Source organism: Lepidochelys kempii, chromosome 10 (assembly GCF_965140285.1).
Source record: "Lepidochelys kempii isolate rLepKem1 chromosome 10, rLepKem1.hap1, whole genome shotgun sequence".
Classification (NCBI taxonomy): Eukaryota; Metazoa; Chordata; order Testudines; family Cheloniidae; genus Lepidochelys; species Lepidochelys kempii.
The window spans coordinates 63,076,071-63,364,428 of record NC_136389.1 but is presented as its reverse complement, the minus strand read 5'-3'; the positions used below and the strand labels follow the sequence as shown (position 1 = coordinate 63,364,428).

General features: G+C 41.1%; 5 protein-coding genes and 1 long non-coding RNA gene across 12 annotated transcripts in view; 4 read left to right on the top strand and 2 right to left on the bottom strand.

Annotated features, from left to right (window-relative positions):
* Nucleotides 1–18,147, top strand: part of CYP19A1 (cytochrome P450 family 19 subfamily A member 1) — a 24,108-nt gene extending 5,961 nt beyond the window's left edge. Inside the window, exons 3-9 of the mRNA XM_073361475.2 lie at nucleotides 1,079–1,233; nucleotides 5,166–5,342; nucleotides 6,318–6,432; nucleotides 10,163–10,277; nucleotides 10,998–11,160; nucleotides 14,883–15,124; nucleotides 17,306–18,147. Coding sequence (XP_073217576.1) covers nucleotides 1,079–1,233; nucleotides 5,166–5,342; nucleotides 6,318–6,432; nucleotides 10,163–10,277; nucleotides 10,998–11,160; nucleotides 14,883–15,124; nucleotides 17,306–17,557 — 1,219 coding nt within the window. The 3' untranslated portion in view covers nucleotides 17,558–18,147. The remainder of the gene's footprint in view (nucleotides 1–1,078; nucleotides 1,234–5,165; nucleotides 5,343–6,317; nucleotides 6,433–10,162; nucleotides 10,278–10,997; nucleotides 11,161–14,882; nucleotides 15,125–17,305) is intronic.
* Nucleotides 18,148–89,147: 71,000 nt separating this feature from the next.
* Nucleotides 89,148–147,102, top strand: TNFAIP8L3 (TNF alpha induced protein 8 like 3). The gene is made up of 2 exons (XM_073303875.2): nucleotides 89,148–89,294; nucleotides 144,566–147,102. Exons 1-2 carry the CDS (start codon nucleotides 89,243–89,245, stop codon nucleotides 145,126–145,128), a joined length of 615 nt encoding a protein of 204 aa, XP_073159976.2. The 5' UTR covers nucleotides 89,148–89,242; the 3' UTR covers nucleotides 145,129–147,102.
* A 12,457-nt stretch (nucleotides 147,103–159,559) lies between these two features.
* Nucleotides 159,560–192,995, bottom strand: AP4E1 (adaptor related protein complex 4 subunit epsilon 1). Of its 3 annotated transcripts, XM_073303871.1 has the most exons (21): nucleotides 192,782–192,995; nucleotides 189,758–189,829; nucleotides 188,438–188,561; nucleotides 181,336–181,409; nucleotides 180,806–180,927; nucleotides 179,778–179,937; nucleotides 179,036–179,202; nucleotides 178,255–178,328; nucleotides 175,372–175,494; nucleotides 175,168–175,277; nucleotides 174,612–174,751; nucleotides 173,685–173,797; nucleotides 173,418–173,536; nucleotides 172,101–172,403; nucleotides 171,227–171,341; nucleotides 169,550–169,685; nucleotides 167,138–167,396; nucleotides 165,700–166,275; nucleotides 163,670–163,854; nucleotides 161,803–161,960; nucleotides 159,560–161,244 (listed from the first exon to the last, which is right to left on the bottom strand). In XM_073303871.1, exons 1-21 carry the CDS (start codon nucleotides 192,935–192,937, stop codon nucleotides 161,084–161,086), a joined length of 3,447 nt encoding a protein of 1,148 aa, XP_073159972.1. In that variant the 5' UTR covers nucleotides 192,938–192,995; the 3' UTR covers nucleotides 159,560–161,083. The 3 variants fall into 3 exon arrangements, with proteins under 3 accessions (XP_073159972.1, XP_073159975.1, XP_073159974.1); XM_073303874.1 differs by lacking the exon at nucleotides 175,372–175,494; XM_073303873.1 differs by lacking the exon at nucleotides 189,758–189,829.
* A 54-nt stretch (nucleotides 192,996–193,049) lies between these two features.
* LOC140894938 (uncharacterized) lies at nucleotides 193,050–194,429 on the top strand. The gene is made up of 2 exons (XR_012153999.2): nucleotides 193,050–193,926; nucleotides 194,228–194,429. It is a non-coding gene; the product is annotated as an uncharacterized LOC140894938 (long non-coding RNA).
* A 9,623-nt stretch (nucleotides 194,430–204,052) lies between these two features.
* Nucleotides 204,053–243,152, top strand: SCG3 (secretogranin III). Of its 3 annotated transcripts, none has more exons than XM_073303868.2 (12): nucleotides 204,053–204,950; nucleotides 205,619–205,671; nucleotides 206,283–206,328; nucleotides 206,421–206,630; nucleotides 207,896–208,038; nucleotides 209,106–209,267; nucleotides 209,605–209,791; nucleotides 215,647–215,760; nucleotides 231,339–231,422; nucleotides 232,153–232,281; nucleotides 236,338–236,418; nucleotides 242,544–243,152. In XM_073303868.2, the coding sequence occupies exons 1-12, from the start codon at nucleotides 204,863–204,865 to the stop codon at nucleotides 242,660–242,662; spliced, it is 1,416 nt and encodes a 471-aa protein (XP_073159969.1). In that variant the 5' UTR covers nucleotides 204,053–204,862; the 3' UTR covers nucleotides 242,663–243,152. The 3 variants fall into 3 exon arrangements, with proteins under 3 accessions (XP_073159969.1, XP_073159970.1, XP_073159971.1); XM_073303869.1 differs by having other exon boundaries at nucleotides 204,333–204,950; nucleotides 209,614–209,791; XM_073303870.1 differs by lacking the exon at nucleotides 232,153–232,281 and having other exon boundaries at nucleotides 204,333–204,950.
* A 13,804-nt stretch (nucleotides 243,153–256,956) lies between these two features.
* LYSMD2 (LysM domain containing 2) lies at nucleotides 256,957–287,503 on the bottom strand. 3 transcript variants are annotated; one of them, XR_012153997.1, is made up of 5 exons: nucleotides 287,116–287,503; nucleotides 280,871–281,208; nucleotides 276,963–277,230; nucleotides 275,368–275,508; nucleotides 256,957–257,786 (listed from the first exon to the last, which is right to left on the bottom strand). XR_012153997.1 is itself a non-coding variant. In XM_073303867.1 (3 exons), the coding sequence occupies exons 1-3, from the start codon at nucleotides 287,344–287,346 to the stop codon at nucleotides 257,738–257,740; spliced, it is 618 nt and encodes a 205-aa protein (XP_073159968.1). In that variant the 5' UTR covers nucleotides 287,347–287,503; the 3' UTR covers nucleotides 256,957–257,737. The 3 variants fall into 3 exon arrangements, 1 of the variants encoding a protein (XP_073159968.1); XR_012153998.1 differs by having other exon boundaries at nucleotides 276,963–277,227; XM_073303867.1 differs by lacking the exons at nucleotides 275,368–275,508; nucleotides 276,963–277,230.
* Between the last annotated feature and the right edge of the window lie 855 nt (nucleotides 287,504–288,358).

Here is a 288,358-nt window from a genome sequence, read left to right as displayed (position 1 = left end):
CTAATGGTGCTGGTAGTTTTTAAGATGTGAAAGCCTGTGCACTCGGGAACACCAGCTCATTTCATTTAGGTCACTGAGAAGCTGTTAGATTATAACAATTTCCAGTTATTTGGACTGGATTTCAACTGGTAACCTAGAAAATCTCACTCTGTTAATGTGTCTGGGGCTAGTGAACAGTTGTAGGGGGTTGTATTTTCAGTACCAGACTCAACCTTCCTAAACACAATACTCTCCACGAATAAAACACACCACCACATTCCAAGGGTAATGAGTATATATAAGGTTTCCAAGTCTGTACTCCCATGCAATCCCTTGTGGAACTCCCTGCCATAAGAGATTATTGAGGAACAAATCTTAACAGAAATCACTAAAGGATGAGACACAGGAATAATAAGAACATCATTCTCTATTACATTAGAATTATGTAACAAAATTAAAAATGTACAAAGGTTATCAATCCTCATGATTCAAAATGAAATGCAACCAAAAACTGTTGAGGGTGAAGAAGCAACTTCCCTTATAGACATGTTATTGCATAACTGCCATCAAATGTTTTACATCTGCTTTTGAAGCAGCTGATACTGGCCATTGTCAGAGACAGTATGGCAAAGTCTATGTTCCGATAGATTTCTATGCATCTCCACTCTTTACTCCGGTTGAATTTCCGTAGCAGTCAATTGCCATTTTACTGAGAAAACAGTGCATGCCTAGGCCCAAGTATAAAAAAACTGTACTTATAAAAATAATGCCATGCATCATACTGTCAATCAATTCATGGCTTTTAAAGAATCGTATGTATAAGAAATGTTTCAGAGTAGCAGCCGTGTTAGTCTGTATTCGCAAAAAGAAAAGGAGGACTTGTGGCACCTTAGAGACTAACAAATTAATTTGAGCATAAGCTTTCATGAGCTACAGCTCACTTCATCAGATGCATTCTCAATGTTGCATGCATAGTATGTTTGAGTTGAAAGTGCTTTGTGTCTCACAAGTGATCAACACCTCAGACAATTGGGCCTGAAGTAGAATAAGTCAAATTAAAGGTATATATTTACAAAAGGATCTTTTTTTCCTTTCCCAGATCCTCCAGTATCTTCCATGTAATGAAACATGGGCAATATATCTCTAGATTTGGAAGCAAGCTTGGGTTACAGTGCATTGGCATGCATGAAAATGGTATTATATTTAATAATAACCCAGCACTCTGGAAAGAAATTCGACCTTTTTTCACCAAAGGTAAATTATTATGTATTTCTATATTTATCACATATCTACTGTACCATATATTTTGTGCTTCTGAAATGCTGGGATTGGCATTTTGTGTAAGTAAGTATAAGGAGCCATTTTTCCTTCTCTGACCAGCCCCTCAAAATATTTCAGTCTTCTTTCCTCACTCATCCTGATTCTCATGACACTAGAGAAGGATTTTCAATAACTTTGCAAATTCCTAATTTCCTCTAAGCAAATCCTAATTATGTCCCACAAGCCACAGATTTGAATATTTTTACATTTGTGGCCCAGTGTTCATCTTAATTCAATGGCAATTTTGTAAGAATATTTATTTAACTAGAAGGTTCTGTATCCCAACTTCAACTGATTTCAAAGAAACTTCACTCCTACCCTAATTTAAAATGTGTTTATCATTTCAGAATGAACTTAAGAGCTCTGTGCAGCAGGAATCATTAATTGTTTTAGAACATTGAAAATCAGGGAAGTAACAGGGTCAGCTGAGAATATCAACTTAGCTGCTATGTAACAAGGCCCAGACTCAAAAAGGAAATGTGAGGTGTTATGACAATACTAAACAATGGGTCCCAGATCTGCAGCAGTATTTAGATCCATTAACATCCATTACTTTCAATGGGAATTAAGTGCCTAAATTCCTTTGAGAATCTGGGCCTGAAACTTTATTTTAGGGCTGCACAACGTTTGTAATTTTGGGCTCATATGGTGTCAACAAACCTAAACTGTCAAATTTCAATTGTAGACTTTTTATAACATTTGGGGATCATTTGAACCTAACAACTTTAATGATTCCAACAAAACTTGCAGGTTTCTTAACAAACCCACGGAGTTTCAATAGTTCCCTTATTACTTTGTCCTTCTGCAACCTAATAATTCAAGAAAGGCTGTGGGCTCACTGCAACAGCTCCCTGTGGTGATTTTGGGGCCTGAATTAAGAAGCTGAAAAGACATGAAATATTAGAAAAGTATTAATTTGCCATCATTCTAAGTTTTCTATGCTATTATTCTTCTGCCACCCCCTATTTTGGGGTTTTGTCCCACATCTTCACCCTACCGGACATTGTTGCTGAAAAATATCAGCTGGTTCCAATTGGCATCTAGATTTTGGTTCGATTGGTCTACTCAGTCCTGGGCAGGTATACTTCTAATTACACAAATGTTCACCAACTCAGTTACAGTGTTGACCTCCTCCCCTCCCACTCACCACTGTTTCGATCACCTGTCCCCATATATGATAGCTTAACATCCTTGAGGCAACTACAGAAATTTCTTACATTGAAGAGTAGAGTAAGCATTGAGTGCATGATTTTCAAATACACTCAAAATTGGCCTAAGTCTACTCCCATTAAATGAACTTTAAAATTCTCATTGACTTCTTGGGAGCAGAGTTGACTAATGCTTTTAAAAATCCCACCCATAACATTTTTAGGTTGGAATAAATGGTCATTTTTCACAATGAAGAGAGATAAATAGCGGGGTTCCCCCAAGGATCTGTACTGGGACCACTGCTTTTCAACATATTCATTAATAATTAGGGCCTTGCCAAATTCACAATCCAGTTTGGTCAATTTCATGGTCACAGGATTTTAAAAATCGTAAATGTCATGATTTCAGCTATTTAAATCTGAAATTTCACAGTGTTGTAACCGTAGAGGTCCTGATCCACAAAGGAGTTGGGGTGGGGGGGTTCCGTAAGTTAGTGTAGGGAGGTTTGTGGTCCTGCTGCCCAATGCTTCTGCGCTGCTGCTGGCTGGAGCGCTGCCTTCAGAGCTGAGCAGCTGGAGAGCGGTGGCGGCTAGCCAGGCGCCCAGCTCTGAAGGCAGAGCCCCCGCCAGCAGCAGCGCAGAAGTAAGGATGCCTTGGTAGGGTATTGCCACCCTTACTTCTGCGCTGCTGCCTGCAGAGCTGGGCCCTCAGTCTGCAGCCACCACTCTCCGGCCACCCAGGTCTGAAGGCAGCAGCGCAGAAGTAAGGGTGGCAATACCGTGACCCCCTCTAAAATAACCTCCCTACAATTCCCTTTTTGGGTCAGGACCCCTAATTTGATAAAACTGGTCTCCCCCGTGAAATCTGTATAGTATAGGGTAAAAGCACACAAAAGACCAGATTTCACAGCAGAAGACCAGATTTCATGGTCCGTGACACGTTTTTCGTGGCCGTGAATTTGGTAGGGCCCTATTAATGATCTAGAAAAGGAAGTAAAAAGTGAGGTGGCAAAGTTTGCAGCCGATACAAAATTACTCAAGATAGTCAAGACTAAAGCTGGCAGTGAGGAGTTACAAAGGGATGTCACAAAATCTGGTGACTGGGCAACAAAATGGCACATGAAATTCAATGTTGATAAGTGTAAAGTAATGCATATTGGAAAACATAATTCCAACTAAACATACAAAGTGATGGGGTCTAAATTAGCTGTTACCACTCAATAAAAAGATCTTGGAGCTAGTATAGATAGTTCTCTGAAAACATTTGCTCAACAGGCAGTGGCAGTCAAAATGTTAGGAACCATTAGGAAAAGGATAGATAAGACAGAAAATATCAGAATGCTACTACATAAATCCATGGTACACTCATACCTAGAATACTGAATGCAGTTCTGGTCACCCTGAATCAAAGATACATTAGAACTGGAAAAAGCACAGAGGATTGCAACAAAAATTATTAGGGGAATGGAACAACTTCCAGATGAGGAGAGATTGAAAAGACAGTCTGTTCAGCTTAGAAAAAAAAGAGACAACTAAGGGGGGATATGATAGAGGTCTATAAAATCATGAATGGTGTGGAGAAAGAGTGTTATCTACCGCTTCACACAACACAGGAGCCAGGGGTCACCCAATGAAATTAATAGGCAGCAGGTTTAAAACAATCATAAGAAAGTACTTCACATAACAGAGTCAACCTGTGGAACTCACTGGCAGTGGATGTTGTGAAGGCCAAAAGTATAACTGAGGTCAAAGGAGAATTAGCTAAGTTCATGGAGGATAGGTCAGGGATGCAACCCCACACTCTGGGTGTCCCTAACCTCTGGCTGCCAGAAACTGCAACTAGATGGATCACTCAATAATTGCCATGTTCTGTTCATTCCCTCTGAAGCATCTGGTACTTGCCACTGTCAGAAGACAGGGTACTGGGCTAGATGGACCATTGGTGTGAGCCAGAATGGCCATTCTTATATTCTTTTAATGCAATCTGGTAGTAAGATAGACAAGCCACCATGTGGCTGGCTAGTTCTCTACAGACCACCAGCAAGTGCTCTGTAGACAACCTATAGTCCATGTGAGAACAACCACCCTGGCAAAAATCAGAAGATACCATTAGAAACCAATATAGACTAGACGGAAAGTCTACTGGAGTCTACTGGAATTTTATAGAAAGTGGGCAGATGATGAGGTATATGTTATTACTAGAGCTTTGTTAAAATTAGAAAATGGAGAAGAATTAAATAGAATTTGGTTTATGTAGCATCTTTCATGCTCAGGATATTTCAAGTTGTTTTACTAAATCATGACAGGTGCTGACCACCACAGCTACTGAAGTCAATGTAAGTTGTTGCCCAGCTCCTTTCTAAATCTGGCCATTTACTTAGGTGCATAAATATGGATCCAGGTACCTAACAAAGGCACCGAGAATTGAAAATTCCAGATTAATTAAGCCTCACACTGTGTTAAGTATTATAATAGTAATGGCTGGGGAATGGGAGCGTATATTTGCTTTGATTTAACATTTTGCTATTTTAATCAATATGTCCAAAGAGGGCTTTTTGTTTAAATCAGAGGATAGGTTAAAAAGCTAAAAACTGTAAAAATATTGTATTCCAATTACGTTGGTTACATCATCATCTGTTACAACTTTATTGCCACTGGGTGGATAATACAGATAACATGAAAGTTGAACAATCTGACTATTTTATATGTACATTTCAGCTTTGTCTGGTCCAGGTCTCGTGCGCATGATAGCAATTTGTGTTGAATCAACGAAAGACCATCTGGACAGATTGGAGGATGTGACTGCTGGACTGGGAAACATCAATGTGCTGAATTTTATGAGACAGATCACACTGGACGCTTCTAACACACTCTTTCTAGGGATCCCTTTGGATGGTACAGATAACATTCTTATATCTCATAATGGATCCACTTTTAAGGTGCATATTCACACAAAATTTCCCATTGCCATGAATGGGGAGTTTTGCCTGAGTAAGTACATCATGGTCTGGCTCTAATGCTCAGTTTTTAATAACACTGTCAGATTTGATTGCAATTAATTCTAATCATGAGCAAGAGCTTAAAAAGGTCTTTAAAAACCTGTATTCAGTTTTTAAGCCTGACAAGACCCAAGTATCGAGAAGTAGCATCTGCATCTTGACAGTTAGGCTAGTTTTCCAATGTTCCTAACAATCACGATATAGTCAACAAATGGCAGGTTTCAGAGTAACAGCCGTGTTAGTCTGTATTCGCAAAAAGAAAAGGAGTACTTACGGCACCTTAGAGACTAACCAATTTATTTGAGCATGAGCTTTCGTGAGCTACAGCTCACAAAGTAATCCACACTTCCTCTATTGTGGGCATGCTGCAAACATAAAGTACCAAATTGCCAGCTGCAGAATGTTTGTTGGCAGACAAAAGTTTGTGAAATCTGCAAAACAAGATTTCCACGTACCTGCAGGCACCTATCCCACGATTATGTGCTTTTAAAGTTTTCCACTCATTTGTAATCCCCCACCCACCATCACTCCACTTGTGTGGGAGGTGGCTTGGCATTGGTTATCACATTGCAGCCTCCTTTCAGCTGAAGTGCCTTGGTTTTTACAAACTGCACAATCTGCACAGGAGTCTAAAAATATTTCACGCTGCTATTTATCACATTAAAACAAAATATTTGAATGTCAGTAATGACAATGCCATGGCAGTAAAAGAGAAATATGATAATATTGAAACCCTACTTTTAAGGCCTGATCAGGCTCCCATTGACTTCAGCAGGAGCAGGCCTTATTGTGCAGTTTAGGGTGACATTTGTGTGAACTAGCTATTGAAGTTTACATTTTACATTGCTGTTTGTTTATTTTTAATTTTCAGAAAATGCCATTGTGCTTAAAATTCAGAACTACTTCGATGCTTGGCAAACACTTTTGCTGAAACCTGACATCTTCTTTAAGATTTCTTGGCTGTACAAGAAATATGAAAAGTCAGCGTAAGTATCATAGAATCATAGAATCATAGAATATCAGGGTTGGAAGGGACCCCAGAAGGTCATCTAGTCCAACCCCCTGCTCAAAGCAGGACCAATTCCCAGTTAAATCATCCCAGCCAGGGCTTTGTCAAGCCTGACCTTAAAAACCTCTAAGGAAGGAGATTCTACCACCTCCCTAGGTAACGCATTCCCGTGTTTCACCACCCTCTTAGTGAAAAAGTTTTTCCTAATATCCAATCTAAACCTCCCCCACTGCAACTTGAGACCATTACTCCTCGTTCTGTCATCTGCTACCATTGAGAACAGTCTAGAGCCATCCTCTTTGGAACCCCCTTTCAGGTAGTTGAAAGCAGCTATCAAATCCCCCCTCATTCTTCTCTTCTGCAGGCTAAACAATCCCAGCTCCCTCAGCCTCTCCTCATAACTCACGTGTTCCAGTCCCCTAATCATTTTTGTTGCCCTTCGCTGGACTCTCTCCAATTTATCCACATCCTTCTTGAAGTGTGGGGCCCAAAACTGGACACAGTACTCCAGATGAGGCCTCACCAATGTTGAATAGAGGGGAACGATCACGTCCCTCGATCTGCTCGCTATGCCCCTACTTATACATCCCCAAATGCCATTGGCCTTCTTGGCAACAAGGGCACACTGCTGACTCATATCCAGCTTCTCGTCCACTGTCACCCCTAGGTCTTTTTCTGCAGAACTGCTGCCTAGCCATTCGGTCCCTAGTCTGTAGCTGTGCATTGGGTTCTTCCGTCCTAAGTGCAGGACCCTGCACTTATCCTTATTGAACCTCATCAGATTCCTTTTGGCCCAATCTTCCAATTGGTCTAGGTCCTTCTGTATCCTATCCCTCCCCTCCAGCGTATCTACCACTCCTCCCAGTTTAGTATCATCCGCAAATTTGCTGAGAGTGCAATCCACACCATCCTCCAGATCATTTATGAAGATATTGAATAAAACCGGCCCCAGGACCGACCCTTGGGGCACTCCACTTGATACCGGCTGCCAACTAGACATGGAGCCATTGATCACTGCCCGTTGAGCCCGACAATTTAGCCAGCTTTCTACCCACCTTATAGTGCATTCATCCAGCCCATACTTCCTTAACTTGCTGACAAGAATACTATGGGAGACCGTGTCAAAAGCTTTGCTAAAGTCAAGAAACAATACATCCACTGCTTTCCCTTCATCCACAGAACCAGTAATCTCATCATAAAAGGCGATTAGATTAGTCAGGCATGACCTTCCCTTGGTGAATCCATGCTGGCTGTTCCTGATCACTTTCCTCTCATGCAAGTGCTTCAGGATTGATTCTTTGAGGACCTGCTCCATGATTTTTCCAGGGACTGAGGTGAGGCTGACTGGCCTGTAGTTCCCAGGATCCTCCTTCTTCCCTTTTTTAAAGATTGGCACTACATTAGCCTTTTTCCAGTCATCCGGGACTTCCCCGGTTCGCCACGAGTTTTCAAAGATAATGGCCAGTGGCTCTGCAATCACAGCCGCCAATTCCTTCAGCACTCTCGGATGCAACTCGTCCGGCCCCATGGACTTGTGCACGTCCAGCTTTTCTAAATAGTCCCTAACCACCTCTATCTCCACAGAGGGCTGGCCATCTCTTCCCCATTTTGTGATGCCCAGCGCAGCAGTCTGGGAGCTGACCTTGTTAGTGAAAACAGAGGCAAAAAAAGCATTGAGTACATTAGCTTTTTCCACATCCTCTGTCACTAGGTTGCCTCCCTCATTCAGTAAGGGGCCCACACATTCCTTGGCTTTCTTCTTGTTGCCAACATACCTGAAGAAACCCTTCTTGTTACTCTTGACATCTCTGGCTAGCTGCAGCTCCAGGTGCGATTTGGCCCTCCTGATAACATTCCTACATGCCCGAGCAATATTTTTATACTCTTCCCTGGTCATATGTCCAACCTTCCACTTCTTGTAAGCTTCTTTTTTATGTTTAAGATCAACGGATTTACAGATCACCTGAGTAACATAAATCCCTCCTTCCTAGAGTCACTCTTGCTTGTCAGTTTTCTCTCTCTGTTTTAAAAGTGAATGAGAGGGACCATTCAGTTTAATTCAATTTAGTCTTGGTTTCTCTGCTGAGACACACATTAGTGCTAACTCAGGTATAAAACTGAAAATCACCAGTTCACTTCACACAGGCAGTGAAATGCCATCTTATGGTATCCACTTTCACTTACTACCTAACCAACCAGGGCTCCAGTAGTAACCTAGAAGGCTGGCAATTCCTTGAGACAGCAAGTCCTTTTTATAGTCATGGCAATATAGTGAATGTTAAATCAGGCAATCAGTATAATCCTGCTTGTTGGTGCTTATATCTTTGCCAAAATTCTTCATTTCAGATTTAAACTTAGCATTTATCATGCTGGTTGTCATCTCTTTTCCCTCAAATAGGAACACATTAGTTTTGCCGTCTTTCTGTTTAAAGACGACAAGCACAAAAAACAACCAAAACCTTTTCTACTGAGTTTTCAGGGTCTCCTTTGTTTTCCTCTACCAAAAAATGACTGGTTATAAAACAAACGGGCAGTCACTTTGTCCTTACTTGGACAGATGTCCTTGACTAGTCTGATAAAATATTCACTATAAAAGCGTGTGTATTAAGTACTTTTCATACTATTGTGTCACAAGAACTCATGGGATTTTAAGGAAGGAAGGCTATCTACCATGGTGGAAATCCTGTCCCCAGGGAAGTCAATGGCAAAATTCACATAGAAGGTGAAATCCTGCCTCCAGTCAATCTCTAAAATGCCAACATTAGTCACTACACAATGGTATGTATGATACTAGAGCTTTACTCAGTATGTCTTAAGGAGATAACCGTGGTGCTCAGTTACTGCTAGATGACAACTACAGGCAAATGTTGAATTTTTAGTGGCCACTACTTCTTACTGTGAATGTGACAGACTCCTGAACCTAAAGTGAACTGAATTAGAGAACTGTAGCATACCAGGGTTTCCCATAGGTTTCTGATTCAACTGGAAGGGAGGACGATGCATTAATCAGGACTTCCTGCATACAGTATTTCCACACAAATTGTATCAACTACAGACATTTTAATCCCTCTACAGTTGTTATTAAAATGGCTCTATCACTATACATAAAATAAGTGTGCCTTTTTGGGGATTCCCCTGGTCACGAAGAGGGCAGTCAAATCTCTCACTGGAAAACATCAAATATAGTGCCAGTAAAACACACATTATTTTTACTGGGCATATCTGAGTTTCACTGCAAAAAGTCATTGGCAAGTGTAGACGCTCCCATGGTTTTGTGCAAAAAAGGACTTCATTCAGTATATAGTCAAGTTGTGAAATTCCTTGCCACATTTTCATCAAGTCTAATAATGGTCATGAATTTTTTCCTCTCTCATGTACAGCATTTTACAGTAGGCTACCTGTTTTCTGTGGGTTTGCCCACCTTCCTCTGGATCCACCTGTATTGGACACTGCTAGAGACATATTACCTTAGTTGATGGACCAATCTGGTCTGGCAGGGCAAATCTATGCTCTTATAGGTTCATTATAAGAACAGCGTCACTTTTCACTTCTCTAGAGGCAATCTGCCTTATTTTACTGCTTCACTACAGAATTATCCAAAGAATGTTTTTGTTTGTCTGTTTTATTGTTACATTTCCCATCCTGCATTACTAAGCACTAAAATATCACAGATGTTTATAGATATACTGGGTTCTATCTGTTTTCAGCAAGGATTTGAAAGAAGCAATTGAAATCTTAATAGAACAGAAACGACAGAGACTTTCCACTGTTGAAAAACTGGAAGACCACATGGACTTTGCATCACAACTGATTTTTGCACAGGTACTGAGAATATGAACAAAATATGAATTTGTCCAAAATGCTCCTGTCACCGAGAACAAAATGGGATTTGTAAACAGAGTTTGACTTAACCTATATAGCAGAAAGTAATGTCATTTAAAACTAATACAAATTAATTAGTGTTTGGAGCATCGCAACAAAGTTCCAGGCTTTGAATAATTGCATCCAAATGTTTGATTGCTTGTCTGAACCTTTCCAGGTTATATCCACGTGCCCAAGGCTCTCAAGCTCATGCCCATATCCCCTCCACCCTCTCCTTGGCCCATATATTTTCCATTTATATAAACACCTTTTACTCCAAAGGATCCCCAAGTGCTTCAGAAATCATAACCATGCAGAATGTCTGGCAATCAAGTACACTCTGTGATGGAGTATAGCAAGTGAATGGTGCACAGTATGCTGCAGCACAGTGAGTGGAGGAGGAATTTGGGTTAAGCACAAACCCTTACTTTTCTTAAAAGAGTTATAGGATCATATATGCCAGGCAAGACACTGGTTTTCAGTGCTTCATCTGAGAGACACATGAAGTGGTTATTACTTCTCTCTCCCAGTAGTATAAAGGACTGAGTAAAGTCTGATAGGGCTTGAACCAGTTGTTTCAAGTGAGTCTACATATTCTACATTCTCCCTTTCCTGTTGACCTAAGAACCTTTGCTGGATCTCAAGTCCAGCATTCAACATTTGCCCCCTTGAATTTTGTAGAGTCGTGGAGATCTGACTGGTGAGAATGTGAACCAGTGTGTGCTGGAGATGATGATAGCTGCACCTGACACACTGTCTGTGACTCTCTTCTTCATGCTAGTACTGATTGCAGAGCACCCTAAAGTGGAAGAGGATATGATGAAGGAAATCCAAGCTATTATAGGTAAAGGCTGTCTATAAAGACAATGATGTTGGAAACTAATTATGCTTTGAGCAGTGATCTAATCATTTTCAGGAAGAAAAATCTAAAGTTTATTTATTGTGAAGTAGGTGCAATAATTATCTTGCTGCATAATATTGTAAAAAGAAAGATCTTTCAAAACTGAGTGGAAAAAAATGATAAAAGATAAACAACTAGTAAGGAAATAATAAATTAGGATCAGAGGCAATCGGCTAGAATAATGGGACCAAACTCAGCCCTCAGTTACACCAGTATAAACCTGTAGTCACTTCACCAACCTCAGTGGAATTATTCTGGATTTACACTGGTGTAACTGAGAGCAGAAACTGATTCATGGTGCTTTTTAACCACTGGTATTGAACTGTGAAATTAGGTATGATCTCTCCAGCTTAGCTGAGCTAACAACTATTCACATCATATTATCCCTGTATACATAGTATGCACAGGTAAAAAGCTGTTTAAAAATACTACATTCTCTCTGGAAAATTTTAAATTAAGAAATCTATCATGTGAATATTTTCTGCATAATAGTCAAACCATTCAAGCAATCAAAAAAGCATATGGAAAAAAGAGAAAGTCAGAATTTGCAAGTTGATCTATTAGCTATAAACTTAATCTTTTATTTTATTTTGAATATGCAATCTCATTAAGATATATTATATGGACACACCAAAGGATGAATCACCTGCATCGTGAAAGTCCCTCGCTAAGATACTGGTGAAGCCACATTTCTAATACTGAAATGAGGCCCCCGTTCTGGGAAGCATCCCTCTTCAGAGTCCACTTTAGCAAGTGCTTAGCTTCAAGCCTATACTTAAATCCCAAAGAAGTTAATAGGATTTAGGCATGTCCCTAAATACTTCCTGAATACGTATGGATTTAAACATGTGCTTAATTGCTTCCCTGAATTTGAGCACCTCATTAGTAGAAAGTTGTAGATCAACTGGAGTAAGCTGAAACAAAAGCAACAAAAATGGTTAAATGGCTGAAGAGAATGACTTGAGGATTTTTAAAACTCTGGTCCATTTTCTGGTCTTCTCTGAGGGATGCTAATGAACAGCAGACCCACAAATTATCTTAAACTTTTAGTCTTCCCTTTCTTTGATTTCTCTTCCCAGCCTAAAAAACAATGTAAATATTCACTGCATTCACTCTCATCCACCATTATCTCCAGGCACTCTGCTCCTTTATTTTGGTTCATTATGTTGCTTATAAACCAAGTTGCATATCTGAAATAAGTAACATTTGTGCAAAACTATTTTGAGAATATTTTCAATGTTGTACCAGAGCTTAACAGCACCTGTCACCTTTCTTCCCTCCAGCTAGCAAGCTGCATCTCTCTTCTCTTTCTATCTTTCTTTCATGTGGATGTGTCTGTCTTTCTAGCTGGCCAGGAGCCTTGTAACCCAAGTGAATCCAGCAAACTCTGGACTTGTATGTTAAGTCAGCACATTGATATCTAAGTGTTGAGTCCCATGGGCCATACACGAGTAACAACAGTTCTCATTAATATGTAGCTGAAAGGCCTCTTTCACAACTATACTTGGCTTCCTAGAAGCAGTCAGCTATAATTTAATGCCAAAAGGCAGCCTCATATCTATCAACTACAAAATGCCTCAGCAAAACCCACATGTGCCACAATGTATCAGACTGCTGAGTTTTCTAAAGTAAATTGTCTCCTATAATCTCATACACATCAGTGATTTCCCCAGTCAGTGTTGTGTACCTTGGCGAGATAGTAAGTTTAATTAATTATTCTTCTTTTACTAATACAGAGTTTTCCGCCCACATTAAGATCTAACCCCTGCTGCCTTAGGCTCCAGTTTTTCAGAAAGACCTGTAATTTTGAAGGCAGACTCATTTGGGAGAGCAGAAGATAGAGTTAATACAGCAGGGAAGCTTTCAGAAATATTTGTTTCCTTTGAACAACTGACCGAAAGTTTACTTCTCCCAATGTTTAGCTTTCAAACAGTTCCAGTAATTGCCAGGATTTCAAAAAATTCCATGACTGTCCCCTGCACCATTCCATTAAAGTTCACTGAAGAGGATACAGAACTGTACTGGAACAGCGCGAAGACAGCAAATAGGTTCAACAGTTAGCTAACTTTTTAAAAAATAAATATTTTAGTATAGGATAGTTGTAAAATTTGGGTGAGATTCACTGTCCCCTGCACTGAGGGAGTACAAGTAGAGCTGGGCAGAGAAGGGTACTTCCATTTTGTGGAGGTTGAGAGATTTCCAAGTCTGGTTTTATTACAGTTCAGAATGAAACCCAAACATTTCAAAAATTTCTATTAAACGTTTTCTCCTCATCTGTACAGGGAGCTCCCACTCTGAAACAGCCTTCCAGGTGGCCTGCTCCGGTGCAGAGCACCCTGGGAGTTTGGGCTGTTAAGGAGTTGAAATACTGGGAACCAAGGATTCTGGGCTCTCAGCTCCCCATCAAGGAGCTGGAAGCCTATAAGCCCAGATTCCCAAGAAGCCAGACAGGTGAGCTGTCAGAAAACCAGGAAGGTTTCAGATGGAAACCTGCCTGGCAGGCATGTTTTGAAACCCCTGGCATGTAGGCTTCCATCAGAATCCTGCCTGGTTTTCAGTGGAGTTTTATTTTAATCAACCCATCACCATGAAAGGTTTCAATTTTGTTTTAATCACAGTTTGCCAATTCATGAATGTTTGGGGAATTTTATTCTGACCAGCCATAGTAGGGCTCCTGCAGATGTCTGAAAAGATCTCATACACTACACTTACATGGTCCTCATCATTGTAAGGTAGATAGAGAGATCAGTAGACCAATCTAAGAGTGGATGGCCGAGAAGTGGGTATTGTATCTCCTATATCACTCCTGGTTCCTGGCAGGAATTAAAGTCCTGATCCAATTTCTATTTAAATGAATGAATGTCTTTCCATTGACTCCAACAGGAGTTGAACCAGAGCTCATCTACATGATGCAGCAACGTTTCATAATTTGAAAACTCTGAAATAGTACTCCATTAAAATCCACTAGGAAACTTCTAGAATGACCTAGCAGGGTCTACACGGACCAATTAGTGCTCAACATGTTAGTATGCTTTCAAAATCACACCTCCGTAGTGCTCATTGTCATATTGTGTAGAGAAACCTTCAGGTCTTAGCCCTGTTTTCCTGCCTTCCCCCACTAGTGCGACCCCTAAGAGAGAAAGGCAGTGGAAATGCTAATTGCCTTCCTTCTGTATGTATCCCCATCTTTCAGCACAGGGCCTTACTGGTGCACTGGAGGTGTAATTTACACGCACAGCCTGTGCCACATGTCAGTGAATCTGGCCCTTCAGCTTAAGAATCTATGGCATGTTAAATCAGTTTCATACAAGGCCCTGCTCCTGCTCCACTGAACTGAAGCAGTTTTTCCATGGTCTTCAATGGCAGCAGGATTAGAGCCAGACTGTGTGGGAGAGAGGAGATTTGGCTTTGGGGCAGATCATTTTATTAGTCACATAGTGTCCATGTTGGTAAACAGTATGGCTGGCTTCCGTAGTATGTGAGGCAACACAAAGCCACAAGAACCCATAGGCTCCTTGTCACCATGTATCATGAAAGGAGACAGCATTTTTACTGAATGGAGAGATTTCCAAAACCATTCTGGCATCAACTGCAACATTTCAAATATCAATCAGGTAAAATTAGAATAGCAAAATCAACTTCTTTTGTCTGCTTTATTCCTCAAGGTGACAGAGACGTACAGAGCAATGACATGTCAAACTTAAAGGTTGTGGAGAATTTTATTAATGAGAGTATGAGATACCAGCCAGTTGTGGATTTGGTCATGCGCAAGGCTTTACAAGATGATGTAATTGATGGCTATCCTGTGAAAAGGGGGACAAACATCATTCTGAACATTGGACGTATGCATAAGCTTGAATTCTTCCCAAAGCCTAATGAGTTTTCTCTCAAAAATTTTGAGAAGAACGTAAGTTTCCTGTCTTCTTTCTGCTAGGGGATAGAGTATTATTTCTAATTAAAATGCAGAATGGGTCTTCCTTTTAATTGGATTAAGTCCTTTCCACAAGTCAGTTTCTCGTTATCCATGTAAGCACATCAGTTTTCATAGCACATTATAATGATTATGGTGGGCTCAATCATGCATGATGCTGAGCAAAATGGCACCACTCCAGCAAGCGCCTCAGGAAAGGTTTAAGTGTAAGCACACAAGTAGTACCATTGGGGATAGCCTCCTCAGCAACTTGTAGGATTGGGCCCAATGTCAACAGCAATGTATGAACAGCAAAACTTATTTGCAATCACCTTTTACTATTAATGACAGGTTTCAGAGTAACAGCCGTGTTAGTCTGTATTCGCAAAAAGAAAAGGAGTACTTGTGGCACCTTAGAGACTAACCAATTTATTTGAGCATGAGCTTTCGTGAGCTACAGCTCACTTCATCGGGGTCTTCCTTGGGCTTTTCTGCTTCTCCTATTCAGAATTTTGGCTTGTCATTAATTAAATGGCTGCTTTCCATAGCTAGAAATTAGATTATCCACTAAGAGCTGTTTCAAGTGGTAAAAATGTATCAAAATAGAGGTCGGGGGGTGTATTACTTATAACACAAATTATTTGGTTCCTCAGCTTTTGATCAAATTAACTGGAAGTAAGCGGAAGATACTGCAATGCATTCAGTGGTAAAGGACATGTATTATGAAATTTTAAGATCAATTTAGCACTTCTCAAGAGGCACTTAGGATTATCAGGCTTTAATGGTTTGAAGCAAGTATTGAGTTCCTTAACTTCAAGAGGTAGCAGGCCAAAAAGCCATGCAAACTTGGAGGGCTTGACACGATCTTCTCCTAAAACAGGTACATCCCCATATTGATTGTATAAGGCAAACCTCCTTATGCTGGTTTTGTGGGTTTTCCCACTATGCAAACTCCCTCCCGCATGCTCTAGTAACCTGCCAAATGCTAAGGGTTTGAGGGTAACATTAGTATTAATGTTTCCCAGAGGTTTAGTAGCACCTGTTGTATACTCAGTGTGTGGGTTCTGTTTTGTTACCTATTCAAACCTTTTATTAGCTCTTGGAAAATACCTCCAAAACATCCACACATAATATTCAAATAAAAAAGTGAATAGAAGAATCCTTGACACCCATTTTGTGCTAATTTTTAGTGAATGTTTTAGGAAACATGTTTACTGGTGGGGATCTTTGCAGAAACAATTAAGAAAATATGAGGGGATATTTGCCATAAATTAAAGCTGAACTCTCGAATGTGAAGATTCAAACCAGAAATGAGATCCTAGGATTTACATTCATCCAGTCAGAGAATAAATAGTATCATGTACTCTGTCCAACCAATCAAAACTAACCAACAAGGCGAATATTTTCATGCTGATAGTTAACTACCAACAATGAACTTTGCACACAATCTTCAGCCCAAGAATTCATCATTCTGGAAAATTCACAAAGAGAAAAAGTGGCTAAATTTATCAAGTTAATTATTCACTCTAGATTATTTCATCAATCTTATCCATTATTTCCATTCTAACCATTTCTCTCAGTGGATTTCTTGATTGCTTTCTAAACTCATTTTGCTGCTAAAAATATTCCCCTTTGAGCAAGTATTTAAAGCAGACATTTTCTTGGGATTCATAACTAATGTAATGTGAGCAATACAATCTGACTTAGTTCATTCTGTTTGCCACATAACACACATTATTCTAAATGAACAGCAACCCACACCAATCAATAAGTTAACTGATGAGATTATGATATCATTGGAATCCAGACACATATTTCCAGCTTCCGAGACCAGTTCCTGCCCTCATTCACACCCTGTGCAAGACCACTGTAGTCAGCAGAATTTGGCTGCCTCACTTTTGCAGTTCTTGAGGTCATAGAATGAGATTGCAATTTTAAATGTTATTTCCACAAGTTTTTTTATTTGATCTTTTTTTAAAAAAAAAAAAAAAAGGATAAAAACAAACAAAATGATATTAAGGCCAGGAAGTCTACATGTAAAAAAATACTTAAACCAAAAAGAATCTGTCTAAAGATTTCCCCATAAAATGCTTAGAGATTTCAATGATATTCTTAATAATTCAGTTCTGGAAATTGTTCTATGAGCTTTCAATACACCTTTCTGATTGTTTCACACAGGTTCCTTCTCGCTACTTTCAGCCATTTGGATTTGGCCCTCGTGGCTGTGTAGGAAAGTTTATTGCCATGGTAATGATGAAGGCGATCCTGGTGACTCTTCTGAGACGGTACAGAGTACAGACCCCGAAAGGAAGAGGCCTTAACAACATCCAGAAAAGCAATGACTTATCCATGCACCCAAATGAACGACAGCCCTTTTTGGAGATGTTTCTCATGCCAAGAAGAAACATAGACAAGTGTCAGGATGACTAACAACACATCACTAATGGTCTCAGAGGTCTAAGGTTTCTGAGGTTGTAGTCAAATTCTGAGAAATGTCCACCCTCCTAGGTGCAGTCACGCATGCTCTGAACTAAACATTTTGTTGTTCTTAATGCATTGCTGCTCTAGGTGATCACGTGTTCTGCTGCACAGCAGAACCAGGTTCTGGTCACTATTCAAAACTGATAAATAAGTTCCAAGTATATAGACAAGTGCTGTCTTCAGTTGATAAGATGTTGCATGCAGAAAATGTCATTACTTTTTAAAAAACATCCAATTCAAACAGAATTCTGTTCTGCTTCTGACACTGCAAGTCCTGAGTGTTCCATGCCTGCAGGCTTGCGTGATATGGTTGGGATTCGCTGTGAAGGGTTTTTGTTTTGTTTTGGCAGAGGTGGGCCCCCTCAAGAAGCATCATCAGCTGTTGTTATAACAGGTCTAATTATCTGTCATCAAAAACATTTTAGTGAACACTACTAATGTATGAGAAATAAAGTATAAAGTATGAAAAACACTGGGAAATGTATGAACTGTATTTATCTATAGCAATTACTAAATTCCTCTAAGGGTAATGAGGATATAGCCAGTTTACCAATATACTGTCTATAGAATGAGAAGTTTGAAACAATTTTTCCCTCTGCAATGTTTTTCCTTCTGGTATATTAAACAGATAAGATCAAAGAATGATTAGGTTAGATACATTTTGTTGATTATATTAAATTCTAAAGGTATCAAGAAATAGATAGCATTTGAGACAACTGCAGTAGGCTTCCAAGGTCTCTATGCCCAAAGTCATAGCCACAGCAGCTCCATAAGTGTCTTCACCTCACACCATTTATGCCCAATCATGACTGAAAAGTATGGAGCCCGACACCCAGGAGATAAGGGAAGAGGGAACAGGTGGAACACAGCATTCCCCAACCCTGAGGGAGAGCTTTCTCACCTCTCCCAGCTTGGCGGGAGGAGTTCTTCTTCCTCCTCAGCTGTTGCAATGAAAACATATCCTCCTATTTCAATGATTATTATTTATTACATACATTACCATGGCCCCTAGGAACCATCATCATGGATGAGGACCCCATCTACTTAAACCACAGCTGACACATGCCAGGGACTTCTGTCTTAAAGGGTAAGATTTTGGGTTGTTCCTCCTAAAGAGACCCCAGCAGGAGGGAGAATCCCTTCCAAATCCCACACAACCCTCATCGCTCCTTTTTCAAGGCAATGGGCCAAATGCTGCTCTCAAGTACACGGGTGCTCTCCTATTGACTTCAATAGGGCTACACTGGTGTAAACGAGAACAGCAGCTGACTCCAGATGTGGATGCTGGTCACTCTTGACAATGACGAATGGACTTCATTCATCCACTCCAGGGCAGGTGTGGGGTTCAGGGGTTGACTGATCAGAAGTTTGCTACGTCAATCAGGAAACATCCTGAAACAGTAAACAGACATGAATAGAGCATTGTGAAGGGTATTTTTTACAACTAGGTACACCTTTTATCAGGATTAGCTTTAAGAACAGGTCTGAAACCAGTTTTTGACCTTCCAGAAATCAGATATTTGAAAGTCAGCTAACAGGAGTTCTACATGCAGAGCAACATTTCCCGCTGAAAATGTGGCTAGGTGCAGAAACATCTTTCATTGCACATTCCTACAGAATAGCACCCCAAGGTCCTGTGTATCAAAATGTGTCTGTTACCAGTTACATGGGTCAGTAGCAACTGTCATAAAAATATACTTTGTGGTTTAATGAAAGACATTGGTTAGACAAGGAAATTCCAGGTTTTATGCATATGAAAGGGAGTCCTCAAAGTTAATGACTTGATAAAGGCCAAACAATCAGTCAGAAGCCTTCTTATTTAGCCCTGTCCTGACAGGTTAGTTAATCTGTACACAAATGGTCAAACAAAGTACATCCTTCTATGCCTAGAACAAATAAATATCTAAATCCTGTTTTATGCCACTTAGGAGAATAGCAAAGTGAGGTCCGCAATATCTCTCTCTGACTGGTGTCCTTTTGCAGCTCACTGCTCTCATATAACTCTGTCAAGAGCAAGATTTATACAGTACTGAATATTAAAATAAGAATATGACAATCACTGAAACAAATAAGAGTTTTCAGCCATGTGTAATGAAACAGCTTCAGTTGTAAATAATGATCAAGACAAGAAGCTGCATATTTTGGGGACTCACAGAATCATCAAAAAGTAGAACAGGAAGGGACCTCAAGAGGTCATCAAGTCCAGCCCCCTATGCTGAGATAGGACCAAGTTATCCTAGATCAGAGGTGGGCAAACTATGGCCCGGGAGCTGCATCGGGCCCTTCAGACATTTTAATCTGTCCCTCAAGCACCGGCCAGGGAGCAGGGTCCAGGGCTTGCCCTGCTCCAGCACTCCAGTTGAGGAGCAGGGTCGGGGGCTTGCCCCACTCCATGCATACTGTGGCTCCGTGCAGCTCCTGGAAGCAGCAGCATGTCCCCCCTCCGGCTCCTATATGTAGGGGCAGCCAAGGGGCTCCACATGCTGCCCCCAACCCAAGTGCCACCCCCACAGCACCCATTGGCCGGGAACCATGGCCAATTGGAGCTGCAGGGGCAGCGCCTGCGGACTGGGCAGCATGCAGAGCTGCCTGGCCATACCTCCACATAGGAGCTGGAGGTGGGACATGCTGCTGCTTCTGGATGCTGCTTGAGGTAAGCACTGCCTGGAGCCTGCACCCCTGACTCCCTCACACACCCCAACCCCCTGCCCCAGCCCTGATCCCCCTCCTGCCCTCCGAACCCCTTGGTCCCAGCCCGGAACACTCTCCTGCACCCCAAACCCTCATCCCCACAGCCCATGCCCCCGGCCAAAGCCCTCACCCCCCCCCACTGCACCCCAACCCTGTGCCCCAGCCCAGAGCCCCTTCCTGCACAGTGAACTCCTCATACAATTTCCATACCCAGATGTGGCCCTCAGGCCAAAAAGTTTGCCCACTCCTGTCCTAGATCATCCCTGACAGGTGTTTGTCCAACCTGCTCTTAAAAACCATTGATGGGAATTAGACAACTTCCTTTGGAAGCCTATTCCAGAGTTTAAGTACTCTGATAGGTAGAAAGTTTAACTAACCTAAATTTTCTTTAAGCCCATAACTTCTTGTCCTACCTTCAGTGGACATGGAGAACACCATCCTCTTTATTACAGCCTTAAACATATTTGAAAACTGTTACCACCCATCTTCTTTTCTCAAGACTAAACATGCCAAGTTTTTTTAAAATCTGACCCGGGGGAAAGGTTATCATTTTTTGTTGCTCCCCTTTGGGTTACTCTGTTTCTGAATTGTGGCACCAGACTTGGACACAGTACTCCAGCTGAGGTCTCACAAGTGCCAAGAAGAATGGGAAGAAAAGGAAAAAAGGAGATCTTCCAGGGAAGATGGTGCTACAAGGGAGTTCAAAGATCAAAATGGCAGCAGATTAATTTACTACTGCTAGCTAGCTAAGGCTTTTCCAAAGTGCCTTCCTTATACCCACTGGCATGTTATCTAAGTATTATATCTTAATGAAGTGCAGCCCCTAGATCATTCTGTCAACTAAGTGTATAGGCAATACTAGGTATCTGTTTGGTAATGCTGACTTTGTGTTGAATATAAGGCCCAGGAAAATGTTTTTACTGAAACCTTATAGAAACAGAATGTGATTTTCAAAAGAGCATAAGTGACTTCAGAGCATGAATCCTATTGACTTCCACTGAGATGTGTGTGCCTATGTCACTCAGGAGCTTTGGAAAAATTCATGCCCAAAGAGTTGGGTAGAAAAAAAAGAAGAGGAAGTGGTAATGAACTAGTTAAATTCCCCACCTTACACTACTAGGGCACAGCAGATATCCTGATGTAGAAACCCATGTGGAATGACTAGAAGAAAAGCAACAACAAAATTCAGGTCCCATTAATTAGTAGCTGATGTATTCACCTCAGATTTGGGTATAGATTGGTTCAGTTGTAAATTGTTTGTAAGTTATTTCAGATCCCTAGGTTAAGAGAGCTGCCTAAACAGAGCATTAATGTATTGACAGTCTTGGTAGAGAATAGATAGGTTATTATAAAGTCTCTGCAGAAAACATATTGTAACGGTTCTCACTGGAATGGCTTTATTCTCTTTGGGCTTCTGCACAGATGTGATGACCCTCACATTGCATGAACAAAAGCATTTTTAATAGGGCTGTCAAGCTATTAAAAAAATTGTCATTAATCACACTGTTAATAATAGAACACCATGTATTTAAATATATTTGGATATTTTCTACATTTTCAAATATATTGATTTCAATTACAACACAAAACAAAAAGTGTACAGTGCTCATTTTATAATTATTTTTGGTTACAAATATTTTCACTGTAAAAACCAAAATAAATGGTATTTTTCAATTCCCTCATTACAAGTACTGTAGTGCAATCTCTTTATCATGAAAGTTGAACTTACAAATGTAGAATTATGTACCAAAAAACCTGCATTCAAAAACAAAACAATGTAAAACTTTAGCGCCTACAAGTCCGCTCAGTCTTACTTCAGCCAATCGCTCAGACAAACAAACTTGTTTACATTTGCGGGAGATAATGTTGCTGACTTCTTGTTTACAATGTCACCAGAAAGTGAGAACAGGCGTTCTCGTGGCACTGTTTTAGACATTTTTGCAAGGTTTTTACTAGATGCACTAAAGATTCATATGTCCCTTCATGCTTCAACCACCATTCCAAATAGGGAATCAGCATGGATTCATGTGGTCTGGAATGGTGGTTCAGGGTCTGTAGTTTCCGCATTGGAGTGTTGCTCTTTTAAGATTTCAGAGAGCATGCTCCACACCTCATCCCTCTCAGATTTTGGAAGGCATTTCAGATTCTTAAACTTTCGGTCAAGTGCTGTAGTTATCTTTAGAAATCTCACATTGGTACCTTCTTTGTGTTTTGTCAAATCTGCTGTGAAAGTGTTCTTAAAACAAACAACATCTGCTCGATCATCATCTGAGACTGTTATAATATGAAATATATGGCAGAATGCAGGTCAAACAGAGCAGGAGACATACAATTCTCCCCCAGGGAGTTCAGTCACAAATTTAATTAATGCATTTTTTTTAAACTAGTGTCATCAGCATGGAAGCGTATCACCTGGAATGGTGGCTGAAGCATGAAGGGACATACCAGTGTTTAGCATATCTGGCAAACAAATATCTTGCAATGCCTATTATAAAAGCTTATCCTCGTGATTAGCTGAACAAAAAGTAGGACTGAGTGGACTTGCAGGTTCCAAAGTTTTACATTGTTTTGTTTTTGAGTAGAGTTTTGTAACAAAAAAAATCTCCATTTGTAAGCTGCACTTTCATGATAAAGAGATTGCACTACAGTACTTGAATGAGGTGAATTGAAAAATACTATTTCTTTTGTTTATCATTTTTACAGTGCAAGTATTTATAATAAAAATAATATAAAGTGAGCACTGTAAACTTTGTATTCTGTGTTGTAATTGAAATCAATATATTTGAAAATGTAGAAAAACATCCAAAAATATTTAATAAATTTCAATTGGTATTCTATTGTTTACCAGTGTGATTAAAACTGTGAATATACATTATTAATTTTTTAATTGCAATTAATTTTTTGAGTTAATCACGTGAGTTAACTGTGATTAGTCAACAGCCCTAGTTTTTGATACAGTACTCTGGAGAAACAGACAGCTAAAAGTGGGGAAATTAATCTTTTTTCTTCTTGCTGTAGCTACAAAATATTAAATCTAATTTTTCATGACATGTTGCAGATAGAGGCTTGTATGGAAGGTATAGAATGTAATTGTTTACCTCTGTAATCCCTATAAAATGTTTTAATATCTTTCTTTGCAGGCATTAAAAAATGTAATAGGAACATGTTGATGTCACTGTGTCAGCCAGTGGATTGGACAGGTACCTGAAGGATGAGAGTTCAAATGCTACTGGTTTGTTAGTTCCATATATGTTATATGATTAGACTATTTTTTTCTCACTATAACATAAAAGAAATAAACTTTTATTCAACTTTCTTAAAAACTGGATATCAAAAATCTGACACCCTAATTAAAGTAGAAAAGAGAATACTTCTAAAAACCACCTGGTATTAATATTATAACTGCTAACTTAAAAATTTAAACAATGTATATAAATGGGCACGTTATAGAAGACAAAGGGTGCTTAAATCCCATCTCCCTTCCAAGGACCTCTAAAATGTACTATTAGTGTTACTTAGCACTTTACAAACACTAACTAATACATTTTCACATGAGGAAAGTAAGTAAGTACTACTAGTCACATTTCACAGATGGGAAAACAGAAACACATGGTGAATTCTTGGCCCTATTGGAGTGACTGGGAGTTTTGCCATTGACTTCATTAGAACTAAAATTTCACACCCAAAATGAAATTAACTCATATGGAGTTACTTCAGTACAACTAAGATCTGAATTGTGCCTAGAGAGGTCAAGAGTCTTGCCCAAGGCCACTTAGCACTTCAGTTGCAGAGCCAGGATTAGAACTGAGAAATTCTTCTTTTCCATGCCCATGCCTGCACCCCTAGATCACAGTACCTCCTTTCTAGACTAAGATGCCTCCATTAATATAGATTTAGAAAACAAAAGGAGAACATTTTGTCCTGATTGTGTCTCCTTTAACTTGATCATTTACTGATTTGCATCTTTCTGTTAAGAACATGCCTTGATATGCCTGATACCTTAAAATGTTAAGCACAGTATTTTGCTGACCACATATTTTACACTGGTACAAAAACTTGTAAAAATCATGGTGCCTTCATTTTCTTTGAGAACGAACTACATATTAATTCTCTTTCTGTTCACTCTGCACAAAAAAAAAAAAGGAAACAGACTTTACTTTTCTAGAGGTACCTTAGTTTCTAATTTTCCATTTAATAATTATTATTATTCTTTAATAGATAAAGCTTTCCTCAGTAATGGAATTAATACATTATATTTGAATTTTGCTATCAAATTAAAAAAGGATTATATTAAACTATGTAGATAACTGGAAAATGAATGACAATCATTCCTTTAATACCTTATTTGAGAGTTTGTGGCCTGGAATTTGGAAACATGACAGAAATAATATTGTCAAATGAAGAAAGTTTTGTTTTGTTATTTGTACAGAAACTTGTAAATTTATTTTCCATAAATATTTTGAGTTAGCCTTGTCCCTATCTGCTTTGATAATAGTGGGCTTGATCCTGCAGTCATTATTCCTATTGCTATGTACCTACGAAAGGACTACTGGATTGGACCCATAAACAGTTAATCTGGGCCCCAATCTTTCAAAACATTACTCAAGCCAGCTGTAGGTATATATAGGGCTACTTGTAAGGCCCATATTCTTCTCCTGTGCTTTCCTTCATCCCCACAAGATCTGCAAATAGTGAAAACACTTTTCAAATTTGCAGTGTGGATGTAAGCAAATTTGTTGATTTAGATATGAATGTGCTATTGTACCTTGTTATTGCTCTGGATTTAAATGATGTTTCATTATCAGGTATTGTGAAAAGTTTATTGACCTTCAGAATGACATTGGGTCTACTATTGCGCAGTAACTACTTCACTAGTGTTAAATCTATTCATATAGATCAGTATTTTACAAGTTAGTGTCATTATAGATGAACAGACCTTAAATATGGAAAAGGTGTTTGACAAATAAAAGTACAAATAAAAGTATTGTGCATAAAAAAAGTTTTAAATTGTCCACTTTACTTCATGATCTCAAACTACAAAAAATAAAATAAAACGTGTATATTTACACAATCAGTACTTAAAATATTAGATACAATAGGTGAAGACCTGGCCCTATGGAGGTCCATGACAAAGCTCCCATTTTGTTCAATGGGACCTGGATTTCACACAATGGTTTTCGATTAAATCATGAGAGATTAAATCATTAAAATTCAAACATGAGTTTGTCTGTTTACTCCGGAATGCACTGTGAAATTATGGCACAAGTCTTCAACGGAAAGAAAGTGGGCGAAATTCACCTCATTCATACCTGTGACAGTACACTAAAATCAATACAGTTGCACAGGTATAACAAGGAAGAATTTGGTCTGGCACTACAAATCGAGAAGGGCACACTAGCATAGGTCTGAAGGAAAGAACTAAGATTTGATGTCTTAAAGGCTTAAATTTATATTTTATTATTTATTAACAAAATACAAATGCCAAAAGTCAGAGTGGACAAACTAACATTAGAACAATAGCACTCAGATTGTTCACTCTCTGGATTCTCCAATAGCTTTAATTTTATCCTTTCAGTTACTATTCCACTGGATTGAAACATTAAATCTTAAACTATAGCCTTTATTAAAATTACAGTTTTGTGGAAGGAAAGGAATTTAATATTGTTATGGGCAGGAAAACAATCCAGCTATCGGGCCAAATTCTGCTCTCAGTTACACCAGTAAAGATCTGAAGCAACTCCATTGTGTAGCAGAGTAGAATTTGGTATTGGAAGAATACATTTCCCAGGACTTCAGGGCTTTTAAAACTATTAAGGCTGAAAATAATATAACCCAGCTACTAGTTGCATCAGCCTTAAACTCGATACTAAAGAACTTCTAAACAAATATTGTTTACTTATGTAATGGGGCATCTGTCCAGCACTGACCCTGATAGGGTTAAAACCCAGCTTGGAGGACTGCAAGGAAGCAGCCAATTAGGGCAGTGGCTGCAGCCAATTAGAGCAGCAGCTGGCCCAGCCAATCAGGGCCCAGCTGGCCCCTATAAAAGGAAGCTGTAGTCCAGCGCAAGTCAATCTGCTGCAGGAAGCTCAAAGGAAGGGACCAGCTTCCTAGAGGGCTGAAGAGACTTGCACCATGAACAGGGATGCTAGGGCTTGCAGGCCTGAGGCCCTGGGAAGATGGTGAAGGAGCCAGAGGCAGGAGCCAAATATGCTGAGGCTGTGGGGAAGTGGCCCAGGGGATTAAGACAGACTGGTGGAGCTGTAAGGAAGAAGCAGCAGGAAGCTGCTCTTTGGGCCCTGGCCCAGGGATCCTACAGAGTAGTGGGTGGGCCTAGGCCCTCCCCCACTAGCTGCTAAAGGAGCGGCCCGGCTGTGAACTGCCAAGCCACTGTGAGGAGTGGCTGGACTCTCCTTGGAGGTGTAAGGGTTGCCAACTTCCTAATTGCACAAAACTGAACACCTTAGTCCTGCCCCTTCCCCAAGGCCCTGCCCCCCCCTTCACTACATTCCCCCTCCCTTGGTGGCTTGCTGTCCCCCACCCTCACTCATTTTCACTGGGCTGAGGCTTGGGGTGAGGGAGGGGTGAGGGCTCCGGCTGGGGGTGCAGGATCCAGGATGGGGCTGGGGATGAGGGGATTGAGCTGGAGAAGGGGGCTCCAGGTATGTGTGTGGGGGGGAGCTGAGGGATTTGGAATGTGGGAGGGGGCTTCAGGTTGAGGCAAGGGGTTAAGGTGGGGGAGGGGGTACAGACTCTGGGTTGGGGCCGGTGATGAGAGGTTTGGGGTACATGAGGGGACTCCAGGCTGTGGCATGGTGCTGAGGGATTTGGAGTGTGGGAGGGGGCTGAGCAAGGTGTTGGGGTGTGTGAGGGCTCTGAGCTGGAGGTGCTGGCTCTGGGGTGGGGCTGGGGATGAGGGGTTTGCAGGAGGGGGCTCTGGGTTGGGGGGGTGAGGCTGAGCAATTCGGAATATGGGAGGCGGCTGTGGGTTGAGGCAGCGGGTTGGGTGCAGGGGGGTGAGGGCTTTGGGCTGGGGGTGTAGGCTATGGGGTGGGGCTGGGAATGAGGTGTTTGCAGGAGGGGGCTCAGGGCTGGGCAGGGGTTTGGGGTTGGGGCATGGGTTTACCTTGGGCAGCTCGCGGTCAGCGGTGCAGTGGGGTGGGGGGACTAAGGCAGGCTGTCTGCCTGTCCTGACACCGCATTACGCGTGCCCTGGAAGCAGCCAGCAGGTCCAGCGCTAGTAGGCAGGTGGGGGGCTCCATGCATGCTGTTCTCGCCCACTGGCACTGTCCTCCCCCCCCCCCCCCCCCCCACTTCCATTGGCTGGGAACCGGCCAGTGGGAGTGCGGAGCTGGTGCTCGGGGCGAGGGCAGCGTGTGGAGCCCCTTACCCCCCCACAACCTAGGAGCTGGACCCACTGGCCACTTCCAAGGCCCAGCATGGTGCCAGGACTGCCTTAGTGCCGCAACACTGCCGACCGGACTTTTAACGGTCCAGTCAGCTGTGCTGACTGAAGCCACCAGGTCCCTTTTCAACTTGGTGTTCCAGTCAAAAACCAGACACATGGTGCCACAAAGCAGATGCTGAGAGAAAGGAGACGTAACAGGTCTGCAGGCAAAGGGGAGGATGGGAGAGCCTCCACCACCCAAGGGCACACCTGCTAAGACTGAGCTAATTCCCGAAATGCCCAGCAGGAGGCACCAGTGTGGTGAGTGACCCTGTGACAACTTATCTTTCAGTTTTAAAGTTTGTCTTTTAAAATGGAGACTTTTGATTGTGCCTTTTACTTTGTAGCAGCTCCACATTATTAAGACAAATTGACTTTTTTTTAAAGTATGTGCAGCATTGACACTTATTAGTAAGTACATACATACCACACACTACAGTCCCCTTAAAGGTGCTTTCAAAAAAACTAGAGGATGTGTTATTCGCATATTTACCATCTTCTTTTTATTTACTTAATTTGTAATTGTTTAATTACAATGGCAATTGAAAAGATTTAAGAGTGGGCACTGTGTTGTGATCACACTCCAGCAGATGGCACACACAGAAAATGTATACATCCAACAGGAGCACTTCCAGTATTAACATACTCTCTGATATATTGGAGTTCAAATCCAATGGCCAAACCCTAAAGATTTTATTCAGTTATCACTCAGTCTTTTAGTGGGCGTGTGCATGAAGTTAGTGTGAACTTGCGTAGGAAGGAGTGAAAACTAAGTAAAGGTCTTAGTATTTAGAATGGATGAACTTTCTATATGTGAGGATTCTCATTTCTCAGAGCGATGAGTACATCACAGAATATTTCAACAATCTGAAATGGAAGGTGTGCAGCAAATGTGTGCTATTTTTACTCTACAATAAGGTCCCAGGCCACATGGCTCTGCCTGCCTTCTTCACTGACGACAGCCACTGAGGCAGCAACTGTGATCAACTCCTCATCACCACAGCTCCATGCTGATTTGGATCTAGGAGGAGTGCAGCTAGCAGAAGGAGAGGAGGAACTTCACTTTCTGAACCCCTGCACTGTATCAGCCTCAGTGGCTAAGAGGAGAAATTGCAGAGAAATCCTTTGGCCCTGCTGGAGGCATAACATTCACAATGGGGCCACAGTGTGGGCTTTACATCTGCAACCACTCCACATGCTTGGGGCCAGGAATCTTCCCTCTGCATCTCCTTCGTGCCTAGTTATAATCCATTCTGCAGCAGACAGGCCTGCACATAAAAATTGAAGGCCAGAATTGTGATTTAAGGAGGACAAGACTTTTTACTCAAAGTTAAAATCCAACCTTTCTCCCAGATGGTGTATTTAAAAAACACTGTTCAAAATTGAGTTGATCAAAATATAAAGGGGAAGGTACATGAATCTGTAGAACAGGAACTGTCCCTGTCTGGATGAGTTCAAGTCTGAGTGGTGTATTCCTGATTTCAGTTAGAACTTTTTGCTACCTTTGCATTTGGGTGTAATTTTTGAGTCAGGACATTCTAGGATGGTTAAGAATGTCTGTCTGTGGACTGACCCATGACCTCAAAATACCCAGGGACCTGCTGACCGACTGGCTCTATTTTTTTTGGATCTGTGGACATTCCGAGCCTGAAGTGACTGGAAGGTTTTTCATTTCTATGAAGGGGACCTAATCAGACCCCTTTGGGTGATGTCAATGGCTTCAGAAGAATAATTCTCTATTCTGATGTACCAAAAAGCTCCTAAGAGAAGTTTCAAAGGAGAAAATACCAGCCAGATCACCATGTTCAAAAAGTGGAAGGAAGGAACATTGCTGCTGACTTGCTTGCTTGCCACGGCTGTTGCTATGGCCATTGGTGGTTGGTCTGTGGCTACTGTACCTAACAAAGAGGCCAGTGCTTCCTCCACCCTCCTGTCTGGTAAGGGGGAGTCCAACAGAATACAACATCAACATACTCTACAAGCAAGTAACATCTAGCCAGCAATTCTATCAACATTAAACACTGGAATCACCAAGACCATCAGGTAATCTCTTCAACTAGATACCTGAAGCTGAATGAAACCACAAAAGTCACAACCACCGCCTACTAATAGACATTGGAAAACCAAATCAAAAAGGTTGATGCTTTTGCAGAAGAACATTTGTACCTCAGCCTCCTTGTACTTGGTTTTTAACTCCAGCAGATGGCTAGTAGAGCCATGGCTAGAACTCTTAGAATTTAAGAAGTGACTATAGAATAGTTCCTCAGATGTGAAAACCAGCACTAAGTTAAACACCCTTGCTATCTAAAAGATCACACACATTTCATGGGTTAGGAGTTGTATGCTTAATCCTGAGAAATCATGTTGTTTTCACCTAAATTTATTACATTCAATATTCAAAAATCTGTCATCTTGAATTATACTGGAATTCATTATAACCCTGCATTGTATGGGTTGGCTATCACCTAACCACTATTAACCTGGGCAAGCTACCTCAAATTAGCTTCAACCTGGGAATGATTTGATCCTCCCTATATCAGCTATTTGGCTGGAGCCTAAATATATCAATTGGCACTGAGATTGATAATGCCCTGTTATTTTGGGTGTTAACTTGACAAGAATGCTGCCTTCTCACATTCCTTACATAGAATTTATAAGGAATGGCTGGTTTATCTTTTATGGTTTAATCAACCCAATAATTAGACTAATTTGATTTTTAATGTTAACCCACTTAAAGTTTTTATGTATTTCATTTAGATAATGAAATATATAAACATTGTAAACCTGTGTGGTTTGGATGTTCCCTCCCAAATGTCAGAGTTCTTAATTTGAGGAATCACCATCTCTAGTCGTGTTCCATAAAACTGCATCTATAATCCTCCCATCTTTATTCATACCAGCAAATACTATATTGATAGCTTCTTTCAGTGTGGAGCAATCAGACAAAATAAATATGAGGAGAGTATAAAGCAGCATTATTACACTATTAAGTATGGTGCTAACTACATTAAGCAAATCGGCATTTAGTTCCATTTTGCAAAGCACACAGTTGTATTTTGTGAAAAGATTAGATTCAGCTACTGAATTAATATTAAAACAGCTGCATATGGATCTTTTTGTGTTTGATGCTTTTCAAATAGTTTTCAAATGAAATTTCACCAACTCAGCTATGTAAATAAAACTAACCATATTCACCATATCTATAGACTTCTTCTGTCTTCTGCTAGAAGAATGCTGCGATGTATTACAAGCGTTATTTTCCCTACTTATATTCTTTCCTCTTATGATCTCAAAGCATTTTCCTCATATTAATTACACATCACAACACCGCTTAGAGGTAGGTGACTTGTTATGCCCATGCTACAGCTTGGTAGTTTGAAATACAGAAAGGTAAGCAACTTGTCCCAAACTCACAATTTACTCAGTGGTAGAAAAAGAACCGAGGAACCAGGACTCCCAGTCCTCAGCCACTAAACAGGCTCTTTCATTACAGCAGGAAAGATGTATCACTGGGCAAGTACTAGAGCTGGCTGAAGTTATCTGGATTTTGAGTTTGATTGTGGTTTTTTAAACCAACCAACTCTGAAAAGCACTGTAGGAACTGTCACAACAAGGAATCTGTGGGGGGAGGGGTTGGTTTTGTTTTTAGAACTACAAATTAAAGATTTCAAACATACATTTTAATAGATAATTATATGAAAACATATGTAACCATTAAAATGAGCTAGTAAAAGGAGGTGACACTAAATGCTAAAACTTAGGGAATATTCTGCACCCCAATCATGTGGGACAATGGCTACCCTGAATGAAGGATTTAGCCCTGGTAAGAGCAAATTTAAACCAGTCAGGGCTTCATAGTTTCCACCAACAGGGTTCCTATCTGAGAAAGAAACATCTCCTACAAGCCTGGTTCTATTCCCTCCTGAACCAGTTATCTCAAAGTTCCCCCGTGCAGCCAGAACTTACATTGCTGGAGCCCAACAACTTGACTTGGTCTGAGAGGCTCTGGATCTAGGTATCTAATAAGAAAGTTATATTTTGGATTACAAAGAGCTGTGTTGCAATACTGATGTGCAGGAGTTTATTCCCAATATTGTAACTTCTAGACGGGCCATGCTATTGCAATGCTCCTTAAAGTTGGTAAGGCTCAGGACTATTCTGATTGCTAGTGGTAACAAAATCCATAGCTAAGGGTACGATACATGAGCTTACATTTAGAAATACATTAGTGGTGTCTCTGGTTGGAACCTGGTTGCGGTGACACAAATCCAAATGGCTCAATTTCCTTATCAGCTGAATTCAGCACAAAGTTCTCTCTAAAGAATGTAGTTCTCCACAGAATAAACATGACAAGGTTAGTGGCAATACCCACTGCACAAGGTCTCAGGAGGGGAGGCCAAAACCCAAACCAACCCCAGCCAGGAGCATTCCTTGTTCTCTTGTTCCAGGAGGCAGGCTGATTTTCTTCCATTCCCTTAAGCAGGAGGTCATAAAATCATGAATATTAAGGTTGGAAGAGACCTCAGGAGGTCTTCTAGACTAATCCCCTACTCAAAGCAGGACCAACACCAACTAAATCATTGCAGCCAAGGCTTTGTCAAGCCGGGCCTTAAAAACCTACAAGGATGGAGATTCCATCATCTCCCTAGGTAACCCATTCCAGTGCTTCACCACCCCCCTAGTGAAATAGTGTTTCCGAATATCCAACCTAAACCTCCTCCACCGCAACTTGAGATAATTGCTTTTTGTTCTGTCATCACTGAGAACAGCCTACCTCCATCCTCTTTGAAACCCACCCACCCTTCAGGTAATTGAAGGCTGCTAACAAATCCCCCCTCACTCTTCTCCAGACTAAATAACCCCAGTTCCCTCAGCCTCTCCTCATAAGTCATGTTCCCCAGCCCCCTAATCATTTTTGTTTTCCTCCGCTGGACTCTCTCCAATTTGTCCACATCCATTATGTAGTGGAGGGACCAAAACTGGATGCAATACTCCAGGTTTGGCCTCACCAGTGCTGAATAGAGGGGAATAAACACTTCCCTCGATCTGCTAGCAATGCTCCTATTAATGCAGCCCAATATGCCGTTAGCCTTTTTGGCAATAAGGGCACACTTCTCAGTTATATCTAGCTTCTCATCCACGATAATCCCCAGATCCTTTTCTGCAGAACTGATGCTTAACCAGTCAGTACCCAGCCTGTAGCGGTGCATGGGATTCTTCCTTCCTAAGTCAGAACTCTGCACTTGTCCTTGTTGAACCTCATCAGATTTCTTTTGGCCCAATCCTCCAATTTGTCTAGGTCACTCTGGACCCTATCCAGAGAAGGCACAGCTTAACCAAGTTCTTTAAGGCCTAGGTCAGGCTGGGGGCCAGGAGCCTTCAACCCATAGCTGCTAGCATAGCTGTTGCCCCTTCTCTCTGTCTTGATTAGCTTCCTTTTCCTGTTTAAATGTAGCCTCAACCCCAGGGTGCTCCCTGATAGCACTCAGGCTGTTCTGTATGTAAGCTTCAGGCTACCTCTGCCCCCACACACCCGTGTGCCTCAGCCTTGTTTTGGATTAATTACTTCTTGAGGGCGAGAATTCAGTCATTGAAAATGGGTCACATTCTGTTGATTCCAATGGGTTTGATCAAGTGCAGAATTTGACCCAAAATCTTAATCAGTTCTTGGCTTCTGATGAGACTGTCAAAGAGGGATGCTACCAACACCACTTGGGAAGCAAAAATTGCCAACTAGCCTGGTGGGTTTTGTGAGGTGGCCATGCATCCAACAAAAGTTGAAGCAAGTTCACTAATCTATTGTTCAAACATGAGATGGCCTTTCAAACACTATCACCATGGGCTGGATTTGGACTAGAGGTGAAAGGAACTAGAGTCCCATTAGTTATCTCTCTAAGCAATTAAGCCCTTGGCAATCCAAAGAAATATTTTTGATCCTACGAACTGTGGATAAGTCTTTAGAATAGCATGAAGACAGCCATTTATTCATCACAATTGTGCTGTCTGATTTATGTTTTCTTTAGGGTTCATTCCAGTATTCTTTCATCTCTCATTAAAAGTCTATGAGATTTAGGCACCTAAGTGCCCAGGTCACGTCTGAAATATACGCTTACAAAATTGTACCCTCAATCCACTTAAAAATGAACACTAAAGACCTTCCCGTTTGACCAGCCAAACAGACAGTAATGCCTACATGAAACCTGTCTACAGTCTATATTAGAAATTAATCCCACAACCTGTTAAATCAGTTATCAGCATGGGATACATTGTTTACTGTCTAGCTAGCCTGTCCCCTATTACTATTTGCTTTTCAAATTAAATCAATCCTGAAATATTAAGAATGTGCACATTTGGTCCAGTAATTACTGCCAGCTCCAGTGTGTCTATCTTTGTGCACACTGAGTGCAAAGAGATTTTCTAGTTCTATTTTACACTTGCTTTTTAAGACTTTTCAGTATCCTGTCAGGTTGCAACAAGATGGAAAAAGTCAGCAATACTAAAACAGTAAGATGTACCTATCAAGGTCAAAACTCCTTAGACTGCATGCAGAGATGAACGCATTCCTACTTTCAGGAAAGTCATGTTGAGGTATATGTATAAAAGCCTCATACCTTCACATAAGAATGCACTGCGAATGGCAGAAATTAAAGAATGCATTGGGATGAATGTGCAGTCAAGAAAAAACAAAACAGATCATAAATTAACAGATAACGTGAAGATTATAGCAGACATCTTATTGTTTTAGGGATGAAGCCAACTTCCAATGGAATGTACTACCAGCTATGCATTTATTTTAATTGAGGGAAAGTACATTGTTCACTGAAGGAAAGAAGTTACTAAATCTTCTGAGTTAAGTTTAGTTAAAAATGTTTAACTGTAAGGTCAGAGCTTAACTACTCCCGCTTGGTAGTATGTCACAAATATTGCATACATTCATTTATATACAATGAACTAGAGATGAGCTGGGACAAATTCCCAAACTTTAAGTATGTTCAGAACCAGATCTAAATCCAAATTCTATTACTCTGAATTCTATTTTGGGCTGAACTACCGTCCCATATCAGAACACCCTCAAACTTCAGGAAAGTTGCACTCAGATCTTTAATGTGCAGCTTGGGCACATTTCTCACGTACAAAGTCCACTAGAATTCCCAGAGAACTCAAACACTTGTATGCTGGAATCCTATCTGTGTCCATTATTTTCTCATTGGGATTTGTAAGCCCAGGATTATTGACAGGTAAATCTCAAAAGGGTCACAAAACATTCTAAAGTATGGAGTCTAGTCAAAGCTTAACCTATTTGGTCTGTTTATTGGATTGGAAAAGTCACAAAAACAGTATCGTGTGTGAGATTCCCCAGACTTCCCAGAAATACGATTAAAGTGTTCTTGTAGTACCTGTTCTTTAGCACATCCACTTCCAGTCCAATGAAAAACCACACATGAAATGGAAAACACAAAGAGTTGGGTCCAACCTACAAAATAGGGAGTTCACAATACAAACCTAAGGGGCAGAGTGTTCAGATCTGGGGGTTGATTCAAGCCCATCTCTAGGAAAAAAAAAAAGATGACTGAATATTTCCAGATCTCAAAGATTCAGGTGCAGTTCAAAGTTTGGTCACAGGTTCAGGTTGGTTCTTATTTTATCCAAACCTGTTAGCTTGTTCATTCCTGTTCAGGACTTAAAACAGTGTGCACAGTAAAATTAAGACCTTAAAAAGAGCCACTCTGAGCAGGCATTTCTGAAACAGTTATATGAGCATTAAAGTATACTCTGCCTCTATTGCTATGCTTTTTAGCCATTGAACGGCAGCAAGTACAGAAATGGAAATGCATTAATTGTGCCAAGTACAAAGGGCATGATTCCCTGATAACTTTAAGGCATAGCACCCATCAACAGCTGTATCTAGGCAGCACGTCTATAATGAAGAATTTCAATGTAGTAATGCTACAAGTTTTCCAATAATACACAGATCCAGCTATTGATCTGGAGTTGAAGGATGGCCAAACGCATCATGAAAGCAGCTTGTGCAAGTGATTATAAACCAAACACCACTCCAAGCCACTTGATCAGATTTGGGATATTTTCCCAGGAAAATACAGTGAAAGAAAATAGTTGAGAAGGAATAAGAGAATGGAAAGAAGTCAGTCCATGTATTACTCCTCCTGAGCTCAAATATGTTTCTCTAAAATTCTGAGATAACCATGCAATGACACATATCTATTTATATTGAGATCCAGCAAGGGACTATGGCTGGGACTTTCAAAGGGGACTAATAAATTAGGGAACCAACTACTTAAATCACAGCCTATTTAAACCAGTCTATAAAGCTTATTTTGAATTAGACAATTTAGAGAACAGAGCAGTTGTTGCTAACTTGTCTCAGTTAATTTTCATATATTAATAGTTTTTTTTTTAAGCTGAGTAGGTGCAATATCTCTGTGCTTAGAACAATGACTCATTAAGATAGAATAATTATTTTTAGGCAAACTAATTCTTGTACACAAGTTATACAGCTGATAAAAAGTAGAACGAGGGTTGCCCAAGACAACTCTGTGCCATGGTTTCAGGGATAGATTTTTGTTTTCAATTTTAGTCGTTTTTAAGTCAAAAGTGTGTTTGCATATTCCTTGGGCATCCATACTACAAACCCATTGACATTAATGGAAAAATCCCAATCAGCTTCAGTGGGAGCAGGACTATGCCACTTATACTGAAAATATAAGTGACCATAAGACATTGTGATAGCATCTATAAAATACCTAATTATAGACTATAGGCCAGATTCTCAGCTGCTAAAAATTGGTGTAGCTCCATTGAGTTTACTGAACGATCTAGCCCTATATATCCTATAGGAATTTGTTCTATACAGTATATGCCAGTTCACACCAGTTGAGATCTGGCCCTGTAAGTCCTATAGGAGCTATAGGGCTAGATCTTCAGAAGGTGTAAATTAGCATATCTGTAATCTTTGAATTAAGAATTTTCTTTCTAGCAAAGCTTTCCTCAGATCACTCCATTACCTGGTAACCAATGGCTTTAGTTTTCACTTATTTGGGAGGGGGGGGGACCAGCCTCAGAACTCAGACACCCACTTGAATAATTTAAAATAGAAACTGCTGCTCCATGGTAGAGGTGGTAAAAACCTGTCTCCTCGCAGAAGATGATGGGGCGAATATTTATCTATTTATTAAAAAGAAAATGTGTTGTTCACTAATGCTGCAGAGGGGCGTAAGGCAAATTCTTACTTGTCCTTACTCCCTTGCATGGGCAGAGCCCACGTCCTATCTAGTCCAATGTAGCCCTGAACCATCAGTGGCATGATTTTCTATAGTTACTATCAGAATTATTTAAAAAAAAATCATTACTTCTTCCTCAAACCCTTTTTAATGGACTAAATCCTTCTTGCCTCAGTTTTCCCTCAGGTGAAACTCCCACAGAAGTCATTGGGCTAAATCCTGCAGTCTTTTATTGATGTTAACAGGAATTTTACCTAAATAAGGACAGAAGAAACCCATAGAAAAGCTTTTCACAAACCTGCAGAGCACAGGTCAGTGGAAATCACAGAGTTCTAATCTGGGATATTATTACAGAGATAATTGAGACAATTAGGAAAATTTGGGGTATGTCTACACTGCAGCTGGGAGGTGCGATTCCCAGTATGGGTAGACAGACTTGTGCTATGTCAGCTCAAACTAGCATGCTAAAAATAGCAGTGTGGCAGAACCGGTGGTGGGTCCAGCTAGCTGCCAGAGTCTGAGCCTGCCCATCCCCAGGGTCTGAACTTGAGCCGCTAGTCCGAGCCACCACCAGCGCCACAAGGTCCACACTGCTATTTTTAGTATACTAGCTGGAGCTGAGCTAGTGCAAATCTGTCAACCTGTGCTGGGAATCACACCGCTCAGCTGCCATGTCGACATACCCTTAGAGGAATTCTAGTTGGATACACTACTTTAAAAAAGCAGATGCATCATTGCTGTTATTTTAAGGAAAATGTCTAAAGACATGCAGCCACCACAGGAAACCCCCTCAGGTTAACCTAGACAATAATGAAACTTGGTTCTTATCACAATCACCTTACTCAGGGCCTTTGGTTCCTTTCCAGGCTAAAATAGGGGAACATGCCAGTGATCACTTTGCTTGTCTGAAAGCAATCTGAGATTCAAGAGTTAAAGTTTCTTTGGCACTTTGAAAGCGTAAAGGGCCATGTAAGAGCTAAGTATTATCAATAATCATTATTATTGTATTGGAGTATAGTATTTCAGGTATCAAGTTAGTGAGTTTGTGGATTCACTCAAGTACAAAAAAGGCATGGATATTTCATAGGAAATATCCTGGAGCAAAACAAAATAGATACATAGCTGCTGAAAAATAATCAGTCAAATGATGGCTGCCAAAAGCTACCAAGCTTAGTGGTTTGGGATTAAACTAGGTCAGATATTATTCAGACATTACTTGACTAACCTTGCTGTTCTTCATCGATTAAGTTATTCAATGACTCAGTTGTTGAGATATTTGACCAGCTCTCTGCTGAACACTTGCTCTGCTATTTTACTCCTATTCCTGGGCCTTTTCTTTCCCTCCTTGAGATGCAGCATCTCTTGTACTCTCATTTGCTAGTCTTGATCTCATTTTCTTATCATCTTGTGCCATTTTCCAGCCCATCGCTCTATTTCTTTTTCCTATTTTCTTTTTCTTTCATCTCTCCCACCCACCCACCCTTCTTCTCTTCTCTTGTCACAACTGCCACCTTCCTGTCTAACCCCCATCTCTGCCTTCATTTTCAATGTGCCTAACTCTCTCTCTTTTCTTATGCATCCTCTTTCACTGTCCTGGAACCTTCCTTTCTCCCCTCCCCCTATCCCTTACCTCATTCACTCTCTGCCTCTCTCCCCCAATCTCTTCTGCTCTCACCTTGCAATTCCTCTTGGCCATGAACTTTGCAAGGCTCTAAAGCATGAGCACAGGAGAATTCTGCTGGGCTCATGCCTGCCTTTTCAGTCTTTTGCTCTGGTCCAAAATGCAGCAGAAATTCCACAACTAGACTTTGTGGGAGGGGAACAGGCAGTGGAGAACAAGCACTGAAGAACTGCTCTAGTCCGTGGTACAGAGTACCATGGTGTTCCTCACTGAGTGTGGAAGTAGGGTTGCAATCTGGACAGGTAAGGTTTGATAGCTCTAGGGACAGATTTTACAGGGCCTGGCTTACACCTTTGTATAGTGGAGAAGTAACCTATATACATCTGCGCATACTCAGCAGTAACAGCTGCAACCCACCTGGGTAGGTGCCTCAGATCTCATTGGTTGAGGGCAGGCTTCCATCCCCTTTATTTCAGGTTGTTAAAGCCCCCCTGCTTTGGTTTTGTTTCCCAGCACAGGCTTTGGCTCCTCGTGAGGAGCCAACATGAGGAGAGAGAAGCAAAAAATAAAAAGAAATAGAGAAGTTAATTCTGTGAGACAGGCTCAGAGATTGTTGTGACCTCTATGTAATAAGCAGGTTTATCTGATTCAGCAGAAAGTGTTTGCCTTCTGCACTGTGGTTTGTGCTGAATCAAGCCCTGCATTTTTTTTTAAGTTAAATCTCTGGACCAGCTTATTTACATTTTAAATACCAAAGTGCATTATATATGGTCAGGAATAAAGTGCCAGCTCTCATCTCTTAAAAGGAATTGATCCATACACCAATAAAACTGATAAATTGTGCATAGGCCAAGTCTCACAATCTTTAATTAAGACCCAGTGCTGCTACTATAATCAATGAAAGTTCTGTCTAAGTGGCCTGCAGGATCACCCTTATGTTATTATTAACCTGTTCTCTGACACGCATTGGCCAAGTGCCAGTCCTGTTAGATGTAAAACTCTGGAAACAAGAGAAAGCTATATCAAACTGGTTTCAGAGTAACAGCCGTGTTAGTCTGTATTCACAAAAAGAAAAAGGAGTACTTGTGGCACCTTAGAGACTAACAAATTTATTTGAGCATAAGCTTTCATGAGCTACAGCTCACTTCATCGGATGCATACTGTGGAAAATACAGAAGATGCTTTTATACACACAAACCATGAAAAAATGGGTGTTTATCACTACAAAAGGTTTTCTCTTCCCTCACCCCACTCTCCTGCTGGTAATAGCTTATCTAAAGTGATCACTCTCCTTACAATGTGTATGATTATCAATTATCATAATTATTCAAATAATAATAATTCAATAATTATTCAAATAATTTCAAGTTCTCATAAAATAGATGATAGGTTTGATTTTCCCTGGTGTGTATAATCTATGTAACTGGGATCACCTAAAAATGCAAACGCGCATACAGTATTTGCCAAGCCCTGACAGCTCCTGCTAAGAACATCTGTGAAAACACCCATCTTCTAACAGCTCACAATGGACACTACTAAGATTTTCACCTTACAAAAACCTTGAGTGATGTTCAGAATTAGGTGCATCTACATACAAACAACATTTAGGTGGCAGCAATTTAGTTTAATTTGAAACTTTGCTCTATATACATTTTTTCCTTCAACTCATTCAGCTAAAGCAGTTTCTTATTCACAATTAGCTGATATTTCCTCATTAGACTTGAGGGCAGTTCCACCACAACATTTGATGGTTTTGCTCCTGAACTCTTTATAGGAGCAAGATTCTGGCTAAAGGACTAGGCTCCACACAATTTCTTATTGCCATTATAACTGAATCTCAGTGATCCCCAGCTCATTTCAGTGTTCTTACAGTTATCATTTGATATTTCTCTGACAAAACTCCCACTACCTTGAACAGTTTGCTAAGACTTTCAGAAGTATTTGCTTTATATAAGGCTCTCAAAGGCACAGCTGGTCTCTACAGAAGGTGTTGGAAATCAGCTATAATCAAAGCTGACTGGTCTGAGTGATTTATAAATATCCCCCTGATTCCCTTAGAATTCTACCACATCCCAAAATACTAATGGAATCTAAATACACCAGGGGACTAGAAACTCTAAGGGAGCCCCTGAAGTATGAAAAAAGGAGTACTTGTGGCACCTTAGAGACTAATCAATTTATTTGAGCATAAGCTTTCGTGAGCTACAGCTCACTTCATCAGATGAAGGATTACTTACCTTTCTTTGCTAGAGGGGTTTCTGGCATTGAGACACACAGAATTAAGGGTAAGGAAGGTTCGTTCCAGTGATCTATCTTATGGAGCAGCTTCTAGACTGGGAGATCAGTCTGTTGAGGGAACTGGGGAGAAAAGATACAGTGTCAGCTACAGTGCAATGAGGCCTCTTTCACTCTTCACTATGCTATTAAAGCAACTATGCTTGTATCTATTCCGTTAAGTCAGATTCCTTGAAATACTGCCTGGGTTATGGAACCTCCAGCAGCAACTAACAACATGAGAAACTCTAGACCACAGAAGAAAGGGTCTCCTTTAGTAGCTGCCTAACCCAGAAACTCCATTTGTAATGAGTTAACGGCTCCCTCTGCAGTCACCTGCAGTTTTGTTGCATAATAGCCAATTGGAGCTTAGCCAATGAGTCCAGTATGAGCTATCTTGCTTCCAACTGTCCACAGAGAATGCAGAGGACTGAATGGCCACATGTTGCCTGAATGTTAAATGCTCTGAATTTATTGTCGTTTGTATCCAGGTTTTTGTTTTGTTTTGTTTTGTTTTTTATTTCTATTTCATTCGCAGTACATACTATTTAACCCTTGATCCAAGTTCATTATCCTCCTTATTCTATCCATGAGGCATTTTCTGGAAAACCACTTGGTTGTCTGCGGAAAACTAATCTGATCATGTACAGAGACTTGCTTCTTGTTCAACTGTGCATCAGTAAATAGTATTTATTTCCTGGGGATTTCCATATGGAACTACTCCACTAGATTAGTTCAAAAGCATGGTGTGTATATAACAAGGCCTATTTTAACCCACATCCCTTTGGGAGTGAGGGTTAACTTGCTACCCCTGCAAAAATCACCTCTCATCAGATAACTAACTGATTTCTTATTATCTTGCAACAGGCTCTTTATATTATTACTGCATTTTATTAAACCCTCGGTGCTGCCTCTCCACTTCTACTTGTTCAGCCTTATGCCAGCCTGAAAAGTTACTGTTATTTACGAGCAATCCTTGAAGACATTGGAAGTTTTGCCTGATTAAGGAATGCAGGACTTCAGGACCTTAGTTTACAGTCACAAGTTTCCCACGTTTTTAATTCCACTGATGTCAGTGAGATCAGAATCATACCCAAGTCTGTAAATACATGGATAATAATTTAAGGCAGTACACAGCAGCTGTTGTCAGAAGGAGATGTGCTCTGGAAATTGCCAGCTGCATTGTCCCTTTACAATTTTGTTATTTTTATAACAACTCAGTGCCGGCATGTAAACAATGCCAGAAAATAATTTTCTTTATAAATATCTTTAATTGAAAACAGCTTTCCAAAACCAAAGCAAATTGTATGCGGAAGAGATGCTTCAGGGTCATTAACAAAGGCTTCTTTGGGCCTAAATTAGAAATATAGAAAGTGTACTTCTTTGTTCTTTTTCCTGATTTCTTCAAATTAAACTGTTAACAGAACACACGTTTTCTTTTATTAAGCCAAAGACACTGTTGCCAACTTTCACAATTTTATCATAAGTTTAATATTTGGGTTGGTTTGGTTTTTTTAAGTCCCAGCTGCTGGAATCATGTGGTTACATGACAATCTCAGCTTTAATTTTTAAAAGTTTGTAGTTCTCAGGGTGATAAAGAGAACCAGGAAAATGTGAACCCTCTGGACTCAAAAACCTGAAGGCAAATGAAAAGATCCAAAATCCTTTTCTAAAATCTCATGATTTTTTGGGTCCTGACTTGCAATTTTTGGGTGCTTGAGTAGGTGATATTGACATTAGCCTCTATAAGAGCTTTCCAACAAGCAGTAGGTAAAGTGCATTGTGGAACTTTTAGTGCACAGTAGCAGGTAGAGTGCTTTGACCTACTGCAGTTGGACAAAGCCCTTAGCATGCAACAGGCTTGTGCGCTGTACATTCACATCCTAAGTCTCCGCATGGGCAATCCCTTAGATTGCTTATGTATGTAAAACTAATGAAAGTCAAAAAGCAAAAACCCTGTTCCTACTGTAATAAATGGAAGTTTTTCCATCAACATAAATGTGATCGCTCTGTGGATATGGGGAAAGCGGTGGACGTGATATACCTTGACTTTAGCGAAGTTAAGGAAGTATGGATTGGATGAATGGACTATAAGGTGGATAGAAAGCTGGCTAGATAGTTGGGCTCAACGGGTAGTGATCAACTGCTCGATGTCTAGTTGGCAGCCAGCATCAAGCAGAGTGCCCCAGGCGTCAGTCCTGGGGACAGTTTTGTTCAACATCTTCATTAATGATCTGGATGATGGGATGGATTGCACCCTTAGTAAATTTGCGGATAACACTGAGCTGGGGGGAGAGGTAGATATGCTGGAGGATAGGGATAGGGTCCAGAGTGACCTAAACAAATTGGAGGATTGGGCCAAAAGAATCTGAGGAGTTCAACAAGGACAAGTACAGAATTCTGCACTTAGGAAGGAAGAATCCATGCACCGCTACAGGCTGCGGACCGAATGACTAAGCATCAGTTCTGCAGAAAAGGACCTGGGGATTATAGTGGACAAGAAGCTGGATATGAGTCAGCAGTGTGCCTTTGTTGCCAAGAAGGATAACGGCATATTGGGCTGCATTAATAGGAGCATTGCCAGCAGATCAAGGGAAGTGCTTATTGCCCTCTATTCGGCACTGGTGAGGCCACACCTGGAGTACTGCGTCCAGTTTTGGTCCCTCCATTACAGAAGGGATGTGGACAAATTGGAGAGAGTCCAGCAGAGGACAACTGGGGCTGGGGCACATGACTTACGAGGAGAGGATGAAGGAACTGGGGTTATTTAGTCTGCAGAAGAAAAGAGTGAGGGGGGATTTGATAGCAGCCTTCAATTACCTGAAGGGGGTGGAGGGGTTCCAAAGAGGATGGAGGTAGGCTGTTCTCAGTGATGACGGAACAAGAAGCAATGATGTCAAGTTGCAGTGGAGGAGGTCTAGGTTGGATATTCGGAAACACTATTTCACTAGGAGGGTGGTGAAGCACTGGAATGGGTTACCTAGGGAGGTGGTGGAATCTCCACCCTTATAGGTTTTTAACGCCTGCCTTAAATGATTTAGTTGGCGTTGGTCCTGCTTTGAGCAGGGCATTAGACTAGATGACCTCCTGAGGTGTCTTCCAACCCTAATCTTCTATAATTCTATGCTCCCATGGGGGAAGTACACCTACCTACTGAACCACCCTTTAGATTGGCATGGTGCCTCTTCAAGGTGCTTATGATCAGATTTGAGGCTACTGCATTGTCCCATCTTCTCTTCGGCCCTCTCTGTCCTGTGTGCACCTCCTTGGAGTACCAGCAATTGTGCCTAGCCCTTCTGCAGGGAGATTCAATAGAGGGCTGTTGCTTACCTATGCAAGGACCAAGTACATTCTAGCTTCCCATATCAAAAGTTTTTAAAAACACCAAAAATAAGAACTAGATGTCTGCAAAAAAAATTTAAAAATATAATAAAAGTAAACCACTGTTACTTAATAGAAAAGAATTGCATAGAAAAAGAAAAAAGCTTGATCCATCAAATCTTGATTGCTGAGAGTATTCCTTGCTTATGTGAATAGTCCCCTTTTGAAAGTAACAAAACTGCTCAGATTAATGTCTACCGGCAGCATTTGTAGATTGGACCTTATGTTTTTTGTCATTCTGGAATTAAAAGATTGATGCTTCTGAGGAACCAGGCAAAACATTCAGGATTAATGAATGTGCATTAAGTTATTTAACATTTTATATTGGGCATAAAGACATTTTGCATAGTAGGTAAAAAGTGAAAAATTTAAAAATTTAAGTAGCACAGACATTTCAAAGTATTTTGAATCCAACAGAATGTATGAAATCATATAAAAGACACTGCCTGTACAAGTTCATCGCTAAAGTCATTGACATAAACATGATTTATTGTGTACTGAAAGAAAAACAGCTGCTTCCTTCTTGTGTAAGATGAGGCTAGCTGCAAGCTGTATTGACCAAACCTATAACTATTTCATCACTCATTTGTACTATTGTTGACAAATAGAGTGAGAGCCCATGATGGTGTGATGTAACTTAAAGTACTTTTATCAGCATGATTTGGCACTGACCACACTATTTATAAATGGCAATATTTTCTTTAGACATTGTGGAGTTAAGTTATAGCCATAGAGCTCTTGGTCCTTCAGTTCCTAAAGAGGACTAGGATGTGTTGTGTGGGACGCTTGTGCATTAGTTTAATTAAAAGACATTATCCTAGTGGAAAAGAAAATTAGATGCTTGATTGCCAAATTAATTGAAGTTGGCCAGATGTGGAAATTTGATTTTCAGCTATCTAGAGAGATCAGATGTGACAGAGCTTGAGTTCCAAAAATAATGCACTAGTTGTATTCTTCCAGTAAGGCAAGCTACTACAGTACTAATGAATATGAGAAAATACCTACAACTAGACCTGACTGGAAAAGTTTCAACAAAACGCTTTTGCTGGAATTTGCTGGTTTATCAAAAGCAAAATGTTTCACAAGACCGTGTCAATTTCAGCAAAATTCCACCAGAAACCAGACAGGTTTTTGATGGAACCCTTCCAGGCAGGCAGGTTTTTGTTGGAAACCTGCCTGGTTTCCTGCCAGCTCACCCACCTGGTGGGCTGATTGGGAGCTGAGAGCCTGGGAGCCCCAGGAGCCCAGATTTATATAGACTGAACAGCGTGTCTGTTGGGTGGATGGTGAGCCCGGAAGTCCTGGGAGTTCCAGGCTTGCAGCACTGGTCCCTGGCTCTGGGGAAGTTCATCATGCAGACTGCCCTGAAGATGGGGCTCCCAATAGAGCTGAGGAAGAGAATGGTAATTCAGTTTCACAGAGAATTTAGAAATTTGTGGTTTTCTTTTTGAATTGGAATAAAGCCAGACTTTAAAATCTTAAAATCCTACATGAAATGGTACTATTGTTCTCCGCCGAGCTCTCCCCCCACCCAGTATTGCCACATCTTGCAGTTTTATTATGAATCTTGCAATATTTGGTGGTGGGGGTTTTTTGAGGCTTCAATTCCTGGAGTCATGTGATTACATGCGACTCTCACAAAGCAAGTTTCTCGCCTTCCTGATTTCAGAAAAAAAAACTTGAAAATGTGACCTAACAGCATAGAAACCAACGAATAAAAACAACCCAAAATGTATGGTTTGTTTTCTTTTTTAAATCTCATGATTTTTAAGCCAAACTCATGATTTTTTGGGGGGGACAGGGGCAGGGAGTCTGATTTTTGACAGCTTGGGTTTGGCAATACTGCATACATACTTAATTCAGCTCAAGTTACTGATAAATCTCCAATTTAGCACTGGCTAAAGAAAATGACAGCATGAAATTAGGAATTGTTTTCTGTTCTATTCCGTGCAATAAAACCCATCACTGACATATGCAAAACACATGCTTTTAAAACTGTTTATACGAGTCAGAATTCACACAGCTCACCCATGTATAAAGCAGGTTTTGACTCTAGGGTTGAGGGGAAATTACCTCTTTAGAGAAGAGAGAAAAAGTTAAGTCTGCCTTCTTTAGCTAGCCTACTTGCCTCAGTCACAGAACACAGAAAGAGATATGCAGGATCCTTCTATAGCCCTTACGCATGAACAGTTGGATGGATCTGCGCATTTCTTTAATATTCTGTAATGTGTAGAACTGTAGGCTACAGTGACTTTAATGATTTCATCTTATATCTTAGTTACTATTAGTTATCACAAAACAACCACACAATTTATAGCCTTTGCTAGTTCCCTCCACAGCTATATCAATCTTGATATCTCACACTCTTTGTTCTTTCATTCTTAGAACTTGCTTGAGCAACATGTCTGAATCCAGTCAGTATTTATTCTTTATTATAATAACCAGGAATATGTTTTTTAAAAAGGAAATAAAGCCTTGCCTAGCTAGGAAAGACTTCCCTTTTCTCTTTGTGCCATCTTGTTTGAATACACACAGTAAATCAAACGACTTATTTGCAGTCATCTCCTTCTGCTCAAGCTAAAGAACTGTATCACTTAGTATTAAGTATTTTGCAAGAAAGACATCTCAGTGCTCTCATGGCTTTTCTGACAGATTAATCTCCTTTTCACCTTTGCAACTGTTATTAAATGAGAATAAACAGGGAGCTAATTTTACATGTGGCATTCAGTTCCAAGGAAAGTCTAAGCCATCTGGAAGGGATGTGAGAGAATTCTTGCCACTCAGCTGCAGCAAATTCCCATATGCTCCTTAATTCTTCTCTCCTTTTGCAAAACAGGAAAAGTGACAAAACACCACGACAAGATTTTCTGCATCAAAGCTCATTTCTCCCTAGCATATTGTGTTGTGCTGTGAAGTACATGACCTACTTTGTTTACTTCACTTTATCTGGTCATGTCACAATAGGATAAATAGGCTATTGTCATAACTATAATTTATGCTGGCATGGCTTGCATGGTAAAGACAAAAGCACTTCTTCAAGGCTCCCAGGCACAGCTGCCTTCAGGAAGGAGACCTAGTAATTAAATATGGGTCGCCTGAGCAGCTCTGCAGAGCACTACTTCAGGCCACTAGGTCAGCCCTGTTTTCTTTTTAACACCTGGTTCATAAGGTGATAGAAGTAATACGTAGTGACACTGCAAATGTGTGGCATATAATGATGCTAATTGCTGTTCACGTTCTGCCCAGGGATTGATTAAATTAATGGAATGTAAGGCCCACTCTGGACCTGTGCTGAAAACTTGACCCAATTTTTTAAAGTCCATGTTTAACTTATTTTTTAAAAAATTATTTTATTTTAGCCTCTCTGCTTCCTGGTTTCAGACCACGTGGAAGAAGATATTCTGAAAAGCTTCAAGAAATTGGCTGTTATCACTCCTTCCCCAGGAATACCATGAATCTTATAAATAAGCCTGCTCTCTTTATTTGTCTAGTCTAATTTCCATAGCAAAAGAGATTCACGTAAGTATCCATTCCAAAGTGAACATAAGAACAGCCATACTGGTCAGATCAAAGGTCCATCTAGCCCAGTATCCTGTCTTCTGACAGTGGCCATTGCCAGGTGCTTCAGATAGAATGAACAGAGCAGGTAATCATCTGATGATCCATCCCCTGTTGCCCATTCCCAGCTTCTGGCAAACAGGCTAGGGACACCAACGCTACCCATCCTGGCTAATGGCCATTGATGGACCTATCTTCCATGAATTTATCTAGTTCTTTTTTGAACCAAGTTATAGTCTTGGCCTTCACAACATCTTCTGGCAAAGAGTTCCACAGGTTGACTGTGCATTGTGTGAAGAAATACTTCCTTTTGTTTGTTTTAAACCTGCTGCCTATTAATTTCATTTGGTGACCCCTAGTTCTTGTGTTACGAGAAGGAGTAATAACACTTCCTTATATACTTTCTCCACACATTTCATGATTTTATAGACATCTATATCATCCCCCCCACTTAGTGATCTCTTTTCCAAGTTGAAAAGTCTCAATTTTATTAATTTCTCCCCATATGGAAGCTATTCCATACCCCTAATTACATGATGTAATTGAATGGGACTCTTTTTCATTTGACTGTTTCTCATCAGATCTTACCCATATTTTATCATCTTCCATCCTCTCTTCCTTACTAGGACATAGAGAATCTCCATTAATAGAACCTCCCCTAAGGGATGTCTCTGTCCAAACCACATGTTCCTCCGCACCTGTTGGCTTTCCCCCAGCCCTTAGTTGAAAAAAATTCTATGACCTTTTTAATTTTAAGTGCCAGCAATCTGGTTCCATTTTGGTGTAGGTGAAGCCCATCCTTCCTGTATAGGCTCCCCCTTTCCCAAAAGTTTCCCCAGTTCCTAATAAATCTAAATCCCTCCTCCCTACACCATCATCTCATCCACACATTGAGACCCAGCAGTTCTGCCTGTCTAACTGGCCCTGCGCATGGAACTGGAAGCATTTCAGAGAATGCTCCCATAAAGGTCCTGGACTTCAATCTCTTACCTAGCAGCCTAAATCTGGCCTGCAGGACCTTTGTCCTATCCTTCCCTATATCATTGATACCTACATGTACCACGACCACCAGCTCCTCCCCAGAACTACACATGTCTATCTAGATGTCTCGAGAGATCTGCAACCTTTGCATCAGGCAGGCAAGTCACCATGTGGTTCTCCCAGTCATTGCAAACCCAGCTATCTATGTTTCTAATGATTGGAACTCCCATAACTATTATCTGTCTCTCCCTAATAACTGGAGTCCCTCCTCCGGAGAGGTATCCTCAGTGTGAGAGGATACCACAATATCATCTGGAAGGAGGGTCCCAATTATGGGATCATTTCCCTCAGCTCCAGTTGGATGTTCTCCTTTCGTTAGACTTTCATCCTCCTCAACAGCACGGAGGCTGTCAGACCAGAGGTGGGATCATTCTACTGTGTCCTGGAAAGTCTCATCTATGTATCTCTCTGTCTTCCTTAGCTCCTCCAGTTCAGCCTCTCTGGCCTCCAAAGCTTGTATATGGTCTCTGAGGGCCAGGAGCTCCTTGCACCGAACGCAAACATATGCAGCCTGCCCATAGGGCAGGTAATCATACATGCTGCATTGAGTGCAATAAACAGGATAGCCCCCACTCTGTTGCTGGACTTCTGCCTGCATTCTCTTTTTACTCCTACAGCTCATTCCTTTGTTGATATTTTGCGTTTATCAGGGTGTTTTGGGGCTTAAGTTTAAAGAAGTTTAAAGCGTATCTAGCACCCCCTCAAATTCCCCCTCTGAACTCTCTCGCAAAACTCCCCCGTTAGCTGCTCCTTATGCTGAGCCTCCACGTCACAAAAGGTTCAAAAGCCACTAGAGTTTGAGAGACACTTTCCAGACCCTGAGAGGAGGGCAGTAGTAGTATTAGCTGCAGGCAATATTTTCTAGTTCTTCACCTTTGATGCACAAAAGACACATTACTAAGATGAATGCATCCAATGAAGTGAGCTGTAGCTCACGAAAGCTTATGCTCAAACAAATTTGTTAGTCTCTAAGGTGCCACAAGTACTCCTTTTCTTTTTGCGAATACAGACTAACATGGCTGCTACTCTGAAACCTGTCACTACTAAGATGGCAACTGGAGGCTGTTTTGCAGATTGTTGTGTCTGTGCTTTTTGGAATGTTTGCCAGAAGGAAAAATCTTTTCTTCATGAATTTTACAAAAAGAAAAATAGTGAACACTTTTAAGAAATGTTTTTCACCACTTTCATATAATTCGTCTGGCAACAAATGCTTCATCTCCACACCCACGTGAGCACATGTTCCCAGCAAAGTGACAGGAGCACCAATTCTCCATTGTTGCTGATAACAAAAAAATGGCTATTTGAAAAATGTCTGCTGAATGAATGCAAAACACTTTTTAGAAAATACCTTTACAAGAATGGCCAGAGATCAGAGCTAATAAGGGTCTAATTCCAATGATCCAATGATAAAAGCCAAATTTAGTGCAGGCTATAGACTTGATTGAAGTTATAGGAAGTTTTTTTTATCAACTTCAATGGGTTTTGAATCAGACTCTAAGTGCTTTAAAAGTATACGAAACAGAGCTGATGCTTGGTAAATGAGAGGATAGATGATAATACCCTAACACTCATTAGGCATTTGGGAATAATCTAATTTTAATCCAGATAATCTAGAGCCTTGTTTTACTTTTGTTATCACTTGTAGAAAATAGAACAGAATCAGAAAATGCTCTAATTACTGTGGCCAGCCGGTAAGATTCAGTAGCTTTCATTTTTGACTCCCCAGCAGCCTTGCAAGGATATGTTCCCTTCTTTCCTTTTACAAGCTTGTGCCCACCCCTCTCTCCAATTTACAGTTCCAGAACTCTGCCCAGGATCTGTTCCTTATTAACACAAATTACTGTTAGACTGAAAAGGGAGGTTTTGATAGTTGGGACATCATGGTATATTATTTACTCCTGGGGGAATTCCATGCCACTGCACAAGCGCAGAATTAATGTCCCCACAAATTTCCTCCTCCCTTGCAAATAATTTATTCTGATGGGGAGGTGAAGGGAAGCCACGAGAGGGGTCATGCTCAACTACAACTTTCACCATCCAGGGCTGATGTGGTGCCAGAAGAGATGGCAGCTGGCTCATAGGCCAGAGCAGCCAGGGGAAGAGAGGGCCAGGTGAGGTATGGGGGACGGATAGAGCAGGCACATGGAGCTGCTGGGGGGTCCACGGAGTAGGGTTCAAAAGGACTAGTGGAAGGACAGACTGGGGTGGGGGAACAGGAACTAGTGGGGTGACAACATTGAGGCAGTGGCTGAATAGGAGTGGGGGTGCAGGGACACATGGGGTCAGGCAGATGTGCCTGGTTGAATGGGGAGTGGGGGTCCAGGGACACACAGGGGCAGATGTACCTGACTGAATGGGAGAGGCTAGGGGTCAGCCAGGGTCTGCATGGGGGAGACTCTCTAATTCCCTAATAATCCCCCCTGCCTAAAAAAAATCCTGTTCCTTACTTCTCCCACCTACACCCAACAACCCTCCAAATTCAATCCCAGGCTCCTCCCATCAATTACTTCCCTCTCCCTCAGTCCCTCTGTTACCCCTGACTCCCCCAAACCTTTGAACTGCTTCTAAAGGGTGCAGGAAATATGTTTCTGTATTGTAGTTTAAATGAATTACTCAATGGTCTTATTAATATGCCTAGTAAGGAACCTATTTATCAAAATGAACATTTCCTGAATCTTTTTTGTTGTCTGTATTGTTAGACATATTTGCTGGCAGGTATTTTGAAATAAATCACCTTAATAATGATATATTATTGGCATGATAATATTGTGTTATTTTGACAAATAAAATATGCAGAATTTTAAAATGTTGTGCACATAATTTTAATTTTTTTGGTGCAGCATTCCCCCAGGAGTAGAATATTTTGCCTAGTTAAAGTTAGCCTAACAATCTGGAGACAATGGCTAGCATTAGCTACCACCAGGGAATCTTGCAGATGGCCCTCTTTTCCTCTCACAGCTGACTCCTCTTTTTTCCCACCTCGAGATCTCAGAACACTGCATCCTGAGTGTAGGTGATTTAGTTTGTTTGTTTGTAAGTATTTATTATACAGGGCATTTTACAATCCTCAAAAAAAAATTAGGTTGCACTCAATGCTACTCTATCATCCACTTGCAAGTTGTGAAGGGTTCTTTGATCAAAATTATTAAAGTCCTTCTTTACATGTTGTGTTACTGGAACAGTGTGTCTGAGCTGACTTTACCACCTTCTCTACTGACTAGTTAGAGTCAAGCAGAATAGGTGCAGTGTATGTCTCCTGATCAGAAGTTTTGCAGTCTGAACTCCTCTGCCTGCTTCTCAGTTGGCCTGCTGTCCATCTCCCTCCACCCATCCCTGTTTTTGATTCATGTAGAATCTCACACTAGTTGTATTTTAATACTGTTTATTTCACACAGTTCACAAAATTGGGGCTCACTCAGCCCCAGCATGTAAAATCATTTGAAAAAAATCTAAGCGAAGTCAAGCAAGCTGGAAGGAAACATGGCTGTTGACACATACTACTTCTAGGGGTCCTGCTTCCCTGCCATGCATACAACTATCTCCCACTGAAGTCAATAGAAGCTACTTATATTCCACAGTAAGGGAAGATGCATCTCTTCCCACTGTCAACTACCCTTTTGCATGGTTGCTTAAGAGTCTCAGTCACTGTCCTGAATTTCTTTCTTAAATAATCCACAGTACAGCACATTTTACCAACTTCATTCAACTATCAGCACCGCCAGCAGTCAGAACACAGGCTCAAAACCGATTCTACCACAATCAAAGATGTTATTAATTATGTCTAGGATTTTCAAAAGAGCCTAAAGGAGTTAGGTGCCAAACTCATTGAATTTAAATCAGAATTGGGTGCCTAATTCTGTAAAAACTTCCCAGCTTATGTTCAGCAAAATATGGACAGCATTTTTTCCTTTCCTAATGGGTTCTAGTCATCTGAGCAGCTTGTGGTCCTCGCACCTGGCAATGCTCATCTGTGGCTGAGGTCTGCATGCAGCATTTCCTATTAGTTTTTTGTGGCTGTATTTTTAAAATTATAACGGAAAAATCAGTATCAACTGTGCATATTATCACAGTTTAAACAGTATGTTTTCCCTCCCCTTCGCTATATCAAACTCTCTGTGATGTTGATAATATAGATGTTAATATATTCTTGGGTGAGGTTTTTTGTTTTTTGTTTGTGTGTTTTTTGGAGGAGAAATGGGTTGACACAGTTGTATTAGAACTGAAAATTCCTTACGCTGAATAAATAAATCACAGAATATTGCACCTATATCCCAGGGGTTTAAGTATGTAGACGTAATACACTGAAGTGACTATACTGGTGAGGTAAGATAAACCCTTTTGAGAATGAGAAGGAGAGGGGTTTTCTCTTTCAGAAAAAGAGATTTTTTTTCTTTTTTTGCCCAATGGCATCACACTCAAATAATCTAATTGTACAAAAGTAATGAACAAGCCACAAATTAGTTTTGCTTAGTTCCCGAACAGACCACTGCAAAATTACCTAGGCTTATGTCAACTTCTTTTGACATGCTCTATGTGACTAATGCAATCATACAGTGTAGGGGGCCATTCTTTTTCATAATTAAATAAGATATGGCCAAATCCTGTACTACTTCAAGGGGGCACATTCGAGTCAAGTGTAGCTGAAGAGCTGTGGGTCTGCTGAATGTGATACAGCAAAGCAGTAAGGATGCCTTAGAGATAGAGCTGGGCAACATTTTTGGACACATTTTTACAAATGTGTATTTGGAAATGAATAATTTTCATGCATTTTTTATTTATTTCTACATTATCCAGTTTAATGAAAACTTTTGCAGTTTTCAAAAAAAAATGGTATGGGTTTCTTTTGAGTTTGTGTGTGAAATACTTACCATTTTCCAACTCGCTCTCTGGAGGTGGGCTCTGCACCCTGCTCCAAGCCACAGAGAGTCATACTGATAGGTTTCCACTGCTCACCCTGGGAGAGGTGAAATGCTGGTAGACCAGTAGGCTGAGGCTGTGTGGAGCAGATTTACTGGGACACTAATTTTCCTAGGGACTGTGCAGGGAACCTTGCCCACTACAGCTACCCAGAGGCTGTAACAAAAGCAGCTGAGAATTCCATCGTCTCTTACTGCCATTGTAGTTTCCATGAGCAAATCCTTTTTAGCCAGGCTGTCGTCTCAGGATCAGGATTGGGGCCAAAGCAAATAACTTTACAGCAGACTAGTCAATGTTAGGCCTTCAGGTGCACGTGGCCCTACATTTTTAGGCCATGCCCATTGCCTTGGTTTCTGAATACAATGATGATAGTGAGAGATGACAGAAGGAACTTTTTTAAAAATAAGGTAAAATAGGGAAAGAACTGGGGGGAGACAATTTCCTGGTGAAGACGTTTCCTTATTTTCATTTGTTTATGTTTGACGTTCTAATCTGTTTTACAGCAGCTCTCAAGGATACAATTTGTTGACTGTTGAGTTTTTTTTCTTCTTTGTCTTTTAAGAATTGAGAATAAAGGCCCCAAACACATGCTTCTCAGGGTAACAGAACTTCTAAGTCTAGTCCTGCATGTAAGCTAGCGCTGGCCCTGATGAAGAAGTATTTTAAATTTATGTTGAATTTGAAAGTGCTTTTTACTAGACTGCTCTCTTTTATATAGGTTTCGATACTGCCTCTTCATCACTGTAATATCTGAGCACCTTTTCAAAGTGCAATAGATGGCTATTTTTGTCCTTTTGTTTCCTCACTTTACTCTGTGTCAGTCACTGACCATCAAAGCAAATTACAAAAAGTTTGAACATTACATTTGTGACAGACTGAACCAAATGATTAATCACTCTTTGACTGGTCTTTATCATCAACAAAGGTTGTTTTAATAAATCACTGCAGCTCACACTCTAACTGATGCATAAATAATTGTAGGTCATACAGAGTTTGAAACTAACAGGATAACACCAAAGTTACCATTTCAAAGAAAGATTAAGCTTGTGCTTTGGCTTCCAATTGACATTATCAACAGGTATAAATTATGAAGTAGTTTAAATGTCACCAAAATCTCTATTCCTTAAATCCAATGTACTGAATTTACAACATTTAAATATTGAATCATTACATATTTCATAATCAAATAGCATTTATCTTTTGAGAAGGGAGCAGATCAATTATGTATGGATACACATGCTTGAAAATGACTGGAACTGAACACAATTTCCTTTTGCCAGTGTAAAATGTAAATGGATTTCCTTTAGAAATATTACATCAGAGAAAAAAATTATACTGTATGCAAGGAGATTTCCATTAAACTGGCATTAATCAAAAATGTGCTGTCATATAGGTACTAACATGCATCACCAGTAAATGGGTTTAAATAGAGTGTGTATGTATTTTAACTTTTGTGTCTTTCATAGAATAAAGGGTAGTGTTGATTAAACATTTAAGCATACAAAAATATAGCTTGTCAAAGCCAGAATGAAGGAAGGTTAGCTCTTTGGGTCAGGAATATGTTTGTTCTGTGTTGAGCACACCATAAACACTTAGTAAATAATCATAATGGCTGGCAGTTTCAAAGGGGTCTTAGGGAGTTAGTCATTCAAAAATCTCAGACCGTAACCTTTGTTCATTTCTGGATGTGTTAGTTTTCCAGGCTTGACATCTCTGGAAAAAATTTTCCCCACCTATTGATGCCACTGTAGTTACAATGATGTAATTTTTTTAACCCTTGAGAAAAAAGATTAGTAATTTATATAAAGTAAATACTGTATAAGAATCTGCTTTTGTAAGCAATATAGCATGATCCAGTGGATAGGCCATTGGACAAGAAGCCAGAAATCCTGGGATGACATCCTGATCCCACTAGAAGTTCAGTCCCAGTGCAAGTTTTGCCATTGACTTTGGTGGGGGCAGGATTTCATCCCTGGACTGTACTGCCAGGTCTGCCACTGATATGCAGCATGACTTTGGACACTTTTCCTTATATGCCTCAATTTCCCCTCTGCTCTTTCTCTGTCTATTTAGATTGTAAACTCTCCAGAGTAGGGATTGTCTCCCACTGAGTCCCTACAGAGCCTATTACAATGGGGCCCCAATCTCAGTTGGGAACTCTAAGCACTATTATAAAGACATAATATTAATTAATAATTCTGCAGTGCTGCATAAAACCCACTAAGGTCAAAACTTGATGCTAAGTGTTCTAGGAAAGAGAGCCTAATCTATACAGTTTTAGCATTTTAAATATCCTCTGTTGTAATACTAGCTAATAGAATCACAGGATTTATTGGAACATAGCAAGTAACCCCTCCAGCACACACAGACAGGAGCTGATTTCCTATTAAACCCCCTTCCCTGATCAGATACAACAATATAATAACATAGAAGACAACAACTTAAACACTAAGATAAAGATACAGCACCATCTATTGGTGGAGGTGCTATTTGCACTGATCATTACAATATGCATACAAACTTTGCCATATGTTAATGATATTTTCAGAGATGTTTGCTGAATTCTATTGGAAAGAGAAGGAAGTTCTGAATCAAGGAAAGAGAAAGGGGACAAGTCAGACTATCTGATTAGAAGGGGAAATGTAAGACACTATTGATAACTGAGGGAAAAATAAGGCTGTGAAGAGAAAAGGACAAGGATAAATGATGGTAACAGAAGTGATCAGGGTTGTTTTAGGAAGCAACATAATAACTGGACTTCTTAACACACATCTCTTTCATTCTTAACTGTAACCCATCTCTCTCTTTATTTTTATTCAAACTTACAGGCATCCCGATGATGATGATGATGAATTTTTCTGTGTCAGTGATAGTAATCCTAGATGGCCTAGTTTCAGATCTAATCCCTGACACAGAATCATACTCATAATGAACAGACATGGCATGAATGCACCATATTAGGATCTGGATCTGGATCTGGCTCTGAGGGAAATTCACTCCAGTCCACAGGGCTTGCGCAATGTCCTATGCACCATTTAAACCTTGTCGTAGGCCTTGGGCATGAGCCTAAATTTCACCACCAATCCCCTCATTTTCATGACCACTAACATTTATTCACATTATTTTTAATTCACTGAGGGGACAGAATCTTGTAAGTGCTCGTTACATTGTAAAGTAGAACAGGTTGAGACACACTTCTAAAGAACCAGTGTAGGTGAGACCATGAATCAACTGTGGCAATAAGATGGCGATAAAGCAGCAACTGTGAAAATAATACATTATTGTCAAAGTTGTTGCTGTGGATCATAGAATCATAGGACTGGAAGGAACCTCGAGAGGTCGTCTAGTCCAGTCCCCTACACCCATGGTAGCATTAAGTATCATAATTCTGATCATGTAGTTTGAAGTGATTTTTCACAACGATTGTGTCTCAGCTAAATCCAGTATACTGGTAGAATGATAAAATATAAAGGAAACCCCCCAAATTCCCAACTGTTTCAAATTAATTGGGTTAGATTGACATTCATGAGTTGTGATTTTACTTAACTGCTATTGTTGAACCTCAAACACTAGCTGGTGAGAGAAGCCTGGATCACCTTGATCTGAAGACATAAGCAATGCTGCTCTTTCTGAGTAGTAAATAGTGACCATTTTTCAAAGTATGGACTTTCATCCTATGCTTGTAAGACGTCAGGTAAGAAAACTATTCCAAAAAATCTTCTAAAATGGAACATGCTCTCTCACGCATAGTTCAAAGAGATGTGAAAGCGCTGTAGGCAATTGTCACTCCCAATTTTGAGATAGACAAGGCATACAACGGGGAGACAAAATGAGAAGTGAAAAGGAAATTTATTTCTGAGGGGAAAGTATCATCAAATGAAGGCATCTTCTTAATACATTAAACAAGAATATATGTGACAGAAGACTATACATCTTAAGAATTTACGTGTTAGTTCACTTTGTGTAATTTTATTTATGTATTTTACCAGGTGTAGGGGCAGAAGGTTGAGATTTGAGAATATATTAAAAAAAACCTATTGAAGATAGACAAGGTGGGTGAGAAAACATGTTTTATTGAACCAACTTCTGTTGGTGAGAGACACAAGCTTTGGAGCTATGGAGCTCTTCTTCAGGTCACCCATCTTGTCTCTTTAATATCCTGGGACTGACATGGCTACAACACTCCATACATGTTAAAGACAGGTCTTTTTATTTAGTGCCAAAGCATCAGCGATCGTGCTTAAGGGGCTGATCCGGAAATCATCCATTACTTAAGGGATTAGGGTTCAACGCCATGCTCTGGAGAGATCAAGCAAAACATTTAAGCACATACTTACTCATAAGCTTAAAGTTCAGTACTAATGATTTTACTGGGACTAGCCACATATTTAAACATGTACTTTGCAGGACTGGGGCCAAAGTGCTCAGCACCATGCGGAATCAAACACTTATTCCTTGAGTGTAATGAGACCACATGGGCAAGTAAGGGCTGCAGCACTTGGCTCAATGTGTATGTGGAGAAAACAAATCAGCTCTGCCCTCAGTCTATTTCTTGAAACCTGTATCTGCACCGTTAAAGTAAATGGGAGCTTTGGCACGGACTTCAATGAGCACAGGATCAAGCCCATAGTAAATCTTTTCAAAATTCAGGTTCCTTAAATTTATGTCTTTAAGCACCCAAGAGCTGCTAATTGCAATCAGGGACTCATTAAGCATACTCCAACCCACTTTCTTAACTGCTTACCACTTACCAGATTTCTTATTAAAACCTACTGCTTACAAGATAAGTGGGACAAATATATTGAAATCTATCTTATTTCCTGTCTACCTGGATGGAAGCATGCATTCCAGTCTTGAAAGATTTGTTCCTCAAATCAGTCTCATCTCGCTATTTGGCCAAATTCTGCTCTCATTTACATTGGTGCCACTCCACTGAAGTCAGTGGGATGCCACTAATGTAAATAAAAGCGGGGTTTGCCTCACTCTCCCTGCCTCTAACCTATAAGAACAAGCTGACAAGTTAAAATTTCGTAGCTTCATTTCAAGTGGTATAATTTATTGTTTTTGTATCTATTTCTGTGTTCTCTGTCATGTATTTCTCCTTCTTGTGCACTGCTATGGTGACACAATCATCCCGTGTTGTAATTCTTTACAAAGATCAAACCAAAGATTATATAAAAACAAAAACTTCTATTTTCTTGAGGCTTCAGATTGTGGGACAGATTGTCAACTGGTACAGATCAGCAAACAATTTATCGCTGCTCAGGATCTGGCCTGAAGACTCTCCAAAATGGAAACTATCCCCTAAAACAGTGCATATATTCAGCTTTGGGACAGTTAAATCATCATACAGCAAGTTTGGCAGACAGCTAACTGCTAGTGAAAACAGATATCAGAGGCATAGTTCAGTGATGGCCAAAAGTGCTGTTTCATTTTTTTCTTGAGAAACCAACTAACTATATATATCTATAGAGAGGTAGATGGCTCAGTTCCAAAGTACTTACTTACTGACTGAGACAAAATTCATACTGAAATTCTAACTAGGGATTGCAAGATTTGGCCTAGTGAAGTTCACATAATTAGGGGATATCTACATAAAAATAATAACCCTATATATTTCAGAGTAGCAGCCGTGTTAGTCTGTATTCGCAAAAAGAAAAGGAGTACTAGTGGCACCTTAGAGACGAACCAATTTATTTGAGCATAAGCTTAAAGCTCAAATAAATTGGTTCGTCTCTAAGGTGCCACTAGTACTCCTTTTCTTTTTGCGAACCTTATATATGCCTCTCCCCTGACATACAGTTGTGTTTAACCAATGTTGTCTATTCCAATAAGTGGTACACATCTTGGCTAACCATAAGGAATTCCACCCTCACCACTGCCCCAACTGACTAGATGTGCTTGAAATATGTCTGGATCCTCATGTCTACCTTTATCTAAGACCTAACTAAGTTTGATCTCAATGCAATGACCTTAGAATGGGACTATTCAGGTATTCTTTAGACCTATCTTTTTCTTGCACATTTCCAAAGATAAAGGCACTCAAATAGATGTTTCCAACTCATCTTTTGCTGGACAAATGAAAACTAGATAACCCAAGAGTTAACGCCCAGCAAATAAAACTTCCGAACCATTATGCTTTTTGAGGCTAAAGTTCAGAGATTTACAACTTTTATAACCTGGAAACTTGCAGCAACCACTACAACACTTATAAATATGTTAATTTAACTGTAGTGTCTCTGACTGTATATGAGGAATTATCACACTGAGAGTGAGTAGACCAGAGAACATTGAAGTCCCCAGAATGATTATAGCTTGGAGAAGGTAATCTAATTAATGCAGCAGCTTTAAAAGAGTGTTGTGTTCATTTGGTAATTTAATTTTATGAAAAATGCGGGAGCTGATGCATAGGACTTAATTGAAGAGAAAGCTCTTCCATCCCTTAACTGCTTTGTGAAAAAAATCAATAATTAATGTTTAACATTCACAAATGGAAGCCGTATATATATATATATTTTTTTTTTTGAGTCTGAGACAGATAGTTCCTATAAATTTTTCTGCAGGAACAGGTGGTGTCATCTTCCCATGCTTTGAAATGGAGCTTTAAATTGTATTCCTGAAAAACCTGCTTAAAGGTATTTCTTAACTGACTGAACAGGACGGAACACTTGCCTGGGGAGTTTTCCGGCATACTGCTGAAAAGAAATGCTGGTCTTTCTTCTTAGTATGGTATATCATTGGATAATCCATTAAGTGTGGATTAAGTTATTATTATAATTATGTTTTGTTGTTAAGTTATTAGAATTATGCTGGTTAATAATGCTTGTTCCAGTCTGTCTTTTGCAATATATCACCCTTTCCCGCTCCTGCTAGACCTGAAGAAAATAATCCTGGGACTCAGATACATCCTCATCAGTCCTGCCCAGCAGCATGACCCTTCAAGCTCTCTTTTCTGGACAGCAGAACAGCTACTCAGTCTGTAGAAAACTGGCAATGCAGAAATTCTATTCTTCTACAACTCATAACAGGATTTCTCACTCTCCACCCCATTACTGTATTTCCAAACAATCTAATATTTTGGGCAACTGATTTATCACATTATTTATTTGCTCTTTGAAACCCATCATCACATTAACTATAAGAGGTAAGGACCACCTACACAAAGGCATCCCAAGAAACCAGGACCAAAAGTTTCAAAAGAGACCAGTGATTTTAGATGCCTCAATTTGTGGGCGCTCAACTTCAGATACCTCAAAGGGGCCTGATAGAAAGTGCTCAGCACTCACCCTCTAAAAATCATCCCCTTTAAAATTATCTCCAGCTGGGCAACAAAAATAACAAGTCACTTCTGAAAATATAGGTCTCAATATCCATGGATAGATCTTGGCCTAGAGCCTCATTTCAATTACACAGTATATAGCAAAACTCCCATTGATCTTGACAGACACTGAATTCAGCCACTGAAAATCAATATAGAATTACAGCCTGATTCTGAAAAGTCCCTCAATCAGGCCTCCAGCTTTGCAGTTAGGTAACTAATTGTTAGCATTTGGACCCAAAATTAACTGTGGATGCAAAATTGTGCCTGCAAAAATAGTAGCCATTTTTCAAGATAAGGTCATTAGCCAATAAGTGGCTGATATGTTAAGGTGCTAGTCTAAATACAAATGGGTAAGTAGAAGACAGATTTCCTACATCTAAAAGGCATCCTTACCTCTGAGAGGCCATCTAGCTGAGTGTCCCTGTTGCATAACACAAATAAGGTTTAAAAAAAAAAAAGTTATGACAATTGTAAAAAATCTTACCCTACAAGGAGAGACGCCTGGGTGTTACATCTTGTGGTTTTCTAAATGTTCATAAACCTGATTCTCCTCTTATAACACTGCTGTTATTCCAATTACTTAAGCTGAGTTATTCCTGAATTGTACTTGTGTAAATGGAAGGAGAGTCAGGCCCTGGGTATGTTCTTATCTTTGAGTATTGACAGGATGGAAATGTACCATAAACTTATGGAGCTACTAGATGTAACATATGTTCCTAGATTTTTGTGGGTTGAATAAGTGGAACTTGAATCCAAGTCAACCATGATTTTCTCCCATCTCTATTTGAAACAGACTGGCCAAACCTGGAATCATTTATCCACACCCTTTATCCATCCAAATTGTGGTGTGTTCATATAATTTCATGGACATATAATGGTTTAATGAGTGAGATAATGGCTCAGTGACAGGTCACAGTTACAATTTTCTGGAATTGGCACTGGGGTCATGTTGCATGCTTTTATGCGTTGTATTTATGCACTTAACAGTTGTGCTTCAGAGATGAAAGGTGAGCTCAGTTCGTTGGCAATTATGTGAAGAACATGGATCAGCAAATGAGGCTCCACTCCAGGATAAAAATGAACAAATGGAGTCACATCAGTTTCTATTTTTATTGTGTTCTGATATTTCTCTTTGTTTAATAATAAGGGGGAGGAGGAATAAGCATCCAAGCAGGCACCCCCATTTGCAGCTCAGTGTTTCCTTTGCTGTGCATTAGAAAACAGGATGACTGTTAATTTCTTCCAATCTTATTTAAACTTTGCCAAAGGACATCTGTTCTTGTGTGCATGAAGCTATGTTATATTATTAACACTTTGTATGCAGTCGCTACAGGAACATAGACAATTATTTTGAGAGAATATTCCCAATCTAATTAAAATGCTGTTTTATGCTTTTTAAAATTTAAAATACCTTTCATTATGGTGACAGCTGAATTGCTATATCTAAAATGAGTACAGTGAGAAGAAATCAGTTTTAGTACAATATGGATTACAGTGACAAACTAGGTACTGTATGGTTTGTGTCAGAGATGGGACAAAACTGGAGTTGTTTGTTTCTGCAGTCACCTGCCCCCCAAATTTGGAGGATAAACGGGACCTGGATTCAATGTATTCCTGGGTTTAGTTTCTAAAACTAAAACCTGACTACAGAGGTTTTACTACAACCAAATCAGCCCTATATGTTGCCCATCTTTTTATGAAATAGAGATTGGCCAAAACTGGAACCCCTTATCCAGATTCCTTTTTCCACTCAAATGTTGGTGAGTTTATATAACCAAGATCAAAATCAGCTTTGGTTTGTAGTTTGCAAAACCACAAGCTATCTGACATGGTTAAGCAGAACCAAAAATACCTTCTCGTTTCATCCATCCATTGTATCTGTCACCACATTCTGTCACACACCATTAAGTCTATGTTATCCTATATATTGACTATATTATGCGATTTACAATGTGCTCTTTTCTACTGTAGTCATACTTTACACATTTTCCACTTTATACACTTTTCTAGTTTTTTCAAAATATTTAAACCCATTTTTCTGTCAATACAGTGGACTCACTTCATCAGTGATGTAACTACACTGATGTCAATGGAGTTATACTAACAATTAATTTTATTGGTCTGTTATATTTCATATATGGTAGAATCCTCTTTTTTCTATTTAAAGGGATTGTGAGCCGATAAAGCATCAGATATAAATCCTATATTATTCATACTGAGCCACATTTTCAAAAGAGCCTGATCCCCATACTCCATCTTTGTGCAGGTAAATTTGCAGTATCATTTATGCATACAGAAGATTGTTTTTCCATAGGTAAAGTCTATTTGTCCAGAATTGTAAAGCATATTTTGAATATTAGCCCTGATATATGTTTTGATTCATAATTTGAACGAATGTACTGAAAACAAGATCTCTGTTTGCAAATTATACGAAAACTAAAGGCAGAGCAAATAATTAGGAATAATACAACCAGATTCCAAAAGACTTGGATTATTTAGATGATTGGGCCATGAGATTGCAAATGCAATTTGTTGAAGACAAATGTAAAACAATTTGACTAGGAGCCAGGAACCAAGATTTGTGCTAAATGAAACAGACATCCAAAACACTGATCAGGAAAAATATATGGAATTTATTGTAGAAACATCATTGAAGCCATAAAGTCAGTGCACAGCAGCAGAAAAAAAGGCCCTAGATCTATTTTTGCTCAGATGCCATATTTCCATGTCTACAGTATTGATTTGCACATGCAAATTACTCATGAAAAGTAGGCCTGAAAAAACGTGTGTGCAAAGATATGCATGGACCTGGCACTTCACATTTATGAAAACAAGGCCCAAGATTATATCAACTGTTGGAGAAAATACAAAATGAAGACAGTACCATTAGATTAAAAAACAACTTATTAAAATCTTTCTGTAAACCGAGTGCCTAACTGGCCATCATTCCGCAGGATTAGATCTTATTCTGTGTTTTGCATAGCACCAACCATGCTGTCAATGCTCCACAAAAAATAGTAAAAGAAGATTATTGCCTTGCCTATGATAAAAATGTGGCAACAAAGAAGATAGCAAGTCTGAAGAATCTGAGTCATCAAGAAAGTTACAGAAAGTTGGCATTGTTCTTGTTGAATTAAAGGAAATTCTGAGCTCCTTTAAGCGTACTTTGTAATATTATGAAAGAGAATGGTAAAATTTGTAGAAATAATCTATCCACACACTGACGAAAGACTCAAAAGAAGGCATATACACTAAAAATAAGGAAACGGAGTAAATAGGGAAGCTAGAAAAAACTATTGATGGAATAGTGAACGGACTAAGTTAAGAGGGAAAGCATTTGATGTAACTGAAGCAAAGAGCAGAAGGATATTCCAGGGACTAGATTTTCTGGTGGGATTCGGCTCGATCAACAAAAAAAAAAGACAAAAGTGCTTTGCTAGACTATTCTGGATCTTATGTGTGTATAATGTACAAGTACATTGGTCAGGAGGGGGATCCAGGGTCAGAATGAAGAATCCCATCTCAACCCATGGCAATTGAATGAGTGGGTGAGGACACAGCTAATCTACCCAGATGTAAGTGTGTATGTGTGTTGCACTTTGTGGAAGGAGAGTCTGGTTCTCCTCCTATCTATCCAGGACTGAAATAACTTGAAGCCCACACACTGGGAGAAAGAAGAAGCTCTGTGGAGAACTGCTCAATACATATGCATGAGCGTCTCACTCTCCCATACCCCTGAGCTACTCTGGGCCTTGTATGCACTGAATGGGTACAGATCCCCTCTTATGCACCCATCCTTACCATTCTCTGGGCTGGTCAATCCAGTACGGCGAGGACATAGGCAAGGTAAGGAACTATCTCAGGTCTGTAACCTGAACCCAAGATTTGGTCCATATTCCCACAGAAGGGGCTATTTGGCTATGACTTGCAGAACATCCTACATATTTTACTAGTAATGCTTAGTTGACATAAATACCCTTCACTGTGTTTTTTAGATATTAGTCCATTTAGTCTGATTTAATGGCTGCCTTACCACTATTTAAACTCAGTTTAGATTTTCAGGGAGTGCTTTGTTAATAGTGAAGGCCCCCAGGAGTTAGGAGATGGACCTTAATTTTCTTAATGGCTGCTCCTCGCTATGGGCTCCTAGAACAGTGGTTCTCAAACTTTTTTTTCCACAGACCACTTGAAAATTGCTGAGGGTCTCGGCAGACCACTTAATGATCTTTTCAAATGTTGTTTGCACTGTTAGCTAACTATTATAACGTGCTTTGGATGAAAGCGCTATATAAAAAAAACTTAATAATAATTAACTTTTTAGTTCTACAAATAAAAGCACACAACTCTTATTTTAATATCAATAGTATTGATCTTTCTAATGTGATGGATGTGCCCTCACTCCCCCGCTGGGGCGGGGAAGGAGGAGGATCTCTCCCTCTCTCCCCCACCACAGAAGCCACAGAGCTGGGTCAGGGAAGGACAGGGGGTCTCTCCCTGGCAGCCACAGCTCTGGAGCTGGGGAAAGTCACCTCTTTCTCTGACCGCCACAGCCCTGCATGTCCCAAATTCCCCCCAAACCCTCTTCTCACCCCACTGCCCCCTCCCATCTTCCCTCTATTCCCCCTAAGGCCACCAGCTCACCTTACACATGTGATCTTCTCCAGGGCACAGACACCTAATTAGTGGAGCCATGTCTGCGCGGCTCCACTAATTAGGTGGGTGGCCCTTCATTCTCTCGTATGTGGCCACCCAGGCTCACACCTTAGAAGGAACTATCCGTGGACCAGCTGAATGGAGCTCACGGACCACTGGTGGTCTGCGGACCACAGTTTGAGAACCTCTGTCCTAGAATAAAGATTTAAAAGGCCCACTAGATCATGGAGCCCATTTGTGACAGTAATTATAAAACTTTGCAAGGTTTTAGGAAAAAAAAATTCAACAGAGCCTCTTGCACACCAAAAACTGACCAAACCTGACTACTTTGTCCTCAGATCCATCTCCCTTGCAGGACAAAGGCACAGTACAAAGGGTTAACATTTCCTCCACAACATCTACATCTTGACTAGAAACAAACCAATCAGCCATGCCTTTAATCTTGCCGGCCTGCTAGCAATCCAGCTGTGTTACCACCACAGACACAATGGACCAGGAGTGACATCTCCATCACAATAAACAGCTAAAATAGAGACAATTCATTGTAAACCAAAATGAACACTTTGTCATATGCTAATATAATACACAGCTGCTGAAAATAGGGTCCCACAAATAATGATAAATATTCATTGGGTCTTCCTTATAAAGCTATGAAAAACAGGACTCAAGTTGAGATAGTATTGCAGGCATGGCTTTATTTCAGGCTGTGATGGCTTCTTTCTAGGGGCCTACCATCAGATGTTGAGTCCTCTCTTATTCCATTAATGTTAGTAGAAACTGTAGATGCTCAGCACCTATCAGGAGATGCTCAGCTCCTCACAGGATTGGGCTCTTAAAGAGAGGCACATGTGGAGGGAGGGGCCTGGAGGCAGCTAGTTACCAGGAAGAAGCCATAGTGGGTGGCTGGCTGAAAAGAGAAAAGGTCATGGGATCTGGAACCGCCAGGAAAGTGGGGAAGAGAAAGGGAAGTTTTGGGGGAGTCAGGGTACACCTTGTTTCTGATGCTGCTGCCACTGTGGTAGAGGCGGGAGAGTTGGCAGTTCTGATCACTTGAGAGGAAGGCAGCATTTGGCCCTCTCCTTTCTGCTGCTGTCAGTGCTCCAGGTAATCAGTTTCTACAAACTTCAAGATTCTATATGGCTTTGAAAACAACAAGGAGACAGGTGGCACCTTAAAGACTAACAGATTTATTTGGGCATAAGTTTTCATGGGTTAAAAACCCCACTTCTTCAGATACAACCTTCAGATACAGCTTTGGTGGCTTTAGCTGTTCAGGGAGAGAATGAATAACAAAGGGAGGAGCTAAAATGAGGTGAGATCCCTGAATCTCTACACTAGTTGTAGATGGAGCTTCCAGACCGATCAGGACCTACAGGGAGGTGTGCTACACCAGTAAATATTCTCCCCAATTTGAACACTAGCAGAATACATTAATGAGAAATTCCTTCTATTCAGTGAGATTCTTTCTATTCAGTTATATTGAATTTCATCTTGAAATTCAAGAAAGAAAAGTACAAAGTACCTGACTTAGGAAGGAAAAATCAAATGCACAACTACAAAATGGGTAATAACTGGCTACGTGGTAGCATCACTGAAAAGGATCTGGGGGGGATAGTGGGTCACAAATTGAATATGAGTCAACAATCTGATGCCGTCGTGAAAAAGGCTAATATCATTTTGAGGTGTATTAACAGGAATGGTGTATGTATTGTCTCACTCCACTTGGCACCAGTTACCTCAGCTGGAGTAGTGTGTCCTATTCTGGGTACTGCACTTTAGGAAAGATGTGGACAAATTAGAGAGCATCCAGAGGAGACCAACAAAAGTGATAAAAGCTTTAGAAAACCTGACCTATGAGGAAAGGTTAAAAAGAACTGGGTATGTTTAGTCTTGAGAAAAGAAGACACAGTCTTCTAATATGTTAAAGGCTATTATTCTAAAGAGAACTGTGATCAATTGTTCTCCATGTTCACTGAAGGTAGAACAAGAAGTAATGGGCTTAATCTGAACAAGGAAGATGTAAGTATTAGATGTAACTAGAAGAGTAGTTAAGTTCTGGAATAGGCTTCCAAAGGAAGTTGTAGAGTCCCCATCATTGGAGGTTTTTAAGAACAGGTTGGACAAACACCTGTCAGGGATGGTCTAGGTTTACTTGGTCCTATCTTGACCTTCTTGAGGTCCTGTCCAGCCCTACATTTCTATGATTCTGTAGAATCATACCTGCAGTCAACTGCTATAAGGTTTACCCGTCAGTATGGGAGAACAGTACATTCTTTGGCACTACACTACTACATATTCTTCCAATTAATTGGTCCCACAAAAAAACATGAACTATGCTACATAGTCCTGAACAATGTTTACTGGACCTTATCTATTAACTATTTGCACATATACAGATACAGACCATTCATGTAAGAATGATGAACCCAAGGCGGGGCAGTAAATATGTAGGTTCTTACTCTGAGTTGATGTGATCTAACACCAGAGCCGGTATGTGGTGACCAGACTGACTTCTTTGGCAGTGATTTAAGGGACCGGGGCTCCCAGCCACAGCAGGAGCTCCGGGGCCTTTAAATCTTGATTTAAAGGCCCTGCCTCTTCCAGTTGAGGCCACACCCCCGCTCAGGACTCTGATATACCGGTAAGCCCTTTAACTTACTTTCACCCTGTCTAACACAACTATAAAAGCTTTCAGATGGTAGGTATTGTGTCTGCCTTAGGGTGGCCAATGACAAGCATGAACTTAAACAACTAATATAGTTCACCATCTGGTGGCTAGACTCAGTGTTTGCAGCCTGTGTGTTACTAAATCCAAGATTTAAGTGGGAACTCTCATATTCCAAACACTTCCCCATTACAAGATGAATCACACATTGCACAACCTACTGTCGGAGCCTTCTTAATTCAACAGATAAGCAAAATTACAATATTTAAAAAAACCACAGTGATACAGTTACCAGAATGGAAAAATCTAAAATAGATCGACAGACAAATGGATGGATAATCACACTAATGTTAGAAATCGGGGCCTAAGACATTGTTTGAAGGCCTTGTGCCTTCTCTCAATATTTTACAAATGGAAACTGAGTGGTTTATACTTTAAGGGGTCTTTGTTTATTGTGTAGGCTGGTTACCTCAGAAAATGGGAACTAGAGGTAGAACTGACTAGTGAGAGGTACTGTATCTGCACAGGCAGTTTACAGCAACGGGTAAAATTACCAAAAACAGAGTAGGCAATGCCTCCCCTGAAAAGCCACTAGTGTTGATTTAGGAGTATTGTCAACAAGGTACTGGGGAAATAGAACAAAAACCTCTCTAATCATCTGTGAAAGGAGGTTATTTCCACCACACATTTGAGACATATAAAATATCAGGAGCAAAGGGAAAACAGACACATTACATTTTTCACTAAAGAAGTGGAATTACACCAATCTGAGAGTACAGGAAAGGAAAGCATTTCCTCATAAATCAAAAATAAGAGCCCATTGAATAAAGGCTGATTCATCACAATCTAAAGCTGTAGTTGCCACCTACACCTCTGACACGTGTACATACACACACAAAATGAACAGAATTGTTCATGAACACTGGCACATCATAATATCAAATGAGTCATTGTGTAAGTTTTTTCAAGATTCTCTTTATCATAACACATGAGGAGGGATGTAGTTAAAGGACAGTTTCATTCTATTACATTTAGATTCAGTAAACCAACGCACATATATTTTGTCCAGTGCTTTGCTGGGTTACTTTTCCAGACATTAGCTACTTTTGAAGTCAAGAGATTCTTGCACCAGCCAACTTTTATGATTAGTCAGAAGATTGCTTGTGAAACTGAGCATCATATGCCAGTATTACTTTTGACAGTTTTTGGCACAAATATTATGCCCTCAACAACTAGGACTTTTATGCATGCTTCTGTTTTGTAAATTCCTTTTCATTTCCACCTCCCACACCACATCCATCCCTACCCTTGAACATTTAATAAAAGTTATATAATCAATTATTTTAGGTTTGCCATTCTTAGTGGGTCCAGTGGTTCACATTAGAATGGAAGCATTTATTTTATTGTAATGCTGTGCTTATTGTGAACACTTCAGTAGTTTCTATTCCTATAATGGGATGTTATGATAAGATGACAGCTATGCCACAAAGGAAATGCTTCCTTTATAGTGTCAAACACTGCTCACACAGATTTATTTTAAAAAAAAAGATCCTAATAGTTATAAAAATGGAAGCACAACTCAATCTGGGAGACTGTGCTGACTGATTAAATGTAATAATTGATATTTGGGGTTTCATAGAATTTTTTTTTACAGCTGATGTAAAATTAAAGCCAAAACACATGTGATCCGTGCCCTCTGATTTAAAATCCCCTCCTTATTGATTTGAGTATATCACTCTAGATATACAACATTCAAGCATATATCTAGCTTTTTAGATCCTGAACCAGGCCCAGTGGTGAGCAAGTACGATATACCCCAGATGTAACATGCATATCTCCAAGATGACAATCTATGGACTAGTTTACTGGTATTCTGTAACCAACAGCAAACTATTAATCTGCTGTGGCTGCATGGAGCGCCACTGAAGTCAGTGGGACTTTGCACAAGCTCAGCAGTCTGCCCACATACTTTCAGTTGTAGGATTGAGGCCTTTGTCTATCACAAGTCACTGTGTTATGTGGCTTCTTGTTAGTTTTGGGGCAAAGCTACAGCTCATTGCCTCTTAAAATGGCAGCAACCATACCTCTTTTGTTGTAGCTCATTAGCTAGAAAGCTTACTTGGGACCCACAGAGCCCATCTGCAGGATCACAGTACATGTACTGTGGGATGTCTGCTCATCATGCTTCACATTTTTATCTAACACCTTCTGGAGCCCGTGGTCACCTCATCCGTTAGGCTAGTGACATCTAAAATGAATCTCTGCAGTGACTCAGCTCATTATTCATTGTGGCTGTCAATATAAAGCTCATAAAATGTTACATAACTAGCAGGTAGATACTGCCTGCAGTCTGCTGCTCGGTTCTTGATAATAAGCTATTATGCTTCATAGTTTTAGGAAGATAAAAGGGGCTTGGTTCCTATCACATGCTGAAACAGAGAGTGCTCTGCCCTGGCATGTCTTCAGGTTGTGGTCCACGGGTTACCTATCAATACATCCCACACTAGCATCCATCATGTCAGCAGTCTGCCTCCCCTTCTAGGGTCTAGCTCCTGTGGGGTGCTAAGTGCTTCCTGCAAGATGCTGAGCTGCCTCAACTTTTGTTGGCTTTTGTGAGGTGGTGAGTATCTCTAGCTCTTGCTGAAGGCGCTCATCACCGCCAGGGATTGGGAATTTACTTGGCAGGCACCTCAGATTCCCCATAGACTGTAATTTTAATCTGACAGGATGCCTGATAGAAACGGTTGTTATAGTAATGGCTAGTTTGTCATCTTTTGGTTGGTGCTTTGTTGCTGTTCTTTTACTCAAATAATGCCTTGCAGACAGTGGGTCTGGTTCTCCCCTGCTTAACACTTAAAGGTACTATCTTATACTCTCTTTGCACAGCTAGGAAGGCAGGGGAGAAATAGCCCAGTGTCAGGAAAAGTTTTGTAACTTCTATCTTTAGTACAGTACCATACATATCACAGCCAGTTCAGACTGTTTACGAGGCATACACCCATCCAAATATAATTTTACACTGGCCTTTTGGAGGATGTGTTGTATAGTCCTTTCCACTCCTCTCTCCCTGCAGATCATTCATAGTTTAAGTAGTAAAATGTATAGTAGAAGCCCAAGATGGAATTAAGGTAATCAGTGGCCTTAGGAACACCATAACATTGGGTCCTTCATGGCTTCATCCCTGCAACTCCAACCTTGTGCTATGGTCAGGCCGCCCCCACTGCAGGGGGAGGATCTCAGAGCTCTGGCCCCAGTGCAAGCATGAATGATCTCTACACTGCAATTAAACAGCCCCTCCCAAGCCCCGCTAGCCAGAGTCAGCTGACATGGGCCAGCCAAGGGTGTTTAATTGCAGTGTAGACATACCTTTATTGACATCAATGGAGCCAGCACTTCATTCATGGAATAATACAAAGTGGACTGAAGAGGGACCAAGGATCCGGCCCTGTAAGTCAAGACAAAATTATTTTTTCTTACTCAATCCACGTTATGACACAGACTTGAAATCTGTCATTTACACAGTACTTTCTACACTTTCAGAATTCATTTATCTGGGAGGCACAGATCAATTGTGAATTTTCCCAATAGTATAAACACTCTTTAGTCAAGCTATATAATATTTATTCAGAGTCCAAAAAATAAATAAAAAACAATAAAACCAGCAAGTTTTAAAAAAATCTTGTGTGGCTAAATTAGGAACTAGTTCCATTATTTACTAAGGCGCTACCTGTTATGAGTCATGCCTTCTCCAATGACAATTCTCTTATTTTCTATGGTACACAAATAAGAGATACAGAGACAGCTGAATCAGTGCATTTGAGCCTCTCCCTTTCTGGCCAGCCCCAGCCTCCCGCTCTCTCTCTCCCACACCCACTATATACTTGCCATTTCATTTTACCTCTGTCTCACCATCAAAGTATATTTCAATTTCTTCTCATTAAACTTCTTATAAATTCTGATCTCTTTTGATACGTTTTTAAAAACTAATTGCTCCATAGTCAGGATGGGTGAGGGTGGAAATGGATCTCACTGAGCCATAAAACTAATGTCGTGTGCTGGTAGAACAATCATTTCATTACCATCGGGAAAGGGACACTATGGAATGCTCCCCTTAATTTTCTTTGACAATCCTGAGATATCTGTATTTTCTGCAATGGAAAAAACACACAGATCTCTCCCTTCGCTACCCAAATACAGACAATTCTGTCAGAGAGTGGCAGCAACAAGGTGCTTTACCAGTTTGTAGATCTCCTCTATGCTTTCGACGAAAAGCTCTGCATTCAAGCTCTTTTTTGTGAAGACAATACCAGCTGTGGTGAGTAACAAGAAAAAGACCTCAGGCATCAGTTCAACTAACTGCAGCATTTCTGTACCGTCTCAATATTTCTCTTCCACTGCCGATAAGAACAGGTACTGTACACATAAAAAAAACCAATTAGTCTGAGCTTGGGGCTGAGTGGTCAGCTGGTATTCCACAATGCCAGCTTCAGACATTCAGAGTGGAATAGACTCAGTACTCGTTATCAAGTTAATAGCTGATTTCATTTGGTTCTAAAGCAGTCATTTACCATATGCCCCAGGCCCAATTCTGCAACCCCTTATGTACAGATGCTCAAAGGTACTGCAGTACTTGCATGAGGAAGGACACCCAAAGAAGGGTTTGCAGAACTGGGCCCCAGTATTATGGTCAGTTGGGCTGGCCAGAAAACAAAATTCCAGTTAAAAAAAAATTGAGATTTTGAAAGCAGTTTTCTGTCTGATATAGAATGAAAACGAGACCTTTCAAAAGGTTTCTGAATAAATACAAGACCACCCTACTGCAGAAGAACAAATAACCCCACTTGAACCTGGGTTTCCCACATCCCAGGTGAGTGCCCTAACCACTGGGCTATAAAGTCAGTGTTTCTCTCTCTCTCTTTCTGACTCCATGAATATTTAATTATTCATACAAAATGGGGCTACTCTAACAGGAGAGACTGACTCCATACACAAGTGGTTAAGGCACTCATCTGGGATGCAGGAATCAGGCAGAGCAGGGACTTGAACCTGAGTTTCACATCCCAGGCAAGTATCCTCACCCCTAGGGTGGGTCTCTCACTATTCTTTCCTGAAGCTGAGAAATCTTCTGGACAAAATGGCATTTCCTCATTGGAAAGCTAATTGTCTGACCAGTTCTAATGATCAGCACTGTGATCATTTACCTGCAGGAGGCTGCCCTGCAGTGAAGAAAGACTGCTGAGATTCTCTTCACACAGGTTTCAGAGTAACAGCCGTGTTAGTCTGTATTCGCAAAAAGAAAAGGAGGACTTGTGGCACCTTAGAGACTAACCAATTTATTAGAGCATGAGCTTTCGTGAGCTACAGCTCACTTCCTCAGATGCATATCGTGGAAACTGCAGCAGGAGCCTGCTGCAGTTTCCACGATATGCATCTGAGGAAGTGAGCTGTAGCTCACGAAAGCTCATGCTCTAATAAATTGGTTAGTCTCTAAGGTGCCACAAGTCCTCCTTTTCTCTTCACACAGTTTTCCCACACATTATTCTGTCAGGGGGAAGGGGAAATTTCCACTTAACAAAATGAACAAAAGGTTCTCTTAGAACCTCTTCTCTTCTGAGGTTTTAGAAGGTTCTCTTCTGTCATAAAGATCACAGAAGACCGTAGGCAGTGAGACCCCTCTATGCCCTAACTCTAGGCTCCCCTGATCTCTGCTGGCTCCCAGGCAATACTCTGACAGGGTTTCCTCAGCTAGTGTCTGAAACCTGAAGGTGGCACAGCACAGTGTGGGGCCTGTGGAAAAGTTAACCCAGCTCTCCAGCTAAATTTGCTTTTTATATTTAATGTTCTATCAGGTTCACAAGGGATACATATACCTGACCTGGCCCTGCCCATTCATCAGCAGTAGACCTCTGGTTCTCAGCAGGTTTGGCAACTATGCCCTCAAAGTTGCCATACAAAAGCAAAGTGAACGTAAATTTCTAGAACCCAGCTCTGCCCTTAGATACATGGGAGCAGCTCCCACTGAAGTCAGGACATTCATATCCATGTGTCTGAAGGCAGACTAGGGCCCCCAATGTGTGTACAATAGAAATAATTCACCTGACAATTGTCTGGAAAGCAAGTTTCAATGTAATTTCATTCTCTGTACTGGGAAGGTTGTGGGACTACATGTAATCTAATTGTCTATGTTGCATGTTCCGAAGACTACACGTAAAACAGAATTTTCTGTCTGGGATGATGGCATTTCGTGATTAATAGAAGGGAGACTTGCAGAGTGCATTTGAGAATATTTGTCATAGAGTTATAGTTCAACAGCAGCAAACAATATTATTCTCTATTTGCAAATATATTCAGTCAACAGATTTTATCCATTCCTTTCTAGGGTGTCTCCCCTCCCAATTTAGCCCACTCCCTGAGAAATCCCGGGCGCCTCAGCTCCCCTGTGCATTGAGGGGTCTCAGTACCTAAACTTTGCTGTTAGGCTGGCACTGTACCTGCTATTAGCCAATATCTAGGGCTCTGCCAGATGAGGGAGGGGGGTGATGGCACAGTAGTGCCAACTAGAGCTAGATATAGTACAGATAAGTGCTATAAATGCTTCCCTACACAATTTTGCCAATGAACACAAATAAGTGACCACCCTCCTACTCCAGCCCTTGGCTTGTTTTAAGCAGAAATAGCCATCCATGCTGAGCTGTCTGAATAATTTCTGATGCTAAGTTTACTAAAAGCTCCATTGCTAAGGTTGGCATCATTAAAAACCAAACACACACACACACAAAGTTTCCCCAAAAAGAAATGGAGCCTTTGAAATTTTACATGCCCCAGGCAGAGATCAGGGTTTGGCAAAATTCAGAAAAGGAGTTTTGACATTACAGTGCTTCCAAGATTTCCTGTTCACTTTCCCAAACATCTCATAGCCCGAGTGTTGTTCATCATGTTTCCTACTTATGCCTCATTTATTTTGTTTTGATTACCTTGTTGAAGAGAGGTGCTTTTTAGAATTTTGAGAGAGGTTAGTAGCGGGAACAACAAGGGCCAGATCCACTGCTTTGACCAAGGGTTCAGCAGAAGATATGTGGAGACAGGATCAAAGGTAGCGTATCTGCACAAGCCCAGGTCCTTGTTGGCACAAATTACAGCAACCTAAGAGATGCTCTAATTTATGCCTGGAATTCATGATCCCCAAGAGATTGTTCTGGCCAGGGCATAAGGACACCCCAGCAATACCATCTGTCCTTGCTCCCATTAGGTGCTGAAAGTGAGGTGGCTTTACACAACCTGAGCATTCCCCAGTTTGAGGAGAAAACTCAAGGGACAATTTAAAGCAGCTTTAGAGCTTCTTTGTGCTGCCAGAGGGGAACAAAGCAGCCAGAGCAGGACCAAGGATCTGGCCCAGAGAATCCTTGTTAAGCACATACAGTGAAACATTTGGAAGGATAACAATGTGATTAAGTGACTAGAGTAGGACTCAGGAGATCTGGGTTCATATTCTGGCTATTCCATCGACTTCTTATGTGACCTTGAGCAAGTCACTTAATCTCTCTCTGCTTCAGTTCTTATCTATAAAATGGGGATAATACTACCTCCTTTCTTGGGCCCTTTATCTTGTCTCTTACTATACTCATATACCTACCATGGTGAGACCTTGAACTCATTTGGGACTTCTAAGCGTTACTGTAATATAAATAAAGTTGGCAATCATAAATACAATGTAATCTAAACTGAGCTGTTGCTGACTAATAGAAAAAACAGCATGAGGTCAATAGTTAAATTTGTACTCTGCAGTATGTCTGAACTTCTGACAAGTTTGTGGCAATGGGAGGATATATGGATGTTTTGCATGGAAAACAGCCTGAGACAGTTTGGTGGAATCACTGGTGGCAGCTAACAAACTATTCTGGAAAGAAAGTGAGGTACAACACTGCTACAGTTTCTTAGCAACCAAATTTCCTCTGCTTTCTGAGGGTAACAAGGTTGTGGAATCCTCCTCCTACAGGCAATCTGAAATCAAGGATGAAAACAAGGATGACCCATAATCAGACTATGTGCAGCAAAACTGTTTCAAAGCAGAATGAAATACAGCTCAGTGACAAGCAGCATCTGTTGTTGGTTCAACTGTATTTTACTTATGTCTTAGCCATGGTTAACCCCTGGAATGTCTCTAAAGTGTAACCACTGGAGAGGTAATACCAACGCTGATAATGGAGTGACAAGGCAAGTTTCAATTTGTTCAACACAAACCAAATATGTCAAACCCATAGAGTAAAAAGAAATGGATACTACCAAATAAATTTTAAAAGTAAGGTAAAGAAGAAGTAGTAATCAGTAGCTGATAAAAAACACAATCAATTATTTCCCCAGTGTTCCCAGGTGAAAATGCTGCTTCAAAACCAGATTCCAATGCCCTGTGGGTGGAACAGAACACACAACTCAGTCTTTACCCAAGGAAAACTTCCATTCACACAAGTGAATGAAATTAGACGGGGAATTGGCCTAAACCTCCATCCTGCAAGCTTCTCAGTGTGTCCAGCCCTGTGAAGCAGCATGAAGAACCAAGGCCCTGTTCAGAGTGTTCAGTAGCTTTGTTAACCACCTAACAATGGCATTCCCATTAGCTTCCTACAGTGGAATACGCCTCTGTACTAGAAAGAGATGAAGTAAGATGATGGGCTGTGTTCTTTGCTCCATGCAGGGTATGTGGCCTAAGTAAACCAAGTTAATAAAAGCGTATTTCTCTAGAGAGGCACTGACTGTGACTCTCGCAGTGATCCCTGCATTGTGGTAATCTATAAAGCGACACTGGTATCAAGTGGTTTAGCCATGACACTAATGAGAAGAAAGGAAGGTATAATAGCTTGGAAGGTACAAGAGCTGTGGTCATGTGAAAGGTGAGCCTGGGAGAACTAACTGGATTCAAAAGGAAAATAAGCAGAAATTCAAAATATACCAGTGTCCTCTCTCGTAGCATACAAATAAATTGAACATTTTTATTCCAAAACATGGTTCTTTTCACTTAAGCCAAGTTATTAGGCTCAATGCAGGGGAAACTGGGTGAAATTTCATGGCCTGTGATATACAGGAGGTCAGACTGGATGAACTAATGGTCTCTTCTGGTCTTAAACTCTTTGAAACAATGAAGAAAGAAAGAAAGAAAGAAAGAAAGAAAGAAAGAAAGAAAGAAAGAAAGAAAGAAAGAAAGAAAGAAAGAAAGAAAGAAAGAAAGAAAGAAAGAAAGAAAGAAAGAGCCTATTTGGGTGGAGACAGTGGCACTGGAGTAACATTTCCAGAAAAATGAGCATCCCCAGTGAGACTGATGGGCCAACCTGAACTCCTTGCTCAAGGCCTGATCCTGTTATGTACTGCATCTTCTGCAAGGTGCTGGGCACCTCAACTCCCATTGCCTTCAGTGGTAGCAGGATCAGACCTTGAGTTTTTCCTCAGTTGTTACTTTAAAAAATTCCCAAAAAACTTCAGTGAGAGTTGGCCGGAGACAGCGTTGATTAACCAAATACCTCAGGATCTGGCCAATCAGACTATCTGCATGAACCATTACTGCTCCCCTGAATAAGCATCTGCAGGATCCCTCCTGGGTAACAAGCCAAATCCTAACAAGCACAGAGTAATCTACAACTAACACTGATTTCCGGATAAGCTGCAGGTGCTCAGCATATTTCAGGATGCAGGCCCCTGTATCTAGATATACAACTATGTAATTATACCCTAGTGTATTGAGTCCCCGATACAACCTATTTAATGGTGCAAAGTCTGAAGCCAGCAATATTGTCATATATTGAGGCTACATTTGCATTTATCAGCCTCCACCTCTGTTGCACCACAGCATGCTGAGTAGTTCAGTGACTGACAGATTTTCTGTTACACACTGAGGTTGTTAAGGGGTTGGATCTCTTCCTAAGCCTTGGTCTACACTAGGAGTTGACGTCGAATTTAGCAGCATTAAATCAATTTAACCCTGCACCCGTCCACACGACGAAGCCCTTTTTTTCAACGTAAAGGGCTCTTAAAATCAATTTCCTTACTCCACCCCCGACAAGGGGATTAGCGCTGAAATTGGCCTTGCCAGGTTGAATTTGGGGTACTGTGGACACAATTAGACGGTATTGGCCTCCGGGAACTATCCCAGAGTGCTCCATTGTGACCGCTCTGGACAGCGCTCTCAACTCAGATGCACTAGCCAGGTAGACAGGAAAAGGCCCACGAACTTTTGAATTTCAATTTCCTGTTTGGCCAGCGTGGCAAGCTGCAGGTGCATGCAGAGTTCATCAGCAGAGGTAGCCATGCAGAGGTGACCATGATGGAGTTCCAGAATTGCAAAAGAGCTCCAGCATGGACCGAACGGGAGGTATGGGATCTGATCGCTGTATTGGGAGAGGAATCTGTGCTATCAGAACTACGTTCCAGTTTTCAAAATGCCAAAACATTTGTCAAAATCTCCCAGGGCATGAAGGACAGAGGCCATAACAGGGACCGAAGCAGTGCCACATGAAACTTAAGGTGCTGAGGCAAGTGTACCAGAAAACCAGAGAGGCAAACGGCCGCTCCAGGTCAGAGCCCAAAACATGCCGCTTCTATGATGAGCTGCATGCCATTTTAGGGGATTCAGCCACCACTACCCCAGCCATGTTGTTTGACTCCTTCAATGGAGATGGAGAAAACACGGAAGCAGGTTTTTGGGGACGAGGAAGATGATGAGGAGGAGGTTGTAGATAGCTCACAGCAAGCAAGCGGAGAAACCGGTTTTCCCGACAGCCAGGACCTATTTCTCACCCTGGACCTGGAGCCAGTACCCCCGGAACCCACCCAAGGCTGCCTCCCGGATCCACCAGGCGGAGAAGGGACCTCTGGTGAGTGTACCTTTTAAAATACTATACGTGGTTTAAAAGCAAGCATGTTTAATGATTAATTTGCCCTGGCATTTGCGGCTCCCTTGGATGTACTCCCAAAGCCTTTGCAAAAGGTTTCTGGGGAGGGCAGCCTTATTCTGTCCACCATGGTAGGACACTTTACCACTCCAGGCCCGTAGCACATACTCAGGAATCATTGTAGAACAAAGCATTGCAGTGTATGTTTGCTGGTGTTCAAACAACATCCGTTCTTTATCTCTCTGTGTTATCCTCAGGAGAGTGAGATATAATTCATGGTCACCTGGTTGAAATAGAGTGCTTTTCTTCAGGGGACACTCAGAGGAGCCCATTCCTGCTGGGCTGTTTGTCTGTGGCTAAACAGAAATGTTCCCCTCTGTTAGCCACGGGGAGGGGGAAGGGATAAGGGGCTAGCCACATGGTGGGGGGAGGCAAAATGCGACCTTGGAACGAAAGCACATGTGCTATGTATGTAATGTTAACAGCAAGGTTTACCGTGAAAGAGTGTACCCATTGTTCTATAAAATGTGTCTTTTTAAATACCGCTGTCCCTTTTTTTTCTCTACCAGCTGCATGTGTTTCAAAGATCACAGGATCTTCTCCTTCCCAGAGGCTAGCAAAGATTAGAAGGCGAAAAAACCGCACTCGCGATGAAATGTTCTCTGAGCTCATGCTGTCCTCCCACACTGACAGAGCACAGATGAATGCGTGGAGGCAGACAATGTCAGAGCACAGGAAAGCACAAAATGACTGGGAGGAGAGGTGGCGGGCTGAAGAGAGTAAGTGGCAGGCTGAAGAGAGGGCTGAAGCTGAAAGGTGGTGGCAGCTTGATGAAAGGAGGCAGGATTCAATACTGAGGCTGCTGGAGGATCAAACTAATATGCTCCAGCATATGGTTGAGCTGCAGGAAAGGCAGCTGGAGCACAGACTGCCGCTACAGCCCCTGTGTAACCAACCGCCCTCCTGCCCAAGTTCCATAGCCTCCTCACCCAGACGCCCAAGAACGCAATGTGGGGGCCTCCGGCCACCCAGTCACTCAACCCCAGAGGATTGCCCAAGCAATGGAAGGCTGGCATTTAATAAGTTTTAAACTTTTAAACTTTTAAAGTGCTGTGTGGCCTTGTCCTTCCCTCCTCCACCACCACTCCTGGTGCTTCCCTCCTCCACCACCCTTCCTGGGCTACCTTGGTAGTTATCCCCCTATTTGTGTGATGAATTAATAAAGAATGCATGAATGTGAAGCAACAATTACTTTATTGCCTCTGCAAGCGGTGATCGAAGGGAGGAGGGGAGGGTGGTTAACTTACAGGGAAGTAGAGTGAACCAAGGTGCGGGGGGGTTTCATCAAGGAGAAACAAACAGAACTTTCACACCATAGCCTGGCCAGTCATGAAACTGGTTTTCAAAGCTTCTCTGATGTGCACCACGCCCTCCTGTGCTCTTCTAACCACCCTGGTGTCTGGCTGTGCGTAACCAGCAGCCAGGCGATTTGTCTCAACCTCCCACCCCACCATAAATGTCTCCCTCTTACTCTCACAGATATTGTGGAGTGCACAGCAAGCAGTAATAACAGTGGGAATATTGGTTTTGCTGAGGTCTAACCGAGTCAGTAAACTGCGCCAGCGCACTTTTAAATGTCCAAATGCACATTCTACCACCATTCTGCACTTGCTCAGCCTGTAGTTGAACAGCCCCTGACTACTGTCCAGGCTGCCTGTGTTTGGCTTCATGAGCCATGGCATTAAAGGGTAGGCTGCGTCCCCAAGGATAACTATAGGCATTTCAACATCTCCAATGGTTATTTTCTGGTCTGGGAATAAAGTCCCTTCCTGCAGCTTTTGAAACAGACCAGAGTTCCTGAAGATGCGAGCGTCATGTACCTTTCCTGGCCATCTCACGTTGATGTTGGTGAAACATCCCTTGTGATCCACCAGTGCTTGCAGCACTATTGAAAAGTACCCCTTGCGCTTTATGTACTAGCCAGCTTGGTGCTCTGGTGCCAAAATAGGGATATGGGTTCTGTCTATGGCCCCACCACAGTTAGGGAATCCCATTGCAGCAAAGCCATCCACTATGACCTGCACATTTCCCAGGGTCAGTACCCTTGATATCAGCAGATCTTTGATTGCGTGGGCTACTTGCATCACAGCAGCCCCCACAGTAGATTTGCCCACTCCAAATTGATTCCCGACTGACCGGTAGCTGTCTGGCATTGCAAGCTTCCACAGGGCTATAGCCACTCGCTTCTCAATTGTGAGGGCTGCTCTCATCTTGGTATTCTTGCGCCTCAGGGCAGGGGAAAGCAAGTCACAAAGTTCCATGAAAGTGCCCTTACGCATGCGAAAGTTTCACAGCCACTGGGAATCATCCCAGACCTGCAACACTATGCGGTCCCACCAATCTGTGCTTGTTTCCCGAGCCCAGAATCGGCGTTCCACCACATGAACCTGCCCCATTAGCACCATGATGCCCACATTGCCAGGGCCCGTGCTTTGAGAGAATTCTGTGTCCATGTCCTCATCACTCTCGTCACTGCGCTGATGTCGCCTACTCGCCTGGTTTCATTTTGCCAGGTTCTGGTGCTGCATATACTGCTGGATAATGAGTGTGGTGTTTAATGTGCTCCTAATTGCCAAAGTGATCTGAACAGGCTCCTTGCTTGCTGTGATATGGCGTCTGCACAGAAAAAAGGTGCGGAACGATTGTCTGCCGTTGCTCTGATGGAGGGAGGGGCGACTGACGTCATGGCTTACAGGGTTGGCTTACAGGGAATTAAAATCAACAAAGGGGGTGGCTTTGCGAGAAAGAGAATGGCCCCCTCAAGGATAGAACTCAAAACCTCAAGGTTAGAACACAAAACTGGGTTTAGCAGGCTGTTGATTTCACGGAGGGAGGGAGGAGAAAATGAATACAAAACAAATCTGGTCTATTTCTTGTTTTGATCCACTTCATCGATCTTTATACATCTTGCTGGCAGCAGACTGTGCAGTACGACCACTAGCCATCGTCATCTCCTGGGTGCTTGGCAGAAGACGGTGCAGTATGACTGCTGGCCATTGTCTTCTACTGGCTGCAGATTAAAAGACAGTGCACTGCCAGTAGGACTGAATCACCATGAAAAGAAACTTAAAAGGGAAATTACTTGGCTGAGTCACTCCCATGTTTGCCCAGGCGCCCCTGACCTCATCAAGGTTGGTTAAAAGAGCACCCTGGACTACGTCGACGACGGCTACTACCAGTTATACTGCACTGTCTGCTGCCAAAAGACAATGAACTGTTGCTGTGTAGCAATGCAGTACCACGTCTGCCAGCACCCAGGAGACATATGGCGATGGTTAGCTGAGCAGGCTCCATGCTTGCCATGGTATGGCATCTGCACAGGTAACTCATGAAAAAAGGTGCAAAACGATTGTCTGCCCTTGCTTTCACGGAGGGAGGGAGGGAAGGGGGGGGGCTGACAATATGTACCCAGAACCACCCACAACTATGTTTTAGCCCCATCAGGCACTGGGATTTCTACCCAGAATTCAAATGGGTGGCGGAGACTGTGGGAACCGTGGGATAGCTACCCACAGTGCAACGCTCCGGAAGTCGACGGTTGCCTCAGTACTGTGGACGCACTCCGCCGACTACATGCACTTAGAGCATTTGTATGGGGACACACACAATCTACTGTATAAAAACGCTTTCTACAAAACCGACTTCTATAAATTCGACCTAATTTCATAGATTAAACATACCCTGAGTCTCTCATATCGATATATTTACAGCATGGGCTGTGTTTCCTGTTTTGGAAAGTGAGCCTTTTATTTTGAGTCACTATCTTTGTTGCTAAATAAATTTCATTTCCACTGTTGTTTGGAATGTCAGACTTTGCCTCTGCACAACAAAGTGCACATACCATTTCCAAGATGGACTTCTTTGTAATCACAAGACAAATCAATAACTTTTGCTCACTGGAACATAAAAGTTTAGGTTTCTTTTAAAAAAACAAAAAAAACCCAAAAAGCAACCCATCCCCACACATTTCTAGAATAGCACAAAAATTATTAAGTGCAGGGGCAATTTGAATTACTATCCGAAATGGAAAGTGTTACCTTATGAGTAAAATCCTATTCACAAACAGTGAACAGCAAGTAGCAGGGGAACGACAGAGAAGCAATGGAAGCAACATGGTAGGGACACAAAGCATCCTACTTGTATAGGTCAGGATGGTTCAAGCCAGGTGAAAGAAACACAGGATACCTTAGTGCTGTGCCAGAAAGGTCACCACTCAGGCTGTGCTGTTAACTTCCATATATGAGCAAGACTGCTGGATAGCCGGGTCGCCAGCCTAGCTGTGTCTTGTTTGATTGCACTCCTTCCTGCAGCTGCATGGGCACAGAGAGTGAAGACACTCACTGCTCCTTCTTCCTCAGCCAGTGTTGTCATCATGCAGCACAAGGCAAGCTTTGTTTCAGATTAGTTTCTTACTAATATTACATTTCTGCTATGCTGACACACCCCACCGCCTCCGCCCCCATCAACCTCTATCAAAATCTGACAAAAATATATCAATGGAGTGACCCAATGTTTATTGTTATCCTCAGGTACCTTCTGGGAGATTCATACAATTCAGGATGACTAAAAGCTTACAAGATAGGTGAGCCTGCAAATTATTTGCCTTTGGAGGCTGAAATCTCACATTTTGTGCCATATCACACCATCAAAGCCAAATTTTAACCCTAGCCCTAAACTTGATTCCCTAAAGACTTAAACTCCAAACCCTAGTGTAGGTCTAATACAGACTCTAGCCTAAAGCTACCATTGCCTCCACAGTTCTTTAAGTAAACACTGATACCCTAGATACACAGGTGGTATTCAGTTCAGTAAGTTTAATGATTACTAATACATTGCTGGCATACTAGGAATTTGGGACAGATACTGTAGGATGCTTCATGCTACCTAAGTAAATGCAGGCAGGAAACACTTCTGCACATGTATATATGCAGCATTTGTTACACATAATCTGCCTAAATCAGAAGCAAAAGAAGTATAGAGTTTTGAGGACATATTGACATATGAGTCTCATTTAAACAATTCAGGTGGCTATGAACAGAATTCTAATTAAGGAGAAGACTCCTTTCTTTTTATATCATACAGGTACATGTGCAGCAGTATAAGTAAAATGTACTAAAGAATTTATAAAGGCTGATTAACATCTGAATATCAGTAAGAAGATGGTAGTTTGACAATTAATGGTACGGCAAAGCTGTTGATAGAATAATGACTAAAGCTTAATGTCAATCACTCAGTCTACCAGTGTGAATGCTCATCCTTCCTGAAATACATCCATCTACACTATCATGCAAAATAGACTGAACAATGGCATCATGGCAAAGAGATTAAAGAAAATCCACAAGTGGTTAAAGGAAGCTACCATACTTGTGAAATATGTTTCTAGATGACACTCAGTGGTGGGTAACGATGGGATTCGGAGGTAACAAGATAAAATTTACAAAATGGAGACAAAATAATAATAAACAGCATTAGAAATAGCACACTCTGGGGAGACTACTAATTAAATAACATTTATTATTATTATTGTTATTACAAATGATTTATATAGGCCCTTACATTTACAAAGCCAGTATAAACAGAGAGTTGCATTCCTGCCCCAAAGATTTTACAATCTAAATCAGACAAGGGCAACACTACAGGAAAGGGAGGAGAGATTGCTTGGAGAGGGGGGTTTTAAGAAGGGGAGAGAAAGTTGAAGACTGTTGCAGACGTAGGGGCAGCATGACAGAATGTATAAAGCTGAGAGTAGGAAAATGGGATAAAAGGGAGGAGTCAGGTGGGAGGATTGGGAAGAGCCTAAAGAGAGAGAATGGGTAGAAGGAGAAATTATATAGGTGAGGGCCAGATTTGTAGGGGCTTGGAGAAGTGGACAATGAGCATGAACCTGACATATTAAGAGCCAGGATACCAGTGGAGAAAGATGAAGTAGTGACATACCTTAGCAAGACACCTGATATGAGCAAGATGGAAAGAGTTCAAGGTTACACAGAATATATGAGCCTGGGAGGGAGGGAGATTATTAAGGGTGTTGGAGTTGTGAGTGGAGATAAAGAAGGGAGGCAGAGGAAACTGGTTTAATTGCCTCCGTATTTTGTGGACAAGTTATCTATGCACACTGCCTCTCTACCAAATTTCTCTTTTGCCCCACTCCCATCTAGTTTTTACTCCAGCCACACCATTGAAAGTGCCCTAACCAAAGTCATCACCACAGTCATCACCAGTGACGTCCCAAGCTCTCCCATTTATATCCTTCTTGATCCATTTGTCATGTCTTTGACACGATCAGTCATTCTGTCATCTAAAGACTCATCTCCCGAGGCTTCAAAAGCTTTGGGCTACAGTGGCTCTCTTCCTACCTCTCTGCCCTTTCCTTCCCTGGAGTCCCCACCCACTCTCCATTAGTGTTGTTTTCTTTCTCCGGCCATCCTGGGAGACAACAGTGAGTTACACTGTAACAGCTTCAACTATGACTTGTCTGCTGACAACTCACAGATCTCTCAGTTCTCCAGTTTCCATCTCACCTGTCTCTGGCTGTCCATTGGCACACTCCATTTTGAACTCAGAAAGCAAGGCTGTCCCAGTGGTTAGGGTGTTAGCTTGGGGTGCAGAAGACGCAGGTTCAATTGCATGCTCTGCCACAGACTTCCTGTCTGACCTTGGGTAAGTTATTTCAGGTCCCCATCTGTAAAATAGGGATAATAGTACCCTCCTTCCTCATAGAGGTGCTGTGATTGTGAGGCACTCAAATAGAATAAGTACTTAAAATAGAAACTGCTGCACTGCAAGTGTGCTCACACGTGAGTGTAACCTGGATAGTGGCTGAACATTGATTATGTGATAATGAAGTGTGGATCTCTAGAGCTCTCCCACAAACAGATCTCCACCACTCAGGTACAATAAAGAGGCAGTAAAGGATTCCAAATGAGAGCCACATGAACAGGAGAGATTCACATGACGGTGTGGAAATCCACCTGTGGATTTGGGCCTTTAAAAGCATTGTGCCAGCATCTGGTGTAGCTACCCTAGAACCATGAATGTCTTGTAATACAGGAAATACATGTTATGGTACTAAGCTCATAACAGTGAACTATGTAGCTGAACAGAGAGCAATTTATAATAAACCAAAAGAAAATCAAACAGAAGCTGTTTTCAGAATGTGGACTATTACTTAAGTTATATATGTATGGCACATATTGTCATTAATTGGTTTTGGTTTTCTTGCGCACACTGTTGTAATGGGTGGAAACTATGAAGTTCTGAGCTCTACGCACATGGAATTTTCCATGTCACATGTTACAACAAGTGCTGGACTCTGCTGGCTAAAGAACATTTAAAGGAAAAAATGAATTCTAACCATATGTTTTGAAATGAAACAATATGCTCATTCTATTTCAGCTGAAAACTTTAGTGACTGCTGTACTGTTAGCAGCCAGCAATAAAGTAGGAAAATGACCTTGAAAGAGAATTTACTGTGGAACAGAAAATAATTACAGCACAGCAATGAGAATGCACAATGTATATTTCTCACCTTTGACGCAATAGAATATTGATTAAGTTATTTCATTTCCACTGCATTATCTATTGGTCTAGTTATCCAAGGAGAAAAAGGCTGACAACAATGAAAAAGGAGTGGGGTTCAGTTTTCATTTTCACTATCCCAAGCCAAGGCTTCTTCCTCTTTAAAGGATCATGAAAAATAATGTCTAGTGGCAACTGAACATCTGGTATCAAAGACTTCTGAATTTGAAGCATCTAACACTGGATACTAGCTGAACATGGACTATGTGATAATCAAGTGTGGATCTCCAAAGCTCTCCCACAAGCAGATGTGATTATAGTATAGGTCCTGCCCAAAAAATCCAACCTGAAAAAATTAGAGAATTTCTTTTAGTAAGGCCATTAATTATTATTAATTATTATTATTCTGGAAGAAGAGTGTGCTGCACCTAAGACGGTTGGTGGTAGGAATATGGTTGCAGTGGGCTGAATGTTAAGCTTTTGGTATGCCCTGCCTAGTGTCATTAAAAAGTCAACGTTTACCTACAGTGTGATAACATTTGTATAGCAGGGATAAAAGCTTTCAGAAGTTGATACATCTGAAGGAAGGAAAGACTGAGAAGATGGATTAAATTCAAATCCACATCTGATGGGCAACTTCCCTCCATTAGCCCCCAGAATTAGATGCTCTGTTAGTGGAGAAAGCCTTTTTATACTCTTTGGGGTTGTACTGGTTCAAAAGGTGGGGAGTTGGTACCTTGGAGCTCTCAGATTTTGTTTTGAATGTGATGTCTATCATCACCTGCAGCAATTCTCTGATTCTGTTCTGGGGACTTCTTATTGCCATGAGGCTTTCTCCATAACACACTTATGCTGTGCCTTCCCCAGCTGTGCTCTCTACTCCTTTGTGTAATATGTCTTAATGGCAGGCTTTGTTGTCATTGTCATTGAATTGACATGGCTGTCTGTGATATCTCACAAAGGTCTTCTTACTATAAGGCTGGAGGTCCAAACTTTACCCACTGAGGATGATGCTGGCAACTTCTCAAATTAAGTTGCTCCTGACATGCAAAATATAAATGGAGCAGCTTGCAGCCACCCTCATCTTTCACACAGAGGTGTGTCCTGCACAGAGGCCAGGTTCCCGTCTGCTTGGGCCAGGCTGCGACATCTTGAGATCTGTTGTCTCTGCAGGTAGGACTTTGGCCACACCTGATATGAAGGGAGAGGGAACTCTGGGACTTTCTATAGATTGGGGAGCAAATTCAGACTCCACTTTTGCTACTGTGGTTCTGCGGCACAGGGCAGGTTAGGCACCTTTGCACTCTGTGTACTTCTCAACACTGCTCTGGGTTTTCACACTCTGCAGCAGCATAGAGGAAGGCATGAGGGGGGTGAACGCCTCTGCCCCCTTATTGATCGCTTTCCCATGTCAGTTCATATGCCCAATGATGCCACTGTACTTACACATGCCAACATTAACTCTTTCATTGCTTAGTTTTTGAGTAGCTAGAATGGGTAGAGATTGTGAACTGGTAGCTCACAAAGGGTAGGACATCCAGAAGAGAGACACAAATACAGGTAAAAGGGAGGAAAGGATGCTGGAGATGGGAGAGAAACAAAAAAGGAGAGAATCAGCAGCACATTTCCCCCACTGAATGGGACAGTAAGATCCTGAACAGACAATACGCACTGATCATTGATAAGCTCTTTGGGGCAGCAACTGTCTTTCTGTTCTGTGTTTGTACAGCACCTAGCAGGACATTGTCCGGTCCCTGAGTGGGGTCCCAGGCGAAGAGTAATAACTGAATGGGCAGCTACTAGAGAGGCTCTATTTGCCCTTTGTGCAAAGCCCGCAGCTCTGCTGTGGGCGGAAGGGAGCAGCGAGGGAGCCCCAGACATACCCAGCAGCCCGGAGACCAAGCCCAGAAGAGCCATGCAGGAGAGCCCCGGGCACTGCACCGGGCCAACCAGCAAAAGCCCCAGAACCGAAAGCGAACGGCCCCAGGGCTCTGGGTTATGAGGCCGGGCCGGGGCCCAAGCTCCCTGCAGCGCCAGCCACGCTGCGGACGCTGCGGAGCCGCAGCCGGTGATTAGATCAGCCCATGTAACAAGTTTAGGGAGAGCGCTGAGCCTCCTCCTCCCGCCCCCTGTGCGCCCCCGAGGGGCCCGCCTGCCTCGCAGCCAATGGCACGGAGCGAGGCGGCTGCATGTGGCGGCGCTGACCCAGGGCCCGGGCTGGGAGGAGACAGGAGCGGAGCCGCCCGCGTCCCCTCGCTCACTCCGCTCTCCCCAGCTCCGGGCTGCACTTCTCCGCGCGGCGGCGGCGGCGGCGAGCCCAGGGCTGCACGCGGCGCCCCTCGGAGCTGCTGCGGCGCGCGGCTGCACCATGGACTCGGACTCCGCGGAGCTGAGCGAAGGGGAGCTGCTCGCGCCTGCAGGTAGGGAGGGCGGCTGCCGGCGGGACCCGCTGCGCTGCCTGGACCCGGCTCCAGCCCGGAGGGTCGAGCTAGGGGCGGGGGGACGGCTCCGGTCACTTTACACGGTTGGTTTACAGCCACTTCAAGGGCAGGACAGAGCTGCGGGGGACTCGGAGCAGGGATGGCGTTGGCAGAGGGAGGCGGGGGCCCTAGAGGTCCCTGTGTGTGCCGGGGAAGCTGGAGGGGTCCTGAACCAATCTCCTCCCTTGAGGGACTAAGCCAGCACCTGCCCCGTGCTGCCGGCGGGGGCATTCCCAGTGCAGCGCAAGAAGTTGCTCGCCACATGTGAGCCGGGGTGGAGGGTGGAATTATGGACACGTCAGGCTGGAAGGAGCCTCCAAAGGTCAAGTCCAACCCCCTGCACGGAGGCAGGATCAAGTGAATTTAGATCATCCCTGACAGGTGGTTGTCCAACCTGCTCTTAAAAACCTCCAAGGATGGGGATTCCACAATTGCCCTGGGAAGCCTAGGCCAGAGTTTAGCTACTCTTAGAGTTAGAAAGATTTTCCCCATATTTCACCTAAATCTCCTTTCCTGCAGCTTAAGCAGATTACTTCTTTTCCTACTTTCAGTGGAGAACAATTGGTCACTGTCCTCTTTATAACAACCCTTAACATGGTTGAAGACTTGTCAGACTAAACATGCCCATTATTTTTAACCTTTCCTCATAGTTTTCTACAACTTCTATCAGTTTTGTTGTTGTCCTCTCTGGACTCCCTCCAATTTGCCCATATCTTGCCTCATTGGAATTGGACACAGTACTCCAGCTGAGGCCTGAGTGCTGACTACAGCCAGACAATTGCCTCCCATGCCTTACATACAATGCTCCTGTTAATACAACCCATACTAGCATTGTTCACAACTACATCACATGGACAACTCCTATTTGATTTGTGATTCACTATCACCCCAGATCCTTTTCAGCAGTACTAATACCTAGCCATTCTCCATTTTGTAGTTGCACATTTGATTTTCCTTTCTAAGTGAAATACTTTGCACTTGTCTTTATCCATAAGTCCTCCCCTGGTGCAGCAGCAGTGGGTTAGCAGGATCCAATAGGTGATGAACTCTGCCAAAGACAGAGAAGTCACTGTAGCTGCCCCTTGCACCTTTCCATTCCACTGCAACTTCAGGGACAGAAAAAGCAGTAACTCCCCTTTTTGTTGTCTGAAGAACTAAGACACTAGAATACAAGGCATTCAGCCAAATTCTGCTCCCTGTTACATCCACTCAGTTGAAGTCAAACTGGTTCCTCTGGTGTAACAGTGTGATTTGACTTAGGGGGTTAAATTCTACCAGGGTGTGTGTGACACACTGAACATAACAGAGCTTGCCTGGTGACAGATCTGGTCCATTATCTGGTCCAACATAATATTCAGGAGCTGCATTTTTTTTCCTTTTTATCCAGAACTACAAATATTTGACCAAATATTTGGAAGGGAAGACTTTTCCCCCCTCAAGCCCAGACATGCAAAATCCTTAGGCTTTTATTTTTAGAGTGTCTTAACTTGTAACTGTCACAAAAACATAAAACAGCTGCTTTCTGGTGGCTGGAGCTTGCATAGTTTTTAGGTAAGACTGAAAACCACTGATGGAAAAACACTTTCCTCTGCCATCCCCAACCGACCCACATCCCTAAGTAGTGAGCAAAATAAATGAGTAATCGTTGACTTGTCCAGTAATTGAAGGATGCCCAGCACAGAAAGTGAATAAAGACAGTTCCCTGTAATGCTGGATTTTACATTACTTTACAGTAGTTCTAGCTGCCAGTACATTGTTTTCCAATTTCAGTCCAAAGGGAAGAGTTGTACAATAGAAAGGTCCCCCACCCCCATACATATCTTCAGGTTTTAACTTCATACAATTTCTTGTTGGTAACCCTGACATCAACAAAGCTGTCTACTGTAGTGTCTCACAATGAAAGACTTCCTTACATATGACAGCAAATACATGATTTCTTAATCTAGTCCCTGGAAGGGCCTGATTCACTTACATTGGTGTAAATCAGGAGTGGCTCCTTTGAGTCAGTGTAGTCACACCAGCAAAAATATGTAAGCGAAATCAGAATCATACCCATGTTTATTGTTGTCCAACTTATTTTGTGATTAGAGTAGACAGAGATGAAAAAGATCTATTAAGAAACATTGCAAAGCCTTCTCCTTTGAGAATGCCTTTCTACAGAAAGTGCCACTCACAATCCAAACGCCCCTTTTATTCCCAATCACCATTTCCCCTCCAAAAATAACCTAGCCCAAGCAGAGTTCCAATCTCTGTAAAGGGAAAAGTCCATTAGAGACTTTGTTATTGATTTTACAGCGATGGGTGACAGTATAGAACTCTAGGATAGATAGGTCCCCTCTGGTGAAGTCTCCTAAAAGTATAGGCTTGTTTCCTATAGATTATTTTTTACTTTTGGCCAGCCTAGTTTTACGATAAGGTAGATCTGCAAGTGATGTCCTGGTACATATTTTATCATTTGTTTAATAGCTTTATAAGGTAATAGACAAACATCAGGCTGTCCAGCTCCCCATGCCTCCTGCATTAAGGGAGTGCCCTGTCATGTGTTTTATATTCAGGCTGATATACCATTAAAATATATAATTTCTTCTCAATAATCACATCTTACTCACTGTTTTAAGTTACAAAGGAATGTCAGTATTAGAGACAAGCTGCTTTAAGACAGCTCCTACCAACAATTTGTGGAGATTAAGAGTTTTGTTTTTTTTTAAATGGTTTAGAATTTGGCCTAAACACTTTTTCTCACAGCCTGCTAATTTCCAGCAGTTAATGCTCAGCAATGTATTAAACCTCCCTTTCATCCATGCTGTCTTTCCTCCTTGTACAAAATCAAAAAAATCTGGTATCCCCAGTCATGCAGGGCAGCAGAATTAAACAGGTAGTATGTAATTCTTCAAAAGAAAAGCACTATAATGCTCTCCCCACCCTCTGCCTAAAGGACTTGTTTTACTAGGTGTTCCTTATTTGTTTGGATCCACATATGCTCTGAGAAAGCACTGTGTGGTTGGATTCTTTTTTTTTTTTTTTTTTTGTCTTTTTCGCCTACTATTCCATATGTACATGCAGTATATGTGTGTATGTGGGTGTTTGATAATCATACTGTCAGTCACTACCAAAGGCATAGAAATCTAGGGGTTCGCTTATTTCACAAGCAGAGGAAAGGGAGGGTGGGGAGAAATTAGTCACTGCGGCACCCCGTGGCAGTGGCCAGAGGTATTCTGCGTGCAGAGCGTAGCGGCAGAATGCCTCCAGGATAGCCAGGAGATGCACATTCAGGGCAAAGTCCTGGTTCTGTTGAAGCCAATGGGAGTTTTGCCATTGACTTCAGTGAGACTAGGATTTCACTCTCAGAAGCAGCACATACACTTTTTAGATGTTTAGCATGCACTCCCTTCAGCACCATTCCTAGTTGGTGTATAGGGCAGGAGGGCCCTGGCCACTCAAGGACACTTAGATTGTAATCACTTTGGGCAGGGTCTGTCTTTTTACTGTGTTTGTACAGCACAGGGAGGTCCTGGTTTACTACTAGAGCTCCTAGGTGCTTCTGCAATATAAATACAAACCACCACCACCCCTTTAAGGATTGAAATACTCCAGCAGTCCTAGTCTTCATCCCCCACCCCCACCCCTTGCATTCGGCGAGTGCAAACCCCAGCATTCTGGCAGCCCGCTGCCCAGGTACTGAAAGTATGCACTTTCGCTGGTCCAGCTGGAGTCTAATCTCTACATTCCAGAAGTCTTGTTTCCTTCAATAACCAATTACAGCTGAGTCTACAAGAGGAGCAGAAGTACTTTTTTCCATGTTTATGAACATCACGGTGGTAACTTCATGTGGATGTTGTACACAAAAAGCTCCTTGAATGCAATAATGTGGGATAAATGTTAGTTGTACTTGAAAAATCATCATCTCCATACTAGAATATCCAGCCATCCGAGACTTGGCGTCTATCACAGCCTCTTTCTCATCCATCTCTGCTTTGTACTCAAGCTAACTATTTTAAGATAAATATATTTGACTTTAGTGTCTGGACAGACTTGTCCCCACACTAGAAGTACCAGACATGTTGTCATGCTTTTCAACACACACATTGTATAACCAGTTTATTAAGGAGGGAAAAGTTACACATTTTGACTACATCCCAAATTTCACAGTAGCACATACCCTGTCCAGCTTCATGATTTTTACTACAGACTAGCCATGCTTACTCCATAAAATGTGATCATCCTATGGAACCTTTCCCCGTCCCAAGAATTGAGCAAGTAATACTTAGGATATAACATAGCCACAGAATAAGAGTGACAGACATCTAGGGATTATTCTATAAAAAGTCATTTTCAGAAGCAGAATCAAGTTTTTTAACTTCATACTGAAAAGATGCTGAAGAAGTGAGAAGTTACCAGAGAAGGCCCTGATCCTGCAAAGGCTTCGTTTCAGGCATGTGTGTAGTCCCCTTGAAGTCAGTGGGCCTAATTTAAAATCTATGAAGACTAAGCCCCTGTGATAATCTGGTCCATTTTTCTGCAGAAAACAGGCCATAGAATTTCAAGTTGCCTGCAGTAGTCATGGTATGTCATTGGTGTCACGGAGTGAGTGACAGAAAGAGAGAAGGGCAGATCCTCATCTGCTAGCTATCTCAGTTTACACCAGTCTTCTATCATATTGGCTTTAAAACGTATGACAAGCTCCTAGCTCAGAATACAGACTGCTGCTTTTTTTTTTTTTTTTAAACAGAGAAGTACTGCATTTATATTCTGATCACAGGAGGAGAAAGGGCTAAATTACACCACTCTCTCTCCTATAAGGCAATGTAAGGCCCCTTCTCCCCCCATGAAAGTTTATTCTATCACAAGCCTGATTTTGGAGCCCTTTTTAGACCAAACTCTCTCAGTGATCAATGGGAATTTGGCCCAGGCACGACAGCAGGTAGGGCCCCATGTAGAGTTCTCAACTGGTGAATGGGTTTTATAGAATATTAACACTTCACAGTTTAGGATTTTGTATGCTGCCAGTGGCCAAAGCAAGTATACACTATGGACAAAATTCCTGGCCCTGTTGAAGTAAGAGGGAGTTCTGCTATTGACTTCAATGAATTAGGATTTTCCCCTATCAATTCAGGCACAAAAAGCTTAATGCATATTAAAAATTGATAAATTATCTGAACTCTACCATGGGAAATAAATATGCAATTAGTAAACAGTATCAGATTTTAAAATGATTCATTAATATAAATAGGGCTCTAAAAACAGTTATTTATTTGGAGCTGACCAGTTATGTTATTTAATTTGGACTGCTTAGCAAGTCATTGTCTGCAAATCATTTACCATGTTATATGATCTGCATACACATTTGTGTGTGAGCAGCACAAGTCTGTTTTGTATTTTATCTGGATAAGTACAATCAAGAGCCATTCTAGACAGAGCCAAGATACTTTTGTAAACAGACTTATTTTAGATCTTAGATCTTGGGAGACAGGCCAGTCCTTGCTTACAGACAGCCCCCCAACCTGAAGCAAATACTCACCAGCAACCACACACCACACAACAAAAACACTAACCCAGGAACCTATCCTTGCAACAAAGCCCGTTGCCAGCTGTGTCCACGTATCTATAAAGGGGACACCACCATAGGGCCTAATCACATCAGCCACACTATCAGAGGCTCGTTCACCTGCACAGCTACCAATGTGATATATGCCATCATGTGCCAGCAATGCCCCTCTGCCATGGACATTGGCCAAACTGGACAGTCTCTACATAAAAGAATAAATGGACACAAATCAGACGTCAAGAATTATAACATTCAAAAACCAGTAGGAGAACACTTCAGTCTCTCTGGTCACTCGATTACAGATCTAAAAGTGGCAATTCTTCAATAAAATAACTTCAAAAACAGACTCCAACGAGAGACTGCTGAATTGGAATTAATTTGCAAACTGGACACCATTAACTTAGGCTTGAATAAAGACTGGGAGTGGATGTGTCATTACACAAAGTAAAACTATTTCCCCATGTTTATCCCCCCCACCCCCCGCCCCTAGTGTTCCTCACCACGTTCTTGTCAACTGCTGGAAATGGCCCACCTTGATTATCACTACAAAAGGTTTTTTTTCCTCTCGTGCTGGTAATAGCTCACCTTACCTGATCACTCTCGTTACATTGTTTCATGTTCTCTGTGTATATAAATCTCCCCACTGTATTTTCCACTGCATGCATCCGATGAAGTGAGCTGTAGCTCACGAAAGCTTATGCTCAGATAAATTTGTTAGTCTCTAAGGTGCCACAAATACTCCTTTTCTTTTTGCAGACTTATTTAGAAACAGAAAAGTAGTGTTATAAATAGTAATGTTAAAATATCCTGCGGCAAAGTTCTTCGAGTCGGGAATTATGGAGGTTATGCAGCATTGAAACTGTATCTGCAATGTTTGCAACTACTTTTTGGAATGGCACAGTGATCATTTGTGGAATTTATGTGGACATAAAGGCTGCACTTTATCAGGGTGAAAACCTGGGATTTGATTTTTATTTATATTTTAGCAAGTTTTTTTTGCCTTTCTGTAACAAAGGTCTGAATCAGCAAACTGGGAAGTGTAATAGGGTCTAGTCAGGAAGAATCTGGTAAGACATTTACACAACAAATAAGCAGTATTCACAAACACTGGGAAAAGCAATTGACATGTTGCATAAAAGCCCCTGTGCATTGCTTCAGGGCTGCACTCACCAACAGTGTACCCAGCTGCTTGGATAATGGCAAAGGGCTCTGTTCACCCCTCTGCTGGAAGGCACAGAGAGGTTAGCAAAGCTGGATGAAAAGTGACAGAAGTATGGGGTAAAGTGGAGTTGATGCAACACAGTCCTGCCTTTCCCTGGAAACCTGTAGAAGCCCCTCTGTGACCTAGCGTTGAGGACATAGTGTAAGCAGGGGGAAGGCCAGGGAGCAGCTGTTTCTCATGCAGCTATTGAATCCTGGGACAAAACTGCCAGGAAACTGCAAAGGCTTCATTTTAAGCATCAGAGTAACAGCCGTGTTAGTCTGCATTCGCAAAAAGAAAAGGAGTACTTGTGGCACCTTAGAGACTAACCAATTTATTTGAGCATGAGCTTTCGTGAGCTACAGCTCACTTCATCGGATGCATACCGTGGAAGCTACGGTATGCATCCGATGAAGTGAGCTGTAGCTCACGAAAGCTCATGCTCAAATAAATTGGTTAGTCTCTAAGGTGCCACAAGTACTCCTTTTCATTTTAAGCATGTGAGCAATCCCTTCAAAGTCAGTGAGCCTACTCTTCGTAGATTTAAAAGCCATGGTGATAATCTAGTTCATCCTTGTGCATAACACAAGCCATTGAATTTCATGGGGATGGCCCTTCCTGGACATGGGTTAGAATCTGCAAGATGATGCTCTATTTACCACATTAATCCTTGGAATCTACAGTGTTTGCAGGCTGCAACTCTTTCCCCCATCCAAGTGGCCACTACTCTCTATCCAGTGGGAACTCCAAGTTTAAGTCATGGAGTTTGGTTGGTTTCCATGATGGAAGAGTCAGTCAGACCTCAAACGTGCTGTTACTTGACCTTAGCAATTGCTGCATCACATAACCGTTTGTTACTGTGCTGTAGTGTTGGTTCCTCAAACTGATGGTTTGCTTCTGTTTGGAATTTAAGGCTTAATTTTATGAACACTCAATAGAAAGCAGAATAATAGAAAAATAGAATAGCAGTGTACTATTCTCGGGCACTTCTCATTGTAGCTGCTGACAAATCAGAAGTGAATTATCTTACTTCTACCTCTCTCACTGCTCTACTAACTGGCTTATCACACAATCTTGATTTTTCAGCCTCATTCTGCCTTGGTCTCCCATGCTGTGCATGGACAGTTGCTGTGCAACACAGATTATGTGCTATCAGTGATACTACCTTTCATAACTGATAATGAAGTCCTTCCTCACTGCCCAGTCAGTGCGCTGTTTTTCCTTCCTTTGCATCAAGAAGATTCGGGGAGCTGATTTCTCTCATTTCCTTCCTGCGGCTGCACTTAAAGATTCAATGATGTTTCATGTAATAACACAAAACGCCCTACAGTTCCTGGTGGACACAGTCTTCTCCACTTCTTTCATGTGTTGCATTGCAGCAAGCTGTTCAGCCACCATTGTGTTACACTTCAGAGGTGAATGTTTATTTCACACAGGGTTGTGTGAGGTTTAGTTTTTGCATGTATAACACGGAGCTCCTCTGTTGGAAATTCCAGTAGAAGTGAAATTCACAGGGCTTGTGTTTTTTAGGGTTTATTAATTTCATTTGTCAGGGTTTGCTAGTTTTAGCAATTTGAGTTTTATGTAAATGCCCAAAAACTCATAGTTTTATGGGTTTTTCTTTTTCTTTGTATATACTATTTGTTATGTATATTCATTCCTCATTTCAGCCGTATATACTGTAATGAGTAATTTCTCTCTCATGTTCCCCAGTGTGCTTTAATGTAGTGCAGTTTCTAACAGCACTACATTAAAATGCACTAGGCAACCTTTAATGCACACCAACAGGTCTACACAGACCAATTAATACACAACACTTCAGTGTGCTTTAGAAGTCATACACCTGTTGTCCAGATTGCTGTTCTGTGTAGACAAGCTGCTAGATCCAAGTAACCATTTCTGGTGTTTCCAGTGCTTATTGGATAAACACCAATTTAATTTGTTTTATATTGGGGGTATTTTATAGGTTAAACCTAAAGTAAGAAGTTCTACTTCTATACCATAATAATCTGCTAAATAAGGACACAAATAAAATCTTATGAAAGATTATTATTTATTTGATAGCTATCTTTCCTCTGTTTTGATTTGGCCAAGAAAACCTTGACATTTGTCTAAGGTTAAAGGAAATAATGCAGAGTTACATTTTTCATTTTAACCCTGAATGTTTATATTTACATTTGTAACCCCTTGGGAGTTAAGTGCTTGACGAGCCCACTAGGCACCTGTCTGCATCTAAAGGCACCTAAATATCTTTTAAAATATGGCCATTAGTTCTTGGACTAACTGCAGTTGGTTAGGTTTTTCAGACTCCACCCCATCCTCCCCCAATAACTAGACCTTATCTCTGTCAAAAAATGCTCATGAGCCAGTATATCTAACCTACATACGATTATACACTTTGTCCATTTTTTCTCCCCTTAACATATGCTTGTTTTTAAGAACATATTGATATATTAGTCATTACAGCTTAATTTCGGGTATCATCCTCATAAGAAGGAATTTGGCATTATCAGGACAGACATGGCTGAGATTTCTCTTACTAGACCACTAAAAGGAGATCAGTCTATTTATCCAAATGCAATTGCCACTAATGTTCCTTCTCAGAGCACTAATCTTATAGAGATCACACTGAGTAGATGGAAAGCCAGGAACAAAACAGATTCACAAGATAGATGAATACTGGTACCCACCAAAATTCCAGGCTTCTGCCATTAATTTTTGGAGTAAGTGAGGTGTCTGAAGGTTGAAAGCAGCTCCAGCAGTCAGTTGTTGATCTGCTGGTATTCAGTTATCCTCCAGACCAGTGTACTTTCTGCTGTTCTCCAAGGAGGTTGGGGGAAGAGATTAAGTTTCTTTTTAAACTATATAAAATCGTTAATTTCAGCAAGCTGTAAAAGAAAATTGCACTGATTTTGGTTTGTGCAAGTGGTTTAAAGTTCTGTTATAAGAAGGGTGACTTCTCAGAAAGTAAAAGACCAGATTATGGCCATAGGAACCAGTGTCATTTTAGGGTCATAGCATGGCAGAATCTGGAGACATTCTGCCTGCAGTGAATACGGGCAGGTAGAATTCTACGAGACGGAAACATGAGGGGTGTCAACACCCATTAAAAAAAGAATAGCATGTGCTCCTCCCACCTTTGAGGATGCCAAAAGGGAGGGCAGGACCAGGGCCATGACTCTGCCCCTTCTCTTGGGTGTCTAAGGCCACTGATGCTGCTGAGTCCCTTGCATCTTGATCTCAGGATTGTTGTAGCCAAAATTTTGGCTACAACCTCTCACCTTGACTCCGCTGTGTAGGAGCAACTTTAGTCCATTACTCAGCTGAGTAGGAGCTCCTTTGCTGTATTTCCACCTTTCATATCTCCAAAGTCCACCTTTCTCCATTACTAATACCAGGATCATCTCTCATCTTAATTATTTTAATTTTTCCCCTCTCTGGCCTCACTGCCTCTCACTCAAGGCTCATATCTTGCTACTCAAGCCATCTTCTCCTGGTGCTCTGTCCGTGTCACACCCTTCCTTCTGCAAATTCCCCCATTGACAAGCTCCTCATCTTTGTTTCTCAGGCCCTGCATAATTTCCCCTTTTCCCCCCACCCTCCCATCTGTGTCATCTCCACACATACTTAATTCTCCCTGCATTCTTTCTACTCCTCTCTCCTTTGTTTCTCTCCTCCCATTTTTGGCTTCATCCTTCTGCTATTGAGACAGACAGTGGGTCTGTCAATAGTTTATATGTCATGACAGTAGAAAATTGTTAAGAGGAAAAAATCATATTCCCTTTGTAGTCAGCAGAGGTAGAAATTGGGTGTTCTCAGCAGGTTGACGTTATCTCACCCCTATAATAAAGGGCAATGGACTTGGTTAGCAAGGTTGTTTAAAGAAAAGAGATCAAGAGGGATTTTGAAATTCTGAATGGGCAGACATGTAGGAACCTGCCAGAGAATGAGACAGACAGCACACCTGAGCAAACAATCGTGTGGGGAAACACGAGCGTAACCTAACCTTAATATGATAATGGATACGAAACGTTTGGACTTCAGCAGCAGATCAGGTGAGGGAGATACATGTATCTGGCTCTGGACACAGCAGCATGAGGCTGTCAGACTGACCAAGGGAGGTCAGAGAAGGGAATTGCTTTCCAGCTATGTAAATTTTCCTTTCTTAGTAGAGAGGCTAAGGGATGCCTGCCTCTCCGGGCTTTGGCAGAGTATTCATATGAAGACAGTCTGAGTAACAGTCTCTTTCCATTTTTAGAGAATCTTTTAAAAAGAGAGTTTGTTGTGTGGCATTTCACACAGACTGGCCCCAAAAAGAGCAAAGTTCTTCAACCTCTGAGGAGAAGGCGCAAAGGCAAGAGGTATCTGGAGCCAGTCCTTACTCGGTCTCTGGCCAAAGCACATGGACAAGGGTAGCCTCTTCCAGTGAAGTGTCTTGCAGAGGTCTAGCACATGCACACCTACAAGACGACACCTAGGGACCCAAAAGGAGGAGAATGTGAGTTGGTGGAAGCGTGAGCAAAAGTGAGTTGCAACCTTTGCTCTGTCCTCATCCAAGAGCTCACTCCTCTCCTGTCATAAATATAAAGGGAAGGGTAAACCCCTTTGAAATCCCTCCTGGCCAGGGGAAAGCTCCTCTCACCTGTAAAGGGTTAAGACGCTAAAGGTAACCTCGCTGGCACCTGACCAAAATGACCAATGAGGAGACAAGATACTTTCAAAAGCTGGGAGGAGGGAGAGAAACAAAGGGTCTCTGTCTGTCTATATGCTGTTTCTACCAGGGATAGACCAGGAATGGAGTCTTAGAACTTTTAGTAAGTAATCTAGCTAGGTATGTGTTAGATTATGATTTCTTTAAATGGCTGAGAAAAGAATTGTGCTGAATAGAATAACTATTTCTGTCTGTGTATCTTTTTTGTAACTTAAGGTTTTGCCTAGAGGGGTTCTCTATGTTTTTGAATCTAATTACCCTGTAAGATATCTACCATCCTGATTTTACAGGGGGGATTTCTTTATTTCTATTTACTTCTATTTTTATTAAAAGTCTTCTTGTAAGAAAACTGAATGCTTTTTCATTGTTTTCAGATCCAAGGGTTTGGGTCTGTGGTCACCTATGCAAATTGGTGAGGCTTTTTATCCAACATTTCCCAGGAAAGGGGGGGTGCAAGTGTTGGGAGGATTGTTCATTGTTCTTAAGATCCAAGGGTCTGGGTCTGTAGTCACCTAGGCAAATTGGTGAGGCTTTTTACCAAACCTTGTCCAGGAAGTGGGGTGCAAGGTTTTGGGAAGTATTTTGGGGGGAAAGACGCGTCCAAACAGCTCTTCCCCAGTAACCAGTATTAGTTTGGTGGTGGTAGCGGCCAATCCAAGGACGACGGGTGGAATATTTTGTACCTTGGGGAAGTTTTGACCTAAGCTGGTAAAGATAAGCTTAGGAGGTTTTTCATGCAGGTCCCCGCATCTGTACCCTAGAGTTCAGAGTGGGGGAGGAACCTTGACACCTCCACTTCCGATATTATCTTAAACCCACTTTTTCAGGAAATCCTTCCTCTTCCTCATTGCTGTCTTGTGTGATTTGGTCTTACCTGAATGAGATAAATTTGGATTCACAGAATACATGTTCCCTGAAGTTCCATGTAAATTTACATCACTTTATACTGTAAGTAGTTAATGATTGTTGCTCTTACGTGGAATGCAGTTTGTTTGCTTTGCACAGCTCACTTAGGCACAAATTCCCTTAGCACAATCCTAGAGGGGTACAAGTGACTTGTAGCAGCTGGATTTCTGTTAATACCATCATTCCATTTCCTTATTTTATCAGAAATAAATGGAGTTAGATTTTCTTGCGATTACCATAAATCAGCAGTGAGGTGGTGGAAAGGCACAACAAAAATACCTCTGCCGTCTGCACCCTGAAATACAGAAGCATCACCTGACCTGCAGAATAACCGTATGAGGCAACCACAGTTGTACAAGGTTTATCGATTATACCCCAGCATACGCTGGGGCCTGAGACAACATTTGTATAAATATGGTTACATTTTTCTGTAGCCACATTTGATGGAAATCCATATCAGATATGTTCCATTATAATAAACTGGTAATTGTGGGATAGTTTATTTTTCATACTTCTGAGAAAGAGAGGGAAGAGGTGGTTATGCTTCTTACTGGTGAAAATAATTTAGATGCTTATTTAGATCACGCCTGGCAACAATGCAAGCAAATTCTCTGCTGTACTGACCACATGGTTATATAAAAAGAGATTAAAAAGTTGCTTGAGAATAAAACCCTTAGACACTAAACTAGCTTTTGTAGCAATATTTTGTCCAGTTAATCAAGTGTTTTTTATTATCTTTACAAGCAGCTTTGATTATGAAGTTGAATGTTACAGGCTTCCAGTCTAATGCAGAGTGAATATTTTAAAAATGGTATTAAAGTCTACAAGCATAGTCATTCCAGGAAAGAAGTTTATTTTATAAGAGCACGTAACCATTCACATAACAAAGAGACAACAGTTTACAGATTACAAGCTATTAGCTTTTTGGTGCTTGTATGTAATTCCATTAACAGCTGCTTCTCATTACCTTTAATGGGAAACACATATGCACACCAACAGAACAGATTTTTTAAATCATTTTACACATTTCAAACAAATCTGAAAGACTAAAATTGCTGGGACAGATTCTGTCCTGTATCTCCCGAGAGGCACAGCTGTGGGACAAAGGGAAAGGAGACCCCAAGTCAACTTTGTGCCACCTTGATTCTGGGCTGCTGTCAGGGCCAAAACATCCCAGAATTTGAGCAATCCCCCAGCCTGCCTCCCCACAACTGTCTATGGACAGCACCACAGCCCAGAAACCCTGCAGCCTAGGGGCAGAATGGGTTACATATAGCAGCCCGATGCTGCTTCTGTGCTAGTGGAATTCCCCCTAACCCTTTGTAGCTCCTTTCCAGCTCTTGAAGCTGCATATATGGACTGGGGTGGGAGTCAGAATAGGTGCCACTGGCTTTACTAACATGTTTTCAGTATTTATAAGTTAATGTGAAATTCACTTAGACACACACATGCACACACACCTGTTCCAAGCAAAAAACCAAAGCTAGTGTTAATACAGCTTTCACTTTGAACTCCAGATCTCAAAAAAGGTAAAAAGCAAGATTTTGCAATGTTAAAACTGAGAAGTCACACCCCCAGAAAGTCAGGAATTCTAGAACTGAGTCTGAAAGTTTCTTCCCCTGCCTCCTTCTGCTTATGTCATAATGTACAGAATAAAAAGGAATCACATTATGGGAGAACATTCTCCTGCGCACAAAAGGGAGTTAGACACCATGCGCTACATTGGCTGCAAAACTGATCTAACTGGTTCAGGGAGGACCATCCAGAGAAATAATGATCTGCCTCTACAGTGCCACAGATTGTACACCACTCACCCCTTCCTGCTGCCAGTGTAGCATTGGAAAAGTTGACAGCTACATTGTAGCTAGAAGTGAGCCGCCTAGCCTATGTAGACAGGCTTGCACTAGCTCGGCTCAAACTCCCATGCTAAAAATAGCTGTGTGGCTGTTGTGGCACCAGTGTAGGTTTGGACTAGCCACTCAGGGGGTAGAGTGGGTACAAGCCTCTGCTGATACACAAATATCCACACTGCTATTTTTAGGACACTAGCTCAAGTTGAGCTAATACAAGCCTGTCTACCTGGGCTGGAGGGCTTGCTCCCAGCTGCAATGTAGACGTAGCCACGTTGTGAAGTGGCAACTTTCTGATATTTCAAGAGGCAAACATTGGATTAAAGAGGTGCACAGATCTCAGTTACAATGTCAAAGGGATGAACAGTAGGTTGGCCAAACTGTACATTTGGAAAACTGTACATTAGGAAAGTAGACAGATCCTCTTTAAAGCCCAGAGTTAATATAAATACTTAATTGCTGGTATGGGACTGGGAGATAGGGAAATCTTGCAAAAGTTTGCTTAATGATGCAAAATTGAGTGTGTCTGATGATGGTCCCTTCTGACCTTAAAAGTCTATGAGACAGTTAGGAGAGCTGAGTTCTAATCCCACCACTGCCACTTACCTGCTATATAACCTTGAGCAATTCATTTAAACTCTGTTTCCCCTCCCACCTTTTGTCTGCCTTGTCTGTTTAGATTTTAAGCTCTTTGGGAGCAGGAACTGCCCCTCCCTTTGTGTTTTTACAGTGCCTACTACAAGGGGCCCCAATCCCAGTTATTATACAAATAAATAGAAAATAAAACTAATGCAATGCACTGGGAGAATGATAGTAATTGTAAAATTCATTAATACAGTTGCCATAATATATCAGTCATGAAAATTTCACAATAGCCAAAAGCCAAGAAGCAATTTCATATCTGACACTTGCTCTTAAACACCAAGGATATATATGCTTTCTGTGCTGGGTGGAGTAAGGGAAGTAAGGGCAATAAATTGCTCAAAGGAGATTGCTGTATGGAAACTAATTGATCTTAACCACACTTGACATCTTAAAACAAATGATTAGATAATTCTTTGACAAGCCATGCCAAAGCAAAGGAATGCTACAAGCAATGATAGGAATTCCTATTTTCCCTTTTAAAAAAGCAGCTCAAGAGAAATCAGCAACATATTTCCATCCTTCTATTTGCTTCTGATTCAGATTGTCTAGCTATGTGGCAGAAAGCATGTTTGGAATAAAAATAGAATCCACAAATTGAAACTGTAGGGTTTTTTAAACACACAGTTCTTGTACTGAACTAGAGAGAGAATCCCTTTCACTGAAGGATAAGTTACCAGAAGGAAATGTTTGCCACTGTTAGCACGTTCATGACCATTAGTATGTTTTCTACTGTAGCGGGGATCTTCCAGGTTTACTCCCTGCAAATTAGGGATGGGCTTCAACAGTAAAGATCAAGTCCAGATCTGAACGCTGCAAAATTCAGCGACTGGAACTGGATGCAGGGTTTTGGTTTGGGCCCCATCTCTGCTGTTGGTTTGTTGTATACTCTGCAGCTTGAGGTTTTAAGAATCTAACATAGCTGAGTTAAACAGCCTGGAAGCCAACAGGCCAACTCACTAACCAGTGTATCTAAAACCACTCCCAACAGCATGCATATTTCAGTCCCGTTTCTTCAAGGCTTGAGTTTTAGTTCTCCCAAATAGACAAAACAGTTTAATGTAAATTCTATGAACCATGTGCCATCCCCTGGCCCAGAGTCTTCTGCTGGAGTATCTACTCCTTGCAGGTCTCACTCCTCAAAACCCTCTGCCTGGGAGTTAAGGAGGGTCTTTCTGCCTCCTTTTGTTTAGGTTTTCCTCCAACAACTGCATTTTTATCCTACAGCGGGGGTCGGCAACCTTTCAGAAGGGGTGTGCCGAGTCTTCATTTATGCACTCTAATTTAAGGTTTTGCGTGCCAGTCATACATTTTAACCTTTTTAGAAGGTCTCTTTCTATACGTCTATAATATATAATTAAACTATTGTTGTATGTAAAGTAAATAAGGCTTTTAAAGTGTTTAAGAAGCTTCATTTAAAATTTAATTAAAATGCAGAGCCCCCCAGACCCGTGGCCAGGATCCGGGCAGTGTGAGTGCCACTGAAAAATCAGCTTGCATGCTGCCTTTGGCACGCGTGCCATAGGTTGCCTACCCCTGTCCTACAGGATTGTGCTCACAAGCCAAACCTCAGGCTGCCCTTTATACCCGGGCAGGTCTAGTTCTAAGTCACCCAGCCTCCATCAGCTGATCCCAGGATTTACTCCCTTTCACCTAGAGAACTGGGCTGAGCCTGACACAAGGTGCATCTGAGCCACATCCCCATTAGAGAGAGAGCTCGGGGTGTATACAACCCTTCATTAACAGAGCTGAAATGACAGCGTTTTGCCTGTAGCAACACAGGCGTAGAATTCCCTGCCATACAGCCCTTTCAGTGGATAGGCTGGTCATACATCTCTCATTCTGAAGAGCCACTACTCAGACTACTACAGTTACAATTATTGCCAACCCCAAGCATGAAAAAAAAAAATCAGGAGACTGGGGCTCTTGCTATTTGCCTTCTGGTTTGAGCCTTTAGGGAACTCGGGTCATGTTGTCAAGCGAGCTTAAATATATGAAAAGTGAGATTCTGTCATAATCACTTGTTTCCATGAACTGGAGTTTTAAATATGAGTTAGCAACACTGCCTGGGGATTCAGTTTAGAGAACTTAGGGGTTTCTTATACCGTTAGCTTTCAAGAATTTAATTGAAAAGGTACATTTCACTTACTCTGCCAAGCCTCTAGGGCACAGCTTGGCACTAGGGTATTTGGAGGCCCGCAAGCATTGAGGTATTAGGGTTACATAACACGTCTGAAACGATCCAGTGTCTCCATCTTGATTGCCAAAATATTTAAAGGAATAACATGGCAATGTCAAGCATGTTGTAGGATCTTTCAAATAACTAAAGGTTTAAATACAGTAACTCCTCGCTTAACGTTGTAGTTCTGTTCCTGAAAAATGCGACTTTAAGCAAAACGATGTTAAGCGAATCCAATTTTCCCATAAGAATTAATGTAAATGGGGGGTTAGGTTCCAGGGAAATTTTTTTCACCAGACAAAAAACTATATTTTATACACACACGCTATAAGGTTTAAACAAACAATTTAATACCGCACACAGTGATGATGATTGTGAAGCTTGGTCGAGGTGGAGGAGTCAGAGGGTGGGCTATTTCCCAGGGGATGCCTTACTGCTAAACGATGAACTAGCCTTCGGCTGAGCCCTCAAGGGTTAACACGTTGTTGTTAATGTAGCTTTACATGCTACAAGGCAGCACAAACGGAGGAAGGGGAGACAGATGTGCATTGCCCCTTTAAGTACGCTGACACCACATTCTAAGTACATTGCCCTTAAAAAGATCAGGAAGTTGAGACAGCAGCTGTGGCCAGGAAGCTGTCTCCCCCCTGCTCTACAGATGGGGTAAGCAGGGGGCAGGAGTAGGGGGAAGGGGGACACCCTGACATTAGTTCCTCTCTTCCCCCCTCCCCTGCATGGCAAGTAGGAGGCTCCAGGTAGCAGCTCCAAGGCAGAGAGTAGGAGCAGTGCAGGGCAGTGGGTGGGGGACTGACAGCTGAACTGCCAGCAATTGGTAGCCTGCTGGGCAGCTGCTGCACGGGGAACTTAGGGGGTGGGAAGCTGATGGGGGGCTGCCGGTCCATCCTGGTTCCAAGCCCTCACTGCTAGCTCCAGCGGGCTGCTCTTCCTGCAAGCAGTGGACAAAGCAGGCGGCAGCCAAACTGTGCTATAAGGTAGCATTGCACAACTTTAAACGAGCATGTTCCGTAATTGATCAGCAATGTAACAACGAAATGAGGTTAACCGAGACGACTTTAAATGAGGAGTTACTGTAGGGTGCTCAGCATCCATACATCAGAAATAAGAAGGGAGGATTACACCTAAGAAAAGCTCTCTATTTTTTCTATTGTATTTTCATTGTGTAAGCAAAAACATCCTTGTCATACTTTATTCTGCATTCCTGGATGAAATCTTCAGCATGTTGGTAAACTCTTTGGGGGCAGCGATTGTCTTTTTGTTCTGTGTTTGTACATGCGAGCTCTGATCTATGACTGTACCACAATACAAATAAAGTATAGCCTGTTTTCTTTTCGGCATAGAATCAGTAGAATTGAATAGGAATGTGTTCCTCTGCCCACTAGGATTACCAGTCCGCCAGGATTGTCCTGGTATCTCCAGGAATTAGAGATTAATCTTTAATTAAAGACTGTCTTGTGATGAAACCTCCAGGAATACATTCAACCAAATTTGGTAACCCTACTCCCCTCCAGTATGGAAGTATTTAGCTATTATTGGCTCATTCCTCACGTGTTACTAGCCATCTTCTGTTAAATGACTGTTAATTCTTTTAGTTCTGCCTTTAAGTTTGTCTCTTCACTTGGGGTGAAGTTCAAAGAGGCTTCACATGGGGCTTAAGCAGTACACAGTCCTTCTGCTGGCCCTCTGACAGAGGTGAATCGATGGAGCATGTAGTAGTAACATGTGAGGAGTATGTCCAGTAGGAAATGCTTCAATCATTTCTTCAAATTGCTCATTTTGTGCTACATCAAGGTACTGTTACAAGATAAGAAAAGAGGGTTGGAACTCGATAAGATACAAGACAGGTAGAGACCTGAACTGTTTTCATGGAAGAGTCAGACAGCTCTTTGTCATAGTTTGGGTGTTGAAGACCAACACAGACTGCTCCTGAATGGAGCTGAACAGGGGTTACATTTCGATAAGGATGATGAAACCGGAAAAAGCTCACATCAAACTCAGTGTTCTGCTCACCACTTCAATAAAGTTTGTCAACGCGACATTTGATCTTGTTGAATCTGAAGAAGCCAATTTTCTGAAACCAACTTTTTGAAATGAGCACAAATCCTTTGTAAGTTATTAGTGAACAGCTACATTTTCCTTGGAAGAATTATTTTTATTACTTCAGTCCATTCTATCACTTGTTTCCTGCTACTTCTTACAATTTTAGGCCTGTGGACTCAGAAAAATGTACACATGGCTATTTGGCAATTAAACACTCATTTGCAGGAGGGGCACCATCATGGATCAAAGCATTGTGGTGTCAAGCAATGTACAGACACACAGACCAAAAAAAAAAAAAAAAAAGCAGCCACACAGCCCCTGCCCTAATGAGCTCAATCAAATTTATGACATGATGGAACCTGAGGATGTGTGGGAAAGGGAAGGGAAGGTCATAGTAAAGCAAGCAAGTTACCATATATTACATACAGTTCTTGTATATAAGAATCACACTCCAGACACTGGACAGTAGCCATTTCTGGGTAAGACATGGCAGTCACTCTGCACCAGGAACATTAAATAGCAGTCTTCAGGAAAGGAGCTTAAGAACTCCACTAATGAAACTAGAGATAATTTTTAGGAGTTAGAATTAGTCATTTAAATAGGAAACTCACCCCTAAATTAACATTCCTGATCTGGTGAAATCATGGAATCTTTTAATGACCATGAGTGTTTAGTTCCTCCTTTTGAAACAGAACACCTCTAGGAAACAGTGATTCTAACACCAGGCTGGGTCACAGATGTTCAAAGGGAAGAGGGCCACTTTTTCGATCATAACTGCTGAAGGCTGCCTTGGAGGTCTGTCATTAACAAAGACTTTATTGTCTTTTGAGAATATACCTTATATGGCAACATGAGAACCACCTTTTGCATCTATAGGCAGAGTGTTTTCATAAGATCAGCGTTCCTTCTGCAGTTTCAACTTGAACACATGCTCTTGCAGCTGCAATTAAATTGTGGCTGCAAGTTCTCTTATTGCACTGGTACTTATTTGTGGGTGCAAATTGCATCTGCAAAAAGGGAAGGTGGGTTTCAGCCCCTTTAAAAATATACCCCTAAACATAAACCTCTGATTGACTCCACAGTATTTTGCATCTTCTAGTGGGAACAAAAAGTGGAATTAAAGGAATAGTATGCAGATTTAATGGGCAATAGATACACAATTTGGCAAACCTGAAAATACCATTTTCTATTTTAAACATATGTTTCACTGATTTTCCTCAACAATGAAAACAATGCCATATATGGCAGAAGTAAAATCTTACAAAAGTAGGGCTGTTCCTAACATGACTCAAGCTAGACTAAACAGACAGTCTCTCTCTGGCTTTCACTGACTTATAACATGAAAAGGAACATGGGAACCTATAAACTACAGGGAAGATTACTGTCCTTTTCATAGGGTTATGGCTTTCCCCTGGATTATTTTTCTAAGCAGACAAATTCCTTGGAGTATAGGAAAGGGAAGACTCCTTCTGTGGGAAGGGTAAGAGAAGTGCTTTGATGGCCCTTCAGTTACCTAAGGGAAGGGGACTTTGAGCTTGTAACCAGACATACCAAAGGACCATCCAAGGAGCTTGAGCGGGTCAAAGATCCAATTACTTATGTCAGATTTTAGTACTCAGAGACCATTGGGAGTAGAGGAGGATAGAAAATTTAAGGGCACTGAAAGAGAATGATTGATACTGTACCTCTCAGGCAGCCTTGTGTAGGTTCAAAGGAGAACAAGTTAATTTAACATGCACATGGTTGGCCAGGTTGGGGAGCACCCAATATTTACCTCTAGTTCTTTGAGTGAGCGCAATCAGCAGGGATGGGGGCTGCCACTAAGGAAAGATTAGCCCAGAACAAAGGGTATGTAACTTTTATTTACCCACAGATCAGGTGAGGTTAGCAGTTCGAGACACAAAGGTTTGGTTTATCAGGGTTAATGAGCATGTGGTATAGTAGTCAGTTGGGCTTAACTTTATCCAATTTAAGGTCAATGGGAGTTCAGCCTGGACAAGGAAAGTAGGATCAAGCCCACAGGTTAGACCAAGAGCACTGGTAAAAATGGGAGTTAAACCCACGTATCATGAAAAAAACCTGGTGCGCAAAATGACTGGCACCGATGCTCACATATCCTATTGCCAGATATGGGCTGTCCAGGCTGAAATTCAGTTGTAGGTGTTAAAGGGGTTAAAGTGTTCATAAAACCTCTTGAAACAAAAAAGCCTTGAACATCTCAGCAGAAAGCAATATGAATTTAAAGTACATCTCCAAGAAGAATTCAAGCATCACCATTAACGAAGACTCATTCCAATTAACTCCACTTCTCTATGTCGTGTAAGTTTGTTTATACTGGTCAGCCCCACTCTTGATTTCTTTCATGTTACACTGTGTTCTTGCTAGAAACAAAGTTCCTCCTGTGATTTCAGCATTAAGGTCAATGGAAGTTTTGGGTGCTCAGAAAAACTCAGGATTAGTCCAGGTGTTTCCAAGTCTCTAGCCAAAGATTCCCAGAGCCCTGCATTCAGTTACAAGGGACAAGAGCTAGATTTGTAGAAATTCAGACATTTTGCTTGGTGATTTCTCAGTCCATCCTTGTAAATGAAAAGCAGGCTGGAGCTGTTGTCTGAACTAATTCAGTTTATTTTTAACCTCTGCTATGCCATTGCATAATGTGCTGCAGGAAGAGGAACCATCTCTCACTGCCCCTGACCCCCACTGCCTCTTTTTGGCACCACTTTGACAGGATTCAGAAGTGCAATAGCTATGTAAAAATTATTTTGTTTTTAAGTAGATTCAGGTTTGTTTTCTGAACCGGTTAGTGAATTTCTGACCATATTAAAGGTGAGACTTAAATGAAACAAATATTTCAGTTTGATAATAGCACGGTTTCTGCTCTGTAGGAAGCCTGGAGCAAAACAAAAATCTAATCACATTTAATATTCCACTCAGACTTTTTAATCAGTTTCTACATACCTGATACATTTACGAGGACGCTCTTGCCTGTCTCACTGGGTATTATAAAATGCTCTTGGAGATGTTTGGGCAATACAGAGTAATATGATCCTTAGCTGAGCAATTCTTTGACTTGGCTAAAGAATTGAGGAATTTTTTCAGTACTGAAAAGAGATAGGCAAGGGCCTTTGACTTTGATATTTAGGAGGTTTTTTTCAGGTTCAAAAGCTCTCAGCATAGCTAAGAAGGCTCTCATCCTTGGCTTCCCCCTAAACAAAAACAGTTTTTTTAAAAAGTGGTAGAGACCTTTCTCTGCTCCAAGATAAAAATGAAATCCAGAGTTCTAGCTACATGACATCACATGTGAATGGCAATTGCATAGTGAGGTGCAAAGTGACTTTATAAGCTTTGATGGAGGTTGTTGAAATTTTGGTCGTTAGGATGTTATTGTCAACTTCCTTGAAAAATTGCCTATTTTTGGAATCCAGTGACATAGTGTCACCTCTGCTAAAGTATTAAAATATTGAAATTAACTATAAGCACCTTCAAATGACAAAGTATTTCAAGAGCTCAAAAGAGCAATAAAGAAAAGATCACTAAGTTAGCCACAGGATTTTTTAAAATTACAAATTTAAAATTTTTAAATTTAAACTTTCTACTATTAATAACATTTAAAGAATTCTCAGTAGTTCTTTGCATACTTTATACTGAAGCAGTATGCCTTTACACTGAAACAAGTGCAGCCTTTATTCAGGCAAGCTTTCTGGTCAAAAATCCTGGTCCAGGGGATTGGGTGCCATATGTGTCTGTCTTGTTTTGGGAGCTGGAGGCAGGATTGTGTTTTTCCAACATTTTAGAAGGAGATTTTCAAATCCACAATTGGCACTTGGGTGCCTAATCAATTCTGTGGGAATTCAGAGCCTAACTGCCATTTGTGGCTCTGAAAAATCTCTCCCTTACAACCTAAAGGTTTAAGATGTAGCGTTGAAGTGGGCAAGTAGAAAGAAACTGAAAATAATTAACTAGCTAGCCAGCAAATAAACCTAGGAGTAAGATTCCGCTCAGTGTCTGGAAATACTGTGATTCGGGTTTCTCTTTCACAGTCTCCAACTTACCTCTCATGGTTGCTAGGAAACCACAGCATTATAGTACAGTAATCATTTCCAGTCCATTCTGAGATGTAGTTAATTAGCTCATGTGTGAAATTTGGTTCAAAAGAGAAGCAACAGAATAAAGTTTATGTTTAACTATCTTGTATTGCATATTTTACAAAATGGGGGATTTATGCTAGGTCAGTCTGGTGACAAGAAAGCTTTCTGAAAGGATCGTTTTTTGTTTGCATGTACTGTATAATGTTTGGGTAGGTTCTACAAGAGAATCAGAGAATGGGGGGAGGGATAGCTCAGTGGTTTGAGCATTGGCCTGCTAAATCCAGGGTTGTGAGTTCAATCCTTGAGGGGGCCATTTAGGGATCTGGGGCAAAAATTGAGGACTGGTCCTGCTTTGAGCAGGGGGTTGGACTAGATGACCTCCTGAGGTCCCTTCCAACTCTGATATTCTATGATTCTATGAGTAGTTCTGCCCCTAACTGTGACATCCCATCCTGCTGCAAACACTAATGAAAGTTCTCAGCTTGAGTCTGAATTCTGACAGCCACAATGAGAGAAATCAATGTGATCAGGAGAAAATAATGAGCATTATTTTAGGGGGAAGAGCCCTGCTTTCTGACTCCCTTTCCTCACATCTCATTTGGCACATGGGGTTACCAGTCTGGCAACAGAATGGTCTATCTTTGAGTGGATGGACTACAAATCAGGGATCAGTTCTGTGACGAGGGGAAGACGGTAGGGAAGAGGGTTACAGATTGGAGGGAGCGGAAGGAAAGAAGAGAAGGTAAAAAATTGAGGATGCTGCTGCTGCTCCTTTTAGTTAATCATCCCCTAAAAGAAAAACAAGGAATCCACTAAAACTGATTTGTTAATAAAAAAAGCTTTGGGTATATAAATATACAGTAGAACCTCCCAGTTATGAACTGACCGGTCAACCACTCACCTCATTTGGAACTGGAAGTACACAATCAGGCAACAGCAGAGACCAAAAAAGCAAATACAGTACAGTACTGTGTTAAACGTAAACTACTAAAAAAATAAAGGGAAAGTTTAGAAAAGATTTGACATGGTAAGGAAATGGTTTGTGCTCGTTTCATTTAAATTAAGATGGTTAAAAGCAGCATTTTTCTTCTACATAGTACAATTTCAAAGCTGTATTAAGTCAATGTTCAGTTGTAAACTTTTGAAAGAACAACCATAACGTTTTGTTCAGAGTGACAAACATTTTAGAGTTATGAACAACCTCCATTCCTGAGCTATTTGTAACTGAGGTTCTACCGTATTAGTATATTAACAGTCACTTGCTATCCCTCCTTCTCTGCATCCCTTATTTACCTGCACAAGGTTCAATATTATGTTTTTATGGAAATAATCACTGGCCTTATTTGCTGGGAAGATCTCTAATTAGTGCAGCTTAAAAGGAAAGAGTTTTGTATTTTATTTCCATTACACATGACAATCTGATGTTACATTAGGAAAGAAATTTGAGTCCGCTCCAAATACAACTGCATGCCATATAAAGCTCATAACAGGTCTGTCAATGCCTTTTTAGTGTTGTAGCAGTGTTCGTCCCTGCGTATGAGAGAGACAAGGTGGATGAGGTAATATCTTGTATTGGACCTACTTCTGTTGGTGAAAGAGACAAGCTTTTGGTTTTAAAACACCATGTAGACATACCCTCAGAGTGCACACAAGTTACGTTTTGGGTATTCTGTAAACAAGACTTTGGATTCCGTTTCTCAGTATAATATTCTATGAAGTTCAGAAACTTCCTATGGTGCATGCGCGAGATCCTATGAGGTAAGGAATACAACTCACATTGTGCAACTCACATTGAAATATTACAGTAGCAACTAGAGGCACCAACTGAGATCAGGGCCCCCACTATGCTAGGCATTATACAAAATAAACAGCGAGGCAGTCCTTGCCTCAAAGTGCTTACAAAGCTAATTAGACAAAGCATGAAGGAAAGGAAGTATTATCCTTACTTTACAGATGGCAAGTTGAGGCATAGAGAAATTAAGGGATTTATCCAGGATCACACAGGAAAACTATGGCAGAGCCAGGAATTAAATCCAGATCCCCTTTTTTAAGCAAGGTACAAGCTGGAAGTGTTTAATTTGCTGCTAAGCCAGACATCAGTTGATGTGGGACTGAGTCTGTTCCCATAAAGATAAATGGTAAAGTTAATGGGTTCCATCATGAGGTTTTGGCCACCATCAATACCTTTGAAAGTTCTTTCTCCTTCATTTTGTCATGGTTTTGGCAATCTGTAAGCAGCGTTAGCACCCTTTCACTTGAATTGCTATGGAATTTGCAAGCCTTGCTACAGTAGAAGGAGCTCCATATGTCATACTAAACAAGGCAAGTACAAACTAGTGTGCGAACAGAGGGAAAAATTACAACAGAAATAAACCAGGAAGCCTACATCAGCATGTTACTTTAGAGTTACTAGCTGAACAGCACTTCAGATTATTTTGCTTCCAAATACTGGTATATGTATTTTTATCTATACATACACACGTACAATATTATTTGCTCTTATTACTGTCTTGCATAATTTCACACATTTACTCATGAACAAATCACATTTCACTTCCTTAGGTATGCTCTTGCCCCCACAGTCTATGTAAATTTGCTTGCAGAGCTTTGTATCTTCCTATCCTTTGTTTTTTGCTTCATAACTGTACATACATAGTACACAGAGGTCCTTTGTAATTCCTCCTTTTCCAAAAGATGTTGGCTTCTCTTATTTTCATACTAAGATCCTCATTTCCGTCCTGGATGCCATTTTCTAGGTCTCCCTTTCTGTGATAAACTGCACAATCTTGAAGACATCCTCACAATGATCCTTTATAGTGTGTTATGGGACTTTCCATATAGCTTTGCATTCAAGACTTCTTTAGACAGCAAGGGTGATCAGACAGAGCTGAAGGTGTTGGAATGAGGGCTTTGGATGTATGTTGGTGGAACGTCTGAAGGGGACTCTTGACTTTTCCCATGAGTACTCAGCTCCAGCCAGCACCACTCAGATTCCAAGGGGGACCTAAGCAAACAGTAGGAGTTGCAGCATGCACAAGGAACATGATCGCCACCTATTGTTCACAGAAAAGATATCAGAAGAGTGGGTTGTGTCAGGGGATGAAGGGGCTGTGACTGGAAGAACATTAAGCTCTGGTTGCACAAGAATCAGTATGTGAATGAACATGTGTCGTATTTTTAAGGGTGCCCACTCTCCCGGGACTCCTCTGGCCACAGCAACTCCCAGAACTCCTGAGGTGGGGAAGGCACAGTAGGAAAGGTCATGCAGCCCCAGGCTGTCTTGGGCATCTGTGTGTGGCTAGAGGGGGGTAAAGTGTGTGTGTTCCCCTTCCGTCTCCCAGTCCACTCTGATTTGCTTACTCTTGCCTCCACCTAGCTCAGATGTAGGATTTGAGAGCGTTAAGACAAAATATACTGCTTGAAGGGAACGGGTTTAATTAGGACATCAATTTCCAATGGTTTAAAAAAAAAAAATCTGTAAAAGGACAAGTAGTTCTTCTTCTAAGTACTTCACCAGCCGAGAAACCCTACCTTGTACGAGTTATTTGAAACCCAACTCTGTTCTAATAGTTCAAGATTATTTTTTATATCTGCTGGGGAAATCATTGCTGTAGCTCCATTTTATTTTCCAAATAAGGAATCACCACAGAAAGTATGACCCTCATATCACTAATCTAATAAGCACCTTCGTTATGCACTGCATAGAGACAGTCATGTTCAGGAAATGACTGACAACTCAATATAAACAGTTCTGCCTAGGTTAGATCTATTAGGTCTTATTTCCCTAGCGGTGGTCATTAACCTATGCAGTGCCATCATTCTGGGTTATGATGGTTTATCAAACTGGATATTTTTTACAGTCAAAAACTTCAGTATTTTTCTGTACAACATACTCTAAAAGCTTTTAAAGTCTGCTAATATTTTCTGAGTATTTAGAATTACCAGTCCTTAGAAACCTGAATGTGTATATGTGTATTGACAGAATACAAGATACTCAAAAGTTACGACTCATCTCTCAGCTCTCTACTTTTCTTCCTCTTTATAATGATGTAAAGACTGATATATCTTCTAGGAAATCAATGATTATATCATTTTACTACTGATTGGGACGTCAAAAAGCTTTTAGATGTATTGTAAATAAACAAACAATTTGAGATTGGCTGCCACCCAGAAGAAAAATGTTACTGCAGCTTAGGAGCAGATCAGTGCCCTTATGGAAACAAGCCCAAGAAATCAGCGGTTGTCAAGGGACTGGAGAAGGTTAAAGCACAAGATTGGATGCTGCTGAAGGAAGAAAGTAAAATTCACACCAATGCAGGGGGCATGGATAAGATCCTCTTCTCAGTAAGAGCCCGATGGAAAGGTCCCATTGACTTCATTGGGCTTTGGTGGGGCTTTATACTGAATTCAAGTGATGCATAATGCCTTGTTCAGACTCTCTGCATTTAGATGAATTTCATGCATGGGGAATAAAGATATGAATACGTTAGATATTATGGGGTGAAAAACCATCCCTGAGCAAGGGGATCACGAAGGGTCCGCTGCACAACCGAAGTGCCAATTAACTGGTAAGGGTTTATGAGGGACGTAAACAGTATGAAGGGCTTTGCATGACTCCGTCTCACAGTAGTGAGTGTCACTCATAATGAATAGTTTTGACTAAATCATAAAGATCTTAAATTCTGGCTTTAAATGACTATTCCCTATTGTTCTCTGTTGGTAGTGAGAGTTCTGTGAAGGCTTCCTGGCCCCTTGCAGTGAAGAGAGAGCTGTAGGAAGCATGGCACTGAGTCAATTTGTGCAGTTTTGGTTTTTTTAATGACGAATGCTTTATGAATACGAAAAGGTGGGTTTTAATGTGCTGTTGCCCTTTGATCCGTCACAGGAGTGCAACGAGGTGGTGCAGCATTCTGTGAGGCTCGTGGGTTCTTGCTGCTCATCTTCAAAGACGATGCAGCATTTCACCACGAGGATTTAATTCCCTCTAGTATATTTTGAGTTTGTGGTTTCAAGGACTGATGTTGGAGGTAGTGAGCCATGTAAATTAAGCCATGTGCTGTGGCTCACCAACGTCTTTCATTAGATTAACTCTCAGCCTTATTTAGGGCCAGGATTGTTATACCATAGCACTGACACACTCACCCCTTCTCCTCTTTGTCAGAAGACATCTCTTACCATACCATGGCTTGGGTCAGCTGCTACAGACATGTAGTCTGTACTCCCCACACTCACTAGGCATAGCCACAGCTTCTATCTGTGCATACAAGGTGTTGGAGAATTGTAGAGGTGCTCTGTAATCTACCACTCTGAGCACTTACCATCTCCATCATTCTCAGCTGTTAATTTAATCCAGTCCCTGCAGTACCCACCTGTCCAGTATTTCCTACGTAATCACATAGGGTCCTGCAAGCCTGTTGACTCCTATGGGAGTATTATGCCCAGAATGCTTCCAGTACTGAACCTTATGTAAGGTAAGCTTCATAAAAACCAGCACCGTGTTTTGATCTCTAAGTACCAAATCCTGAATATATACTCTGCAGAGAAGGCCCTAACCCAGCACAGTGATGCAAGTCCACTCAGTAGCCAGTGAATGAAAAAGCTATGCAGGATGATTGCATGCTTTGAGTACTGAGGAGAAGGGCAGATAGTGGAGGTTTCAGAGAGATGGGGAAACAGGACTAATGTGCTTGACTACCAGGCTTCCTACAAGTTCCAACCAAAACTCCTACATGGAGAAAGAGCAGTGACAGCTACTATTACAGCATATGGGCCAGGGCAGCAGTGGTGGAGGTGCTGGGCCAGGCCTTCAGACAGCATAGAAGGGTTGCAGTCCCTCAGTCCCAGTGGAATTCCCCTACAGATTTCTTATCTCTTTTAAGTGCTGTAGTACTTTAGCTTTCAAAGAGAACTTGAGGGACAGCACCATGGACTATGCACACAAAGTGTATCCCTTCCAACATGAAAGGAAACTCTGCAGCTCAAAACTTAGCTGAACAAGATTTTTCTTTTGAACTCACAGAAAGCAACCCAAGAAAAGAATCAGCAACATACACAGTACAATACAGGCTCCTATTTCAGCTGGCAGCTATGGAGTGCGCTTGTGCTGATCTATTTCTGTACTCCTTGGACCAGAATAATTTCCATCTTTGTAAATCATTTTTCCAAGTAACACAATCCGATTTCAGTTTGCTAGCCTTGACGCATGAGAAAGCCTTGTAAATGTTCCTCAGTAACCAGATGAACACCAGTAATGTAGCCAATAAATAATCTACACAAAGCCCAAATGAGCCTATTAAGTGTCTGCTCTGGAGTGCCAGAAAGCAGTGGTTAGTCCTGTGGCAATCCCTTTAAAACGACTGACTCCTGCAACATAGAGAGCTTGTGTACACTGGATAAGGGAAATTGCCTTTCCTTGTCACAACAATGTTATGTGCCTTTAAGGAGAGAACAAAGGGAAATCTGCAGTAACATTGAGCAATTTACTGTGCCAGATGATGGAAGGGCAATACCTGGAGAGATACAGAACTCATCATCCAACAATCTAGTCAGTTATTCACCACTTTCTTCCCACTTTTTTTTTTTTAAACCTCACTCTTCTCCCCCACAGCCAGCCAGACACTGGGCAAAAGTCTGCTCTGTGATGCCAGTGTCTATCCAAAGTAAATCCATTTACTTCTATGATGTTACTCCAGATGTGCACCGATCCATTATTACACATTCCCACAATGCTGTGACCATATCCTCCAAGGCCGGTACTTTGTAAACCTAGATCCAATATTTCCCTAATGTTATACCTACGGTAACAGACCTAATAACTGTGGTGAAGAGGTGAAATTCCTCTGTGCGCACAGAGCCAGCACAGGCCTTTGTATCACACAAGCAGTGTGCATAGGTATTGTGTTGGGGTTCTGTACAGGTGTGAATTTCACCCAATGTATTCAATAAAGTATGGAGTTTTGGTTAAGCTATCATCTTAGCTCCACCGCCAGTGGAATGCTGGTCTCATTCCAGACTTCACCAAGAACACTGAGGTAGCCTTTAAGATAAGTTTCTTGTACATTTTCATCAAACAGACAAAAAACGTAAGTGAGCAACTTTGAATCCTAAATTTTATAGATCAATACAACTAAAAAGAAAGCGGGAACCACTTCACATAGTGAATAGCTACATGAAGACTCCTGTTAACTCCAATAACATGAAAGGATACAAAAGAAAAGTGCTAGGCTTTTGTTGTAAAGCATTAATAAACTATCAACTTCAGTCACAGAGACGGTATGACAGGCATATAGAACACAGCCATACAGAGAAGTTAGAGGTAATGCCAGCCTGTAATCTCAGTGAACATTATCACTTGGCTAGCTTCTTCAATAATTAGCTGAAGTCATCCCAAATCTTTATATATTTAGGAAGAGTCTTGTTCAATCCATAGTTTTTCTCAAAAGCAGAAATTTCTCTCAATCATGTAAAATAATCCTGCTGAGTTGGTGGTAAATAGCATTTCCTCCTCAGAGCAGGCTGGATTTAACCCATATTATGATGACAGTAACATATCCTGTTGTGACTTACAAATATTTTGTATTCCACTAAAGTCATTAACAAAATACATCTTGCAAACTAATACTGCCCTGAAGCAACAGTCACCATGGGCCATATCATGCCATTAATTTTAGACAGAACTCATAGTTGAAATCAGTGGGGAGATGTGCATAAAAATGGGGGCAAAACAAAGTCGTAAATCATGAATTTACATCTTCCAAGATAGAACCTGAAAACATGACCATGATATATGCTCAGTAGTACAAGCAATTCTTTTGTGTCTGCAGTGTCAATTGCTCTCCTTCAGTCCATTTAAAAAGAGATTGCATTGTTATAATTGGTTCCCAGCATGGAACAGATCCTCACCTGGTGTAAATCTGTGCAGCTTTATGCCAGTTTACATCAGATGAAGATCTGGCCCTGTATTTCCAAAAGATTTTTTTTAAAGTCTATTAATATGGATTAGAATTGTGCGGTAAAGAAGATGGGAAATATTGCAACTTTTGGGCCAGGGACTATGTTTTCATTAAATAGTGCCTAGCATAATGATGCTCTGACCCGTTTTGGGCCTTTAACTGCTATTGATATATAAATATTTTATAGTAGGTTTGCATGGAAATAATAGTTGCTTTAACGCAGACAAAGACTTAGGACAAGCGTTGGAAGACGTATGGGAAGAAAAACGCCTGGAATTCTTTTTGTTCATGTTCCGGCCAAATCCTGCTCATTTTACTCACATCAGTAGTATCATGTAAGGCTATCCACATGAGTAAACTAAGCAGGATTTGGCTCTGAAGACCTTAGTTATTAAAGAAGTGAATTTTGATTAGGAGTGAGAGGCAGCTAAAAGTAAACAGGAAACAAACAAATACTGCTGAAAATGAGCCAGATACCAGAGCTGGCAACTGTGAGTCTCTGGAGCCACCAGCCATTCTAATCAGGGTACAACTGAAAGCACTGTGTTGAGACCTATTCTCTGGCACTGGAGAAGAAAATGGCTGTTCATTCATTCTCTCTCAAACTCTGTGGGGTTGGACAGGAGTGATGGAGCAGAATAGATCCCTTATGGTAGCTGTTGAAGGGGAAATTTTTTTAAATGCGGGTGTTGTCGTCTGTGTTACTAACTCCTAGCACTTATTAGCACTTTAGAGACATTAATACTTAATCCTCCTCACCACTCACACTGCTTATTTCACTTTTGACACATCTCTCTGTCAGACAACAGACTAGCTCATTTCACTTTCTGGATTTCATGCATTAACACAATGCTGCAATGTTGCAAATTCTGCAAGGAAATGTTTAAAACAAACCAAACTTTTTCCATTGAATGTTCTCATGATTCCACACAAACATTTCTAGTACCATAAAGTTTTGCTAAGCATTTCCCCTCCCCTGACCAAACCTAAACATTAAGCCTAAACTATTCAACAGGGACCAACTTAAGCTGTGGATAAAAACAAACAACCCTGTGGTCTATACGCAACACAGTGATTAGTGCGTATAGATCCTTTGGGGAATGCCTGTGATTACAAAACAGCTTTCTTGATAGTTACCACACAGCATTGCCTGTATATCACATGGGAAAGATGTGATTGTGAAGGGGAGTGACAACAGTTCTGTATTTTTGTCTTACTTCCTTGTCATCCCCAGGGTGTATGTTGCATCTATAAATCTGCTATATACCACTGTACACTTTGTGTACTGATAACCTATTAAAATAAATGGCATATTATGCTAAGTTAACTCTTGAGGCAGCAGAGTGAAGAAAGGGACCAGAGACCCCATAAATTGTATTTGTGCCATTGCCGTGTTTTGTCTGAAGGGAGCAGAGGGGTGGGTGATTAGAAAGAACCAGGTCTTTTCTACTCTTTTCAGTGAATTCAGTGCTCATGAAAGGTACTTTATTGACAAACTTGGTATTGCCCCATGCTTTTCCACAAAACAGGGATAGTCTGAACAGTGGTAGAGCGAACTTTGCCATGGCCTTGTCCTTGGTCTCTAGGAGTAAGAGAATATCCCACTCAATCCTGTGACAAGAAGAGTTCCAGTTGTAGAGATGTGGATTGTCCTCTAGAAATGGGACTAAGATTTTAACATTGCATCACTGCTACCAGTGCCCTGACAGGGAAAAGAGAAGCAGCAGTTGCTGAAACATTGAAGGCAGAAGTACTTATATAACCATGTGATGGGCGATATGAAGAGAATTGCAAAGGTTATTTTTTGGAGGGGGAATATGGGGAGTGTTCTGCTTTGTTTTCTTGCACCTTTGTAGCTAGGGGGAAATTTATTAAATTTGTTCATTCCCTTTACAGAGCAGTTAAGGAGGAAATACCTCTGCTGTTGGAATGCCAACTGCCTATAAAATAGCAAAGGAAGAACAAGTCAACAGATGTCATGTCAATCACTGCCTGCTGGCAATCATTTCCTAACCCCACAACCCAACGAAATACAGTACAGCCCTATTTCAGTTATAATGAGTGACTATGTGGTCAGACTACTGCAATCACCTAGGAGAATAAATGAAGGCAAATTTCATCATTGGCTAACTAATGAATGTCAGAGAGTAATGGTTTAAACGTTCCTGCTATTCTAATGAGACGTGCAGAGAAGGAAATGTTTCCTGTGTTAGTTTTCTGGATAGGGAAAATGCAGTTTTATGGAAGCACTATGCAGAGAAATACAGTGTATAGTTCCAGAGCCAACTGCACTTAACATACAGTAGCTGATCTGTCTGAAAAGAATGATAGCCAAGCAACTACATAGAATCTATGGGTTCTGAAGACTTCATAAACCATGACAGCACACCTTAGTGGAATGAGCTAATGCTATCGCAGGGTTATTTGATTCTTTAGCATCTAATGCATGGGTACATCCAAATCTCTCTATCCTCACATTGTGCTACTCCTGAACCTGGTCTTCTATTTACTGTTCGGCTGGCCTAGCCCTTCTATCCATTCACTTTTAAAACTAAGCAAGGATATTGCTTTCTTTAAGAAGTCAGTCATAATACACACATTCTGACATTAGTAATTTACATTCCATTACTCCAAACAAGTCATATTATCATCTCATGACGGAAACGAGGAGGAGGAAAGAAGCAAGAGCAGACACAATAAGACTTCAGTGATCTCTTTGCTGGTGAATTCACTATAGTAACATGTAAGCACATCTAAAGAGCGGTTAGTAGAATCATTCCCCCTTTGCACTTGCTGATCCAGTCCCTAGCCTTGAAGATTAGAGCCGGAATACCACAAAGACATCCTTCCTGAATTCAAGCCATTACTTCAGTCAGTGTCCCCTGGACTGTGTGTGCTTAAGGATAGTAGCTTGTGAGAAACTGGAAAATTAATGCCAATCATCATACTCAATGACCATATAGTCTGAGAAAAGAATGACAGTGTAACATGTATCTCTTAAAATGTATAGTAGATTACACTCAGATTACAATCCCCTTTAAATAACAATCCATCTAGAAGAATTATGGAAGAGCATCTGGTAGAGGTTAATTCAGTCTCATATGAGAAACTCTTGGTATCAGACCAAAAGGAGGAGTGGGAGGCAAGGGGAGCATATTCTGTCATGTGTTGTTGTCATGCATAATATCACAATTGTATAGGGCCAGATTTTGCTGCCTTTACTAACACTAAAAAATTCATCCCTCTGTGAAGAACTGAAGTAAAAAAAGGTTCCCATTACCTTCTACTGGAGTAGGATCATGTCCTAAATTCCTTTGACCCTACTTAACATTAAACTGCTTTACTACTTTAGATGCAGTTTCTCTGGCAGGAAAGGCTAGTGCTTGGAGATACAATGAACCTCGTAAATAAAATAAGAGACAAAACCTTTTTCCTTCCTCATTTAATTCTTTAGTTTCTCTGAGCAAATGCCCAGGACATTGCAATAAGAGCTTGTTATTAGTGCTTGTAAAATGACTTTTTTAGAACAATGAGGTTTAGAGGGCAAAGATGAGAACTCTCTCTCAATGTATATTTTCATTGATTATTTTATTTTTGCACAGATAAAAAAGCAAGCAATACAACTAAGATCATTCATATGTAAAAACAAAACAAGTAATAAACACATGAGTAAACAGCATTAGACAGTATAGTTACAAGTGTATCCAGTGTTTCCCAGGACACATTCAGAGGCATACATTTTTTATTTGATAGAAGTGGTGACTAGATATTGAATGGTAAAGTGTAGCATATTGTCTTCCCAGGGTTTATTCTGTCCTCACAATATAGCACTGAGCAACAGTATTTCCTAGTCCAATCCATTACATAGGTAATCAGATTTCTCAGTTCATCTTTGACTAAAGTATAACAAAATTCATAATTATTGTAGCTGCCTGGATTAAGAAAGGGGGAAAGTTCAGCATTGCCCAGTATAAATTCCTGCATTCCGCTCTCTGAATCACTGTTTACAGTTTTGTGTTTCTAGCATTAATGCTGCCAGTTACAGAAGAAGCTAGCAGATGATCTTGAGAGATTAATTTAAAATTGATTTAGAGTCTGTGTATAAATTTACTGAGCCCTGAGATGGGAGCGGGGGTGGGGGGAAAGCCACAGCAGAGTGGCTTTAGCATAATCTGCTCCAGGCATGGATGTTGGAATGAAGCCTTGGGAAGGCTAGCTCATTAATTATCCTTTTGACCTCAGTGGCCATTAGTTAAGCGCTGAGTTTTTTAGAATGAAAACGACAAGTCCTAAAGTGCTGCTCTGATTTCCAGGCATCCTCTTGACATAGACAAGGGAGAGAGGTTTTTGCCATTCTCTGATCTCATGTCCTTGTGTGATGCAGCCCTTCACTCCTGACTTTTTCACAGAAACTGTGCGGACTCTGCTGGTTGTGCATTCACAACACCCTTTAATTTTAAGTTCCTCCACCACTACCACAACAATCCCCATGCAACAATCTATTTACATTATCTACAGTGTTTTTGGCCCACTCCTCGGGGCCCCAGAGGAACAGAGGGTTCCCTTCTCTGAGGCCTCCCTGTGACCCGTCTCAGCTAGCCCTGTTCCCCTCCCAGTCTCTCTCGCCAGTGATTCTTTACTGTGCCTCTCTATCAGAGCTGGGGCCGTTGACATTTTATCCCACCCAGCCAGCCAGACTGATTATCTACCTCCATCAGCTTTCTCTGGGGAACTAATTGGCATCTCAGGGCAGGTCTACACTAGAAGCGCTACATGGGTGCAGCTGCGCCGCAGTAGCGTGTCTGGTGAAGACGCTCCATGCCATCGAGAGGGCACCCTTCCATTGGCATAGCACCAGTGAGGACACCGCTTAGGTCGGTGTTACTGGCACCACTCAGGGCAAGTCTTTTTCACACCTTGGAGCGACGTAAATTAGAGGGCTGGGTCACTTGTTAGCCTGTAGCACTCTGCCACAGGCCTCTTCATAAGTTATTGCTTGTATATTATAGTCAAATAAGTGCCAACGGATGTAATACTATGCCAGCTTCAGTGGGCTGCCCAACGGCCAGGTCTACACACTATAAACTTACATCGGCGTGCCCGAGCGATGCAGCAATAGCGATCTAACCCCAGGCGCAGACAGTGCTATGCCGACAGGAGAGCTCCTCCCATAGCTACTGCCTCTTGTGGAGGTGAATCAGCTACTCCGACTGGAGACATCTCCCATCGGCGAAGCAGCATCCTCACTAAAGCACTACAGCTGCCCCAGTCCCACAGCAGTTTATTAGGTGTAGTATGAAGCTGCTCTAAGACTTGTCTGGGGCGTCCATGCGCTGTAAGAAATGGCTTTAACATTAGTATCTCTCACATGGGAAGCATCATAGCTATTAAGTAGGCTGGAAGGATCGAGCAGCTTGGAAAGCTCGGACATTTGTTTTCACAGCAAGCACTATAGTATTGAAAGCGTGGGGAAAGGACACTGAAAAGTAGTTAATAGTAAATTGTCTTCAGGCTTTGAGCTCAAAAGGAGTACAGGCAGGCAGCTGGCTGATGGGAAGATGTTATTTCTAAAATAAATTTTGAAAGAGACAGACAAGCAACCACGAAGGACTCTATGCTGCAAGATGCTGAGGAGGATGTTCTAGGAACCCTGAGTTCACCCCAATAGGAATGAAAGCCTGGAACAGCCAGCGCCAAGGAGGCCCTCAGCATTCTGCAGTGTTCGGCCCAGAGGAAGGGAAACAGATCACTTCAAAAGAAACTATCTGAATAGACTTGGGGGAAAAATAAAGCTGGCCAGCACTCGAATTTGGCAACAAGTATAACTCCATTAAGATCAGGTCAGCTTGGTTTAAGTTCTTCATCAAGTGAAGCTTCAAATGCAATTCAGTGTAGGACTCAATGGCAGAAAATTAGCAACTCAAATTAGTGATAAATAAAACCAGAAAGAAGGATAAACAGAGACCTCCTTCTCCAGACATGAATATGGTCCATTAACCTTTTTTGTTAAAAGTTGTGCTTTGTCACTGTAGGCAGACCGCAGATTTTCTGTGATTGCCTAAGTAGTGTCCGGAAGTTTCCTTCACTGAATGATGATCATTAGCAAATGTGAAATCATTTAGTGAGGTTTAAGAACGTTCAGCTGGTTTATTAGCTGGCTGAGTTTATTTAAACACGACCCTAACAGTTTCTACCTTATATAGCAATAAAACACATGCACTGATCTTTATATCTGTTGCCTAAACATTAGGCCATTATTTTCCAAGTGTTGTGTGCAAATTCTCAGGAAGTACTCAAGCTTATTTCTGGTATGTGGAGGAACATTAACTCATGACAGGTATACTAATTCCTTTTCCATAACAGAATCTACTTAGATTGTAAACTGTTTGAGACCAGGCCATCTTTTAGTTCAGTGTTTGTACAGCATCTGGCATAGTAGTGTCCTGGTCCCTGCATGGGGGCTTAGATGCTACGATAATACAAATACATTTAGTTTCAGCTTTTCAGACAACAATCCACTTTCCACTGCCCGCAATGCACATGATGATAATAGTTTTATTTCCGTTGATAAATATTTTACATGGATGGAGCTGCAAGTTGAGAGACTCAAACAAACAGATTGCCAGAATTGAGACCAGATTGATCTGGTCCTTGATTTTCAAAAAACCATCTGTGAAAGGATGCACAGCTCCCAGGAGGTGTCTAGCAGGGCAATGATTAAAGCCCCATCTCTGAGCTGGGAATGAACATTGGCACCCACCCTCCGTAGGGGAAACCTAACAGGGAGACAGAGGGCTGGACTCAGCTGATAATTTTCCCGTGCCCTGTTAGAAGAGAGAATGATGAATAAGAAGATCCTCCCACCCTCAGTAACGTAGAACTCCCAACCAACTCAGTGGGAGCTTTGTCCAAGCACGGATGGCAGAACTACACCTTGAGATTTCCTACAGCAGTCACTAGGCTCCAAATCTGATAGACTCTGGTGGCTTAGAGAAAAATTGGGATTGTATGCCATGAATCTGCTAGGATGAAAAAGGTTCTCCTTCTTCTAATGAATCCTCAATCATATGAGCTAACTGTTCTGAGTATGGACAGTATGATGAATCCAAGCTGCCTTCATCCAGAATCAGAGATGACTATTCAAACTGGGAGCTTTCCCATTTTGGGGAATAAGAGACTGGAATTGACTGGTTTGACTATCTCCCTTGTAACTCATCTTTGTCAGAACAAGATTTATGTAAAATTGCACACTCTAATTGACTGTTTTTTTTAAATTCAGAAAGCCAGTAGAGCATCCATCTAAACAGTATGTATGTATGTACATACTCCATTTTAATACCTTTTAAAGTAAAGTGTTTTGCTCCTTTGCTGATACTTACAAAAAGTCTTGTGGGCAGGCCCAAAAGCAATATCCCTGTATTTACTACTTCTCTTTGCACACTCTTGCCTGCTGCCTTTTCTGTTTCTAGTACTCCTAGTCTGAAAACAAGGGATTGATTGAAGTTTGAATTGCCACTGCATTACACAGCGCTGACAAACTGAGTTTAGATTTCACGTTGCGCACAACAGAGGCATGCAGACACTTAGACTTAGTCTACAGAGATTTTGTAAGGGTATGACCATTTCAGTTAGGAGTGTGATTTTATTTTAACCAATACGCCCCCTAACAAGGACACAGTTATACTGGTATTAGTGTGCTGATATAGCTTGTTTCCCTTCCCACAGAGGGACAACGTATACTGCATAAGCCCATTTATAGCTGCATCCATGCTATACCAGCACAGTCAAGGCCATACAACTCTCGTGTTTAGACAAGGCTATGATGAAATTGTCTGCAGTAAGCATCTAAAGGGATCTCAAAGTTTCTGTTAGAATAAAACATTTTTACATTTAAGTGAGTGATGTGCTGGCACACAAAGCTAGCAATGGTCAATGCTGATATCAGTAGTCTCATTGGATCAAAGAGGGAAGAGATCTTTAAGGCTGCTAGGTTCTTACACAGAGATCTTCAGATCTGATTTACAATCTGTGTTATAAATTAGAGGAACATCAGCTAATCAGAATCCAGAGAAATACAACTGTCTGCTTTAAATGACAATGAAAATCTCACCACTATGTATGTCCAGTCCCAAGGTTAGAGCCTGGACCAATATCCCTGAACCATGTTAGATCCATTTACCATATGTTGTAAGTGAAACAAAACAGTTCTTATAGAATGTAAGGGCTTGTCTACATGGAGACATACAGGAAAATTAATCTGGGCTAAGGCAAAATTACAAAAGATTATATAATTCCTGTCCTGCAGTCAGGCATAAGGGAATCAGGGGACACTCTGTGGCTGGGGGAGAGCTGCTGCTCATTTGGTGAGAGGTGTGTGGTTTGGGGAGACCTGTAGCTGGCATCCCCTGAAAAGCTACACTAGCTGCAGTAACTCCTGCTCACTTTCCCAGTGCTTTAGAGCTCCCTTAGATACTCCGTGAGGCCTGGTGCTTGGTGAACTCCTTGCTATCTAAGCCCATAGAGCTGTAACTCCCCACACACACACTTTATGCTGCTCAGTTTACACTTGGACTGGAAATTCTGTTACTGTGAATTACAACAGTTTGCATCAGATAAAATAACCTAAAGTCTTGCTGTTGTCTCCAGTCCTCTGCGAGATCTACAATTATGATAGAACAAAGCAGAGTGAGACAAGTTCATGCCCTGTGAACCTCTCAGGGCAGGAGAGTCTTAGAAACTTCAGTCCCCTGTCAGCTCATTACAACAAAACCAGCAAGGGCAGCAGAGTGACAATGCAACGTGCACATGTCCACACAATGCCTACATTGGGTTTAGCCTGCTTTAAGAGCAAAGATTTTCATACACTTAACTCTTACATTGGGAGAATTTAAAAATCCATCATCATGGGACATTGTAAAGTACAGTGTGAAGTACAGAATATTATTCCGAGGGGATGGGCTTTACGCCTATAAACCTTGGGAGTGTGCCTTTAACATGTGATTCGTTGAAAGACAAACATCTTCTGTTACATTCCTTGAGCAAGGAGCAACAATATCCATTAATGGAGGCTAGGAGAAAAAAGGTTTGGTACCATAGGTCAAAGCAGCTTTCACGCATGTTACTCCAGTCTGTTGATTCCAGGAAGGTTAACTATGAGGTCACTGCCTTGACTATAAGGGCCAGATTTTCTAGAGAGCTCAGCTCTCAGCTTATCTAGCTCTTCAGAAAGTCTGGTCATAAACATCTATTAAGATTAGCACTAAGTAGCAAGGTAACTTATTTAATGTTTATGCAAATTATCATTTAGAAAGAAGAGGTACTACAATGAATAATGTGTTTTATTTGAAAAGCAGTATTAGTCACAAGATTTTAAAGGATTTATCATTGCTTAATATTCTCAGTGGCAAATTACACTTTGGCAGGAAGATCATTTCTGCTCTTGATAATTACCACCTTTGGGGGAAGATGGTAGGGGTGATCATTAACTACTCTTCTTTTAGAAAGATCCATGAGAGGTTTCCTTCATCGTGACAGTTGGCCTAGTGTTCATTACATCCCTGAGATTTCCACAGAACTCAGGACATGTCTTTATTGAGGAATAAATACTTCTGTCATGACTATCAGGAGTTTGTTATTGTCCAGTCGTATAATTTTCACAACAGGACATTACAGCAACAAGTATAATTTTTCTTTAAAGAGGATAATTATCCTTATAATTAGGTGTCTGTTACACAGCACAATAACTTCTTTCTAAGTGCACATTACATCACAAGATAAATGTATTTCTTGAAAGAAAGCAGGTCTCTAAGAAATGTCATGATGGGAGGAGAAAAAAAACAAAAACACAAAATATTTTCAAAAGATTCAATTGAAGCATTCACAGCTTAACGCCCAGAATTTACTATAGTAAATATAGTAGAGCATAGCCTGAAAAATCATTGTCAGTTATTGAGAGGCCTACCCGATTCACGGTGTCTACTAAGGTTTTAAAAGCTCTGTGCAGTGTTGTAGCTGTATTGGTCCCAGGATATTATCTTTTATCACTTCACCCACCTTATCTCTTTAAAAGTTCTACACAGTGGTGTCCGTGAGTCACACATGTACGTCAGACAAGATGCTGTAGTAGTTAACACATTTCACCACAGTGGTCACCCTAAAAAGTCAGTATTTACCCCATGTTGCTGAGATATCACAGTCATTCCCTATCTCAAAGTACAGAGAAATGCTATCGTATCTCAGACAACACGGTGTAGTAATTTCCACTCCAGCTGCTCTACCAGCAATACCTAGATACCATCTGGGTGATAGAAGCACATTGTATTGCTATACGTGCAAGATGGGGAGCTAAATCTCATGTATACAGCCCTGCCCGTGTGCATAGAAGGGAAGGAGATATGTCATGGGGTGCTCACTGTGTTAGTGGCACCTCCTCAGGAGGTTAGCTCTTTCCAGGTGCTGTACCCTCCTCTCATGGTTTCTTCACCCCTCCTGTCTCACCCTGCAGCCTTTCACTTCAGGAGCTACAGTTTCCTCTTCGTGAGTTGGCTCTTCAGCCAGGTCACTGTGGTCCTCCCCTTCCAGAATATCAAACTTTTCTAAGGCAAACTGCCCCAGACAGTCCACTGTCCAGCGTGCACCACTTCCCCAGTGGCTGGTAGGGGAACCCAGGCCTGCCCTCTACTCTGGATTCCAGCTCAGGGCCCTCATAAGCAGCAAAGGTCTGCCCTATTCTATCCCTTACTGCTTTTCTCCTGAGCCTTTCCTACCTTTCCAGTTCTCTCCCTTCCCTGGGTTTGCTAGCCTAAATGCCCTCCTCCCAGGGAGTAACTAGCTCTAGCCCTAAACACATCTCACTTCTCCTTGTGAGAGATTGCAGCCTACTTCCCTGCCGCCCCTTTCTGGTCTCAGGTGTTATGCAGGCCCCTCCTGTTCCTGTCCTGTCCTGTCCCATTTAATCAATATCTGCTCTCTGGCTCCTTCCTCGGGTGCAACGTGGGGAGTTAACTGGCCCACCTGACCACCTTAACTCCTTCAAGTCTTGTGTGGGATGGACACCCCATCACAGGGGGCCAAACCTGGCCATTGCCATGCTGATGGCTTCCTTCCCTGTTTAAAGAATGCAAAGCACATGAATTATGGCTTCCTTTCACATCTCCTGCTCCCTGCAATGAACCTCTACTGGAGCAACCCTAATCTGTCCTGACTACTCCAGGGAGGTAGACTGTTTTGATTTGTGGCTACAGCATAAACTACAATATACCATGAAGTGATCCCTTTCTGGCTTGGTGTTGTGGCATATTGGGGGAAAACTAAGCTGGAGAGTTCAGGGAAACTAGGCTTTGGCAAGCATGTGTTGTTTAGTCTATTACTGCTTGACTTATTGCAAACTCCTCCCTGTTCTAATTCTTGCCTTTGATGTGGGAGTTCATGTTCTCTGAGTAATTACTCCTGTTAAAATGCTCATTAGGGGCATTTTTCTTTTTGACATTTGTTTGCACTTGGTATCAAAATAATCTTCCAGTAACACTGAAAATATTTAAATATTTTTATAAAGTGTAGGGTTCAGTATATCTAGAAGCATTTTTTTAAAACTTATAGTAAACAATAGATTGGAATTTATTGCCACACTAGCCAGCCATACCCACTCCTCCTTACAGCTACTGGACTTTTCCAATTAAGGTAACAAGCATGGCTTGTTTTTGGTGTGTGTTTATCTTGGTGTATAAACAAACTCTTCCATGTTTTTAGTTATCAACCACCAAACTTTAACCAATAGGTGTTTTGCTTCTTTGGCTGATACAGGGAACACCACACACCTTTCCTTATGTCATAACACAAAAGGGTACAAAGTCAAAATAGGGTTCACTTGAAAGTCAGGTTTCACAGAGGCTATTTCCTACTATGTGATTAAATGATGCTTTTTTATAGTGATTGTTGGTATTAGAAAGGATTGAAGGGAAAGCAGCCAATTTTTAATTTTGCTATTTCCCCGCTTATGGTAGTGCGGCTATTTTCCAAATGCCCAAATCAGTGAGTACATACGATTAATGGTGTTAGTGTCCCCGTATTTGGATGCTGCTAGGCTCTCCTCCGTACCATAAAACCACTGGTTTTAGTTTTTAAATGCGTGGAGGTTCTTACCTTACAAGATTTTGCAACTTTCACAAATAACTTCATTGCTTTTGCTTGCTCGGGCCACATTTATGTTATGTCCAAAACACCACAGCGGTATCACTTATGAAGCATTTGATGTTTAATACTTCCATTTCTGGTACAATGAAGCTGGGCTAATAGTGTATGATGACAAACCTCTCAGTTAAACCTTCTTTTGTCAGAGTTATTTCCTAGCTCAAGTCCTGCACATAAGACTCTTGCCTGCAATGTCAAATAATAGTGGTACATAATTGCCAAATTGTGTCAGTTTTTAAGTGGATACAATTAAATAGATTCTTATGAAGCTCACACTGTGGGTCACTTTCATCTTTGGTAGAACTCCATTCACACCAAGGGAGCTCTATTAGAAATGAATTTGGACCAATCATTTTAAAGTTAATTATAGGGCTGACATTTTCAAAGCCATCTAAAGGATTTGGACATCCAATTCCCATTCAAATGAAATAGCATCTAGATCTCTTGAATATTTTAACTGCTGAAATGTACACACGCCGCATGACAAGGTGGGGTGAGATATCATCTTTTATTGGACCAACTTCTGTTGGTGGAAGAGCCAAGCTTTCCAAGCAACAGCGTTCTTCTTCGGGTCTGTCAGCCTGAAAATTTTTCTCCCTCACCAACAGAAGCTGGACTCATAAAAGATATTACCTCCCCAACCTTGTCTATTTAATATCCTCGGACCAACACAGCTATGCCGCATACACACTCAGAATGGACAGATCTAGTCTCCCACTCTCTGTTCCCCGTATTTATTCAAGTATTGATTATGGGCTCATGAGGGAGAAGAGCTGTCTAAAGCAAGATGCTGTGCAAATTCTCTCGCATGGCTTTATCAGACTACCTCATTCCTGACCCTCTTCTCCCAGCACCCTTAGTTAGTCCATGCCTGGGCCTCTCTTGAAGAGATGATGCCAGATGGTGAGCTGGTTTTGTAACATACACAAAATATAGGAAGACACAACCCAGTTCATTTCCATTTGCAGATCAAGTCTGAATTTCAACTCCTATCTTGAGACATAAATTATTCCACTAATCTATTGTGCTAGCTAACCCCATTCACTACTGGCCAGGAAGTGCTTTTTTATAGTGATTGTGGGTATTAGAAAGGACTGAAGGGAAAGCAGCCAATTTTTAATTTTGCTACTTCCCCACTTCTGGTAGTGCTGCTATTTTCCAAAAGCCCAAATCAGTGGGTACATAAGATTAATGGTGCTAGTGTCCCTGTATTTGGACACTGCTAAGCTCTCCTCTGGTTAGTTATGTACCATGGTTGTGTTTTTTTAGTCCTCTTTCCCAGGTTGTTATGAAATCAAACTGTCTTTTTACACATGGGAACATATTCATAATAGCAATTTAAAAGCTTTAGAAGTTTGAGCATGGGGCCCTATAGACTTGCACATGTTTAACTGGCCTTCTTTAAAAATTACTGATAAATTCCATCTGGTCCATAGGACTTGTTGGTTTGAAGTTGTCAGACACATGGAATATTTCTGCTGTGCAGATCCTGCAGTTACACCACAGTAACATGCACCCTAAGAGCAAACAGGCTGGTTGTAGTGTTGTCCTACAATCACATTTTGAATATTTAACTGCTCCTTTTTCTACCAGATTGTGTGTCCTACTGCTCATTTCTACAACCTTAATCTTAACTAAGATAAAGGTCACGCACAACTTTACTGGAGCCTGATAATGGAAATAAATTAATAGTGTACTACCACATACTACCTTGTCTATAACTCCTAGAAATAAAGCCATGGAAGTTATTTACACAGCCTCTCCTTTCTAAATCCATGCTAGCTATTTCTTATTGTACAGTCATAATTCTACCAAGCAGTTCAGTACAATTTCTTGCTCACACTTAATATGAGTACATTTAGTACAACAGTTTACAAATGGTTAAAACATGATGAATAGACGTTACAGACAGGGATGAGCAACAGTTATAAATAGGCTTGGAAGGATTAGATTTTTATTGGTAAATGTCAGTAAATGTCAAGTTCTTCATACACACAGAAACCAATAAAAATATTTCCACCAATAATAGACATTTACAGATAGGCAGTGTAAGAAAAATTATGCTTGAGAGCTTTAGAGTTTGATTTAAAGATATTTACTTTGTATATTTGGACATGTTGATAATTTTAGTTAAAGGTTTAATGTGCCCTTAATATAAAGTGTAACTTATTTCTTTTCCATTACATTCAAATTAACAAATGTACCTAACATTTATTATAATCAAATCCACTTCTAGCAGGCATAAGTTACTGCTGGAAATTTGATGGAATGCCCACTTTTTCATTAGCTGCACTATTGTTAACTCCAGTCTGTTCCTTATATATTAAAATATGTTTTATTTTAAATTGAAGCCTTTACATATTCATGAATATCTTTTTAAACAAACAATTTAGGTAGTAAATGGTTTTTAATGAGACACTATGGTCCAGCTCCTCAAGGGTATTTGCAAATAACTCCCATTAAAATCAATGGGAGTTAGGCACCAAACTACCTTTAAAAATCTGTCCTTGGTAATTACCTCTACACTCTCATGTGCCCTTTTTACCTTTAGCTTGAGGTCAACTGAGAGCTGAAGACCTGTGCTTATTACACTGTAGGCACAAACAAACAGAGACCATGGCAGTGCAAGCTTCCCCTTTGTAACTAGCACCAGGTTGTGGGACCTGGGTACAACCAGATAGTCTCATGACATTTAAAACATGGATTGGTCTTGCAGCATGTGCATAAGATCACACTACATTTTAACCATGGTCGGAACCCCTGCTTCAGCCTTGGGCTATTACAGGTCTAGAATTGTTTGGAAACACAATGTGTGGTGTCCACCCTGGGAGACATCTTTGTTGTAAAAGGGTCTCCTAACATGGTGAGATTGACCGCCTAGATGGGCGCTAACAGCCACAACTCCCATTGTGATCAGCTAGATCAGGGGCTCTCAACCTTTTTCTTTCAGAGGCCCTGCCCCAGCAGGCTATAAAAGCTCCACCTCAACTTCTTTTCCTGAATATAAAAGCCAGGGCCGGCATTAGGGGGTAGCAAGCAGCGCAACTGCCTGGGGCCCCACACCACAAAGCTAAGATGCTCAGGCTTTAGCTTCAGCCACAGGTGGTAGGGCTCAGAGCCCGGAGCTTCAGCCCCACACAGCAGGGCTTCAGCTTTCCGCCATGGGTCCCAGTGAGTCCGACACCGGTCCTGCTTGGCAGGCCCCCTGAAACCTGCTCTGGTCCCCCAGGTGGCCCCAGGCCCCCGGTTGAGAACCACGGAGCTGGAGGGAAGAAAGCAGTGTAGGCCCCATGATTGTTGATTAAGTTACCTAAATTGCCTATTTCACAGTTCTCAGTGTCAGACATGCAAAAAGGCTTTGACCAGGCATATTGGATCAATTGTAAGGCAAAGCAAGAAAATTCTTTTCTATCCATCCTCACATAACAGGAGGATGCCAACGCAGTTACAGCAAACCCAGACATGAGTGACTCCTGGCCAGGTCCACGCTACAGTAAACAGGGGACCGGCTAGCACAGATTCCCTGTCGAGCACGGAATGGGATTTTTGTCTGTGCATCGTATTAGCCTTATCCCTACCCTTCATTATCATTCTTTAGCAGTTTCTCAGGGAAGAAAAAAAACCCATCCAGACCTGTCAGTTGTTGTACCAGCAACAAACTGCGCTTGAACACAATTGCTGGTAACATGGCTTTATATTTCATGTGGACTGGGTCTGAGTCTGTTTCCATTAATAGTCATGCAGAATCTGCTTTGTGAATTATGTTTCTGGGAGTGTGCACGGTTTCTGGTAATCCATGCAATGTGTATATAATGAGTAAATGCATATTTACATGCAAATAATATAGCTGAGCACTTAGTCCTAAACATTTTGTACTCTATTCAGCCATCTGGAATCAAAATATTTTGAGAATATTACAGATGGTCTTTATTTTAGTTTCAAAATCTCTTAAAACAAATATAAAGACTCTTTATAGCCAGTCTTGTCTCTACATTTACCAAACTTTTTCAGCATTTCGAGGATGTGCTTTTGGATTTGATTCGCCATAGTAGATATGCATGCGCTTACATGCCCTTTTCATCACCAAGTGCCAATAGGTGGACACTCACTCCGAGAAAGAGCAGGAAGCTTTACTGGTGCTACCCTAACCTGAGGATTTTTCAGCTCTAAACTTTGGTTGCAGCTCTTAAGGAAGCGACTTCAGCTTCAGTTCCTGGGTGATGTAGCTACACTCCTCCCTTTTCAGACTATTTCCTACTTCTAAATGTGACTAGTTTTTTACTCATTATCTGTATTCTACCAAGGACCTCATTCTGGATGACGAATGCAGAGCAGACTTCCTGTCAATATCTTCTGTAGATATACAGTGCCGTTTGTGTCTACAAAGAATGATAAATGGCCAAAATGGATGTTGGTAAATGCCTTGTCCAACATCTGTATGGCCAGCAATTGGCAACCAGTTATCCTCTCCTAGCTGTTATGATCACAAAATACATATAGCCAAACAACTGAATGTCTCATTGTTATATTTTTACATATGCCATTATTTGCCTTCCTCAATGGGTGTTGAGACAAGAAGTGAAGGAAGTTACCCATATACTGGGCAAGCTGCTCTGCTAATGTAAATGCACACAACTCTGACTTCAGTTGAGTTTTGCCCATTTACACCAGCAGAAAATTTAGCTGGCTGTATCTGTCACAGATGGAAAAATGTGGATAGGTAAATACAATTTATTAATTGGTTGGTAGATCAAAAATCTTTCAGGGCCAGTTCCACTCTATGTCCCAGAGGGGGGACATTTTGCCTTTGGATAGCTGATTTCTATAAGAAATATAAGCTAGACAGCTTTCTACTGGCTGCGCATATGAGGATGCCAAAGAACATTTACTGTTCCAGTGAAAGTCAGTTATTTATACTTAATAAACTGGCTTCTGCTATCAGTATAAAACAAGTTCTGCCTTAAATTTTGCCCTCTTTGCTTAAACCAGGTCTTTGTATTTTTGATTAATTTATCACAGCTGCAGAAATGCAAATCTGGAAAGCGACACTTTCTGGAGGATGGCAGATTACTAGAGACCAACAGCTTACTATGGAGGTTGCTGACAAAATATTTCCGATACAAGTCATCTGAAGCTTTAGGGATCTGCAGTGCAGATTTGAAGTCAGAAGTAGTCTCATTTCAATAGATGCTGAAATGTCAAAATTCCTACTGCAATCTAATCATTACCCAGCTACAAGCGGTTTTCTGTAGGTTCAGTTATTAAGGGTCTTAAAAGGTTAACAGCATTTACAGAATTGTTTGTACTCTGTTCTGTTACTCAAGGGAGAGTAGGAGATAGAAACAATCTATGTGGCAAGCAAAGGAGTTATATTTTTGAAGAAAGCACAACTTAAGGCAGCAAGATAGGACTTCTAGAGTAAAACTTTGTTCCCCAGACCTCATTAATGTCTGAAATCTAATCAGTGTGGCTAGCTGTCTGTGATCTTTGAAAGGCAATCATTGGCTTGGTACCTGAGCTCTGATTAATACTTGGAAGCAGGAACCCAAAACTAATAGCCCTCTCTCAAACATTTATATGTTCAAATATTTAAAAAAATCTGAAGTTGGCTCTTTATCCCCCTATAGTGGCTATTCAACGCGGTTTATGAGTCTGCTACTGCCTCCTACTTGGTCCTTTAGCTCTACCCATAGCAGCTCAGGTTTTTACATCTAGTGGTCTGGGGTTTGCTCCCTGCCTATGTTACTTCTAGCATCATTCCTGATATTTTAAAAAGACTAAAAAAACCCACATTAGACTTTACACACTGATCTGAACAAAAAGGCTCAGGCTTGATTTCTTCAGACAAGAAGTTCTACAGCTGGGATCCCACCACTGCAAATATTGTGGCCCTTGCACTCAATTAGACTAAATCTGGTTCGCTCTAGCAGCGCTGGCCCTATGGAGTGTACCTTATCTATATTTTAATTAGGGCTGTCGATTAATCGCAGTTAACTCATGCGATTAACTCAAAAGAATTAATCGTGATTAATCAGAGTTTTAATTGCACTGTTAAACAATAGAATACCAATTAAAAAATTTAATATTTTGGATGTTTTTCTACATTTTCATATACATTGTATTCAGTGTTGTAATTGAAATCAAAGTGTATATTATTTTGACTACAAATATTTGCACTGTAAAAATGATAAAAGAAATAGTATTTTTCGATTCACCTGCACTACAGTACTTGTGTGAATCTTTATTGTGAAAGTGCAACTTACAAATGTAGGGGTTTTTTTTAAACACATAACTGCATTCAAAAACAAAACAGTGTAAAACTTCAGAGCCTACAAGTCCACTCAGTCCTACTTCTTGTTCAGCCAATCGCTAAGACAAACAAGTTTGTTTACATTTACAGGAGATAATGCTGCCCTCTTCTTATCTACATTGTCACAAGAAAGCGAGAACAGGCATTTGTATGGCACTTTTGTAGCTGGCATTGCAAGGTATTTATGTGCCAGATATGATAAACATTTGTATGCTCCTTCATGCTTCGGCCACCATTCCAGAGTACATGCTGCCATGCTGACGACACTCATTAAAAAAAAATGTGTTAAATTCATGACTGAACTCCTTGAGGGAGAGTTGTATGTCCCTTGCTCTGTTTTACCTGCATTCAGCCATATATTTCATGTTGGATGATGACCCAACACATGTTCATTTTAAGAACGCTTTCACTGTAGACTTCACAAAACGCAAAGAAGGAACCAGTATGAGGTTTCTAACCAACCCAAGGTTTAAGAATCTAAATTGCCTTCCAAAATCTGAGAGGGACGAGGTGTGGAATACGCTTTCAGAAGTCTTAAAAGAGCAACACTCCAATGCAGAAACTACAGAACTCGAACCACCAGAAAAGAAAATCAACCATCTGCACGTGGGATCTGACTCAAATGATGACTATGAACATGCATTGGATTATTATTGAGCAGAATCCATCATCAGCATGGACTCATGTCCTCTGGAATGGTGGATGAAGCATGAAGGGACATATGAACCTTTAGCGCATATAGCACGTAAATATCTTGCGACGCCGGCTACAACAGTGCAATGCGAACGCCTGTTCTCACTTTCAGTTGACACTATAAACAAGAAGTGGGCAGCATTATCTCCTGCTAATGTAAACAAAACACATTTGTCTTAGCGATTGGCTGAATAAGAAGTAGGACTGAGTGGACTTCCAGGCTCAAAAATTTTACATTTATTTTTAATGCAGTATTTTTGTGCATAATTCTACATTTGTAAGTTCAACTTTCATAATAAAGAAATTGCACTACAGTACTTGTAACAGGTGAATTGAAAAATGTGATATCTTTTGTTTTTTACAGTGCAAATTCTTGTAATCAAAAGTACAAAGTGAGCATTGTACACGTATTGTGTTGTAATTGAAATAAATATATTTGAAAATGTAGAAAACATCAAAAATATTTAAATTGTATTCTATTATTGTTTAACAATGGGATTAATTTTTTAAATTGAGATTACTTTTTTTAATCGCTTGACAGCCCTAATTTTTATATGGCAACTATGTCCCTAGCATCCAGGCACATGGCTTTGGAAGGTCATGGAGGACAAGGCCATTTCTGAAGTAACCAAGTCACATTCTGTTCACAGCTTCATAGACTAGGAGCAGGCCTTTGAAAGTTGTTGGGAGGTAAACACAGAGCCAATGGAGTTCACAGAGCAGACAGGTGCTGTGTCCTTCTTAGCCAGCATTGTCAAGCCTGCAGGAAACGTCACAGCCTTGTGATAGCTGTGGATGGCCCTAGACAGAATGTGTTACAATTGGCTCTTGCCCAAAGGAGACAAAAGCAAGGATTAAAGTAGCCCAACAAAGCGGAGGCCCATCTGCGAGGAAACTGTGACCCCCTGTGAAAAGAACTCATATTCAATAAAATGTACATTGTTCAGACAAAACAGAATCTCCCTGGAATTGCTGCAAGCCGGTACTGTACTTTCATGACCCAATACTGTACTCCGAGATTAAATCTTATCAAATTGCCATAGTGGTGACATAAAATGTTATGTTTAAAGCCTACTAGCTTGTATCTTATTTTATAAACTCCCAAAGTTATCAAGTCAGTATAAGAAAAAAACTGCCCTGATAAGAGAGAGACTTCAAAGAAAAATATTTTCTTTTAAGAAAAATGATTAAAATACAATATTTACTCTGAAATATAAAAATCTGAATTTTATTACTTCCGTTTTGTCATTAGTATGCAATATCAAACTAATTTTTCAGCCAGCCTTCATCTAGCCTCTAATATTGAACGCTTGTTTTAATGTGTGCAACTGACTGCAGTTACAGACGGTATGTGCAGCTTGTGTATATATATATATACTCATCATGAAGCAGACTCCCTAAAACCGTAATTTACACACACACAGAGGCTTGTGTGCACAAAACAGGGTGCACCAACATTGCAAAACTGATTCTTTGCAAACGAGGGCCCACCCAGTCCAACTCCCATTACCTTTAAGAGGAATTGGATCGAGACTCAATGAAGGCCAGATCTAAGATAATGGGCTTGTATGTTTAGATACAGAGGAGAAAGGCTATCAGAATACGTCATCATGGATGAAGTAATCTGAATAGCTGAAATGTACGTTTTACCAGTGCTAACCATTGTTTCCTATTATTCCTTTCTAAAATGTTTCCCTGATTGGTAAAAAGAGACTGTTTAAGACTAGGAATTTTAGCAATAGCTGTGTGGAATAATCCTTTTTAAAATACCACCCTTAATTCAGTAGTTATCAGATTAAGAGCTGTTTGCACTAATTCATGTCACATTTAATTCAAAATGTCACTCAATTTGCATTTTGAAACACACACCCTGCACACACACACACCAAGCCCTGGTTAATTACACAGCTGTAGTAGGCAACCAGCAAAGAAATATAATGCTTGAACATCAAAGCTTCAACATCTTCTATTTTTTAAACTAGTAAAAAAGAGCAAAAGTAACTGAACGGCCAATTTTGGAATAGTCAGAAAAGTATTTCATATGTTTTGGTATCAGATATATGGGGTAGTGAAACAGTTCTTCTGGAAAATAACTTGTTCTAATTCACTGTAATCTCAGAAGCATGTTCTCAATCTATTTTAGTAAGAATCCAAAATAATGAGACTCAAAATATCTGAGACATGAAAGTGCCAATCTTCAGTGGCATTCAGCAGCTTTACATCACTCAATCCATGTGAGCACCCAAAAACTGGGATAGCCAGTCTCAGGAGGATCATTCCAATGCAAAAGGGATCCTCCAGCACTGTAGTGCTGATGTAGCAGCCAGCTGTGCCAATTCAGATATTTCTTAGAGGTGGGGAGGAGCAAATTCCAATTCCCGCTTGTCTCCTCCTACAGGAACCCCAGGTCTCTTTCAGCTAGGGAGTCTCCCCCCCTCTCTGACCCACACAGCACATGAGTGGGTGCTGCCAGGAATCGAGTTCTGAAAGAACTCTCCTGCACTCCCTGTGCACCAGATCGCAACACTGTTTGACCCAGCTGACCTTCTATATGGACAGGCGGGTGGCCAGGCGAAATTTGAGCAGCGTTGCAAGGCCGTGCACCAGGTCACAATCCCACTCACTGAAATGTGGCTGAGCTGTCTTTCCAGCCATACGGAGGGGTGGCCAGGTCACGTGCCAGTGATGTTGTGACCACACTGCCAGAGCAATGCTCCAGACTGTTCCAGCAGCAGCCACCACACTGATTTAGTCCGGGGCCACTGCTCAAAAGTGGTCAGGCCACAGTCCCCCAGCTCCACAGAACTATGGGACTTTGAGCAAGTGCAACCCCCGCCAGCCAGCCCTCCTTTATTGGCACCACTTGTAGAAGCTCCTTTACCAGCTTCTATGGCTCGGGTTACCCCGGGAACTACTGACAGATAATGTAATGTAGAGCGGCCTTCAGCCGCATTATTGGAGAAATTCTATGGTTATTCCTCTCCTTTGGGCCTTTCTCCAGTACTGGAATAGGTCTTCAGAGGTCAGCCTAGTCTCCCTAAAGGGCAGCAGCCTCTGAGAATCTATCCAGTTACAGCTGCTAGATACTGTTATTGACTCAAGGCAGATAGCGCTCCAATAAAGTTCCCTACCAACCATATATGTTGGAAACACTACAGCTTGTGCATTGGGGTTTATGGGGCGCTACCTGCCCTTACATTTGCTAGAGCAGGAAAGTGAATGAGCCCAAGGTGGGGCAGAAGGGGAAGAGGTCTGGGTATTCACTTTGTAGGTATTGCTGCAAACGTACATAGATTCAAGACTAGTCTCAGCAAATGAGAGTTGTTTCTCTGTAGATTCTCCAGGGCGAGGACTAGGCCTTCTTTTGAGTTTGTTCAGCATTTAGCACATGCTCGCTAGGTGCTACCAAAAACACAGTACTTAGTCCCAACCTCTCAAAACAGCACTTTCCAATGTACCGCACACCATGGTGAATGTTGCAATAATACCTTGACTGCTGAGCTACTGACTTGTGAGAGAGATGAAAAAGAAGCCTCGTTTCACCACTGTTTCCCTTTTAAAAAAATGTATTACCATGTTCTGCTTGATATCTCATCTTCCTTAGGGGGAGCTAATTTATCCTTTCCACTCCACAAAGTGACCAAGAGTCACATTAGAGCTTTGTTTCTGCACCAGTGACAGTAGCATTCCGCTTGTGAAAAGTTTGTCTGTTAATTTAGAGTCAAATCCTGTCCTTAGGGACATCCAAAGTTCAGATAAGTGAGGATCCAGCTTGTGTGGAAGGAATCCCTCTTCCGTGGCCATGGAGCTGTTCCACAGGTACTATTCTACTGGAGTCTCAGAATCCTATGGACTCCAGGGGTGCTGCTAGAGAGAGAAACATTAGCTGTCCAGTTTTCTGTGTTATCTCCCCTATTCCTGCTTCAGGCTAACAGTTCACTGTAGCTTCACTCCCCTCACTTTTGGTCTATCTTATTCATTTAGATTTTACACTCTTGGGGATGGGGACAGTTTCTATGTGTTGGCGCAGTGCCTAGCAGAATGGGACCCCAATCTCCTTGAGGCCTCTACAAGCTACTGTAAAATCCAAGATACCCAGGTTTGATGATGATGGTTATGTAAAAAACTGCTCAGATATTTTTGTTCTGCAGGAGAAATTCCTACAAAAGCTCAAATACAAATTACTCTGTAAAAGTCAGTTTCTCATATTAGGCACATTGGCAACGAAAGCCAAAAAGGCACCATTATTATAGATTAAAGACATAAATTTATGTTTATGGATATGTGCAGTCAGCTCTTCTAAAGATGCTGCCTAATCATTTCAAGCATGGAGCAATAGTGACACCCAGTGACCAGATGTATAATTCTTCATGGACCTTGTATTTCTCAACCACATTTAATCTTAGAGTGTCTTTGACAGGTAATTTACATTTCTGTGCACATTGTCTCAACAAAAGCTTTCAGGTGAGCAAGCTTTAATTTTAAAGCTTTGTCTATTTTAAAACCAAGAATATGCATGGAGTTTTAGTGTTTGCAAAGGACAAAGTAATAAAGTCAATGTATATCTTGAATATTCAATTCCTACCATCTACAACTGCTCCCTTCCCTCCCCGCCCCCGATTTTAGGAATCAAAAAATGGGATATTGACACTTGAGCTGCTGAGGCTTTGAGGACTGATGGAAAAACAATATTGAAGACATGACCTATGCTTGCATTTCTAATGCACCTATCCCTGAAGTATTCACTGAACGTGTCAACCATAGGCATCTTATAAGTGTGGCTGACAAACAACAGGCTGTATTACATGCTGTTAATTTGCCACTATATGCAAAGTATTTCCGAAGTGCAATTAACTTTTGCTTTTTTTTTTTTCTCCTCTGCAATAGGTCCCGATTGTTTCAGTTCAAAGAACCTTGCGCTGCAAGCACAGAAAAAGCTCCTCAGTAAAATGGCTACCAAAACTATGGCTAACATGCTCATCGACGACACAAGCAGCGAAATATTTGATGAGTTATATAAAGTCACTAGAGAACATACTAGGAACAAGAAGGAAGCTCACAAAATTATGAAGGACTTGATCAAAGTGGCAATAAAAATTGGGATCCTCTACCGAAACAATCAATTCAACCAAGAAGAGCTGGAAATCGTAGACAAATTCAGAAAGAAGCTGAATCAGACAGCCATGACAATTGTCAGTTTTTACGAGGTAGAATACACCTTTGATAGAAACGTTCTCTCGGAACTTCTGAATGAATGTAAAGACCTGGTGCATGAACTGGTAGAGCGACATCTGACACCCAGGTCCCACGGGCGTATCAACCATGTCTTCAATCACTTTGCGGATGTGGAATTCCTCACTGCCCTCTATAGCCTTGATGGGGATTGCCGACCATACCTCAAAAAGATCTGTGATGGAATCAACAAACTACTTGATGAAAAAGTCCTTTGAAACTTTGCCTTTTACAAAACAAAAAAAAAACTCCTTCCTAGAGCTGCAGCAAACTGGCCATACTTGGTGAGTTGTGGCAAAGCTTGTGAGCTTCCTTCCTACCATCCTCCTATTACATGGACTTCATCAGAAACCAGCATGTGCTCACTTGGCTTATGATGAACAAAAAAAAACAAAAAACAAAACAAAACCAGAAAGCTACAAATTGTAATTCGCAGTTCACAGGGATTTCAGCCTTTTCAAAGGAGGGGAGTCAATGGGGCTGCTGATGCTTATTAGTCAGAACAAGATCACAGCACATCCTAACCTCAGTATCTGTGTTGGGGTCTTATTGTGTGAAAATGAACCTAAACGCAAGACATGTGGCAGCGTCAAAGATAGAAGGGAAAAGGCAGAAAGGGTGTTGCATGGAATTGACCCCCAAACTGTTCTTGTATATGTTTTTATTATTCCTAGAAAAGATCTCCAAGGCTTAGATGGAAAATGCAGTTCTTATGGGCACAAGTTCTCTCCTTTCAATGGTGTCAGGAACCGATATGAGAGCACACCTCCAATTTTGCAGGTGGTTAAGACCATACTGGAGAGCAGAACTTTATAAAAGGGGGAGAAGTGAGACGAGTAGAGAAGCTTCTTTAAGAAGCATGTTCCCACTGGAGATTTTTGCTTTGCATCTGAGACTGTAAGTGAGAAACTTTTATTTTGATTCTGAAAAATAGCTTAGTGACTCTAAAGTCAAACATAATGAAGAAACTAAATAATGAAGTACAACATTGGCTTCAATAATAACATGGGTCCCACACCGTGACATCAAATAGGCTTAGATTAGAGGGCCATGCTACTTCCTCTGCAATTACTGTTTTCACTTCCAGAGCATAGATTTCCTGCTGAAGAACACCATGATATAAAGAGCTGAACACCTGACCGGAATAGTGATATTATTGGATCAATGAAGCCATCATCTGTCCCTTCCTTCTTCACTGAAACACCATTTCCACCTGCAAATAGCAAAAGCTCTCAAAAGACAATATTCAATGTATGGAACAACTTTTCAGCCTTGGCTTAGTGTATGTCCATTCTTAATTAATTGTGTTTATAGTCAAATAGTGAAGTGTGGCAAACAGGGGGGCCCAAGCTGGTATTTTCACAGTGCCATTTAAGTAGAGAACATACACAGCTCTATAACTAGGGCTTGTTAACATGGGAAAGTTATGAGCAACACCAAGAACCTATTGCATCTTATGCTGATACACATTAAAAAAAGCCACCCGAACAAACACACCAACACCTATTACAGAACAAGGATGAACTAAAGAACTTGCAGAAAAGTTACAGTGGTTGCAACAGCACAACTGTCCTGGCGAAAATCCAGATTTTATAATCCCTAGTCCAGAGCATCACAAAAGAAACCAGCACTGTCTAGTGCTTAAAACTACCAACTCAAGCTCTGCCACTGATGTCTGTAATCTTTGACATGTCACTTAACTTCTCTGTGTCGCAACCCGTAAAATTTCCCCTTTATAAATTGCTCTGAAATTATTGGATAAAAACCCCCACACTATACAAGAGTTTAGCATTGCTATTAGGAAACTAAGGGCTCGGCTACCCTTGCAAGTTAGAGCGCATTAAAGCAGCCTCTGGCGCCCTAACTCACGACCCATCCACACTGGCAAGGCATTAGAGCACCTGGACTCTGCAGCTGGAGCGCTCCTGGTAATCCACCTCCACGAGAAGCATAACACTTGCTGCGCCTCGGCTGAAATGCCCCAGCATCAGTGTGAACGAGGTGTTGCATTACTGCACTCTGATCGGCCTCTGGAAACGTCCCATAATCTCCTTAGGTCAAGTGGCCACTCTTGTCATTGTTTTGGAACCGGCTGCAGGAATGCGGATATGCCCTTTCAAAGCTCTGTTTCTGACAGCCGGCTGCTTATCTGCTCCAGGACAAAGCAACCATTAGTGTGGAATGTTGCTTGCTGGGGGGGGGCGGGGGGGGCGGCAGGGGGAGAGGGGTCTGCTGCTGTCTGAACTTACAAGACAGCATGCTGACACGCTCTCAGCCCCCAAAAACGCACTCTCTTTGTGGCTACGCCAGTGTGCTTGAATCTGACAGTGTGGACACATTGCAGCGCTTTCCCTACTGCACTCTCCGAGGGCTGGTTTAACTCACAGCGCCCTACATCTGCAAGTGTAGCCAGGCCCTAAGACTGAGGAAATCCTGGTACCAAACGAAATGTTGGCAGAGAATTATATTGCTCGTTATTGAACTGAGGTGACTTTTCTCTTTTAGAGGCAGAGGGAAAATGCATTACCAATTCATCTGAAAGCCAACTTTGTTGTGCTAAAATCTCCAAAAGTGAAATTATTAATTAATTTCAACCTTTACATTGCACCTATTAATCTATAGGCACTATCTGCAATAGAGCAGAGCACGACAGAAAGAGTAGGCTCTATGATAGGACATTTTTGTACCTCAAGGCCTCCTAGAAGCAAGTGGTCACTCTAAGAAAACAAGTTGGTCTACTCAACATAGGTGGGTGAGAAAGAGCTTTCTTGTACTGCGTATATTTGAGAGTTCCCAACTCAAGATATTTTCCCAACTCAAATCAGGGCAAAAAGTCAAATTTCAAAAACATCCCAGGGGGGAGGAGAGGAGAGTGGATTTTTGTTTTGAGTCAATCCAAATGTTTCATTTCAGTAATTTTGACTTTTTTTTTTTAATTTAAATAAAAGCCTTTTTGAGGCTCATTAACTTAAATTTCAAAACAAAAAGTAGTTTTGAGCCAGCTAAATCAGAATTTTTCACTTCAAATATTTTTCTCAACATTTTTTCAAGGTGGGAAATTCATTGAACTTGACCCTGTTCTGTGAAAACTTTGGTTTGGCAAATCAGCATTTTCTATAGGTCAAGCATTTTAGCTCCTTATAACTAGCGGACATAGACCTCTATCACTAAGTGCAATAACATATCCGCCAACAGCAGGTATGTACAGTTAGCCAAAATATCTATTAAGTTACACAGGGCTAGATCATGGAGTCGTCAAGTCCCACCAGCTAAAGCTGGCAGAGTTCATTTCCCCATCTGTGCTGCCTTGATTGCAGCACAGATACGTTGGTGTCAGGTTGGAGCCATAGAGGCTGCTCCCTGTCCCATGCCATGGCCTTTTGATATGAATAATTTGTGCAGAGTAAGAAGCATCTTATATTCCCGTACTTCCCTGGACAAGTGCATGCTGCAGGTCAAGATCTGGCCCTTAAAACATGGTACTTAGGAGGGAACCCACTAAAAAGAAAATCTACAGCAGCATCAAATGTTATTGTGTCTTGAGGCACTAACCTTTCCCCGTTTTGAAATTCTGTGAATTTTATAGCAACACCTTTGACTTACAGATACAGCAGATTTATAGTACATTTAAAACTCTGCCCCCACCATTGTGTTCATCCACTCCCACAGCTCTAAAGATACTTCGGTTTGAGACAGTACCTCCTTTTAGATGACATGCGAGTGACAGATAACCTTGAAGACAACACAGATGTCAAATACTGTGCCAAAGGGTGTATTACAATAATTAGATGCATATTTTTAAAACTCATGAAAAATTATGCATTTGAAAGCTATTTCGTTACCTAAGCAATGCTTACAGAGCAGATCACTGATCTCATCAGTATTACAGAGAGTTGTTTTCACATGTAAACATTATTCAAAATACTATAGTAACACAGACTTCAGAACATTTTCTTATACTTCTGTCTTTTCTCCCCCACAAAACAAATGTCATATGCATTGCAACAACAATCCCATGTTTCCTTTATATAGTGCAATTCTCCTCAGATAGCTGGATACCCAGCTACCTGATTCTGATACTAAAGGGGTACAGTTGCACATGGACAATCAGAAGTGTTCTTTTATCTCATCTTCGAAGAGTGTATTTCAAATGCACAGGAAAAAAAGCCATTTAAAATGGCAGCACCGTAGGCCGCTTGTGTTGGAGCGATTTTCCACCCATTTCCCTTGAATCCATGAAGCTTCTGTTCAATAGCAACTTATGTGGACTGCCCTTCTGTGGCATAATACAGAGATAAAATCTGGGCAGAAGGACTTGCAAGATTTGCCTTAAGTGGTAAAAACGTAGGCATTCACCAGAACCATATTTAATAATCTACATTTACATACAATATTGGCCAAAATCTGCCCCAAAGCACTACTTATCAAACTGATGGGGGGTGGGGTTTTTTGAGATTATATAATACATCCAACACAAATCCTAGTGCACAGAGCATATCAAATTTCAGAGGGTGTTTTTATTTTGTTTTGGAGCAAGCTAAGTGCATGTAAGATTTAAAAAAAAAAAAAAAACAAAGCCAGAATAAAGCTACCATTCAAGAACGAAGACAGTTGAAAGAAAAACGATACTCTGTATGTGGTTTCTTTTTATGTCTTGCATATATCAGTATTCAGAGTCTGGTATTTTAGAAAACAGCCAAATGTCTGTCATTTTATTTATAAATTTTAGTAGCCTTAAGGTGGAGGAAAAAATGTTTTCAAGTATTTCTGATACTTGTATATCCTGTATATTCATTGTTTACTTTTATACTGGTGGCTTGGTATGTAATAATATTGGCAATGTTCAAGTCACCCATAAAGTATATGATGTATTATCATAATGTTTGTGGATTAAATGATTTGTGATTACTGTATTTTTGGTTTCCTTTAGTTTTCATTTTGCTACCTTGTGATGGGGTGCTCTACTCACCACTAGGATGGTGTCTCCTCCTGACCGTTCTGGGAATTAGCCTTGCGGGCAATGCCCCTTCCCACAGTTGCATGCCGTCTCTCCATCCTTCTCTCTCGGACCGTAACCTCTCTCTCGCTCCGGGAGCTGCCTCTTCTTGACTCGGCCCTCTGGCCAGGTCACTAAATATGTTTTCCCCTTTCGGGGTGTCAAAGTCTTTCAAAGTCTCTCTCCACACTAGCATTCTCAGGCAGTCTTCCCATTCACTACCCCTTGGTGCCACTCCCACAGTGGCTGGCAGGGGAACCCAGGCCCGCCCTTTACTCCAGGTTCTGGCTCAGGGACCCTCTAGTCAGCAGTCAAGGTCTGTTCCCTCCTGCCTTTCCCTGAGCCCTTTCTGAGAGGGGGGTAATGCCAGAAAAAAGGAGTTTGCCAACCTCTCAACCCCTTCCTCCCATCCAGGGAACAACCAGTGGTGCTGGAACATTTTTAATAGTGGGGGTGCTGAAAACCAGCCCACTTACCTCCCGAACTGAGGCTGGGACCCCAGGCACACGGGGCTGGCAGCCAGCACCTCTTCACTCCTACTTCCCGCACCTATGGGAGTAACTGTGAGCTACCTGCCTCTGCAGCTTCCAAACACTCCTGCCTTCTCACAAAGGGTCACTGCAAACTTTCCCTCTGCTTCCAATTTCCTGTCCTTACAAACCCAGCCCAGCTAGTTCCTTCACAGCTGGGCTCCCTCACTCAGTGGATTAATTGGCCCCCTGATTGCCTTCAGCTGTGGTCTGTGAGGTTAATTAGCCCCCTTCTCAGTCTGTATTAACCATTCAGGGCAAGTATGGTGTGAACAAACCCATCACCTGTATAATTATCAAATGAAGTTCATAGGTGAATTCAGAACTTTTAGTATCAGTTGCTACTTTAGATCAAACAATGATTATTAAATCATAAGAGGTCATCAGCTTTAAGTGTCTATGCAATTGCAACCAATGCTACCATGCATAGGAATTTAGCACTCAGTAAATGTAAAATACATTGAAAAACTACATTAAAAGAACATTATTAGGGTTCCAAAGTCAAAAGTGAGGAAATGCCAGAATTAAGGCTGTCTGCACAACCTTAATTTGGCCCCATTGTACATATGAATTAGGATAGACTAATTATATGATCACATACTATTTTTTCCCCCCACAGGACCCCTGCCTCATTCAATGCACAGGCTGAACAGTGCTCACATAATGAGCAGCTATTCAATATTTTGTTTTCTCCCCATCATTCAGTGTGGCCACAAGCCTTAGCTGCTGTATTCTATTCAAATACTGTTCTGCGGGCAGAAGTGTTCGTTTCCTCAGGGGGGTTTCTGTGGCACTCTATTGTTTCTGAATGCTTCACGAACATTCATGAATTTATTTTCACAACATCCCTGTGAAAGGAGCATTTATCACAGAGGTGGTCTGGCTCCTCCTGCTGGAGAATTGCCATGCTGCTGTGAGGGGATCCAAATGCAGAGTCCCCTGTGTACAGAGCTAGCTGATTTTTTTATTTTTTTTTAAAAAGGATACAGGTTTTATTTCTTTTCAGTTCAGTCAAACGATCACAATCCTGTATAATATTAAACCCCCGTTTTGGTGACAATTCCATGTTGATCTTAGAAAGGCTACCACTGCAATGTAAAATTATTACAATAATTGTGGATCATTCTAAAATGAAGTGAACTGAATTCCACGAAGAGGCAAGATGTTTCCTTAAATTAAATATTAAGGTGGTTTGGTTTACTTTGAGGCCATTCTCTTACACTCTAACTTCTGGACCATTTACATGTGTCTCCTTTGTGCTGCATATACAGTCAATGGTGAGCAGAGAGATTGAAAGCAGCTTCATCATTCAAGTTCTGTGATCATTCAGTGGCTTCAAAGCACGGCAGCTAGGCAGAGTTTAGGCTCTGTTCCTGGCTTCTAGGCTTGCATTCCACAAGCAGATCTTATGGCTGACACCCCTCTTTGCAGTGAGGGCCCTGCAGTACAATTGCCTAGGCCCTGACACTTGTGCTGTCTTCCCCACACTTCCCTGGAGCTCTTGCACGTTCCCCAGAATTCTACCTAAAATGTTGACATCTTTAGGGAAAACCCAGTGTGAGCCAACAGCCTTTGTACAGGATTTTAAAACACCATTGCTCTTTAATAGCGTGGGTGTGGAAGAGCTGACTCCCCTCTGGCACATCCCATCAGGCCTAGGCATGGCATGAGCAGGGAGAATAAACACCATCCAAAGTCAGGGGCTGACTTACCCAGGCCAGACAGGGAAGCGCTGAGCCAAAGCTGAGGAGGTGCCTTTCCACACATCTTTCTGGACTTACCGTCCCAGTCTTCCCCCAGCCCTAGTATCCATACCCAGTCTCTTTACCCAGCCAGTCCCAGTTGCCTCCGGGCTCCTTGGCCAATCTCTCTCATCCCCCCCACCTCAGCCTCCAGTGCCCCTCATTCTCCCATTTCCTGTCCCCACTGACTGAGTACCAATCTCCCTCCCCAGGCTCCTTGTCCAATATCAGTGTCCCACCCCCAGCTTCTTGTTCAAGTTCTCCCCACACACTCCAGCCCTGTGTCCCCTCCCCCTTCCCCGTGTCCTTCTCCTTCCCAGTCTCCCCTTTGACTCATCTGACCTCAGTTTTCCCTCCACTCTCTAACTCCCAGTCTCCTCACCCTACACACTTCCCTCCCCAGCTCCCATTCTCCTTGCCCAGACAGACCCAGTCCCCCCCCCCCCCCAGCTCCGAGTTTCCCCTTTACCCCAACACCTAGTTTTCCTCTCCCCCTCCATGCCTGTCTCCAGTCCCAGTTTTGGTTTCCATTTCTCCCTCCCCACTCAAAGCTGCTACTCTGAAACCACTCAAAGTTCTGACTCTCATCCCCTCCACATTCACAGCAGACCTCTTCCTCCTCCGCACTCCTTAGGCCCATCAGGTGATATGCTCTCAGTTTAATTGCAGCTGAAAGTAGCTCAGAACTGCAATTGCAGGGAAAGTCCTGCTCAGTTCCAGGCTTGAGTATGCTCAGTGCAGAGAATCTTTGGGAAATTTAGCTGCTAAAATCCAAGAAGCATGTGCAAACTGCAATATTTCCAAGCCAAATTTGGGCTTTTGGGGGAGGGGTGTCAAAAGGCACATCCCTGACACAAACTCAGGCTCCCTGACAAATTTCAAGTCCCTGCTCCAACACTAAGGTGGACTAGAGCATTTCAAAGAAAAGGATTGCCAGAATTTTTTTTTAACATGGACAAAACACAGAATTTTTCCCTAGTCTCATTCTCAAACATCTGAATCATTTTGGCTGAAATTTTCCAAAGCTTTCAGCCTTAGGCAGACTCAGCACGGAAAATTTCAGCCCAGATGATTGAAGTTTGGCAAAGTTATAAGCAACTAAAAAGAAGTGTCACACACCATTTACCAGCCCTGCTTATAATAAACCACTTTCAGCCTGGTATAGAAGGCAGAAGATTAAACACCATATTCTTCATTTCATTCTTGTTTAAATTAACTTGTGTCAAATATTTTTAAGTATGTAATAGTAATATTAAAGAATATAAGTATGATTCAATACATCCTGAGAAGGTGGCTAGTGGCATTCATTATGCAGTCTATTTATTAAACAATATGAAGCACAATAAATAGTACTGAGTATATGCTGTCTTACTTATTGCAAATATGTTGTAGAATAGTGTATAAGTGATGGATTCAAAATGGAGTTGGAAGCTACACTACAATAGTCTCATTTCATCAATAACATTGCAAAAGAAAGTCTTACAATAGATGGTAGAAGTAGGTTTATTTCCCCGTCCCTATGTAGAATGTCAGATAAGTAACAGTGTCAAAAAGAAAGAGAGACACACATACACTGAGAAAGGACTGTCAAGTTGTTTTAGGCCAAAAAGAGGTCTAAAAATGGTGTGTCAAACATTTTCAAGGAAAGCAGCAACGTAATATCTGGATGCTATATACAACCATCAAAATGACTACTGTCCATTAAACAGAACAAGTCTCTGCTCCTGCCCAAATTATGGGATGAGCAGGAATAGAGACTTATGGGAAGGGATATAATGTGATTGCAATAGGGCAGTTTTAATTCATATTTAGAAATACAATAGATATGATGGATGTTCCTATTTAGATGTCCCGTTGAAAATATTTTCAGAATATCTGAGAAAAAAATGACAACTAAAAAAGATAAAATGTGGATTGTGAGAGCAAAAGCAGTACTGCAAATGCAGACAGAAGGAACAGGTTTTTTCCCCCAACAGCCTCTTCTCTAACAAAGTAGCAACTATCAGCACCAAAAAAAGGATGAATTACTACACAGTGGCAAGTACACAAAAATAGACATTTTAGGGCAGGCCTACACTTAAAACACTGCAGCTGCACCACCGTAGCACTTCCGTGAAGACACTATTAGGCCAACGGGAGACCTTCTCCCACTGGCATAGTTAATCCACCTCCATGAGAGGTGGTAGCTATGTCGACGGGAGAAGCCCTCCCCACCAATGTAGTGCTGTTTACATTGGCGTTAGGTCAGTATAACTGCATTGCTGAACGGTGTGGATTTTTCATATCCCCAAATGATGTAACTCTACTGATGTAGATCTGGCCTTAGAATGCTCTTGTGAGGTCTGGCTATCTTTTTCTTTAACTCCATTACAACATGGGCACTTTGGAAGAACTGGTTAATTATGAATGTCAGATGGAAAATAACCATTGACTTTGCTAAACATTGTAAAATATCTGTCCTCTTTAGAAAACCATTCAACTTCTCCCATTTCTATAACTCAGTTCTATTTACATGGGACAATTAAAGTATTATTCAATGCCCTCTGATGTACACTGTATATAAAATCCAATTTGCAAAGATTTCAGTGTCTTTGTTTCTGTAGCAACCTGCAAAAAATGTCAAAGAGCCCTTAGTTCACAATAAAACACCAAAAGGAAGTTGTGTCATCCTGGTTCAGTCAGACTAGGAGTTAAAATCCTACACTTCAATAATTACATTTTCTCTAACTCCAATGTAGCTGTAAAAGCAAGCCTGTGACAATTCTTCAAGCATAAGTGCTAAATGCAGACACAACACTGGGGTTTTACACAAGTTATAAGACACAGAAAAATTTGCCAATTTTAAATTAAGTCATGGTGGCAATTCCTGACCTCCAGGTAAAGTCTCAATCAGATCTATTCATCCTTATGAATCTGTGTTCCAGTAGATTCTTGGGAAGAGTAAACCCTGCACGTAGCTTGTGGGATTTTTAGAAATAATTTGTACTATGCAAACTAATAAACCAATAAACTACAAGGAAAATGTCAAATGCAGTTGTGCACATAAATGCAGAATCACACAAGAAAAAGTACAGTATATAAGTGTGTGAGCTTTAAATACAGCCACATTAGAATATGGCTAGTCTTGTAAATGGTGGTTAACACATAATTAGGCCTCAGTTTGACACACGTCTCCTGCCCCCTGGTTTTAACTCACAGAAGCTGACAACACAAATGTGTGCAGCAGGGAGTTACAGAACTGATCCGAGGAAGAGAGTTCATGGGAATGATTCTCCTATCCTGTACACTCTAATGCCATCTATCTTTCTCTTGCTTTGCCTTCACATGAGACTACACAGCCTGCAGTAGCTTTATAGCTGCATTAATGCTCTCTTCATGGACACAAGAAAGAAGATGGATGGGTCCCAGATGCATCCCACTGACTGCAAATCTTAGTTTTGGGAGAGTGACAGGTGGGAAGAAAGGGGAATTAGCAGAAATAAAGGGAAATCCTGTGCCCAATCAGAGAGAGATGAATTTCACCTTACAATTATTTTATCTTCTGTCTGTCCTCACAATATGGTTTCCTTCCTTCCACAGGGCATGGTGGCAGCTTCAGAATTGTCTATCAGATTATTAAGCACAGGACAGACTGTTCTGTCACAGAATTGCCCATAAATTCTAAACTTGCAGTAACTCTAGGATATTGCTAAAACACCAAAGACATTTTTAAAAATAGGGGTTACTTACTAGTAACTGCTGTTCTTCAGCACAGCACCAGCATTGAGCTGCAGAACTATGTAAAAATGCTGTATCTGCTGGGAGTGCAGGAATGCCCTTGTACTTGGATAAAGTCATCTGCTCAATCAAAATGTGGGAATACATTCCTCCCACACATCAGTTCCTTCTCCCTAGCCCTCAGAGTCCTGAAACACAAACCACTATGAGGCACAAAAGAAGGCAGGTGGGTAGTTTGAAGGCACAGAGGCAATTTTTGAGGAACAGTTACTCGTAAGCCTCAGGGAATTCCCACTTGTGGGAGATTAGCAAGCGGGCCCTGAAGAGGACAGTGGGTGAGGTGTTCTAGGCAGAAATGGATTGTAGCACCACCTTACCAAAACAAGTATTGCTAAGGCTAGCTAATTAGCCTGCAGACATTAGAGACAGTTCCGTTTAGCTCTCTGCATTGGAGACAAAAGAAAGAGGTGCGCTCCCTTATACAGAAGTGATTACATCACCTTAACAGAGACACTCCTGGCACCCCCCAGTGGACACTGCTTTTTTATATAGTTCTATACCTCAATTCTAGAGGCTGGCTTTCATACATGGGAATACACAGAAGTCCTTGAAGAAGAATCAGACATTTAATATAGAGACTGAACGATGTCTGTGGTTTGCACTACCTAATTAAAAAAAAATCAGAGGGTAGAACAGATTAATGTCTACATCCTTTTAAAAGTAGAGAACTTTAACTGGTAAGGCAAAATTTCCTTTGCCTTAAAGGCTCAGGTCTCCGTATCTCAGAGCTGGGACCATAGTGAATTAATCAGTACAAAACATGAGTAACAAAGGTGGGCAATTTAAAACTGGAATTATATAATTCTTATATTATTTTGTAGAGCCTCTTTTAAGTGCTATACGAAAGACAAAATAAAATAAGAACAGTAATTATTTTCCCCGACAGCACTGATGTGGTTGCCAGGTGAGAACTGAGAAGCCTGCAATACCTCTTAAAAGGTTTTCATTATAAAGATTAGAGTAAGGATAATATAAATTGTTGTAGAATTACCTAAATAAACCAGCTATGCCCATCTCACCACCATCCTCCATTTTACAGATCAGGAAATTGATGCAGAGAGGTACAACTGACTTGCTCCAGAACAGATGCATTCAGGGCTAGATTTGGAGCCCCAGAATTCCCAGTTCCTGCTCCAAACTCTAGCAGCAATGTACCATATGAACAGCATGCTCAAAGCAGACAGCCCCTTCCCTAAAGAGAGGTAGACAGGGGAGTACAAGGATACATATCCACAAGACAGGCTGTGAACACAGCATACCAATAGCCTAAGAATTGTCAAGGTTTTTTGTAGGCAATAACACCATTGCACTAATCAACTCTAGGAATGATGAAAGCATGCTCAACCACACAGTTTTCCTGTGGTGCCGAGTTCATAATCTGGCTCAATTCCAAAAAGAATATGAAGAAGCCATGGGATACAAAATGCTGCTGAAATAATAGACTCAAAGATAGTGTGACATCTACCCTTTGTATACCTGAAGCTAGAATACGTGTCATTACTAATTGCCATGGTGAGCAAACTTAGTGAAATACATATGTTACATTCTTTGTCACTATTTTGTTGCACTGAGAAACAATAATCGAAATGGGGGCTAGTACTCTGTCATTCAACATGTAAAAACAGGCACGTCTGTCCCTGCTTGCTAACACATCTCATTTAAGTTTTATGTACACAATGCTTGCCAGTATAGACAAAGCATTTTTCTGTCTTTTATTTAATCTCTTGGCAGTGGGAGTCTGGACCTGCAGCCATTAAATTACAAATCATCTATGTTCGGGAACAATTCTTCAATAATATTAAATGCCATTATTCTAATAGTACCACTGTTAAGGTACACAGCACCAAAGACACATGCCCAGTTAAAACAGCTGTAAAACTGGGCTGGAGATTTTATTAGATGCACATTATTAAATTACAGAAAAGTGTAAACACAAAGAGATTAACACAATAGTTTTGGTGGACGATCTAAAAATAAAGGCTGTACCTCGGGTACAAGCGAGCAAACCCCTGTATGTCACAGCAACATAACACTCTTGATTGTTTTCTCAGAATCTGCATATTTACAGCTCAAAGTGCATTAACTATATGGTTACGTTAAACAAACCAAGGTGGAAAAAATTAAGGATAAAGAGGAGCATCACACCTACAAGTAAACAGAAGGCATTACTGGTTTGTTTCATATCAGGAGAGACTTAACATCCCATTAAAGAAATGGTGAAAAATGCATAGGCTAGAACAGATATTTCTGTAATTTTTTATAATACGCTGAAATCCAATTATAGCACCCAACTTGATTTACATTCTGTACTAGCAGGGAAATTAAAATAAGCTTTCATTCATACAAATTGTCCCAGAGCATTAAATATACATTATTTAATGCATGCAGAATGTTTAATATATTTACAGACTTAGTGCATTTTAATAAATCCCTCAATTAGAGGGTTTTGTAATAGCAGTGACCAAAAGATCTTTTCTTATGTCATAGTACCTGTGGTAATATAAGACAATTGGCTTAATCTCTAAAAGAAGTTATTAAAACAATCTTTGTGATCACTGGTGTATCAAAATTACATTCTTTATATGATTTTATGAACATTTAACAAAATGAAGCAAAATAAAAATAATTAATACTTTTCTTTCCTTAAACACTGATGTTTGCCAGATGAAAACTGAGAATATTAAGATATCTCCTAAGGTTTTCCTTTTCAATATAAAAAACAGCATAAGGATAATGCAAATTGATGTAGAATTCCATTTCCTTTGTATGCCACACTTGCAAGCATTGTTTGCACAAATGTCAATTCTTCTAAATTTAAAGAAAAATAGCTACTTGTGAATTACTGTAAAGTTGTGCGAAACAGTGATGTGTTTCATCCGATGAAGTGAGCTGTAGCTCACGAAAGCTCATGCTCAAATAAATTGGTTAGTCTCTAACGTGCCACAAGTACTCCTTTTCTTTCTGCGAATACAGACTAACACGGCTGTTACTCTGAAACCTGTCTAAATAAATGCAGATCACAGGATTCCAAGGCGTAGATGCTGGGTTTTGGGAATGGTAGTGACACAGAAGGGGAGAAACACAGCATGCATGCTAGGCTGATTAGATCTATTAAGCCTTATGGCTTGTCGACACAAAGCAGCAATGTACTCTATGTGGGTGTGATTTCGAAAACTCACTAACACATTGTGTATTAGTTGGTCCGTGTAGACCAGGGATCTCAAACTCAAATCACCATGAGGGCCACATGAGGATGAGAACATTGGCCCGAGGTCACTGAAAGGTCACCGAAACCTTTTCATACAACGATACAAAAGTATAGTCAAACATGAAAAAAAATGAAGAGTAATATAGTGTGCTATTAAAAGTCAATGTATTAACTTTTTTCAAAACTGTAATATGAAGAGGGGTTTTAATAAAATATAAATACTCAGTAATTCATCTCACTCAAACGACAAAGCACGCATTTACTTTCGGAATTACTTTGGTTAAAGCCTTCCCTCTATCCCCTGCCCCGCCCTCACTCCACCCCCTTCCATAAGGCCCCGCCTCTTCCCACCCCCATTCCAACCCCTTCCACAAAGTCCCCGCCCCAACTCCACTCCCTCCCTGCCCCTGTTCTAACCCTTTCCCCAAATCCCCACTCCGGCCCTGCCACATCCCGGCTCCTCCCCACTTCTTCCTGGAAACTCCTAAGCACTGCCAAACAGTTGTTTGACAGTGGGAAGCGCTGGGAAGTAGGTGGAGTGGTGATGCAGCATGCTCGGGGTGGGGGCAGGAGGGTAGGGGATCTTGGCTGCCGGTGGAGCCGGCACCCACAGCAGGCCGCAGGAAATAACTCTGGCCCATGGGCCATGTTTTTGAGACCCCTGGTGTAGACCCTGCCAGTGCACACTGAAAGTTCCCTAATGCACTTCAATATACAGCACTAGAGTAAAACGCACTTGGGAACTTTTAGTGCGTACCAGCAGTGTCTACCTGGACCAGTTAGTGCACCTTAGAAATCACACCCCCATAGTGCACATTGCTGCTCTGTGTAAACAAGCCTTTAGAAACATTCATAACAACACAATTACATCCAAACCATGTATAAGCAGTAATTTACAAAGACTGATAACCAATCAATACTGTAGATAATTAGCATTATAAAAGAAAATTCAAAGTAAATTCAAATATTTCAGTCCAAATTAAATACACAGCACCTTCAATACTGTCACACAGCTATGATAAATCCAGGCTTAATATTTTCCTCTTCTATACTTTTGAAAAATATCTTTGGGACATGCACAGTTCTTTTGATGAGTGTTACAGACTTCTACCAAAGGCAAGTGAAGAAGAGGAATAAAATGAAAATGACAAGGAGCTGCAGATACCATACACATGACTTGGATAGCAATGGATCTCCATCCAATTTAGCCATCACCACGCAACTCCCAGTTTTAGACACCTCTCCCATTCTCCAAAGACTGTCTGGATGACATGAGTCAAGTCCTTAACTGGTAAACGACCAAAAGATCACGTGCAGTACTTCTGACCATTTAAAGCCAGTGAAACAATTATGAAGCATGCACTTCTATCCTCTGTGGTAAGATAACATACCACGTGCAACAGCCAGTATGGGTCTTGTTTCCAATAGTGCTTAAAATGCAGCTTTAGAAAAAGCTCATAAATGAAGTAAATGGTAATGTTACAGACAAGCATTTGAATCATTTTTACAGTATAAAGCTGACTTCATAGCAGTGATGTTTTCCTTAAAATAATATTTAAGTACTAAGTAGCTGCTCCTAAGAGTAAAGGGTTGCTATATACAAAAATTACGTAATAGAAAATAAATACTTTCAATCATCTACAATAAACTAAGAAATATACATTTCATTTAAACAGTTAGCAATACTTCATCGGGTCATCTGTCAGCAACTGTAAAATCCTGAGCACATTTCTGCAGGCACATCGTGGATCATTCTGCTTTCCCGTTAGTCCATATGGCACATGCCAGTTGGGGGGATGAAACCACTCTTGAGTATCGTTTTAACTCATTTTGCTTTGGTAAACATTTGTGTAACCCTGTAAGTCTTTTGTATGCATTTATTTTTACACCAATATGTTAGAAAAGCAGGCACTGTTGCAATTAAGATTCCTCCATCACCTTTTGACACAGATAGAGTAAACTGTCTGGAAGAGCAGAACAAGAGGATCTAAACCACAGGGCCAGTGTCCTTGCATGAGTACGACAATGCAGCAGACAGGGGACTGATGGAAGTAGCCGGCATGCCACTATTCCCTCATTGCCTTAAAATGAAACAACAAATAACTTTAAAACTAAAAGAAATAATTGCAATTCATATTAAATATAGTTCAAATTGAAGTGTGCTTTCAAATGTAACATTTTTCTGCCCTCTTCTTCTCTCACACCTGCAGCTCATCCCATGCTTCACCAAACATCATTCCTAATTAGCCCCCGTCACTCCCAATTTCATGCCTTATTTCATACAAACCTTCAAAGCTTGCCTGCCAATTCCTTCACCTCTTTCAAAATACTTCTGAAAACATATCTATTTCGGGAAGCACTTAAGATAAAAATGAGAACATGCCACTCTATTATTTGCCATTGTATTATACCCACTTATACCTTTACACACCAGCCCTCAGCATCTGAGCAGACTTACTAAAGTCAATGGAGCAATGACTGTGTACAGTTACTCACGTGCACAGGTGTTACAGGATCAGAGTCTTAGACTGTAAACTCTTAGGTTGTGCCAAGTAAATAAGTTCCTGCCCCAATGTGCTGTGCAAAACCCTTGGCACTTACAGCACCAAGATATAGAATATAAATGTTAATTCACTCACCAATAATTTCAACAATATGGAGCTTTAATTTCTGCTTCAGGGCGTTCAGAGCTACGGAGAGAGATCCCTGAGAAGGTGACATTTTTAGATTTTGTTTCACATCATTAGAAAAGGACAGCCACAGTCTCCCAAAGTCTTCAGTGGTAATTTTCATTGGTCTGAAAAAAAATTAAACACAAATCTGAGTCTGAATATATCTGATCTCCAAAATAATCTGTATCTGAAACCATTATATAGCAAAGCAAGCAAACTATTTTAAAAATGCACTTGTGGAAACACAAACCTTCCACCCCACCATATGAAGAGCCTGAATTGCTTTTTACAGCCCTCTAAATTAAAAATAATAATAATTTAACTTAAATCAAACGTTATTGCTGACCAACTTCAGAATAATGCTACTTAAATGTCCAAGTTATAAGCCCCTTAAATAAAGAGTTTACTATGGAAACCTTATAAATGTCACTCTCAAGTACAAAGTCTAATTTAAAAACTTAAATTGGCTGCTTGAACACAAAATGTTACTTCCACTACTTCAGGAATGAAAATATTGAGAGCTGAAAAATAAAGAGCGTGAGCTGTTTTTACTGTAAAAGTGGTCAGTCCTTTCACACAATTTGGGTCCCTGAATTTAAAATAAACTCAGTTTCAAAGATTTACAATTTACTTTCTGCTGACGCAACGTCTTTATTCTCCTTTCTGTCCAATCAATTTCATTCAACACTCCAAAAGAGTATTTAGTATTTCCAGTGAATGTGTCCAAGTGAAAAAGCATTAGGTAGTCTTAAGGGATTTGTACTTAGCTCTTAAATTGATAATTCAGTGGAAATCAATATTTTGGATAATCTAGGTAATTGAATCCTTTCTAAAGATAATTATTTGGGCAGACACCAAAACTAAGCAGTCAGAGGTATTAACATTCTTTACTATGCAAAACCTTTGTGGCAACATTACTAAGTGCCTTGTCTCACCACAAAATACCATATTTTCCATGGTAGCAAATAAGTAGTAGATACTAAAAAAATTGTAAGTGTTAGTACAGAACAAAACAGAGTTAAGCTTTTATAGTGTGACTTTTATACTTTTTATACTTTTGAGACAAGTATTTTTTTTATTATTTGAAATAAAAAGCTAAGCTCCAAGGAGAGAAGTTGGGAAGAGGGAGGAGAGAAGAGGAGAAAAAGTTTCATGCCCGAATTACTAATCTCAGTCTTTCTCGTAGGACAATGCAAGGAATTTAGATCATGCCATCTTAATTTACAACAGAAAAACTTCTCACTGTCTCAAATATACATTTAAAAAGCAAAAGAGAAGGTGGCAGAAAAGCCTGTGAAAGTCACTATGTATATAATTTTTAAAGCCATGAAAACGATGTGAACTTTAATGCTCATTGAAAGTGTTGGACTGACATTCCTAATTTCTAAAATCCTCAATTTATAAGAATAGGCACAGCAAGGCAATTGCTGTACTAGCCTCCTTACACTGCCCCTGGTATGAATGCTTAACCTGGACTGATGACTATTTAAGATGAGCAGGTTGCTCGCTATCCATCCTATTCATTCCATCATCTTTCTGCTGAGACTGCTAACAAAGGAGCCAGTTGCGATGATGGGGGGAATGGTGATGGCATTACTGGCCTCTAGGAACCAGACTAATGCCAACACACTTATTTCACATATTAATAGGTCATTGACAAGTGGTGACATACTGTACTAACATTACCAGTCTGAATTAAATTAAAAACCAACAGCCCACAGACAGAAGCCTCTATTTCCCATCATCAGCCTCCTGAGCCATCCTGTGCTATTTACTACTTTGACTGCAATACCAGATTTTTTTTTAGAAGAGTCTCATTTTATCAGTGATTTACCTGATGAAATCGGACAGTGAGAAAGTTAGTGAAAACTCAAGATGAGTATCCGTATCTAGAGGATAACGAATGGAGCCGAAGAGAATGCCCTCTGTACAGACTGTTTCCAACTGCACACACTTTTGGCAGCTTTCCATGCTTTGAGCTTCTATTACAGGAAAATGACAGCTAAGACTCTCAAAGATCTACAAATAAAGAAAAAAAGGTAACAGAAAATATTCAGATTACTTTCAACTAAAAATTGCTAATCCAGAGTTTACAATCCCTGAACCCACCAGGACTGATTCTGATCTTACACACATGTAACCTAATTGACTGCAATGGCAGCAATCCCAATTTCCATTAGGTGTGAGATCAGGATCACAAAGGACAATCCCACCCCACCAGGCACACTAAATTACATTTAACTTCTATGGAAATACACACAGCAGTTTCACTAGTCAAACAATGAAATTCCAAACACTCAACTCAACAAAATGTTAACTACTTCTCTAACAGGATTTTATTATAAAATAGCCATGTGTCTTAGCAGAGGGTAAACAGGAAATCTTGTAAACAGAGAATGCGCTTTGAACTGCTCTCTCACTGTACTCCATCACTGCTGAATGAAACCATAATACTGTTGCATGTTTTATCCACCACCCATGACTATTGTACTGCTGGTTCAGGTTTAACTGTAAAATTGTATAGAAATACACTTTGACTGACTATTCAAAGTGAATTTAGTGCTCAGGAAAGTTGTTGAACTGACAGCCTTGGAAAGTTGTTGAACTGACAGCCTTGATTTATCCTCAATACAGGTTCACACCACAGACAGTGAAACTGCAAGATTCCCCACACTGTGCCAACTGTATGCAAAACCACGAAGTGGATACCACGTCTAGGAATGAGGATAATTACATTTCCATCAACATTCAGTCTTTGGCTTCTGCTGAGATTGCCACTCTGCCACCGCACAGGTGCCAACTGTGGTAGCAGTCTGTGGTATGGACACTTGTCAGCTAAGAACAACATAACCAACTAGACATGTGATGGCAGCAAGTTAGCATGATTCAAACCAGAAATTCTAAAGGAAAAAGGCATCAAAACCCATTACCTGTTAAAGCTACTTCTAATAAGCCTTTTGCTTATTTCCACTGATCCAGTTAGCAGTGGACCTCTGCAGAAACTGAGGTTTCATGACTCCATACCTGAACTCCCTTTCAGTGGATTCCCTCTCCCCTCCGACCCCAAAAGTCTACCCTTCTGCTTTTGAATAGGAGACAATTTCTATAGATCAGTCAGCACTCTTATGAACATTGATTATCCAATGCTCAATACTATCACTGGCATATACTGTCATTTTGAGGATATCTAACCATGTTTCGGGGATGTGCAAGTGGCTACATCTTGGAATATAGCAAGATCCACAGACATTTATAGCAATCCATAAATACTTTTTAGGGTACATCTACATTTGAGCTAGGAGGTGTGATTCCTAGTTTGCAAACATGTACCCATGTCTCGCTAGTGCCGAAAAGTAGCAGTGTGTCCTCAGCAGCACAGCTGGCGGCTCAGGTTAGCCACCTGAGTACATACCCGAACGTACACAGGGAGGCTAACCCAAAGAGCCAGCCATATTACCGTGGACACACTTTTATTTTTAGGCAGTCACTCAAGCAGAGCCAGTGTGGATATGTGTACCTTTCCCAGCTCAGACATACTCTTAGATTAATTAACACATGTAAAGGTTTGAGGTTCAATCGATAAGATTTTTCTATTACATCCTTAATGGTTTTTTTACCATGATACTCCTTTACCAACCATTATACAAATCCCAGATGTAGCTGAAGTCCTAAAGAAATCTCTAAAACATCTTGATTGCTCTCACTACATGAGAACAAGAATAGTAACATGTCTGATTCCTTAAAAGTCATCAAAAGCTTATCAACTGAACTACCTGAAAAGAAAAACTCACTATGTCATAAGTAAAAAAACAGAGGAAACCAATGGTTCTCTTCTATTGTACAAGTAACAATTCATTTTCTTACCTTAAAATGCTCTGCATTTTCAAACACTAGGGTCACAGTTTTGAGCGGTGAGGTGCTTTTGTTGGCAACAAACAAGATAAGCAGTAAACAGTCATCTGTCCAAACTTTACACGAGTACATAGTCAGGATGTCACTGCTACAAAGCTCTACTATTTCTGAATGAGGGTGATCAGCTAGTTCATCTGGTAAGCAAAGATTCAAGGGGGCCTTATTGGCAACTATATCTGGAACACTTTGGGAAGGCTGAAAAACTTCAATATTACTATCAGCAAACAAAGAGGATGTTGATAGTCTACAGTTTGAAAGCGTCTCATCCAGTCCAGCTTCTGTCAGCGATTGAGACGTATCAAATGATACACTAGCTTCCAAAACTTCTGAAGAACTCAGTGAGACTTTCCTTAATCCGAGATGTTCACTGCCCTGAAAGTTTTCCTTATTGTTAGGAGCTGTACCAAGTAAAGGACTGAAAGGCAAGGTAGCAATATTTTGGAAACTAGATGTTTCTTTGCTATTCTGGGTTTCACTTATTTTTGATTTTTTTTTGAACTTCTGAGTGGTGGTATCTGCTTTCCCCATCTGAAGAAAAAACAGAAGAGATTTTTATATTTATTTTCTTTAACTTGGTGATTGGCTTCATTAACAGAGTGAAACTTATCTGGAAGGACCAGGGACAAAGGGCAGATAAAAGTCAACTATCCAACAGAGGTGACCTTTAAATAAAGGTTTGTTTTAAAATATGCAGTGTCCACTGCATGGGACACTTAAGAAGTTACTTTGAGGGCATTAGAGTTGTTCTGTAGTGCAGGCATCATTGTGGTCCCTGTACAATTAGGAAATACTTTATCCTCTGTTGAAAAGCATCTATATGTACATAAAGGTTTTGCAGAAAATCAGGGATAAGAGACTAAGATTTGAACAAGCAGTGCTAATAAAGGTCACTAGAAGAAGAGTCTTTGAATGGTGAGTGATTTTACTTCTCACATTCTACTATACCCAGGCACAAGTTATGGAAAATGCGTCAGTCTTAACACGTACTGCCAGCTATGCGAGCTCTGCAACCTCCAAGGGCTCTCAGAAGCTGGGTTAAAGGTAGCGAATACTTGGGAAGCTTAGCATAGCTTGAGCTTTGTGAGGAGGCAGGGCAAGCAAACACAGGGGAGTTCTGGCTACTCAGGACAGTTCACTCCAAAGTCTTTAATAACCAAAGAAGTTCCTTGATTTAAAAATCTGTCATTTAAAGTATTTTTTGCTCCTTTCTTTTTAGGAGCCCCGATAAACAGGTTCTTTAGGTAATGACAATATCCTTTTTTTAATTAATGTCACATTCTAAATGCTACTGAAACACTGATTTGAGGGCAGTTGAATATAAATAATAACTAATTAAATACAGCTATTTTGTAAACTTTTCTGTAACTTGTAATTTATAAAAATCACTTACCAGACTGATAGTGTTGTTTGACCCTAGCCCCACAAACAACGTTGATGCGAGCTGCTGCTTCTCCTTGTCTTCCTCTGAAAGGCTGACTACCTGTTGCTCAGACTGTGTCAGAGGAGGATCAACTACATGTCCCATTAATATGCTATCCTGAGGAACAGGTTGTGTTTTATCTTCTTTTCCTGTTTTGTTCTCTTTTTTCGGGAGGTAGCCTTCTTTCCCCCATAGTTTCCTCACACCATCAAGTTTCAGACAATTGGTCCTAAAAAGATATGTAACAAAGCAGGGTCAGCTTGTGAAAGTGCTATTCCGAAAAGCAAAGCCATTCTTACAGAGATTTCTGTAAATTTGCACACACTCTGCACTCTAACATCCCAATAGACAGGAGAAGAGAAACTAGCCTTCTTCTGTCTGTATGGACATTCCACGCTAGCAACTTTCTCTGCTACTAGCTAAGCACCCCACAAATGCACACACAGTCCCTGCTGTGAAATCAGCAAGAAGTGGATATACTATGCCCAGTTTGCTCTCAGCTATTTAGGTTTTTATATACATCAGCAAGTACAAAAAACTCTCTTTCCTTCACTTGTTATAAATATTTTTGTTGTAGATTTGACGATATGTAATTTAGGTGGGGTCACTAAAGGTGAGGAAGATCCAGAAAGCGGGATTTAACAGACATGGGCCAGATGTGGAGAAAACTGACTCATGCAGACACAAGTCTCATTCTTGATATTGATATTTCTGTTGTTCCAGCAGAACTGAATTGTTTTGACAGATCATAATCATCTAGAGCAGTGGTTCCCAAACTGGGGTTCGTGAAATGTTACAGGGGGTTCTCGGGAAAAAATTCCCTAATGGCGGACAGAGCTGTCCCTAGGACCCCGGGCAGCATGGGGCTAGCAGCCCAGAGCCCCTGGACTTCCAAGAGCTAAGCAGATCAAAGCAAGCATATCTATCACACTGAGGAGATTTAAACTTCAAGACTCCTTATAAAAAATGTAAAGGGAGGTGGATATTTTTTACTGTTTTTAAAATTAAATAGGCAGCTAGTATTGTTTTTAAAATTATTATGAAGAACATGTTTAAGCTTTGTTGTAACGTGCGTTGTTTGCCTGGACTGCTCAAGACCTGAATGCTTCTTTGAGTTGGCTTCTTAAATATCTTCATGCTGTTTCACATCTGATACTCCCTGATGAAACATAGGAGCTTTGTCTTATAACAGGCTTATTCAAAGTGATACAAGCTACGAAAGTGAGATGTTGGAAGAGTGATGCCATTTTCATAATGTAATAATAGTACTGTAATGATAAATAATAATGAATAATAAATAGTGTGTAATAAGCATGGTCATAAAAACAAATGTTATATTTCCAAGATCACTGCTTTTATAATTTATACTCAGGTATAAGAGAAAAATCCCTGGAAATATTCATTTTTAGGAGGGGGTTTGTGAGACTTGACATTTTAGTGAAAGGGGTTCACAACTTGTTAAAGTTTGGGAACCACTGATCTAGAGTGAGGCACTTCCTTGGATAAATTGGGCCAATCTCATGTAAGACTTTGAAGATTAGGAATGAGATCCAGAATTTGACAAGGTGTTCAATGAGAAGCCAGGAATGAGAAGCATAGTGAGACTGGAATACATTATTTCATAGAAGTATTGCATTTAGTAAGTAGTGAAAACCTGTAAAATACTTGAAGATGTAAAGCACTTTGTAAATGCTGCACATCATTATATGTTTGGACTTTACTTTCCAAATCTGAGATGAGTTAATTTTCTATTCAATTGAAACTAACCTCAACACCAGCAGAGCCTAATACCAGCACAAGAATATGCTTGAACACTCTGGACAGACTCTCAGATAAAGCACAAGACTTGCCAGACTTGTAAATATTCTGTGGCTGTAAGTGCAATGAATGAGTAGGGTTTTATGTTTTCCCTTGTGGTAATAAAAAGAGAATTTCTGACTAAGTTCACATTTCTGAAATTCTTCAACAGTACTTGTGAGGAACATCCAGCTGTTCCAGGATATTTTGAAGATGTTAAGTCCCATTTAATAACTAACTAATTTGTGTGGAACTATAATTATTCACGGATCTCTGAAACTTAAGGAAATTTCCTTTCTTACAGAGTTTTGTACTGTCTGAAGAGTAAGATTCTGAAAAGCTTGCATTTTCACTGCATAAATTTCTTCTAGTTAATCTGACAAAAAAAGGTATCCTTGATTACTTCTTTTTTGTATACTGGATTAGCATAGTGATTTCTTTTTACATAATAGCTGTTTTCAAGATCTACTGTTCTAAATTAAGTCCCATGTGATTAAACAAGTAGCAAGAAGTCAACCCCTAACAAGAACACAGGTTTAACTGCACATGAAATTCTATATTTGAGTTCAAAGATCGAAAACTCACTCTTTCTGTCCTATCTCGGCACTATTACCAGACATGTCTGAACCAAGAGAAAGACCAGCAGGAGATTGTCGGCCAGTGAAGCCGGATGAAGACATGCTTGAAGTAAATGACAATCCATAAGGTTCAAAATTCAGAGCTGCAATACAGACAGAATGGCATTTATCAAGACGGATCATAAAACTTAAAAAAAAAAAAAAAAAAAAATCTAGCTGCTTTAGAAAAAGACAAGTTATTCTAGCTAAGATTTGTCAATTTTCAGCCTTTACATTCAGGATTTTATCCTTATTAAAATCAGCTGTTTCCTGTTGCTGATTTTTTATTTTATTTTAGACAGATAGGCTTTTTCCTCTCTCAAAGAAACATGTACACATACACCTCCTTGGTTCGTACGTAAATTCACATACAACTTTTTTTTAAATTGAAAAACATCAGAAGTTATATTTTCTCCCCTAAAAATTATTGTCAATACTGTTTTTTTATTATTATTTTCAAGAGACATTGCACAGGACCAAATAAACCAACTTTTGCATGTGCTCTTCAGACTGCACATCCTCTAATGTGTTTTGAATTCGCATTAAGTTTGTCCACGCTCTCTCTCTCACTCACACACAATTTTTTAGAACACAAACATATGAGAAGCTCTTCACTGTTTCATGCTTATCGCATGTTATATGGCATATAACTTAAAAGAAAGCCAGGAGTACCTACCTTGCTTAAGAAAATCAAATGCTAGAACTATCCATACTATACACAAGACTATTGTACTCTCTAATTTTCCACAGCAAACCACAACATTATACACTTGTAATCTTCCTTGGGACTTCACTTAAAACAATGTTTTGTGCCTTTTTACACAAAATGCATTCTAAATATATATTAAAAATAGGGTAGATCAAATAATTCTGCTCTTAGATCTTAGATCTATAGAATCTTTCTACTTAAGGCTTTTATAAAGGGATATCCCCTGTTATCTAAACTGTTTATATAAGTAAAGCAAAAGTGATATTTCTTCTAAAAAACAAAGCCCAGAAACCAATCAAAAAAAAAATTCTGATGGACAATAGTGTGGCCAAGATGTGAATGCTAAGTACTATAAAACTGGGAATTCCACGCCTTTATCTTTATGTTCTTGACTCCAGAGCAACAAGATATTTGTAGATGAAGTTACACATGCTAATCAGGTATGGCATTAGCCAAGTCCCAAAGGGAGCTTAGTCTAATCTTCAATAAAGAAGAGTTTTTTGGATGAATCCTAGCGGCCAAGGGGTGAGCTAAGAAAGTGGCACAAAGTAGCAGATGGTCTGAAGAACATCACAGAGCAGCCTGAGATCCTCTGCATAATCAAAAGCTGAATATGAAAGATAGGGTCCTGGTGCACACTATGGGTTTGATCCAAAGTTCAGTGAAGTAAATTGGAGAATTTTAATCAACTTCAATGGACTTTGGACCAGGCCTTGTTTGTAAGCACTGCAATCTATAGCCTATGTAATTCAGGAAGCTGGGCAATATGATTCGCTCCTAGAGTTGTGGATGACATTTTTAAATGGAGACGTAACATTTTGGGGAAGAAGATGTAAATGGATGGTGTTCTTACACCAACGTTATACTAACATTTTAATTTGTTTTAATTGTTTGGCTAATTTATCATACATTTAATAAATACAAACCAACAGTCACCTTTTCCCTGAGAAAGCTTCTCCTCCTGTCTCTGGTGATGAGGTTTATATGGTGCTGCACCACAGCTAAGTCCTTCAGCCACAAACCCATCTAGGAAAGATAAGGAAGCATCTACCTACATTGAATTCAGAAAGACAGTAATAATCAGAATCTTTCCACTAAATGAAACTAGTATTTCTTAACAAAGGAACTTTCCATTTTATAAAAATGCAGAGTGCTGACATCTCACAGCTCTCACACCCGCATCACTAAGAAGATAATGTATTCCATACTTACACTATCGTCCAAGGGAGTATTTTGTATATAGAAGGTATTGAGATAACATGTTAAAACAGAACATCAGTTTGGATGGTAGTTCTTAAATATAATTAGCTTCTCTACAATTTTCCAATCTCACTGGTATGTTTGGACAAGAAATCTTGAACAAAAGAACTTGCATCCCAACACAATCTAACTGAACACCATGTAAATATACTAATTTTACAGTAAAATTAGTAAGGGAGGTAAACATTTCCTTTCCCAAATACTATACTTCAATTCAACTACTAGTAGGCTGTTCTAACAAAAAGTAGAACCACAAAGACAAACACTGGATACACAAAAGGCTGAATTTGCCTTCCTAAAAAAATCATTTTATAAAACAACAAATATGAATATAGCAAAGCAAATGACAACTTCATTGCCTCTTAATATCACCAGCACATCAAGACTTATCAAGAATCCCGTTAAGTGTGCGTATTGCAACCATTCTAAGTGATTTGATAGATTTGCATCTTTCCTCTTAAACATATCTAAATATAATAATTTTAAATACGTATTTTATAGAAATAAATGAATCTTTAAGCACAGAATACATACATTACAGTTATCTTACCATTATCTCATCACAACTGGCATCAAGCGGAAGCACGTTTTTCATCAGCTCCTTGTTTTCACACAAATGTTTTAATTCAAAGGCATATTGCCTCATGCACGTGTCTAGAGAAGTGCTGAATTCCTGGATTAGTTTATCAACTGTTTTAGAACAAGGCATACGGGATGATATTTTAGTGATTGCAGTCATAATCCAGGCTTTAGTTTCAGAAGTAACAAAGGTCTGCTTCAGCAACCTGTGCAGTTTTGTTATAATGACTTCTGGATCACCATCATTTACAAGGTAGGAATACTCCCCCAAAACCTATGAGCAAGACACAGATATAACAGACATTCAGTTACACAGGAATCAGTGCTTTTATCTTGGAAATTAATATGTAATGGTAATACTCTAACATAAAATCTACCTCACATTGAACAAACCATTATAAGATAAGGAAATCCTTTAAATTCTGGACTTTTAAAAAATTCCTTCTAATTATATATCCACCTAAAATAAAAACAAGGAATATACTGTGGAAAGAGCCATAGTGTCTGCTGGTTTTCGAGTATTGCTGGCCGGTCCTCAGTTTAAGATCATCTCACTGTAGTTCTACCTACTCTACAAAACTGACCACCACTCAGAACAGTGGTCAGCAACCAATCCTCTCTAACCCTGAAAACAATTCAATTACTAGTGCAGAGCAGATCAAATTAATTTATTTAAAAAAATCAATCTCAACTTAAGGTTTCTGTTTGCAAATCAACAGTGTTTTCTATAACGATGCCTGTCATGTCTACCCTAGCAATTAAACTGTTTTCAGCACTGGTTCGAGGGGACCCAGTTGTGACAATCAGAGTCAGCAAAGTGCAGATTTTCTAGTGCAGATAGGGTTTTCCAAGCTATATTTCAATTTTAAATGGAAAATGTCTGAGATTACATTTTACTGTGTTTGTGAAAATGCAAGTGAAATACATCAGTGGGATGCCAATTTTTGATTCATTAAATCAAGCAGCTGCCTAGTCCAATACCTATACAAGCACAGTTAACCATCGGCTCAGTTTCCAGTTCAAGTGGAATCTGCTTGTTTTCACAGGTGCACAGAATACAAGTTCAGCAGCTGGGCAGGTCATCATAAGGTTACGAATGCTTTTCACAAACACATACAGCCTTACTATGGAAAAGACAGAATCTCACAGCCACTGAAACAGGTGCTTATAGAATAAGTTTCAGTGTAATAAGTTTTTGTTTTTTAAAGAGAATATAAAGTTTAAAAAGCCATCACTTATGACAGGCAGTTTTCACAGCTATCATATTTTCATACTGCATCAACCTTACCCAACTCATAACTTGAAGAAATTTCTGTGGATAAAAAGTATCTTCCTCCTCCAGCAAAGAAAGATAAGACTGGACAGCATAAAGCCGTAGCTGCTCATCTTCCTTTTCATCATCAAATCCTAAAAAGAAAATTACACCTTATTAAATCTTTGCTTAAAAACTTATGCTACATGTGTCATGGAATTCAAGACAGATTTAGAAAAATAAAACCAAGACATTAGCTAACAAAGCATGGCTTCTCTTTACAGAATTCAGTAAGTTACCCACCTTCAGCCAGCAGCCTCAAGAAGTTGTTTGGGATGTCAGAGTGCATTACATCTCCTCCTACCGAAAATACTGCATTCATAGTCTGGATGAACCACTCATTGTCAGGGGCATATGTATCCAGAACATTAAGGAAAGATAAACATAATACACTAGTGTATATTTTATCTATTTTTACTTACAATCTGGAAGAAAAAAAAAAAAGGAAAGAAAGAAAGACGTAAAAAGTTTTGAGGGCACATACACATATGGAATATCTGGACAGACAAGTGTTTGCTATTTAAATGTTTTCCAAGCTAAGGAAGGAGAAAAAGGACGAATAGGGCAGTTTTCCCAGAGCCTGTGGTTCCAAAAGTGTTACCATATGGAACTGTGAATCTTTTTTCTTCTAAGTGTTTTGCAATCCCAAAGCATGCACCATTGCTGTCCTGCAATGTTCTCATTTAATGAGGATGCTTTTCGGACTACTGGGGATTTATTTATTTATTTTAAACAAAGCCATATCGTGCTCCACAACTACCTATTTCACTGGAAGAGCTGCACTCTACTAGGAAAACCACACTCACAATTAGGAAGTGCTGAAGTCTAATTCAATAAGGCAATAAACTCCTTCTCTCCTTTAGATTACAGTGCATGTTTTCTAAAGTTTTCTTTTAAGAGAAGGTTATTAATATTGACTTAAAAGGTGAACTCCAAAGCAAAGCCCAAATGCTTCAGTGCCCTTTACTTTGTGATGAAATTTAAAAAAATACTGAGATCATTATTTCTTCTGTTTATTTTTTTAAATTTGAAATAAAGAATTATAGTATCCTGGCTTCCCTCTTTTTCCTGGAAGACCACAAAATGATCTTTGGAGGGTGTGATTAGTGATGTCACATGAAACTGTAACAGAAGCTTTGGCTCTAAATCTTCAATAAAAGAAAAGGATATTTCTCAGCTAATTCTGCTATTTTGCCAGTTAAGTTGATGATGGTATATTCTTCCTTGCTTTGTCTTAAGTAGTCCAGCATCTTTTGAACTATGACGGTTACATTCTGCCCATTGGTAATTCTGTAGAGAAGCTCCAATGTCTGAAGGGGAAAACAAAAGAAACAACATTTAAGTAACTCTAATCACACAACACAGGAGTGACACACAGACAGGAACTTAGTACATAGTGCCAAATTGGACAAAAATCTTAAACACAATATATTGTTTTATTCTCCAATCATACTGGCATTTATCTTCTTAAGAAATGTTTTTAGACTGTTTTTAGAATGAAATATAAGATTTGTAGAAAAGGAAAGGAGAAAACAAAGAGTATAAAGAGGACCAAATTTTCTATAGAATTCTTTTCACATAGTTACGAGAGCCGAACAATATAAACATGCCTTTGTTTGATGACACCACTATTGTAATATTAAGGGCATTTACTCTAAAATGACATTAATATAGCATGGACCTTAAACATTAAGCCCTCTTTGTGCGTGTTCAAAAATCAACTTACCTCCCTTTTGATGATAGGATCAGGATGGTCCAGACACTCAATTATTGTCATTTGGTGCTGAAGTGCCAGATTTGGATCCTGCTGGATAACATAGGTCAGAGCCTTTAATCCTAGAAAATAAATTATTGCACAGAGATATGACAAGAGATCACATACACATGATCAGATTAAAATCTTCTTGCTGAGATGATCAGGTATCCTTACCTAAATACTTCAAATTAATTTTAGGTGATAGAACAAATTTCCCAATGCATTTGGCAGCCTTCTCAAGCAGATCAGATTTGGGGCAAATGGTATAAATTGTTTGTACACATTCAAATAAGATAGCTGGTGGGAAAACAACAAATGGTAAACGGCAGTAATTTAAGAATATACATTTCTATAACAATGCATTTTCATCAAAAAGCTAGCACATACAAGTAAAAAATCTTCATGTCAAATGACGACTTTCTCTGGAAAGGGGTTGGGCTTAATATTTTAAAGCAATCTGATATGTGTGCTGCATGTAGATTTCTGGGATCTAAAATATTATCCCATGAAATATTTTAAAACAAGTGTTACTGTTTAGATGTGAATAAATTTCCTTCTTTCAGGCAAGCAATAGCCCTATTGCATCTCCCATGAATGTGATTCACCCAACTAGAGGAGATATCAAGATTGTCCTGTTTAGAAGAGGCCAAATAATGTAGCTGGACAATGGCTAGGTTGGGTACATAGCCACCATTGCAGAGTGGGATTTCAATTACTTTGCACAAGTGACTGGAAGTATTTTCTCTGTTTTATCATCCACATACCAGGAAGATGACATCAGAGGAAGATGATGTTTGCGTCTTAATGTAGAAAAATTTAACAAGCAGCTATTGTTAGTAACATGAAAGCGAACAGAGGGCATCTGGTAGGGAGCCTAATACAGTTTATGTAGTAGGATGGTTAGATGAACTGCAGAAAGGGTGGGCAGAAGCTCAGTAGTTTAACTTAAAAAAACACAACACCACAAAAATATACTTCTCTGTCAACAACAGACAGGACTTTGGGGTCCAACAATGGATTATTAAGTCTTTAGGGAGAGAAATTTATCTAAAACTAGTTTGCCATTTACGTTTAGTGTATGGAAAAGTTTGAATTGATTTTGTTGAACAGAAGTTTCCACCATCCTGTATTCTGACTGACTTTCAGGAAAGGCACATTCATATGGACTTGGGGACTATCACAGCAGCAATTACAAAGTCATTACAAACAACCAAGATCAACAAACCTTATGACATAGACAAAAGGGACAAGAGCTCAGAGGCATAATTCCTCTTGAGGGAAAAAAAATATTTCTGCTGGGAAAAGCTAAATGGGAAAACTAGTGAAGTGAAGGAAAGGAGATACAAATCAATCTTTTAGGGCACCAATAAAGGTGAGTCAATAGCAAAATTCAATATCCAAGTTAGATTGCCAATTGGTATTTAGGACCATAACAGCAATTCACATGTTTTTTCCACATCTCATATTAGGTTAGCAACCAGATGAAAAGACCAGAATCCATCAATTGTTAGCAATTAAACTAAATATGAGAAAGGTATGTGCACTAACTGTGCAGCTACATGCAACAAGCTAGGAATGTCTTCAAGGTACGGCTTTTAATATTAGAGAATTGGCTATATTGCAACAAAGAAATCAGAGATTTTAACATTTTCACATTGGCTTGGATCATAGATTTTTTAGCACTTTATCAACAATTAACATATGGTGAGCAAAGGAACGCACATGTAAATTCTGTTCTCTGTGTACATTTCACTTGATAAGTGCCAAAATAAGGCTTTTCACATATGGTTGTCTACTCTGATCCCTAAAGTATTTAACACTCAGTCTTGGGAATCCAATTTCCTCTCACTGTGCAGAGAATTTATGCACATTAACTCTCTTGAGAGTTGCATGTTTAAATCCATCATACACTAACAAACCCCTCAATGTCGATGTTGCTGTTTGTGCATAAAAGCACACCTCTGATATACAAGCAAAGCGAAACACAGTGAATGGATGGTTGTAAGATTTGACAGATGTTTCATCAGCGTATCATTTGCCAAAAAAATAAAATAAAGAGGGGGGGTATTCAGCATTTCACGTGCACCTCACTTTCATTAATGCTTAGTCAAGAAAATAGACTCCTAGAGCTTTGGGGCATATGTTCCACTGTTATTCAGCCACTTACAACACCACATCTTAATTGTCCATCGATCGCTGGCAACATTTATGGCTTCGTTTTAAAACCATGAACTACTACATTTTTTAAGGGTAAAAGAACAGTTGTTAATTTCGTGTTCTAGAACCTTAGATATTTGTTCTTGAAAGATAGCAAAAAGCCAACCTACCCACACATCCTTAAAACTCTCCATAGTTTGCAAAATGCCCCTATGAGTTGGAAAGTATTATTTCTTGTTGATTCTGCTCTATTGTCAAATATTTTTAGAGAGTAAATTAATATGGCCGTTTGCAATAATTATAAGATTAACGGTAGTGCCTTATGTCAAAACACACTTTCATAGGCATCAGTGTCAATGAGCTCTGGAACTAATTTTAACAGGAGGTTCTAGAGTGCAACTCAAGAGCTCACAAATGTGTTTGTGAAAGGAAGGATAGCGTACGCGCGTGCGCACACACACACTTACTTTTTGTTAAGTTTCTTAACTACTAATCATGTGGAGGATTATTATTATTTTTTTTTTTTAAAGAAACCTGAAGTCCAGTCCTTCCTTCTGACACACAAGGCAGTATCACTTTTTTTTTTTTTAAAGTTAGCTACTAACTATAAATTTGGATCTACAAATATTTAGCTGTTTCCCATTAAATAAATATTCTTCACTTCAAAAACATTTCAAAACTACATTATACAGGAATATGTAATTTCTGTTCATGTGTTAACATTACTAACATTATGTTTCCTTGCTTTATAATTCACCAGTCACAATACCCAAATTCATGACCTCACCAGATTACTAAACAAAAGAATACATAGTTACTCATGTCAACAGCACAATAACTAAACACTTACATTTTCATTCTTTGCAAATATTTGTACTTATACAATATATTCTCACCCACCATATGTAATATTATGATTTATTTCTGCTCTTCTTAAAGACTCATCCAGAACATCATACATTAATTCACTTGTCCTGTTACAAAATAAAAATTGTAAAAAAGTTCTCACTTTATTTGAAGCCCAGTAAATTAATCGAAAAAAACAAACAAAACCCCCCCACTTGTATATACCTGTTTAGTAAAAAAACAACATCCTAATCCTACAAGCTGCTCCACATGATTTCAATGAGACTATTCATATTAATTAATTCTCATTAGCGCGAGTAAGGGCTCTACAATCTGGCTCTAAATGGCATCTCACAAGATGTTTGCTACTTTCAAATAAGCCATCTATTGCATCAAAATAGACTAAAAATACATTCCTTGCTGATCAGTAAATAAGACAGACTTTTTGGTTAAGAGGAATAAAGAACACAAACAACTAAACCCTTACAAAGGACAGCATTCTTTTTACACGGTCTTGTCTTGGATTTTCACTGTGATCATATTATCAACCAAATTAATGGAAATTCTGATCTCAAGTCCACAAGCGTCTCTCACCACATATCCCATAATCAGCTGCCTGACCCACATAGGAGCTGAGAAACAAGTCAAGTATAACAACTTTCAATAAATCACTTTTTACAGTATTTGTTAATGAAGAGCAAATAGGATGTATTAATCCTTTATTTTCCTTTGTGTTGCGAAAGCACAGTAAAAGTTATGCATTACCACAAAATAATGACTCACTGTGTATTCTTTCTATTTGCAAAGAATTTATTACATAGAAGAAACTGGTTACCTTGGATCATCTCTTCCTAACAGCCCCAGTATTCTTAAGAGCTGAATTTGTAGCCATGGTGCTGGCACGCTGTGGTAATTGAAGTCTATAGGAAGCTTTCCTCCCACTACCTGCTTTAGAATGGTTACAAAGCTCTCTGTCAAGTCCTTGTATCCAGATGCATTTTTCTAGACAAGGAAAAGAGAAATACAATTCAAATATTTTAAGTACAGTGCCTCAGAAATACACCATAAAGCCATGACAGGAATATAGTCTTATTAGCTATTATTCAATTAATAATTTCCTATCCTATTCCATTTCCTAATCCATCACTTCTTCCTCTCAAACCCCAACATCAACTCTTTTTTGCTTTAAGCTTTAAGCGTTTTCTCTGTATTTTTAACAAGACAGTGAATATGACTGAAAGCATTTCCCTTGCAATGGTACACTGAATTCACAGGCAATCCTCAGCATAATCTATAACACACTGAAAAAAAACCTAAACTTTGGACTTAAAAACAGAGCCATTATGCCAAAGGTGCTGATCACCAGGGTCAGACTCCAAAATGGTCAGCTGGGGCTTTTGTCAAGGGTTGGAATGCTAATGAATATAGTACAGTTATGAAGGTGAATCGTGGTAATCTGAAGACAAGTTGACAGACTATCTTTCCAGAGTGATTTTCCTACAGAACAATTTTACAGTTGTTTGTACATTTTAAAAAACAGCCTATATGTTCAATTAGACTTCTAATTCTCAGCCTACCTTAATCATTTGAAGGTAAATGTGTAAAGAAGCAGCCATGACTCCAACATCCCTGTCACACAGGGCTTTCCGGAACTTGTCATGGATGTGCTGGACTTGGTTGGGAGCAATGAGATAGAATTTATACAACGCCTGAACTGCTTTTCTTCGGATAATTTCCCTAAAGAGAAACATTTTTCTTTAAAAGATCAAGCAACTTGACCCTAAATAGAAGCTTTACTTAACCTAAATTGTTTCTCTATATTATGAAATAGAGACTTTATTTTTAAGAAAACTACTGACTTTGTAACATTTCCCACTTTTATAGCTAGTTAGTTAAAATATAAACTAATCATCACATCAGGATGCCTCTGAAATAGTTAAATATTATCATTCAAGTTTTACAAATGAGGATACCGAGACAAGAGAGAGGATAAGTAATCTGGCAAAGGTCACATGATGAGTCAGTGGCACAGAAAGCGTAGCGTTTAGTAGTTCCTGGAGTTAGATCATGCTTCTGCTACCTTTTAGTTTAGCATGTACACTGTGCTAGCTCTGTATGTAATGTTATTAACTACAAGGCCTGACAATCAAAGGGCTGAGCACCTGCACCTCACCAGTCTTCAGTGGGGTTTACGCATGCTCAACTTCTCCAAAAATCAGGCATAGATCTTTCTGTGATGTATTGAATTCCAAGGGTACAATTTGTTACTCCATTTATACTACAAACACTTCTTAACCCACATACACTGTATAACAGTATCTCCACATGTATAAAGTTACATGACATTTATCCATCAACAATGCTTAAGCAAAACAAAAGACATTCATTATGCAATCAAGAATGCACAAACTAAAGCGGGTAGGGCAGGGAGAGACAAAAAAGGAAAATTTGGAAAGGAACACAAAGTTGTGAATAATGACTAAGGAAGGATTCAGAGCAAAAACAGTATTTAAGAGAAATATTTATGTACTGAAATAAAATATCTAAATTTTAGGACATCCCAAGTTCATAACAATGCTTGAAATCCTTCTTAGTGAATACGTACTTAGAATGCTGAAGTTTGTCTTCTATGAGGGGAAGTACAGCTGGAATCATTTCCCGTGGAAAGATCTGGCTGACAACAGTAAGTGCCATACACACCTCAACCAGGTTAGTGCTCTGCAAGTCCTGTCAGTCATTAAGACAACAAAATGGTCATTTCTAATTTAAACTATGGGAAACTTTTCATTTCTAAGGCCAAATGTGGGAAAGCTTCCACTTTTTATGCTATACTGTGAAGCACTGCTCTCTAATGCTCTGCTAATTAAGGGATTGTTCAATTTTTCTATGACATTTTCATTATATTTGTTTAATACTGCTACAGAACTTGAAACTATAACCACAGCAAAAGGATACATTAGAATCCCATAAGAAACTCGGGTGAATAGTCATTTTTCTTATTTCAGTGTTAACTGATAAACAAGTAGATTTTATTAATGAATACACAGTTTAGAATTAATTGGCATTATACTTGGAAAAGCACTGGCCTAAAAAGTTAGTGTAATGTTTTTCTCCAAACCTCCCATAAAGCTGTACCTTCACAACTGTGTTCACAAGCAGAAGCAACAGTTCATGATTTTCATGGAGGAATAAAGAAACAGCCAAGTAACCTACAAAAGAAAAAAAAAACAAAAAACCTCCATCAGCTTTTCCAGTTATAAACTGTTTCCAAATGTTAACAGGAAAACGAAAGACATCCAGAGCACAAGAGTTGACGGCTCAAATCATCGGTGAAAATACCGGCAGATTATAGGATCTCTGTGGGTAAGTCGAGAAAAGGGGGGAAAACCCTGCAGCAGTGGGTTTCAGAGCCCAAGTAACTGACTCAGATTCGCTGCTGTGCGGGATGGGCGGTTTGCTGTGTAGATGCACCCTATTTTTTTAACGTCAGAGTTTTAAATTAACTGGTTTTTTATCATCTGGTTGCTTGGAGATATTTAGCTGGTCGTACTGTTCAGTAAGGATGGACTTGAAACCCACAAGCTGTGTCCAAAATTAAGAAGCCTCTGTAACGCTGTCAGATCTAAAGCGCTGAGGATGACATCATACAAGAGACAATTCATTAGAAAATGAATGCTTTTTTCCCCACACTAAAAAAATTATATTCTCCGTAGACCAGACAACTACCCATAAGCAGCCTGCACTTCATTTTTAAGGACGGAGACACCATATAGCAAATATTAGTTTTAAGTGAATTATTGTGTCCCAGTTTATTTACTACATTAAATAATTCAACACTATATATTTTCCAGTGTTACTCAATTAAGTTATTCTTCTATTTATTTGGATTGGTAATTATAAAACAGACCTATTCAAAGGAGCTCTAGGTACTGTGACATCATTAAAATAACACAATCAAACACAAAAAATTGGTTAAAACTGGTCATTCCAATCAAATAGCACAAATCAACCCACATAATTATAGCAGAGCAAACAAATCCTCTATCACAGCTCAAACCCCATTCATGCCCACACCCTCCTCAGATACCCAGGAAATCAGATGGGGCTTGGGGCATGGCCTGAAGGTCACAGACTTCAACCATGTGGAACTAAGGAGGGAACTAAATTCCAGAATCAAGGACCCTGATGGAATAAGCACCTCTTCTGATCCCATGTGATTATCCAGAAAAGGTGGAACTGTTTGTGGGTCTCAGACAGGCAGGGCTCAGGCCTTTTAAGGTTTTACTATTTAGATTCCACAAAGGAACCAATAGATAGGTCTTGAGCCACTGGTGAAATGTCTTCTGGCATGATAAACCTCTAAACAATCAGATCACTGCATTCTGGATTACCTTCAGTGTCTGAATTAATTTCAGGTGTAGCCTACAATGAATACATGGCAGTAGTCTAGTATCAGTAAGTGATAAAGACATGGACTATGGTAGCAAATTCCATATTGCAAAGAAGAAACCACAGCTTTCTGGCCAGACATTGATTTTTAAAAAGCAGTCTTCATGGTAACTAACAGGTGCTACCTTATTGTCCAACAGCAGTTGTTTTCTAACTGAACTCTCAAGTGGCAAACTTCAACGAAATAGGAGGTTACAATGTGATGGGCACAACCCTGCAGTCAAGAAAGCCGATATAATCCCTGCCAGCCACTTCAGAGGTTTTTCCCAACCTACCAACATTGCCTGTGTCATATCTGGACTTGGCCTCAACTAATTTGTTCTCATTTGTGCCTAGATTGCCACCTAACATTCAACCACAATGGCAAGATCAACTGAGAGGAGATGAACGTACTGAAGACATGAGAGCCCATGCCATCTCACTAACTCTCCTAGAAGCCTCAAATATATATCCCAGGGGGTTGCATTATGGAATTGTTCATCTGCCTCTCTTCTGGTTCAGGGTATGTGTGTGTGTGTATATGTATATGAATAAGAACATACGAATGGCCCTACTGGCTCAGACCAAAGGTCCATCTAGCCCAGTATCCTGTCTTTCAACAGTGACCAGTGCCAGGTGCCCCAGAGGGAATGAAAGGAACAGGTAATCATCAAGTGATCCATCCCCTGTTGCTCATTCCCAGCTTCTGGCAAACAGAGGCTATGGACAACATTGCTGCCCATCCTGGCTAATAACCATTAATGGACCTATCCTCCATGAATTTATCTAGGTCTTTTTTGAACCCTGTTATGGTCTTGGTCTTCACAACATCCACCGGCAAGGAGTTCCACAGGTTGACTGTGCACGGTGTGAAGAAATACTTTCTTTTATTTGTTTTAAACCTGCTGCCTATTAATTTCATTTGGTGACCCCTAGTTCTTGTGTTCTGAGAAGTGGTAAACACTTCCTTATCTACTTTCTCTATACCAGTCATGATTTTATAGACATCAATCATATCCCTCATTAGCCATCTCTTTTCCAAACTGAAAAATCCCAGTCTTATTACTCTCTCCTCATACGGAAGCCATTCCATACCCCTAATAATTTTTGTTGCTCTTTTCTGAACCTTTTCCAATTCCAATATATCTTTTTTGAGATGGGGCAACCACATCTGCATGCAGTATTCGAAATGTGGGAGTACCATGGATTTATGTAGAGGCAACATGATATTTTCTGTCCTATTATCTATCCCTTTCTTAATTATTCCCAGCATTCTGTTCACTTTTTTGACTGCCACTGCACATTGAGTGGATGTTTTCAGAGAACTATCCACAATGACTCCAAGATCTCTTTCTTGAGCGGTAACAGCTAATTTAGACCCCATGATTTTATACGTATAGTTGGGATTATGCTTTTCAATGTGCATCACTTTGCATTTATCGTCAAATTTCATCTGCCATTTTGTTGCCCAGTCAGCCAGTTCTGAGATCCTTTTGTAGCTCTTTGCAGTCTGCCTGGGTCTTAACTATCTTTAGTCATTTTGGATCATCTGCAAATTTTGCCACCTCACTGTTTACCCCTTTTTCCAGATCATTTATGAATATGTTGAATAGGACTAGTCCCAGAACAGACCTCTGGGGGACACCACTATTTACCTCTCTCCATTCTGAAAACTGACCATTTATTCTTACCCTTTGTTTCCTATCTTTTAACCAGTTACCAATCCATGAGAGCACCTTCCTTCTTATCCTGTGGCAGCTTACTTTGCAAAAGAGCCTTTGGTGAGGGACCTTGTCAAAGGCTTTCTGAAAATCTAAGTATACTATATCCACTGGACCCTGTTGGTCCACATGCTTGTTGACCCCTTCAAAGATTTCTAGTAGATTGATGAGGCATGATTTCCCTTTACTAAAACCATGTTGACTCTTCCTCAACAAATTATGTTCATCTATACGTCTGACAATATTGTTCTTTATTATAGTTTCAACCAGTTTGCCCAGTACTGAAGTCAGGCTTAAAAACCTGTAACTGCCGGGATCACTTCTGGAGCCCTTTTTAAAAACTGTCATCACATTAGCTATCCTCCAGTCATCTGGTACAGAAGCGGATTTAAATGATAGGTTACAGACTATAGTTAGTAGTTCTGCAATTTCACATTTGAGTTCCTTCAGAACTCTTGGGTGAATACCATCTGGTCCTGGTGACTTACAACTGTTTATCAATTTGTTCCAAAACCTCCTCTAATGATATCTCAATTTGGGACAGTTCCTCAGATCTGTCACCTAAAAAGAATGGCTGTTTGGGAATCTCCCTCACATCCTCAGCCTGGAAGACTGATACAAAGAATTCATTTAGTTTTTCCACCCTATCGTCCTTGAGTGCTCCTTTAGCACCTTGATCGTCCAGGGGCCTCACTGGCTGTTTAGCAGGCTTCCTGCTTCTGAAGTACTTAAAAAAAAATTGCTATTACTTTTTGAGTCTTTGGCTAACTGTTCCTCAAATTCTTTTTTGGGTTTCCTAATTGTATTTTTACATTTCATTTGCCAGCGTTTATGCTCCTTTCTATTTTCCTCACTAGGATTTAACTTCCACTTTTTAAAGGATGCCTTTTTGCCTCTCATTGCTTCTTTTACTTTGTTGTTTAGCCACGGTGGCTCTTTTTTGGTTCTCTTACTATGTTTTTTAATTTGGGGTATACATTTAAGTTGAGCCTCTATTATGGTGTCTTTTAAAAGTTTCATGCAGCTTGCAGAGATTTCACTTTTGGCACTGTACCCTTTAATTTCTGTTTAACTAACCTCCTCATTTTTGTGTAGTTCCCCTTTCTGAAATTAAATGCTACAGTGTTGGGCCGCTGTGGTGTTTTTCCTGCCACAGGGATATGAAATTCAATTATATTATGGTCACTATTACCAAGCAGCCCAGCTATATTCACCTCTTGGACCAGATCCTGTGCTCAACTTAGGACTAAATCACTACACAATCAATACACACACACACACCCCAAACAAAGGGAGTGACAAGATGGAGGATGACTCCACAAGAGAACCCTTGAGGCAGATGAACAATTCCCTAATGCAACCCCCTGGGACCGCTCACCCAGGAAAGAATGGAGACACTCAAGATCCCTGTCCACCATTGCATACAACAGTATGTAGAGTCAGCAGTACCAAAGACAACTGAACAACTTTAAAATATCAACATAGACACCTACTCATTCTCCATTACTAGTAGATCCTCAAACCAAAGCAACAAGTGCTGTTTTTTTGTCCAGGATATCTGAGGCATCTAGATACTAAAAGATTGGTCTCACACAACCTTCTCAATAATATTACCTACAAGGGAAGATATGAAACTGGTTGACAGTTAGCCAGTTTGTCAATGTCAAGAAATAATCTCTTGATCAGAGACCATATACAAGTAGTCTTCAAAAGAGATTGCACCCTGCCTTCCACAAGGTGTTAACAATTCCTACGAACATCACACTGAGCACCTTTTCACTGGTGTTCAATAGTGAGGAAGGACATGGGTCTAAAATTACAGTTTCTGATACAAGGTTTATCCAACTCCAGTGCTTGTGAATTATACCAGCTGAAATTCAAACACAGAAAACCTAACAGTTATTTTACCCAATATATTGCCTTGCTATTGTGGATGCAGATAATTTGGCCCACATCTGAACTATTTTCTCTGCAACACAAGAAATGTCTTCACTAAAAAAAATGGGTCCTTGTGGCACCTTAGAAACTAACAAATTTATCTGGGCATAAGCTTTTGTGGGGTAAAACCAACTTCATCAGATGCATGGAGTGGAAAATACAGAGGCAGGTATAAATACACACCACATGAAAAGATGGGAGTTGCCTTACCAAGTGGGGGATCAGTGCTAACGAGCCAATTCAATTGAGGTGGAAGTGGGCTATTTTCAACAGTTGACAAGAAGGGGTGAATACCAACGGAGGAAAAATCACAATAGCCCACTTCCACCTTAATTGAATTGGCTCGTTAGCACTAACCCCCCATTTGGTAAGGCAACTCCCATCTTTTCATGTGGTATGTATTTATACCTGCCTCTGTATTTTCCACTCCATGCATCTGATGAAGGGGGTTTTAGCCCACAAAAGCTTATGCCCAAATAAATTTGTTAGTCTCCAAGGGCTTGGCTACACTTGCAGATGTAGAGCACTGGGAGTTAAACCATCCTTCGGAGAACGCAGCAGAGAAAATGCTGCTATGTGTTTACACTATCAGCTGCAAGCACACAGGCATGGCCATATTAGCAGCTCTTGCAATGCCACAAAGAGCAGTGAATTGTGGTAGCTATGCCAGTGTGCAAGTGGCTGCAATGTGCTTTTCAAATGGGGATGGGGGGAGAGAGTGTGACAGGGAGTGTGTTGTGTGTATGTGGGGGGAGAGACAGTGTATTTTGGGGGGCTGAAAGCGTGTCAGCATGCTGTCTCGTAAATTCAGATAGCAGCAGACCCACACCCTCTCACACACGCTCACAACAGCAGCATTCCATACTAATTGTTTGCTTTGTTCCAGAGCAGATAAGCATGCTGGCGGTCAGAAACGGAGCTTTGAAAGGGGATAGCCACATGCCTGCAGCCAATTTCAAAACAACGAGAAGAGTGGCCACTTGACTTCAGGGGATTATGGGACGTTTCCGGAGGCCAATCACAGCGCAGTAATGCAACACTTCGCCCACACTGACGCCTGGGCGTTTCAGCCAGGGCGCAGCAAGCTTTAGGCTTCTCGTGGAGGTGGATTATCAGGAGCACTCCAGCTGCAGAGTCCAGGTGCTCTACATGCCTTGCCAGTGTGGACACCTCAGGAGTTAGGGCGCCAGGGGTTGCTTTAATGCGCTCTAACTTGCAAGTGTAGCCGAGCCCTAAGGTGCCACAAGGACTCTTCATCGTTTTTGCTGATACAGACTAACACTGCTACCACTCTGAAACCTGTCTTCACTAAGACACTTGAATCAGCAACCTCTTGGAGATACCCCAGATTAATCAGAATGTCAACTCCTTGAAACAAATCTACTGATAAGACTTTGTAGATAAAGAAGAGTTTCATATCTCTGTTTTGTTACCCATACAATATGTGGTGTAAAATTTCAAAAATTCTTTTACACCATCAGTCAGATTTCTCCATAGACTTCTGCACTGGCGCTCTCGTTATCTTCCCTCTCGCCTCATTTGTCACAAGCCACCTCTAAGCCGCGGTGACCGATGTGTACAAAGACAGGGAATAATATGCTTAAAGGGAACTGCACTAATATTGAAAAGAAAAGATTATAAAACCCTATAAAAACATAAATACAGTTGAATGTTGGAGAACCAGCACTCTTACTCCACTAAATATTGTCTCTTTAATATTCCACTTACATTATTTTAAGAGGTTATTTATGACAACTATATATAAAGTTTCCACATGGAAATTGACCTTCAAGCCAATGTGTCTCTTTGAAATATCCTTTAAATGAAAATGCTTATATGTGTCTCCTGTTTACTAGAGCGGATATTTAAAATTATTAAATAATACAAAGGTGGTGGGTTGTTGTTTTTTTTATGGTTTCCCCTCTGCACCCATTTTTCAACCAGGTACTTAAAACTCCTTAAAACTAAAATAATCTTGTATTTTCAAATTTTGAAATATTAAGTTGAATTTTTTTCCCCCAAAAAGAAAACATATTGAAAATAAACTTTCAACCAGTTCTTGTATTTACTATGACTTCCAACCCAATTTCAGGGGACATTTGTGGCAATTTCGAGCACAATATTAAGATATACCAGTCTTATACACATACCAACTCTTTTTTCTAAAAGGTTTCCCTGTTGTGCTAGCTTAATAGCATGGATGTATCCGAAGGAGGACTCATATCCCAGCATTTCACAATAGATTAGTCTCACCATACATTCTTTCATCAGTCTCTGAAATACCAAGAATGAAATATTACGAAATTTAGAATAGTTATAAGTGCTCTGTTCCTTTTTACAGCTCTAACATATTGAGGTTTGAGACTTTGACAAGTATATATTATAAACAAAAAGCACTACTTTTTCTAAACACAGAATTTAACATTTCTAAAATGAAAGTTTATCAATATTTGATGTGATACTAATCTTTCAAAACAAATTTAAGTTAAACTACAACTGAACTTCATCAAATTCCATGCATAAATATGTTATCTGGTTATGAGTGGCATCCTTACAATCAAAACAAAATTATGACCATCATGGGTATTAAAATGAATAGTCACAAGGCACTGTACTACCGTACGTACAATACCACAAATTACTCCACATCCCACTGTTGTTGTATCACCAATGGGAGGAAAGTGGTCAGTGCAGTCACAAATGGAAGAGGAATGGTTCCACTAAATACTTTCTCTATTAAAAAACATTTTTGTAGTGCGGACCACAACTTTATAAAGCCAATAATGATTGACAGATTAAACATGATCTTGCGGTGTGACAATGTCGCAAAAAGACAGATATCATACTAAGGGTCTGTATACACATCGAATTATTCGGGAATAATTATTCCTGAATAACGTCATGTGTGGACAGACCTATTCCGGAATAAGAGCATCCACACATGGAGTTATTCTGGAACCACTTTTACTCTCTAAATTCACATGCTACCTTAATCCAAATTAATTTTCAAGTACAGCTAATCCCTAGATTGCATATACAATGGAACTGCATGCTAGGTTAGAAAGGTAATTGTTATGAACACAGAAGCATGCTTGTCTGAAATCTGTAATGATTGGTCTCCATTAGAGAATTCCTTGACTAATCTCAAGCAACCAGTGGGTGGTAACTTGACAGATGGTAGAACCAGTGTTCTGAGACAGCACAAACAGATGGGCAGGAGAACTCTAAGGGTACGTCTTCACTACCCGCTGGATCGGTGGGTAGTGATCGATCAATCGGGGATAGATTTATCGCGTTTCGTCTAGATGCGACAAATCGATCCCTGAATCGATGCCTGTACTCCACCTCGGCAGGAGGAGTAAGCGGAGTCGACAGGGGAACCACTGCGGTCAACTCACCACCGTGAGGACAGCCAGGTACTAAGATACTTCAACTTCAGCTATGCAAATAGCGTAGTAACTAAAACTTACAACTGTTGTAGTGGGAGCAGAAACTGTTGCTTTCAAATTAGTTTGTTCCTGTTGTATTAATTTTTCTTCCTCCTATAAAAGAATAATTTAAACATTTTTAAGATCTTGCATAATTTTGGAGGGGTTAAAAAAAAGAAACAGATGATGGCAAGGAAAGCATGAACTATTAGAATTCTATCAAAAATAATTTATATAATCTTACGTTCTTCATTTGTTTTTTGTATAAATAATATTACAAAGCTATTACACTTCCAATTTCACTAGATTTACAGCTTCAAAGGGTTTCACTAGATTTCCATATACTGTTTTTTTTAAAGTACAAAAAATGGTACTTTCCATATCTACACTTTCATCTGCTCACTCTTCCATTGGCCTGTATTACAGTATACATAAGTTTATTGATTTAAAAGGGTCTAACAGTACTTCATTTATATTCTTGGACTTGGAAAATATTTTAAAGTGCACAGTTTTAATACATGCCATTCAAAACAAAAACTGCATTCTGCAGCCATTTTGCAAGCTCAGCAAGCTTGGCCCTAGTTAGGACTTAGGCCTGGTCTACACTAGCGGGGTGGGATCAATCTAAGTTACGCAATTTCAGCTCCATGAATAGCATAGCTGAAGTTGACGTACTTAGATCTATTTAGCGCGATGTCTTCACTGCAGTAAGTCGACTGCTGACGCTCCCCCGTCGACTCCACCTGCATCCCTTGCCCTGGTGGAGTACCGGAGTAGACGGGAGAGCACTCGGCGGTCAACTTATCACGTCTTCACTAATGCGATAAATTGACCGCTGCTGGATCAATCGCTCTGGAGGTAAGCGTAGACATGCCCTTTGATGAGACCTCTAGTGCCTAGACAATTACACTGGTAATTCAGCCAGTAACACCCTTTCTTCTAAATCAGTATTTGAAATAATACACAGCATGGTGTCAGGGAATGATACAATGCATTATTTTGGACGACAGATAACACTAAGGTCCTGCCCACTTGTACAGCACGCACTCTTAGAAATATAAAGGGATTTATCTCTGTATCCTGGCCAAGTTACATCATCTTATTTACACCTACTCTAACAAAAACTGATCACTGTGTATTGCATTCATATTTACTCCCTGTACTAAACTGGAAAGATGGTCCAATGGGTAGGGCTCTAAACTCTGGCTTTGAGATCCTGCTCTGTCACTGCCTTCCTGTGTGACTATGGACAAACCATTTAACCTCTTGGTGCCTCAGCTCCCAGTCTGTAAAATAGGGATTTACAGCACTTTTCTACCAGAGGTGAAGTAAGCATACTAAGTATAAATATATTAAAGGTAGGGTCACTAATTTTGGTTGGACGTATTCCTGGACATTTCATCACATGACAATCTTTAATTCCAAAATCTTTAATTCCTAGAGATTCCAGGACAATCCTGAAGGGTTGGCACTCTAATTAAAGCCTATGAGGCACCCAGATTCTATTGTAACTGGGGCCATATCAATAGGCAGGGTGGGTAGAAAGAAAAGTATGTTACTGAGCAGGGCTGAACAGGTGTGTTTCACCCCAGAGGCAGCTGCCAACACCTGCTGACCTTCCACATTCAGGCTTTTCTACCCCACCCACGGCAGGGGCGGGCGGAGCTGCTTGGCCGAAAACCCGTCTGCTCTAATACCTGGCGACAAGGACCCCCGTGGCTTCACGCCTGTCCAGAACATGAGACACACGCGGCACGGGAAGCCAGGGACATGGGTGAGAAGGGAAACCGCGGACCCAGCCTCCCCGCTCGCTTTCAGCCTGGGGTGGGGGGTGCAAGGCCATGACTACAATCAGTGTTGAGATGGAGCCGGTTCGCACCGGTTCGCTAGAACGGGTTGTTAAATTTAGAAGCCCTTTTAGAACCGGTTGTTCCAGGAGGGCAACCAGTTCTAAAAGGGCTTCTAAATTTAACTGGCCAAAAGTGGCGCCTTAGGCTCCAACTCCATGGGTGCTCCAGCCCTAGAGCACCCAAGGGGAAAATTTGGTGGGTGCAGTGCACCCACCGGCAGCTCCCCGCCCCACCCCCGGCCCCAACTCACCTCCGCTCTGTCTCCGCCTCCTCCCCTGAACGTGCCACCCCGCTCTGCTTCTCCGTCCCCCCCCAGGCTTCCAGTGAATCAGCTGTTCGCGAAGGAAGCCGGGGCAGGCTGAGAAGCAGACAGCGGCTTTGCACTCAGGCCCAGGGAGGCGGAGGTACAGGGGGGCAGGGAGGCGCGAGAAGGGCCGGCCGTGCTGCAGCAGGTAACCTGGGGGAGGCCCGCAGGAGAACCACTCCCCACCCCAGCTCACCTCTGCCACCCTTGACCTGAGCAAAAAGCTGCCGCCTGCTTCTCAGCCCTCCCAGGCTTCCCACCAAAAAGCTGATTTGCGGGAAGCCGGGGGGGGGAAGAGAAGCAGAGCGGGTCAGCGCGTTCAGCAGAGAAGGCGTAGTGGAGGCGAAGTGAGCTGGGGCCGGGCGCGGGGCAGGGAGCTGCCGGTGGGTGCTCTCCACTCACCAAATTTTCCCTGTGGGTGCTCCAGCCCTGGAGCACCCAGAGAGTCCGTGCCTAAAGCAAAACTTTTGATGTGATCAGTAGGGGAATGGCCACTCCCCCTGCTCCCCCCCAAGCTACGCTCCCCCACCCCTAGGAGCCAGAAGGACCTGCCAGATGCTTCCTGGGAGCAGCCCCAGATAAGCACCTCTGGGACTCCCCACCTCGCCCCCCAGCAGGTGCCTCTGGCTCTTAGGGGTGGGCACCCACTACAATGGCCCATGAGACCCTCCTGCCCGGTTCTGGGGGCAGTCAGGGGACAGGGGTGGATGGCATAGAGGTCCTGGGGGGGGGGGTTGGATGGGGCAGGAGTGCCAGGGGGTGGGGGTGGACAACGACCCCCTCGTGGGCTAAGGAGGGAACCTGCTGTTAAGATTTTGGCAGCTCATCACTGGCTACAATTGACAGGGGAGAAGGTCCGGCCGGCCAGGGCCCAGCCCCGCTGAGCCACCCCGCTCCCCCACCAGCCCGTACATGTTTGGAGGAGAGCGCAGTGATGCTCCGGATCAAGCCGCCCAGCCGCGAGGTGGCCGAGAACCGACCCGGGCCCCCGCCAGGCCCGGCCCCCGGGTCGTGCTGCCCCAGCAGGCCGGGCAGCGCGCTCAGCGTCCGCTCCACCACGTCGCTCATACCCGGCCCAGCCCCGCCGCCGGCGGCGGCCCCCCACTCGCAGGCTGCCGCCTCCCGGAAGGGCAGGGCCTGCTCCCGCCCCCGCCGCCCCGCACTTCCGGTTTCCCGGACTGAAAAAACTTTATTGAGGCGCCTGGCGCGGCCAGCGGACACTGGGGCGCTGCTGGCGCGGGGAGAGAGGCGCCTAGAGCCGCGGGCTCCTGGCCTCCAGGCAGCCCGAGTCCCCGCCAGGTGATGTGGGACCTCAGGGAGCCCTGGGGAAAGCAGCGACCCCCGCCTGAGCACCAGGCCTGGTCCCGCAGACCTGAAGGGCTGGGGCCCGAGGCGCTGCCTAGGAGCCCCTGCGGGCGGCAGCTTATACAGTTCTCCCGCGCAGGCCGTATGGATCCACCCCAGCGGGCTGAGCATGTGGGCCGAGGCCCCGGCCCAGAGTAGGAGTCCGCCCCTTTAGCACTGTGGGCTGCTCTTGTCAACTCTGGTTTTCCCCCTAGGACCCTTGTCTGGGCTTGGGGGGCATGGAGACTTGGCATTCCCTCCGGCACGGAGAGGGGAGAGTGCCCTGCTCATCAGCTTCACCTCGGCACAGCAAGTGGGCTGCATATGGACACGGCTCAGTTGTGTGAGGGAGCAGAGCTGGCCATCTGCTGTGCGGCTCCCTGCTTTCGCCACTGATCACCATTGGTGAGTGGCAACGCCCAATTCTTTGAGAGGTTTCCTGGCCTCCCTTAACTCCCAACACCCTGCCACACACAGCTTGCTAAACCTAAAGGTGGAGCTGAAACACCGCTTTCTAAACTGGAGCGCACAGCTAGGGGATTCAGTCTTTACAGAAGGATCCTGGAATCAGACAGGACTGCTCGCACAAGGTTTTGAAACTTGGCAAGATTTGCTTTAGGTAACCTCTCTTCATAAGTCCTTTCACAAAATCTCAAAACCCTAGGATGGTCACTCATCCTGCCAACCCGAGAGGGACGCAGTGGTTGGGATAGGTTAGTAAAATACTTATTTTGATGTGCAAAAGCTGTGACAAATCAGTTACATGCTTTTAGGTCTTTATTCATCTGTGAAAGTCTGAAAAGAATGAGTTTAAAGTTAAGTAGCAGAATTAACTGAATTTTCAGATCCTTTATTCCAATGGAAAATATCAATAAGAGATTTTTCTCTTTTTCTTCAGTAGCAAAAACAACAAAATAAACCCCAAAGAAATAAATTAAAATGCCCCAGGGGGCTAATTTGTTAAAGTTTTTCTCAGTAGTTTTTCATTTAGAGATGAAAAATTTGTTTTTACAGCATCCGCTCTTGAAAGTGAAGAAATGTGTGTATACCGTGGGACATGAGCTTGATCTTTCAACAATGAAGTCAGTGGGAGTTTTGTGATTGTCTTCAATGGGAACAGCATGGATAAGGCTGAAAAACAAAATGTACAATCACACGCTGATTCAGATTTCATAATTAAATTGAGAGATCGTAGCAATGGACGATCATTTTCTCAGTTGTGATTGTTTTCTTTTGTACTGTGAAATTATTCTCTCCAGACACATTACACATAATATTCAGTAAGCATCTACTTTGTAAATAACGATTAATTTAAGAAGAGTTTCTTTTTGTTGTATATTAAGGTTGTTCTTTTCCTCCATCTTGTTTTAAATTCTGATTGACAGTTTTCTGTCAGTGTAAATGCAGACCGAGTAAGTAAGGAGTGAAACATCCTACCCAATACCTGATCTTTTTTGTTTTTAAGAAGCCCCTTTTAACCTTTAAATTATTAAATCTGAATCAGTTTCTGTTAAAGTTCAGTTTCTGTTTTGTAACCTGAAGAGTGTAATTATCAAAAGCTAAAGCTTGCTTCTTTTTTTTTTTTTTTTTTTAAACTTGGTTCAGCAATAAACATTGGGCTGGATCCTATGGTATAGTGTCATAGAATCATAGAAATGTAGGATTGTAAGGGACCTCGATAGTTCAACTAGTCCAGTCCCCTGCAGTGAGGCAGAGCTAAGTATTTTCTAGACTGTCCCTGACAAGTGTTTGTCTAACCTGTTCTTAAAAACCTCCAATTTTGGAGATTCCACAACCTCCTTAGGTAACTTGTTCTAGTGGTGTGATGCAGCTGCTGTACCAAACAGCTAATGGAATGTGGTTGGAGAGACCATATAGTCAGCCCTGGTACAATCACATCAATGTAAAATGGATTATCCAGTGGCATGAAGCTCCCGAAAGGCTTAGCCACCTCCATTCTGCTGGCATAGCGGGTGTGGCTGGAAGAAAGCATGTGCCAATCTCTGGTTGTGGTTTTAGCTCCTTAGAACAACTGGCATCAGTGAAAGCAGCCCTCAGCCTGCTCTAGCTCTTATGCTGGGCAATTGGGCCTGTTCACAGTGGCCCTAGGATCACAGGAGCGGAAAGGTGCCACCACAGCACCACACCGTCCCTACATGCATTCTGTACACTTCAGACAGACCCAGGATCTGACACAATGTTATGGCTTGCTTGTTTGTTTCAGTACTGTCTCTTTAACTAGCATGTGGTTTTGATACTGCAAACACTAACATTATTATTATTTATATTACCGTAGGAGCCCTGTTTATGCACTAGCACCCCATTATGCTAGTTGCTGTACAAATACAGAACAAAAAGACAGTCCCTACCCCAAAGAGCTTACGATCTAAGTATGGGACAAGAACAACAGCTGAATACAGGTATCTGGGGGAGTATAAGGAAACAAAGAGACCGCATTGGCCAGCATGACAGGCTGTGGGTCTCAGTATACCAGCAGCTTAATCATTTTCAGGTAGTTGGAGGCATCATGGCAAAGAAGAGCCTTGAGGAGGATTAATGAGGTAGTTTTGTTGATGTTTGTGGGGAGCTCCTTCCAAGCATGAAGGGCAGCATGAAAGAAAACACGAAGGTGCTTGATTGAAATTTTAACAAGTGGGTGATGGAAGTTGTCTTCATAGGCTGGTCAGAGGCAGGATTTGACATCTAAATAGTGAATCAGACAGAATAGGTATGGTGGTGATAGGCCATGAAAGGCCTTGAAAATGAAGACAAGTAGCTTATGTTTGTTGTGATAGAGAAGGGGGAGCCAGTGGAGGGATACAAAGAGAGGGGTGACCTCATCAAAGCGACTGGCTAGGAATATGATCTTTACAGCAGCATTCTGAATGGATCTGAGCAGGGCAAGATTGTGTTTGTCAAGCCCAGAGAGAAGGGTGGTACAGTAATCACTATGCAAGACGATGAGAAGAACCTTGATGAGAATTTTGGTGGGTGGATAGGAAAGACCATATCTTAGAAAAGTTATGCGGAAAGAATTAGCAAGATTTATAGAGCCCAAATCCACAGGTATCCACAGACCATTTTTGCGGATCGCAGTGTGGATGCTGATACAAATTCTGTATCCACACAGGGCTATACAGCATACGCTGACCTGAACAGAATTGCTGGCGCCCAGCCTGTAGGCTCCAGTTCAGCTCTCTGAATCACACAGCAGTGTGCTGGGCATTCTGGGAGTTGTAGTCCCCTGATTACTTGGAGGGAGGAGGTAAACTACAACTCCCAGAAGGGACTGAGCCAAGCACCATAAGGTGGGGTTGCTCTTTAAATAAGCAGGCGGTAAACTGCATGCATTAGAGACCCTGCAACTGGGTTGGGGTGTCCAAGCTCCCCACAGGGAGGGCAGCATTGCATAGAAGGACCCAGAATTATAGCCTCCCTGCCTGAAGCGGGGAAGGAGGTACGGCAGGGTCAGAGCAGGTGGCAGGGCAGGAGGTCTCTGGGGGGAAGTGGGGCTGGGAATTGGGTGCTTGACACAGCCCTGTGTCACTACTGCGCAGTGACCTGTGGAGCTGTTTAGAGCCCTGCAAATATGCAGATATCCACAGACTATTTTTGTGGATCGCAGCTCCAATGCTGATACACTTTTTGTATCTGCGCAGGGGTCTAAAGATTTAGGGATAGCCTGGATGTGAGAACGTAGAGAGAAGTCCAAGTCCAGGATGATGCCCAGGAGTTGGTCTGATTCATATGATTTTGTTGCTCTCAATAGTAGTACTCATACAAGCAAGAGCCTTAGTAAGTAAGCCTTCACATCAGTAAGGGTTTGCAGAATGCAGCCCTTGAGTGTCACTTATGATTTTTGTTCCACTTTTAAACTAAACCTAAGATTTCTTAGCTGTGAAAAATAATATTTGTGGTGAGAAAGTGAAAACCTTGAAAGTCATGAGTCTGACTGTCTTCAGATACCATTTTTTTCCCCCATGCAATACTCCATCTTTTCCAAATAGGATTCATTTTATATGATCGCATTTAGGTCTAGTTTCACAGATATTATATTACAACAGGTTCTAAAGGCAAAAGTCTTGTTGTCCTCAGCAGTTTGACACTGAAGGAGCTTAATCCTCATTTCAGTGGCCCCTATCTTTTGCTTTCTTTGTCAGTCACATACCTCAGGCTTTGGCCATGACTCAGAACTGCCCTGAAACACAACAGTGTAACTTCCCATGCTTCTATATGGAAGGAGAATCTCACAGATGATGCTAAGAGTGGAACAGAACACGCATCAAGACAGCAATGGCATAAATATGTGGAGGAGGGGACCACTGTGGCTAACTTACAACCTCAGTCTAGATTTCAACCCCTAAAGGCAAATGCACTGTTTGTCTATTCATTTCTCTCTGATCTCTGAGATCAGGCATTTCTAGGCCTGGTATACTGGGATTTTCCACCAGTTGCTACAAGCTATGCTCACATAATCGTTGATGTATTTTTGAATACAGATGTGAAAGCTTTTTTCCATTGCTGAATAGTAAATAGGGGAAAATCCTAGTCCCACTGAAATCAGTGAGAGTCAGTCAGCTTGCTCATGATAGCAGAATAGCAGGCTCTCCATTTTGCTAAGGTTGAATGCTCACTTCCATTTAAAATACAGACATGCACCTTTTTTTTTTTAGTTTTGCATGATTTTCTCAAATTCTTTTTGGATTGAAATATCCCATATTTAATTTCAACCCAAGGATTAATTGTTTTAGAGAGTGAGCAAACTGTGTCAACCATTTTTAAGTTATATGATTGCAAGGGAAAAAAATTTTTCCTTATATGTCTGATCATAACATTTGACTTGAAGATAAAAGCTTTAAATTGGTTGGCTTGTTTTTGTACCTCTCTGATATTAACAAAACAACTAGGAGGAAATTCAGGTCTATAGTTTAGAAAATTAAAATATTTAAAGTTGGCAATTTCATGAAGATGTATTAAAAGCTTTCTGTTTGTGTTCTTAGATATTTTTAAGGACTAAATTTGTTAAGGACAACACAGTTTAGAATATCCCTTTTGAAGACATCCTACTGTGTGACTGAAGCTGGCAAAACTGAGCTTTGCACACTGCATGTCTTCAGTTAAATGAAGATAATTATTCTCTTAGTGAAGATGATAGAATTTGCATAAGCTCTGGAGGATGATTAGCTCAATTTTATTATTTATTATTTTTATTGTGGTAGCACCTAGAGGTCCTAGCCCCATTATAAAAATAGAACAAAGACAATCACTGCCATGAAGAATATGTAATCTAAGGCCTCAATTCTGCAAAGAGTTACATACTTGACTAATTTGATGTGCAGTGAGTAGTTCCAACAGGACTACTTGCCATGCATAAAGTTATCCACATATATAAGTATTTGTAGTACCAGGGGCCAAGTCGCATGTTATGTGACTTACAAGCACTGTTAAGGATGACCAGTTTTGGGTATTTCTATTATGGATGATTCAGGTTGGCTAATAACTCTTTTCCTAACAATTTCTTTCTTTCCCTTTAAATAACAAGGATGCTTAATGTGGAGATTTAGCATTAATGCAACATTAAGGTAGAGAAATAAAGAACACAAAATAAAACTGCTCCCTTCGCGTAAGGATGCAATGTTGCATTCCTGTAATATATTCAATTCCTGCTTTTCTTGTTAATCATAACCTGAAGAGTGGTTATATCCCAAAATGTGACTGTAAAATAATGTTGATGGGATCAAAATTTATTCCCAGTGTCTGCATGTCAAATGTACTCAATTTACCAATAAAGAGTTTGGATTTTTTAGTTGCTATTCCTTTAAATTCGTCCTGGCATTTGACTGTCCAATTGTCTGCTTTCTGGCTCATGCGTCATCACCAGTAACAAACAATTCTACAATAGGAGCTTATTTGATAGTGCATGAGCCAAAATAGAATACCACACGTGCTTTTTGCCGTCTGTGTCTGCAGTATGAAGAGAAGTAGGAAAGAGTAAAAACTTATTTTTGTCTGTAAAAAAAAAAAAAAAAAGTAGATGATTCCAAATAAAGCCACAGATTTATTGAGAAAAAAGGTGGATATTTTTTACCAAGTTACTTTTCTGACAGTGATATTCCTTCAGTATAGTGTGATGATTAAAGGAGAATGTGAAAGGAAGATATTGATATAATAGGCATCACAGAAACCTGGTGGAGTGAGGACAATCAGTGGAACACAGTCCTTCCAGGGTACAAAATTGGAAGGACAGAACAGGTCGTGCGGGGTGGGGAGTGGTACTATATGTTAAAGAAAATGTAGAATCAAATGAAATAAAAATTTTAAATGAATCCACATGTTCCATAGAATCTCTATGGATAGTAATTCCATGCTCTAATAAGATTATAACAGTAGGGATCTATTATTGACCACCTGACCAGGACGGTGATAGTGATGATGAAATGCTAAGGGAGATTAGAGAGGCTATCAAAATAAAAAGCTTAATAATAGTGGGGGACTTCAATTATCCCCATATTGACTGGGTACATGTCACCTCAGGATGAAATGCAGAGACAAAATTTCTCAATACTTTAAATGACTGCTTCTTGGAGCAGCTGCTACAGGAACCCACAAGGGGAGAGGCAACTCTCAATCTAGTCCTGAGTGGAGCGCATGATCTGGTCCAAGAGGTATCTATAACAGGACCGCTTGGAAATAGTGACCATAATATAATAACATTTAACATTCCTGTGGTGGGAAGAACAGCTCAACAGCCCAACACTGTGGCATTTAATTTCAGAAAGGGAAACTATGCAAAAATGAGGAGGTTAGTTAAACAGAAATTAAAAGGTACAGTGACAAGTGAAATCCCTGCAAGCTGCATGGACACTTTTCAAAAACACCATAATAGAGGCTCAACTTAAATGTATATCCCAAATTAAAAAACACAGTAAAAGAACTAAAAAAGAGCCACCGTGGCTTAACAACCATATAAAAGAAACAGTGAGAGATAAAAAGGCATCTTTTAAAAAGTGGAAGTCAAATCCTAGTGAGGTAAATAGAAAGGAGCGTAAACACTGCCAAAGTAAATGTAAAAATGTAATAAGAAAAGCCAAAAAGGAGTTTGAAGAACAGCTAGCCAAAAACTCAAAAGGTAATAAAATGTTTTTTAAGTACATCAGAAGCAGGAAGCCTGCTAAACAACCAGTGGGGACCCTGGACGATCGAGATACAAAAGGAGCACTTAAAGACGATAAAGTCATCACAGAGAAACTAAATTCATTCTTTGCTTCAGCCTTCACAGCTGAGGATGTTAGGGAGATTCCCAAACCTGAGCCGTCTTTTGTAGGTGACAAATATGAGGAATTGTCACAGATTGAAGTGACACTAGAGGAGGTTTTGGAATTAATTGAGAAACTTAACAGTGACAAATCACTGGGACCAGATGGCATTCACCCAAGAGTTCTGAAAGAACTCAAATGTGAAATTACGGAACTATTAACTATGGTTTGTAACCTGTCCTTTAAATCAGCTACTGTATCCAATGACTGGAAGATAGCTAATGTAACGCCAATATTTAAAAAGGGCTCTAGAGGTGATCCTGGCAATTACAGACCAGTAAGTCTAATGTCAGTACCCGGAAAATTAGTTGAAACAATAGTAAAGAATAAAATTGTCAGACACATAGAAGAACATAAATTGTTGCGCAAAAGTCAACATGGTTTCTGTAAAGCGAGATCATGTCTTTCTAATCTATTAGAGGGGGTCAACAAACATGTGGACAAGGGGGATCCAGTGGACATAGTGTACTTAAATTTCCAGAAAGCCTTTGACAAGGTCCATTACCAAAGGCTCTTACGTAAATTAAGTTGTCATGGGATAAGAGGGAAGATCCTTTCATGGATTGAGAACTGGTTAAAAGACAGGGAACAGAGGGTAGGAATAAATGGTAGATTTTCAGAATGGAGAGGGGTAACTAGTGGTGTTCCTCAAGGGTCAGTCCTAGGATCAATCCTATTCAACCTATTCATAAATGATTTGGAGAAAGGGGTAAACAGTGAGGTGGCAAAGTTTGCAGATGACACTAAACTGCTCAAGATTGTTAAGACCAAAGCAGACTGTGAAGAACTTCAAAAAGCTTTCACAAAACTAAGTGATTGGGCAACAAAATGGCAAATGAAATTTAATGTGGATAAATATAAAGTAATGCACATTGGAAAAAATAACCCCAACTATACATACAATATGATGGGGGCTAATTTAGCTACATCTAATCAAGAGAAAGATCTTGGAGTCATCGTGGATAGTTCTCTGAAGATGTCCATGCAGTGTGCAGCGGCAGTCAAAAAAGCAAACGGGATGTTAGGAATCATTAAAAAAGGAATAGAGAATAAGACGGAGAATCTCTTATTGCCCTTACATAAATCCATGATACGCCCACATCTTGAATACTGCGCACAAATGTGGTCCCCTCATCTCAAAAAAGATATACTGGCATTAGAAAAGGTTCAGAAAAGGGCAACTAAAATGATTAGGGGTTTGGAACAGGTCCCATATGAGGAGAGATTAAAGAGGCTAGGACTTTTCAGCTTGGAAAAGAGGGGATATGAGAGAGGTATATAAAATCATGAGTGGTGTGGAGAAAGTGAATAAGGAAAAGTTATTTACTTGTTCCCATAATATAAGAACTAGGAGCACCAAATGAAATTAATGGGAAATTAATAGAAGGTTTAAAATAAATAAAAGGAAGTTCTTCTTCACTCAGCACACAGTCAACCTGTGAAAGTCCTTGCCTGAAGAGGTTGTGAAGGCTAGGACTATAATAGGGTTTAAAAGAGAACTGGATAAATTAATGGAGGTTAAGTTCATTAATGGCTATTAGCCAGGATGGGTAAGGAATGGTGTCCCTAGCCTCTGTTTGTCAGAGGGTGGAGATGGATGGCAGGAGAGAGATCACTAGATCATTACCTGTTAGGTTCACTCCCTCTGGGGCACCTGGCATTGGCCACTGTCAGTAGACGGGATGCTGGGCTGGATGGAGCTTTGGTCTGCAGCATGGCCATTCTTATGTTCTTATGATTATTAGTGGATATTGTGGTGTTATATGTTGTAGTGCAGGGGTTCTGAAACTGTGGTCGGGACCCCAAAGTGGGTCGGGACCCTGTTTTAATGGGGTCGCTAGACCTGGCTTAGACTTGCTAGGGTCTGGGCCTAAAGCCGAAGCCTGAGCCCCACCGCCTGGGACTGAAGCCTAAGCCCTGGGTATCAGGGCTCAGGTTGTAGGCCCCCTGCCTGGGGCTGAAGCCTTTGGGCTTCGGCTTTGCCCCCCACTCCCACCAGAGGAGGTGAGGCTTGGGCTTTGCCCCCCCTACCCCACCCCGGGTGGCAGGGCTTGGGTGGGCTCAGACTTCGGTCCCCCCTCCTGGGGTCATGTAGTAATTTTTGTTGTCAGAAGGGGGTCACGGTGCCATGAAGCTTGAGAACCCCTGTTGTCGTTCATGCCTGTAATTAGTGTATTATAATGCATACTTGCCAAATGTTCAAAACCCGTCTGTAGCGTCGTGGGTGTACTTTGTACTTGCAAGTAAAAACTGGTTCAATTATATGTGCCCAAACTGCACCCAGTTAGAAATCTGATTTCTGATTGCAGTTGTAAATTAAATGGAAAGAAATGCTGTATATTTTCTTTTGGAAACTACCAGCGATAGTCAATTGCTTATCCCATGTGGTCTTAAATTGCGGGGCAGCTTCTGTTTAACGTAACTATGTTTTCCTGCATCATTGCTAACCCTAATGCAGCTCCAACAGTGGTAGTAACAGTGAGAGCCATAATGCAGATAGGTCTCCTGTGATTGCCATTGTGTTTAACTGAATGTCATTTGACTTGCTCTGAGCAGGGTGCAGGGAATCTTATGTACATAAGAGCTTCCATCATTGCTACCACTATTCTATTAAAAACTGTATGGAGGAAGGATGACAATCCATTGTGGCTTTTATACAAATATAGATAGATTGATATATGGCTAAATGGACAGATAGGAAACTGAGACATTACTATAACTTATGGCATTATTTGCATTTCTGTGGTTCTACACATTTTCCCAAGTATTTCTATAATAATAGGTGTAAGGAACTAGCTGGAGTTTGAACCACTCCACTGCAGTCTCTGTTCTCAGATTTCAGAGTCGCAGAACCATGCTCCAGGTTGGTAAATTTACCTCCAGTGCTTTTCTAAATTGGGGTTCTTTAGACAGAAATTCTGTCAGCTATTGCCACTCTAACTATTGAGATGCAATCAGTTAGTTAATACTGAAATTTTTCAATTACACTTTCAGTTTTTCCATCCACAGTTAACTGTGGGTGCAAAATTAGAAGACTTTTTTGAAAATGTGACCATAATTAATCTCCCATTTTTCAAGCAGGCCAATAGTCTTATTTAAGATTCCCACTAGCCCTGAAATAGAACTGCTGCAGACACTGGCCATGACCCTTTTTCCTAACATAAAACTGAGATGAGGAAATATATTCCTCAGATTGCAGGGGAATCACAAGAGGGTATTTGCTGTGGTTACATTTTAATTTACATATATAATCACGTGTCTGGTTATTCATAATTAAGCCTCTAGATCTATTTTCTCTTTTCAGTTGTTCTCCTGTTCCTTTATTCTTTATTCATAGGCAAGATGTGCTGCGGCTAAACTTTTGATGGTGCCCTGCCCATGAAATAAAAAGAATAATTTATGAATATGCCTGGACGGTGAAATTAAGTCGTGCATGGGCTGGCCTGCTGCAGAGGGGCGAATTTCACCTTTAAAGAGTATAAAGCTGGTAACATGCTGCTTTTCTGTGTTGACTCCAAACCAAATCTTTCTGTGCTACCGGGCTTTGAATAGCATGATCTGATTCTCCCTTGGGCTTTCTCCGGAAGATTGCCTTACAATTAAACCGTGCTATTCAGTCCCATCTCAATGCAATTAGGAAAGAAAGCTGGCCCACGCTGCCCATGAATCATATGTCATGTGCATCAGTTTGATGGATATCATAAAAACGCCTCAGTCAGATTTGACCTTCTCCTGTGGGGTGGGGACGCTGACATTGGCGCCTCCCCGGAAACGAGCTAGGCGGTGATCTTGTTTTCCTGCAGATCAGAAGGGGAATGGGAAGCCTCTGTCTTTGCATTGGAAAGGGAGCTCATTAGTGCGGCGGCGGCAGCGCCGCCCCAGCCCTGGCCCGGAGAGCTCCAGCCAGCGGGGTTAGCCAGTGCGGTGGAGCCAGGTGGTGCACGCATGCTCCTCCATCTGCAATCCCCCCTCCTGCCGCCTCGTCTCCTCCCACTCCTGTCCCGAGCCATCAAGAGGGACCGGCTCATCCATTTCTGCCAGGGAAGGGAACAAGGGGCTGAACAATACGGCACCACGCCCTAGCCCTCAATCCAGCCGGCGGCTTCTAGCCGCGGCAGCTCCTGGGCCTTCAGCACCACGAGGCTCGGACAGCTCCCTGTGCCTCCGCCGCAGGCTGGTGCGGGGCTCGGCGCTGCGGGTTGGCGCTCAGGTTACACACAAAGCCGGCTTGTGCAAAGCAGGGCGCCTCCTCATTCCTCAGTCCAGCGAGCCCACCTCCCTGCGAGCTCTGCAGCCAGCCTCGCCTCTAGCAGCTACCCCGAAGGCCACAAGGATGGTTTTCAACTGGGCGACGCTGGTTCAGGTCCTGGCTCTGATCGTGAGCCAGGTTCACGGCTTCCCTAAGCCCGAGAGCAGCAGAGGTAAGTCATGACCTCATTATCCCTTTGCACCGAGATGGGGAAACTTTTCCATGGAATCAATGAGGAAGAGTTACAACTTTGCTCTCCCTTGGCTAAACACGAGTAGATCCCAAGGAATCAACACACTGAACTGGAGGGGTGGGAGGGAGCATTTTAAACTGAAAATAGATTTTAAAAAATAGGTAGAGGAGTGGGGATCTGTTCTTAATTCACATTTTGTTCTTTTCCAAGGGCTGTTTTCTCTGTCCTGCAGTAGCTTTCAAGTCTTTGTCTCTTTCTCTGGTGGTGTTCTGGATGTCATAGATCTTTTAATCTCTTGATTATGCCAATCCCATTATGCTATTACTATTTTAGTCAAGCTCTTACACAAGTTTTTTTAATGTGTTTATTATTTTTATGATCAGAGAGCATAAGGTTAGTCCAGTATGTAGAGCCTTCTCTTATAGGAGGAAGAAACAACAATTTCTTTTTTCCCCTAATTTAAATGTTTGGCGTATTCCCCCTTATTTCCAGATGTATTGATTTTATTTCACAAGGATTTATATTTGACATCAATTTTCAATGCATGTGTTCTTAGGAAAAAAACTACAATTCATTTTTTAAATATTATGCTGCCTCTGTGTGCATAACACATACCATAACTGAATATATGTATTTATTTATTCTAGATAAAGGTATATACAACAGAGAATTAAGTGAAGAGAGACCACTGGAGGAACAGGTAGGTAAAATGAAAAATTATCCGAATGCTCTTTGACATTTTAACTGTAGCAAATATAAGTTTGTGAGCTTTCAGTTGTGAGACTGATGAGACTCTCAACAGCTGAACAGAAACTCTAAGAGTAAAATTAACATTGGAAGCCTTTGGTGAAATGTCTTAGAGTTGCAGTAATTCATAAGTATTAATAATGAGCTAAAAGAAAGTTTTACTGGCCTAGATGCTAAAGCTGTGCCATTAGCTCCAACAGCACAACAAATCCTTTTGCTCCCAAACTCTCACTGAAGTCAATGGGAGCTTGGGGTGAACAAGGAAAGCAGGATCAGCATCCATCTACGAATCTGCAGTATATTACAAGTTTCCACCAAGAGGCTCTTTAACCCAAAGATACAGTGTTACAAAAAACAAAAACCGCCACAACCCACCAACAACCCTAAGAGCTTGATCATACTTAGGCAAACTTCCTAACTCCTGAATAAAGAGTGCAGGTCAGGCCCTATGGCTTTTCCAGAATAAAGTCTGATAAAATAAATTGTATTGTGTATAACTGAATAAAGAATGTATGATTACAATGTACTCATTGTTCCCATCTCGGATTTGTTCTCACACACCAGATTGCTGAAGCTGGGGCAGGCAAGATCAGGAAAACACTCCCTACAGGTAAAACATGTCCCCTATTAATTATATTAATCTACATATTAAAATATTGTGAGGGTTAGACTATATGACATGTGTGTTCATAAATTTTCCAGAAAATAAGCCAGAGTTCAGAAATTATTCCTTTACTGATGACTTGAACCTGCTAAAGTCAGTAACAGGAAAAGAGAGGAATGAAAAGGAGAGGGAATCAATCCTACATGATCGTCAACAACCAGCCCCTGATGATGCAGACTCCACCAAGAACCGCAGGCTGGTAGATGACTATGACTCCACTAAAAGTGGACTGGATTATAAATTTCAAGGTATTTCATAATCTTTTCAGTAACATCTAGCTTTGATTTTTCATGCAAGTTACTGCAGTTATGGATCATACAAAATTACCTACCTAAAAATGCACAATACTCATCAGTGACCTATAAATTTAAGTTATTGTCAATTTTTTTAGAAACCTACCGCTTGACACAAAAGCACAAAGAATTTCACAATTATTGGCAAAAAAGAAAAGGAAGGACTTGTGGCACCTTAGAGACTAACAAATTTATTTGAGCATAAGCTTCTGTGAGCTATGGCTTAAATTTGTTAGTCTCTAAGGTGCCACAAGTCATCCTTTTCTTTTTGCAGATACAGACTAACAGGGCTGCTACTCTGAAACCTACAATTATTGGCAATTTTCACAGACAACTTGCATAGATTTGCTCCAAATGTGTAATCTGCATAGTTTTAGAGCTTTCATATTCAGTGGCAGGGGTATCCTGATGGTGTTATACCTCAAAACCACTTTAAAAATAAAAACATAAATTTAAATTAGTAAAAAGAAAGTATGTATTAATGATATAGAACTACCTACTTTGCATACCTGTTTATTTCAGATTTTAAGTCTATTGTTTAGCACATTAGTTATTTTTCACACAGTGGAGAAGGAAAAATGATTTAGGACCAGATTATGCCTGCTTTACTTGAAGGAGTAAATTGACTTCAGTGAGTTAAGTAAGTCCTATGAGTAAGGTAAGCAGTATTTGGCTCAAGGTGATTTATATTTATACCAAAACCGACTGGTCATGGGTCAAAGCCTGCTCATCATATTCACTGTCGCATTGGCTTAGAATGGCATTATTTGCATAAGTAAGGATTGCAGGATTGAACCTTTGATTTACTGAAATCCCAACAGGAAAAAACAACATGACCTGTTTTGTTGTACAAAGCCATATGATTAAAATAAAATACCAACAACGCAAGCATATACGGGAGCAATGGTATATCATTTTAAAGTACTTTTCTACAAACATCAATTGAATATATTTCCCTGTGCTTATTAGAAAGCTTCAGCCAGAGAAAGGCATTTTTCAGAAGAGGGTAAGCACTTGTGTGTTAAGATCATTGTATTGTTATTGATATAATGCTTTACAAAACACTGTGGCAAAGCATAACTGTAACCCTACTTCAACATTTGGAGAAAAGTGGATGTTTGTGTTGAAAGGAGAAAGCAACATACAGATATTTTTTAAATGATATCTAAATCAAATGAAAAAGAGATGTTCAGTAAATAGTTAAATTGTAATTCTTTTAGATGATCCAGATGGTCTTCATCAGTTAGATGGCACTCCCTTAACTGCTGAAGACATTGTCCAGAAGATTGCCACGAGAATTTATGAGGAAAATGATAGAGGAGTATTTGACAAAATTGTCTCAAAGCTTCTAAATCTGGGTCTAGTAAGTTTCCTGTTGTCATTTCATCTAGCTATTTTGTCAGTTTATTTTCCCTTACTTCTTTTTTTAATAGTTGGGCTGAATGCGGTGTCTGTGCAACTGAAAAGTTAATGACACTGGCTTGAATCAGGAAGCGTGTGAGTCAGGCTATAAGCAAGCTTCTCAATTCAATTGTGCCATTGCACATCAATCTTATCCTGCAATAACCCTGCTATTCCAGTCCTGAGCTTTGCTATGAAAGATGCCAAGTTGTAAAATGGTTTTATGGTGTGTAAATAAAAGTCCACTGAGGACAAGAAGGAAAGCAGCATATTCATTTTTACTTCCATTTCACTTTTTGTTTTCACTGAATTCTTTTGTATTGTCAAGTGCCTTGTGATTTTTGTAAACGATGCTCCAAATGGTGTAAATCAGCATAGCTCCATTGACTTCAGTGACACTACAGTGATTTACACCAGCTGAGAATCTGGCGCAATAAGTACTGCTGGTTATTGTTGATTTATGGCATAAAATGGATTTGATTCTAGATCTCCAGAGATGACGGGCTGGTGTTTTAACCTACTGCTCTACCCAGTCCTTATGTTTTAATCTAATAGTACTATTATCTGTCCTATTAAACCTCCAGTTGCTGCATACTGAACTCCCACCAATTTGAATGGGAGATCTGTGTGGAACAGTTGCAGGACTGAGTCCAGGCTCAAAAAATAGTTGTTAAGAAGTAACATAAAAGAGCAAATGCATTTTAGTGGAGCTGTGGACAATTGACTTTATTTTCCATCTTTATGTAACTGTACTCTATCAAATATGTATGCTTTCTTAGTAGCATCTACATGCTACAATCAGCTCAGTGACCCATTGTGCTTGGCACTGTACTGATATATAGCAAAAGCCAGTCCTCTATTTCATGAGGGAAAATGTCTGTGTAGGTTTTTAACTTAATTTGGCTACATTCAGTCTTGAAGCAAGCTAGCTAAGTAACTAACTAACATAAGATCAGTTTATAAAGTTCAATTCTCAAATTACATATTAAATTTAAGAAAAAACAAATCCTATTATTAAATTATTAACAGATCACAGAGAGCCAGGCCTATACATTAGAGGATGAAGTGGCTGAGGTTTTACAGCAGTTAATTGCTAATGAAGCGAAAGATCGTGAGAAGGAGTCAGAAGATCTTGATTACCCTCCAAGCAGAACAGACAGTGATACAAAAGAAAAGCAGGAGGAAAAAATGGTAATTATTGTTAGCTAATTGTTTTGACTCACTTACCAAATAGTCTGAGAAGACCAATGCACTGTTCTGTGCTTCAGGGAATAATTAGTTCAATTTGGAAACGATAGAAAGATTTTTAAAGAAATGCCAGCAACTAGAAAATATGAGCAATGCATTACATAAAAGTTTATAACAAGATCCAAAATTGGAATAACCGAGTAACTCATTGACCTCCTTCTAATTACAGAAATGCTGGCTCTACTTGAGACCCAGCATAAGAAAATTATGCTGTTTGTTGGTCTTCTAATGACATCATCCATATCCATGTACTTATATATTTTTTTATTTTTCAATGTTGTTTGTGGAGACACCAAACATTGCTGATCAAGTTGGTGTTATGAATGGAGAAATTGATGATACTTTGGATAATACCTGGCCCTCCTCCAGTGTCTTGGAAAGAAGAAACGAGCTGCCTTCTGAGGATAATTTTGAGGACCTCCAGTATTTCCCAAACTTTTATGGACTACTAAAAAGTCTTAACTCAGGTAATCTCTATATTTTCTCTGTCATGTGTTTATAGAAATATTTAGTAAAAAAAATCTGTAAAATTTAGTAAAAAAGATTCCCCCATTTTCTTCCTCTCAGCTTGAAATCCCCTTCCCTCTAAATTCAAAGCCCCATATCTTAAGGACTTTCCTTAAGATGAGAAGGCTGAATGCAACTCCCTTTGGATCCCATCACCCTCACTTCTAGATCAGCTAGAGAGACTGATGTGATGAACTTCATTCACCAAGTGCAAAGTATGCTACCTCTGCAGCCCCACCAGGCATGTGTTATGAGACCCAGGAGCCTTGAATTCGTATTCTGTACATCTCCTCCCGCTAAGATGTAAGCTGAAAGAGATGGCAAGTTGTTTTACCCAGAGATATTTCCAGTAACACACTTGTCTCCTAAGCTAAGGGAGATACAAAAAGTGAATCAGGCTACATTATCATCAACACAATGATCGTGCCGGTAAATTGGCCTTAACCTCCCCACCCTATTCACAAAACCACAGACTTTGTTAGACATTGCAGTGAAAGCCCTGAATCACTTCTTGCTATTCTGGAGTTAGGCATTATTCTGTCCCAGTTTATTATGAGCTAGATTGTGGCACCTAGCCACAGACACTGTCAGCACACACTCGGTCTCACGCCCACTCTTATTCCCCCCCAGCCAGCAACATTCTCTCTCTCTCCCCATCGTAGCCAGCAACCACTTACTCTGCAGATTCCTCTTTCTGCTGGAGTCTGGATCCTCTCCCAACCCATCTCCACAGGCAATGAGTGGGAAGCAGGAACCAGAGGGGATTTTTCCCCTGGTCCATTCCAGAAGGCTTGGGTTCTTCTTTTTGTTCTCTTCCTCTGGGTAGCCTGAGGTGGTGGTTCTTCCTATTTCCTCTCTCTGCCTACAGAGCAGAGGGGGACCTGTGTGCCTCAGTAGATTGTCAAGAACAAGGAACTGGGCACCAGCCCTCGCATATGTCTCTATATCTTCTTGTATCCCACCTTCCTCCCCACCAGCCTGTATCAAACCACGAGAGAGAAGATGCAATCACATCCTGCAGCTGTGTGTTGACTTACAGGCAGCAGTGTAAAAACCTGCTCAGGCAGGGAAAGTGTTTCCACCTAGCCCTGCCTGACAGTGGACCTGATTCCTCATTGTGTACATTAGTGACAATCTGGCATGTGGAAGGCCATGCACATAACTGTGTGGGGGTGGATGAGTTTCATGCTGCTGAGGCAGAAATAGCAATGACTTGTTTGGTATGTAACTGTGATAGAATGGAGCAGAGAAGAATGAGGAGCAAAAGTAATGAGGAAAGTCATTTAGGGGGTACATATGGGCAAGAAAGTAGGATATATGGACACTGTTAAATTTAGCTCTAACTTTAGCTGCCATTTATCATGAAAATCGCTGGCTAAGAAGCAGGCTCTGAGATGGTCAGGATCCACCCCAACGCTGAATGTGCAGATACATCTTTCCAATATGTGAGTCATACCCTTGTGGCAATCCATAAACTTCTCTTGAGACACTTTGTCTCCCTTTGTGAGCCCATGGATCTGATATGAGTTTCCCATATACAAAGTGGCATTGCCATGTTCATATCTTTTTCTAAGACGTGCCTTTAAAGAATTATATTTTCTTCCAGTATTCTTCATTGGACAGTCCTGAGACACATGCTGCTTTGTCCCTGCACCTTACAAGCATTGACAGAAAAGATTAGAATCCTTGAGTCCAAGCCTGTGAAGTTCTCCAGGGGTCCAGTAATTTTTTTGCCAGAGTATTAAAATTTATTAATTTCATGGCAACCCCTGGCTACTCTATAGCATAAGGAACAGATGTTATTCCAAGCCTTTTTTAAAAAGTCATTAATTCTTGCTCCCCCAAAATAATTTCCCATCACAAGGAGTTTTGACCTCAAGGTCTGCTATCCAGTTGTAGGTATAAGATGTTCATTATGATTGCTGGAGGATAAGACCACTTGTAAATTAGATTCTTGAACATTTCAGACAATGTACAATTAACCCTGGGTGCAGCTTTCAGCTGATTGTACCTGGACAACTCTCTGGCCTCCAGATTGGTTTTTATCTTGTAGTTCTTGGAAGGATATACATTTCTGGTGCAAGAATAAATTTTCTACTACAATTTCTGTACATATCTGGATGTTATTTTTATCCTGGATAAATTTTCTTGTTAAGCATTTCGGGGATTTCAAAGGCTAGTTTTTTTGGTTTTAAATCTCTCACATTGTATCAAGTGTCAGGATCTCATGTTTTTCTCACATCCCAACTTTACTCACAATGGAAAATCTTCATCCAACTACCTGTGCTTGATGGACTAAAATTTGGGGTCTGCTTCAAAGCCTGGGTGTCTTTCTATTAGCTTCAATCAACTTTGCATCAGACCTTTAATCCCTGATCTCCTAGTCTTGTCTTGAGAAAAAAATGAGGCTTTTTTTATCCTGAGCCTTTATTACTCAAAGGAAGATTGAGAAAGATGCTTCTAATTGCTGGAAACATGAAGCTGGGATATCTAAGGCAGCGTTTGGAACAGATACTGTAGTTTTGCAGATATAATTATTTACTAGTGCTTGTTCTACTACAAAAACAGAGGGCTAACAGAACATGGGATTTAAGGTCTTTCCTTATGTTCTAGATTACTGAGTCAAAATTGCTCCTGTCTATGTTAGGAAAAGTCCTGATGACTTCTGAATAACTATATCTTACGCTGTACAACACAAGAGGACTAGCAACAAGCCAATGCAACAACAGATAGGGGAGTACTTCAGTTAACTCTCCACCTAATTGCACAATATGATAATTCAAATAAAGGAAACTCCTTCTGTATCCCCTTTACCTCCTGCAGTCACATCAGGCTTTGAGAACAGTGGAACCGATGCAGTTTTGCTGCACAGTGGTAGTGTTTGCACCCTCTCCATATAGGGAAGCATGACTCAGCGGGATCTCCTGCACCTCAGTGCACAAAAGGGTTCTGGGAGCTAGTCCACCAGCCTAACTTCCACTGAGTGGGGGATGGCACAACAGCAGTGTAGACTGCTGAAGTCCACAGGCTGCAATAATAACCTCATAATAACCTCAGAATGATTCCACTGCCACTCTCTAGCTGGGGGATGATTCCTCTTGTCATCCGTCCTCCCCCTCCCCACCCCACCCCGCCTGCCCCAGTATCCCACACTGGGAATAGGATTTGCCCCGGAGATATTAAACAGGGAATTTGGGGCGGGGTGTGTGTGAGAGAGCGCTCTACAACAAAGCCTGCCCTTACTTCCATTAGGCTAACCCTGTTAGGTGGACTCCCTCTCACCCTCTCGAGCCTTTTCTCTTCCAGCCACTATTTCCAGTCTCATGTTTTGGTTAACACTTGGATGAAGAGCCAGTAGTGTAGATCCACACCTCCACGGCCAGGCAGCTTCAATTTACAGCCATATTTCTGTGAGTTTATCCCCTTAGAAACATGCAGAAATTACTCATTAGAGCAAGAAGCTTACTGCTTTTGTTTCTTTTTTTGGCTTCAATTCTCTTTGGAGTATAATTAGGGCTGGGAAGTTAATGGACATGAGACCTGTAAAAGAACACCCCAGGACTGTGGAATATGCATTATTGAAACATCAAGCTCATTTTATGTATAAATTGAGACTTTATAGTGTAAGACTTGTTCAGCCCTCAGTTATCAGGACCTTCAGATTGTTTTTTAAATGGTATTATTGAGTTGTAGCATTGAGGGCACTGTAAAGTAGGGTCCTAATCCTGCCAGTACAGGATTTCCTCTCCCATTAAAGCTGAAGTGTTTTAAATGATGCAGATCGCTTAAGACCCATGTATCCATGCTAAATCCAGATAAGAAAAATTCACTGGATGACATTTCCCTCTCAGCTGCCAAGTCAGTGCGTTAAGTTCCATCCAATCATTCACCATCAATCGTAAATGGAAGTGGAGTAGGCTATGTGGATTGTAATATTTATTTTAACGATATGTTTTTAATTCAAGTGAAGGATCCAGATGCTACTGCAATTATTGCCATGTATAAATGAATAAATAAACTCCATGCATCCTAGATCTTGGGCTTTTTTAAGGTCTGTTTAGTTAAAGAAAAAAGCCCTGTAGTGTAGGTACGAAGACTAGTGATTCAAGTTCTAAATAATAAGCAGCCAGTTGATTTTACTGTGTTTGCTTGAGGGGAGAATGCAGCCATCACATTCTGTAGGAGTTTCAAGTAAAAGTACCAGTAAGTGAAAACATATTTATATCTACATTGACATCAGCTTTCAGAGCTACGCACTGAGGGTGAAATACAGAGGAGCATCCCTGTTTTGAGGACTTACATGGTATGTAAGTGCTTATGCTACCCCTCTGCACAGGAGTGAATGTCACTATGAGAAAATAATGTAATTGTCATTGAAGACCAATCTTCTTGATGTGACTAAGTAAATAGACTTTAAAGTGGTAAAATATAGTTTTGTTTTCATGTAACCCACTCTGTGTCAGGCTGACAATTTAGGGCTCACTCTTCTGAGTCATATGTTTGGGGAGAGCAGAGGAGTAGCGCCCAAGCAGAGAGTCTCTGAGCTATCTTGCTAGTGCAGGGTAGGATATAATGCCAGTACTGTGATAGGTTCTTCGCAGCTAAATAAGAAGATGGGGAGAGGTATGTGGTCTGGTGGCTAGGGAAGTGGACTGGCAGTCAGAAAACCTGGGTTCTAGTCCCACCTCTGTCCCTGGCCCGCTGGGTGACCATTGTCACTTTACCTCAGGGTACGTCTGCACTGAAGCTGAGAGTAAGCCTCCAAGGGCAGGTAGGTAGGTAGACTCAAGCTAGTACATTAAAGATAGCAGTGTGGACATGGCAGTTCTATCAGAGACCCAGGCTAGCCACCCAAGATCACACGTGAGGGGGGTCAGGTGGGCTTGAGAGCCTGAGCTGCTGCCAAAGTCACATCCATACTTTCTATTTTTCGTGTGCTAGCTTGAGCCCTGCTAGCATGAGTCAGTCACTTCTTGCTGCAGTGTAAACATGCCCTTAGTTTCCTCATCTGTAAAATAGAGATAATGATACTTGCCCTCCTTTGTAAAGTGCTTTGAGAAACACAGACAAAAAGCTCTATAGAAAAGCTAAGGCCAAGATTTTTAAAGGGACTGATGCACTGCTGCACTCAGCATCACCATGCCTAATTGATTGTCCCTAGGATTAGATTTCTAAGTGCCTAAATCCCTTTTGAAAGTTATATTTAGGTTCCTAAATCTGTTTGGCTTTGTGATGCTGAGCACAGCAACACCTAAATACATTTAAAAATCTAGGCCTAAGTGACAATCATTATTCTGAAGGTTGCAGCCAGGGACATACGCTCTGGGCTGCGGAGTCCATTGTGATTCCTGGTGAGAAGAGCCCATCCTTCCATATCAGATATTGGGGAGGCTCCCCTGCTGACAACCCCAAATGAAGTCATGGACTGTGCCCTACAGAACGAGTGAAATTGGGTAACAGAGCAACTGGCAGCTTCTGAGGGTGAATAACTCCTCAGAATAAGATGCAGTCCCTACAGCTTTGTAACTCAGGGGCTTTGTAAAGTTGTTCTGGGTCAGCTACTGGGAAATAGATTTGGGCCTGACTAGATCTCTACAGTACTTTTTTCCGCAGCAGGCCATAACAGCTTTGAAGGAGCAGTTTTAGTTCATTACATAAGACATGGGACACCTCTCCTCTTCACTAAGCCATCTCAGCCTTTTCTTTTCATGACCAGGACATGTTTTTTATCCGTGAACTTGACAAAAAGTTTTCAGGACTGAATCTCTTGGCCATAGTTCTGACTCCTTATGGTTTGCTTTGTCCCTTAAAACAGAGGAGGCAAAAGAAAAAGAAACCCTGATAACTATCATGAAGACACTGATTGATTTTGTGAAGATGATGGTTAAATATGGAACAATCACACCAGAAGAAGGTGTTTCGTATCTGGGTAAGAGCACATACTTTACTCTTTATAATAACGTTATTCATCCTAAATTCTTATACCACTAACAGTGATAATTATATTGTCATCCCACTTGATGCCAGTCTTATTTCAGGCATGATCACTCAGAATATTGAGGCATCACTTTTATGATCATTCTTCACAACAGTATTGAATTTCATATGTTTCACTGTTTTCATCTTATGAAATGAAAGGTTATCAATCAAATGTAAATTTAGAGGCTAATTCACTGCAGTGTTACTCCATTTTGACACTGGTGTAACTCCACTGATTTCAGTGGCATTACACTGGTGATGAATCAGGCCCTTATATTTTCCCAAAGGAAATACTACATATTGGGACCTTTATTCTGCCATCCAGAAACACCTATAGAAGAGTGGGCCTAACTCTGGGGACCTGGATCACGTAAATATCCCACCATCTGTCAAGTTTGCTGCACTGAAACTTTGGGTCACAGCTCAGCCATAGGCTATGAGCCTGCTGGCTCCCAGAACCCCTTCATATCACTCTTGGCTATGCAAACTCCCTTTTCTGTGAGAGATCTTGGAATGATACAAACTCTCCCTCATAAACCTCCTCTTTTGGCATCACATACTCTTGTACATTAAGCATTCATAGCCATTCAAACTGAGCAGCCAGGGATGCAGGAGGAGGGCTCATCTACATGAGCTCTCCTCGATCCGTCACTTTCTCAACTATTCCTGGTCTGGTTTTGCATAATAAGTTTTTGACCTCTCAGCTAAATAAATCAGCCTGTCACAGAGCCAGGATCAGCAGTGACCTTTCATGGAGACCATAGCCTTGTATGACGTGGACAGTTGCAGATATCTGATTACTGGATCCTACTTTAATTGCATGGATTTGTTATCAATAACCTGGTCACAGACAGTACTGTAGCTCATAATGAAAATACACTGCATGATTATTTTTGTACTCTAAATAATGTAGTAAATCCCTGGACAAGTCTTGCACTCCATTCTAGTGGGCTGCTAAAAGCATCATATGTTCAGACAACATCTGTCAGTATTTGGTCCTTTACTGCAGTCTCTGTATGTGTATTCAAGGTGCCACATACAATAAAGTGGTTGATATAAGTACTGTGGAGGTTTCACTATCGTCGTTGCAAATGGAGATAGTGTGGCTTGTATGCTTTTCACCATAGTGTCATGTCAAAACATAATTGGGTCATTTTATCTCTAATCTAACTCTACTGAAGTCAATGGAGTTACACTGGGGACACATTTAGCCTATTAATATTTAGGACATTTGTTCAAATTGGCTTTTCTTTGGGTATATAAATACTTCAATCCTGGAAACAAATTGCCAGGATGACACAGTGGGGAAGAGGACAGGGATTAGGTTAAGCGTTTTTGGTGACAAAACATATTCTAGCAACTGATGTAGTCAGGTTATGCCTCGCAAACCTGTGATTTGTAGAGAGACAGAGAGAGAGAGATTTTTTTGTGCTCCATCAAAGCAATTTACTGTAATGGAAAAAGCTCTTTCATAGGTCTCAAGTTGCTTCTGTGGTAATCTTTTTTTAGATTTACTGTTGACTGACTTGAGAAATGAGTTTAAATTTGACCTTCATTGATTGAGCAAATATTTTCAAGAGTTCAAGGATAGAAAACATATGAGAATATTAGCTTGGTATAGTGGCATAGTCAATGTTATACATCTAAACATTACAAAATGATTTAATATACATGTAAATTCTGCCATATGTACAAGGGCTATTTAGTGACGTCTAGGTGCTACTGATATGGGCTCAATGTATAACACATACACAGTAAAAAATACAATTATTATAAATGTGTCAGAAGAAAAAATTGCCTTTATTAAAAAAAAACACAGCTATTTAATTTCTCCCTCTGACCAGAATTAGGTGGCAGCATCAAATCCCATGTTGCTTGACAAAGGAGGAAATACTTAGAGTATCTAAGCAGATGGAACTATATTCTCACCCTGTTTTACTACACCATTAAGCTGCATAAATTACTTTTGCCTGTCTTATGACTGAAGCCATGTGGAAACTACATCCCTGAATTATATATTAAAAATAATAAATCATTTATTAAATCAAGTCATAAGCTTTTGTGTCTTCCATGGACATAGAGGCAGTGAGTTTAAATGCATCTACCAGTAACCACTGGTTTGGGATTTGAAACCACAGCATTATGTCATCATCACTATATCCCACTCTGGGGGAAAATTTCTTGCTGCAACAGTGAATGATGCTATTAGGTTTAGCCCTAAGTTGCACAGGATCTAGCTGAAGAATGGTGCTGGGGAAACACACACACGGAGAGAAAAACAAAATTGATAATTAAATATATAAAACCAATACATATTGAAAGTCTTGTAATGTAACTAATCCATAATGCAGAAGCCAGACATCAAGAAACACTATATATGTAAAACCAGTGATGCACTTTAGCAGAAAGCACAAGTCTGGAAGCATTAAAGAGAAGCTAGAACAAACTGAGGTAAAATGTGCATTCATCCAAAACACATCATACTAGGCAACGTCCTGCGGTTGGCAGAATGCCAGCTATCCTCCCAACACACTCCATTTTTTAACTACTGATGCCACAATTTGTGGGGAAATTCTTCAGCAATGTGAAAGCCCTGCAGTATGTTTCCAGGGAGACTCTTCCCCTTTACAAATTCTTTCTGGGGAGTACCCCTGCCCTGTGAAGGTTGGATGCTATTTTAGTAAAAATGTTTGCAGCCAAAAAAAGAGTATAAAGGGTGTCAGGGTAAAAGGGACAACATGGATATAGGGTACAGTTTTATTGCCTGGGCTTAGAAAAATTCCAGAAAGCTTGCATACATTTCAAATATTAAACTCTGGTGTATGAGAGATCTATTTTCATTGGCTTGGGGAGTGGAGAGGAGCAGCAAAATTTCTGGAGCAGGGAGATCTAGGAATGTTAGTGACTTGGGGTGAAAATTCATGCAAGTGATGCACAGATGAAAGGGCAGACAGCTGTTCTCTACACTTCATGCCCCATAGCAACTAATAAATAATAAAGCAAATAGGCAGATGGTCTACATCCCTCTAACACACATTCCTCAAAATCCAATATTTAAAATGGCAGGTTGAGATTTTCAGTGCCGTCTATGAAATTTAGACATGTTGTCGGCCATTAAAGCTAATTGTAGATGTGTGTCTACTGTCCTCCAGACTGCTTTGAAAAATGTATCGGAGAGACTGAATCCAGGCAGTTTCTGAACAATGCAAAGGAACATTCAAGCCCTTCAGAGTGGGGAAGTTGGGTTATTGTATGCCGAAGAGGACACATAGTTCATTATATTTATACTTTGAAGATAAGGCTTCTACTTTTTTAACAACTAGCTGATTCTGGATGTTCTACAAACAGTTTGAGACTGATCACTAAAGGCCCAAATCCTGGAAGGTGCCAAGTGCCTCCTTAGAGGTGCTGACAGGCCTCATCTCCTGTTCAAGTTAATGGCAAAACTACCATTGACTTCAGCAGGACAGGATCAAGGCCACATTGTACAGATCCTTGTGCAATGCACCATTTTAATATTGGAGTATGAACAACATATCACTTTCCTTCTGTAGCTTTCGTTCACTGTGCTGAGTAGAAGCATGATGGAGTTTCCCTTTGATTGCTTGTCTCTCCTATCTGAGGCATGTGTCTATAACGATGAGATAAATATATACAGGCTGAACAGCACAAAGAAAGGGATTTCTCTGTGTGCTGCGAGAGTCTTCTCTCCAGTGTGTTGCATGTGGGTTCCCCACCACCATATTATCACCCCTGCTGGTGATAATATGGTGGAAAGGTATCTCCATGTAGGTGAATCTTTTTTTTTTTTAGGTGTTGAATTGTTCTTAATTTATCTGGAGCTAATCCAGAACTGCACTATGGTGCTTTATAACTGGTTGTGAGGCTAGGATTTCCTTCCTTCTGGTTGGGCAGATGAAGATGGGTGAAGGTTAATCTATCATCCCACTCTTATATTGATGCGAAATCCATAAAGAAAATCATCTAGTTTTAATAAATATTTAGTGTGAAAGCCTCCCAGGATCCCAAACAAATAGCATGGCTCCCAAAAGAGCTCCAGTTCATATAAATATGGTAATGAATTACTTAACACTTAACCTATACTCTTTAGAGAATAGGGGGTTACATTTTACCTCTTGGCATTGCATTTATGGGGGTAATATGGTAGCAATCTTATCCTTTGCCATCCCAATTCAATAAAATCTGCACTAGCACATGAACTTCTAACCCCATGTATCCCATGTTGTGTAACATGCTGCCTTAATGTATCATATCCCTTCTAGTGCAGGGGTTCTCGAACTGGGGGTCATGACCCCCATGGGGTCATGGGGTTATTTTGTGGGGGGGTTGCAAGCTGTCATCCTCCACCCCAAACCCCACTTCACCTCCAACATGTATAATAGTGTTAAATATTAAAAATGAGTTTTAATTTATATGGGGGGGTCACACTCATAGGCTTGCTGTGTGAAATGGGTCACCAGTACAAAAGTTTGAGAACCACTGCTCTAGTGGCTAGTGTACAGAAGATAATAGCCTACTATTGCAATCAGCTAATGGAGTTACTCCTTTAGCTCCAGTGAGAGAAACTTATGCTTTGGTGCTAGACGTCTTGTATTGTATCTTCAATGATGACCTGGGTGGGTCAGTTTATTTTCAGTATCCATATTAAGGTCTACATGCCCTGCTTTTGTACAGCATGGAAGGGAGCAAATTTGTAGAGAATCCACATAAAGTGGAATTTGGGGGCACGGTCTGCATGATGATAAGAAAAGGCATCTACATGGTATAGAATCATAGAATATCAGGGTTGGAAGGGACCTCAGGAGGTCATCTAGTCCAACCCCCTGCTCAAGAGCAGGACCAATCCCCAATTAAATCATCCCAGCCAGGCTTTGTCAAGCCTGACCTTAAAAACTTCTAAGGAAGGAGATTCCACCATCTCCCTAGGCAACGCATTCCAGTGTTTCACCACCCTCCTAGTGAAAAAGTTTTTCCTAATATCCAACCTAAGCCTCCCCCACTGCAACTTGAGACCATTACTTCTTGTCCTGTCCTCTTCCACCACTGAGAATAGTCTAGAACCATCCTCTCTGGATCCACCTCTCAGGTAGTTGAAAGCAGCTATCAAATCCCCCCTCATTCTTCTCTTCTGCAGACTAAACAATCCCAGTTCCCTCAGCCTCTCCTCATAAGTCATGTGTTCCAGACCCCTAATCATTTTTGTTGCCCTTCTCTGGACTCTTTCCAATTTATCCACATCCTTCTTGTAGTGTGGGGCCCAAAACTGGACACAGCACTCCAGATGAGGCCTCACCAATGTCGAATAGAGGGGGACGATCACGTCCCTCGATCTGCTCGCTATGCCCCTACTTATACATCCCAAAATGCCATTGGCCTTCTTGGCAACAAGGGCACACTGCTGACTCATATCCAGCTTCTCGTCCACTGTCACCCCTAGGTCCTTTTCCGCAGAACTGCTGCCTAGCCATTCGGTCCCTAGTCTGTAGCTGTGCATTGGGTTCTTCCGTCCTAAGTGCAGGACCCTGCACTTATCCTTATTGAACCTCATCAGATTTCTTTTGGCCCAATCTTTCAATTTGTCTAGGTCCCTCTGTATCCTATCCCTGCCCTCCAGCGTATCTACCACTCCTCCCAGTTTAGTATCATCCGCAAATTTGCTGAGAGTGCAATCCACACCATCCTCCAGATCATTTATGAAGATATTGAACAAAACCGGCCCCAGGACCGACCCCTGGGGCACTCCACTTGACACCGGCTGCCAACTAGACATGGAGCCATTGATCACTACCCGTTGAGCCCAACAATCTAGCCAACTTTCTACCCACCTTATAGTGCATTCATCCAGCCCATACTTCTTAACTTGCTGACAAGAATACTGTGGGATGTATGTTTCCTCCCTCCATATAGCCACTTGTGGCAACTTTGCACCAGGAATATAGATTGACCATGATTAAAGGAGCCAGGTGGAGAGGGGAGGAGTCAGGGAACATGTTGCTCTGTGCAACAGTACCCTGAGCAGAAGTAACTCATGTTATGTTTTCCCAATCTAGACAGGGCCTTGGTGGGTGGGAAATATCAGGCTGCTCCAAGTAGCATGGATAAAAGCTTGGAGACAGAGGAGGGAAAGGGGACAAAGGCAGAATCAGAGAGAGAGACTGGGCAGAGCGTGGGGCACAAAGGGGAGAATAGGAGGAAACGAGGATTCATGTGTAGGCAGATTGCCCCGTCTGTAATTCCGTAGGTATATAAATGGGAGGATTTGGCTGTTATTACCCAGGATGACTGGTTGGGTTTTGAGCAAGTGCCGTCTCATCGGCATCCTAAGTAGCTACTGAAGTATGAAGGGGAAAAGCGAAACATGACAAGGAGGAGAGATGAAAGCAGAGCAGTGAGAAGGAAAACACGTTTAAGTGTTCTGTGGATTTGCTGTCTCTGATGGATTCCCTCTTAACCTGCTCTGAGTAAAGCAATTAGCATGTTGTGGTTAGAGGTGATGCAGCAGCACATATAGAGAGCTGTAACATGCTGGACACAGAACCACAAGCAGACCAGTTCTGAGGAAAAGTAGACATGGCTTCATCTCTTCAATATTTATAGTATTTGAGTCAGAACCACCTCCTTACTTCAAATCTGAGCCAGAACCACCTCTTTCACACCTCCTTCCTTCAGCTCTGAATCACTGTCAGATTCTCTCGCCCCTTCCACAACTGAGTAGGAGATTATTTTGGTTGGAACTGGACATGAACAGATGTCTCTGTGCATGTCCTCTTCGCCTTGTCATTTGTTTCTCATGGGCTATTCAGAGAAGGATTCTAAATGACATGACATACCAGCAGTGGGTGGGTGGTTCATAGGTAGGCACACACCCTCCGTATGAGGGTGGACATACCTGGAGTTTTTAAAACTAGTTTGTCCTTTCTCTAAAGATATTACTTATAATACAATTTTACTGTAACACTATATTGGAGCCAAATTGTACCTCTGAAGAAAATCCCACCAGGAGGGGAAAGAAGACCCAGGAATCTCCATGTGGTTCAGCTGCAAAGATTTTCTCTGGTGGAAAGTTTTGAGGACACAGGGAGTGCAGACCCCAAACCCTTCAGACCCTGGGGAAATGCACCTCTGATCCCCTGGGGGCACTGACTTGCTGTGCTGCTCTCATGCTCTCTCTGCTACCATTTGGGATGCTAAAGTGGTGTTCTTTCCTTGGCCCTCCTGCACAGTGCCCCTCAGAGCTCCACCACAACACAGACCAGTGCCCAGGAGACATAACCTGGACTATAATTGGGAGACACAAGAACACAGCTGAGTACACTGCCAAGCTTGTGCAGTACTCCTCAATACAGCCACTCCAGACACTGAGCCTGAACATGTTCCCATTGAAACCAATGGCAAAATTTCCAGCTACTTAGGTTGGATCAGGACTGGGCCAATAGCGTAATGCAGAGAGCAGAAAAGTGTCCAGCAGTCTGTTCCTCTTTCAACCACTGTTACTGCATCTGAATTGCCAGGTGAAAGCCTCCCTGTCAATGTAGGATACACACATGTTGGTGAGTGTAACTTACATGATGAGTGGAAGGAAGGATGGGGGCTGTGGCAGGAGTGTATAAGCAGGTGTGACATAAGGAGGGCACCCCATGAATATAATTAAGCCTTATCAAACCCCTCATTACACAGTGCCAGTTGCTGTTCTTGCTACAACCTTCTGGCCCCATCAACGAATAAATTACATCTACTTATATGCACACACTCACCAATGTTTAACTTTCACCACCATGTAGGTCACCTCTCAGTTTGGCCCTAAGCCTTCCATCTCAAAAAAGGGATGTGTTGGTCAGCCAGCCCTCCTGGGTCGTGAGGGCCAAATCCACTCCTTCGCACCATAAAGAGGCACCAAAGGGATGGTCTGGATCCATCCACTCTTATCTAGAAGGACATTGGGGGTCAGTCTCCCTTGGCCAATCTATGGGACGGCATTGAATTCACCAGCAAAACAAGTCAAATGGTTTTCCTGCTTTCCCCAGAGACGGTGTGGCACTTGTGTGGGTTGTCCCAGAACAAAAATTCCAATAATGACCTGACCCTACATTTCTTTCCCACCCAAATCCCCAGAGGCTTCAAGTGGGAGTTCTTCGGTCTGGTGAGAGTGCCAGATCTGACTCCAGAAAGAGCCAATGGCAGCCCCAGATTGAAAAGCATGTGACTGCCGGCCTAGGACATGGCATCGAGATTCTGAAAGGATTTGCCCCATATTGCAGTGTATAGATATGGACATCTTGGGCTAAGAGAGAAATCTGAGTGACATGTGAGATCATAGCATATCCATAGGCTCATCAGCTGAATTACTATAGGGAGGTTTCAGTTGTTTCAGTATTACTAGCCCCCCCCCTCATTGAACCACTCCTCCCTCATTGACTCTCCAAACCCCACGAAACACCCTTTCAACTAAAAAGCGGATATTACATTTCATTCCTCTGTTCTTGCAAATACCATGGCTCTTCTTCTATGTCCCTTTGCTGACTTCTTCCCACTCTCCCTGCTGGATCTCCTAATATCTTCTCTGTTGATGTTTAGTTTCTCTGATTCTTGAAAGCCCAGTGCTTTGCACCCTGTCACTTTTTTTTTTTTTGATTGTGGTGAAAAGATCATTTTCCTTCCCCTTTGTAGTTATTTAACAGCTCAGCGTAAGGACTGCCTTCTGGAGTCAGTGTCTCTGTAAGCACATCTGAGCATTGAAACCGTACATGTGGGATTAGGACTAGGATGTTGGCGGGGGAGGGTGCCATTTATCTGAATTTCCCAAATTATGTTTCTCTCCTTGAGTTACAGCTGGGTTTACATGACCCCTGTCCCACTCCAGTGCCCTTCGCAAGATGCATGCTATCAAACTGTTACTTAATGGGCTGCCCAGGCAGCATGAGCAGCCCCACAGAGGGAGAGGTTTGGATAGGAGGAGGAATTGCATCATATGGCTCTTGAGAGATTTCCCATCTGGCTAACCTCAGAGTGATGTTGTTGAAATCCTCTGGAGCAGGTTTCAGAGTAGCAGCTCTGTTAGTCTGTGTTCGCAAGAAGAAAAGGAGTACTAGTGGCACCTTAGAGACTAACCAATGTGGTTCTCAACCTGCGGCCCAATCAGCACACAGCTGTGGCCATAGGCACTGGTTTGTAATGGCACTGGTGGGTGCTCGACCCCCCCTTTACCCCCATCCCCACCGGACTCCACCCCTGCCCTGCCCCCTCCTGCCCCCATTCCACCCTCTTCCTCAAAGTCCCTGCCCCAACTCCGCCCCCTCCCTGCCCCTATTCGACTCCTTCCCCAAATCCACTCCCCGGCCCTGGCTCTTCTCTGCCTCCTCCCCTGAGCATGCCATGTTCCCACTCCTCCCTGCTCCCTCCTGGAGCTTGCTGTGAGGGAGGTGGAGGAGGTGGAGTGGAGGTGAGGTGGGGTGGGGTGGGGAGCTTGGCTGCCGTTGGGTGCAGAGTACCCACTAATTTTTCCCCGTGGGTGCTCCAGCCCCGGAGCACCCACGGAGTCGGCACTTATGGCTACGGCCCCCTGTGACATCTTCAGGACCATACAGGTAGTATATATATTGTGTGGAGGTGGCCCACACAACACAGAGAGAGCTGCATATGCAGCCCACAATGGTAAATAGGTTGAGAACCACTGCTCTGGAGGGCGCCGCATCTAGCTATCCCGAGCCGCAGAAAGGAGTTAGCCTGATGCCAAGCCTTTGTGGTAGGGGATTAAACAGGAATAACAAAGGAAATCCTGACACTGCTTCCGCCTCAAACAAACAAACTAACTAACTCTTAATTGTGATGTCCCCCTCAGAGTGTCCTCTCCTTCTCATTGCTGATTACCAAGAGAGCAGTGTGTGAGGCTGCATCTGTCTCCTTTCAGACCAGCCTGCCCCTCTTGGCTGATTCATTCCATGATGCCCCCACCCGGGATATGTGACCTGACACGACACTCTCATGAGTGGTAATGGTGAAGCTGCAAACACTTGGTTGTGACACCACGCAGGCAGATTCTAAAGGAGACATGTTCACATGTAAAAATATTCTGGTGATAAGTGTGTTGGGAAGAAGTACCAGAAACATGCATGACAAATTCACACGGCTTAAGTAAGAATTGGACATTTACTCTGCCAGAATTTCCCAGTGATCCTTGTGTTCTGACAGATGATCAACAGTAAGAAGGAGCCGCACCCCAGCCTCGGGGGGCAGTTTTGCTGGCCACGTGGTGTACATACATGACATATAGTCATTACTTTTTTTAGGAAGCCCTGTCTCCTGCTCTCCCACACTTCACCCTTGAGAGTGAGAGTTCCATGTTTCTTGCAGAATGTAGCGGTCAGGGGAGGTTATCATCATGGAAAGAGCAGGGTTCTCTTAGGTAGCTGGGGCGAGTTCTGTGGATGTTTGTGTGTTTATGCCTATGTATGTCCTGGATGTCACAAAAGCATGGAGCAGCACAGCTAGAGCTTCACAACAAACAGTAGAGGCCTCAGCCTCCTAGCCAGTGCAGACTGTCAGCATTCTGGTCCTGCACCGGTGCCCCCTGAGGGTGTTGATGGGTTTTACACTAACTCCAGATCTGGTCACTTAAGTGGCTGTAGCACTCTGAAGGGGATGGAGTCTCAGCTCTCTGGCCGAGTCCCTCTGGATGCTTACCCCTTTCGGGACCTGGGGAACAAACAAACCGCATAGCAATGGGGAGTCTAGAAGGACCTAAAAGCTGTGGTCTGAGCTGATGATATGGAGGCAGACTCCCTTGGTAGAAAATGATGTGACAATAGTTGCTAGATGTTCAAAGTATCTCCCTCTTCCCACCATCACCTCTGTCTTGTGTGGGTTCAGCTTCAGCCAGCTTGCTTACATCCAGGTGCTGGTTATGGCTGGCCAATGGGACAGTTGGAAATGGTGCTCCTTGTGTCAGAAGTAATGAAGATGTAGGGCTGGGTGTTGTCTGAATGTTGCTGCCATTTGAGACCATGGTGCCTTAGGATTGCTCTTTTAACCTGGTGTGGATGTTAAATAGGATGGAGGAGAGACTCGACACTCCAGAGGTGCGTTCTCTGGAGGCAAAGGGGCAGTTACCTATCACTATCACATCTCTCTGCAGTATCCCTAGAGGAAGGATGTGGGCCATTTCAGTGCTTCCCTCTGAGGAAGGACAATAGTATGCCACGATCAGTGATGATAAATGCCACAGACAGATCCAGATGTCCATAGATGTGTCACTGTGGACATCTTTCTCCTGTCTATGGGCAAGAGTGAATCATCCATCAGCAAAACCCGTGCTGCCTCCATTCCATGACTGCAACCCACCTCTAGTTCGGTGCTGGAGGCCCATCTCTAGCTACTAGTAGTTCATATAACTCCTTTTTGATGGGGTGAGATATGTGAAGCTGATTAAGGGCCAAACACTGCATTCAGTTTCACTGGTGACAAGCCATGGAAGTCAACAGAATTACTTGTGTTTACATCAATGTAACAGAGAGCAGAATTTGGCCCAAATTATTGAGCCAGCCTGACATTCCATGCAGGAAGGAGCAGTGAATCATATATACTCAAGTCAATACATAAACAATTACTGAGCAGACTTGCATCTTGTGAGAGATGGAAAGAGAGCTTGCAAGATCTCTCAGATCACCCATTGCAAGAAGCAGGAAAGCCTGGTTGAGCTCTGCTTTTCTTGGTGACTGAAACATACATCAACGTACTGGCAACTATCTGCACAAACTCTTATGCTGAAGCCTGCTACAGCATGTTAAACTGATTTCTTTACCTGTAGTTAAGATTGCTATCAGGAGCTATGATTATCACATTCTGTTTAAAAACCCAGCATTTCTATGCTGCATGGGAACAACACAACAGAACAAGTCTTTTGCAGAAGTGTTGTTTAATGCCATAAATTTTTGTCATCAGTCAACTTTCAAATTAAGTTGACAAGTGAACAAGTTTAGAATGTGAAAATGCCTCCTAGGCACAGGTTGATTATGCAAAGAAATTATGTCTTTCCAGGAAATGTTACAAAACCCCGGAAACCCTCATGAAAAGATCTGTACACAGGGACAGAAGTATCAGCGTTGGATTTCATTATTCATTCAGCTAAACTTTAGCATGGGCAGATTACTCACTGCCCACTAACAAGCCCATAGTCATTTAAGTAATAATAATTGACTCTCACAACAATAATTGGCTCTTACACAACAATTTCAAAGGGGTTTATGACAATATATTAGTATTACTATCCCATTTTACAAATGGGAAACTGAGGCAGAGAGGTGTAAGGCTAATCATTTTTAAGGGGGCCTCTGATTTTAGGTGCCTTCGTTTTTTGGGTGCCCAATTAGAGAAACTTTGGGCCTGATTTTCAGAAGAGCTGAGTTCTCATATTTCTAGCTGAAGTCAGAGGGAAATACAGTACTCTGGACCTCTGTACATTTGTCTCTTGATGTCTCAAATTGCATACCCAAAATAAGAGGCCACTTTGCAAAATGGCCCCAGTGACTCACCCAAGATCAAAGAGTAAGCTAGTGGTAGAGCTGGGAGTAGAAACCAGATCTGCTTGATGTCTGGATCTAACCATTAGGCAACAGTGCCGTCATGATAGTTAATAACATTCTCAAAGCCTATTGCCCTTGGGATAGCTGTTTTACTAACCTGAGTCACATCCATTAGCTCCTTATCTCTTGTTTTGTTGTCTTGATTAGTACCATTACAAAGAGGTAGCCAGGCTGACAAAAGGTCAACACCTTTATGAATTCTCTCTCTATAACAAATAAGTTGCTAGGGTAACCAGACTAGAAAAGTCATCAGATCTTGTTAGACCACCAAATAGGACGTTCAGTTGCTTAGCTACTGGCCCTGCACATGTCATTTCTGAGATGACTCACACCATTAATGTAACTCAAAGCAAACATCATTCAACCGTGGTCCATCCACATCTGATGGAAACACCAGTGCTTTGAAAAAATGAAAACTGCTGGCGGGGGAGGGGAAATTAATTTGGAAAAAAAGGAAGCAACCAATCCTCTTTAATAAGAATCTGGCCTCTTGGGTAATCGTATCACTGTTGTGTGTGAGAATGTGTCATTGCAATCCCCATTAATGGCTTGCACAGCTAACTCCCAATATATGAAACTGAAAATACAGTAGTTCGCTAAATGTTTATATTAATGTTAACGTGCCATGCAGCTAACTAGGCAGCTTCAAAGTTTTGCTTGTAAAAAGCACTCCCTATTGAAAGGGCTTCTATAAGTAATTGTCCACATCTACTTGTGAGGACTAGAGTTTTATACATCAGCTTTTGAAGATTAAACTTTTTTCTATCTTCATGTTTTGTTCTATGTTGATTTCAGTGACAAACCCCAATTTACTAGTGGTAAACAATGCTAATTTTATATATATATATATACTTGCATTGCTGGTGAACAACAGACATTATTGTCTTGTGCACAGAGTACTCAACAAGACGATAACGTGTATTGTTTACCAGCAATAAATTGAGTTGAAATTGGACTGCACTGATAATATAGAAAAATACAAAGAAATGTTAGGCATGTGGGTGGGAATTGCAGAAGCAGAAGCAGTGACTGAGGAGTACAAATCCCATTGGGTCTTGTAGATTATCATGTAATTAGTTATGCTTTTTCATTTATATTGTGGCGTTAGTCTAGAATTTACTTGTTCTTTCAGCAACCTTTTAAAAGTACAGTTGAACATCAATCCACAATTCTATACTTAAGAACATAAGAATGGCCCTACTGGCCCAGACCAAAGGTCCATCTAGCCCAGTATCCTCTCTTCTGACAGTGGACCATGCCAGGTGCCCCAGAGGGAATGTACAGAACAGATAATCATCAAGTGATCCATCCCTTGTAGCTCATTCCCAGCTTCTGGCAAACAGAGGCTAGGGACACCATTCCTGCCCATCCTGGCTAATAGCCATTGATGGACCTATCATCCATGAATTGATCTAATTCTTTTTTGAACCCTGTTATGGTCTTGGTCTTCACAACATCCTCTGGCAAGGAGTTCCACAGGTTGACTCTGCGTTGTGTGAAGAAATACTTCCTTTTATTTGTTTTAAACCTGCTGCCTATTAATTTCATTTGGTGACCCCTAGTTCTTGTGTTATGAGAAGTGGTAAACACTTCCTTATCTACTTTCTCTACACCAGTCATGATTTTATAGACCTCAATCGTATCTCCCCTTAGCCATCTCTTTTCCAAGCTGAAAAGACCCAGTTTTATTAATCTCTCCTCATACGGAAGCCGTTCCATCCCCTAATCATTTTTGTTTCCCTTTTTTGAACCCTTTCCAATTCCAATATATATTTTTGCAGATGAGGCAACCACATCTGCACACAGTATTCAAGATGTGGGTGTACCAGGGATTTATATAGAGGCAACATGATATTTTCTGTCCTATTATCTATCCCTTTCTTAATTATTCCCAGCATTCCGTTTGCTTTTTTGACTGTTGCTGCACATTGAGTGGATGTTTTCAGAGAACTATCCACAATGACTCCAAGATCTCTTTCTTGAGTGGTAACAGCTAATTTAACTTCTAAACCAGCAGCTGCTCTGTGAAATTTTTGAGTGGTTTAATTCTGGATTGCTAATTATGTGTGTAATTAAATACAATATCTAAAGGGTTTCGTTTTCCTTGTACTAGTATGCACTGATTGTATCTGAGGTGTTAATGTTTTTCCTTCTAAGAGCCAAATTCTTCTTTGACTTTTGTAGGATACAAGAGTTAGCCCTAAAGATTTATAAAGTACTAGAAAGTATTGTTCTACAGGCTCCTAGGGCCACATAAAGTCTCCATAGTCTGCTAAAAGTTTTTAATAAATGTTTGTTTTCTGCGGCACTTATACAAATGCTGTTTTAATCTAGTGAACTTTCTAAAAGTTGATTCCAGTTTAAATATCACACAAAACCTTTTTACTGGACTAATTTCCCAACTAGACTATAAAAGCACTTGTCAGAGAAACTGTTCAGGGGAATATGCTCCTTCCAGGAAAAAAAAAACATGCTGTTTGCAGCTTTGATTGAGATAATGTCTGTAATTGCACAGATCCATTCCTTACACCAAAAGCAGTTGGTAGGCACAATGTGGTCTGTATTTTTTGTCAGCTCATTCACTGAATCAAAATGGAAGAAGAGTCTGGATGATTTAAATACTCTAATTTGAATAGATCTACATTCTCTTGCTGTCTTTTATGCATATTGATATTATTTATTGCCCATATTATCATGCTGCAGCATATTTTCTAACTTAAAAATATTCAAAGTTCTCTGTAGCCAAATAGCTATTCTGTTACTTGGTAATCAATTGCCTTTACATTATGTCTTCAGTGACAAGAATTATTAATTCTTTGTTTAACCCTTTTGTTTTCTACAGGCAATTTAACCATGTTCTTGCACAGGTGGGTAATCTGGGCACTGTCATTTTCAGTATGAGAGTAACTAGATGTTTTTCATTTTCCAGAAAACTTGGATGCAATGATAGCTCTGCAGACAAAGAGTAAACTTGAAAGCCCCCTGACCAGCACCAAAAACAAGCTACTAGCAGGTATTTACTCTGTTCCTCTATCTCCTTGCAATCATTGTTTAATAGCACATTGTTGTTCAACCTATTTAGTTATAAGTAAATTAATTGCACAAGGTGTCAGACTGGTAATTTAAGGGTCTGAGCCTGCAAAATGCAGGGCTGTAACTATCGTGTCTATGCTGGAAGGAAGGAGTTGTCACATAATGCCAAAACCTCCAAATCTTTATTCACAAGCATCCTTATTCCACTGGGGACTATCCTTACTTCAGTGACCATTACCCATATGCAAGGACAACCCTTGTGTAATGCTTTGGAGGACCTGGCCCTAGATTTCGATGGGTTTGATTTCTTTGTACGCACTGCAATACAAGAAAAAAATAAAGACTGGCCCCATTCTGTGGATTGTATGGCCTGATCTAAAGCCCATTGAAGTCAGTGGAGAAACTCCCATAATCTTCCATGAACTTTGAAACCAGCCCTTAGGGAATATATATGATTATATCTTAATTGACTGACTTGGACTAGTGTTTGCAAGAGAAAATGTAGGCATTTTCAGTGACCAAGGCAGGAGATGACCTTTAGAGATGCACCATTTTCAGGCTTCTATGAGTTTCTTTCTGAATCAACAGTCAAAGTCTTTGAACTTCCCAAAAGAACATGCTAATGCTTAGCAATGAATGATGTGATTTCAAAACACTTATGGTACGTATGGTACAAAAGTAAGGGAATGTTCTGATTGCAACTTCTTTAGATAAGAGCAATGAAGAGGCAGACAGTACAAAGGAAGAAGCAGCTAAAATGGAAAAACAATATGAAACATTGAAGGATTCCACAAAAGTGGAAGAACAAAATACAGCAGGAAACAATGAAGAACCAAAAGGTACTCTTACTATTAGCCTGTGCACCGAAAGATTGGATTTTTTTCCTGGTCAGGCTAGCAGTGGATTACATACACAGCAGAGTGGCACAGGTGTGTGGATACAGCATAATACCACCACTGGAATAATTTTTTAATGAGACAAGCCCATTGGTCCTGTGTTTAGCACTCTTTGCGAGCATTGGACCAATTCCTATTCAACTCTTGGGTCTGAACTCTCACTCTCTGAGCTGACATGCTTGTCGTGTGCATGGTGTTTTGATGAACAATCAACATTTTCCATTGAACACAGACATTTTTCATAAACATTTTCATTTAATCAAAAAACAATTTCCCATTGATGGAAAGTTTTCAGCCAGCCCTAATATTAATACAATTCCGTTCATGCATATGTGACTGCTCTTCCCAAATGCACCCAACACTGCTGGGCGGCAGACCTTCATGAATTTCAACCCAAACTAGTGAATTCCCTAGCTCTCCTCTGCACTGTGAAGTTTTTTCTTTATATATTCTTTGACCCCTAAACTGATTGGAATTGCTCAGGCCTTTCAGATAAGCTGGTACTGAGTAATGACAATTCAAATTTAGCACTTTGGCTTAAATCCAGCAGTCTGTATTCCCTGCCACCAATCCCCAGTCTAAACAGCCTGGAATGATTATTAGTATCCTTAAACTACCCTAGTGATGGAAGTGGAATATCAGCAGCCTCTTTATGCAAGAGCATAATTTTGTGTAATGTAAATGAGATACACATACACATCGAGGGAAGAAGAGATCCCCTAAATGAGAATGCAGTATAGTCACATGTATATTATCATTTAGTACTTGTTTAAGCACTAGACATGGTTGGCTCCATGTAAAGCAGAGGAAGACAGTCTCTCTGCCCTGAGAAGTTTCTCAGTGCAAATTATTTTGTTTAAAACATATTTTAAAGAGCCTGGATAGTGCAGCCGTGTACAGTGGAGTCAATCGGAATTATATTGTTGAGTCTAATGAGAGAGCAGGATCTGTTTTGAATCCCAAAGATGCTCAGAAAAGAACCCAAAATGCTTATTTTTAAATTATGAAAATAAGACAATATGAGTTTAAAATAGTATTTTTTTTTCCTTTTCTAAGATTTTTAACCCTTTGCAACTTAAGGTTTTTAGGAATGAATGAAAGAAATTCATACTGGAATGATTAACAGTCTCCTTATACAGGCTTGCTTGCTGACATCTGTAAGGTCAAAATATCATTAATTTAGTCCATTATCTGCAAAAAAGTATGAATTAATTTATTAAATTGGTTAATTACCATTTTATGAATATTATAGTCCCTTAACATGATTCTTTAGCACTCCCAATGGCTGAGTGAAGATAACTCGTTAGTGTAGTTGTGATTGCAGTGTGTATGCAGCTAGTGTATTATTTAGTAAATATGATCCTACCTCAAAAGATGTCTCTAGCAACAGTACTGTTTTCTCATTTTGTCTCCTAAAATGTATTTTATTTTGTTTCATTCTATTCCTACGCCTCTGCACATAGGCCTTGATTCAGAAATGCACTTAAGCATATGCCTAATTTTAAATACACAGATCCATGTGCCTAGCTGAACTGTGGCCATAATCCTTTATTACAGAATTTATAGCCTACATTAGGAATCAGATCAAATGCCTTTTAATACCCTAGTGCAGTGAGATATTGCTTCTTTGCATCTGTGGCATTTTAGTGACCTAAGATCATCGGTGCATTTAATATTCTGGACTGAACATATTGATTTCTCCAATCTGTGTTATGAGAAGCTGATATTGAAAGGCAGTGAGTTGTCTGTTCTACAGAATGAAGCAATTTGGATGGCCCACTGCTAGACAGTGAGGGTGCTTTTAACAACCATTGTCAGCCTAAGCAATTGCCTTTTCAAAGTGATGCAGAACTTTATGTTCTGGCAGTAAATTAGCAGCTCAAAGAGGAAACAGAGCATTGATACCTGTTACCATGCCAGCTGCCTCAACACAGCATTTAATGTTGCATGCAATGGCAGGTTAGCCTGATCATAAGCTACTCTTGCCACAGAAATCCATAGTAAATGGAAAAAATCCAACTCTGCTGGCATACTACACAGAAAATCCACGGAAAACAGCATGTCTCGCCAGTGTGTATTTCAGACACGGGATGACCCAAAATCCAAAGACAAGCACAAATGTACTTTTAGCTAAATCTCTTGTGTCAAGGCACTTCCATAATGCCCATCACTATCGTGTTTCAGCACCTCTCAAGTACTTAAATAGAACAGTAACACTTTCTCTGTATAATTCTTTCCTTGCAGCTTGTAGGAAAAATACTTTGATTCCTTCATAGGATTTTGTGGTTGGTAGTGGTTTGTGTGTGAGAGAGAGTGGGTGTCATGTGTTTGTGTGTAGGACTTACTGAGGGAAAGCTAAGTTTTGCATGTGTTCTGCATTTAGCTATGAGAGTGGCAAGCTCCAGGGTCATTTGTATCTGTTGCTGGGGTGAGTTCTATAGTCTAGTTACATCTCCCATGGACAGTCTGTCTCTTACACTCACAAGCCTCCTCAATGGTCAACAGTTTCTTGTTCCAGTAGAAGGTAGCTGTCATGGGAGGTCATGGTTGCAGAGATGGGTGATTTGTTCGGTAACTGAGGCCAGTCTTATGGAGGACTTTGAATATCAGAGCAGAATCATTGAAATGGATTCTTTGTTCACTGATGAACCAGTACCAGAGAGTGATGAACTGGGATGATATGTTTATGGCAACCTGGTTGCCAAGCCGGCAGCTGCTGTATTTTGTATTGGTTGGAGCTTTTTCAGCATATGTGGTTTCACTGCTAGATATAACGAGTTGCAATAATCAAGCCTAGAGGTCACAGTTCATGAGTCACCATACCTAGGTTGGCACCCAGTAGGATGGGGTGCACTCTTATAGCCAATCACAGAGAGAAGTGGGTATTTTTGCTGCTGTGGCTATTTGAGCATCCAGTAGCAGTGAGAAGTCCACAACTGCAGACTAATTTAACAATCTGAGGCAAGATACCCTAGCTAGTGGTGGGATGTCTATGGAGGATGTATCCAGTTTGGGCCAAATTTTGCTCTCAGACCTTCACGACCACATTCAACTCAATGGACCTGCACAGGTATAAATTAAATCAGAATTTGACCCTTTGTCTCTTCATCTAACATGCTTTGCTGTTTCACAGATTGACTTCCTTCCACGCTAACTCTGCACTCCTAGCTCAAAGGTTTCAGTATATTTACTATTGTATCCACTTATTGATGGGATCAGACATGCACAGTAGGCAGTAACAGTCTTCCACAAGTTAATCTCACTAGTCTTTTCCTGACAAATATGAGCATGTTACATCAATAAAGCTCTAGCCAAGTTAAGAATTCAGAATCCATTATCTATAACATTCCTTTCAGGGCCTTATCAGGTAATCCTTGAACTAATTTTGACCTGTGTGCTCTTGGGGCTAAAAATAGACACTATTTCAAAATTCAAAATATAAAGGCTATAACGAGATTATATAGTTTTCATGCTTTCCTTTTCTCAGCTAATACTGTGCCTGCATTTCAGGTTGTAGGTTTTTTCTTATGCCTTTCAGAACATCACAATCTTATATTTGATGTGCACTGTTATACCAGTCAACAGAAGAGGTTTCTGATGTTTTTAGTATGTGAGCTGATGCACAAAGCTTTCAGTCTAGTTAAAATCATACCCCAGTGTCTTAACACTTTAATCTTTGTTTAACAGCTGTTGTGCTCTAAACACCACAGACTGACCCTAGTCCATTCATGCAATATCTCTGGATATCAACGGGAGTTACACAAATCAAAGCGAGGAAACGGCCATAAATTCATTTCAGAGCTGACTAATCTCTCACAGACAGGATCTGCTAGCCATGCATGGGAATTTTGCCTGAATAAGGATGACAGGGCTGGTCCCTTAAATGGAAACTAAGAACAGTTTTAATCTGCCTTCACTGTAACCAAATTTTCTCAGTTAAACAAGCTGCATCAATCATTGATGAAGGATGTTTGATTTGTCTCTCATCTGTTCCTCCAGGGAAAGCTGAGGCATATTTGGAAGCCATCAGGAAGAATATAGAATGGCTGAAGAAGCACAACAAGCAGGGAAATAAAGAAGGTATGAAATGAATAATCTTGCACATGTGGGGTGGACGCTACTCAGATTACAATTTAGTTTATAAATTACATCGTATAAATTAGCCTGATGAGATGAGCTGAACCATAGAAATATAAAATGTGAGACTAGGGACATGTCTGGATCACAGCCTCATAATTAGTGATGCTAGAATCACTGTTAAGTAGTCTAGGCCCAAATGTAGGCTATGTGTACAAATTATATAAATAGTCTGTTATAAAGATCCATGATCTTATGGAAATATATTTAATATTGCACTGAACTACTACAAAATATAAAAACTAGCCTGTCCAGACTGGCCCTGAATTCACAAAATTTATGTTGACTAACCTGCTGGAAATAAACTCCTTGAGTCCCCTCATCCCCCCACCTAAGCACCCACTCACCAAACTCCAGAGAATAATAAATTAGCCTTGCAGCATGCATTGAATGTCAGTCCTACACCGTGAGATCAATAGAGGTGTTTTAAGGATTATTTTTTTTAGCATTCATGAAGAGGATCTTTTTAATGTATGCATGCATCTGTGGGAACCCAATGGCATTGTGCTGGTGCTGTGCATCCCTTTCCAAGTAGCAGGAAACTCTAATCCTGTAGATTTTGTTTCATATACTGTCAAGGTGAAAACATCTAGGAATCGCATCTGCAGGATAAGAGCATTATGGTGTTATTAATTGCTCCTAGGATTGGCTCTAAGGGCACTGTGCATCTTTCATATGTAAAGCTCTGTAGAAGAGGAACAGTGACTGAAACAGCTGCCCAACCTTCCGTAGACTGTTTCTCCAACACGTTGCTTCTCCTAGGAGATGGGGCTGGCAACAGTGCGGAAAGGCTGGGGAGTGGTAGAGGGGCAAGGGCAGGATCCACAGGAACAGGACCACTTGGCTTGTCCATACAATCTCCTCCCTCAAGGCATCATACAGAACCAGCATCCCAGCTCTTGTCTCAGCCGTGGTGCTATTGGCTGGATTTCCACCATCGTCCTGTCCATGGTAGGGAGAAACCACAGGCATGGTGGGGGAAAGTGTGTAAAGCATTTGGAAAAGGAGAGAAAGAGCTCCGCCAGCAGCCATGGAGGAGGGGGAGTTGAGACTGAGTCTGCCCCACGTGCTCTCAGCAGCCCCTATGTGTGATGAAGGTTCTGCCCCACGTGCTCTCAGCAGCCCCTATGTGTGATAAAGTGTAAGATGGGCACTATTTAATCAGTGCATGAGTACAGCTTGACACATTCATTTCCTTTGTAGAAGCTCAGTAAAAGATGTTTGGACTGAACAATAATGACCCGATTTTCTCATGTATAACTCCTTCCCTCTTCAAATCCTCTCCACACAACCCACAGCAACAGTTGTAGTTGGTGGCAGGCTTGCATTTTACTGCAGTTTTCATGCCAATTCCAATAAATATTTCCATTTATCAGTGCGTTTGTTACAGCAATTAGTGTTCAATCACATGGGATTGTTTTCTGTTTACCATTTCCTGAGCAGCCCCTCACTCCTCTTCACAGTAACCTTTTCCCCAGCATTACTGCAAATTACTGCAAATGACGGTGACTACGGATATACTGGCATTTTATCTGTCTGGAAAAGCAGTAAGATGTGCTGATGTGAATTCCTTAAATGAATGGATCCACAATGGCAATCTTGAACATCATTATATTTTATACTATTAGGGCCTTAAACTATAAGTAAATGAGAATAAAATCCTTAATCTCCTGATGCTTTACCCCTTAGTTTCTATACTGTGTGTTCTGGCAACTGCTCATTCAAAAATCTAGCAGTGCTTGTAATTGGAGTACAAACTGAGTAAATTTATCCCAGACTGAATCATACAGGATCATAATCCTTCACTTCAAGATTACATGCTCATCAATTCTTTGTCTACTTTCAAACTAGCAAATTGGACATGGTGGAATAATACAAAAAGTGATTCACAAATATATTTGTGCATAAACATGGCACATTTGCTCCACTCATGGGCCTGTATTAGTAATTGCTTGTAAGTATATGGATGAGTCAGCTTACTTGGGAAAATGTTTGCAAGTCCAGAATGTTTTATGAATTTTAACAGAAATGATTATTCATCTGAAAATTCCCTCTGGGACTTCATCAGCCCTTATTTGCTATTTGCCATTTTTCTGTTTAAAAAAAATCAGTCATCCAATCAGGAAACAGAAACAATCCTGTGTGATTTAGGTGACCATTAATAGAAATTGGGGCCTGATTTCTGGCCTTATTCTCTTCTATAACCAAACTTTGCTGAACACGGGAACAGGCAGGTCATCAGGGAGCCAGTTATGGCTCCCTGATTCTGTGGGCCCATCCATGCTGTCTCCAGTGCTGGTGGGAGCTGAAGACCCAGGCAAATTGGTGGAGTTACACTGACATAAAACAAGCAATGCAGTGGTGAATTAGGCTGTTATTTGAATGCTCTATCCACCTTTGAGATCCACGCTCTTAGGGCCAGATTCTCAGCTGATGTAAATTGGCATAGCTCCCAGCCCTGAAGGTTGCCTTCTTTCTGAATAACTCTATATTAATTTTTAGTCCTCGGAAACATGACTGTGAGATACCTAATTACTATATGCAAATCAGCATATTTTGAATTGTTCACAAAATACTTAGGTAATGAGAGAGCCATCAGGTTTCATAACACTCACTCTCACCATTCATAGAGTAGAAAGATTTCGATGATTATTTTTAGGAAATACCACCAATTGACTTCATTTGTATATGTAAATTAGCCTCAGTATAATTTAGTATGGCCATTTCAGAGTTCAGTGTAATGTTTCAGATGTGTGAAAGAAGATTTTTTTTTGTTTACATATTCCAGTTAATGAGGCGTAAAGAAATATTGCAGTTAAAAGGCATGTAACATAGCTGACATATGCTGAGTTCGAAAGGAAACTACAATAATGTTGCCATTTTACATATGCAGATTAGCCAAAATTGGATAAAATCTTCACTGTTGTAATTTCAATTAGCATTTAATTAAACCATCAAATTTCCATGTAATTGATCCAGTAGTTGCAAATATTAATGTAAAACAAGAGTGAATCTGGGGATTTTGTAAATGAAAGCAATAGGAATTTTGCTTGAATAAAGGCTGAAGAATTGGGCGTAATTTTCATCATGGAGGCATATAAGACTTAACTCACTAGCATTAATGTATCTGCATATTAAAAACCAGAGTCTTTACCCTGCTCTGGCTATTTTGCCATGCTCTGGTCATGCAAAGCAACTGTAAAACCAGCAGATCTGGTCCCCAGGCATTTCCTTTGAATATAGGAATCCTCAGTTGGCATAGAGCCACCATGAAGGCTCATACACAGCTTTTCCACCCTGCCCCCAGCATAAAGGTGCATGCATGTCCAGGGAAAAGGGAGCATGGCTGGAGCATCCATAAATCCTGCTGACCCCTGGAATTAATCCTATTGAGGCTATATTCAGCTAGGCATTATTTAGAGCAGCCTCAGGGCTGCTCTATCTTATGCTGAAAACTAGATTGGTCTCTGGCAGGCCCTCAGCTCATGGGATCATAAAGACTCAACGCCATCTTTGCCTATCCCATGCAGTCTTGCACCAAGAACAGCTTGGCAACACTGTGGAGTATCTCAGCCAAAGAAAAAGTGCTCTCTTAAAAGCCCAATCCCTCAGCCTTTACACACACATTGCTTCTACTGGGCTCAGTAAGAGTTCTCATGTACAAAGATTGGGTTCATAGACTGTGTGTTTAATATCTTCCATGCTTTGCAAGGACCTAGCATATATATTCTTAAATGCAGGCCTGTCTTGTGTTACCTTTCACTTTCTGCAAATTAATCTGCTCATTCTTGACTTTGCTGTTTTTTGGTAATCTACTTTGGCTCCAGAGCAAGAAGTTATGAACTTAGTATTGAAACCTAATAGAAATGTGAAATTTATGCTAACAGAGCACTGCCTCCTTTTATATGTATGCAGTTAACTGTAGTAACTGTTCCACATAAAGAAGAGAGCATGTCCCATCTCTGGCCTGTTCTGATGTCTGATGTCTATGGACCACAGTCAGCCTCGGTGAAACTCCACCTGTCATGTCACTTTCACAGCAAGGCTGCATTTGGCCCTGTCATTTGAGCAGATGTCTTAAACTAGTGCCTTCAGAATCCTTACCTTGATAGCCTGCTTTATCCCCAGCTCTCACAGAAATTTCCCAGGATCTACAGCCTTTCAGTATTGGCACTTTAACACAAGCCACGATTATGAGGTGTTCAGTCCTTCTAATTTAGGTCCACAAGAAATGTTCCATGTCAGGTCGGTCACAGGTGAAGTGTTACTGATAGCCAGACCTGCAGTATCATGTTAAAAAGGGGAAGGTTTGGAGCAAATTGAAATGGTTAATAATAAATAAATAAGACTATTACAATAAATATTTTTCACTTCCCTTTCATCTGAGAATCTCACAGCACTTTACAAACATTCGTGAAATCTCACAGCTCTGCTATTAGATAGGTAAGCATTATTATAGCTATTATGCAAATGGGTACACTGAGGGAAGGCTGTATTCGGTGATTTACCTGAGGTCAGTAACAGACCATGGAACACAAACCAGGAGTTTTTGCAGTTTCCACGGTATGCATCCGATGAAGTGAGCTGTAGCTCACGAAAGCTCATGCTCAAATAAATTGGTTAGTCTCTAAGGTGCCACAAGTACTCCTTTTCTTTTTGCGAATACAGACTAACACGGCTGTTACTCTGAAACCAGGAGTGAAATCCTGGCCACATTAAAATCAGTGGCAAAACTCCTATTGGATTCAGTGGGACCAAGATTTCATCCCAGGAGTCCTGACTCCCAGCCCCCTGCTCTTGGCACTGTTAACATTGCACTGTTACCACTGCCTCAATATTTAACTCTTTTCATTGCAAAAACTGAATTGCATAAATTAATCTGCTTTTGAAAGTGTCCCTGCACATCGTCCCTCCTTACTCATTCAACCATTACAAGGCAGAGAAAGGTATTATGGTCTGTTATGCAAATAGTGCACAGTTAGAGGAAGAAGTCCTTAAATTCATATTTATATGATAATGCACATTTGAACAAGTCACAACAAATTTTCTATGAGAATTCTGATGCCTCTGTTTATGGACTAAATAATTCATACTGTAAAAATTAAACAGGAATTCTTTTCTAGGAAAGATATTCATTCATTTAAATTAACATAAATCTTTAGAACATTGATATTCTCCAGACTGCCAGCCATTGTTTCCTCCATTGAATCTTGCCTCTGTGTGTGCATTAGTGTATTATATCTAATGTCAGAGTTAAGATGGCCCACTGGCTGCTCAGGGAGAGTTCTTCAGATTTCTTTGCAGAATTGGTGCCTAAAGCTATACTTCTTCCATGGATAACAGTAACATTTTCAATCATAGCAAGGTTTTGTTCAGTGGCATTCAACCTGCATTATGCTGGGTAGATGCAAATTCTTTGGTGTAGGCGCCTGTGTTTATCATTTAGCAGTGCAGCACAACATGGAAAGCGTCTTTCAGTACTTGTAATGTGGACTGGCACATACAGAAAACTCACTGCAATATTTTTCAAATCTGGAAATTATTCTTGGAGCCTGCCAAAGCTGAATAATCATATCCTGTCCACTTAATCCCAGTGACTTGATTTCTTGAATTTCTTACGTCTGTTCTCAGGAAGGGAAGTTTGTCATAAACAAAAAGCTGTCAGAGTTGAAGAACACAGGCTTTATGTTTTTTGATGGGAAACTGTCAGTTTAGTATTTTCTGTGAAGTCCGTGATAACTGGGAACATAATAGGGCCTTAACAACAACTTCTGCACGCACAGGCTTCCAGCACATTGAACCACTGGACTGAAGGATGATCTATGTTAAAAAAAAACAATTACAGAGCAAGAAAGATACATGAATAATACTTACTGCATCTCAGAAATAAGAGGACTTTGCACAAGGGTGTTTTTTATTACTATGCCAAAATTCATTTGTAGTGAATTCCATTCTTTCCTAGGTGACAGAGAATGGACTTGATGGATAATGTTGACAATTACATTGTTTCATTGGTGAAACAGCAAAGCGGGGAAAGCTTATGGTGTTCATGAATTCATGTTTTGCAGATTATGATCTTTCAAAGCTGAGGGATTTCATTGATCAGCAAGCTGATGCTTACGTGGACAAGGGCATCCTTGACAAAGAAGAGGCGGATGTGATTAAGCGCATATACGGCAGCCTGTAAAAACACAGGAAGGATGGTAAAGTCACTTGACTGCCCAATATGTAGGAAACTATAGTATAGCTTCACCCACTCCTAGCTCAGTGACCTCAGATCTGTTACTTTGAGGAAATCATTAGAAAGTGCTCTGTTTGCGTTGTACTGAATCTTTTCTAGGCAAAAATGAAGAGCTCTATTGCTATGTACACAGACTGCATACTGTATTTTCCTACACACAGATATCAACCCCAAAGGCTGAATTATGACATCAAATTTATACTTAACAGGGTAAACAACAAAAAGTTCTCTTTGACATACTGTCTGCATTTGGTGTGCTCTGGTCGAAAGCCATGTGTTTTTGAAGGAAAGTTATTTTGACACTGCATCCTTCTGCTCTCACTCCATTAGCTTTTCAAAGATGCTATTGTATGTATTTGTAAAGGGCATTATTAGAACATGAATGATAGTTACTAGTTCTACAAATAAATATTTGATAATAATTTCCATATTAAAATTGTCATTAGTCTCCTTATTATTTTATGTCTAGAATGTCTTATTTTTAAATCATTGGTGTATCATTGTTTTTCCTGTCAGTGTTTGTGTTTGCACATTCACTATTACAGCTCCTTGAGTACGTGTGCCATGAACTAACTAATGTATCTCTGACACTGCAACTGCCTTTAATACAGGTGGTACAGGAAAGAGCTGAAGTTTCCCCTGCCAACCATGGTAGAGACATTGTCATTAACACCCTTAGCAGTTCTTTAGTGTATCCTTTGATAACTGTCAGTTCTTTGTGCATGTATAAACAACTGCATTCTTGATGTGAGTAGCCTGGTAACAGTGTAAATAGCGTTGAATTGCTAAGTAAAAAATGTAAAGATAATGAAATCATTTTGAGGGGGGCTTGAAATTAGAGATGTGCTCAGGAACATGTGGCCTGATTTTCAGACAGACTTTAATGGGAGTGGAAGGAGTGCAGCATTTCTGAAAATCAGGCCAATGGTCCATTTATTGACCCCTGAACTGTACTGGGTGATATTATTTCCTTTAGCATTATGGGAAAACTCTCTCTCTCTCTCTCTCTCTCTCTCTCTCTCTCTCTGTTGTATGTAAAAGCGAAGGCAAAGCAATGAGTTTTGAAGTTAGTTCTGGAAGTTGTCAGGCTTAACTTTTGTGGGATTGAGTGAGTTCTCTAGTCTAGCTCCTGGGAAGGTTCTGTCTCCTGCACTCATTGGCCTCCTTCTGGATGATTGAGATTAACTCCCATTTGACATTATTTTAAAATCTGGGATGTTCACTTGACTGCCATGAAGACTATAGGTAAATACTTGTCTGGCTGTGTAGGGACTGTGGATGTACAATTTGCCCTTGATCACCCCAAGGTCTGTGTTAGCGTCACATAGGGAGACTATCTACTTCCTTATTTTCTCAGCACTCTTGAGAATAAGAAGGGAAAAGATCTGAACTACATTTTTCCTGATGGCCAGAATGAACTCTGGCCAATAGCCAGCATAGTGCAAACACCTACAAATTTTACCAGTAGCAAACTTCAGTCGAACGTGATAGCAATGAGCCATAATAATATGTACGTTAGAAGGCTGTTGGTGCATGGATTGATTAGTGCCTTCAAGCATCCAAGAAATGTACCATAACCTGCTTATATGCACCCTGGTTAGTGCATTATCGATGTGGGTTATTGCATTATAGCTTTGCTCATTAACAATATTTCTTTTAAGAAATCAAAAAGAATATTGAGTAATGTGATCCATGTACTCTTCTGCTATGAAAAACAGTACCTAGTAGCAGTATAAGAGAAAATTATGGGGGAAAGTTTCCCTTGCTATTTCAAATGAATGTGTGTGGCGGGGTGTTCCTAACCCTTCTTATCTCTTTTACATTTTCCTTTTGTTCGCCCACTCCCCATTTTAATGTTCCCTAGACTATTTAGACTCCTTTTTCCTCCTCTTGCCCCTCAAAAGATCAGTTACCCTTTGATAGCAGTTCGTGGCCCACCGGCCACTTTTAACTCACTTTCTTGTTTGAAAACTAAATTGGAAATATTGACTCATTTCCAATTTGGGGGTTACAAGAGAAAGTGAGTTAAAAGTGGCCATAACTCTTGGCACTTTGGAAGGCAATAGCACATTAAGACTGTTGTCGTTTTATTTTACTAATCCAGACTCTTCTTCTTCCTCCTTACAGTTGCTTCCTTCCCCACACCGCTTTCCCCTCCCTCTTTGGTTTAATCTTTCTTCTTCTGCCAAAACAGGGGTCACAGAATATTTTTGAATGATTTTTCAAGGATGAGGTCCTAGCTGGGTATTGTCAGAAGCTTGTGCAGGGGTGTGACAGCATAAGAAAGGCACGGCCAGCCAATATCATGTGACGAATCTATAGGCAGTGTCCACAGCAGACCTGGCCCAAAATTGTTATAATTCACAATTTTAATGAAACTTTTTGAACTTTTGCAAAATTGTTAATTTCGACCAAAAAGGGATGAAATTTTTGAGAAAATTGTTCCAAAAATGTACATCCCATTGCTTGACCAGCTCCAAACTGGTCAGAATCTCACTCTGTGGCCCTGACTCCTGCTGAGTAATCACTCACCCATGTAGTCCCATTGAAGTCAACATGAAAAGATGAGTAGATAAGCACTACTCTGGTGAGTAGATTCGCGTTTTTAAACCATTGTTTAAGCTGGATTCATTTCTCCTCCTGACAACTGGTCCAGTTTGTTATGTGAATGTTTCAGCTGCTGGTTTGATTGGTGGCACATCAAGTCAAGTTCAGGCAGTCACATCACCTTTCATAACATGACATGACAAGACAGGGCCAGCCCGATGCATCATCCTATGCTGCAAAACAGCTGTGGCTTGTGCTAAATGAAGGTCAGAGTGATCTTAGCTATAAGTGGTACTGCAGGTTAATAGCCATTTATGAATGCAACACTTTCAGCACATTGCTTGCTACCGGGGCACTTGGTGGAAATCAGTAGACCATGTTCTGCCAGCATTTTCTCTACTAACAACTAAGGGGAATATTTTCCATCCTTGCACATCTCTAGTTCTAATACCACAAAATAAATTTGTCTTTGTTGTTCTGTTTGTATCTCTGCTAGATGCATCAAAAAATCTTTCACTACCTAAATGATCACTGACAATTGTAACAAGTACAAAATATCCAGTATTCACAGTATGAGCTTTTCTATTAGAATATTGTTTCTGATACTGTACTTTATTAAACACTTTGCTACAAGCTACAGAAGTTGAGGGTGGTTTGTTTTTTCTTCTGAAATGGACTAAATACATCGTTCCCACTGACAGGTTCTTGAAGGGCCCAATCCTGCTCCACTGAAATCAATAGGAGCTTTCTCATGAGTATCAATGTGAATACTGTAGGCCCCAATGATTGAAGAATGTTGGCTGGAATTATGGGCTCAGTCTATCACCCTCTAAAGTCAATGGACAGACTTCATAGCCTGAGCCCTACATCCACGCTTCTGTCCACACTAGCAATGGGCCCCAAACCAAAACTAAAACCTTTTATCTGACACACCCTTTCTTTGGTGATTTGAGTCAAATGGAACCCGGTCCAAATCCCCCTGAGGTTTTGACTTTACAAACCCTGACGGAAAAAGGTTTTGGAAAGCTGAAATCACAAATGCCTGGTTTGCTCATCAGAAAAATACAACAAAACCAGAAGTGTTTACACACTGTGCTCTTCACCCCTGCCAGAACTCTGGTCATTCACATCCTGAACCACTGCTCATGGTGGTGTTTTAAAACTGATGAGGTTTTGCAAAACCAGGCTGCAGCTTCCTTGATCCATCTCCGATCCAAACAAGTTTTTCATATTGTCTATCCCTATGCCGCTCACTTTGGTTCATACCATTGAGACTCTCACATGTCAAATATTTTTCTCCCTTCATATTGAATTGATACAAATACAAGGACATAATAGTGTCTTCCCAAGTGAATAAAGTTAATTGCATGTGCAGTAACGATAGAGGTAGAGTGAGAAGCAACAAGGACTATACAAAGAGAACAGTCCCTTTGAAACTGTCACTCATATTGACTGGTACAATGACCAAGGTCCTAATACATAGAACATTTCAGTATCTTAAAGAGCCCTTCCCTCACCAAATGCAGAAACTTCCCCCTGCAGTAGCAATAAAAGACATTGCTAGTAAGCACAGAGTTCTTTAATTTATTTTCTGTTTTCTGGAGTTCAACATGTTTAAATTACATTTTTATTACCAGTTAGCTATGAGAGTGTGTGCTGGAGCAGTTGCCTTCTGTGCAAGTCACAGAGCATTCAAAATGACAAAGAAACTCAACGGTAATATGTGGTAACCTCTAAACAATTCCACAGGAGGCCTTTATTTCAAAAGCACAGGAAAAGCATTGACAATGCTTCTAATGGGAGAGCATCAATTTAATTCATTTTATGGGAACCTTCCGTCGGTGTGGCAGAAGCCTTTGTTTCACTGGAATAAAAGGATGTGTACAAACAGTATGCCAAGGAACTCACAGTGAGGCAATTTTAAAATGAACTCTGCATGCACTCAGTCACAGACGTATAGTCACCTTTTAAAGTATGAAATATAAAATCCATCAATCTGAAAAACCAATAACAGACATCCTCTGAATAGGGCAAGTTTGTAATTTTTTGCAATCCATGTTCAAAAAGGTTAGGCCAAAGAAAGTGAATGTTTGCCATTTAAATAAATCTAAGACATTAACAGGCTAATTGTGTTATATACACAGGCACAGCTCCTCAACTGGGGTTAATTAATTTGGCATAGCTCCAGTGAAGTCAATGGAGTGCCACAGATTTACACCAGTTCAGGATCTGGTCCCCAAGTTCAGGTCAAACCTCAGGCAGTGTAACAGAGTGCATTCTGACCCTTTCACGACACCTAATAGTCAAGCACACCCTACACCTGGTTCATTGTGAAACAAAGGAATTCTGGGATGGCTAGTCCCCTGAGGGACCCTGGGACTTGTAGGCTGCTGCAAGGCATGCTGGGAGGAGTGCCAGAGAATATAAGGAGCAGTTTTCCTTCAAATGTAAAAGAAAAACAGGGAGAGGGCAGATCTGGGGTTTGGCTGCTTACTGAGAGAGCAGGGGAAGTTATTCAGGAGGGCTGTTGAAAAGAATCTGTCAAGAGGTAGGTTGAGAAAATGGAAGCTGGGGCGGGGACAGCACAGCAATGGTGTGGTCTTAAGGCCTAGTGTTGGCATGGGGGTTTGTTTAGTAGGCTTAGGCCAGGGCTTTCAGTAAGCATGGAAGTCCCATTTGCAAGGCGAAGAGACTGTTAGCCCTGCACCAACAAACTGCGTAGCCTGGGGGGGGCTGAAGTAACTGTTTTGTTCTGGTCTCTTTGTCCACCCCTGAAGGAGTGGACTTCTGGCTTTGGCCGGAGGACCAAAATCACTCCGAATACCCCCAAATGACCCTGCAACAGCCTGGAAATTGAGGCACAGCTCCAAGGGAGAAACTGAGGCATGGCTACCTGACACTGAAAAGGTAAGAGCCTACTACAGGCAACCTTCCTTTTGAATAGCTTCAGACTACTTCAGCGCTATTACCAGGAAAACCCATATTTGTAACTGAGTGTTTAAATGTCAGTATGGCAGAGCAATCTTGACACATGTATGCCAAATGCAGATAAGAATAGAGGCCAGCTTATAGAGTGCACACTTGGACAAAACTTTTTTTCAGGGTAAATGGGAGTTCTGACAAATAAGGACTGTAGGATCAGCCCCAAAGGGAGTAGTCATAGCTGTGTCCTCACCAGCAAACTTTGTAGCCACATTTCACCACCAGTTGTAGCAATAGTGGAAGATGTAGCATACGCAGGCCTGAACCCTATCTGCACTATAGCTTCCACTGGTGATGCAGTCAAGACCCCAGATAACATCTTTAGTCTACAGGATACCTGATTAATAGAGGAGGCATGATGCTCTATTACCTTGCACCTTTGCTTAGCTACTTCCACTGGTGAAAAGTGAGACTAAAGTACTACAATTTTGCTTTAGTAGTGAATTCCTTACCCCACCCCCACTCTCACTCATGTAAAAACCTGGGGCTTGGGACAATGGAAGATCAAGCCAACTGAGCTCTTGGGAAAGAGAGTTAGGTTGAAATTAAGGTTCTAGTAACAGAGTCTCATCTCAGTTGCACAGCTGGAATAGCTGTAGTAACTCTATTGATTTAAGTGTAACTACTCTGGATTTAGCCTGGCGTAACTGAAATCATAGTCTGGCCACCCTTCACAATGCATGAGTGCAAAATTCCCATTAACTTCAATGGGACCAAGATTTCATCTCTGTACTTAACTATTGTTAGGTATGGATGTGATGGGTTGGACCGCCCCTTCTGGGATGCCACCTGAGGCACTGGGATTTCACTGACCTGAATTAAGCTCTCCAGCCTCTTGCAGCACACACACACACACACAGGTAGGGCCAAATCCAGCTGCAGTCACAGACTGAAGTCAGCTCTGTGTGAGAGGACTCCCCCAGCACTCACGTACATACCCCTTTTGGGAGATAAACCCAAAATAATACTGTCTTGCACTGTACAGAAAAATTTGCACAGCGCAAGCCCATAAAAATCCATCCTCTTCTTCAATGTGAAGAGAGATGTGAATAACTCCTTTCCCTCCCCCCATTATAAATGACAAACTGGGTTTAATAATAAAATAAGTTTATTACCTACAAAAGGTGAATTTTAGTGAATATAAGCAATAACAGACAGAACAAAGCAGATTACTAAGCAAATAAAAGCAAACACACAAACTAAGCTTGTTTCACTAAAGAAACTGGTTACAAATAGTAATTTCTCACCTTAGATATTGTTGCAGGGAGATTAAAAAAGAAAAACTTCCTGTAAACAGATCACCATTTTATATGAGGGAGAGTGAGTGTAATGTGGAAGATGTTAACACGTATTTGCTGTGGTGCTCTGGTTCTAGGGGAATGAAGACAGGAAAAAGGAAGTATTCCTTAATCTCAGCCAAGCACCATTTTATTGTCTGAGTGAAAAGGTAACACAGGTGGATAGTCACACTGCCCTTCAATCAGATTTGTGTGGAAAGCATTCAGTGGGGAACAGTAGCTGCCTAATGTCACAAAGGAAAGAGGTTTGCAAGGGTAGCACATGCTGACCCGAGAAGCAGTATAGACTGCAGGTGATCAGGGCGGATGCACATTGTTGTTCCTCCCATGCCACTTTGAAAAATAATGTAGGTCTCTGACCACCCACAAACAGAGCTTAGGACACCCAAGTTGTGTCCCTTTGCAGGAGCCTGATAAGCTTTTCAGGGGAAAGGCTGAAAGCCACTGATCACCAGCCATTAACTTGTCAGCAGAAACAGCCACGCAGCTGATCTACTGCCACAACTCCACCAGTGGGAGAGCTAGAAAAGACAAGGTGCTGACAGGCCAGCAGCATTGTAACCAACATTCTTTCTAGAGCATCTCCAAGCACAATTAGGTAATGCTGGGGTAGAAGATCAGTACCCAGTGTATTCTGGAACACCCATTGGTGCTGGCACTCAGAGCAGCTATAGGAAATTTTAAGAAAGAAGTCCTAGTACAGACAAACCCCATGAGACTTTTTTTAAGGCAGCTACACAGGTCTCCAGCTTGAGACTTCAGGTATTGTTACAAGCCGATGCCCTTCGAGCTTGGGTTCACCCATTCTTCTTCCAGTTCAGTTCTTGCTTCCAGGTGTTTTTCAGTGTCTCTTTGGGTGGGGCGGCAGAGGAGAATCATGATGATGTCACTCCTGCCTTATATAGCTCTTGTGTATGGTGGGGAACTCTTAGTCTTCCTGTGGATGCTCCAGACAGCCTATGAGTAATGGCTGCCACAGCCCTGCAGAAACTTGAGTGTGAGTCACCTGGTACTGGACCCACCCCTTGGAGTGTTAGTGTTCTTCCATTGGAAGACAAAGTTCTTTTACAGTCCACTGTTTTTGCTAATGGGCCATTAGCCCTTTCTGGCTTTTCCATTGTTGTACTTGAAGGGCTACTTGGGGGTGACACCCAAAGTAACATGTTTGGAATACAGATACATAGTCAATAATCCTAACTTCAAATACAAAAATCATACAGGCATACAAATTGGATAATCACATTCAGTAAATCACAACCTTTCCAATGTCTTACATGTACCATCTTGCATAAAGTATATCTGTTATGTCATATTCCTATCATAAGCATATTTTCATAAAAAAAGTGGAGTGAAAGGTCACAATGGATCCACAGCAAAAGAACAGATCTCTTGATGTTTCCTGATCACTTATATGGTGTACTGGCCACATAAATAAAGCAGCTTTTGTCTTTCAAATAAGGTACAACTATTCCACATGTGTGTGATGCAAACAGCAAAATGTCTGAAATAGTTTGTAAGCTCCTTGGGCACAGATCATGGCTTATCTGTAGTGAGAAGCACCATTTGGATGCCATTAAAGTAATATAGAATAATTACAAGCATTCAGCAAGGCAGCCTTGAGGTCTCTATACTGAACCTATACCCATCACAAGGGAAACCCCTGACTTGAGGCCCACCTGTATCTTGTTGGTGTTAATTAAATTAGGCCCTAGTCCTGCTCCCACTGAAGTCAATGACTGCATTCCAACCTACTTAAATGGATTAGGCCTGTACATAACAAACTATATGACAAATGCTGAAAGTGAAACCAGAGCAAATGCTTAAGCTAAAAAAAAATAATAATTAAACCTACATAATTTTGAGCTTTCCTCTGTACTATGGAGAGCCTGATCCTGCACACCAGAGGCATCAAATCATTTAGGTATATTCTGGCTCTTCTTCAGGTTTAGAGCTAGAGATGAGCCCAAGCAAAAGCCACAGATCTGAACTCTTGCCAACTTTGTGGAAGCTCCAGTCCACATCTGAATTGGAACTTTACAGTCTGGACCCATCTCCAGTTCTAGAAAGGACAATCAAAGCAATATATGAAGCTCAATTACTGAATTCTTAAGAGCTGCCCTTTATTTCTAGTGAACAGCTAAATATAAAGAACAAAAGTGGGCTGTTTGACAGCTGCTGCATTCCAGGTCGGGGGACGAAATGATCCCTTATCTACTACATAACAGAGATGTTGTGATGTTTAGTTTAATCCCTGTGAAGTATATGGAGATGCTTAGAAGGAAGATGTGGGATATGGTAACCGTCAAGTTTGTAGTGGTAATGGCCCACACTATGCCCTCTAAACTTCAAATGGGCTCATTTTACAAAGTAAAATAAATAAATAGGTTCAGGTTTCCAAAGTAGTGAAGGGGATTTAGCCACACATTTTTCATTAAAATTAATGGAAGACCTGGCTCTCTTCCTTCCATTGCTTTGAAAATCTCCTTATCTATCTCGTTACTTGTTTGTGAGAGCCAGTGAGTAATTTCAAAGAGTCAGCCACCTCTCCAAGTAGGAAACGAGATGGCTTATTGAATAGCTTTTTAGATGTAGGCAACAAAACATGTAAACCAAAGCCCATAGGAACCTACCAAAAAATATTATTCTGCCTTTCAAAGAAATTGGTTGGAGTGACTCAGTAATAAACTATTCTGGTCTGTTAAATGACTTTTTGTAACACTTAGCAAAAAACAGACTCAGCTTTGTTACAAGACATTTTTGTCTACAAAACAACTTCCTAACATGATCAGCCACGGATGAAAGCTTTTGCATCATCTGCAATCTACCTGAGAGTTTGTTTACACATTCAAGTAATACACATTATGGGGGAGTGATTTCTAACACAGACAAATGTGTTGTACATTAATTGGTCTCTTTAGACTCTGCAGGTGCACACTAAAAGTTTCCTAGTGTGCTTTAGCATAGTAGTGTTGTTTGAGCCCCATGTGAAACAAAGATTTGCCCAAGTACATATTGCAATATCAGACCCAATGTACACTTCTCTAATTAACTCTAGACTAGAAATTTTAGAAAGATCACAATCAGGGAGACGTCCATTACTTTACTTTTTTTATTTTTTTAGTCTCACTTCAGAGTGCAAATTTGTCTATTTGTAATCAAAATGTAAAGACAAAGATGGGCTGAAATATCTGCTAAATTATTCAGATTTGATCTAATGCAATAAGCGCACTGTATGCAACCAGATATGAGACACTTGTATTTGAGCGCCCTTTAGAATAATTGCATTGTCGTTGCTTGCGTCATTAAAATAGCTGAGAAAAAGGATCACGTTTATTAAGAAATCTGAGATTTGGCTAATCATCTAGGCTTAGTTACATTTTTATTTGACTATTCTGCTGTGTGAATTCTCTGAAAGGTGGCTGAGTTCCCAAAGATGAAAGCGTCATAAGTAGGCTGAGTGAGAACAGTTATAATTCTAATCTCTTAATCACTGGTGAACACTTTAATTCTCTATTAAAATGAACTATATCATCTTTTTTAAAAAAAAACAAAACACCAACCACCACCTTGTATTTCATAAACTACCTTGCCAACATGTCCTCTGATATTTGGAACACACATCTAAAATAGATACAAAACTTGCCCACTTCATATCACAAACCATACGTAACATACTCTTCCTTTAGTGTATTTGATGCTGGATCTTGGCATGGATGTAACCTGTATGAAGACTGGGAAAACTCACAAGTCCTGTTAAACAAAGGAATATGCTGAGAATTCAAGCCCAGAACAGTAATGGTGGAGAACTACATGCATCTTTTGGTATCACTTGTGCTACTATACCAAAGCGAGGAGCTAGGATCTCTATCTTAAAATATCTGATCTGTGTTAGTCCACAAAGTTGCACTCCTTTAAACAAGGTGTGCTTTTTAAACCTACTTAAACCAATGTAACTTTGTATGTGGAGACACTTGCACCAGTTTAATTGGTAGAATTTCTATGCTGATGAGACTTTAGGTCTGTTTTCTTTCAGTATTCTACAGTTCTGTGGACTGCAGATGACTTTTCTATAATGTCTCTTATTTTCTAACTTGATAATTCCTTTTAATTCAGATCTAAATTGTGGATGGCTTATATTTACCCAGTGATTTTCTTGGTGATTTACTATGGGCCTGATCTTGCAACCCTGTCTCACATGAGCTTGTACTGTTGACATCTAATGTACCCATTTTCACATACTTGCCAAACTCTGGGAATATGGTTGCTAAGAAGGAGGAAGTGGTTTTGGGGGCAGTAATCTGAGGTTCGTAAAGAAGTCGATGTTGCTGGTTCTGGCTTTAGGGCCCAAGGCTCTGTTCCATGAACAAGAACTCCTCTCTTCACTCAGTGGTGAAGAATCAAACTGACTCCTAGTGGCTTCCAACTAGTCCCTTTTTCCCTGAGAACTAGGAGAGCAGAAGGAGTTGGAAAATTAAGTCCACAAGGGTAGTCATATTGGTAGTACTAGCCTGGAATAAGGCATGCTGGGAAATAAAGGAAATAAATTAACTTTACCCTTCTCCCACACATGGAGGGAGACCACGAAGGAAGTAGCTTATACTGATGGTCTCTCCTGAAAGTTGTGCAAACCCCTTTTGTTTATGAGGGTTTGTGTAATCCTTAGTACACTTGAGATGCACCTTTTGAGAAGTCTCAGAACAAAATGTCTGAGATACTGGATGTATTTTATTACCTTCTTGGGAGTGGACAAAAACAAAGACCACTGCAAGGGGAATTTTTTTTCTGGTTACAAATCTCAGACCTCCATTCTTTTGCTGGACTTGGTGTAGCAACTAAATTTCATTCAATTTAAGAGCCAACACTTTCCAAGTGACATAAATTTCAGATTGATAACTTCTGAGATTTCATCAGATTCTGTTTGTGCTCATGTTATTCCATGATGGCATATTTTGTATACAATTATTTCTCTCCTCCCCTCCTGTTAGTTTTCATTCCCACAAACTTTTCACTTGATTTCTTGAATCAAAGTCTAACTTCTATCAGTTACCCTTGGCGTAATAGGAATGTGAGTAAATTCTTTTTATGGTTGCAGAGAAAGTCATGAAAATGACTTCAGTGTACCCTATAGGCTGAAATCAGAAGACAAATAACCACAAATTTATTATTTTTAAATTATTTTTGAACATTTTGGCTTGGCAATATTGGATTTTGTACCATCCTGTCTGACTTGTTTCATGACCTCCCTGTCCTTAGAACTGATTCACTGCTTATCCCGTCACATACAAATTTAGAGGACCAATATAAAAACTAGGTTGTTACTTTCAAGCACAGTAAATAACCCAAACACCAATTCTTTGTCTGTTGTGAAGATTAAATGCAACAGAAATTCTAAACAGGTAGAAAAATGACTGTAGCAAGAACATAAATAAGATTCACAGAAGTCACTGGTTTTTTTTTGTTTACAAACTGAGATTGCAGCTAATGTCAATTCATTCACAGCTGGCTGGCTCTCTCCATGCCAAAGTTTCAAGCATGCAGCCAATATTAATGGGAATCTACATCAATACATTTCTATTCATTTTTAAAGCAGGTTTTTTATAGTATTGAATTATGGATCAATGAAGAGTTTGAGATGACAACAATACAATGTTAAATAAGCCTATCTAGTGATATATTCTACAGTATTTTTAAAATAATCCGTCACAAAAGAAAAACCCTCTCAAGCCATGAAACCTAATAAAACTCTCAACAGTTGCCCTCAGCTCCGAATCTAGGCTAAGAGCTTGGATCAATTTTAACACTATCCCTACAGAGTCATACATCTGGCAATTTGAAATCCTTTTACTGCAGAAAACAATGGGATCATCACCTTTCCTGGAGCACAGCAATTCTGATGCTGTTTCCACTTTTGCTGTTCATTTAAAATAACAACCTAACTTCCTTTTAACCACATGTTGAGCAATGATAGCTTTCTAGCTCTCCTGAATCCTTGCTTCAAGCACATCCATCTCTGCAAAAAACCTTTTCTAGAAAGACGACTCGATGGGCCACAAATAGAAGTTCAGACACAATGCTGTAGAGATATACAGCCCTTTAATTCTAAAACTGTCTCTCCCAATGCAAGTGGGTAGAGCATGTTAAGCATTTTTGCTTTTCAGCTTTGCAGATTGAATCCAAGCGTTTAGTCATAAGTGAAAACTTTTTTGTTTGTATCCTAGGCCTCACTTGTGCATGCAACACAATGACATGGTTAGCAGCCTCTCCTATGGAGAGGCCCAATACTAAAATAGCACAAATGTTTTTAGGAGTAAGTTTTTTTTTGACAGAACCGAAGGATGTCTCTAATAGCGGCATGAGTGCTATGTTTGCGCTCAGATTGTAGCAATGAAAGTTACACAGCCATTAAAAGATTCTAGTGTTCAATCTTTACCCAGGGTATCTATTCCCTTTTCACAGGTTAGTAGATTGTGATTTCCATATTTCAGGCAGTTTAAAAGAATGTCTGGTTTAAAGATAAAGTCAAGGCAGTGGTGAGATTTTTATCACCATCATTCCCCAGTCCCTCAGCAGTTTTCTTTTCTAGTACTATATACCATATCACTCTGGATACCTAGAGATTTAACTCTGCTATCTGAGAATGAAATCTTGCCTCATCCCCATCCCCAGGGGGCACATCAGTTCTGCATTGGACAGCAGAGATCAAGGACCCCACAACTCCTGCTTACAGCAAATCAGTGCTATGGGGCAGCACAGAAAAGGAGCTTGAGGAAGAAATGGAGAGCCACCCACATGTAGTATGAGGGTATGTGTATCAGCCGTGTCTATGCTGGTGCTCCATGTATGTGTATGGTATTTGGTGTATGTATGTATTTGGTATGGGGAAAGGATTACTTCCCTTCCCTCCCCCCGCCACGATCTCTTGCATGTCTCTGCACAAAGTAGGTTTCCTCAGGTTCTGTACAAATGTTGAATTTGTCCCTGAGAACTAGATGTAGCTATTTCAGTTTCTAGCTTTTAGTGCAGATTTCCTAATGGTTGGCCCTCTTGATGGGTTAGTGAGAACATCAGCTACTTAGTGCTCATTAAGAAAGTGACCAGTTTGCCCCCTGAAATCGACTAAAATGGAAGCAATATATATGAAAAGGTTTAGGCCTCCCCTATTGTATTTCCAGTTCTCTAAAGGTTGCAAAAGTCCTCCAAGAAAAATGAGAAGCTAGAACCTGCCAATTTTGATATTTCAGTGTAAAATTAAAGAAAGCTGGGGCAAAGAATCTTTGCAATTTCAGGAAGATGGATTATTACTCATATTGAAGCAATAAAGAGCAAACACTTTTTGCTCTGAAATTCCCATTTAAAAATTGATGGGAAAGTCCTAACTATATTGGATTAGTGAAAACTAGACAGACTACATAATGAAGAATAGTAATTTATTATGGGGTTTTTGTTTAATAAAATTACACTGAAAATATATTTGCACACAAGAATACACTTATGAACATTTCAAATGTCACTATAACACAAAGAAAAATACCTCTTACTATAACTTTTTCCCAAAACAAATAGCTTATTTTCCCCCTAAAGGCTTTCTTTACCCAATCAAAATCGAGGCTAAAATTAATCCTTTACAGGAACACATAGATGTTATTTATATATGCACACTTACACAAAATTTAGGGATAAGTTCTGCAGCCTTGCTGCAGGCAAAACTTCTGTGGCAAATTTGCCTGCATTGGGACTGCAGAATCAAGATGTAATTATCATAAAATTTCAGTCCTTTTATATAGTTAAGTTTGCCAGTGATAAGCATAACTTTCTCCATAAATATTTAATCAAATAATCTCACACTTTACCTTAACAAGTATTTACAAAATGTATACTAAAGCTCAATCCATTCTGCATAAAAGTGACCTCAAGGATATATTGGTGCTACCATGCTACAATTTACACACAAGAAATATGAAGGCAATTGCTAGTTTTGGAAGGCTTACACCTCTTGTTGATATAATTTAAGGAAATTAACCTGCAGAAGAGGTCAAATAATTTCAGTGCAATTAGTCAGTGAAATTACCCATTCATGACTTGTAAAAAGTACACTGCGGTAATCAGTCTGAAAGGCTTGCTTTTGAATCAATTATATAGTTCTTTAAGAAATGTATCTTCGTTCTATGTTTGCAGGTCATCATGTGTCCGTCATCTACTGGTGATAGGAAGAAGTTGCATAGGGACTTTCCTCATCCTCCTCTCTGTAGGGGGGGAAATTAACATCACAGTCAGTTTAGGAAGATGTATAATTGACATAAGTCTCTTTATCAGGAAACTGCTGTCATAAAGCAGACACCCACATCTATCCATGATAAAACACAATGATCTGACCACTTTCTACAGCTGTAGTTACATCACTATGTATATTGTATAGTAACATTATAGATACTAAGTAACAGCTTCAACAAGAATATGAAATTGAAAGTAGGTTAAAAAGCAGCAGCAGCACAATACTCATCATCATCATCAGAACCTGTGGTAGGAAACAGGAATAGTGAGCTAAACTTTACATTCACTACATCCCCAATTCTGCAGGAAGCAACGTGAGGGACATGTGAGTGCAGAACCTGTCCCATTTTTAGTGATGTTGCTCTCCCCTGCCTTCCTAGATCACTGGTGTGAATGACAAGAATATTCTTGGAAAGAGGCTGTTGTGCATTATCATTATAGGCGCTTCTAGGCACTACTGTAAGACAACTGGAATCCTAGTGCTAGGTGCTGTGAAAACATGAAGTAAAGACAATCCCTGCCCCCCAAAGAACTTAGAGTGATACCCTCTAAGGCTACCCAAAGTTGGGAGCAGGAAGAAGTAAACCTGTAACCCAGAATGATTAGCTGAGTAAAAACCTCCATTCTACTCTGGCCAGCTGCTGAGTTGGCCATCTTCCTTTACATTATTTGCAGACCAGGGGAGAGGGATGAGGCTGAAAGGTTACATTCAAAAATCAAAACCCACTCTGAAGAGTAAATTTTAGACAAATTTCAATGATTTGCACAAACCCTTATATCTAGAATAATTTGATTATGAGGGGAAGGATAGATAGCTCATTAAAATATTGACCCATTTGATTTTGGTGGTAAACATAGCAGACATTGTTAGCTTTCAAATTAAAAATGCAACACCAGCTAAACAGGGTATGAGTAAGAGATCCTGGGGAAGAAAATTTCTTACTATTTTTTCTGTGCTCCTTAAAAGGAACAAACTATAGGACATCATTTGTATCATAATTGTATAATTTGTGGATGACATGGAACTGACTGTATTTCAACTGGCAACACTTTCACTAAGGAACCATGTACTTTTAGACCTCACAAAAAACAAAGGAAATTGGGAAAGAGGAGTGTCAAAGCAAACAGCCTGAGAGGCCAAGAAATCGGTATGGCTGTCATTTGGACTCAGTTGGTAAGCTGCAGGTATAAAAAGCATTCATATATAAATTCAGCCAACAATGAGGCAAAGAAAGTCAAGACTTGGGTTCCACAGCCTGTAATACATAAAAATGCACTGCTATCAAATAGATTCTGAGGAAATTCAACTACATAATGTGGTATTTGTTAATATTAATTAGGGGCTCACTTTAACAAGTACTCTTGTCCAGCTTCAGCTCAGCAGAGGAGGAGGCCTGGCACATAAAATCATAGGACTGGAAGGGACTTTGAGAGGTCTTCTATTCCAGTCCCCTGGACTCAAGGCAGGATTAAATATTCTGTCTAGAAAACCATCCCTGGCATGTGACTGTCTAACCTGTTCTTAAAAACCTCCAATGAGAGATTCCACAACCTCCCTAGGCAATTTATTCCAGGGCTTAACTACCCTGACAGGAAGTTTTTCCTTATGTCCAACCTAAACCCCTCTTGCTGCAATTTAAGCAGTGTTTATAACAAAATATGCTTTAAGTACAAAGCCAAGAACTCCCCACATACATACACAATATGCACCTACTGTGCAAAATGTTTAATTAACAAACATGTTAAGCATACTTGGCTATGTCTGTTAAATTCCAATCTGAAATTATCTTCCCTTCTTCCAATAGCAGATAGAAGGAATGTACCAAAAGCATGCCTGCATCATATGATGGAAATCTATGTAAAAAAGACTTAAAAACATGCACCCATGTGTTTGCTACTTAAGGAAACATGGTCTGGCCATTGCTTTTTAAAATGCTTGTTCAGTTTTTTAACTTCTGTTATTTAAACATTTAAGTGTCTAGAAAAACTTCTAATTTTTCAGTCCTCCTATAGTTTGGAAACACTTAAGATACTTACCGTGCTGTAACTATTAATATTTATAAAACACCAGCAGAGAATGGAGCAAGTGCTTTAGCCAAATGCAACCGATGCTTTAGCCAAACAAGTTATTGGGTGGTTCACTACAGGGCTAAATTTAATAGCCTGTGATATACAGCAGAGATCACACTCAATGATCTAAAAGTCTAAGCTCTACAAAAAGTTATAGCTAGCTTTTGCTGCAGATGATGTTGTTGTTGTTTTTTTTTTTTCACCCGTTTATACCCTGCTTAACACAATGGGGTCCTGGCCCATGACTAGGACTCCTAGGTGCTACTGCAATACAAAAATAAAAAGACAGCATCCCAGCCCCAAGCTGTTAGTTCAAACAAATGCAGCCGAAGTGTTCATGTCATAAGATCTGATCATCTTATTGGAATGGAACGGTTTGGTTAAGCAATTTTGCTATTGTGCAGCCTGTGGATTATCACTGAGTATGCATTATTCAGAGCTCTGAGTAGCAGCAGAGGCACTCAAGCTGCATCTCTGCCAACTTGCATAGCAGTGCATTGATTACCCTTGGCTCCTATTTAGACAGTTAACTTTGCAATCAGAAGAGCTACAAACTGTTTTTAAATCAAAGGCTGAGTTTTATCGAAGTTGATGGCACATGTCCCCAGGAAAGATTCCAACTTGCCCTAGGCAAATGAATTTTTTTCAATCCCAACATTACAAAACTCTTATTAAACATACATAATTGAACTTATGTTTTTTTTTTCATCAATCAAAAGAATACTGCAGGTATGTTTGTCAAGTATGGATAAAAGAGGACCAGGGAGAATGTGGTACAGGGAATATCTGATTTGGCGTAACAACCTATGCATGGTAATCACTGAGGCAAAATTCAAATAACTGTACACATCTGTCTTAGAAATATTTTTATTGGGTCTTTTGAGAAATACAGAGCTAGAAGAACTCTGCCTAGAAAAGTAGGGGGATTACTGAAAAACAATTTAAGGTCCCCTTTCCTGCCTCTTCCCACAAAGCAGTGAGCTGGAAAGAGAGTAGGAGAGTAAAACATCTGATAAATGTTTATTAAATGCAGTCTCAGTATAAAACTTTCATTTACAAAAGTTGCCCTGAGAGATGCTGTTACTTCAAGTTCCATCCAAGTTCTATCCTGGAGACACCTATTCTTGGCCACTGTGCAATGGGACCTCATTGTTCACGGTAGCATTAACTCCGGTGTCTGGTACCCCATATGAGCAGCCACACTTGTGCTACTGTGTCCTCACTGGTGCTTCACTCACCCATGTGTGCCACTAGGACTTCTGGGGGCATATCCCATGGTTCTTCATGCTGCAGTGAGCTGACCCACTCCAATTCTTTCCCAGTGGATTGTTCAGAAACTGGTTCCTTCTGGGCACATGGGGGGAAGCACTGGGCTATCCACAGTGGAGTAGTTTAGCTTGCATTCCTTAGGACAAAGTAGCAGTTTAGCTGCCCAAGTGAAAGCTTTGCTTTTGGCTTCAGCCGATAGCACAGGATGGACCAGCTGACCCACACTGAAAGCACCCTATTTTACATGATTCAGGAGAAGGGTTAGGGCCAACACCTGAGTAGCAGCCTGAGTTAATTGCAGTGAAGACAGACAAGTTTTTTCAGGCTAGAGACCATAGTTTGTAAGGTAGTCCAGACTGTTCCTTCTATCCCTGCACAAGGAAGGGAACATGGCTGCCTCCACAGCACCATTCTCTGGACAATGTGGAAAGCTCTGGCCTCTAGAGGATTCCCTGGAAACCACAATGATCCCTGAGGTATCTGCTAGCTTGAAGGTGAGCCCTACAGCCTCCACCCTCGGGGAGACTATTTTCACACCACCATTTAAACAGAGTGGGGGCATCCTTACAAAATGTTCTCACTGAGCTCGTTCCTTTGGGTTTTACTCTGGGAGGGATGATCTAGTGCTATGTGACTAAAATATTTCTCTAAATAAAGTTTTTGTTGACATATTACATTTCACTTTCCTTCATCATACACTTAAATAAAAAATCTGTGGGTTTCCCCTGCCCTGAGACTTTGCGCTTTGCTTGGATTTAAAAAAAACCCAAAAAAACCCCCCCTATTTGCTCTAGTAACTGCTTGGACAGAATAGATATTTATGATATAGCCCTCTACTTCCATTTGTAGCAGCTGGCTCAAAAGCTTTTATCATTCATCTTTTATGCAGATAGGATTTAGACACAATAAAGGAAGAATCTGATTCTAAACCACTCTTACTTTTGGCTGTGTCCTTCATCTCCTTGAAGGGCGTTGCCAATTATGTAAATAGGATCATTACTTCAGTAAATATTTACTCACATAATCCTTAAAGTAATTTCCAGTAGGCCTACAACTTCATTTGAAAGAGATAATGTTGTTTATAGGTATGCAATACATCTTATCTCAAATCATTCTGTAGCTTAATATTTAATGAAAAGTAAATAATACTGTATTTTAGGTTTAGACAGCATTGTGCAGGGTAGTGACAGCAGTCCGCTTTTGAAAAACTTCATGGTGAAGCCTTTGCTACTTGTGTTACAATTACCTTTTTCCATAACCATCTCTCTATTTACAATTACATGCATGATCTAGTGGTTTTCCCACATTTTGAATGTGTTTAGTAATACCAGGAATTTCAAGGACTCCCTGGAATGGCTCCCTGGAATGGCATGTTCTTAACTATAGTAATATGGACTTCTCAATCGTTTTTTTTTTTGCTGTTTATTTTCATTACATTCCAACCAGCACAATAACATTCACAGTTCTGAGAGCACAGAAGAATCTGGCTCTGTTACACTATCCTTACTGAGTAATACCTTACTCAGTTCAATGGGGCTACTCAGAGAAAGTTTAATACTCAACAGAAGAAAGGGTGGCAGAATTGGGCCCGTACTGAACACTGATCAATGTCCATGAGCAGCACATCCAGGTGCAACACACAGTATCAAACTCAAAATAACAAGCAAATAACATGACAATGTCCATATATGCAGTGCAAAAAATTAATGATACTTCCACCTTCTCTTCTATTAATATAACGCATCTTGTTCTTGTGAAGAGGGATCTTTGGTATGAAAGAACAATAAATTTACATTCATACACGTCATGATTCTAAAATTGATCTGCAATCAAAATGGATGACTGTACAGAGAACTAGTACTAGAGAAATGACTGCTGAAGTCTCGATACATACCGCTAGAAACAGTCACACTTTGTTCTTCTCCCGCCGACACAGCTTCTGCCACTCAGAGTGGGTTTTATTATGCCAACAAGAGACAGCTCTCCCGTCGGCATAAAGCGTCTTCACCAGATTCGCTGCAGTGGCACAGCTGTATCAGTACAGCTACGACGCTGCAGCACCGTACGTATAGACATGGCCTCAGTGTGTCAACCCAGGGTGGGAAGCTTGCTGCCGCAGGCTGCGTAGACCTACCACTAGTACCAATAGAAATGGGGAAGGAGGGACCTAGTGAGGGGCTCTGTTCCTGAGAAATCCTATTTAAATATCTCATATCTGGTGCATTCTAAAGGCAAGATATTTGCTTTCTGGACTTTTTTGTTTTTATGAACATCTGGGATCAGTCAGCAGTATCCACCGTGAAGTGAACTCTATCTAAAGAAGGGAAATCACCCTACCTTCCCTTCAGTTTAGTCACAGGGGACCCGTTGAACACATCCCTTTATGGCACCTGTCACCCTTGTTAAAAGTTTACTTGCTTCATTTCTCACAAAAGCATTGGGAGGCGGTAAACGTTAAGTCAGTTCTGCAGATGAGTAAGCTACAGGACCTATGTAATTTGCTCAAGGTCACACATTGGTAAAGCAGAGAATATATTTCCCAGGAATTCTGTCTCCTCTCCTCTAACTGCTAGACAGAGCTGCTGGTTTTCTAGACTGATAAAATACGTTCCTCTACATGCCATGTCAGTATAAAGAAACCAGACTGCTATAGTAAGCAGTCCTACTCTGATAATTACTTGTCATTCAGGCAACAGTCCCCATGAATGGCAACCTGAGGACTATTTCAGAGTAACAGCCGTGTTAGTCCGTATTCACAAAAAGAAAAGGAGTACTTGTGGCACCTTAGAGACTAATCATTTGAGCATATGAAGTGAGCTGTAGCTCACGAAAGCTTATGCTCAAATAAATTGGTTAGTCTCTAAGGTGCCACAAGTCCTTCTTTTCTTTTTGCGAACCTGAGGACTAGACTGCCTATCCTTTACACAGGGGAGTAGGAAGAAAAAAGCATTTTCACCTCCACCCTGAGACTGCATATTTGTTTTTTTTTTTAGATGCTCTTGTCTTGTAACTTGTGGCACTTGGTACTTGAGGCAACCCAGTCTTAGTACCTCTCAGTCTAGTGCGGCGTTTCTTGCTCCATCATAGTTTGTATCAGTGGCATCTCTTTGAATGGTTTTCTTATGTCATCTGTTGTCCTCCTTCCACCCAGACTTTAGCTCCACCTCTCCTGCTTTCCCCACTGGCCAGCAGAATGGTGCAATACATAAAGGAAGGTTGCACATTACTATTTTTCCTACAGTGCAACAAAGGAGTTTCTGAATACCGCCCAGGGCTTTCCCTAGGAAAATCTGCCTATACACCTCCCTTTACCCTAGGCTGTGTGCAGATAACATGACCTAGCCCGAAATCAGCAATAGAAGAGAGACTGTCAGTTTTCAATGGAAGCAAAAGCCAGATACCAGGCTTTTTAGCCTAACTAAACTATTTAACCAGAAACGAATAATTTGCACTGGTTAATATTACTGGACTGCCAGTCAGTATCACAGTGGGACAATGTAGGAGAATAAATAAGATGGAATTAAGCTAAAATGGAAAAAAAAAATCAGAGTTTGAAGATGTTTCAATCTCACATGACTCAAAGACAAAAGAAAAACTCTCAAAGTGAGATGACCCATCATTATGAAACAGGAATTAGACTGTTTCTCAGTTGGAAGTAGTTACCACAGATTTCTTTCAAACTTTTTGTAGTGTTTGTACAGGAGATACATCTCACTAATACAGCAGCAAGATAGCTGAGCAAGCAATTTATTCAGCCCACAACTATTAATTGTAACATGATGTAGGTATTCCTAAAAGAATAATTTGAGAGCATATACTGCATTTTTCTACTTCTAGCACAAATACTCAAATGGAACAGCATCCAGATCCACTACATTAATCTCTTAGCCACCGAAGCCTTCTAAGGCTGTGTCTACACTGCCACTTTCAGTGCTAAAACTTTAGTTGTTCAGGGGTGTGAAAAAACACCCCCCTGAGCGACAAAAGTTTTAGCGATAAAGCGTGACTACACTGCCTCTGTCACATCACAGCGCTGCCACGTGGGCAGTTTAGACATATTCCAAGACAGGGGTGGGCAAACTTTTTGACCCAAGGGCCACATATACATATGGAAATTGTATGGCAGGCCATGAATGCTCACGAAATTGGGGGTGGGGGTGCGGGAAGGGGTGAGGGCTCCGGCTGGGGGTACGGGCTCTGGGGTGGGTCTGGGGATGAGGGGTTGGGGGTGCAGGAGGTGCTCCAGGCTGGGACCAAGGGGTCTGGAGGACAGGAGGGGGATCAGAGCTGGGGCACGGGAGGGGGTCAGGGGTGCAGGCTCTGTGCGGCGCTTATCTCAAGCAGCTCCCAGAAGCTATGGCATGTCCCCCCTCTGGCTCCTACACAGAGGAACGGCCAGGCAGCTCTGCGTGCTGTCCCGTCAGCAGGCGCTGCTCCTGCAGCTCCCATAGGTTGTGGTTCCCAGCCAATGGGAGCTGCAGGGGCCGCGCTTGGGGCGGTGGCAGTGTATGGAGCCCCCTGGCTACCCCTACACGTAGGAGCCAGAGGGGGGACATGCCACTGCTTCCAGGAGCCGTGCTGAGCAGGGAAAGCCCCCGACTCTGCTCCCCAGGGAGAGCTCGAGGGCCAGATTAAAACGTCTGGAGGGCTGGATGCAGCCCTCGGGCTGTAGTTTGCCCACCCCTGCCCTAAGATAACCAGTGAAGTCCTTACAGCAACTGGCTTAAAGCGGCACTGTGAAGTCCGCGTGTGCATAGCTGCTCTGAACCCAGGTAAATACAGTACAATACAAGGAGGATGCTTTCTGAATAAATGATGCCCTTCCATAATGCTTTGGACTCTGCCATGTAATAAGGCTCTCTTGTGCACCATCTGTTTTCAAGTAGGGAGGAAATACACAAATCTAAGATACATTAGTAAACAAATTTTAATGCTGATTACTGTTTGTTCAGGTTCTGTAATAAATAAGCTTCAGTTACAACTACTTCTAAGAAGTATAAATATCTGCTGGTATCACTTTATTTTGAGAATGTATTGTAGGCTATGCTGAAAATTCTAATTTAAAATGAGATCATCTGGTATAACCTACAATCCAGGGGTCTGACCCAAAGCCCAGTAAAATCAAAAGAAAAATGCCCACTGCCTTTAATGGGGTGTGGATCAGGCACTAAATCCTACTTATATTATTTCTGCAAGTAGACCTGGTGACTTCAGTAATTTGCCTGCCTGATTCCTGCAAGTAGGATTTGGCTATAAAAGTTAATCCCCTCTTTTCACTAGTAAAATACTTCACTTATTTTTCAAAAGTTGAGCACTGGCTGCTTGGTCATATTTTTGCTGCACTAGAAAGCCCTGATACTGCTTTTGTTGATGGTAGATGGAAAAACAAATGAAAATGTCACTAACAAGTTGTACTGGATGTTTGTTGTCCAAAAACCCCTACACAGTAAAAATTGCTCAGGGGAGACTTGGTAACAGCAGCAGCAAAAAAGAATTAAAAAGCCACACCCTGCAAGAAAAGACCACTCACTGCAGAAAACTATAGCTGTTCTGAGGCACTGTGACAAGTCTATACACACCCATGTGACCCTGAAGGTCAAAAGACTCCATCTGACAGAGCTGGCGTTTTTTGACCTTCAGGGCTCTCTTCCCTTGGATTGGAATTATACAGGCACTTATAGACACTTTATGCATATGTTAAATTTACTTCTTGGGATAAGATGCATCCCTCTTTGGATTTGATATGCTCATGAATCCTTCTATGTCGCCAAATTTGTACTCTAACAACTTTTATCCAAAAACCCAACCATATTAAAACCATTTAAAATAGCTGCCACTGTGTAATGATGGCCATTTTAAGAATAGTTCAGTTTCTCCATCTGATCACATCCCCCTGTCTAGGCAGCTTCTCACCATCCTTTCCCCAACTCCTGGATACATCCTCCACCCACTGTTTTTCACATGCTAGCATAATGCTCCAAAGTTTGAGTTGCAAAAATTCCAGGAGAAACAAGACTGTGGGAGGGGAAGGAAATTTTATTATGGAAATAAAAATTATGAAAACCTTTCTAAGTTGGGGGGGTGGGTGTGTCTGTAAACCCCTCCTTTAAAAAAATGAAAAAATGATTGTCTCATTAACAGTTGGTCAGTTTCTGTTATAGAAATACACAGTTCTGGGGTACCTCCATATCTAGCAAAATATTCAGAACTTGAAACTACTTACCCTTTCTATAACTGTCCTTAAAAAAAGCCACATACACACATAAGCTGTGTTAGGACATGAAGGAAGTGTATTTCCCCATTGCACAGAGCAGTTTTCAGAGGGGAAAAAATGGTTCCAGCGTGTTCTGTTTGTCTTTTTTAGGGGTGAGGTTTGACAAGTGGTAGCTTGACCTAATACAGAGGACTGGACAGGCAAGGAGCTGTCAGTCCTGCTAATGCAGAAGGGTTTATATCATGGTTCCATAACAAAGAAGGCTTTTCTTTTTTTTTTCCTTTTTTTTCCCATCTGACGTGGAACCAAGTTATGGTACTTTCAAAACAGAATGCAGACAGCTACAGTAGAACTCTCAAACATTTGAAGCTATCTTTAGTCAAGAGACCAATCATTTGCTATGGCTTTTTAAACAGAGTAAATTGCAGTACAGAAAATATTGCCAACAACTTCAAACTGTATATTACTAACACAATGATTGACAGATAAAAGGTTAGTGTAAATATTAAAATGTCTGAAGAAAATCAGTCCACCTACTGTTTTTGCTTGATGAAAATGAGTCACAAAAACATATGTAAGGAATATTACAGAAAGGCATAACAAAAGAGCAATGATGTAAATATACTGCAACACAACTACCCAGCACTAGCTCAGAGTGCCAAACACTCCAAAGATAATTATATAACATTAGAAATGTTGAAAAAAAAAACAATTATCTGAGATACAAAACATCTCTTCAAAAATTACAATGCTAAAATGGCAACAACAGCTTTATGACAAGCGCCTAAACATTTAATCATGTCCTAAAAATATTATTCCTGTGTGATCTAGATCACAAATTCCAATGCAACTGCAACTGTATTTATTTGAATGCGCCATTGCGTATTCTGATAAAGACATATACTGCGCAATCATTTAAATAAACAGCTGCATGAATTTCAACACAGAGTTCCAGCAACATGGACATGTCTAGAAAGTGCTCAACCTTGGTACATTGTTAGAAAAATAGTAGAAAAACATGGCTTTCTTTATAATCTGCATTTAAGATCTGCATGCACTCCTTGTGACCAAAAACGTACTTGAGTGACCCATGCATTTTTTTAAGCAGCTGAACTGTTTTTTCATGTGAAAAATGCCCCTCCCCCCGTTGGATAACTCAAACAGTTAAAGCATTTCGACAAAAATTTACCTTTGGGCCAAGAACACAAACATGAGCGATTTCAGACCCAAAGGTAAATTTTTCAAAAAGTTAACCACCTGAAAATAAGAAATTGGAATGAAAAAGGCTCTTAAACCTTTTGCTGTCATGATGTGGCTCCATAACGTTGAAGACAAGAACCTGCAACCCTTATTCACATGATAGTCCTACTGACATCAATGGGAGCTGTAGATGCTCTGCACTCTTCAGGATTAGGTCATGAAAGAAAGGATAAATGGAGAAAAGAATCCTCCTATTAAAGGTGAAGGCAAAGCATCTATTATGTAGAATAACCAAGGAATACTATCAACAAAGGGTAGTTATATACTGTAGTTAGCATCAAGGTATGATAGGGAACCATAAGTCAGTTAATTAACAGCAGAATGAGAACTATGCCACAATCAGTTTTCAAATCCGCAGCCAAAAATGGGCAAGGGGTAGCACTGTATGTTGATTCAGAACTGGGACAAATCCAAATGAAGACTGATATCTAATAGATTCTTGCAATTTGGAACACTGTAGGCCAACTGCCAAAACTCAAGCAACCAAGACAGCAATACACAAAATGTCATATCGAACAGCAGACAAATGTCATCATAATAAAGTAAACCCAATATAACATTCAGGCAGAGCAAGGTATGAAATGCAACCCACCTAAAACTTTTTCCAAGGGAAGATTTTAGTTTAAATTTCTAAGTATTCCACAGTCCAAAAACTGAGTACTATTTAAAACCACGAATACCCCTTCCAGAAGGGGAAGTCTCTTCTGAAAATAGAAGAGCTCTCTAGTGGGAAGGGTTTGCAGCCATGTGAAGAGGGGAGGCAAGCACAGAATATAGGGTAGAAATTGCATAGCTTTTTCCCAGTTGTGCCCCTACAACTGACCGTCTCAACTGCACAGTGTTCACATAGACTGGCTCCACTGGACAGGGAAGGAGACAGCATTGACAATGTTAGCTCCATTCCATGAGACTATGGCTTGTTTCTTGAATTCATTTGCTCTCTTTATTATCATGCAGTGAAGAGAAGCTTACAGCTCCTAAAATTGGTGTTTTGGGGGGAAAGACACAAGTAGGTCTTCTCCATCCTGAACTTATATTTTAGTTAGCTTCTATGATATAAGTGAGATGAGGAAAACCTGATGCATTCTGAAGTATAAAATGGAAGCTGATACAAGGAGTCCTGGCACAATGCCTACAACAAACAGATTGGGTGTTAGTCAGGAGTCAGTGAAATGTAAGGCTGAATGCTGGTTGAGGCCTCCATTTAAAATTGAAAACTGATCTTTTTACTGGAAAACTCTATTGAAAGTTGGCTGGTTCAGGATTTAGGGTTTATTTACACCATGACAGTGACACTTTGTGTGAAAGATTTATTTATGTGCTCCCAAATAGACCAATAGCCCAATGCTGCAGAACTTTCTTAGGCAAAAATAAAGTCAAGGGGAAGTTTTGACTAAGGCCTGTGTGGTATTTTCACAGATTATAAAAATGTTGACATATAGTAACCCCTCATGAAATTAGCCCCTAAAATGAGAATGGGGGGTGAGCAAAGGAAAGGCAGCTGAACAGCAAGGTGGAGTTTAAACACTTTATGATGCACTTTACTAGTTTAAAAAAAAAAAAAAAAGTAAATGTAGCAAATGTAAATGCAACAGGGCTTCTCTCTCAGCCAAAGTAGTTATAGAGAACAGCTTACTTCAGTCAAGTCTGGAGGAAGAGAGAGCACCTGCTCTCTTCTCTAGAGAGCTTTCCTTGCTGATTCTCACTCCCAGACTTAGTCTCTAGCCTCCCACAGCAAATCCCTCTTATACCACAAATGGGAATATTAACTGTCAACAGCTGGCCCAGAACACTGAAAATCCTTGAACTCAGGAATAACAACTGTGGTTCTACCTTTACCTGGAAGAAAGGGATTAATCCCCTCCATGCTAAACTCTGAAAGGTATCTGTCCATTCCCCACCATGCTGAATGTACCAAAATATGACAATACTAGAACTTCTATTTTTAAGTTACTTTGGCTTGTGAATGCTATTTATGTTCAGTTGGATGAAGAGAGATTTTTGAAGTCTGTGAACTGTGAAAAGCAGCGTACAGGACCGATAACATGCTTTGGGGGCAGGAAGTGTTATTTTATGTGTTCATAGAGGTTCTAGTACAATGGGGCCTAACCTGATTGTGATCTTCAGGTGCTACCAACCCATAAATGTTAGAAATCTTGTCAATTTTTTCCTTACCAAAATAGATACAGGTATTCTAGCATTTACAATATTTCCTTATCTGTCTGTTCTTGCTGAAGGGACTATCTTGAATATTTTAAATCAGGGTTTCTCAAACTTCATTGCACCGCAACCCCCTTCAGACAACAAAAATTACTACAAGACTCCATGAAGGGGACTGAAGCCTGAGCCACTCCCCCGCACCCTGGGGGGCACCAAAGCTTGAGGACTTCAACCCTTGGCGGTGGGGCTTGGACTTTGGCTACAGAGCTGGGCCCCAGCAAGTTTAATGACAGCCCTGCGGACCCCATTAAAACAGTTTGGGGTCCCAATCCAGAGTTTGAGAACCACTGTTTTAAATTATCTAATGGAAAACATTTAGTTGTCTAAGTTTCCTAGGGCCACCACTGTAGATGGGATCAGAGACACTGACTGGAGAGGAACTCATATTTTGAGCTCACTATTGCATGTTCTGAGCTAACTATTTTAAAATACCAGAAATTTATCACAGTGCCCAGTACCTCTAGTTCTAGCTAACAGGCCTACCCCATGCTTTGATGAACTTGGAAGCAGGACTAGGCTGACAGTAGATAGACTGGTCTTAGAATGAAACATTAATTTCTCTCCCCCCATTTGTTCACTGAAAATAAGTCCTGCTTAGGACAACACCAGAAGCACGATGTTAACTGAGTATTGATCACTTTTCCAATGTCTACAATTATGCAAAAATGGTCTGTAACTACAATCATCAGCTCACTTAGCAAGCGCTTCATATTTTTAATTCAACATCAGAGTTACCACAATATTCCATAGGCAAGTCTCCTTGCTTTTTAACCACAGTATTTTAATAATGTAGTCTTCACACTGTATAACTTGCTTTTGAGACTGGCTGGAATGCATTCACAAACACCAGGGAAGGCTATTAGCAGCAAAACCTCATTCTGGGACCAGTATGATTTAATGCAATTTCTAAGGTCACTGTATGTTGACACTATGAGATTTTTTCAAGTCAGTGCCTAGAATGTTCTTTACTGCATGTCAAGCAGAAGTTGGTACAGTCATATGTACAGTCTGTCAACTTTCCTTCTAGCAAAGCTTAAGTTCTCCAAGGACAAAGCAGTGCTGGAATTCAGCTATTAAAAATCAGGGAGCCAACTCTTACCAAGCTATACCACCCATCCTAAGAAGTACCACAGGGTCTTTCATGAACTACCAGAGGACTATGAATCAGAAGTACTGGGGAATCATCAGGGTCCTCAGTGAACTACATAAATCTTATTTCTGCAAAGAGAGGTTTAAACTGTGCCCTGCTCCTTGCTGGAGGAACTAGCCAAACAGAGAGATTCTGAGGCATTTGGCCCAGACAAGAAAGACACAAACAATGCCTTAGGAAGCACAAGGGGAGCCATACTCCTTACATCCCTGTCACCAGATGGTAGCTGCTGCATGCTACTGACAACTTATTGGCACAAAAAAGTACCACAGGTACCCTAGTTTTGCACTCGAGCACAAGAACTGGATTCTGTCTGCTGCCTGCTCAGGTGCCTTGGGCCTGGGTGAAGGTAACCTGCATTATCTCCTGCTCCCAAATGTGCCCACATAAAACAAACCAAAAGTTAGTCCAAGCTGTGATAAATCTAATATCTTGTGACTAACATCCCAGAAAATAGTACCTCTATTTAACAATAGATACTTTCAGTCCTAATCAGAAGGATATTCATTGCTCTGGGTATATACTGTGTTGACAGGTTCTCAGAACATATTGAAATGGTGGAAGAGCAATATGCTCGATTGGAATTCTACCAAGAATAAAGGAAATGGCCATGAGAGACAACATACAATGAATGATTAAGTTTATGTGCCATGGATTTAAAAATATTTGTCTTCAATTCAGATCAAATTATCTTTCTACAGAGAACTAGTGTGCAGCAATGTCAGCAGTTACTAGCCTCATGGTTTTTAATGTATAAATTATCTTTTAGCTAAAGAGACGCATAAATATTTCAAAGCCTAGTTTGAAGGGTCAGTTTAGTAATTACCCTTAGGCTAAAGTTGTTACCAGTACTGTATTATGTAACTGTCTTCTTCAGTATAATATTATGAGAAGTATTCCTCTATTATTTAGTATAAAAACAATTGTAGTTCATATTTAAACACTTTCAATTAAATGGTCAAGAAGTGAAATTGAAATTGCCAAGGAGCTAGCTTTATGAAATATGAATAAGAGCACAGTTTTGCTAATGTCCCAGCATTGTATAGGTTGATACCCACTTACAGTCCAACACTCCAGTCCTAATAGAGACAAACTCCCATGTCTATGAAGTCAGTGGTAGTTTTCCCTGCATGCTGCCAGATCAGGCCCTTCCAAACATATTTCCTCAGAGTTCTGCATGATCCCATGTCTTCCGTGATGGACGGACATACGTGATCTTCCTGGCACTCAAAATAAGATGCCAAATCTTCTCTTATTGGAGCCTCAGGCCAACACCACAGCATGCAGATCTGTGCATCATTTTGAGGTCCACATATGACCTATCAAGTATATTTTTCACAAACAATTGCGCAGCCTTGAAAAAATAAATGGCATCAGACTACATTTTACTATTCTGCAGGAGAATGATGACTTATGGAGACAAGATTCAGCTGTAATGAATATCAAGGGGAATCTTTATGAAGGCCATTGTGTATCTCTTTGGTTCTCATCTCACTGATTAAATAAACACATTCTCTCCTTAAATTCTTACCTGGGCTAGGCAATCATTGAAATAACAGCTTCCTACACTACAAGATGTAACTGAAGATGCCACCATGTCACTGAATGGTCTTGAAGGCTATATTACACTAACTGTACTGGGCTGGGAGTAATATTTTCCTTTTTTTGTGGTTGTAGGTTGTGCATTGGAAAGATCTTTGTGGACTTCCTGGATTTTTCCTGTTTTTTATTCGCTTAGCTTGTAAACAACTTTCCTAATGATTTGGTCCTTCCTATTAAAAAACAAGTAAAAAACAAACAAACAAACCTGGTCTTCCCACCTGAAGATGGTAAGTCTGGCTTTTGGCTGGAAGAATCTCTCTGAACAGGGATATAGGGATGACCAGAGTCATAACTTTCGTGCCCACATAGCTTTACTCCATTCCCTCCCACTGACAATGTAACAGGGCCCTCAACACCTCTACCAGATTGTGAAAACTGCAGACCTCTGGGAATTGGAAGCTGCCTGCTTCCAATTCCCAGATGTGCTTGTGGTCAGCTGTAGCAGATTAGAGGGGGTAAACAGGAGGGAGTAAGTGAAGGATGGAAATAAGACTTATTTTCCGTTAGCAGATTTGCTCATTTTGTTCAAAGGTAAGATACTCAAATAAGAAACACCAGTCCCTTCTAGTCCAACAAACTTTTCTCCACATCCATTATTTAGTATCTGCACTTCTGTTGTGTATATATTAGTGTGTTCAGACCTCCAAAGTAGCTATCAGTATAACAAATAATATACTGGCACCCAATATGGTGCATGGTTCATGACCAAGCTCAAGGACAAGCTTTATTTTCCAAGTTAAGAACATTAGTAACAGTCATTACAGACTTGAATCCAAGCAGAGCTGTTCATAGTTATGAAAAGCACAGCCCAGGAAACTTAGAATGCTTGTTTTAGTCACCCCAAAGAAGACTCAAAACTTGCTGATGACTAATTGAGGGCTTAACCCTGTATATCAGGGGTTCTCAAACTGGGGGTTGGGACCCCTCAGGGGGGTCACGAGGTCATTACTGTGGGGTCACGAACTGTCAACTTCCACCCCAAGCCCCGCTTGCCTCCAGCATTTATAGGGGTGTTAAATTAAACACCCTTTTAAATATATTTATTAGGGGGGGTTGCACTCAAAGACTTGCGATGTGAAAGGTCGCCAGTAAAAAAGTTGAGACCCACTGCTGGTATATCCACCCATAAATGGCGCTCTCCTTGAAGACAATGGGAATTCTGCATGAGGGCTTTCAAGACCGAGCTCCACACTCTCCCTAGTACTACAGTTAGAGAAACTCTGTGCCAGTTATCATTCAAAATCACAGAAATCACCTTAAAAACCATTTTCAGAAGTGCAAGTTATGACTGTACAAGGACAGATTTAAGATATACACCTTCTACCAAAGGGTGAAGGTAATTCAAGCTGCATATATTACACCTTTCAGGGAGACGTGTGCCCCAAATGAACACTTGGGCACATATCACAATAGTAATACATAAGTTTGCCACAGATTTTAGTGGCCACACATTTTTTCATTAAAAACAAAATGGAAAGTTTTATTAAAGAGATTTCTAAATACACTAAAATGAAAACAAGTGATAAGTTACTTTCTCGCTTCCTCCGTTAGGAAAGGAGAACGGAAAGAAAGCATTACAACGTTTTTATAGTGCTGTGTATCTCAACTTGCACCTGCCACCCTCAGCCCAACACAAACTGCAGGTACAGAAGGACATCTGTACAGATTTCTGTACAAATGCCTCTCACCCACAAATAATGAACACTAGCCATTGCTTACAGCACACATGACAATGAGAATTCATTTGATACTTTAACCCCTCTTTTACCAAGCATCCAACAGTTGTAAAAGGAACACCAATCAAAGCCCTTGATTTAATAGCTCTTGGAACACACAACATATCCTCAAAGGCTTCTTGATTTCATTGCTGTCTCTCTACATTTCTCTTTGGGCTGATGGTACTGGAGCACTGTAAAGAAAACAAGAACCAATTAACAACTTCATATCATGGATGTCATAAATGCTCCCATCTTCCCTCCCAGTGAATGAGCTGAGTACTAGGCAAGTTAACAGAACTTCAAGTTATAGGTTCTGTTCCCAATGTTGCATGTTTGCAGTTAGCTAGCAGCCAGGGTTTTGCTTATGTATGCAAACAACAATTTTTAGAGTTCCTCTTTTCAAATGCAGTAACATTCTAAACTCGGATGTGAGGGAATCATTAAATATCCATTCCTCCTCCCCAAACTAGTGGTCATAAGGCACAAACTAAAACTCACCCCCACACCCTAATCTACTACATTCACCCAAGAGAATTCTCTTAGTGATAATGTAAAGAGCTTACAAATCGTCTATTGGTATCTGAATGTTTAAAAGAATGATCATAAAACTTATGTCTGGATGTAATGCCCTTATCTATCTTAGTTGCGTACACAAGCAGAGTAGATGTTTTTACAAAACACACACTGGGACAAGATAGAACCTTTAATGAATAATTTCTGGAAAATTCAAACCTACGAAGTGTTTGTTTTTCTGCCAGCCAGGGGTAAAACTGGATAACAATTACTATACATCCTTCATATCCCTGACAACTGCAATACATGGGTGCGCTGCAGACACCACAGTAGATAGTTTGGGAAACATGCACTTAAAATATACAAAGACAAGGCAAAAGCAGATGTGCAAAAATAAAAGGATGACCTGGCTTTGTTTTTATTTTGCTTTCTTCTATGCCCCTGTACCGCCACCACCACACAAATCCTCCTTTATATGTAATCTTACATTTCTTTGCTTGGTGGCCAGAGATTGAGTAATAATTATACTTTTATAAAGACCCTTGAAAGATCACAAAGTTCTTCATAAATACTATATATTATATACACACACACACTCTACTACTACTACTACTGAAATGCAGTCACCTCTGGGGAGGATGGCAGCAGCCAAATAGTGCACCGCACAACAATGGCTGTGGTTAAAGATCACATGGAATTAACATCCATGCAAGGCATAAAGTGCCTTTAAGCTTTAGGTCTAATTCAAGAGACCACCTTCACAACCTACATGTTACTCAGTTTTCTGGTTAGGAAGGATGAAGGGCTGTATTTATAGCAGAGACTGATTTAAGTATTCCAAAGCTGAGACTTTGGCCACTAAGCAATCCAACAAAAGAAGGTTGAGGTCATTTCAAGGGGGATGGTTAAATGATAATTTTTGGAAGGTGATGGTTAATGGAATTCAAGTATTCACCTTGTATTGCATTTACATTAGGCCTGATCCTGCAGTAGCTCTGCATGCAGAACTCCTGTTAAGCATAAGGAATGAGGCCTAGCATGTGTAACTGAGTTTCACTATTAAGAGTGCATGTGATAGAATTTAAATTTTAAAAAACCCTTAAGGGGAAAAAGTTCTGAATGAGCAACTTACCACATGCAGTATCCCATTAGCCTGCATATCACACTAGCAGAAGCATGCTGACAGGAGAAAGGTGATAGTTTTTGGAATTCTGGAGCCAATCCTCTGCTGCTGTTGCTGTCTTCTTTACTCAGACCTCAGATCCATTCTTCTACTCCCTGGTTCAAGATGTAGCAACATAACAAATGTTGCTTTTCTTCCATCTCTGCAAACTGCCATTTGAGTACATTCCAATGCTGACGTACATCCCATAATCTCACATTATCTGAAAAGCTCTCTACTATGTGCCAAGGCCATTTGAAATAGAATGTACAAGGTCAGTGTAGCTGAAACATAGCATTTTTTACTTTTTTACTTGCACTTTTACCTTCATATAAAAAGGTCTTCATTATAGCCATACCATATTAACACATAATGACAACAGAACAACATTGACTGAGTGGCCAAATTGTGCTCAAGGTCCCATAACCCATTGGGTATGGTAACATTACAATGCATCTATGTTGTGTACATAGCACCTTTCACACAAACTGAATCCTAAAAGGCTTTATAGAGTTAAATCCATGCTTTTTTCCCCACCCTAAATCTGAGAGGACAGTGATGTACTATGCACAGGAGAAAAGAGGTTTTCAGATAAAACTCGAAAGACCTGAAGAGCTGAAGGGGAAAAAATATTAGACTTGGCCAGGTGTCAGAAGCTGCAGAAAAGCAGGTTTCCTAAACAATGGTAAGACAGAGGAGGCACATGCTAGAAAAAAGTGAGGGAGAAGAGAAAGTTCATGCAGGATGTGAAAACAAGGACAGCAATTTTGAATGGATCTTGAAACACTGGGAACCCAGAGTTCTTTGCGGTATGTAGGAAGGCAAGCAACACCATTCTGCACATGCTAGAGTCTGGAGAGCAATGACTTGGGAAGCTATGAAGAGGGTTCAATAGTTAACAACAGTAAAAGCAAGAAGAGATGCAGACTTCGGAAGAGCGTTTATATGTAGATACACAAAACTCTCTAGGTTATATACAGACTGATGGAAGGCTCAATTCTGTATTCACACTGCTGTAATCCAGGCTAACCAATAAAAACCAAAGGGAGTTACTCGGATATATACCAATGTAATAGATCAGATTCTGGGCCACAGTCTGTAAAGTACTTTGGGGTCCCTTTGCATAAAGTGCCATATATGCTTAAGGCAACACTTGAACATTAATTTTATTTTTACAGTACTGATGAAGGTCTTCTATACAGGTGAAATCCCACCTATATCATAAGTAAAAGTTACTCACATTGCAACACTGTACAGCACACTTATTTGAAGAACTGTAATGCCTCAATTGCTTCTAAATCCATGAGATATCTGATTAAATATTGAAACTCATTTGTTTGAAAGGCTATAAGGCTAACAAATGAGACCAGAAAAATATAACGTGTGTGCCCCCTCCCACCATGTTGGGCACATTGTCAGGGCTGTAGCACCTGACTCCCATTAAAGTATATGGAAGTTGTGGGGAGAATAAAACAACACGTAGCTCAGTAACATTACCCATTAAATGTACATATTTATTCTTAATCTGCCTCCTAAATTAGCTTTTTCCTGTGACTATAACTGACAATCCAGTTCTCTAAATGGAGGTTCAAGCTGGAATCTGATAATCAAGCTGTGCTTCATGCAGTATCATGACCCCCCCAAAAAAGTGTACTCTTGTAATTTTGTTAATGATGTATACACAAAAGTGAATGTAGTTTGATGTTTTTTGACTCTTTGGCTCAGGAGCAAATACAGCAATAAAATTTTATTTTTCAAGCTATGACCCAGAAAACATATAAGGAAGCAGTAACAATGTTCCTATTTTTAAGCCAGTCACTTTGAATACAACCACTTTTTCTGTGTGTCGTTTGCTGAGGTCCTGGAATGAATTCCCTCCTATACATTAACATTTTGTGTGCAAGGGATATTAAAATAAGCAAAATCCTTGCTGGGCACCTGTGGTCTCTGTCAGCCCAGCTTAATTGCTAAGTCAACAACACCTACTCATATGTTAATGTCACCTTTTTAGCAGGCTTATCATGAGATTCATCAGCAGAAGCCATTAAGATAGCAATGTCCTGCACAGTCTCCTCAACCATGCTAACGATGATGCAAGTTAAATGATGGTGACAGGTGAATACCATTAACCATTTCTCTGCATGACCCAAATCTGGCTTGGGGAAATACAGCCAAACAGTGCAGCCTATGTCAGTCAAGTATGCAGAAGCACACCAAGAGATGGACAAGAGACTTAAAGGAGAGAGCAGTTCAGAAAGCCTACCCTTTGACACACAAGTGTGCTAACCAGACAGGACTCTTAACTCAGAGCATCCACAGCCTTCTATGTTAGACAATAGCCCTAAATACGCATCCTCAGGGCAAGTAAGCTGTGTATGGAGTGCAGTGAAAAATGAACTAGACTCACTGGGTTGTACATGACAAGGGGTTTTTCCAGCAGCTCAACACTAGAACTGTATTGCCAATCCCCTCCTACAAATATTCTTACTGCTAGCCCAGCTACTAACTTTTCTAGTTCCTATTACATACAGCTCAGGAACAATGTTTGTATATTTACAGCATTAGAAATACATTTAATTGCACAAGATACTAAATTATAGAATTTTAACTTAGTTCATCTGAGACAACAGGTTTGGTCTTGTGAGCTGCTGAGCACCAAGGCTTTAAGTACCACCCTGCAGCATTTGTAGTTTTTGAGGGGCCTGGACTCTGATGTGGGCCCTTGCAGGAGGAAACACTGATCTTGCAGCCTAATTGACTGCAAGAGCTCCTGCTGTCCAAGTCTCCCACTGGGGAGAGAAGGGAGATGCCTCTCACCTCTTAAAAAGGAGATGCTCCACCTCCAGTTTCCTAAGAGCTGGAGAAGTAGATAGTTGCTCCGTCTCAGCAGCCGGCATATCCTCCTCTTCGCACTGTGGTTTTTTACATGTACAATTTAAGGAGCAGCTCACCTGGGCAGGCAGTTGCCTGTATCTCCCAACTGAAGCCAACAGAGGGCTGGAAGGAGCAACTTCTGCAAGGCTTGGTATCTGGCTTCACTCCAAGGAGCTACTAATGAATGAGGTTCCAAGGGATGAACATGAAAAGCCTGGCTGATTAGCTGTGTGTGTGTGGGGGGGGGGGGCACTAAGAGGAGAAAGGTATGTGAGAGGAGTAGGAATGATGAACCCACAGGGAGCATGTATGTCATGTGTTTGAGAAGGAAAGGCCAACCCCGCTATGGTAGGGGATTGTGTATGGAGATATGGGATGAAGCCACTAGAGCCTCCTCTTAGCTAAGAATACATCTTTTTCCCTAGTGAAGGCAAGATGTAAGGGAAGGTGAATGTATGAGGGTGGTAAAGGAGGAAGAGACAGCTACTAGGAGGAATGAGCATTCTTTGGGTGAGAAAGGAAAGTGGTATGAGATTAGGCACATCTACAAATGTGTATTGGGGGCCATTTCAGATTTTTGCTTGGGGGGGCCCCAGTAATGTCTCATTACACACCTTCGGCTTCACAGGGTCATTGGGTGCTTGGTACTTTGCTGAATCAAAGCCTATATAGATAACCATCTACCAAATCAGAAATCTGTGTTATACCAACACCTTTTACACAATGTTATTCCTTCTCTGATTTATAGCCAGGGCTTAGATACAGCTGTTATTCTAGATAGCTTCTTATACTATTCTAATCACCATAGTATCCAAGAACCTTCCTATAGTCCATTACACGACATGATAAATGTCATTTGAGATAGGGGCTGCAAATAAGCCTAAATTAGAAAGATTATAGACATAAATGTCACTAGCGTTTGCCCAAATGCCACAACAACTCCAATATAAAAAGGAGTAAATGTTAGTCTGAAATTAGATGCTTCATTTTAAATTGGAGTTTACCTGATATCTTCATCTTTTAGTTTCCTGACTGCCTGTTTTGACAACTTAATCTGCAAGTCCAGTCTATGTAGAAAATCTTTGGCAGATAGTTCTTCGGGTGCAGCAGGTTGATTGTCAGGTTCTTGAGGACTGGGAGAAGAAGAACTACTCTCTTCCTGAACTGTCATTGGTCCTTCACCACAAAGAGAAATGTCAATAATTTCATTCTCAGGCGATTCCAGCGAATTAAGTCCATTGAACAGTAACGGCTTCTCTGATATAACTGGAATATTCAGCGTTTCTCTCAGGAATATACAGTCATTAGTAAATAGTTTATTTGCCCTTTTTATTTGTTCCATCTGGAAGAGAGAAAGAAAAACAATTAAATTGAAGCAGTACTGATTTCTGTAAAGTACAGAATGCCACCATCCTCAAAACACACAACAGGCAAGCAGTTTTATAAGCGAAGAGTTTCCCTGAAACAATTACTTTGTCTTAAATTAGAATATAAAAGGAGCTATTGCATTTAGAACATCTCTGTTCTGTCTTGCCATTAACTCAGCCATTTTGCTTTGCTTTCTTTGTCCGTGCACTAGGCTTTATGCTATTGGAAGTCTCCCTAAGGGTATATTTTTTTGTTCCAAATAAAGAAACTTTCCCTAAATTTGAGTACTCCATTCTCTTCACAACCCAAATTTAGGTCACCTTTGCTCAGCAAAGAATACACAATAACGCTGCAAAAATCCTGCATTATTTTGCATTCATGTTGGGGCCAGTCTGAGAGAGCAACTCCCAGAGAACCGCCTGAACAGATTACTTAGACCAGTGGTTCCCAAACTGGGGTTTGTGAACCCCTGGGGGTTCGCAGAAGGTTACAGGGGGTTCACCAGAAAAATTTCTCTAATGGCAGCCAGAGGACCCCGGGCATTGGAGGCAGCAGGTGGGACCTGGTTGAAGGGCAGACAGCCCGAGCCCCAGGGAGAGCAGGGCCAGGCAGTTGGGGCTGGCAGCCCGAGCCCTCCCCCCGTCAGCGGGGGAGCCGGCAGCCCGAACCCCAGCGCTCCACATGGGGCTGGCAGCCCGAGCCCCAGAGAGAGCGGGGCCAGGCAGTTGGAGCTGGCAGCCTGAGCCCTGGCAGTCAGCGGAACCTGCAGCCCAAGCTCAGTGGAGCTCAGTTGACCGGGGCGGTCAACGGGGTCCAGCAGCAGGAGCCTCATGGAGTGCGGAGGAAATTTAAACTTAAATCCCTGGAAATATATATTTTTAGGAGGGGGTTCACGAGATTTCACAATTTAGTGAAAGGGGTTCGCAGGCTGTTAAAGTTTGGGAACCACTGACTTTAGGTCTAAAGTATAAGTAATCCCAGCATGTGAAGGTGTTTAGGGCTTCAGGGGTACACTAAGATGTTTAGACCATACAGCTGACTGCCTGTCTTGGAAGGCCCACAAATAGTGAACTTCAAGGGTGTTGGAGAAATCAAATGAATACATTTAATCTGTGATGCCACTCCCTGCTTTGGTGTGTTTGGTTTTACATAAATGCAGAGATCTCTAATTGGGTCCTGAATATGGCCCCATATTTTGAGAGCCTGGTAGTGTAGGTGTCACTTGCTGGCCAAAACCAGCCATTGGAATTCTACAGCATGACCAGTGGCAACCCTCCTTATTTTACACAATCAATTTATACAAATATCAAAATGCAGCTTGGAGGTCCCACCACTGTATGCTCCATCTTGATCTAAGTAACCTGCCCATCAAGATGGAACATCGCATGATAGAAACTGACATCTCTGTGGGGCCCATCTTTCTATCATTATGGGTATAGGCCCCACGGATTCTGTAGCTGCAGAATTTTCCATGACAGTCACCCATGGCTGCATAATCTCAGCTTTCAGTTTTGTTTTTAATTGTTTCTAGCCCTAGAACCTTAAAAACAGGAACTAAATGCAAACTGATGCAGTGATGACTGCAGAGGGCCTGAAACAATAGCTCTGAGAAGTGTGAGCTGCCTCATTCATCTCTCTATCAGGGCCTTGTGGTCCCAGGATTCCATGGCTGTGGAATTTGCCATTTTCTAAGATGTTAAGGAATTCTGCATTTTTGCACTAGAATCTGACCTTCTGCTACATCCAAGCATGTGAAATTTCATTTTAATCTCCCCACCTTGTTGGGACCTGCTTGCAACTGCCTCTTGCTATCCAACTTTCCCCACAAGGGAGAGTCAGCTGGATCACAGTGCAGTCCCTACACTACTCCATTTCGCTAGGTAGCATAGGTTGCAAAGCCAAACCTGGAGCCCAGCCAAGGCCCCAGAAACCAGAAGCCACTAAAGCAAACAGAATCATTTACTTGCTCGATACCAAAATTATGATTATATTGGTAATTGGAAGGCATGACTTTCTTTAAAGGAGAAATCAATCTACAGAACTGTAGCACAAAGGCTGAAACCCAGTAGGTCTACCATGACTTGCATTTGTAAAGGGACTAGCAAAATGATAGCTGATAAATAATGCACCCGAAAGCTATTGTTTATTACGCTTCACTGTAACTCTGCCAGTGATGGTTTGTTCTTCCTCCTTGGAATACTGCTTTAGGATATCTTCTTGTGGCCTTTCAGAGAGCCATGTATTTTAGTGGTAGGAGTAAGGGACCCCTATGTTTTAATCTCCACTCTAAAATTCTGTGAGTAGTCTTGGGTACGTCGTTTGAGAACTGCTGACTAAGTTCTGCCCTCAGTTACACTCACAGAACTCCAGTGCCTCCAATAAGGATTCATGGGTGTAAGTGTGAGTGGAATTTGACACTGATACCTTTCCTATGCTGGGAAATTTCATAAGCATTTCTCTGCACTGGCATAGGTCCACCAGTATAAAAGCTGTAATGCAAATGGGGTACAGGTATTTTAACCTTAATGTTGTTCAACCCTGGAACTGGACAACATGGTGGTTAAAAATCCTATGTTTTTTAACACAGCCATAGATGAAACTGTACCGAGGCAGAAAAGGCTTATGAACTTTCCTATTATACATGCACCCTATTTTTGGAGAAAATAAACAGCAAAATAAAAATACAAATAGTAGTCACTTATTTAGGGATGTTGCAAGGGATTCATGTTTACATTGTACAAAGCACATATATTCTTGGCTTTGTAGGAGCTATATAAAACAATATTCTAGCCATCATCCTTTTAATTCCCACAATTACTTACCCACACTCACTAATCAAAATATTCTAAGAGAATAAAAGATTTTATTTGGTGTTTAACAGAATCAGCTTGATAGATCTTTACAAATATATTGTTTATAAACATCAAAAATCTTCCCCGATTAGCAAAGAGATTACACTAAAGACCACAAACTAACATCTTCCCTACATGCGATCTCTCATCAGTTGTAGGTTTCATCTCTACATTACATTAACCTTGTTCAGAACAGGCATAGATGACAGTTACTAAGACACTAGTGACTGTCAGCACTAGTGCTCCCATCATTGCTACAGCCAATGGGAGCAATAAGGAAGGGAGACATAACAGGAAACTTTTGTTTAAAGTATGGTATATAAATAAGGCCTTGGATATCCTTTTTCCTACATGGCACATGGATAGAATGACAAGAGCAACTTGAAAGATACCTACGGTAGATACACATGATGCCCCATGTTGTAGCCAGCACCCTTCTGATAAAGGGCAAATATGTGGACCTTTTGTTTCCTTTAAAGACAATTAATACCTCTTCTTAAGCAGCTGGGAGGAAGTCATTGTTAGAAGTGCAAGTTCTTCATCCTCCTCACCCTCTCAAGAGATGACGATGTTACCTTCACACCACTCTGAGCCCCTACTGAAGTAAGACCTGATCCAACCCCCATCAGTCACCAGAAAGACTCTCATAAATGTCAGTGGCTTGGTTTAGCCCTATGAGGCAGAGCCGAGTGCAACTAGGATTGCTGCTAAAGTACTTTTCATTTTATAAGGTATATACAAAGAGATTCTTTAATAGAAGTTGGTCCTAAGTTTCTATTTTAAAAAATCTTCTGTTTATATTACAGGGGCGTTAAAACTCTAAAGCCTTTACTCAAGACTTGGTAAATTAAGGAGACTGCTAGGAATGTCTGGTATTAGATAGCAAATGGGAGTGAAAAATCAGTACTTACTTCTTATACTGTCACAATGGCAATTTAAATAGGGAGAACTAAAAAAGGCACATCTTGACATCTGAAATTGAGGGCTAGATTACTATTTTGTTTCAGATATATTCTTTGACAGGTCTGGCTTGAAATGTATTTTAAGTAATTTAAATCAAGGTTAAAAATTGAGCTTAATTTTTAATGTTAGTATTCCATGCTACAATTCCACTCTGAAATACTGAAGTTCCTATTTAGAAATACAATTTTATTAAAATAAATATTTTGTATAAATGTAACTACAATGCACTAGCTCCACTTCTGAATAAAGACCAAATTTAAATATTTCCAACACCATTTAAGTGTCACTAAATGCGAGAGGTTTGGTTTTTATTAACATGTGCGAGAAGAAACTAAGTTACAATGGTGAATGTATAAATAAACTAATGGCAAACCAGTTCCGCTTATTCAAACGTTCTTATTGAGTCAGTCTGCTTTCATTTACACCAAAAACAAACCAGAGTAACTCCACTGACTTCCACAGCATTACTCATATCAGTAAGGAGTAAACAGGATTTGACTCAAAGTAGAGTTACTCTTCTTTCCGAGAGGAAATAAGAACTTTGACCTTATTCACAATGGGAGTCAAATATTGCTAATTACAACTGTATATAAAAAGCTGTTGCTAGAAGATTTTTAGTATGTTTTCCCTTAGGCCAGCTGAAATTTGGTTTGAAAACTATTATGACATGATACTATAGAGAGCAGGTGGTGGTTTGCATGGGTAATGCATAGCACAGCTATGGATCATGGCTCTCACAAGAAAAAAATATTCTTATCTATGCTGATCTGGAAAAGCTTATTAGAAACAGCCATGTTTAAACAGGTTCCTGGAGCCTGCACAGTGGACTGGGCCTCACTGTCATGTTGCAGATATTAATTTGAGATTACTATTATTTTTTAAAGGGATAGTTGTGGATATATTACTGAAGCAATACATTTACTAGAGACTCGCATCTGAATGAGAATTCCCCATCTATGGTCTTCTCTTAGTCACAGCTGGCCAAGCATTTCTTCATCTATTCCTGCAACTTTTGCTTTAACACATGGCCAGGGAGAGACTGAGCCCTCCTCCATCACAAACCACTGGCTCATGGAGAGCCAGGCATTAACTTCCCCACCACCTTACCCCAAAACTTGCATGCGATGAGGAGGGATTTTTCCTCTCTATGCCCCCTTCTTCTCCTCCCTACCAGTGAGTGAAGATTCTCATTTCACCCCATCCCTCTCACAACCTCAGATGGCTCACATTTAACCAAGGATTCCTGTCAATCTCCATCCCATTTCTTTTGGTTGACAGCTACGGTCACCAACCCTCCAGGATTGCCTTGGAGTCTCCAGAAATTAAAGATTATATCATGTGATGAAAACTCCCAGAATACATCCAACCAAAATTGGCGACCCTACTCACAGCTGGCTGTGGATTTCCCACACTGTCTAGCTCCTGTGCCATATATCTGGCTGGGTATCTCTCCTTCACCCCATGCCCAGCCCCCAAGTGGCTCAGACCTCGCCTGGGGTCCCTCCTCCTGCAGCTGCGCTGTCTCACCCAGGACTGGGAATTCCTCCCCCACTCCCATCTGCCTGGCCCACAAATTGTATTTCTGGTACCTCCGGATCGCAGCGGAGTTCAGGGCCCAGAGCGCGCGGACCGCACACACGTGGTGCGGTCGGGTCCCGGCCCAGCCCAGCGTTTACGCTCTGAGGCGGGGAGGAAGAGGAAGGGTTGTTACCCGCGGAGATCAGTGACTCGCCCAGTGTCCCAGGGGTCTGAGGCAAAGCCAGGACCTAGCACCCTCTCTGCGCAGCACCTCCGCCACAAACCCATCCTTCCCTCCACCCGGCCAGGGCAGCAGCAGGGATAGCTCAGTGGTTGGAGCACTGGCCTGCTAAACCCAGGGTTGTGAGTTCAATCCTTGAGGGGGCCATTTAGGGATGGGGGCAAAAATTGGGGACTGGCCCTGCTTTGAGCAGGGGGTGGGACTAGATGACCTCCCGAGGTCCCTTCCCACCCTGGATAGTCTGTGACCTCCCCTCTCAGGGCTCGGAGGCCCGGCCCGCCTTTGGGGCCCCTGGGGCCGCCCTTACCGTGACTCCATACTTGAGCGCGATGCCCTGCAGCGTGTCGCCGGCGCTGAGGCGATGCTCCAGGTAGCGCTCCGCCAGGGGGGCCGCTACGCTGGCCGTGCTGCCGTACGAGCGGATCTTGGTGCGGGCCAGGCTCTGCGACAGCTCGGCCTCCGACTCGGACTCGGAGCCAGAGCGGGCGGCCGGGGGCTCCTCCCGCAGGGAGAGCGGCACCGGCGGGAACTCTGCCATGCCCCGCGCCGTCGCCTGGTGCTCCCCTCAGTGCTCCGCCTCCGCAGCAGCCAGCCGAGCAATGGGCATGGCAGGCGGCAGAGGGACTCGAGTCACCGCCGCGACGGGCGGCTGACACCGGCCAAGCGCCGATGACACCACAGCTGTCAGGGCAACGGGGGAGGAGGGGGGGGGGGCGCGACCTCAAATAGAATTGCGTCTCCTGTCTGCGCACGCGCAAGCCCCTGCTGCCGTCCTGCGGTGCATGCGCGCAGCCTGTGCGCATGCCTAGTAGAGAAGTGAAGCCCAGCTGAAGCTTCTGCCTTTCGCCTGGAGTTTCGCCGCTGCTCGGCGCCCTGTCCTGTCCTGTCCCGCCGCGAGAGCGCTACGGGAGCAGCGCCGGGAGGGGGAGGAGCTGCTGAGCGAGGGGCAGGCGCGGAACGGAGGGGTAGCGAGTGGAGCGGATGGGGGAGAGCTGTGTGGTGCTGGGGTGTGGAGGAGCCGATCGTCTGGGGTGCAGGGAGCAAAACTGAAGGAGTAGTTCCCAGGGAAGGGCGCGTGGAGGAGCAAGCCGGCGGGTTCCACCCTTCCGACCCCTGGGCGCGTACTCCAGGAGGTGAAGGCCGCCTTGTCACCCGATTCTCTCGCTTTCCTGCCGGCGAGCCCTGCGAGAGGGCGTTCCCCGCCCACCCCTGGCCCTCCCGACATTCTTCTTGGGCCCCTGCTCCGCGAGCCCCCTCGGCCTCCCCCATCCCACACTCCGAGCCAGCTGCTTACCCTGCAGCCGGTCCGGTTCTGAACCGCGCCCAGAAACCATCTGTACACGTTCATGCTCCATATGTTACATTTCCTCACCCTCGTGTCCCGCCCCGACACCAAATGGCGGGACTATCTTCCACCTAAAGAGGGTGAGGAGCCCCGGTGGGCCAGCCTTTATTCGACCTTGGTCCCATGGCCCGCCAGGGACATTAGTTGGCGGCTCCTTCATGGAGCCATGAGCACGGGCGTGCACCTGGCGCGGTTCACCCCTACA

What these genes read in the sequence shown, in the direction of transcription:
- SCG3 (XM_073303868.2), top strand. Translation starts at nt 204,863, where the DNA reads ATGGTTTTCAACTGGGCGACGCTGGTTCAGGTCCTGGCTCTGATCGTG. An exon ending in AGCTTCTAAATCTGGGTCTA is followed by an intron (nt 208,039 to 209,105) that starts GTAAGTTTCCTG and finishes AATTATTAACAG; the next exon opens with ATCACAGAGAGCCAGGCCTA. An exon ending in AGAAGGTGTTTCGTATCTGG is followed by an intron (nt 215,761 to 231,338) that starts GTAAGAGCACAT and finishes TTCATTTTCCAG; the next exon opens with AAAACTTGGATGCAATGATA.
- LYSMD2 (XM_073303867.1), bottom strand. Translation starts at nt 287,346, where the DNA reads ATGGCAGAGTTCCCGCCGGTGCCGCTCTCCCTGCGGGAGGAGCCCCCG. An exon ending in CGCTCAAGTATGGAGTCACG is followed by an intron (nt 281,209 to 287,115) that starts GTAAGGGCGGCC and finishes TCTCTCTTCCAG; the next exon opens with ATGGAACAAATAAAAAGGGC. An exon ending in CTAAAAGATGAAGATATCAG is followed by an intron (nt 257,787 to 280,870) that starts GTAAACTCCAAT and finishes CCCCCCCTACAG; the next exon opens with AGAGGAGGATGAGGAAAGTC.
- AP4E1 (XM_073303871.1), bottom strand. Translation starts at nt 192,937, where the DNA reads ATGAGCGACGTGGTGGAGCGGACGCTGAGCGCGCTGCCCGGCCTGCTG. An exon ending in GAAGCTTTCTCAGGGAAAAG is followed by an intron (nt 169,686 to 171,226) that starts GTGACTGTTGGT and finishes TCTGTATTGCAG; the next exon opens with CTCTGAATTTTGAACCTTAT. An exon ending in CAAACAACACTATCAGTCTG is followed by an intron (nt 166,276 to 167,137) that starts GTAAGTGATTTT and finishes TTTTTTCTTCAG; the next exon opens with ATGGGGAAAGCAGATACCAC.
- TNFAIP8L3 (XM_073303875.2), top strand. Translation starts at nt 89,243, where the DNA reads ATGGACTCGGACTCCGCGGAGCTGAGCGAAGGGGAGCTGCTCGCGCCT. An exon ending in GGAGCTGCTCGCGCCTGCAG is followed by an intron (nt 89,295 to 144,565) that starts GTAGGGAGGGCG and finishes CCTCTGCAATAG; the next exon opens with GTCCCGATTGTTTCAGTTCA.